Below are 288,358 nucleotides of genomic sequence, written 5' to 3'. Positions count from 1 at the left end.
AGTCCGGCACTGGATGGTCTCTCCAGAGCTTGGGCAGGAACCGGGGCTGATGTCCTGGGAGATCAGGAGCAGCCTCAGCCTGTGCAGGGACAGCCTCGGAGGGCAGGGAACAGCCACCCGAAAGAGAAGGGATTTGAGATTTTGTTAAATTGTGAATATGTTCAATAAAGAGCAGCTTTGAGGGCAGAACTGTGAAACGAGGTTAAAGGGAAGGTTGGAGCAGTTTCATGCAAATGTCAGATCCATGGACGCACGTGGAGGCTTTTGTGTTTGCAAAGGCCCTGGGCATAAAAATTACATGTCTTGAAGTCTTTACGTCTGCTTCTTTTGCAACATGTCACTGGTGCCACTGGTCCATGGTGCCTCTCATCCAACACCCTTAGAACACCTCTACAACTAATTAATCAAGCAACCTTTTACATAGGTTAAATTAATTAACCCCTCACACACAATGTTACATAGCTGAGCAGCAAACTTCAAACACCAAGCACAGAAGACATTATGGATTTGTCTCAAACAGCTGATGCACCCAGCTGTGCTGGCAGAGATCACGTTGAGTATTTATGAAGAAGAAATTGGGAAGGGTGTTACCTTTTCCAAGAACCAGTATGAAAATAAAGTTTGTCTAAATTTTACTACTACATTACGCAGATACAATATTTTGATCAACTGCAACAGAAGGTTTGATTGCAGCAGAGATTGCAGTGGTAACTGCCCTGGCCTTCCCGGGTCTGTTGCAGTTGGCTCTGAAAGCAAACCTCCCTGGGTTGGCCTGGAAGTGAGCGTTTCTATAAGCAAATTTACCCCAGTTTTATCTGAAACTGTTTCTGTACAGCCAATGTGCTGGAGCGGTAACTACCAGGGAATAAAAAGGCCAATCCAGCGTTAGTGTAAAACAGAAAGGCAAAAGGTATTCAGAGTAAAAGCAAAAAGGGCAATAAGTCAATGGCAATCCAGGCTTTACAAAGATGTTTCAAGGGCTCTTCTGTTATTTTCCATCTTCCATAAAGAAGAAAGAAACAATTTACAGTGAAACAAAAAGGAAGAAAATGTGTTCCAGACCATTTTTTTGTTGTTGTTTTTCAAAACCTGGATGGCATTTCTCTCCCATAGCACTCCACATCTATTCGCAGGTTTAAGCTGGCGAGTGGATGCTGGGTTATTTCACTCTCATAGCATGAACTCGTACTCCTTGCCATTCTCAATCTGTCACATTCAACAATCACATGCGAAAATGACTCAGGCTGCCAGTTGTCTCCATGTTGTGCTCGTTGAGCATTTGCCAGTTCCTCAGGAGGAGGCTTTATATTGAAATCCACACTTTTGGAAATGTGATTTAGTCTGAGCCTGCTGCATTAGGCTCAAACATTTTGCTTTTTGTTCCACAACTTTTTGTCCCTTTTTTTTTTTTAATATTTCAGTCCAACAACTACAGACATGGAGGAAACAACAGCAGGTCAGATGGGCGGCTCGTTCAACCTGGCATTTCCCCCCAACTGAAGGCATTTATTTAAGGTGCCTAATATTTTAGAAGGAGCGGGAAAACCCTTAATGCACCACACCAATCATCAGCTGTAAATGTTGAACAAGTTTTCTTCCTGTCCCCTGCAGTGATCAACTGAGAAGCAGGCAATGATTTTCATCTTTTCCCGAGCAAAAGCCATTTAGTGGTGCAGCCTTTTAGCCAGCACAGCTATCGACCCCCTGCCCTGTGCAGCAGCGAATACCCGCGTTCCTTCAGCTCACTGAGGTCTCCCAGTACCTGGCAACAAACCTCTCCAGTTCTATCACCTCAGCTCCAGTCTCTGCCTTCAAAGCCTTCAAAAAGAAATGACAGCACCAAGGGTGTGCACTGTAGCCTCCACTGACGAGAGGGGCAGCCTATGGTGAGCAGCTCATGGACACGTACAATATATGTCCACACTTAAATAAGTGAATCCTATGCCAGTGTGTCCCAGATCAACAGACCCCTCTCTGCAGCAGGGAAGAGATCTAATGTGTAGCTCCATGAGAAGAGGCCAAGTTTTGGTATTTAATTATTTTGCCTGTGTCATTGTTTCGCCCAATACTGTGTTGTCCCCCCTCTCTGCAAACCCAGTGTCCTAAGGAAAGTATTTTGTCCATTCAGATAATATAGAAATATCCATACTTTACTAGCTACATTTATTCAGTTGTTTGGGTTTTTTTGTAACCATCAATGGAAGAAAAGAATATTAGTGCCAATAACAGCCTCATGATTAAAATGTACTTTATAAATTCAGTGGAGGGTTTGGGTTTTTTTCCCCACCAGAGACTGTCCTTAGCCAAAACCCTTCAGATAAAAAATTATCACCTCTACAAAGCATTCAGGAATGAGGACATTTAACATCTTGGAAATGGGTAACAGGTACCAAAAGGAAGACTATGTATAACTGTAATAGGAAATTGTATTAAGTCATCGTTATGTAAGTATGATTTGTGTCTAAGGTTTGATGCACAAAATAAGAAAATTATAGAGATTGATTCTAAAGGCTTCATGCAACCATTTCATTGTTATTCAAAGTAATTAAACTGAATTACTATTTCATGTAAAGTAAACAATAAATCGCTCGTTCTGTATCTCAAATATCAAAAGTAAGGCCACACTAACGACAAACAAAGTTTGCAACATCTTCTAACAATGTAGCAAATGAACTTTATATTCAGGAAACCTCCATAACTTCCCCCAATTACACAGATAGCTGAAAGCATACGGTTTGTGTAAAGACTGCATATACCATATGCACATATCACTTCACTTGCCACCGAAACAGTTGTGTCATGGGTGGAATGTGGCAACTCTACCCACACACAGTAACGTGATACAACAGATGAAGATAGTGGAAAGCCGTGAAACTGCATGGAGAAATTTAAGTAGATTGTGTCCATCTCTACTTCAATGGGAATTAGATCAGGCCCCAAATGAGCATTTATGCATGACAGCTGGATTAACATATATATTTCCTGAAAGACAGTACCTTTATAAGCTGAAGAGTTCCATAGTGTCACACTGGGGCATCAGTTCATTTTTTATTAAGAGAGAAACCATCATTTTGTAATTCATGGTAATTTCCTCCAGGACATAGGTCTCCTTAGTTATCTCTTTAGAGTCTTGATCCTGCTTAATTGCAAGGTATGAGGCTGCAGCCAGGACAGCTTAGTGTATATTTGAGTTATAGTCCCCATATATTCTGGTTCATGAGTAGGAAACCGTGCAAGCGTAAGAGACGCAATTAAGTTAAAAGTTCAGAAGTTTTCCATTTCAGTGAACTACCAGGCATCAAATGATTACAGTATTATTACATTTTCTTACACAAGAAAAACTGCACAGCCTCTTTTTCTTTCTAAAGCATGCCCAAGCGGCGGTACCATGCCTGTCTGATCCGGGTGCGAAATCCTGGCACTCCCGAAGGCTGGAGCTCCCCAGCAGTCGTACAAACTGAGATCAGACATGCAGTGCCACGGCGGGGGGAAGCTTTACAGTGCAGGAGCACAGATGGGACCAGCTTGCACGTAAATATGTTTCTGTTGCTAGAGGAAAGTGCAGAAAGCAACAAGGAATAAAGATGAAAAATAAGATGCTGACAGAAGGGGAGAAAAAAAAGTGCCAAAGGGGTACAAAGAAAAGAGGATATGGTAGAAAGGACCAAAAAGCTGGATAGGTAGTTTGAGCAGCTGGCTTTTCACTAATGAGAATCCTTCCATCTTACATCAATAATACCATTATGTGGCATTTAACCTCTCAGTTGCGACTCCATAACTGGGCATTCAAGTATTTCATAGCAATTTTCACTATTCACTCACATACATAAAAGCTCTTCCCATGAAAGGCAAAGCCTTGTGTTCCTTTTGCAGTGCTCTGAATGCAGCCAGGCGCTCTGCCCGTGTAATGAATGCATGCAGGTCATACCTTTTACTTTTTCTTTCATAACATTAACTTAGTTTTAACATGAAAAGATGGTCATCTTCTTGGAGGAAGGCGACCAAGAGTTGGAGAGGTGATTACAGAGACAAAAATTTGTAAAAATCAGCCTGTACCTAAAAAATGACAATGAGGAAAATATCGTGGTTCATGATTCCAGCTTCTTAGCAGTGTTCAGATTTTAATATTTGATTAAGACAAGTAAGAACGATGGTATTTTCAGATCTGTTACTTTACTACTACAGCATAGCACAAATGTACACAATAGAAAATGTTACTGTCTAAATGCTTCATAGATCTGCAAGCTTGAGGTAGAGGACAAGATTCAGCACACGTTTTAAACTGTTACAGTCCTGATAACAGATCAAATATCTGAATAATTATAACAGTCACCTGAACATGGTGTAAGCATCTCAGGTGGTGGCAGAGCAAAGTACTACTATCCATAACTGGCAAAAATGAGTTAGAAATTCTCTCACTATGAAAGTCTTGATACTAAAATGCAGATATTTCTATAATAGAAAGCAAGCTTTTGATCATATTCAACTTCTTTATAAGTATTTAGACCATTTTTGTGTAACAAGTCCTCACCTACAAATCATGCCATCCTAAGATTAAAATTTCTTAATTCAGCTCTGTTGTGGATATGCATAAGGGGCGTTTTCAATTATCTTTTTATATACACATCTTCTGGAAACCACTGAACTCAATTCCATGCAGAGGAAAGCAGTAATATTAATTGCCTCAATGTTTTTTGTATGGGGCTTTCACTGTAGTTTTAATGCTCAATAAACATCAAAGATTTATCTTTACTATCCAACTGTGACAGAAGAGGCTCTTACACTCACTTGGTAGATGGAGAACAGGCCATAAAACTTAGAGCTGAAATCATTAAGCATGCAATGATTTTAGATGTACAACATGAGTGCTCCAATTCCTCATTTTTCAGAGCACCTGTCATTTTAGGAACATCCCATTTTCAGAGCAGTGATCCTACCAAACTCAATCACCACAGAAGCTATCTTGCAGCCCAGATCCCTGTCTCTCCACCTGGATATATTGAAAACGTAGACCATAATTAAGCTCTGCCCTCCTATTTGGAGTCCCTCTCCTCCTTCCAGTTACTCCTTCTTTCCCCCCAACATCTTCCCTGCTTTGCCATAACTGTGCTCCCCTCCCCTGCTTCAAGCTGTGGAGGATGGATTTGTCTTTTACTACAAAGAATTTAGAAGTCAAACAAGCCTCTACTGTACAACCGTATACAGATATTTCAAAAGAGCATAGCTTCACCAAATTTGGCAGTTTAAACAAAGCAAAAAGTACCATAGCTCAGCCGCAAAGACAAGACTCTACCACAAGTTTCACATCCCTCTGTCAGTGCACGGAGGCGACAGGACCTCAAACCAGCTGTAAGTGCTGGTAAGATGAGGCAAGAAGCGCTCCCCAGGTCCTCCCAGGCACGGTCGCCAGCTTCTGCCTTGGATACGTGCATGAAGAGGGGAGATGATGGGTGCTAAGAGTGTTTAAACTACTTACAGCAAATATTTCTGGCTCTGGGTGTAATGTCAGAAAGGTTGTATGACATTCACCTTCCTTTTGTGGGACAAGTGGTTGTGTGTTGCAAGCAAGGTTTGGCCCAACCGAAGCCTTCATGCCACAGCACAAAATGGTATTTTTGTTTTAGGGCTTATGAATGCAAACTTAAGCTCAGAGTACGGTAAATTTAACATCGCGTTTTAAAAAGTGACTAATTTCTTCTCTAATCTGATTAACAGCAGTACCATCACAAACTCAGGACAACTGCACTCCATGCAACACAGCAGCTCCTGAGCCGTATGGAAACTCTCATGGGCAGGTAAAAGATAAATGGGAAGGGCTGTCTTTTGATTGATGAATCTGTGACCTTGAGCAACAAGAGCACTTGCACGAAGTATATCTGCCATACGAGACAGACAAAATGAAACAGGCTCGTATTACACTCTCAGATCTCATTAGGCACCCAGACCAGAAACACCCATACTGGCACTGGCCATCTGCTGCAGAGTTTGCCTGGTTACAGGTCTGATAACACTTGCAGGGAGCAAAAGTTAATCATACGTGCAGATGAGCAACAGCACTCCTGCACAGGAAATTCAGTGAAGCAGAACAGTTTCTAAAAAAAAACCCCACATACCTGTTTTTACTTCATTCTGTTGTTTCAAACCACACGGGCAAGCTAGCAGTTCAAAGAAAAATTGTTGACATGAAAGGCCATAACTTTATATTCTTCAAATATATCTATGTAGGTTTTTTGTTTTTTTTTTTAATAAATAACCTCTAAAGTTATCAGAAAGTTAACTTGAAATCTGCCAAATGCTGTGATCTCCTGATAGTCTCTATATTGGGCAATAATAGAGAATTGTTTTTTAATTGCTTTTAAATTATTTCCTCTAATGCTTTTTTTTGCTTATCTCAGTTATTTGAGAATTACTAGTATTTTCTGCCATTTGGTCTCCACCTGCAGCAATGAAGGCCCTCGCCAATAAACCTTTCCAGCTCTGCTGTAATAGTATCCCAGCATCCATCCCCCAGGAATGAAGATTCCCTGCAAACATTTTTCAAGAGACTTATGATCAGCTGAATTTTATTCGCTGAGCAGCAATTCCTGGAAAATCCTGCAACGTATTCAAAGAGTTTCCTACTGCTTTTGGAGAATTATCTCCAGGCAAAATGATACAGTCTATTGAGGCCATATCTGACCTAGAAAGTATTAACTGAAGAATGTGCAGGACAGCTGGTTATCGGAAAGAAAAGACACGGAGAGCAGGAGAATGACATGTATTGCTACTCGAGTCAGGTCTGAGTGACTGTCAGCTCTCCGGAGCCAGCCAAGCCAGGGAAGCAGATACGGCGCTTTGTGCCAGAGCCTGTGCCGCATCCCGTAACAGAGCTAGCTCAGATATCTCCAGCGCAGGACTGCGCCATGCGGCGAGGAGATAGTTTATCATCCGAGAGCATTTCAGATACGTGATATGATAAGGCTGAACAGAAATCTTAAGTATAGCAGGATTATTTCCAACAAAGTGCTAAAGGGCTCGGCCTTTCAACGGAGGGTGTTCTGTGATGGGGTTTGGCATGCAGTGTGCCAGGGTCATCTTTTTCAAAGTGCTGCTCTCCACGGTTGGTGGTGTTGCTCAGAAGCACGACCAGGTACCATCCTCCTTTTAAATTATGTTAAAAGAGAATGCCTTATTGCACAATAGTGTGAGTACCATTTATTTCCAGCTACATATCCAGTTACATCTAAACAGATGAAGCTTCAATTCCTTTTTAGCTTTCCCAGTTCAGACATAGGGATGTGTATCTGGGGTAATGTTTTTCTTCTTTACTATTCTTGTCGATGAGGTAGTGCATACCAAGCGCACGTTTCCTGCCACATCACCAACGCCTGAACATTTTACATCTGAAAAGGAAATTCTTCATTTGGAAATCATTATTTATGAGTTTGGCCAGTACCACACCATGGATGGCACTTCCCCACCATCACTTAACCTTAGCATCTCTCATCTTACTGTAAAGTCTTGTTGCACAGGAGCAGTAATAACAACACTTAACAACATCCTTTATTTTTCTAAATACCTTTGTACACATCCATTAATCGGTTCAAAGGAGAAAACTATGTGAGCCATAACCCGAGTTTCACAAAGGTGCTGACGCCAGTTCTGGTGGCCATTTCACGGCAAACGCGGCTTGTGCCAATGTCACAGCGAAGCAGCTGGGAGCCAGTTTGCTGTTACGGACACACGTGTGAGATGCCGCTTCCCACGCAGCGCTCGGTGCCCCGTCCACGTTCTACCTGAGCACATCCACCGCAAGTCTGAGTTCCTGACTTTTGCAGGAGGATTTAAAGTTCTTTTTCAAATAAATTACTATTTTAATCAGGCTTCCTGGACTCCTGCTAGAGACCGTTTCCCTGCGATATTCCACTTATACCGGTTCTGTGTTTTACCATACAGCTGACACCTTACTTTCACGCGCTTTTCTGCCTCCCCCGCGCCCCCCTCGTTCCTCCGGCGGTGCCCAGAACACCCCTCCGAACGCCTTTTATCACCCCGCGTCCCCCCCACGCCTTCCCCGCAGCCCTCCGCCCCCCGTCCCCGCACCCCCGAGGACTCCCGAGCACCCCCGCCCTGCGTTCCCCTCCGCGACCGCGGAGCGTGCGCGGCCTGGACGGGCGGGGCGGAGGGAGAGGAGGAGGAGGAGGAGCAGGGACGACGGAGGAGGAGGAGGAGGAGGAGGAGGGCCGGCCCGCCCGCAGCCGCCGCCGCCAGCGCCGCCATGATGCTTGTTTGCTTTCAATGAGTGTGAGGAGGAGGAGGAGGGGGGGAGCTGCTCTCCCGTCCGGCCCGCGGCAGGAAACAAAGAGCCAGGCAGGCGGCGGAGCGAGGGCGGCGGGGGGACGGGGATGCTGCAGCCACAGGTAGGGGCGCTCCCGCCGCGGGGGCAGCGGCGGGGCCTCGCCTGGAGGGGGGGCTGTGGCTCCGGGGGGGCCGCACTTGGAGCGAGGGGGGTGCCGTGGGGGAGGGGAGCGGCGTTGTTACGGCGAAAGGGGGAGAGACTCCTTCAGAGTTTGACGGGGGGGCGCCCCCCGCGCGGTTCGATTTGGGGGTGTCATGGGGGGTGAGGCCCCTCTGGGCGTGAGGGGGCTCCGGGGAGGAACGGGGGGGTGGGGGCGGCGCTGGAGGAAGCGCTGGGCCCCAGGCGGTTGTTGCTGCGGGGACGCCCAGGGGAGGCCCCGCGCTCCGGGGAAGCGGGTGGGAAATGCCCGGTGTCGGAGCGGGGAGCGGCGGGGAAGGGGCTCGGCCGCCGGGAACTTGCCCGGGCCGGAGGCCGGTAAACACCCGCCCGGCGTGCGGGAGGGAGCCGGGCCGGGCGGCGCCTCGCAGGGAGCCCGGCTCTATTGGCATCGAGAAGGCAATTAAGAGAAATTAGTATAATGGCATCTGCAAGCCGTACGGGTTTTTTTGTTTGTTTGGGGTTTTTTTTTTTCCTCATTTTTTTTTTTTCTCACTGTGCAATTGAGTTTAAAATAATTAAACAAAGGCAGAGGGAAATGACATCAATCTGGTAATTGCCCGTCCGCCTTCAGCGCACGGCTTCCCCGTCTCTCTGCCTCCCCGGAGGCTGATCCGCCAGCCCGAGGGCCGGCCGCGCTGCCTGTCAGCCGAGCGCCTCTCCTGCTCCGGAAGGAGCCGCTGGCAGCCGCCCGCCCCGCCGGCAGCGGGAGCCGAGGCCTCGCTGGCGCCGGGGCCCGGAGCGGCCCTCGCTCGTTCCGGCGGAGGGAAACGGCGAGGCTGGCGTGGGGTGTGATTGGCAGCCTCGGCGGCCAATGGGGGAGCGCGGGAGGCGGGCCGGGCGCGGGCACGTGAGGCGGCGGGGCAGACGCATGCAGGGATAAACAGAGGGGAGCGGGGCAGGGGGCAGGAACCCCGGCGGGGTCCGGCGGCTGAGCAGCGGCTGCTCTTCCACTGCGCTGATTGAGGGGGGGGATTTTTATTGCGTTTGTTCGACGCTGGGACAGGTGTACAGGACTGAGAACCTGAACGGGGCGCAGAGCTCCTGTATCGGGGAGTAGGGTCGCGGCTCCTGGGCTGCCGTCGCAGGCAGCTTTGCTCATCTAGAGTTTTTGTAGAGAATTTTAAGCCGGGGATCAGGCAAGGCTTTGGAAGAGTATGTATCTGTGCACCTGTCTCTGTCTCGAAATGCATGTATGTTGCGAACATGTATTTTATCATCAGTTTTTCCACAAACATTAAAAATTCTTATGAAACCTACTTTATATAAGATAAGAAATACATTCAGAACAAATACAGTAAAAAGAGGGGGTTTTTGGTTTATTTGTGTGTTTTGTTTTTTTTTTTTTTAATACAGATACTGGTATTTCCACAAATGCATAGAAAATTTTATTACAGAAAATACAACTTCACAGACAGGTATTTGCTTTGTAACTAGAGTTACAGATCATCTGGGTTTTCATTTGATTTCTGGGGCTTATTTTCTTAATCTAGATTTCACCACAATGGGTAACTAATTGAAAATTCAAGGGATTAAGAAATACCTGTCGTATTTGTCTGGATTAAATACAAAGATACGCAAGTGTTGACTGGTAATTGTATTGTATCTCGCCTTTTTTTTTTTTTTCATTCTAGAGCAGGTCTCGTAATTGGGAATTTATCAGCATTTCCAGTGGGGTAATTTTACAGGATTATCTGCCCTCTGTTCTTCCTCCTGGTTCACCTGGACTCTGGAGTTTTGCTGCTAGCAATGAAGCTTTCCGTGGGGGTTTATTCATGCTATTACTGAAATGGAGCTCTTTGCATTTGGATCAACTCTATTAAATTTTCACCTGAATTACTTGGATCAGTCCATTTATGAAAAGGATACTACATGCATCTCTTTTCTGTTTGCATTTTGAAGCTGAACTCTGAATACAGTCTCGATGTGTTCAGGCTCTTTGCTTGAATTTTAGAGGAAGAACTGAAATATAAAGATAGATGAGACTGTAATATTGCATGGGCAGGTAAATACTTTTGACATTTTACATATGAAGACTTGAATATGTGTTACAAAGGGTCACAAATTGAATGAGGTAAAATTAAAGTAAAAATCATTGGAATCAGGCTGTACTAGATATTAGGAAGACATCCTTGTAAGCAAGTGCAATATTTATGATGGAAACCACTGTTTTTAAAATGGGATCAAATGTTCCCAAGTTTGAGCAAACTAAAAATAATTTCCCAGGTGATGAACGAAAGCATCTAATTAAAAGAAAACCAAAACATGGTGGTGTAAGTAAAAATGGTCCTGTTAATCGATCACCAAAAAGCTAAGTATTTTTGCTTGCATTGCAGTGTGTCTTATTATTTGCATTATCACCATGGCCAAGAGGCTGGGTGGTGAACCACAATTCCTCCTTGACTTGTGCAGCACATGCTACAACAGGCAGTCCCTGTTGTAGAGGCCCTGGCTCTGTTTGCTAACAGAATACTGGTGTTTAGAATTACTCTCTGGTTTTGTTGTGTAGTTTTGGCCATACACATGTATATGTGCAGGTTGTAACATTCCCTCCCAGGCCCAAATGGGGCCGGATTAAGTGGAGGCTGTGCACAGACCGTATCTTTGTGAATGCAGATGCCGGTCAGTCTTCAGGACTGAAAGAATATACAAGCGTTGTCACTTATTTGCATAGGTTTTTTTTTTCTAGGAGAAATGCGTAGTACTCAAAGCTTACAATTGCATACAGTGAGCTTGAAAAACAACCACTGACCTTAAAACCCCACAAGAATATTCTCAGCAGACTTGTAGATTTTAGTCCTAGTTTCATGTAACAGGTTGACCCCTTCCCCTGTTGCATACAATATATCTGTTATTGATTTTTCCATCCGTATATTGAGATTTTGCACGGCTTTCGGTGTCAAAATACTTCACTGACGTTACTGAACCCGATCTAAATTTAGATTTCTTCACGGTGTAATTTTGAAAGCTTTATACATGAATTGCTCAAACTGAGTCACTGCAGGGTTTCATCTGTTTTGTATTCCTCTTCAGTGTTGGTGCTTCATACTTGGATTATTGTACAATATCCTGCAAGATTATTAGCATTGTATTAAGAGACATAAATTATGCTCCTACATTGAAATTGGGTTGTACAACTCCACTCAACAGGGAAGCTTGGCATAAGTTTGGAGACTGCACTCATGATTTCTGCAGTTGGAGTCTTAAAGAGTTTACAAATGCTTCTGCAGGTCCCATAGAAAAAGCTGTTTAAATGCTTAACATGTACTTTTGAGCTACTAATTACACTTCCAAGATGTTGCTTATTTAAAAAAAAAAATTGGCAACAGCTCCATTTTCGCTTTTGTAAAACTGCAACGTTAATCCTTTTGTTAATGCCTCAGAGGGCTTTTTTAAGTGAAGGAATCAAGGAGGGACCAGGAGCAGAAAAGATATACATAGGTGTTTACTATAGAACTAAACCACTTGCTGTTAGTATTGCAATTTATGCTAGGATGCAGCATTGCAGGAAGAGGGTTGTTTGTTGATTTTTGTGGGTTTGGTTTTGTTTGTGTGTTTTTTGTTTCGTTTTTTTGTTGTATTTGGGGGGAGGTGTGTGGTTTTTTGTTTTTTGGGTTTTTTTACTGGGAAAGCCGTTGGGTGTGTTGTGGAGGCTGCCATCTAGATGTTATGGGCGCAGCCTGGATATCATGATGGCTCTTTTGTGTGTCTTTATTCGTGTTCCTGACATGCAAACTCTATTTTGCAAGTCAAGCAATGTCCTACCTTAAGCCTCTCCTAAAGATGTTGTACCATTTTATAATACCAGTATCTCCAAGGCCTCCTTCAGCTCTTTGAGCTTCGCCCATTTCCTTTGCAAGGCAGCAGTTTGTCTGAAGACTTGGGGGTTTCTAGAACATAGTTCACATCACTAGGGTAACCATCTTGCCATAGTTAGGAGAACATGAAGTATACCATAATGTAGTATACTGCGTATTACAGATAATCTGCAGCTTTACTGCTTGAGCTGTTTTGAAGTCTGTTGATGAGTGAGGTGTGGATCCTGCAAGTTGATCTGACTTAGATGGTGCTTCACAGAAGTGTCTCTCTGCATAGATCTCTCTGTAGATCAGGAAAAAAAACTTAAGCACAGGGTGTGCTTCACAGACAGATCCTTTCATGTGCTTTTTGGAACAAAAACAACACATTGAACCAACACCTACAAAGACAGGAAGGCTTGAAACTAAACTAAAATACAGCTAGGTTTGAGTGTGCACGGTCTTATCTGTATCACCTGTCAGCACAAGGAGACAGCGTTGTAATGGCTAAATAATTAAAAGTGTTAAGATATTTTATGCCAACGGCTGACCATTAACACTTTTAGATATTCTTTTAAAGAAGTTTTAGCAATTGTGCACCCAGCAGCAGAGCTTTGTCTGACAAAGCAAGGGTTCTGTGGCCTCAGATGGAGTTTTCAGTGCTGCCTTAATCCCAGTTCATCTGTAAGTAGACAAGTGCTTACAGGGACCAGCGTTTTTTAGGAACAAGTGATCTGTGGTGAAGAGTAACTAGAACTAGGAAGGAGTCTTTGCTTTGCTGAGGAATGTTGTGAAAGATCCACCTCTGGAGGCTTGAGAACCGATTTTACAATAGTTGTTCATGGTGTAGGTGCTTTCTGTGCCTGCATTACCCCGGAGTGTATGTCAGGACCTTTCTCTGGTGGCAGAGCTTGGAAAGCTGCTACATTGGTTGTTCATTAACTCCACATTATCTACATCAGTACAACCATCATTGGAGTAATACTGAAAACTAACCAGTGACATGGCTGGAGTGGTGATACTTTTTTAAAAAAAAACAACAACAACCGCCATCTTCTTACCTGGGTTTGTTGTTGGTTTTCAGCGTTGTCTCACAACAGCTGCACCAGCACAACGGAAGAGGGTGATGACGTGGGACATGGGCACAGGAAAGAAATCTCGAGGTGGCTTTGCTGCGCAAGAGCGTGGTTGCGGAGCAACATTCTCAGGCTTGTTAGTTGGATTTGAAATAACAACAGTCTATGAATAGTCTGGTTGCTTTTATGAGGCTGTGGCTAGATGGGTAGAGCATGAACTGCGTGAATGAGTTCTGTAATATCTTGAACTTAGTTTAACAACTCTAATATTAAGCATTGAAATATCTATAAATTGGTTTTTAAGAAGGCAAAGATTTTTGGATCTGGATACTGAAATCTCTTGTCAAGCTCTTTTTCAGATCTATAGCAGGAATGCTGAAAATGAGCTCATGTCCAAATTCATTTGAAATAGCTAGGTTGTCTCTTATTCCTAAGTTCTATTGGAAGGCTAAGAGAATAATGTTTTGTGCAATGACTTTGTTTTTACCCACAGAATAACAGAAACGTAATTTTTCTGCAGATGCATAGAGGAAAATGTGGTAAGGAATGTTGTGGTATTCGTGCCAGTACTTAAAATAGTTTACTGAGTTGGACAAAGATAAGGAATTGTGCAGTAGTTACTCTAAACAAGGATTAATATTCCATGTATCATGAAGAGTCATAATTAATTGTCAAATATGGTTGTCTGGACACAACCACTGGAGTAAGAGTTGTTATTGGGTTAATGTTTTGGAGTGTAAGACCATTCTCGTTAGCTTTCTGGAGACATTTGTGGGTGAAACCTCTAAGCCTTGTCCTTACTGTGTATTTGCATTTTTAAAACTTGAAGCTAAGTGTTTTAAGACAGAACTCTCTTAAAGTTGATCTTTTAGGTTTCACCTTATTTGTACAATGTATAATTATGTAATGCAAGTAAATTATCGAAGTGATAAGTGAATCTGCCTGATCTTTTAATGTATTGGCATTTCAGAATACACTAACATAGAAAATGCATAAAACTGTTGTATAGTTCTCATTAAGTAGCCAAAGTGTTTCTAGGGATACCAGTTAAAAGTCAACCTTGGCTTTGCAATTTGGTTTTGCATTAATGTTTGTTTTGTATACAGTGGCCTTTTCCTAGAGGCATAATTACATACAATTGCTGATAATTAAGAACTATTCTAGTCATCTGGACTATGTCTATGCTACACTGAGAACATTTGGATATAGTACTTCTAATAATTAGATGATGTGCAGGTTAAGAGGTGTGAATTTGAGTTCTTCATGAGTTAGTTAAAGTGTTATCTCATAGTCCTCTCTAGAAGATGGAGCAGTGAAGGATCAGAGTGCTGAAATGTGCCTTTTGCACTCTGAGCGTTTCAAAGCGTTCTTTTGGAGTCCAACTGGTCTTATAGCAACTGAATATAGGAGTTAAAACAAACAAACAAAAAACAATCAACCAAACAAAAAAACCCAAAATGTGAACAGCCATTTTTAAATAAAATGCCAAGAGTGTTGGTGCCGGTCAACAAATAGATGTTTACACAACAGACTTGGTATTTACCTAAAAGTAGCATACTAGTAGAAAAAAAATCAATCTGTGTTTTCTTGCAACACTGATGTTTTATTTGTGTATATTTCAATAGTGCAATCTTGTTCACTCCTACAAAGTTAGATGTAGGGTTGCATTTCCATAGATAGGCAAGTTCTCAAATTTCTGTTTATGCAGCATCAAAATATTTGTAATGTTAGTTCTCATATGCTTTAGCATGGATTTGTCTAATTTGAGGAAGCTTTAGTTCTTTCATTTTTTATTTTCTTTTAGGTGGTGGCTTACATCTGCATTTCTGAACTTGTGTTTATCTACTTGCACACTTGTGTATTGTAGCAAAATATAATCAGAAGCTATATTTCATAGCAGGATGCAGATATTCTTCCATATTATGGTGTATACCTGCTAGTAGTTGGGAAATCCCAAACTGTAGGTGTATGTTAAAATCTATTTTTAAAAAAAGAAGTTCTATTTGGTATGTTTTAAATAAGACATTGATAGAAATAAGACTGACAGGAAATTTGGAAGACTTTGTAGGAGCAGTATCAGGCACACCGCAAAACATTGAATTCTCTAGTTGAAGTTGTATGCCTGGGAGAGGGTGGTCCCAAATAATTTTACATAAGAGTTCAGCTGAAGTACGTTAAGTTTACTTTGCATGACACTTGAGGTTTAGCTGGGATGTGTTGGATACTCGCTTGCTCCCCTTCCTCATTGTGGTTTCCTGCCTATGAATATTTTTTCCATCATTTTTCACTGTTAAGATCACTTTCTAGTTTGCTGGCCATGCATGGTGTAGACTGGGGATAAATAGAGTCATTGACTCAGCTCATGAATTCAAGTGTGTAAATTCCGTAGGGACTTGACCATCATCATAAACCTGTTGAAGCTTCTGTTTTCAGGTGTGCACCTTGTCATCCTGGCCTGGGTCTTTATGCAGGGTTGTTGCCTCCTTTGCTCATACTTCAGGCTGAAAGGGAATTAAGTTCCCATAGAAATTCCTAATTTGCTGCGTGAAGTGCCACCAGTGACAGGAAAGTGAAACCAGTAAGCTTGATTCATTTGGAAAAGCATTGTTTAAAAAACAGGTAGTGGTCTTTGAGTGGGAATGAGCAAATATTAAATTTTATGGTAAAAACTGGAATCCAACACTATGAAATTACCTTCGAGGTGGGGGTTTTTTTTCCAAAGCACGGTAGTTATTTTTTAGATGTACTCCTTTTGAAGAGAGTCACTGTTTGGGATTAAAAGCAGTGATTTCTGTTCATTCTAATGAAACTCAACAGTAGAGATTAACCCTTTAAATACAGGTTAACTTTTCTGCCTAGCCTATACATTGCTAGAACTGCTGCAGCTTTACGTTATCTAAAAAGCAGTGTACTTTGCCTTCAGGTAGGATTTCAGACTTTGTTCAGTGTTACTATTTAACTGATGCATGGGTGAGGGTTGTTGGAAACCAGATTTTCTTCCTGCTGTGTGAGAAGATTTTGGGTAGGTGTGGCCAGAAGAACAATTATGTCATTGTTCTGATTTCAGTCCCATAAACAGCTGTGCTGCAAATCCACACATACATTACACATACAGGAATAATAATGCAGGAAGCTAGGCTCCCTCAAATATTTTTTTTTCCTCTTCCACCTTAGCTTTTGGGGCAGTTTAATTATCTTAACCAGCTCCTTTTGTTGTCAGACAAAAGTCAGTGTTGATGCAAGAGCCAAATGAAAATACACAGTCTTGGGGAGGAACCGCAGCAGGACCAGCTTAGTTCTGCTTCATGTGTTGTAAAACCTCAGTGCAAGCGGCTGGAGAGGGGGTTGAGGAGGTTCTAAATTAGCTTTGTATTCAAGACATATCAGTCAGTTTAAGAAATGCTTATGGGGAAAGTCATTGGAAACCATTTTCAAATGAAACTTTGGATTGCATGGAAGAGAGTTTGAAGGCTAAAGGCACAAGGTTACAAATGAGTGGTCTGGGATGAGCTTCCAGTATTAGGGTTTGGAGAAAGAAAGGACTGCCGTATGTGCTATCATTTTATTACAAGGTCTTTGAGAAACTTAATAGTTTAATAGGAAGAACTGTAGGTTGCATTCTATCCTGCTATTTTTCTGCAGTGCAAAAATAATTCATTTGGTAAGTAATACTGTACTGCATTGATAAATGGAAAATTACTTAATTTATCTTGTTACTTCTAATTTTTGTTGGGTGTAGATTTGTATAGTTTTTTCACTGTTTTTAATTAAAGTAGCAGGAAGTTTGAGTAATTCTGCACTTGATCAGCTGTTGTGCTGCTTTGTTTACTTCTCCTGGTTGCCTTCTAATCTACATCAGCTTATTAATGATAAATAAATTAAATAAAGGGTGGGGTGGAGTCAAAAGAAGTCATCAAGTGTCAAGAAGCTTCAGAAGCAGGGTTGAAATGCTTCAGCATAGGGATTTTGAGGCATTTCTAAAGTGGCTCACATTTATTAATGGGATTTGTAGATGTTGCTTAGTAAGTATTGAAATAGTTATTTCAGAATAGTTGATTAAATCAGATAAAGTTGTATCTGGCATTAACCGTCCTGCTCTCACTTGTTCCTTGTTTTCTATGAAGTTTTAGAATTCAAGGTTTTTTGCTTATTTTAAATTTCGATATGAAAGAAGCTGCTGGTTTTTCGGAGAGTTTTTGTAGCAATCCTGAAATCTGCATTTATAGTAAAGCTAATACTATAAAGGATTGATGGTAGTTGGCCTGCAGGAGTTGTCTAATAGATTTAGTTTTGAAATAGAAGTAGTTTATCTGTGGTGTTACAGAAAGCATTTCAGGAAATGAAGAACTGCTGTAATATTTTCTGTTGGTGTGGGAGGTTTGTGTTGTTGGTTTGTTGGGTGGGTTTTTTTGTTGTTGTTTTTGTTGGGTTTTGTTTTTTTTTTCTTTTTTTAAACCCTTAATGCCTGCTCATGTACCTATTTTGACTAAATGCTTTACTGAACCTTTTTGCAATTTCATAAAAATGGCAGAAGGGAAGGACAGGAAAAATGTCACCGTCTTTCCTACCTTGTCATTCAATGCAGTTTCCCCAGACTATCAAATCTCCATTTTAGAGGCGTTATTTATTGGGAGTTTATGGGATCATCTGGAGCATTAACTATTTCATAGTCCACCTGCTGCCTTACACACGCCTATAGCCTGGGAGACTTAACATTTCCAAAGTCCTGTTGGACACCGCTCTGACGTCCCTGCCCAGCCAGCAGTGTCTCTGAAAGGCTTGGCCTTGTTTTCCAGGCCACCAGCTCCTCCTGGCCCGACCCGCGGTGGCACCGGCGCTGCAGCGGTCAGAGCTCCTCGGGGCGTCCGCTCGCGGGGCTGCTGGTGATCTCGCCATCTCTTGTCCAGGACAGTTCTCTGAAACAGCACCGAGGCTGAGGGTTCATCACTCGTAGTTTCATTGGAGAGACGGGCAGCCAGCAGCACAGGTGCACCTCAACCCGGGAGTGTTCGGCTTTGTCTCGGGTGGTCTGGTCCTGAGTGAAGGCAGAGCCGGTGCTCTGTCATCTACCAGCTGCATTAGCCAACTTTGTCAGCTCTTCTTCTAACAGGTTACACCCTCTCTTGGCTTTACAATCTTCAGGCTTTTTCTTCTTTCTGATCCTCATCACCCTCACCCTGCACCTTTCCCTGATGGGCAGTGTTTCCACTGCTCTCCCTTGCCCTGTCCTTTTCTCTCTGTACTGTCTGTGCAAGCAAGGACTTAAAACTGTGTCTGTTCTGAAGACTCGAGATCTAATTCTCTACATCAGACCATTTGCCCCATTGATGACATGAGCTTGGCTTAGCTTGGTTTCTTTGGGGTAAGGAGTGTTAATTATGTGTTGGAACTAAGTGACCTGGGGTAGGAATGGTCAGCCACGCTCCTTGAACTCTCAATCTCTTTTTGCAGCTATTTAAATAGTAGTTTTAATAACCTGGTACAAGATAGTAAACAATTTAATTTGCATTCAAACATACTTAAATGTCATCTTCATTAAATTTATATAGTCTGGGGTAGTGTTCTGGGCATCCATGTCATATCTTTGTTTATAAAGCTTTTCTTCTTTACGCACTAACTTGCATGTGATAACAGCCTAATAGTCAGTGGTGCTTTCCACCATCTGCGTTGGTGCAACTGAAAACTACAGGTGGTGTATGCTTTTTTCTAAATGTTCACCATGGTAGTTGAAAGCTGCTGTTATCAGTGGCTTTAAGGTTGTTCAACACTATTTTATGGCTCTTAATTAAAATTGCTTTCGTCTGACAAAACTGTATCACTTAATCTGAGGGTTACCTCAGCTTTTATGGGGAACTGTAGCAGCTCAGCGGGTTCTAAATTTGGATTTGGGGAGGTGGAGAGACAATGATTTGCAAGAGAGACTGATTTTTTTTTTCTTGAACTACTCCATGCTGTGAAACTTTGAAATGCAATTCAAGGTGTTGCACTTGTGGTTTTTTATGTCCTGTGAAATATAACCCAAATTTAGCCTTGCTGTCAGATCCTGAGAAATCTCGAGCTCCGTGTGATGGATAATGATGCTTTAATGCTTGGTGTGACAAGATCCTTGGTGTTCTGGGGTGGCTGATGTCAATGATGCTATTGGTCATCAGCAGCTGCTTCAGCCAGGAGACTCTTAAGTATTTGCTGCTTTTTTGCTCCTGAAAATCCTAAACAGCGTGGAATCATCGTTGTGAAATGTAGCAGTGAGACAGGGAAAACCATCAAGAACAGGAGCTTTACTGAGAGGGAGAATAGTACCGTGGATAGACCAGGAGTGCAAGGTCAGCAAGGTCCACTGTTCAAACTTTGAATTCTTAAATCTCTAGTTGTTTTAGCACACATTAACAAAACCCACTGGAAAAGTGTGTCATCCTGTCCTGGTAGCAGGGAGCGATACTCTGCTGGTACCAGCAAGGCTGTTAATTAGTGCATGTGATGGAGTGTGCTCTGGGGATCCTTCATTTCTGTACTGAATGAGATTTCTGTCTGCAGTATACCTGCTTCATTTCTTGAAAAATTGGAACATATTTATTAATTCAGGGAGATGCAGGAAGAGAAAGCATCAAATGACTGATGAAGGTAAATGTTTTCTGACAAACTGGAGCATTCCTATGTGACATCAGTCTTTGTGAATTATAGATATTTCTATATAGCAATTTCAGAAGAGGTGCTCTATACATTATTTTGCTAATAATTATTGCACTAGTTGCATAGTTATTGCAGGGAGAAGTTTTGCCTTCACCTTTCTGGTGGTTATAATCCAGTCTTATCTCCTTTAATTAGCTTGGTTTGAAGAAGAAAGTGTTACACTTGGTGGCTCCAGTACCCTGGGCACTCAAGTGCCTTCATTCATTAAGGGGCTCCACCCAGCTGCTATTTATAATCTCATCCTTTTACCCACAATTCACTTTTTAAAGGGGAATTTCTTTTCACTGCAGAAATCTCTTTCTGACCAGTGGTGGGAGTGGGAAAGGGAAGGAGGAGTGTGAATTAGTGAAAGAGCTGTTGTGTTAAAGTAAGCGGGTGGTGCCTAAAAAGCTTTATTTTAATTAAAATGCATAATTAGCTGAAAGTTTGGGGAGGGGTTCTGTTGATTGTTTGGTTTTTTTAACATGCAGAGTAAACATTTTCCAGTAAATTCAATAAACAGATAATAAGTCTGGTTGATAGTCTAATTTACCAATAGTTATTCCCTGTTTATTCTCTCTATAATTACAACACTTTTCTGATGTATTTGCTTTGTTCAAGGATGTGAAAAAAATAGAAAGCCTTGAAAAATTTGGTAGGTAGGTGTGCTCATAATTTTGGCCAGGATAGCTGCTTCTTTGAGTGTTTTTGGGTAGTATTATAATATTAATGTGATGTATTTTGCTTAATAACTGTATAATATTGCTTGTAGTCTATTTGTAAATGTGATTTGAGCAAGCGTCGTTTAATTTCTCTGTTTCATAAAGGTAATTTTATAGCTTGTTGCTTACGCCTTTCAGTATGTACTTTGGATGTGGCGGCTTAAGATGGTAAAATCTTTGCTGTAAAAGCTCTTAAATATATGTAGGGCCATGCAGAAACATTATTCTTATTTGTGATAAATGTGATTTTTATTGGAAGTCCTATGTAACTTGAAAACATGGAGCTAATTTGTAAATTAATATAATATTGATTGATTTATTTAGAATATTTGTAAGCTGTTTTTCCTCTTAAACTGACTAAAGCCTGGATGTTTTTCTCCTGGAATGGAGAAGACTTAGCCCGTGGTGCTGGGAGGGCTGTGGCACAGGCTTTATTATGGAGCCAGGAATGGCTTTTCTGGTTTGTTTCCTTCCTATCTGTAGTGAAACAGTACAACTATGTTGATGTCAGAAAAGCTGGAAAGAGGCGCTTTTTTGGAGAAGAGTTTTTTTTCTACTTCTCTCTCACAGTCCATGATTGAGCATGATAAAAAGAGATAAGAAATTAAACAATATTTCTTGTAGAGTTGTTAGGAATGCCATGAAAGAGAGCGAGACGAATGGAGTTAAATTTCAGTGTTAAACACCTGGCTGAATAAAGTGATAGAAATGTTTAAATCAAGTACAATATTTTCAGATTGAAAAGAGCAGGATGAGGGTTGGATTAAAAGCTGTCATTTTACAGCCTTGAGAATCTTTTTGAAACCTTAATTGTTTCCTTGGTGTGCTGAATTGCGCGAAAAGTTAAGATTTGCAGTAAACTTGGAACTGATAGATAGTCAAGGTTATTAGCAGATGTTTTCTGTATAGTTTTTAAGAAGGACAGTCCAGCAATGGTGATCATTCTCTTTTGGAAGTTCATTGCAGCAGGATGGATTGATCCTGAAGGACACAGTGACATCCCACAAGAGGTGGCAGGACACAATGTTTATGTCGGTTTACCAATTTTGTTAAATTATTGGCTGGGGGGTTAGGCTGCATCTGCCATTGCAGGAGTATCAGAAATCCGTGGTCTTCTGTTTCTTAGCAGTCTTTTCCACTCGGTGATGTTTGTAAATGGGCACAGGTTATCTTTATCTGGAGTTTTGAAAAGTGTTTGGAGCAAATGTCTGGTACGAAGTTTAACTGAAATGGAAATTGCCTTTTAATAATTCTCAGTATATAGTATCTTAATTAATTGTCTTTTTGGCTCAACAGGAATGCCCAAGGAAAAGTACGATCCACCTGATCCACGGAGGATGTACACAATTATGTCCTCAGAGGAAGCAGCCAACGGAAAGAAATCACACTGGGCAGAGTTGGAAATAAGTGGTAAGAAACTGAGGAACAGTCCTGAGTTATGAATTAATTGCAAGTTAAGAGTAACCTACATAGTACAGCTTGAATAAAACGTCTGGAGTGGAGTTACCTACCCTAAAGTGAGTGGGGACACCAACACAGTGGCTGCCGGGCTTTGGGTGTGTGAGGGGAAGTGTTGGGTTGGGATCACATAGGGAGTGTAGGAGAGGTGAGCTGAGGCAGGTGGGGAATCCCAACATGTAGGAGAGTTGGGAAGATGAGGGTGTGGATGTGAACTCTTAATGTCTTAAGAAGATGAGGTGGGTGAGAGCCTGGATTTAAGATCTCATTTGTCAAAGAAAAGATGGTGAAGTTGGGGATGATATATAGACATATGCTGTTACTCTAAGTAATGTGACAACAAATGAAAATAAAATTAAAATAAAATAATGCTCACAACTCATAAACATGAAATCCAGCTAGTGTGGGATGTCAGTCTCTTGATTTGCAGAGTAAATTCTGATTTGGCTACATAAAGTGTGTTTACAAGGAAATTCAAGCAAATATTTTAAGAATTTTAAAACTGTGATGCTGGAAATTAAGGCTGAAATTTTTCTTAAATATAGAGGTTCTTTAAGAGATGGCAAAAATTGCTATGTGGTGTTTCTAAATGACTGTGCAACAGAGAAATTTAAGGAAGGAAGAATACAAATAGAGTTCTTTGAATTGTGAAGAGTCTTTCCATCCAGATCACTGAATCTCTGTCTTGCTTCAAGTGCCATGTGCCTCAACATGTGAATAGCATTCTTTACTTGAAGGTTACAGATGCAGAAACCTAGTTAAATGCTGCTTCAGGAATCAGCATTATATATCAGCATTAGGCTTGGATATCCACTTGGACATCTGCTGCCTCTGCACAGGGAGTGCATTAAGTGATGGCTTTTCCCTTTCCTGCCTGGTAATCTCAGTACAGGCTGATTCCAGCTGGAGAGATGCAGGTAGTGAGGAGGATGGATGAGTGATGTCAATTGGAAATCCTTTCAGCTACAAGGGTTTCTTTGACCACAGTCACCTGTTTGCATTGGGGTGGGGAAGAGGTGTTAATTCCATTTAAAAAATGCAAAAAACTGTTGATTTGTAATGAGCATTACAGTGCCATGAATCCTTTAAGAACTCTGTGCATTTGCCTTGCAAAAGAATATGTGAATATGTTTTTGTTTTATTAATGTTCACGCTGTCTTTTCCTTGCCAAATGCTTGGTCATCTAATACAGAAGGCCACAAATGTTTTAACAGTGTTCATTTAAATACCGCGTTTTTTCACTGCTGTCTTTTTTGTGCCACTCATTTTGTTATAGCTCACTGGAAATCATACCTGTGTTAAACCTTCTGTTACCAGGGACTGAGTCCCAGGTACACACATATTAGTGTAGCTTTCCCCAGGTACTAAATATGAATTATTTTATTTCAAGAAAATCATTTAAGGAAAATAATTATAATGTGTGTATGTTGGTATAATATTAACCACATCGTTCTTAATGTTGTTGAGTAATGGTGGGGCTGGAAGTAACATTTTGCCTTGGAGAAACTGATGTTGCTACTCTTTTTAATGCTTTTGGTACAGTGACATGACTTCTGTAAATGAAAAAGGATCCAATCCTGAGAGAACAAAATGCTTTGAGACCTCCTGATGATATCTCACATTCCTTGCATGTGGCAACGTAAAAACCTGATTCTGTCACACAAATCCGTGTTTCAGTTTATACAAAAATCATACAGTTTTTTAAAATATCTGGCAATAGTTTATGCCTCTTTCAGTTGAGTGCCAGATGGAAATCCATGCTCTCAACTAAGCATTTTAGTCACCCTAAATATAGTGCTTCTATCTGCTCTTGGCTGGATTAACGCCATAGAATAAAGAGTTTTGGTTTGAAAGATGTTGCGCAGAAATAAGGGGCAAACCAAAGCAGCATCTTTCATCCCAAACATAAACTATAATAGAAAAAACATCTGTTTCTTACACTCTGTTCATCGTTGCATTCATGGTCAGTTAGTAAATGTGTCTTGTTTTGTGTGGAACTTGAGAAATATTTTTAAACCTTAAATATGGATTGGAAAAAAACAGCATATGCATCCCTGGCAGCACTTTACATTCTCTTACGCGTTGCCAAAATTTTTGATCTATAGAATTGATAATAAATAGGATTCTAATAGAATAAGAAAATAATAAAACCCAAACAAAACTCCTCCTCAAGCCTCCACACTCCATACATACTTACAAAATTTGTAATTATTGCTAAACCAATATATTTGAAATGTATTCTTTTGTACCTTCCTTCCACAGGGAAAGTGAGAAGCTTGAGTTCCTCATTGTGGACACTGACCCATTTGACAGCTTTGTATCTCAGTGACAATTCCTTATCCCGTATTCCTTCAGACATTGCCAAGCTTCACAATCTGGTATATCTGGACCTGTCCTCTAATAAAATTCGCAGTTTACCAGCAGAGCTCGGAAACATGGTGTCACTCAGGTATGTCAATTTTATCAAGAGTTTGAACTGTTCTCTGATTATCTTTGTAGCAACAGTTTCAATTTCAGCATAATTTTTACATTATAGTAAAGGAAAAGCATAAATAAATTCTCTCTTCCTCAGTTCTTTTTGTCTGTTTCCCTGAATACTTGGTATGGTATGTGCAGCTATAGCAATGCTGGTTTTCGGGGATCTCCTGTTCCACGTATGACAGTGTGGAATGAGCTTCAGAAGCGCTCGGTTTGGCAGGCACTGATTTTGTTTTTCCAAGTCGGGTTTCCTGTCACACGCGTCTCTTTCCAGACTCTGCTACAAATCTTTATGTGGTTTTTTTCTCTAAGAAATACTGATGCACAGGAAAAATTGCTTTTAACTGGTAAAGCAGGAAAAAGGTCAGATTAAATGTTCATAATCATGGTAACTACAATTTTTTCCTCTTAGTTTATCTTTAGTAATTATTCTTAACAATAGTTCTTTTTCTGTTTATTTTATAACAAGTGCTGCTTGTCTAATATCATCTCCTTGTCTCATTTGCTGTCATGTAACTCCATTCCTGTGCAAACTGGGAATTAGAAAAATAATGTTCTAAACACACCTTTTTTTTCCTCAATTTTACAATGTCAAGTTGTATGAAGTTTGCATGGAATGATACCCCCTTTTGGAAGTGAAACGTGAATAGCGATGCCTATTAGGTTATAATTAAGGCTGTAGCATTTCACTTTGTAAAAACACTATTATGATAGTATATAAATAATTTATATAAGAACAAATATTTACAGACAACATTCTTTGGCCCTTGGCCCAAAGGAATATCCTTATTTTAGGTGTATTACCAGTAATTGCTGTCATTACCTTTGATTTTGAAGACATTTATGGACAGCTTTCTCAAAGCCAGAAAATACTGAGTCTAAAAGTAATGAGAATGTTATTAAAAGTGGAGAAGAAGACAAGAGGCAAATGGACTGCCAGCACAGCTTCAGTGAAACTGGAAGCAAAGCAAGTTTGCTCATAGAAATATCAGTCATTGCATTGCTTTAGAAAAGCCCACTCTGTTGGGAGGATTAAACTAGCTGATTAAATTAGTGCTAAAAGCTCAAATTCCACAGCAGTTGAAGTCTCAACCTTGGAGGCTGAGCAAAGGGACCTTTAAAGCATAGCAGGCAGCTCTGTTTCATAGTGGTGTTTTCAGCTGTGAAGTAGTCTGTTCGAAAGAAAGCTTTGTGTTACTATTTCAATTAAAAGCAGTTATTAGTAACAGGTTTCTTCCCTCCTTTATCCATTTCTCAGGTATTTTGAGTTAGCAATCGTAAATTTACAGGAACATTCTCAAGTTTATCTTTGTACTTCATTAGCATCCTTTTATTCTCATCACTCTTTTTTGTTTTAGAATATTGCTGTGAACTTAATACTCATTATATGCAGTTAGCTGAGCGCTGTGCAGTTATCAGTAGTGCCTAGAGATGATATGCCTTCTTCCCAACACTTTTCCCAATTTACTTTGGCTGATTCTATGAAGCTTCAGCTCTTCCAAGTCCTAAGTCTCTTCTGAGTAGAGAAGGCTAAATCTTGTGAATGTGAAATGTGTGGCTAAGGTCCAGCATCCCACTAGTTTTCTATTTGTGACCTAAACCTAACCCTTGAACCCAGATCTCTAGACATGAAAAGCCCATGTGTTAACCCACTGCGCTCCCTGTCCTCAGGGATTGTTGTGACTGACCCGCGATTTCTTTTCATGGGGGTGAAAGTGGAGACAGACACAAGCGCATCCTACACGGCAGCGCTCTGCGGGTGCTGGAGTTCGGCGTTTCAGGCTGGCTCTTAACTGCAGACGCTTCCCATTGCTTCTGGGAAGTTGTTCAAACTGACAGTAACTCAACACTGGGCATTGCTGATGCCCCGAGCCATGGAAATTGCTTGTGCACTCACACTTGAATGGGTGTCCCAGCTCCCACGCCTGGAGCTCTGGGTTTGGTCCGTATGGCAAAGCTCGCCTGAGGCTCCTCGCTGCTCGTTTTCTGCTGTAGGTACTTGAATAAAGAGATATTGGAGAGAGCAGTAAGATTCCTGATTTTTATGGCAAGAGTAGGAAAAATAAACACTGTAACATGTTATCTGGGAAAGCTCAGCTGTAAAACAGATTCTGTCGATATCCTTGGAAGAACTGGTGGGATTTGCTGTAATCCCCTTTGCTGTGTAGAGGGGGCAGGTTCTGCAGAGGCAAAGATCATTAGAGAAAATAATTCTTCCATCCAAGAGAGGAACTGTAATGATACCTACTACTGTGCCATTCTTCCAGCTGTGTGGTTTTCCTCTAGGACAGCTAAGTATATATATATTTTTCAATTCACACATAACTTTTTTTAGACTTTAGCTGTGCTTTTAAAAACTCTTAGTGTAAAAAGTAGCTTCTTAAAGATTAAGCTTGTAGCTTTATAATGTCATATAGAATAGCATCCCTAAAAATAATAGGCATTTAGATTTCAAATGTCTGTGGAAGTTGCTGAGAACTGGTAGAAATGTTGATTTATTTATTTATTTTAACTCCCCCATCCTCTTTTCTACCTGCCATGTGCCCCATTTGTGCTTAGAAACCCTAGAATGTCACAGTGAGCTTCTGAGTTTCTCTCTGAAATATATGCTTTTGTCTATGAGATTGTGTTTTGTTTTGGTCTATGGGATTTGCAAAAAAACAAAACAACAACAACAAAAACCCACAGACAAAACAGACACGAACCAGTCGGTTAGGTGTACTGCAGTCCTGCAATCAGCTGAGCAATGACTTGACATTTCTAGATCACAGAATGCCAGGGATTGGAAGGGACCTCGAAAGCTCACCCAGTGCAATCCCCCCGCCGGAGCAGGAACACCCAGATGAGGTTACACAGGAAGGTGTCCAGGCGGGTTGGAATGTCTGCAGAGAAGGAGACTCCACAACCTCCCTGGGCAGCCTGGGCCAGGCTCTGGCACCCTTACTGAGAAGAAGTTTCTTCTCAAATTTAAGTGGAACTTCTTGTGTTCCAGTTTGAACCCATTACCCCTTGTCCTATCATTGGTTGTCACTGAGAAGAGCCTGGCTCCATCCTCCTGACACTCACCCTCTAGATATCTCTAAACATTCATGAGGTCACCCCTTCAGTCTCCTCCTCCAAGCTAAAGAGCCCCAGCTCCCTCAGCCTTTCCTCATATGACCCAGTGAAATAAAAATGAAGTCCTCTCCTGTATCTTCTTCCACTATTCCACACAGCAGTGTCTCTAAAACAAGCCAGTTCTACCAAGGTTTCTAAATACACAGTGAAACAGAGAATTTCTCAGGAAGACCCTCTTAGGGAAGACCAGGCAAAGTTTACTTCTGAAATGCAAGGCTAGAAGAAGAGATGGGTCTTTTTGCTTCAAATGTGGTCTTGTAGAAATCTAAAAGAGCTCAGGTAACTCTCAGCATCCAGGTTTCCCTTCCTTTGTTTTATTTTATTTTTGTCCCAAAATACTCTTCAAGTCTCTAGGCACCAAGTTGTAAACACTCTGGAGTAGCAACTTTATACTGAATATGATGAGAAAAGTCATCACTATTTTGATCAGAATGTGTTTAAGAGAGTGAAAAACTCCTACAAAGTCCATTTTTTCTACCCAGTTCATTGGGATATCAGAATTCAGGACATAAATTCTGTTCCTTTCTGCATGTTGTTTTTTGTGAGTTTAAAAGCACGTATTTTGTCTTAATGCTGAAATTATGAAAACAACAGAAAATTACTGTTGTAAAATTACTATTATATGGCAATGTCATAGTTCTAACTGTACTGTCCTGATCCTGGATTTTTTGCTTGTTTTCCTGGATATTTCTCTTTATTTGGCCTTTAATCATAGCCAAACGGGTTTATGATCTGGTTTGCCAGAGCTGTTGTTGCTTCATCACTTGTAGTTATCGAAGTATTTAATTGTCGCTAATGTTAACAAAATTTGTGACTATTTAAGATGAACTCATCAAACAGCTGCTTTGCTCGGTCCTTCAACCTGATATGTATTTTGTCTGTGCGTGTGTCTGAGTACAGCAGGATTTCCCTAACTATTGCTGTTTTGTCTTTGAGGTTTTTCAATATTCTGGTTTGCTGGTATATTGTTTGTCTTTTAGTTAAACTTGTACTCTGCTGCTGAAGACAAAAGGTTGATCTGTTTTCAGCCCTATGTGATTCTTGCTCTATCTACAGGGAACTACATTTAAATAACAACCTGTTACGAGTTTTACCTTTTGAGCTGGGAAAACTGTTCCAGTTACAGACTTTGGGTCTGAAAGGTATTACTACTTTTTCTTGGTATCCTTGCTTGTTTAATGATATTGCTCCTGCAATGTAATGGCTGTAGACCGCTAGTTCTTAAAATGTTACTGAATAGTGATCCCAGATGTAGTTATTTATTCCACGTTCATAAGTATCATTATTCAGGGATTATTTTATAAAAAGAGAAAGAACCAGTTTAGTGAAGGGCTTCACGTACAAAGAGCTTTGCTTCTCTTCATGCAGTGAGGGGCAGCTTTCTGTTGCTTGCATAGTCCTGCTTTAACTAAGAAATAGGCTGTAGGTATTCAACCAAAAAGGGAATATGCTTTGCACTGCTGTGGGGTGCTGTGCTGGTTATGCAAGCAGCAGTTTAAAGATTTTTCCTTTTTTTTTTTTTTTTGTTTCTCTGAACTGAATGGATTCTAGCTATAAAATTGCCGACCTTGGGGTAACACGTATCACAAAATCAGGAGCACTGGAGTGATGTGTTACCTCTGAACACTGTTAAGTCTCAAAAGTCTGGTTTTCTCCCCCTTAAAACTGGATAACTGCACTGTGCATTGTCCATTAAAACTTCTACAGTCTGCTTATGCGTTTGGCAGATGGTGGGTGTTTCACTCGTGTTGAGCAAATTGACCGCCCTTGGTTCTGTCTGTCAGAAGATGAGAGAGGATGGAATGTCGTTAACATCACTAGATCTATTCATACATCTGCTTGTGACATTGAAGACCCGAGATTTGAAACCTCTAAGTAGTCCATAGTTGATGCAGTATCTTTTCTCAGAGATGCCAGCTTTAAACGCTAATATGTAAGTTCCTAATGTTTATTTTATTCAATGTTTCTGTAAATGCGTTTGCAGGAAATCCACTTACGCAGGATATTCTGAACCTTTATCAGGAACCAGACGGGACACGAAGGCTACTGAACTATTTGCTTGATAATTTGGCAGGTACTGCAAAAAGAAGTAAGTGATCATTCTCAAAACATTTATTTCTGCTGTGTAAAATAAATGTGATGATCACTTGGTGTATCTCTACTTTACAATGTTCCCATAGTTTCAACAGAACAACCGCCTCCAAGATCTTGGATCATGTTGCAAGAACCAGACCGTACAAGACCAACAGGTACTGTAACACTTCTTTTTTAATCTGTTGTAAAAGGTGTGGATCTGTACTATCTGTTGAAAATTTTGATGCTTAGATTAACCAATCTCCTGTTCAGTGTTGAAGTAGTTCTGTCTCAATTGGAATACCTGTTTCAATTTACCCATCTTTTACTATAAAGTAATTTATTTTTAATGGACATCCTTATCACAGGAATTGAAAATGTTGTCCACAGTTAGTTAAATAGATGAAATATAGCAGGCTTAAGTGAACATTTATTGAAGAATAAAAAAATGGAAGAACATGTGCATGATATCCCAAAAATGTGGAGTTTTTTCTTTTAAGTAAGCAGTGTATCATCTTGGACTCAGCACTTTTCTTGTTGTTGGGATTCAGGTCATGTTTAATTGTTTGTTAATTTTTCTGCATGAATTCTCTGAAATATAACCTTTTTTATTTACTCACACACCAAAAATCATAGTGTATTTCTCAGTTATTGCAGCGTCCTCTCTTTCAGGACTGAGGCACATTACTTTCCCCTATGCTTCAAAGAACGTGATGTTAATGCAGTTTGTCTTTTGCTGTCATCTATTTGTTTTCAGAACGCTGGGCTTTGTCCCCTCCATCAGTCCAAGATTGTAGTCCTAATTTGCTAACTCTTCAAACAGCTGTCTTGTTTCTTTTTCTCGCGTTGTGCTGCCTGTTTGAGTTGAGCTCTCAATAAGCTTCCAAGCGTCTCATTATTGTACTGCAAATTCCTTTGTGCTTTTTAAAAACAAACACAATAACCCAGCAAAACAAAACCAGAAATCTGTGCTGCTGGATTACCTGTCAGGGTGCCCCAGACTGTCTCATTATCACTCCTCTTCCAGATTAATACGGAGAGTAGATGTTTCTTGTCTTTACACCCGAATTGTAAGGTTTTTGAGCTGGAAACAGTCGAGGGTTTATTTTGCCTATACTTTTTGGTTGTGTGATCCCACCTGTGGTTTTGTTATAGTTTGTGGTCGTAATAATTAAGGTAGATCTTAATCTGTTTGAAGAGTTTGCAAACCTTTGTATAGGTAACAAATATAAGTGTTCAAATACACTTACCTTGTTTTAGGCTTTTTGCAGTAGAGCACCGCTTGGCATGAAGCACGTTTGTCTGCTATTTACTGCATTAACCATATGAAGAGGGAGTTTGGATTTTGTTTTCTAACGAAATGCTAGAAGACAGTTGCCATCAGTCCAAACTTGGAATATATCTTCTTAAGGCTAACAGGTTTTTTTTCCGGTATAGATAAATAGCCTGTGTTTTTATTGAATGAAATGAAGCGTGAATTGATAAATTTGCAGAAGACAAAAGTGAGCAACATAATTGTGTATTTATATATAGTTAAATATATCAATATGTAAATAAAATTATTGTTCTGCAGCTTTGTTTTCTGTCATGTGTTACAACGTACTCTGTGATAAATACGCTACCCGGCAGCTGTATGGCTATTGTCCGTCTTGGGCATTGAACTGGGAATACAGAAAAAAAGCCATTATGCAGGAAATCCTGAGCTGCAATGCTGACATCATAAGTCTTCAGGTAAGAGATATACTATTATTTCTTTTCCTTTTCTATTCCTATGTGCTGGTTTCCCTGTATTAAATATATTTACGGTAAACAGTCTGTTTTCAAAACCATTTGAAAACAAAAGAAAAAAGTGGTGTTCAGAACGTTGTTTGTTGCTTGACATCAAAAGAATGCTTTTTAGCCAACACAGTTGGAATGTGAACCAGCAGCTGCTGATCAAAGAGATGTGTGTGGGGGTGTCTTTGGGCCTGTGTGTGTATGTGGGGCTATAATTGACACGCTTTCAAATAAAAGGCTTGAGATAATCATAACTCTGGGGATTACAGAAATTCATTTATATTTTCTTAAAATAGGGACACTGCTCTCAAATTTGCATTCTCCGAGGTACTTGATTCTTACAATTTTTTTCCCTTTAATTTGAAAGTGATTTACACTTCTGAAAAGTCTAAATAATATCATCAGTCTTCTGTATTTTGCTAATCGTGCTTTTGTGCTGTGCTGTCCTGTAACTTTATAGGAGGTTGAAACAGAGCAGTACTACAGTTTTTTCCTGGTAGAACTGAAAGAACGTGGCTACAATGGATTCTTCAGTCCAAAATCTAGAGCTAGGACAATGTCAGAACAGGAAAGAAAACACGTTGATGGTTGTGCAATATTTTTCAAAACAGAAAAGTAAGTGATGTGTTTTGCAAAACCTTCTCTTGTGTCTTACTCTCTTTCACATGATTTCCCTGGTCCATCTGTAGCTCAAACAGTTCAGCATTAATTGCCCTTTTTGTACTCGTTCAGTGTTTCCTATAGACCATTCCTGTCTTTAGAAAGAGTGTTCTGTACAAGAAAAAACACTCTCTGTATAACCAACAATAGAAAATTTTGCCTTGAATGTTTCTTTAAGTTGATATTTTGTTCTGATGGAGCAATGCAGGTTAGGAGTCCATGGAATCACACAGAGTCACAAAATGTTACGGATTGGAAGGGACCTCAAAAGCTCATCCAGTTTAATCCCCCCGCCAGAGCAGGAACACCCAGATGAGGTTACACAGGAAGGTGTCCAGGCGGGTTGGAATGTCTGCAGAGAAGGAGACTCCACAACCCCCCTGGGCAGCCTGGGCCAGGCTCTGTCACCCTTACTGAGAAGAAGTTTCTTCTCAAATATAAGTGGAACCTTTTGTGTTCCAGTTTGAACCCATTACCCCTTGTCCTATCATTGGTTGTCACTGAGAAGAGCCTGGCTCCATCCTCCTGACACTCACCCTTTAGATATCTCTAAACATTCATGAGGTCACCCCTTCAGTCTCCTCTTCTGCAAGTTAAAGAGCCCCAGCTCCCTCAGCATATCCTCACACAGGAGATGCTCCACTCCCTTAATCATCTTTGTTGCCCTGCGCTGGACCCTCTCCAGCAGTTCCCTGTCCTTCTGGAACTGAGGGGCCCAGAACTGGACACAATATTCCAGATGTGGTCTCACCAGGGCGGAGTAGAGGGGAAGGAGAACCTCTCTCGATCTACTAACCACCCCTCTTCTATTGCACCCCCAGATGCCATTGGCCTTCCTGGCCACAAGGGCCCAGTGCTGGCTCATGGTCATCCTGCTGTCCCCAGGTCCCTTTCCCCTACGCTGCTCTCTAATAGGTCATTCCCCACCTTATACTGGAACCTGGGGTTGTTCCTACCCAAATACAAGACTCTACACTTTCCCTTGTTATATTTTGTTAAATTTCTCCCCACCCAACTCTCCAGCCGTCCAGGTCTCTGGATGGCAGCACAGCCTCTGGCGTGTCAGCCACTCCTCCCAGCTTGGTGTCATCAGCAAACTTGCTGACAGTCACTCTATTCCCTCATCCAAATCGCTGATGAATATATTGAATAATACCGGCCCAGCACTGCCCCCTGAGGCACTGCACTAGATCCAGGCCGCCAACTGGACTCAGCCCCGTTGACCACGACTCTCTGGCTTCTTCCCGTCAGCCAGTTTGCAGTCCACCTCACTACCCGATCATTAAATTCTACTTCAAGTGTTGTGTGTGCGTCCCAACCATTAGGTGTTCATAATGAAAAATAAAGCAAACGTCTTTTTTCTTGCTTTTTCTGAGTAAAGGAATCAATAACCTCCAAAGCTGCTGAAATGAGACTTCAGATGACATTGACTTTTTGATACATTAGCCTTCTGATAAAGCAGAAGACAAGGCACTTAGTACTGCTGCTCACTTCTGAAAAAAGCAGTTATTTAAGAGCTATGGCACTTAACTCATTGTGTCCTATTGTACTTGTATAACTGCTTGGATATGAGGGAAATAATTGCCTTTGTGTCCACAAGTAAATGTATAGGCCACATTTGATACCTTTCGGCTTAGAGAAATGATTTACTCCCGCTCTATTAAACCTGCATCTTTGAACTTGCCGCTGGTGCAGAATTAGAAACAAGCACTCTTTTTCTGTAGTTTCTCAATCTCTCTCTTTCTCTCTCTGGAAATAAAGTATTTTAATTGAAACTAAATATAAAATAGCTAAAAATTGCTGGGAAAAATGTATCCTTTGATTTCAGTTTAGGATTTTATGAAATTACGTGAATGGCTGAGATTTTTACATAATAAATGTGTGAACTTTAATTGAAAGGAGAATTATCTATACCATTTCTGTATATCTGACTGATGAAAAAACTGTATATGATGTCTGTATTTCAGATTTACTTTGGTTCAAAAACATACTGTTGAGTTCAATCAACTGGCTATGGCGAACTCAGAAGGTTCGGAAGCCATGCTGAACAGAGTTATGACAAAAGATAACATTGGAGTGGCTGTATTGTTGGAACTGCGAAAGGAATTGATAGAAATGTCATGTAAGTCCTATTTAGTTTGTATTTTTTCAACAGATTGTATTTTGTAAATGAAAAAATTGACTTTTGCTATAGTAAACCTGAGAAACTAGGTTCTGCAGATGAGCGTGACTTTGCACGTTATGTGTTCAAACTTATTTCCAAAGACGATTTGGGGAAAAGTCATAATTCTTAAATGATAAAGATTTTTTTTTCTGCTTATACCTTTTTGCTTAAAAAATACAGATACTCGAGTTGGAGTGATTTTAGGTACCAAAGAGTCAGTGTTAGTCACATGTTTCTGGGTCATGTATTTGCATCATTTTAGTTTCTTGTCTTCACTGTCATGTTTATACAACCTGCTTGTTCTGCCCTGTCATTCTTAATTTAGGAAATGTAAATTGGCTTTCTAAATATCACAGTGGGTGATACCCCACCTGTGTGTGTTTATCCAAATGATATTTTATTAATTCAGATTCTAACAAACAAGGCTTTTAAGAAGCACTTATAGCAAGAGAGAACTTATAATATGGATAACTTAAAACTCAGAGATCATTGCATAATAAGATATGAACAGTGCATGTTTACCGTCACAACCTGAGGAAAGCTGTTCTGATTTTTTTAGACCTACGCTATTTGCCTGTCATTAGAATTATCTGTTATTTATGGTAATTTACAGTATTCTTAAATATGTAAATGTTACCTATCACAGGATAGTCTGTCTGTTAATGGTCTTGAATGTGAAACACATTTATTCCCAAAGTTTTATGTTGACTAAAACACTTAGTAGATGTAAGAGGAGTTGTGTGACCCTCTTAAACTAAATGGTATTAACCCTCTTCAGGTTATACTGGTATTTTATTTAATTTTTTGCTCCGCTCAAACATCTTGTTTAAAATTCAATAATAGTGATTGTTGTTGCTGACCATGTAAGGTAAATAATTGATTTTAAATTTTAGCTGGAAAGCCACATCTTGGGATGGAAAAGCAGCTAGTTCTTGTAGCTAATGCACATATGCATTGGGACCCAGAGTATTCTGATGTGAAGCTGGTTCAGACTATGATGTTCCTGTCCGAGGTAAAGAACATTATTGATAAAGCTTCTCGTAGTCTCAAACCTGGTGTTTCGGGAGAACTTGGAACCATTCCACTTGTACTGTGTGCAGATCTCAATTCTCTACCAGACTCTGGTAAGAGTTCTATTTCTTACTTTATTTTAGATTGTTTCAAGTGTGTAACAATTTAAATTTTCAGGTCTCACTTTTTTAAAGGAGTTTTCAGCTTAGGGAAGACAACGTTTGATATTACAAGCTTTAAAGGTTCTAAGCAAATAGGTGGAAGAGTGACATGATAGAACTGTTTCTTTTGTGAGTGACCTTATTGCCTGTGCAGTAGTAGAGCTACGTCTGGTCTTTCAAAAGCATTTTCAGCGTTACCTTAGAATATGGGAACGGAAAGGAAGGAAATAACTTCCAAAAATAACATGGCGATTTGGCTTTGCAGCCTCTTTAAAGTGAACTTTATCTGAAGGAGTGTTTCAAAAGCTGGGTTTTTTTGCAGTGTTTTAGCTGAAGAGCGTTGAAAGCCAAGGCTTGAGCACAGAGAGACAAGGAGAGGAGGAAGCTGCCTACCTGGCACCTATAGAATTTTATTTCTGCTTTTTTCATCTTCCCCCAGTCAGTCTGTTCCTCATTAGCCTGCTGATTTTTTCTAATCAAAACATGTCTCTTTGTTTTATTTTTATGTGTGACATTTGCTCTTGACCAACATATACATTGCCTTGAAATATTTTACAGGAACCACCGCTGACTGTATTTTACATGTGTTAAAGTTTTGCTTTTATAATGCATGTGGTTGCACGTATGACTCAAAGTAACCTACACGTGCTAATTTGGTGAATGTTCCTTAATACCTTCTTGTGTGTATGTGTCCCTGCTAATAGGTGTTGTTGAGTACTTGAGCACTGGTGGAGTGGAAACAAACCACAAAGATTTTAAGGAACTGAGATACAACGAAAGTCTTACAAACTTCAGCTGTAATGGGAAGAATGGAACAACAAATGGAAGAATTACACATGGTTTCAAGTTGAAGAGTGCCTATGAGAACGGTCTAATGCCTTATACGAATTACACATTTGACTTCAAGGTAAGGACTTAGCTGATATTTTGGAATGGTTTTCATTTCAAAGTTTAACTAATGTGATTTGCTGTATGAAATTGTTTAACAAAGAAATTTGGGTAGCTAAGAGTAAATTCACCCAATTTATATTGGAAACATAGTGAGCTAGAGTGCCCAACACTTCAGTGTCCTAGAAGCTTAAGTTTTATTTTTTCTTGTTAGTCACTTCTAATAGATTTACAAGAGTTGGAGTGCGGTTAACCTTCCATGTAAATGGGAAGGTTTTGTATTTTAATACTCCAAGCTAAATGAAATAGAACAACAGGGGCACTTCAGATGTCAACTGCAAGGAAATAATCCATGTTGCTACTGGAAAATTCTGAGTGCTCCGTGGCCCAGGTAAAGCAAAGGTGGTTCTTTTCAAAATCAGAGGAACATGATTTGAAGCTTTGTAGGAAGCTGGAAAATTACAATCCACAAAAGCAGAGCAGAAGTGATACTTTTTCTTTTGTTTTCCTAATCCAAATTGAGCAACCCGTGGGATATAGGAAGCAGAAATCTGTCCATGATGTGCTGTGGAGAAGGAATGGTGACATCTCAGTTACTCATAATGCTGAGCTCACCTTTCGTTTGGAACAATACCTCGAGTCAAGAATATATACTAATAATCGATTTTATTTCTTGTTTTAGGGTATTATTGACTACATCTTCTACTCTAAACCTCAGCTAAACATCCTTGGCATTCTTGGACCTTTGGATCATCATTGGTTAATAGAGAACAATATAAGTGGTTGTCCACATCCACTCATCCCTTCTGACCACTTCTCACTTTTTGCACAACTGGAGCTTTTGCTGCCTTTCCTGCCTCCTGTAAATGGAATGCATCTCCCTGGCAGGAGGTAGTCAAGTACATTGGAGAGGGCAACCTCAATCTAATTTGTACAATTGTAAAATCTGAATATAGAGGAGTGAGGTATGGCCAACAGGGATTTTTTTTTTTCTTAATAATCTTAATCTTAAATCTAATTATTCGCTAAAGATATAGTAAAAGCCAGGTGCTATCAACAGACACAATTCTGAGCCCAATATACTTTGTATACTGTTCTGCAGCGATTGGTGTGTTTGCACCTTTCTTTAATATGTTACAGTTAACCTTCCTGTTTCTTTTATCCAACGTGACATTTTCATGCCTTGAAATAGGGAATTGTTATACAGTATATTCTCTTTGCACAGTTATCTGTAGCACTAGTTTTTGAGGCCAGTAGGAACATCCACAGAACATTCTTCCGTACTTCACTCCCTCCTTTTTCAGACTTGTTTGTAAAATATAGAATTTGAATTTAGCCTTTATTGATTGTATATGAACAACAGAAAACCTGATTTATGAGATTTTGTACTTTAAAAAAAAAAAAAAAGAAAAATCAGATTTGGAAAATGATTGTATTGTAAACTAAGGCTAAATTTGTATCTGTTTTCATGTGTTATAAAGGCCAGCTTGTAAAAGAGGTTGTCACAGGTTTTCTCTGCTAATGATTTGCACTGTTAGGGTTTCGTTAGCCCTTTTGTACTACTTTTTATGTTCAATTGAGAACGTTGCTTTTGAAATCCAAACCTATAAAATCTCAATATCTTACAGAGGGAACTAAATACATTCTATTTCTGATGTAAAAAAACCTAAAAACTTGCAGAAAAGCATAGAGTTCTCACAGAACAGATAAGCTAAGCAGTGAGTATAAGTAGACCTGTATGGATTGAAAGTGAATTGCTGATGTGTATACACTCAGATATTTTTCTCATCTCTATTTAGGGATACTTGTGTACAGCTTCTTCATTTCTGTTTTAAATACCTGTCCTATCTCCACTGTGCCTGCTTCAATTCTCAACTAGCACTGCCCGTGCATGCAGAGAGATCCTGTGCATCCTCTTTTATTTTTTTAAATAATGTTAACACTTGTGAAAATTTTATGAAGATACTTTTGTATAAGCTGTGGCATCTTTTTTTCCTTTATGAAGCATTGAATATCACACTTTTGGAACATGTTCAGGTTAAGGGTACACAGTTTCTAGCTTCTAATACCCGTGCACTGCTTCTTTCAGTGTCATTGCACAGTGCCGTTTTCCCACTAAGAATTACTATCATGTGAATTCTCTTTTGTTTAAGTGTGTTCCTCAGTTTCAGAAAGTATAATTCCTTAAATCCTGACGCTACGTTTTCTATTGATGAAGCAGTGTAAAATAAATGCATTTTCAGTACAGGTCCCAAAGACAATTCTTCAGATCAGTTTTTTTAAAGTGACCAAGTCTTCTTTTAAAGTGTCAAGCAAGTCTAAAGTCGTGGTGTACCCTCAGTGCCATTTGTGTCATGAAGCCAAGTATGTAACAGCTTACAAATTTAACTTGTCTATTTGTATCCTAAAAGGGAGAATTGATCATCTCCTTAAACTAATACAACTTGAATAATCAATGTAAAAAATAAAATTGAGATAGAGAGCTTGGTCTTAAACAGCTTTTGTTTCAGCTGCGGGCAGGGAAGCAAAAGGACACTGAGCATTAAGAGAAAACTTTCTAAATATTGTAATTTTTATATATAAGAGAGTGGATTGGTAATAATGATACAAAATTTTATTGCAAAGTAGTCAGCACAGACGTGCTCCAAACCGTTCTGTTTTAAGCCGAAAGTAAAAATTACAAACAGCTCGGTTATGTAAAATGTACATTTTAAAATTTCAGTAGCAGAAATTTTGATCTTGAATCCTTGTCTGGGACCTGATCTCTTGGGGTTAGTTTGGTTTTGGTTTAGTTGTGAAAACACCAAACATGTCCAGTTTATAATCAGTACATTGAAATGCTGGTAGTATTGCTGTAGTAGACTTAATGCGTAGTGTTCTTTTTTTTCTGTTTGTTTGGTTTGGTTTTATGGGTTTTTTTTGTAAAGTGTGAATAAAAGGTGTTTTACTCATGTTTCCTTAATGATGTCTTGGTAATGTACATCATGACAATTTCCAGTGGTGATGAGCCAAGTTAGCTTGTCAAACTGAGCAAACTGTTTTTCTTTTCTGATTATCTGGATCGTGTAAAGAGTCCAGAAAGCTTTACAGAGGGGAAGGGAAGCACTTACTCATTTTGTATTTCTTAGAGGGGGATAATTTACTTTAATAGATGCTGGAGCTTGAGTGCACTTGTTAGATTCTAAAGGTTTGAGCTTTATCCAATATGTGTTCTCCTGTATTGCTTAGTCTTAAAAAAAGTATTTGAATTTGTGACAGCACATTAAAATACGGCCCCTTGTGCTTTTGGAGACACAACTGTTCCTGCTTAGTCACCTTATGGTCTAAGGGTCCATTTAACTGTTTCCTCCAGCTCTTACATGAGTCCATCAGGTCCCAACTGAAAACCCACTGAATACATTGAAGACGCTCCTTTGACTTCACTGGGTTTTAACTGGACTGCAGCTATCACTTGGGGGCTGAAGGAAGGAGAAGTATTTATAATAATAGGGAAAGACCAGATGGCACCAAGACAGAGCTGAGATAAACTTTGTCAAACAATCTTTCAGAGAAAATAGAGTCCCGTGTTAAATCTAACTCAAAGGTCTCAGTTTCCAGCTATAAGGTAGAATAAGGCAATAAACCATGTCTTCACAAAATCAAAATGTTTGCTTCATAGTTTTTGACATTGAAATGGTTATTTGCAATATTTTTATTTGAGGTGGTTTTGGGTGTTGCCATAATGTACCTTCAGTGTTCTAGTTGTACAAGCACATATAGCGAAAGTCACAGAACATCCTTGCAGTTGAAAGGATTTATTTAGGTTAGACCAGGCTCTTTTCCGCAGTCAGCCACATCTTGTCTAGTTTTAGTTACATTTACCAAGAATTCTGGGTGTCAAAGTGTAAATTGAAATATACCTTTAACTAAAAGAATTGATTAGAGTACAAGACTAATACCACAAGTTACTGCTTTTAACATAATACAAGTTGGGGGGGGGGGAAGCTTATAATTCAGTGCGTGTTGTAATTACTTTGTCCTTTCAGCAGCTTTAAAAAAACGAAAGGAAAATTTGGCTAGTATTTCACAAATTGGCTGTAAGAACATTGTCTGGATCTTTGATGTAACTTCAGCAAATCTCTCAAGGTCTTATTTTAAAGCAGACTTAGAAAATAGCTTATGGTTTGCTTTTTCAACCACATAAAACCTGCATGAAAGACAAAATAATTACAATACTATTGGGGGGGGGGAAACTAATTACACTGTAAAACTTTAAAAAAAAAAAATCAGTTAACCGCTTTAGTAGCAAGCCTTTCTCATCCAGCCAGACACAGTATTTTTTAGTATGTTAACTGCTATTCTTTTCTTTTGGTTGCATAAATTTGTAATACTTAAGTGTCTTGGTATGTTTAAGTAGTGTCTAAAATAGAGTATCTTAGTCTTTATTCACAGTACTTCTGTATAATGTGTAATGCACTGGACTAACTCTTGTTTACCATTCATGTAACAAAACCAGCACATTATCTGCACTAAGCTCAAAGAATGTTGCATTTGTCTATAGGCAGCTCTTCAATAAGATAAATGGGAAAGTGAATATGGTCTGATGGTAAACAAGGGCTTTTACTGTTCTCTTCAGTGGAACTTCCTTCTTGGTCAAATTTTAACTAGTTAGTATTATATTTATATACAGGGTCTTCTTTTTCTTTACCAATGTATTTTCCTACTCATAGCTGACCAATAAATCCAATATCTGTTTCAAACCTTCTTGAAGTCTAATTCCTATTTTAACTTAATTCCTAAAGCTTTTCCCGGAGAGTTGCACGTACAGCCAGACTGAGCGAAGTGTATTGAGGGTAAAATGGAAACATGTAAGAAACTCTGTAATCTTTCTTGCACTTTCTGTAAGTTTGTAGGTCTGCAGACCAGAAAGCTCCTTGAAGCAGTTGGGTCTGGATTGCAAAGTGAAGACTTGGTTAGTAATGCAGAATTTGTGGAAAACCCATGTGCAGTCCTGCTCGGGTCTCAAGCCCCTGTCTTCATACCTGGCCATCTTCTGACCTGCCCACGTCGGGAGGGCCAGTTGTGCAGGGTCTGTAGGTTTTGTCTGGGTCCTGCAGACCCCGCTCCTTCCTCCTCCTTCTTTTTGCACCCCAGAAAGCCCAAAGTAGACTTGGGGTCTGGCAGTGGGAAGGGATTAAAAAGCCAATTTGTCATAGAATGGGAATGAATCTTTTTTCAGTAATGAAGTTCAGCTAACTCTTGTCCTTAGTTAATGTTAATATAACGTTCTTTCTGGTTTGTTTTGCCTTCTCTTTTCCCGTCTGCGTCAGAGTGTACGTGTAACGGTGCTCACACTTGCCGTGTGAAGCACTGCAGTGCACGACACATCTCACTGGCGCACCTGCACCGCCTCACAACTCACGTTTAGTGCGTTCCACTGCTTTGCTTTGAAATAAATGATGTATTTCAGGGTTTCCATGAAAGGTTCAGCTTGTTTGCAGTTTTAAAATGTGCTGTCTGGAAGCAGCTGTGAGGCCCCAGCGGAGGGACGAGTCCATTCCAGGCTTCTGCAGTGATTTCAGTTCTGTCTCGGGTGAGATTTCAATTCCTACCATCACCTTTGCAGTGTTGCCACTAGATGGTGCGGGTAACGCAGGCTTCGTGTGCTCAGAGTGAACAGATCCGAGCGTGCCGGCCGGAAAGTGTGGCTGTGGAATTATCTTTGAGAGTATTTGTGGGAATTCAGGCACAGGAATGAACCTTCCACAGTGGCAGCAGTTGGTTTGGTGACATCCATGTCAGTTAAATATTGGCTTTATCAATCCAGCTGTCATGAGGGGAATAAAAATTACCTACTTGCTTCTCAATGGTAAAATCATTCTAGGGCCCTTGCTTGCTGTATTTAATCTACTTAATGTTATGTTTTCAGTACAGTTGTTACACAGTTCCAAGTTGGAGTTTATGAGCTAAATAATATCTGCTAATCTGACTTTAAGTATTGGGAGATGTGTCTGTGGGGAAACTCTGTGCCCAAATTTGCGGAGAGCCTGGAGTCCTGTCCAGAGACAGTATATGGGAAACAGAGACAAAGGATTGAGTTGAGCTTGTGTCCTGTGGGCCTAAGCCAGGTAGGAGAAAATTTGTCTTTCTTACTTAGGTTAAAATAGCCACAGCTATTTTAATCTAATTGAACACAAAATGACTCTGGCAAGACTCCTGCTAGTTACTGTTCCCTCGCCCCCATGTCCGCTGGCTCTTCAGTGATAGCATGAAGTTGAGTTTGTGCCTCATAGGGTGGGAATGTCCCAAACAGACTGTGTGGCTATTTCTGTTCTACTGACACGGGTAGAACAGAGGAGCCTTAAAACATCTGGAATTGAGCCTGAAGAGAGAGAGGGAAGGAGAAAAAACTGCGAAGGTGGTAAGTGAAAAGGACAAGAAGATGCCAGGTACATGAGCTGACCTTTGGGAAGAAGCTGTGCCTCGGTACAGGTGAGTGTTCTGGTTCCTTTCGTGCTTTTCATCTTCCCCTCCTAACCCAGAGGCACTAATTGTTCACTCTCTCAATGCTCACTCTGTTTGCGTGGAAAGCAGTAAAGCTAATTAAGCTATGGGGACCTTTGATGCATTTGAATATTTTCTTACTTCAATCTAAGGCTAGAGTTCTCACAGTTTGTTAATTTTTAGAAGATGGTAATATATGTTCTGGTTAAAGCTTCCCGGTGTGTCAGTGGACAGAATTAATTTCTTTTAAAATGTTAGATGTTTATTGTAAAGAAACCAAACCAAACCCCATAACTATGCTCTAGCTGGATTTTAGTGAGCACAAAGATTTAAACTTCAGTTCAGTGTTCATAGCATGCGTAGTTTTTTTTTTTCTAGTAAGTTTATTTTTTTCTAATATTTTCTAGTTCAAGGTACAGATTGTTCCCTTTGGGTACCAATGGTGAGCTGACAGTGGTTTCTCCGCTGTGGCTAACAGCAGTGGTGACTTCAGAGAGGCCGGATTTATTGATTATTTCACTTCTAGCTTTTCAAAAGTTAGCATACCAGTTGAGTCTGCCTTTTGGCCAAGAGAGCTAAGACCTGTTTGATGTCAAGACCTGAACTAAGCGATGTGCTGGTGTTGCTGGCCCTGGCAGCAAGACCTCACCAAGAGGCAGATCTTGGGAAAGCCTGGAGATGCACAAGGGTTTCTGTTACCCACATCCTCCCACCTCTCCCAGGTCAAGCAGGGGGAGAGCGTGAGGAGTGATGTCCCAGTTGCTCTCGTGAGCAGCACGAGCTGAAGTGGAACATGGTCTCTGGCAATGTGGATCCCCATGGCAGGGCTGTTGCTTCTAGTGCATCAGTCAGTTGATGAGGCAACACGTTTTCTATTCTCGTTTCCCTCTTCATTGCAGTTTTCTGGGCTCTGGGGGGATGTGAGAGTGGAGATATTTAACGTTTGTCTTGGTTAACACCTCTGAACTCCCTTTGTCTTGGCATGGTCATAAGCTTTTCAGTAAATGGCAACTATATTCAGTAAAAAGTCCATGTGCATGGCCCAGTGATAGAAGCGCACGTCAAACACGCTTTGCATTTTTATTTTCAGTTTCTCGGTTCATGAGTTTCTGTAGTTTCATTTCCTTTGCAGTGTTTTAAGACTGTGTGGAACAGCTCAGTGTTTACGCTGCCTCAGCTGCTCTCTGGGAGGCTGTACCTCTGCATTAGTGTGGACTGTTCCCGCAAACACCTGCACGTGTTCAACTAGAAATGTTTCTGATGTAAGCTTAGGTAACAGACTACAGGAAGGGCCGGGATTATGCTGTGTCACATTTTTCTCGCTTAGGTGGAATCCTTCACCCAGGGACTAGTGAGGGAGGAAGATGAACAAAAGGTAGAAGTTGGGCTCTTGGCCCAAGACAGCCAACAGGAAATTTTCCATTAACTCCACTGGGCTTTCACTGGGAAAACAAATATTCCAGGAGTACAAACAGTGAAGTTACCATGTGTGCACACAGAACAGGCTGTCTTCCCTGAGATCTGTCACAACCCATTGCATCACTGCAGCGGGGCGGGCAACTGTCTGACCTGCAGCCCCAAACACAGGAATTCACATTCCACTGAGCCGGCTCTACATTGCTGCGTCCAGTCCTGAGTCTTTGGTATGGCTGTACAGTTTAATTAAGCTTTCATATTTGATGGTGTGAAAGCTGCAGTTTCATCTGGTTACATGATCTTCAGAGGACAGCCAGCCTTGTCGTTACATTATCTCTGCATTACTCGTGTCCCATAGGAACTATTGACGTGAACAAAGAGAATGAACCCACCCAGCGCTGCAGCCCGTGCTTGTCTTTACCACTGTGATTCTTTGCTGACTGTGAAAATTCTGGTTCTATATAATTTTTTTTCTTATAGGTTTGGCTGGTCTTACCAATCCTTTTTCTTCCCCTAAGTAAGAATTATTTCCATTCTACAGAAAGCACAACTAACTGCTGAAGGTCCCGGGTGCCAGGACTGCGGAGCAGGTCGCTCCTGCGCTCCCCAGCCAGCTCCTGGCTGTTCCTGCTCCCTGGTGTCCCGCAGCATCACCTCGGAGCGCAGAGCGAGCGTGGCGAGGGCGCAATTGCTCTGCATTCAGGTAGATCAAATGGTGTGAGAAGGGAACAGAGCCGTGGCCGCATCCTGCCCGGAGGATTTCTCCAGAGCAGGCAGAGCAATTGTCAGGTGGGTTCGTTCCCTCCTCTGTCCCCAGTAAAAGAAATGTGTGCAGTGCAGTACTTTGTTTTCATGCTAATTTTATAAATACTCTATTGCTGGTGTGGAATACGCTTTGTACAAGGTTTTGAAAGCAGTGGCTGCTTAAATATGTCTGCAAAGGCCATGGTCCATAAAGACACCTAAGTCTGTGTTGTCTGCTGAAGTACAGCTTGGGAGTACCAGCTTGGGAGCTGGTGCGGATGAGGATGTATGTGCTTGTACCCGGAGCAGGAAAATCTTATAGTCCAACTGTTTCATCATGATCCAAGCAAGAAGTGCTTCTCTAGAAAAAAAAATATACATGTGACAAACTGCTGTGTAAGTGTAGCTCTTGATACTGTTAATGAGAAAGGAAAGAAGTCTAATAGAGCCCAATTAGCGTTCTGTCTGATCGCTGGGTCCTGGTGGCCCTGCCGAGCCTGGAGTCTGACAGAGTGGTGGCAGACTGGGTCAGGTGCTGCTGCTCTGAAGAGCCGGCAGTAAGGAAAATGGAAAGCACAATACAATTTTGCAAAACCGTTTGAACTTCATTTTGAAATGAAATGACTTGAATTGACCAAACAGTATTGGATGCACCAGAGTTTGGTGAGGAGGTTTGGGGAGGGTTTGTTTTCTTGGCAATTTTGGCAGCAGTTGTTTTCATTCTTATTTTCAAATACCAAAATTTCAAAGGCAAAAATTTTTGCCCAGCCTAGTGGGGTGATATTTAAATGTTGATGTGTTTTCCTTTCTACCTCGTATGGTTTGCAGCAGACTGTAGGAAGAAGGTTTTGTCTTTGGGCAGAGAATCCAAAGATTTCCACTGCTGGACTGAGATTAGCAGGTAATTCTGGTTGCCAGCATTAGGCTTAGGGAGACATTTCTCTCAGAATCCCTTTTTTGGAGACAGTGAAATGTAATGAAGCGAACTGATGAGCTCGGAGCAGGTTGTACTGCCCTTGCTGTCACATGCACTGTACTGTGCCTTCGGGCATATTGCGCCACAGGCATTTTTATGGTGTCAGAAAAATGTGCAAAAGACTATAGATTGTTTTGTCTGCATTTTTCTAATGAAAAATGAAACTTGGGAAAAGATTATATTGGGTACCCCAGCTGCCAGCTACTGCCTCCCTGGAGCAGCTCGTGCGTATCAGCCCACCCAAAGAGCGACGTCTGCGTTTCACTGGACATTTGGCTTCTTTGCCAATTTGCAGCAAGACCCAATTTATTCTCTCTCTAATGGTAGAAACCACCACTCCCATTAGGCTTCCAGCACTCCCTATGATGCCACTAGTGCTGGCTTTTGGATTAGGCTTCTACCCCTGCATGTGTTTCTGGTTGATGCTATCATGTAGTTAAATAGTTAATTTGGTTAATTATGCTCAGAAAAAAGTTTCAGGGTGGAGACCCAAGCGGCTCATCTGCAGCCAGCTTGTTATGCAGCTTGTTGTATCCTTGAGAAATGATTTGATCTGAAGCGTAGAGGCAGCAGAGAAGATAGAACTTGCATTTTGTCTTTAAAATTGTGAGGGAAGGGTTTTACCACATGCTGTATCATGGACATGACTGTAGGTTTTGCACTTCCTAGAGCAGGTGATGCTTTATTATTCTAAGGAGAGAGAAGAGACTTTGCAAGAGATGCTGCTCTTTGCTTGTTGCTGTAAAAGGGTTGGGAAGGGGAGGTGGGGAGGAATCTGTTTTCAATCCAGCTCGTACTGGCTCAGCCCTTCAGGGAAGCACAACGCTTAATTTCTCTTGTATTTCTTTGACCCAGTTAGCATTGCACAAATGTTCCTGATCACAGGACTGTCTAATCCTCTCTTGACTCCTGCTAGATTTTATCTTGTTGACATCCTGCAGCAATTAATTCCAGGAGCTGACCCTGCACAGCCAGAAGGCCTGATGCTTTCTCTCTGAATTGTCTCCTTTTCATTTTCCATCCCTCTACCCCTGTTCCAACAGACGGGTTTGGGGCAGAGGCAGCGCTGTGTGTACACAGCAACCAGCATCCGAGCCCGGAGGGGCAGGTTGTGCTGCTGTCCCCAAGGGTTCCCCTTGTACCCAGGGGAAGAAAGCTGCACATCCCCTGGGCAGCTCGAACGTGGCAGTGCCTTGGCCACGCTGTGTCTCCCCTCGTGGCGCCCTGCTGAAGTGTGTTCTGGGGAGCGCTGGGGTGGGAACAGCAGCAGAGCCCCCGCTGCAGCCTCTCCAGCTCATCTGCACCTGCTCTTCCTGAGCAGGACTGGAAACTTGTTTGGCCATCGCTACCAAATTGCTGCAAGCTGCAGTGTCAGCCGCTCAGACATCCAGCTGTGCTTAAATTCAGGTCCTGAGTAGACCTGGATGTTTCTGGATTCAAAACTGGGCACGATCACGCCTTACTTTTGCTTCCCCTAAAGACCAGGGATGTTTTTCATTAGCAGCGCTGGCTCTGCTGTGAGCAAGGACCATGCACAGGTTCTTCTGCTCTTTGTGCAAATCAGCCTGAACCTGCAGCACACAGCTCATCTCACCGATGGGTCTGGGCGTCTTGTAGGCTCAGCAAGTCAGGGACAACTGCTCTCTCTGCATTTGTACAGCACCCGGCTGAACAGGGCCTGGTGGGCAGCTGGCATCGCTCACCCACGAAGGGCATCTGTGTCAGAGTTTTTTCTGTGCGGTTTGGTGCTTCTATAGCACGAGCCGAGGGGAACATGAAGAGCATCTTGAGGTAAGTTGGTATTTCTTGTTTAATTACTTTGGAGCCTGGACACTTGAAATACGACATCTCCCTTTTTGTGAAGCGGAGCCACAAGTCACGTTAGCTCTACTTGATGCTCCATCAAGTGAACTGGAAATACATAAAACCTGCAGCCCAGCATCTCTGGGATAAAACAGACGCCATTTTCTCTACTATATACTTGTAACCAAAGGAAAAAAAAAAACCAACCATTCAGCTAAACTCAGCTGAGTTGTAGACGTCATGTTCCACCAGCAGTGAGATGTGGCAGCCTTGCTGCTGGCTGGTTCTGCTTGCACCCTGTGTGACCGCGGCTCTGCAGAGCAGAGACTGGCTCATCGCATACGGGAAAAGCCACTGCAAGCTGGGTGAAGGGCGGGCAAATAAAACGTGGTTAACACACAGCTCTTGCTGCTCTCGCAGCAGGCTGATGGGCTTTCAGCTAGTTTCATTGAAAAGCAAAGACAAGAAATGGTTGACAAAAAAATAAATGAATAAATTAATAATTTGATTTCCTTCGTCAGCTGCTATTAGAAATCTGTACTTTAAATGCCGCAGAAACTTATTCCCATTACAAACCCATGGCACTTACAGGCTCCCTTTGATCTTAAATGGCATTTGGTCAAACATTATGTAGCAACGAGATGGTATTCCAAAAATGCCCAGCTTTTCTACAGCTCCTCACAACAATCCTCGGAAGTGTTGCCTCCAGGAGCATTAGTTCTAGGAAGGCTGCAATTGCCAGGAACATTATATCTGTATTTACACAACATGTACTTTGCATCAGCTTGAGCTCACGCTAGGCAAACTAAACTATAATTGAGAATCCCAGAGCATGGGCCAAGGCCATGAGCCCAAGATGTGGTGCTTTGGGGGTCATCACTGCTGTCAACTGTGGCCCACGCAAGTGGTGCCAGCCACAAAAACACTCATGGGCTCCAGCGAGCAGGGCAGAGGGTTGTGCTTCAGTGATCTGACTCTTCAAACACAAGCAGAAAAGCTTTCAGCCATCATTTTGGATCTCTCTTCTGTCCATGGTTACAGCTGCAAATGCAAACCACTTAGCCATTAATCATGTTGCTGATGGGACATAGGAGGTTTTCATTCAAAGCTAAGGGGTTTCTGCTTAATCACTAAATGCAGTTTAACTTCATTATGCACCATTTATCATTGCTTTCCACTTAGGAAAGCTCCAAAGTTAATTAAAATATGACCACAACAAGCAATTAGGCCCAATTGCAGGCACTCCATGGCACGGGGAAAGCCCCATGCACCATCCACAACGCCCCTGCTTTATGCACAGGGACCCTGTGTTCTGCCTCGGCCTTGGGCCTGATCCCCTTAAATCAGGCCCTGTGTTTTGTCTTGGAGCTTTAAGATTTGGATTTTATTTGTTTTCTTAAAACAAAAATAGCTGCTTTTATCCCAGCTTCACTGTTAAAATCCTTTTTAGAAACTGGTTTTGCTGACCTCACTCACACACGTCCTGCTTCTCCCTGCTTGTGTGCAGCCCTTAAACCTGCTCCAGCTTGTCTCTGGTCATTATGATCCCTTGCTGAGAGAAACCCGTTAGTGACTCGTCCCTGTCTGTAATCACATTGCACTGTCTTGTATTTCAGTTTCTGACCAACATCTGTCCTCCTGGCTGTCTGTGTTGGCAGACCCCAGTAGGGCTTGCAGAGCCATTGCTTCCTCGTCTTTGGTTCAAGCTGATCAGCATCTTTGTCATTTAAAAGACAAGCATTTGAGGAAAGAGTGGGACAGTTTTGTTTCTACTCTCCGTCTCTGGTTTGTAAATTCTGGTTGTGATTTTCTGTGTCCAAAGGCATTTACTGTTTGCAGCAGTAAAAGGCACAGTTGCACATTAGACCATAGATTGCTGAGACTGAAAACTGCTGGTGGGATTTGGATACCAATTCCCCATTCAAATTAATCTAAACCCCTTTGGCAGTTTTGATGATCTTAATAAATGAGGTTTTTCTACCAGTGACTTCAAATGCAGAGACTGCCATGAGATTGATTTGCTGTGGAAGCAGCACGACTTTTATCTCACTCCATGACCTAAATTCCTAGATAAGGTTTTCTCTCTTGTCTGGGAGCACTTGTGAACAGGCGTTGACTTTTGCAGGTTAATTCCAACTGGTGATGCCTCAATAATTCTTTTCTATAGAGGAGCAGAGGGGGAGCATTGCCCAGTGGCCGCAGATGTACATCCATGGGGCAGTACAGTCACCAAATGGGGCAACAGGCAGCAAAGTGGTGTAGAACTACAGGCCGTGTCACCCCATCCAAATGCACCCCCATTTATTTCCCTCTGGTAGGACTGCAGGCTCCCTCGGCAGCTTTGGTCACCTGGAGCGCCCTCGGTGGCAGGGGAGCAGTGGGGCTGTGCCAGCAGTGGGGCGAGGGGCTGCCCCACACTCCGACCCCACGCTGACCAGCCCAGCACGTTCCCCTCCTCTCACCTTGCTGCCTTGTCCCTCCTGTGACACCAGCGTGTCTCTACCTTTGCTTGCCCCCCTCTTTGCTGCATCCCAGCCGCTTCAGCTCCAAACAAAACCTGGTTGTTTGAGGAGAACCTCAGTTTTCACTAAAGCAAATGTATGCTGCAGAAAAGGCCAATCTCTAAAGCTTAATTCCTCCAAGCCTTGCTGCACTCAACCCCGCACACCTCCTGCTCCACAGGCACGTAGCAGCTGCTGCTGAGCGAACTGGAACCACGGCGTGTTCACAAATGACCCGCAGCACCCAGCCCAGCCCTGCTGTTCGCTCCAGCCCCACAGACCACGGTGCTGCTCCCTGTTGGAGGCTTTTCCCAGGGTGTCTTGAGTTGCAGCTCTAACGCTGCCCCTGCGCCTCTTTGCTCTGGGTATTGCAGTATTTGCAGAGCCAGGAGCAGTGGGAATGGCTGAGCTGCGAGCACTATGACTGGGCTCTCCGGACACGGCACATCCGTGCTCCGGTCCCTGCTCGCAGGTTTTGGATCTCCAGGGAGCTCTGCTGGAAAAGCTGATGGGTTTCGGGGTTTTAGAGGCTCATGAGGTTATGTGGCAGCTGAGAAGGAATCACAGTGTTGGGCATCAGCTGCCAAAGGGCTGAGGTGTGAAGGCCCCTCTGTGTCTCTGCCATGAGGATGAATAGTTCAACCACACCAGTTGTCCAGGGGGACCAGCTGATGCACAGCTTGGCTGGCCTTGGGGGAAACAACTGCCTGGGCACAGAGCGACTGACCCTGGCAAGGCAGAAAAGCTTTGCAAGGCACTGGATGTGTGGAGAAAAAGCCCCAGAGGTGGCTCTGTAGGTGGCCTGTTGTGGGGTGAGAAGGTGTTGGGGTGGCAAGTCAGAAGCCAATGTGCTGTGGACCAGCCCTGCACTGAAAATAGTCACCTGTGGTTCTGCAGTGATGGAAACAACAGCTCCATGTAACGGTTTTATTTGTTTTCTCTGTCAAAAGCAGTGATACAGGCAATTGGCACGAGACTTGCTAAGCATTAGTGTCACAAATATTCACACAGAGAGAAAATGTCAGCAGGGCAATGAGGAGAAACATCACTGAAATCCCAGTGTTAACCTGAGAAGGAAGGAAAAGACATGGAGGAGGTGGAGCAGACTGGCACCTCCAGATTCAGCTCTCTCCATCGGCTCTAATAAATGCTGGAGCCACCTTCAGTTTTGTTCTTGCTGTGTGGTTAGTTCAAAACTGAAGATGAGACACAGTTCGGCTCCATAGTGCTAATGAGATTTAACAGGAGAAAAAATATTTGAGATAAGAGATGTGATAATGAGAAGCTCAAATATGCATACCTTTTGATCCTTGAGAGCATTTACGCTCAGGTTGGTACAGAGGAGAAGTTACCTTCTGATTCAATGTGCTTGAGGGCAGTTTAGAAATCGCTTGTGAGAATTTTTATAATTGCAGCTTTCCAATGGTATTTCCCACCTTAACTGCAGTTGAACGAGCAGCCTGGTCCCTCTGCTCTCCTCTATGCCAAAAGATTTATTCCTAGTAGTAGTAATGATGATAGTATTGCTTTGCAGTGTTCTCACCTGCTCCTCTCGGCTGGCCATGGAGGGCACGGTACCCAGCGCAGGTGTGTGAGTTGCTCTGCCTGCAGGAGAAAGCGCCGGTGAGACGCTCGTGCAGGAGCGAGGGGTGACCTGGCCGTGTGCTCCCCACGCCACGCCGTGATCTCACAGCAGGGCAGGAACGCTCTGCCCTCCGACATCCTAGACAGCACTAACATCAGCTGCATGGTTCTATGTATGTTACACGCTGGGTGGTTGTACCATGTGCGCACACTGTGGGTTTTTTCCATGTTTCAGTCTCACAGCACCAGGCAAAGCACAGTCAGCATCATTAGTATGGTCAGGTAGGTGAGAATACAGAAGCACAGATACGAAGGGAAGTCCAGAAATGGCTCTTTCACATCCAGGTCCTGTGAATGCCAGCCCAGCATCCCACCAGCCCAGTGCACCCGGGCTGCCACTTGGCCAAAACTTCTGCTCTTGTTGTGCCGCCAAGCTGGCTGCTCCCCAGCAGTGAACTCTGTGTGAGGATGCAGAGACCAGTGTGATAGTTGTTGTTTTTTACAGCTGGCATCTGTTACAGCTCCCCGACAACTGCAGCAGTGGCACAGCAATGCCACCCAGGGCTCCCAGCCCTCCTCCCGCCAAGGGAAAACCAAGGAGTAAAGGTAACAGCGTCATGCCAGGGTAAGCAACAGAAAAACCCCACCTTGAGGAGCTGCAATGTTCTCCACATTGCTCTCTAGCAAATTGTCATAAAAGACTTCTTATATGTTTTCAAAATAATATTTCTTTATGCTACTGCACTAACAGGTGACCTATCCAGTGTTATCCTGGTGTTGGCGCAGTGATCTATACTGGGTCTCCTACTAAATGTATATGTCACAGAGAGCACATTTAGTGCTGTTCAAATGTCAGTCAAAATGTTCCTTTCAGAATAACTGTACCCAAGTGTGGGCAACTTCTGGCTGTCTGGCATTTGCTGGAAAACCCCAGTATTTTGGTGTTCCCGCAGATCACTTCTTCTCCAGAACAGGAGGGGTTTGTATTCTCTCCAGCTTTTCTTCGTGCTCAGGGCAGTTGTAGGAAAATGGTGGGGGGAGATGCTTTATGAACTGTTGCCTTTCCAAAATGAGAACTAATCACTGTTTCTTTAGTGGATGAGACTCCGAATTGTCCCTTTGCCCACCAAAGAGGGATATGATGGGTCACAAAGGTCTGCCTGACTTGCATGCACATTCAAGCCATGTTTTCTGTGTAAGGACTCCAGGAGAGCTTCTAGAGCACAGGGTGGTTATATCTTGTGAATAAAATCATTCTGAGCAGCTACTTCCTCACACTTCAGCAATGGCAGGGAGCAAACAAGCTTTTATTTTTGCTTCTTTCCAGATGCATCTGTGCTCTGAAATCCAGTTATGGATCATGGCTTTTTTAGGTACCTGGGAACACTCAGAGTATCTCTGCTTAGTGAGGACATCACCCATTACCTTTCTGTCACCGTGAGAAGTTTCTCTCCCTTCTTTTTCATCGGTGCCTGCTGTATTGAACAAACAGCTCTGCCTTCTTACAGAGCAGCGCAGGGCTGGGTTTCCCACCGGCTTCCCCCTGGCTGAGCATGGCAATGGCTCTTCACCGTTAATGAACACGGGGCTGTTCTCTTTCTGACTGTGATTGCTCCCTAAAACTGCTCCCTCATCTCTTCTGAGACACCTCAGCTCTGAGTAGATTGTTTCTTTCTGCGCTGGTCTTGGGGAGGGAAGCCTCGGGAAACTGAACACTTGTGGAAAATTTGGTTTCCCTGTGGCTTTTTCTTTCATGGTTGAGGGATGGAGTTCACCATTTAGAGTAGGAGAGTTGCACTGTGAGTAACAAGTGCTGGAGCTTTTACCATATGAAGCAGCCTGGGAGGAGCAAAGCTTTCCTGCATGGGTGTAAATCTGTGCCAGGGGGTCCTCTCCGGACCAGAAGTTGGCTTCTGCAGGTGTAACTTTCCCCAGTGGCACCATGTTTGAAATTAAATTGGTCAATTTACATTTTGCTGTTTCCTGCTGTGTCCCACCAAGGCCTGGAGGCCAGGACATGCCTTCAAGGGTCTTCAGGGTCTTCCTGTCCTGAACCTTACAACTGCTTTCAGGAAGGCCCGGGAAGGTGGGTCTGGCAAGGTGGCAGATAGATTGAATATAATCGTCGCTGGAGTACAATTCTGGGCTGACTGCGGTGCTCCCACTGCGCTTCGGGTTGCTGGTTGAATCCTCCATCGCTTCCTCGTGGGTTTCGCATATGGTTGGGAGAGGCTTTGAAAGGCTCAATCTTATCCGGGGTGCCATGGCTGCAAAGAACAGACCAGACATGACCAGCACGTGAAAACCAGCTGCAGTAAAGACATTCTGGGCTCGTTTCTGTAAAGTTGGTGCTACCTGAGCCACCCCATGTTTTCTTGTGGCAAACAGTGGTGTTTACAGAAACTGCCTTTTAAAAGGTTGCTGGTGGTACTTTTATACCCATGGCTTCATAAAGAACCCATATATGCAAAATAAGCCAATTAAGTGCTGTAGAAAATAAAAGGTTCATTAAAGAGATCAGCAATGGCGCTCCCCTCTGAAGCGGCGCGAGGGCTCGGCAGCTGGAGCCGTGTGGTGCTGGGGCACTTGCTCGTCCCACCGTCCAGGTTGTAGCAGCAAGGGACAAACTGCTCTCCCTATTGAACAGTCCACTGGTCTGTTCACTGTTACAGGGCTGGGACTCCACGTCATGTCTGAACAGGCAAGAGCTGATCTCAGCAGGAGAGGAGCTGGCCCAGCCCCACAAGCAGCATCGCATAGACACAGTGACACCACAGCTGATCTCTTCCAGAAACTGTAGGTGCTAAGGTACAAACATGTTCGTTTTTGTCTCTGCCAGTGGTTCATAAATGTCATCGTGAAGTGGCAGCTCCTTCTCTGGATGCTTACATAGAGTCTAAGGGATTTAATTAATGTCCTTGATATTCAATAGTTATTCTTAACTCTTTAGGATGGATTTTCATCAAACAGCTCCCACAAGTCAGGTAAACCTTTTTACAAATATTTCGTGTTGCAGTTTGCTAACTGTAATGTTGTATTATATACTATCCCCTGTGCTTTGCTTATTTCCCTTTTTGGCAGAAATGGCCACATAGCCTGGATCGTTTTTTTTAATATCCCCACCCCCAGTGGAATTTGTGTGGGAATAATCTATCGACACAATACAGCTTTGTTGTGTGACTAAACACAAAAGTGCTCTGCTAGCTATTTTAATGCCTTGCTTATCATTGTTGGAAATAAATCTGGCTTTGTTGAACCTCTCTGCAAAGCAGCAGATCATACACAGAGTGCAAGTGAGCAGCTCACACCGAGCCCAGGGCGTCCATCACGCAGGGTGGCCACCCCTGCTGGCTTTTACTGGGTTTTGTCTTAGGTGCTACTGGTAAAGTCAACCAAGGTGGGGTTTGCTGCACTGAGAGCAGGAGATGACTGTTTTAAACCTTATTGCCTTTTAATTTCCCTTTATTCTATCTGCTCCTTTCTTCTGGTGTCTTTAAGCAGGCAGAGGGCGGGTTGCTGCTCCGCCTCCCTCCCAGCCCAGCTCGCAGTGTGGGATCAGGCCTGCTCTGACCCTGGTGTCCAGGGGGGCAGGTGGATGCTGCAGGTAACGGGTGCGGGGATGGATGGCGTGTTAGCTTATGGCCAGGCTCATCACTAACCTAGTCCTGCTAGCGTGCCCTTCCCCGGCAAGGAATAAAATCACCTATTTACAGTAAAACTCTTCTGATGAGATGGCTCGGTTCCAGCCTGGATAGGATCCCCTTGGCCCTGGACACTGTGCTGGCACGTCCCTGCTCCGTGGCCAGGTCACCTTCCCACCGGCACCAGCACCCCCGGAGACACGAACCGTTCTGCACCTCCCCGCCAGCCCCGCCTGGAGCATCACCGGTGCGTCCTGGCTCCTTTCAGCAACGTTCAGGGCATCGGGACCCCAGCTCTGTGCCCCCCTCCCCTTACCTGTGCGGCTGTCGGCTCCCCGGCTCGCGCGTCTCTCCCCCTCCCTGTTTCAGTGCAGGGTCTGCGCTCAAACCGAGCGGCGCACGGGCTCCCTGCCTCCAGTCAGCTGATTCCGCTGCCTGTTTGGTTCTGTTGCTAAATATAGCCCTGGCTGCCTGCCCTGCCCGAGCCGCGGTCACAGGCTGTGCAGCACGGAGCCGGGCATGGGGGAGGCAGGGCCGCCCGTCCCCACGGGACAGCCCACGGCAAACCCCTGCTGCTCCGCTGCCCTACCCCATTGCCCCCTGCGAAACGCGGGTGCGGTGCCACGGTGGTGCCGCAGGAGGGGCTGCCTGTGCTCCGAGTTGGGGGATGTGAAAAGAGGAGCCATAGTAACATCATATTTCATTGCTGAAAGGTAGGTCCTTAGATTGTGAGCTGCTTTTGCTCCTTCTCTGCCTTATTTCATGAACAAATTCATGCCACTTGGCCAGGTTTGCCCAAGAGAGCAGGGGGTGCTTGCAGCATCCTGATGGCTGCTCTCCTCCCTCCTGCTCCCAGTGCTCAGCTCTCCTTTGGGCATTTTTGAAGTTTGTTGACGTTCAGAGAAACAAACCAATTAATCTTTGAGAGCCTTAAACAGATACCAAAGTCAGTTCCCATTTTGGATATCTTCAGGAAAAATACTCTTAATGCCAACCGGGGGCTCTGGGATGGAGCCAGCACCACTGGCTAAAGCCACCTGATGTGACACCTGCGCTGCCAAGCTTGCCTCATAAATAAGTTTTGCTTTGGAATATTGCAAGGAATATTTTTTGGGGTGAAAAAAATCACCGTATGCTTTCTGAAGTAACGAATCTGTACAGAAAAGGTGAAAGTAAGAGCTCTCCAGCCTGGTTTGGCAAACTGGTACCTCTGTGGGTGCCGGGGGAGCCGGGCAGCTGGGTTGTGCTCACTGGCTGGATGCGGGTCAGACCTGGTGGCACCGATGTGACAGCTCAGTGGTGCCACATCGCTGCCCTGCCTGTGCCTTTGGTGACACAGCTGAGCCCTGGGGATCACTGCCCTGGGCTGCAGTAGCAAAATCCCAGTTTGAAAGAAATCCCAGTTTTCAAGCTCCTGCACCGGGAGGCTGTGCCTGCTGCCAAAATCGGGTCAAAAAGGCATTAAACTGAAGGTCCATTCCCTTCACTTTCTAATTACAAGGTCTCCAAGGGACATTTAGGGTGCCAGTTTCAAGCTTTCCCAGTAAGTGGTAGAACTGTAAATTCTCTTTTTTTAAAAAAAAAGTAACTGTGTGGTTGGTTGGTTTTACTTTTTACTAAGCAGTTTTCACCCTGTTGGCACGTCTCTGCTCACCTCTGCCCTCTCCTCCTGGAGCAGCTGCAGCAGCCAAAGGCACCGGCATCGCAGAGGGACATCCATTGGTCCTGCTTCACTCCTGCCTGCAGAAACGAGGATTTTCGGTAAACTAGAAAATATTGTGGCTGATGCATGACTGGGCAACGCTGCCGCCCCACTCCCATGCTGTGATCCGGTATCAAAAACCATGTCAGAGGGTGTTGGGAAGGGAGCAGCATCAGCACTGGGCCTGGCTGTAGCTTTAGCTCTTGCCAGGGACAAGGGACGAGGTCAGTGTGACCCTGAGCATCTCCAATCCCTGGTGCAGTGAGTTGCTTCTCTTTTGCATGTTTGTCATTAAAAGCTCAGAAAAGGAAAACAGTTTGACCCAGTTTGTGCCAGATTCCAGATGATTTGTGTTCTCTAATTATATCCCCCAGCCCATTAACCCTCTGTGCGTTACACCAAGCAGTAGCTACGTTACACAGTGAAAATATTCCCGTGAAACATTAATGAGCTGTTTTCATATTAACTAGCTGGAGCTGGGTTAGAAATGTCGCACCCACAGCTGTTGCCTTGACTGCAGCTCACGTGGTAACTGGTTTTTTGCAAGCAAGGAACCGGTTGCTGTGCAGACCAGGTCACTGCAGCCCGGCGCCACAGCACTGGGCTGGTTTGCAGGAGCCGAGCTCCCCATCCAGCTGCAAACGCGGTGGATTCCAGTGGGGAGGTTTTTAAAAAGGCTCAGAGTGATAAAAGCACTCAGAATTCTTGGGATTTCAATTAAGCTCGCAAAATGATTCCAGGCAGCCTGTGCTGGGAGTTTCTAGATGCTGGTGTGGTGGTTTGCCAGCCTGGCTCTCCCCGGCGCTGGCTGCCCGCGGCCGGCAGAGCTCGGTGCCGCTCAGGACTCTTTCTAAAGTGCTTGGAAGCCTCGGAAGGTGCAAACCGTTGTGGTTGTTTGCTGGTGACCTCCCCTGGGAATCCAGCCCAGGGTATTTATTTAAAATAATATAAATTTTTTAACGCTTATGTTACTGTTCTGCATAAAGTTATGTCGTATCTTTGTATGCATGCATTTTTCCATATGTCATTTTGGATTATAGGAATGCACATCCAGCAAAACACCTGACCATCCCAAAGCACCTGAATGTTGATGCAGATTCACCCCTTTTGGACATGGGCCATGAAGAGACTGGCAATCTGAGCAATGTGAGCGCAGTCGATGGCAGCAGCTTCGCCGAGGACACCGCGCTGCCATCCCTTGGCAGCACCTTCTCCCTGGGGTCCCATGAAAACCCCCGGCAGCCCGGGGTGCAAAGTCACTGAGAAACGTGTACCGAGGGAAGCAGCGAGCCGTGCAAATGCCGTTACGTTTTACAACCACCAAGCAGCTTCCTTGCCCGTCAGGCCTTGCAGGAGAATTGCATTTCACTCTTGTTGCTCCCTTCCAAACCGCCTCTGGCAGTGCTGGCAGGGGAAAGGGCTCAAAACGTGCCCTGCTACTCATCCACCTCTCCTTGGGCTGAAAGTAAACCCAGACAGACCATGCCGGAGTACAAACATGCCGTGCAGAAGAGTAGGTGGCCGCTCAGCTCCCAGGAAAGCCACGATTGCTTCCCTCTGCTCTGAAAACCTCAACTGCACAGAAGCTCGGCTTTCATTTTTCAGGCCCTGGAATCACCATTCTTTTAATACAAGATCAATTTGATGTTGCAAGCTGCACTGGTCAGTCCTGCAGATCCCCAGCACAGCTCACAAAGGTTCTCAACAATCTGAGTAAACCTGCTTTTGTAGCCTGAGAGGTTCTTTCATCACAAACAACTGCAGGAACATCCCAGTCACTTGCAAACAGAAAATGGACCCCTTTTCGCTGCATAACTGATTTGTTACAAACTGCTCAGCATTTGGCTGTTAATCCCAGCTGCTAGTTCATCCAAGACAAGTTCATCTTCCCATAGCTGTTGCATTTCTGTAATAAAAGAGATCTGCCTTCTTAAAGAAATTGCAAGACCAGTCACTGACAGTCATCAGTGGCAAACACTGCAATGCTACTGTCCTCTAAATTTCTCTTGTCAGCTGGAGCTGGGCTGTGTTTAGCTGCCCTAAGAAATACCACTCCCAGAAAATAACTTAATTATTGAACTATTTTCTGTGGTTTGGGTGGTGGGGCTGCTCATGGCTGTATTTCTCTGTTCACGCTTGCTCTCCAGCGCCCAGCTGCTGGTACAGCACGGACAGCAGCACAACAGCATCTTCAAGTACATCCACGCTGCGGTGGGGACTGAGCGCAACAGGTTTTACTCCATCTGGTCTGTACCTCAACACTGGGTGCAGGGAGCCCTTCTCACCTCATCTAGGGATTTTTCATCCCGGTACCCAAGGCCAGCAGCTGTTTCGTAACTGTACTTCTTGTGCCGTGCCACCATCTAGTGGTAACTCAACTAGAAACTCTGCATCCAGAGAGTCAAAGAAGCATCAGTGGATCCTCCAGCGTCCGTTGGCCGGGACACCAAGCTCTGCTCGGGGTAACGCGGATGCAAAACGCTATTTAATCGTGTAAGGCTGGCGGGAACGTGCTGCAGCTGAAGCATAAAACCCAACAGATTAACCATGACGAGGTTTCTCCCATGTGTCATCCTGCTCTGCTTCTCACTGTAAGGAGTTTTCAGAAGCGTGCTTGCGCTTGATGTGGTAATGTGGCTCCTTCGCTTTGGTCCCTGCTCAGCTGTGGAAAGCTGCTGCTGAGGGAGGGGCCGTGGAAAGGTGATGGGGGGGAGAGCAATGAACACAGACCCACACATACATGTGCAGCTCCAGTGGGGTTTTCAGCCGCTCAGCCCCCCAGAAGGGCTCTGCAGCACTTTTTAAGCCCCTAAAAGCAAAGCCAGGTGTGGAGGCAGCAGCCCCTGGGTGGGTGTCTGGAAATCACACTGTGTCCCCCCTGCGTGGTGTGATGGGGCAGTCAAATCTGCACAGCACTTTGAAGGGGCCGTGTTCTGCCTGGTGGAATTGAGAATAACCTGAATAACTGCTTTCCTGGCCTAGAATTGCTCCTTGAACTGCTTTTTTTTATTTTTTAATTTTTTGTTCTTTTTTTTTTTTTTTTTTCTTTTCAGAGGCTGCTCAGAGCCAGCGGTGGGATTCCCTGACTCTGCTCCTTTCTGCACACCACGTGCACTCGTGTACGTACGCGTGTGTACGTGTGACCAATGAGCATGCGTGTATGTATGCGTGTGTACGTGTGACCGCGTCTGTCAGCCTCCCAGATGGGCACCAGTTACAGCCCAGGTCTGAAGAACAGATGCAAAGAGGCCGAAAAGCTGCTGTAGGCCAGGAGAGGATGAGATGGGCTCCTGTAGGTGCCATCTTTAGGCATTTCAGACATAGACAGGAGACCTGGGGGGAAGGGAGGGGTGTTGGATGTGTTTAACCCCACCATGGGTGTTTCTCATGTTTGGGTTATGGACCTGAGACCCTTCCCCATGGCCATTTTAAAACAACAAAAATCTCAAAATCTTTGGGTTGGGAAAGCAAAAGCCAATTAAATATAACCCTTATCACAGCTGTAAATCAGATACTCTATGAATTGTCACAGTAAGTGAAAGCCAGGTTTTGGCTTGTCCACTGTTTTATCAGGGCACTCAAATAAGGAGATGGCTTTTCCATACTGAAAATGCTGAGGTGGCTCGTTACCTGATGAAAGAACATATTGGACTTGAATGCACTGCATGGTGCTAACTATATAATCAAGGTAGGCAGGGATCTTTCAAATCCTCAAGCAACGAAATTCAATTAGACAGGAGAGATTCAATTATGCCTTAAAGGGGACACGGCTCCGAGCATGCAGGATGTGGCAGGAAAATGTATGCAAAAGAATTTCACGGAAAGGAGCAATTATTTTATCAATAGGACATGCAAAGTGAAATTTGCTCATCAGTCCTGACTAGAAGCCCATAAAACTGAGCCTTTTATGGAGATGGACCAGGATGGATTTCAGATGAATGTAAAGGGTGAGAGCCTCGAGCAGGTTTAAGTGAGTTAGATTAAATATCCACAGAGTTATTAACTGAGGTTTTGGTCCAGTGACTTCATGATATTTGGTCTTGAATAATGGATGTTGTAACAAGGATGTCAAGACTTTGGCATAAAGTGTATCCCAATTCATTACGTTTTAGAAACTGAATTGGTTTTTGAGTTTGAAGATGCTGGTTCTTCCTCCCCCAGCATCTCTACACAATGTTACTCCAACGAAAAAAAGCACAGGGAAAAGTCAAACACTTTGCAAAAGAACACAGACATCTGAATTTAATAAATTATAAAATTAAAGATTCTAATTTGTATATACATTTTTAATATACAAGAAATGGCTATTTATTGCAATTTCTGTTAAGGCATATGTAAGTGAATGGAAGTTGCATATAGATATTCAGATGAACATAGCTAATACTGTGCATTGTAGGTGAGTAAATAAGACACTAAATGCATTACATAATAAAATAAAACATAAACCCCTTTGAGTACTGGTAAAGCACCATTTCTAGAATTCCCAAAATATCTGAAAGCATTCTATGGAGATGTTGTGAGACTCTAAATATTGAATGGATATATGAATATAAAAAGTGATGCATTCATTACTGAAATTTTTAAAGGACTATTGGTGAAAAAAGTGGCAGTAGATTGGAGCCAAAGGAGCCAAAATTGGGTTGGGATCTTCTTTTTTGTTTTTCATGAGGGGCTGTCACTTGGATTTTACTTTTAGATCAACAGAAAAAAGACAATTTAGAAAGCTGTGTAATTGCATGGTTAGATGACAAAATGCATTGCTTAATGGGAGCACATTGCTTTAGGTCTCAAGTCTCTGAGATGGTCTCTGCAGGACTATATTTACTTACAAATCTGCTTTAGTTTCTGAGGATTAGGTTACACTGAAATACCACTCTCTGCTCGTTATGTCTCAAAATGCAGTACCTGGGCAACAATAAAGTGTTTACTGGAGACCCACTATGATGATGCTCTTGCCCAATTACAGAATTGTAGAAAAGAGGAAACAGTTGTCAAAGTTCAACCAACCAGAAAATGAACAAAATTTCCACTAGGTGACATGGAATGAGGATGAGCCGAGAGCAGAAGCCCACCCATTGCCTGGGGCTGCTTTTCTATCAATAGAGCTCTGCTCTGTGTTTTCTGGTAGAAGGGAGGTTCGTGGTCTCAGGTCTCCCCACCATCATGGGGAACTGCTGAAAAACAAACCTGAAAAATTCACGCCAGCTTGGCAAGAAGGCATCTTTCCTGAGGAGACTTTGGTTTTTCTCCCTTCATAACAGCAAGACTGTAAAGAGAGGGCAGCTGGTGGCTCTGCTCCATAGGAGATGGACCAGTTTGTGGCCATCAGCATCTCACTGTCTTGAGCAATCGAGACTGAAGCTCCTCTTGCAAATATCATTTCAGTGTTCCCCAAATAACAGCTAGAGAAATATTCAGTAGAATTAAAATCAGCGAGAAATGAATCAAATCTCCCAAAAGGTGAGACTGAGAAGGGAGCAAGGCCTTCCTAAATGCAGATGCCACCAGACATTGCATCAGGTCCCTGATGAACACCAGCCCTAGTGTAGCACCACACCAGCCTTCCAGGAGGTGGGTCCTGCTTCAAGATGCAGCAGAAGTTTCCACCCTATCTGGAAAAATGCTTTTGGTTTGTTTGATTGTGAACCAACTCACTCTGGAGAAAGAGCAAAGCAGTCGAGTTGCTGAACTTTGAAACAGCTTTGCAAGTTGAGCTGTGTGTCCACACTGTGCGTGAGCGAGCAAACCCCCGTGAATTGAGCTTGCCCAGCCTACAGCAGCCCTGGCCACTGGGAGACACGGCTGGAACCACTCAGCACCGGGCCACTTGGGCCTTTTTAAATGTTGGATCTCCTCACTGGAACAGGCCTTTCCTTGTGCTCTTTGCAGAAAGGTCACTTGAAGTTGCAGCAAATAAATTCCTGCCCCACTTGCTATTGGGGCACAACTTAGAAGTCCTTTGGACAGAAGAGGCTTTTGTAAGACAGCGTGTGAGCTGTGGGCACTTCCTCCTGTAGCGTTTCTTCCCATTGCCTGATTGACTAAGCCTGTTTCTGATGCTAAGGAAGAACAGAAGCTATTCCATGGGTTATCTCAGCCTCTGGACGTCAGAGGAATTGGTGTCCACAAAGTCCCAGAGAGCAAGACTGGTACCATCCAGGCAGCAACCTTCTACTTCCCCACCTGTGTAACATCAAGCCCCAACCCCTTTCTACTCTGGGGTTTATGGGGGCTTTTCCTAAGTTTATCATAAGTTTGGCTATGAAAAAGATGGTGATTGTGGTTTATTTTTTATTGTCCACCAAACTAAAAGCAGGCTAATAACCTGAGGGGGAAAATATGAGTTTCACACTAACCACATCTTTGTAAAGGAAATGTGGAAGGCAAGAAATACTCACTATGTCTACAGGCTGGAAGCCCAGCTGCAGCTTGTGTCTCCTGTGGCACAGCAGCTGGAATGATGTTGATTTAGACACATCTTCCTTGCTTATAAATAGCATGGTGGGTTTTTTCCTTCAGTGCTCATTACTATGCTGCTCTGTTTTGCAGACATGACTTGATCCTATGCTGTTACTAAAACTTGTCCTGTCTACAGGGAACCACAAATCCCTTGGCACGAGGCTCCTGGGGCCAGTGCCAGGCTTGTCCATGCATCAGAGTCTGTAGGGGCAGGCGGGCCATGGAGATGGGCTGGGGCAAGCAAAGGCTTCTGCATGGCTACTACAGATAAGCAATCTTCGACCGCAGGGAAATTATTAATGTCTCAGGAGTTAAAGTCTGGGGGGAGAATCCTGCCACTGCCCCTGCCAATCACTGCTCAAGGCTGCCAAACTGTGGAGCTTTACTTTTACATTTCCAAACCAGAACAGATTATTTTGTTGCTTGTGCTGGCTGCTGCTTTCACATCTGCAGCCATGTCTGCTTGGCCCAGGAGATGTTTCCTTGTGTCCTGGTCTTTTACCAGGCCCATTGTGTTTCTTGGTCTTCATGGTCTTCAGTGTAATTCCCATCTCTCTACTAGCTGAGCTGCTCCTAAGCACACACCCAAGCGCATCACCCTGGTCCTCTGTAAGATGAAACGCTTGATGCCATCACACCAGCTGAAAACATTCCTTCTCTGCGTTGGCTAGTATCTCCATGAAGTATTTTTCTTAAACCAGATCTTGTCCTTCAAAGACTTCTGGCCTGAGAAGGACTGGCTTGTTCTGAGGAGGACACTTGGCACCTTGTTCAGCATGGTGGTGGAGGGCAGAAGGCAGGGTGGCAGGAAGCCACATGTGGTTCACCCTGCAATGCCTCTGAAGGTCTTTGTCAGCAGCCAGGCCACAGAAGAGCTCACATGTTGCTGGAAACTCAGCACTTTTCCAATAATTATGACTGTATATAGAGGCTTATTACTGGCACTGCTTGAAACTAAGACCAGCTCAGGCTGGAGGATGAGATCTAACTCTCAGACTGGAAAATCTGAACTAGGAGCCATCAGATCAACCAGTGGTAAAAGGAGGATTTCAGGGAAGCCCTGGGCTCTGCAGGAGGTTTAGCAGCAAAGGGGAAACAAATAGAAGAGTCCAAGCCAGGAGACAGGAGAAAAGCTGCTCAGATGCAACCCACAGCAGGAAGCAGTACATGCTCCCCCTCTCTGCGGTTTTAGAGCCAAGCTGAATTCATTTTCTGATCTCCAACAAGGAATTTAAAATGATGATGAAAACCATGATGACCCTGAGGGGAAAGGGAGTACTCAAAGGGTTGTCAGGTTACACATCTTAAACGTTTCTAGCAGACCTGGTACTGTGAGTACATGTGTATGTGTGGATGTACATGTACGGGAACAGCAAACAATTGTTCATTTCTGCACCAATAAAGCTGTCCTAAGAAAAGGAAGATAATACAAAATTATTTCCTCCAAAATAACCTCATCCTATGGGAGAAAAAAAAAAATGTTTTCTTAACAAAGCACCAAAGATAAGGCAACAAGAATCCAGTCATCTTTAAGTTAAACAGTATCTGGTTAGAAAAAGAAATCAGACCAATAAAAAAAAAAGCACCAACCAACAAAGATCACTGAGGCTGTTGCATTACAGGGACTTAAAGACTATCAAAAATATGGCTAATTGTAAACAGAAAGAATAGGACGTTGTCAATCCAAGTTGGTCAGATCTACCCTACTAAATGTCTTACATGTATTCAAAAATTTAGGAGAATCCTTTGAAATTGTTTATGGAAAGATGTAAACTACTGTTTGCCAGTTTTTAATTTACACATAAATATATGGCTACAGAATTTTCTCCATATTTTGTTAGGCAGTCCCAGTTAAGAAAGCTATGTAAGCACATGCCTAACTGTGCCTAAAGGAGCAGCTCTACCGAAGTCAGATAAACTTAGTCTGGTGTGTCCTTAAGCACCTTCCTGAACCGGGGGCTGAGCTAGTGCCCGGGTTTATGCAATGCACAGAGCATCACAGGACTGCTGGCCACCTGCTTGTCAGTGTTAACGGGATTTGTTATGTCTTGGGACTGTTTTCCCCATCCTACCTGTAACTCCCATTACTATTCCCAAGCAGTTTTACACAGGCATAGAAGACTTAAAAGAGCCTATAAACAAGAAACCTGCTAACCTGGTCTAGGTGTTACGCATCATTTGGATTCAGTGAAACGCTGTAATGATATTGCACTAATACTCTACCGTACCCTGTAAACCTAGCCGTCAAAGTGTTCAGATTAACACTTATGAAACAATCTCTCATTTCCATTTATAGTAGGCTTGAGAATTTGGCATCTCTGCCATAGCACCACTTTGATTTTTCCCATTTTTAGTCTCTACGACGTGGGCAATACTATGAAGCCGGTAACATCTCTGTAAGAGAAAAATGTTTGTGCCATATTTCCATTTTAGTTTATTTTCCTAAGAGTCTCTTTTTTCATTTTCTCGGCAATCAGCTGTTGAATTCTTTGATTCCTTGTCTTTTCATAAGGTATCCTTCTCCGTGTAATGATGTTGTGCTGTGATACTTCATTATCCAGCCCATCAATTTTATAGGGAACATCCACCGCATTGATTTCTGGGTGCTCCTCCGTTGCATTGGAAGGAGGCGCCCGTGTTTCGGAAACAAGAGGGGGGCTGGTGGCAGACTGTGTGGTGGACACTCCCATGGGAGGACTGAGGGTGGTCAGGAGCTCCTCCTCAATGACATTATTCTTATTTACGTTAGAATCGGTTACATTGCTGTCCTCTGTTATGTTGCTGTACATGTTACAGGACTTGCAACACAGCTTATTGTAACCAGGAATCGAGCAGTAACGAGATAGAACCTCCATGCGACAAAACATTGACTTGTCTCCTTGACAATGATCTTCTGAAAGAGAAAAAGGAAACAGATAAATAAAGAGCATCTTCACATGAATCAGAAAAAGAAACACAGCTGAAGCTTTGGCAGTGGGCAGAGGGTTTGGTATTTAAAGTAGGATGGAAAACTGGCAAATGAGCAGGCTTAATGTTAAACCTAAAACTCAATTCACTTTAAGGGATACAAAAGCTGACCTGAAGTCTGTGTACCAGCCCCTTCCACACTATAGGCCAGGTTTTAAGCTGTCGATAGCTGTTATGACAGTCTGCATCACCATACAGGCATAACGGCAAATCCTCATCTTGCTGACCTGCAGGTGGCAAAATGCAGGCTCAGGTGTCAAAAGGGAGCTGCTCACACTCTTCTACTGTCTGAGGAACATTAACAGGCACCTACTCAGAGGTTACTCAAGCCCTTGTGATTTTTGCTCAGAGGAGGCAGAGGACCATACGAATTGATAGATAGTGAGGTGTTAACAGGCTCCTTGGAGAAAAAGCTACCTGTCCTCCGTCCTTCATGCAGCTCTAGAGCTCCTGTGCCTCCAGGCTGACGTGATGGAGCCGGGAACTACTGGGAACTGCAGTGAAGAAAAAATCCCAACACATAGCCCATGGTGAAAGACAGAGGAGTCAGAGGGCTTGTGGAGAGGAGAGGGCTGAGGAGAAGGGGGAGCTGACCAACATTTGCCATTAGCAGTAACAAAATATTTTTTCTGTGACCACAGTGCTGAGACAGAGATGAAATCACTTCTGCCTCTCTCTTACTACATCTCTACCTACTCTTACAGTAAAGGATGAGTAACTCCAATTACTCGCCTTTCTCTGGAGCGTACCCGATGGCAGACAGTGAGCCCGGTGTCACTGTCCTGCTCCAAACCCCGACTTCCCCTGCCAGCAACTCCCAGCAAAGCAGAGAACCAGAGCAGGCTCAAGGTACCACAGGAACCCAGAAAGTGCAGGTGTCGCCTCTTCACTCACCCTCGCTTAACAAAACAGGGCATTATAGGTGTTTAATTGGCAAACATATCAGTCTAAAGTAAACTAACAACTACTGCTGCTGCTTCAGAACACTAGTGCTGGCCGAGGAAGGTGGAAATCCCTTCCTGACATTGTATTTATGCCCCGATTGTTTCATTTGTAGCAGAAAAGCAAAATTCTGGTTCCTATTTTCAAACCTGTCAATTCATTTTCATATTTTTCAAATGCTAAACTGAGATCCTGCCAGGAAAAAAGAACAACTCCTTCCTTAGGAACCAAAAATAGTACCTTGGGTTTGGAGACATTTTCAAAGCAGTCTTTAAGAGCTGGGAATGTTCATATCTACATGCACAACTCTATACAAAGGACTGCATGTGTCTATACAGCCTTATATATTTTTCCCATACCAGATCAAGTCCCGTTTGAACATTTTGCCTTGTGTTGCATAACCTTAACACAAGCTTCTCCAAATGGCTTGCAAAATAAAAGCCAGCAGATACAACCTTTAAACGTGGTTCCAACATGGCAGATCTCTTCTTGGCTTTGTAAGAACCACTAAAAGCACCTTTAGAAAAATGCCTTTTTCCCTATCAAAAATACATAATGTCAAGCTTAAATCAAACTAAAACTGCATTATGTAAAATGTTTAGTGACATCTGATAAATTATATAAATACATTCTGTAACTTAGGAATATCAGAATGAAATTTTTATCCTGTATCCAAACCAAAAGTTTCAGATTTGCTGAACTTTATTTTAGTTGCAGTGTGCATGACAGACTGAAGTATATCTTCAAAACATCGGTAAGAAAAAAATAAATCAGTTTCACAGTCACTTTGGTACACATTAGTCTCATAAAAAAATATTGAAAAGCAAACTGAATTGGCACATCTTTAATATTATGTTAAATACATACAAAACACTAATAAAATATCCCTGATAAACCAAAGTGCATATAGACATAGTGCACAATGCCCAGATACCTTATTGCACCATTCTCTATAGCCACCCATCTCTTGAAACATCACTAAACATTGTCTATTTAAAGGTAACAGTCATGAATATATTTATACAGTTAAACACCAATTATTTTACATAACAGTATTCAGTGCCAGATATGTGTCTTTGCTTTTTCACCTTGTCATGTAAATTGTTAACATGTCTCAGGAAATTATCATATTAACAGCAAAATTTAAATATGTGATCACATGATAATGACAAGTTTGAAGTGCTACACTGTTGAAGACCCAAAAATTCAAAAATGCCACTTTTCCAAAGAATACGATCAATGCAATAAGGTAGCAATTTGCTCCAAGACTGCGCTTTTAAAGTCGATACGCTTCCACTATTGGTACTGACTGTCACAAACAGGTTTATGACTTGTGAATTCCAAATCTTCAACACAAACACTGAAGGTGAAGCAAGAATGCCAGTTAAATTTCAGTAAGTAAGGTCACAATCCTGTCTTGATGAAGATATGGATATGCACTGTGCAAAGTAACCTTGGATTAAATTTACTGCCTTCTAGTACTCGTCATTCAAGTAAAAACACTCCATATGAATATTAACTCAAGGTATGAGTGTAGTCTTTATATTTAAAGCTGGATCTGGTAAATTAATGCCATTGACATTTCAACATTAAGGCATTTTTCTAAAATTCTTCTTCTAAGCAAAAAAAAAAAAAAAAAGCAATAAAAATTGAGGTAATTCTGTAGTAGTTCACACTGTTATGTTTGCCAGTTGACACATCTATAGAGCACACACACACACACACACACACAACCGTACCAGTCGAGTCAGACATGCACATGGTGAAAAAAGACCAAAGATGGAATGAGTATAAACAGCTCCACGCTGAGCAGCTGGAGACATCGTAGTCAATGAAAACATCATATTGCCTTCGCCAGGTTCAGAAAAACATCACTACGCAACCTTCAACATGGGCCAGGCCCGTTCTGCTTCGGTTCTGTTTCTCAAGTGGAAGTACGCAAAACCGGCAAAAACTGTGCGACAGGAAAAATGCAGCTTTTCACAAGGAAAAAGATTTCAAACCACCACCAGGGGTTTGGCAAGAGCGGACGGCATCGTGGCAGCACAGAAAGTACTGACCAAAACTGAGCTTCTGCTTCCCGGTGAGCCCTCCATGGGTTACAAACACAAATGTGAGGGTCAGGAATAAAAAATGGGCAGCGAGGGTGAGTAAAGCAACGGCACCACAAAGGAAAATGGAATGAATCAATTCTTTCACTCATCAAACTACCCTGTCAGCAAACTGAAACTAGAGAGTTACAAGATTTAGGGTTTTTAGATAAAGGAGAACTTTAGCACTACAAGGTGTCATTATTGTGATGTGATCACATTCACAATAAGTTCTCAGTTTTGCTATCAAACTGAACATCATGAACCAGTAAGAGCCTTTTTTCACCATCACCAAGCAACAAGCAAACCGATCCCAGCTCCCTTTCAGAGGACTGCAACATACTGTGGAGATCCAACTTCACACATCCAACACTTCAAGACCTCCACCACCAGTGCTACGCAAGCTCCAGAGAAGAAAGACACCGAGCACCAAGTGCCTGGTGTGAAAAAAGATTCAGCCCAAGATTTTAACTCGGCAAAGTCAAGGGAACTTTCCGCATAGAGAGAAGAAGAGAGCAAAAGGCAAAGTCCACATTCGATGTGGCATGCATTTAAGGGCAAAGGCAGAGTTATAAATGGGTCTTTTACTTGAAGATATTTTCTGGATGGGGTAGTCTGGATCAGGTCTTGACAGCCATTGTATCATGTAGGTTTTCTTTGAAGGATCAGAAACATTTCCTTGAATAGAGGGGAAAAAAAAATAAAGATGTAACACAAGATATATTAGTATGAAGTAGCTGACCTGTCAGAAGTGGATAAGCTAAGAGAGCGAGTGGGCTCCAGTGGTGACGGAACCCAGGGAAAAACCAAGGCCAGGCTGTGTAGTTTTGGGCAGAGAGTGCTCTTTTGCCAGTTTGCTACAGCTTGTACCCAGCACTTGACAGCCCACAAAGACAACAGCCTGAAGACCAGCTCTCCAGCAGCATTCTCACAGCAGCAATAAGTATGTCCTAAGATATATCCAGTCTAGGCTAGTTATGCTGCCTCTTTAAAATCTTTGTATTGGAGACCATAATTGGCAGATCATTTCTAACTAATTAGAAATCATAAGCTACTCTGAGACATACATCAGGAATAAAAGAAAAATATTAATTACTTAATAACAGGAATATGTAAAAGGATCTCACAGGCATCATTTGCAAACAACTGAAAAGCTAACAAGGACAAAGGCATTAGTGTCCTGCATTAAGCAGGAACAAATTTATTATAGCTTAAAAAAAATTTGAGCTAGATAACCCCTGAAGACAACCCGTGCTTGACAGAATGGAAAAGAAACCTGGGGCTGTTGCTGGAGGTGGGGAAAGCAAAGAGGCATCTTTATATGTGATGCTCTTGATTAGCTATGACCCACCAGCCTCTTGCCAAGCACAGCCGGTCTCATGGCGTGGGGCCAGACTCGGGCAGCGCTGCTGACCCCGGGGAGCGCCGGATCCAGCCACCCCTGCTGCGCTGGGCTCTGCCCCGGCCTCTCATGCTGTCCTGGGGCAAGTGCTGCTCACCACTGTGACAACAACCATGTGCCCAAGAAGTCCATCAGCCACGCAACTCTACATTTAGACAGTCTGCTTGAAACCGGGGCTGTGGAGAACGGCCATCCCAGGCAGGCGCAGCACACAAGTGTAAAGTCAATGACAGCATTTCAAATAAATGGAATCATTATAATTTATTTCAGTAAGTAATATATGCTAGAGAAGAGAAGCACTTACTTGAACATGGAGGTAGTCTGCAAATCCTGACAGTCTCAGGTTTACTTTCTTTACAGAGGCCGACAGCATTGTCCCTGGTCCGGCACAGGACCGGGCGATCCTGTGTGCCATTGCCACAGGTGACAGAGCACTGCAAGGAGATGCACCAGTTAGAGCCCCAGCCACCCTTTGGAAACAACAGATTAGAAATTAGTTTTTAAATTTTAAACCACTGCCCTTGATTTGAGCTGACGTGGTGCACTATTTGAACCACCACAGCACCTACTTTAACTAAGCAAGAGGGAGAACTGCTGCTTTTTGTGGTACACAAGTAATTGTGAAACACTCCAAGAAAGAGTTTATAGTCTGAGCAATAAAGAAACTGTACATGCGGGGCATCTATTCACAGTGTGCACCAGAGATGGCATTGCTTGTTACACTATTCAACCCAGTGAGGATAAAACTGTTTGTGCTTATTTGTATGCCACAGTTCCAAAACAAGATGTTGTATCTCCAAATGCACCCACATTTTTTAAACAATTTAATGGAGCAATGCTCAGGAGAACTGTGAGGATCTCATGTTCAAAATTGTAAGAACAATTTAATGTTGCAATATTCTACTCGCATTTATTGCCTTTTGATGACTGCAAAGGTTTGCAACTATGACTGGATGGAACTTCGTATTGCTCCTGTAAATACTTCAGCAAGAAACAGTCTGTGCACGGTGGCATTACATTTCTCGCTCGCACAGTGTGTTAGCCAAAAAGCCAGGGATGGAAAGCACAAAATACAATACCACCCAGCTCCTGACACTTGTTCTGGGTGTCACTGAATTCTGTTTTACGCATGGCAATGGCAACAAAAATGTTTCGTGAACAGGTGCCCTATATTTCCATAGTAAATTACATGAAAAACTCTGTCCTTTGACTTATGAACAGAACCTTTTGAGACTGAGCAACTGAATCTGCTGAAGGCCTTTACATCAAAGATACTCACACCTTTGAATCTCCATGAGTGTTGGTGCCTAACTTCCTTAAGTGCCATTAATCACAGTGTCTGAAGACTTTAAAGTCTTCTGTACTTGAAAGAAAATAAAACAGGGATAAAATAATTAACTGCCCTTTCCCCAGCTTAAGCCAACAGGTAAATGATTGTGAGCAGATGGTAGGAGACAGTTTGCCTGATGCTGCTGTCTTATACGGGTGGCTCATGGGGTCTGGATCATCTAGTACTGCCTCAGGACGGCTTTACTGGCTGTTTGACCACCACCACATCTTCATCTAACTCACTTTCTGTGGCATTAGTAGCAGTGGAAGCAATACATCATCTGCATAAGTATTAGTTTACTGCGTTAACACATTTGAATATATTCAAATATTTTCTCCCCTGCATTGGAAGAAATCAGTAGCTTGAGACCTCCAGAGAGGGACTGACCTGTGACCAGGGTCCTATTCTCCACTGCGCTGGGCAAAGCTCCCGGTTGCAAGGCCTCCTGCCTTCTGGACGGTCGTTGTTGCAGTACTTGGTATGAACAGACCGATTTGTATTATCGTGTAGGGGCTGGATACATCGGACAGATCGTACTTGATATCCTGTTTTCCCACAACTTTTGCTGCAAGGCTCCCATTCTCCTGTAACCCATCTGGGGTGATGAAAAGAGAATAAGTTGAGTAAAATTCTCCTAAATTAGGTGAGTTCAAACTGTTGAACTGTAGCTCTTAAACACAGGTTTAACAGGACATTAATACTGGTTCCGATATGGAAAAAGAAGATATGAAAAACCATAAGCAGTTATAGGTAGTTTTATTTGATGGTGTCCCTCAAAAATCAGTAATAAGACCCAGATCTTTAAAATTACTCTCTCATTATCTCCGAGATAAGCAAGCATTATTCTTCCTTTGCTTCCTTGGCTTTGATTTTAAGCTGGCCTTTCTAAGACTGCACATAAAAATGCAGCAGGGTGTTTTTGGTCAAACGCAGCCACCCAAGGGTGCTGTTGAGCTTCCCGGGTCTTGGCGCATGAGCTGTGCCTTGTCTACAGGGAGACCTGAGCACACCCCAGCCATTCCCACAGCCCATTCTCACAGGACTGAATCCCAAACATCTGGGCTAGAGATGCAGCTCCAGCCTGACCCACATCTGGATACACCTGGACCACATCCCTGGCCATGCCAGACACCAGCTGCTGAAGCGAATCCAGCTACACCATCAATGCTGTGTGTGCTGAGCTCAGGGAACCAGGGTCCTCAGTATCATACGTGGTTCATTTTGGGGAAGGCAACACTCCGCTCACTCAGAAAGCCTGAGTTGATAATGTGTAAATCAATCTGGTCACTGAAAAATGTCACCCATGTTTTGTAACGTGACATAGTCAAAACCTCTGCTGATCATCCAAACTGCCTCAAGAATTACACCTACAAATTGTAAGGAACTTAGAGAAGAGCAAAAAGGACAGACAGGACCAGAGGGAATTTATGTAGACTACTGAAGACTTGCTTATAATCAAGCAAGTGAAGACATACAGCAGTCTATAAATAATTAGAGAATGCAGAGATTTGCAAGAAGGAAATATTGTTCAATGAAAACAGTATTCACATGGGACAAACTTAACCAAAAAATATACATAGTCTGAAGAAATATCCTGAGTTTGAAGGAATTGGCCTAAGGCCTCATAAAATCCTGGTTTTAGAAATAGTCAAGACATAGCATGGGCACAAGGCAATGCACTAAATGCCCCAGTTAAACAAAAAGTGGCAGTTTCACCCAACTTTCTCTTTGCAGCCTATTGAAATTACACAGCTGTGGAGGAAGGCGAGCGCTATGGAACACAAAACCATGAATCCCAAGGTGATTTCTGAGACAAACATGATTTTTTGCCAGCAGCCAAGTAGCAGCACATTAGTGCAGTGAGTGTCACAGAGCTTCATAAAATCTCTTAAATAATTGCCTCTCCTATGTACAAGTGGAGAATGCTCCAATGCCATTCTATGGAAACGGAAACGAGTGAGACATTCAGGAATCCAAGTACAATTTAGGATCCTATTGAGTCTTTGTGGTACCTGTGTCCAATTATATTTGCAGCTGAAAGAAGAACACAGTCCTTTCCGGAGAGGCTGAGATACAGTTAGGTCATTATATCAATTCCAATAAATAAATGTTAAACCCTGACACATGCTGAGTTTATGGGACACAGCTTCTTGAGTTTTCTACGTTTCAAATATTTTTTTTAAAAAAGTTAGGAAATATTGTGTGGTATGTTCTACTTATTTGCTGTACTTCCTGGAATCTAGACTTGGTCCCCAGAGATAAAAGCTGGGATCAACATACTCCTTTCTTGTTGTGGTAGCAACGTGAGGAGTACATGAGTCCTACATGTGGCAAGAGTGACCTGCTGCCAGTCAAAAAAAGCATCTGTAAAATGTGAATTAAAATATTTGTAACAATTGACCATGTATAGCAAAGGTGAGGGTACAACAGGCATACCATGCTGTACAAGGGCAGCCACAGAAATCTAACAGGCCAAGTATTTTTCCCTGTGTATAAATGTCCAAAAATATGTCATCAAATTTAGGAAGATTTGGATTTTAGACTCTGTATGACATTGTTTTTCTTATGTAGCACTCTGTAAATTTGTTCTTACATGGTTAATTCACACTCTGTAAAATCAACTGGCATAAATTGAACTTATGTCTATTTTTTATTACCTCAAGCTGGCCTGAATACAGATGTCTGGATCAAGACCACTTCTAATACAACTTATTTCAGAAGTAATAGGAACCAGCAGCCCCAGAAATATTATTTCTAGAAGCAGAATATAGCACCACATCCTCACAGTCCTGTGTTTCTGTAATGATGCACAGAGGTACTTAAGGGCCCCCATGTTCAAGCAGCCACGTATCGAGTTGGAAAAGCAGAGATCAAGCTTAAGTCACCTTCTTTCAGGTGACAAGTGCCAGCTGGGTACAATGCCTGTGGCAGCAGTGCTGGTGGCAGCGATGCTTACATGGGCTGGGAGCACTCCTGGAGGTTGCACACCCTGCGAATGGGCTTTGGCTTTTGGATCAGCTCGCAGTAACTCCGATGAACCATCTTGTGGTCTGTCTTCCTCCGGCAGCCGTATTTTGTGAATTGGTAGCCTGAAGAAAGACACTGCTCTTTATTTTCAGTACTGGTAGATCTTACACAGGACTCAGTTTCAAACAAACTGCACATAGACTGTTGAAAGTTGCAGGTGGAGCTACAGGTGAACATGCTACAACAGAAACTGTAAATTGTACCAGATAAACACTTATTCATGGAGGTTTAGCACCCAGAATTGCTCATTCCCTTTATTTTTCACTACAGGCTAGAATGAGAAAAACAACATAATTAGCATTTCAAAACCGTTCTGCAAACCCGCACAGCCACACTCAGTGGCTGTGAGCTGCCCATCGGTCTGGTGAACAGCACCAGGGTGCACATCTGGCCCCCAAAGCAGGGTGTGCGCATTGCAAGGGCCACACCACAGGATGCAGATTCACTAAGAGCTGCCCCGTGGCACCTGGAGGTTTGGCATCCTCTTGTCTCAGAAACCCTCATCCAAAACTTGCACATTTGTACTATTTTTCAATTTGCTAATCATAAATCAGAAATGACCCACCCCAGATCTATGATACCATTTTAGTCAGATTTTTAACTCCATTATCTATTTATTTATCTATTTCTCAATTTAAAGAAAGCCCTCCCATACTCCTGGTCTCCCTAGTGTCTTGTGGCAATGAATTCCACACGTGGTGTTCATTCTTTCAGTTTTCTCTTAATCAATTTTGAATGCTTTGGGGTTTTGTTTTTTACCTCCTCCACAAGGTTTTGAACACTGAGACCATTTCTTCAGAGCCCATTCATATGACACCGAATCCTCTTCCAAAACATTATTGTTATCTACATTCAGGGAATCTTCATGGATCATGTACTTGTAAGTCAAAGATATCTTGGCACTACCATGAGGAATCACCTAGTAAAACAGATACAGGGGAAAAAAAGATGTGAAAGGCTGATATGAGAAGCTATGTGAGATGACGTGAAATAGCACTCATATGGCTTGGATATAAAAACATCCCCGAAGGGATTTAAACCCTTTAGCTGCACTCAACACTTTTTTTTTCCTGATGAAAAAATATCTCTATCCTTATGACACAGAGTTTCTAAACTGCATATTAAGAAAGACTGTTGTTCATTTAGCCTGATTTTTCTTGCCAGCATTGGACTGACTTCCCAATACTAAATTTTTTCCATATCCCATCATAAAGGAAGGAAATGTACTAAAATGATAATGGATAGCTCCACTGAAAGACAAGGGAAATCCGAATGCACTGAAAGTGCTGAAGAAAATTGCTTATACTTCTAATAAAACAAATATTCTTATGATAATCCTGGGAATTCTGTGAAGACTGTTACTTAATCCTGACAGAAATATAAACTAAGACAAATGCAAGAAAACAGAACTCAACGTGAATAAAGTGCAAAATATTGGTCCTTTGAAAGCATAATATTTACTCCTTCTCTGACCTGCAGCTGGTATAGATCAACACACTACAGCTGCTTTCAGAGGGATTTTGGATCGACCTGCCTGTTCGTTGCAGTCCACTGTCTGCTGGTTTGCAATGAAAAATGAATATAGTTGGGTGGGCTTGGGAACTGCAGAACTGGCTGTGCCCTGACAAAGTGAGCCTGGAAGGACAAGGATCCTGCATCTGCCTTTGCAGGATACATTTTCAGAACATGGATGGGAGGAGGAGCTATTACATCTATCTGATAGGAACAACTTTGACCTTTTTAAACTAATGCTCAGTGTCAGAGTCTTTACACAGTGGTCATTTGCTGGGCCATCCACAGGAAATAATCAGGAGAGCTGGTTGCTCAACACGTAACCCTGAGTTACTACAACTCTTGTGCAGAGCAATGAATTCAGAGAAACAAATTAAAATACATCTTCTATTGTCTTATAATTGAAGCAGATGTCTTCTCATAAGTCACAAGAGGAATCTAAAATATATTATAGCACATTATGGCTCTGTAACTCTGACATTGTGTTCCGTGGAAGATAATTTTCCTTTGACTTACCAGAATAACTATGCCATTACGCAGCGGCCCCATGGTCTGCACGGTTTCTCTATCATCATCATTCCGATATTCCCACTCCACACCCATGTCAATAAACACTTTAGAATCCGGCACATAGTTGTCTTCACTTAGGATGAATTTTCCCGTTTCACGATTTTTAATTGCTAGGAACAACATAAGAAAAGTGAATACAAGAGGTTCTCTTCTGAGTTTTGTTCTGCTCTTGTCCCAGTGTAAGAAGCAGAAAAGGCCAGTGTGCATTTTCCCTCTGTTGCCTCCCAAGTCTGGAAAGCCTTTTTCAGGTGTTTTACTGAACTGCCCATGCTTTGCTGCTCAGCTCCAGAAACATCAGTCATTCTTTTCTTTCTTTTTCATAGCCTGCCTTGCAGAGAAATGAGGCCAGCGCAACTGCACTGCGTGTGTCCGTCCATCTGCCTGCTCCCAGCTAACAACTTCTGAATCCACTGGCCAAATCTGAGCCAATTTGACAGCCGGTGGGGGTCCCACAGCTCCTCAACGATTTGACATGTTGTAAGGCAGCTCAGGAGGCTGTTACTGCTCCATGAGAGAAATGCTACTGAGCTGACCCCCAGCAGGTCCCCACAGCAAGAGAGAGACACCAGAAACTGTATTAATTCTCCTGCTCAGACCCAGCCCCAACATAACCCTGCTTAAGCTCTTGTTGCTTTGCAGGCACCTGTCACTGCACACAGCGCCCGATTCCTCTGCTTCGGCTGCCATCAATGCCCCATCCTTCACCCAGAGAGACTTCAGCCACCTTTGTACAAGGACTCTTGGTTTTCTCCTGAGATGGAGAACTTGCTCTCCTCATTAGAAAAAGCAAGGGCTGTTTGTTATTTACCACTGGATTTTAGCTCCCTTTTCTCTCTAGCAGCTACCTGAGCATCCTGCTCCCTCAGCGCTGGCCTCAACAGAGAGCAAGCTGGTTGTGTCCCCTGCATATCGCTCACCCCACACCGAAAGAACTGTGTCTGAATCGGCGAGCAATCGCTCTCCTGATGCACAGGGCACTGAGCAGCAAGGGAAGCATTCGCTGGTACGAAGTTGGAATGACTCACAATATAATTAGCAAGCCATTCGCTGTGAATCTACTTCCAATTAATAACAGCCTACTGGACGCTGCTCTGCATTGATTACAGGGCACCACGAGGAGCGGATTTCAATTACTTTCTAAGCTGTGTGATTGATCGGGCAGCCTTGCATCAATACTGTTAGCAAGGGGGCAGAACCTGAAACGGACTTGGATGTAGCTGGGAAATGACTGAGAATAAGAAGTACATTATGAGAGATACACACAAAGATATTGCATTGCGCCCCATAACGTAATTCAGCTCCTCTTTCAGCAGCTTTTGCACATGCACATGCCAATGCAGGGATATTCTGTCTAGGACACCAGGGAATACAGCACAGGGAAATCAAATTGCCAAACAAGTTTCCTAATTTAACTTACTTAAAGGAGGTATGTGGTGCAGGAGGATAATGGGTAAATAAATGCATGAACACATTGTGAGGCTCCAGAGACAAAAACAAACAGCAGAAAAAATATTCTGACTGAAAGTTTTGCTACTTGTTACTTACCGAGATTATGACTGGTGGCATCTGTTTCCTGTATAAGTAAATGTCTCGCACCAACAGGAATTTCAAACATCTTTATGTGCCCTTTATTGTAGTATATGAAAAGAGAGTAACTGGTTAGTATGCCACGAACAGGAAGAGTCTGTCTTAGGTTTAAAAATAAATCTTATTTTCTAAAAGCAGGGTGCATTACAGAAAGCTGAACCTAATCCAGCATCATTCCCATCCCTATTTCTGTGCCAGCTGACAGAACATAACAGGAACAAAAGGCTTTGGGTCAGAAGAAAAATGCCTTAAGCAACATCAACAAATTGACTTTGCTTCAGACTAGAAGGGGTTTTGAGTGCCATAAGCACCATGCAAGCTCCTGTCTGACAGCGAGTGATGACGACATTCTTGAAGTACTCCAGTGACTTGGACGGAGTAGCTGAGTGACAGCAGCAGCACAAATAGGTCCATAGCTCTCCAACACGGAGCACTGAAGCCTTCCTGTGTGCATGAACAGGTGCTGGTGTTGCAGACTTAACTGATCACTGGACAAAGTCTTACTTTCTACTATGTCTACTGTGTCTACTTTCTAGACACATCTCAAAGTAGAGTCCAGAAAGGTTATTGGAATTAGTGATGCTGTAAAATGATTTGTGGTTGCTCTGGTACTTTCCATGAAACAGAAGAGATCATACAAAAATACCCTGAATTCGCCAGGACAAAGCACATGGGATGCACTGACCTTGTTTCTTTGGTACTCTTGAAAATGTTCCTTTCACCACCTTGCAGTGGGAATTATCTCCTCCACAAACACCACACTTATCTTCCTGCTTTGTGGAACCTATGACCCTGTCACACCCAACTTTCTGCGTGCAAGAAAGAAAACCGGTCACTCTTATGTATCCATGCTTCAATTCAAATGAGTCTTCAGATATCAAACCCCAGACTTCTGCTTCAGCAAAAAAAGTACAAATCATAGAATTTTCCTGGAAGATCAACATCTAAACAGATTTTAATGCTTCCCTTCCTAAAATAGCTGTCAATCAAGTGAATACATTTTTATATTATGCTTCACACTGGTCCTCTTACTGAAGGAAAGCTACACAGTTAAGGAAAAGCTCTTAAGCCTCAGTTCATCATAAAGCAGATACTTAAATTCCAGGAGAATCAAAGTGTCTGTGTGAGGATAAGCACCTCCATCGGTGCTTTGCTAAGTCAGAGCCTCTAATTCTGTTGGAAGATGGCCTGTGACAGATCCCAACTTAGAGGAATGGTCATTGATTTTTTTTTTTAATAGCATGATCAAATACAGAGAGAATGCACATCAGCCGTATCTTAACACCACTTTCCTTGAAAGCTGCTGCGTGTTCCTGTTTCATTGTACATTCCACCCCCACTAAACCTCAGCAGGAAAAACTCTCGTTGAAAGCTAATTGTAATAGTTCATCTTCAAATACTGCATTAAATATTACTTGTGTAGGTAGGCACTGTTGGAATTGAGTCACATGCAATGTGATGGCAACTGTGAATATCACACATAATATTGTGACAATAATCCTAATGAAATCTCCTTATTGCCCAAAGCGTTATTATACTTAGTTAAATAGTCATGCTAGGAGAGAAACACTCAAGCTACCGCTTAATTGTTTTCACAGTAGTAAGTTCTGAAACAGGCCAGCAGAACCTTACCAGGCAGTCTCCCCGCACGCAGATGCTGTAAGCGTCTTTGTAGGAGCAGCGGGTCCCGTCGTGTACCATCCTTTTCATATACACCACATCCCCCGTTTCCTTTGATTCGCAATACAGGTGACATCTTTCTTTAGCTGGAAAATAAAGTGACCCAAATTGTGCATATTCAGCTCTAACAGTTCAGTTGCTGACTTCATGAACAGCACTTTTCAATAGTGTTAGCTCTCTCTTGTTGCTTGCATACATCACAGAACACAATACGGTACCCCATAAATCATCGATGCTTGTCCCCTTTCAAAGACTATGCGATCATTTGGAAACTGCTGAATCATAAAGCACCCATGTGTCATCATTACGAGTCAGTCTTAAAAATAACAGATCATTTACTTTGATGGGGGGCTCTAGTTAATCCTTTGTCAGATGATGGAATCTGGCAGAGGCTTCCCCTCTTGGTACATGACCACCTGTGAGAGATGCAGGTTTCTGCATCAGTTTCTCCCACATTGTACTTACATCTGAAAAAAAAGCAAAAGTGATTTTGCCATGAAAAGCAGCTGTTTGACACTGTGTGAATCTGGCAAGCAAAATGTCTTCAGAGACAGCTGGGCCATGCCATTGACTCCTAAACATGAAGTTAATTCTCCCTCATTCTTGTACTTGTATTTATGATAGTTTAAAGCATTAAACAAGATGAGATGTCAAACAGGTTCAGAAAGAAACCCAAACCAAAACTTTTTTTTTACTCCTAACACAGGCACAAACAGCCAGTCAAGCACACCTCTTTCTGCTAATCTGTTCCAAAGAGCTAAGAACAAGAATAAAGCTGAATTGACTAGTCAGTGGCTGAATAAAGTTGTATGATACCATTGTATTTCATTTTACCCGTACCTCTTGCTACCCCCTGCCCCTTAATAGGATTCACTATGCTTTCCTTGAAGAACAGAGGGCCTTTCTGTTAGATTAAATAAATAAATATTCTGCTATTTTAACATGATTAAAAGTTGGGACACCTTCCCCACCATTTAAAACAATAATGACCTTTCCATTATAGCAGTTCAATAAAAATAAATCTTCAGAGGCCCTTTGCATTCTTCCCCTGTACAGTTCCATGGCCTCTGCTCTCTTTTAATAAAGTCCTTGTTATCGCTGTTGATGTCCTCATGGCCGCTGGGTATTGGTACATCAGAGACCTTTGTTACTGCTCCCGAACAATGCAGAAATGTAATGCTAAAAATGTAGAGTCTGGACTATCAAAACAGCTACTTCATTTTTTTTTGGTGTAGATTCTTAATATGGGACTATTGAGATCATAACAGTCACAGACCTAATGTATTTACATATATCAGAAACATTAAACTATGCACGAGACATAGGCATGTACAAAGGCACACTCTACGTAGGTACTCACACCCACCCCACATATACCATACATCCACCATGTGCAATTAAATAAAAGTATCAGAAGGTCTGACTGCGTGCCAACAAGGGCTTTATTTTAGATAGGGTTCGCTTCCCACTTCTCCATGGGAACAGTAAATGTGCAAATGCCATTAAATTGGACCCTGTTAATTGTCTAGAATTATTTTATTTCTATTCACTGGAGTTGGGCATAGTAGATGTGCAGGAACATGACCTTGTGTCTGTCCGTTCTCTGCTCCCCATGCACTCCCTTCTCGTCTAATTGAGGCTGGGAGCTAAATAGCCGATGTCACTCCACCCTGCCCTGGCAGACACATGCACAGGAGCCCCGTGGGGCTGGGGGCTTGGAGCAGGATAGAGGCCATGGCACGGGGTCCTCAAGCACACACCACGGTGTACCCCGGTTTGGCAGCTTTTCTCTGGCCACAGGATGAGACGCTCCTCTCTGTCCCCATCACACACAATGTGTCAGACACGTCCAGCTGAGCTGCGTGTGAAGTGTCTGGAATTATGTCGCTTTTGAGCCATCACCGCAATATCTGTACAAAGTCTGTCCTGATATGCCTTATCTCTACAAAAGGGAGTTTTAAATGCATTAGAGTTCAAGCACACACCATCCCCTGGCCTTGTTTTCGCACAAAAGCTGTTCCCTCTAATAACCCTGTACCGGTAAATGTAACTCTAAAGGTGGCAGCAGTTATACCACAGTAATATGGGAAACCAGCGGTGCCCAGTGATTAGTGTTCAGACATCAGTGAGCTGGTTTTTGGCCCAGAAGCTATTGAATTTCATAGGAAAACATCTGATTAGTTGCAGTGGTCTTTGCAGCAGACTGCTCCAAGGGCTAAAGCAGCAGCAAAGGTCTGCAGGCCACAGCGTTCATCCCCTCTCCCTGTGCCAGCAAAACTATTTCATGAAATTAAGCTGTGAGACTGCATCTATGCCTCTGAAAATCCCAGATTGCACAAGATGGCATGAAAAGAATAAGGGAACCCTGAGAAATGTTTGGGAAGAAACTCAGGCAAATTAATTACAAGGAATTTGTTAGTAACTTCTGGCAGAACATCCTCTCACTGGAACACAAAATGATTCACCCAAAGTGACCTTTTCCCTCCCAGAGATGGGTGCCTGGCTGAGGACAGCTTGGATGCCCCTTATCATGCCAGCCCTGCCCTGGAGCATCTGTCATTCAAATGAAGTGACCAGGTTTAAAAATAGTGAGCAGCCCACACTCCTTGTCAAACAAGTCTAGAATCACTGCCACCTGCCTTTTTGTTTGGTAAAACCCCTTCTCGGCATGTTTTCAACACAATGTGGCAATAGCATGGCAACTGCCTCCGTGGCCCAGATCAACCAGCTGCACTTTCACTGACAGTTAAGCAGGGGCAATAACAGGAAAACGACCATTTTTATTCTAAGAGGTGATCTCCACTGAGATGCCAGAACATCAAACTGACCGTGCTGGTTCAGACCCAGCACCCATCCAACCCGACACCTGCCAGCGGTGTTTGCAGGAAGATCTAAGAACAAACCTGATACTTTTCTCGGAATACTCTCCAGGTTCCTTGTAAACTGCAGCCTGAGGATTTCCTAAGTCATGGCTGGAGCTTGGTGTTTAATAGGTCTTAATGGATTATAGAACTTTCAAGAATTTCTCTAAATCACTTTTAAACCTTTCTGGCATCTGCAGCTTCCCGTGGCAATGAATTCCTGTTTAATTGTATGCTCTGTGGAAAAGCACTCCCTCTTATATGTTTTAAATCTACCATCTCATAATTTTATTTTATGTTCTCAGTTTTGTGTTATGATAAACAGCAAATAATCATTCCATGTACAGTCTCTTCATGCCCTTCACAATTCTGTAACTATCTGTTTAACTAAATCACCACTTTTTCTGGGTGAAAAGTCTTAGTTTGTGTAAATTCTCCTTATTCAGAAGTCACTGCTTATGTTTGCTTTATTTGGGCCTGAGTTCAACTGTGTGTTTTTTAGCAATGGGGGCAGCAGTGAGATGGGCACAACCTGAGCTACACTGGTGGAGTATTTAAAATGCAGACATATCACGCCGATGTACAGAGGTGGATCGGTGCTCTCCATCCCTCTCTAAATGGTCACTGAACTGATGTTTCCTAAAGGTATTCCCAGTTCCCACCCCTTTCTCTTCAGAGCCCACCTTGTGTACCGACACACATGTACACACTTATTTTTTATCCCCGTATCCATTGTTGGCATTTATCGATGCTAAACTTCATTTGCCACGTTCAGTCACTCAGTGTCACAAGGTCCTTCTGCAGTTCTCACTGTGGGCCTTCTTATTTTAATCAGCCTGAGGAATTTTGTATCCCGAGCAGACTTTGTCACCTCGTTCTCTCCCTTTCCCAGCTCACTGGTGGGACACACACCCCTGTGCAAGACCATTCCCTTTTATCTCATGATAACTCACTTTTTGGGGAAAAGGGTCCAAAGATTTTTGAAAATCCAGGTATATTATATGAATTGGATCATTCATACACTGATACCTGCTCATCCCTCCAAACAACTTGTAACAGATTTGTGAGGCGTGGTTTCCCCAGAAACAGTTTTACCCCTCCTTATATAACTTTAACTCGTGTTTGCACCTGATTTTACTTTTCATAGGAAAAGCTCCTCTCACCATCAATGTGTTCGTAGGGGAGCCAGTGGTGTTTCGTGTTCTGGTACTCAAAGTAAGGATCCCACTGCCGGCACTGCTCCTCTCTGAAATCTTCAAAGTCCTTAGGACAGTCCTGAGTGTTGCACAGCTGGAACTCGTAGCTCGGCCCCACGCATGTGCGGCCGCCATTGGCGGGACTGCAAGGAGAGAAAGCCATGGTTACTTTTGCCATTAATGCATGGATCAAGCATCTACCAGATCCTTTGAGGAGCAATTTAATTGCAAGTCACATCAGTATCACAGTATGTTTGAGATTGGAAGGGACCTCAAAAGATCATCCAGTCCAATACCCCTGCTGGAGCAGGAACGCCTGGGTGAGGTCGCACAGGAACATGTCCAGGCGGGTTTTGAATGTCTCCAGAGAAGGAGACTCAACAACCTCCCTGGGAAGCCTGTGATGTATTTCTGATACGGAAAATATGTATATCCTTTAAAAACTCACTGTCACTATTGAGCTGTTAAAAGTAGTATCTGCGAGAAAAGGCTCAAAGCACTTGATAAAGGCAAGAAAAGCCATTGTCTTGGTGCAGCCCAGGAAAGGCAAGCATAAGCAGATGAAATGAATAATTCACATTCACCCCTTAAACCAGCAGCAAATCCAGACACAGAGCCCAGCTCAGTGCCACAGTCTGGCTCAGTGCTGCACCCCTGGGCAGACGGGCACCAGGTCACTGTCACAGCTGGCAACAGGAGCTCAGGAGCCATAGCTGGGTTTGCACCGCTTCCAGAAACACTGAAAACATCTTAAATAGCACATCAGGCTTCTCCTACACCAAAATATATTTTACAACTAAAAGCGTGCCCACAATTAGAAAGGTCACTTTCACGATGCCAGAGCCATAAAGGCTGAAATTTGAACTGGTAAATTTTTTCTTAACAGAACAATTTCCACTGGAAGATGCTGCTTCACAAGACTTGAGGTTTTTTCTTAATCAATGATACGATCATTTTTAACACTAGTCATGTTCAATCACTTTATCAGCACCAACTATGAAAGTCAATATTAAAAATATTCTGTCTGGTAAAATAACTGTTTCAGTTCTTGCTGTTAGGATCTTGACATTTTATGATACTGCAATAAGATAGCAATAATTACACATTTAATATCATTTGTGCATACCAGTCTATATTAAACATAGTATACTTCCAGTGCTGCTGAAATTAAGTCATTCTACATTATCTCGATAAGCCATATATGTTATCAAAACAAAACAATTCAATATTACTAAAATTAATTTTGGGGAAGGTTCTGATCTCTGAAGCTTTGTTCCAAGTTGGAATGAAACCAGCTCGAAAATATTTAAAGACCTTCTTGTTGAAATATCCAAAAAAGATGGATTAAACAAAAATTTTTAAAAGGTATATGAATTTTTAAAAAGCCAGGAAATCATTGCCATCATTTCTTACTCACATATTAAAAAAATATATAAATAGGGTCCTAAACTTTTATTTGTGCTTTATGCAATAGTGTAATAGCACTTTCAAGATCCTTGTAACTGCATAACCACCTTAATGGATGGCTAAACTGAGAAATAAATATGATTCATGACTTGCTAAGGGCCAAAAGTAGAGTTTCTGACAATATACACTATAGGTCAGGTTTAACACTTGCCACACAACATCCTTTCCTGCGTTCGTGCACTAGGAATTTAGCCAGGATTCTCACCACTCATTCGCTCCACATCAGAAGACCGGATGGTGTACGTATACTCACTGCGGGTTGTCACACTGCCGTGTCCTGTACTTCACCCCGGTGCCACAGGTGCGAGAACAAGAGCCAAACTTACTCCATGCCCCCCAGTGTCCATCCTGCTTCAGGATGTCTGGTGTTAGCCAGATGCAGTGACCTTTAAAGCAATGCTAAAAGAGAAAATTAGAGGTCAAAATGATTAGATGATTAAACTATATCCTGAGAAGTTGTGGTACAACAGATTTCATTTTAGGCACAAATTGTCTTTTTTGCACCAGGAGAAAGTAGCGAGACTCACTGACAGATCACGGAAATGATCCCAAACTCAGATTTTATGAACTTGCACACACATGCTTGCAGAATTCCAGCCCACCAAGTTTATTAAACTACTCTCGGCATTACACGCCTTCATCACATGGCTGCAGCGGTGATTGCAATAGAGGTTTATTTAAGGGAAATGGCAGAGTCCCACATCCTAGAAGCTAAAGGTAAAACTCTCCCTTCGTCATTGCACTCAGCCACTTGGGGCAGCCCCGGCGAGAGCTCCGGCCGCAGCCCGACCTTCCTGGCCAGCTCACATTTTAGACACATCAAATAAAGAACTCTTGCAGTGTCCCTGGACATCTCACAGTAACACTGACCAACATACCAGAGAGCAGCCCTGGACAGCCCCACTTCTGCACAATAAATCATGCCCAATTAGGATTTCTGTTTTCTTTCACCTGATTTGTAACACAGTCATTCCACGGAGGCGGAATTCTGCGCAATTTTCTACATTCCCCGAAACGATGAGGTATTTACACATTTTTAAAGAGCCTGCATAGGTTCAGTACTGATACTCTACTGCCTCCTCTCATTAAAGAAACCCATCAATGCCTTTCCACCAATTTCTGCAGTCCCTAACCAAGGAAGTTTTTCTTAGCTGAAGTCAGGATGAATCCTTCTCAAGGATCACAGATTCTGTCCCTTCCTGGTACCATTTCTGCTTTCATAAAAGACTACTGGTGAAGTCTGGGTCCTGGAAAATATTTCTAGCCCAACAAATGACTTTGCATTAGTGTCGCAGTTTGTCTGTGTTCACGGTTACTGTCGGGATAAGAGCCCTGGCCCAGGCACACAGATGGCTATAACAACAAGTGCAATCAGTCACTTACTTTCCTTAACATTCAAGTCAACAACAACATTTTACACAGCTTAACAAGCCCTGGAACGCAGGAATTTGGCAGGCGGCACAAGCCGAGCATATGGCTAAATGCATGCTGCCAGCAAAAACAAAATCAGGAGATACATAACAGGAGAGCGTTCTTAAGCATAAAGCAATTAGTGATCTGGAAGACAAATTTAAAAGTGATGGCTAATCATTAATACTGCTGAATTTAAAGAGAGAATCATTAGTAACATGGTGACAAGACACAGCTTACTGATTCGCTACGCTGCTCAATGACTAGTTCTTTATTCATGTAATTTAGTTTGGTGCTGATTTGGTTGGACATAGAGTATAGAAGAGAGTAGAAATTAGGTTTCAACTATTCATTCTTTCTCATGACTTCAAATATTCAAAGTCAAAACATATGAAATAGATGAGTTACCACAAAGCCAATTATCCCAATCCTGCTCTGGAGCTGTAATGAGCAGATTTTTCTTAGCTGTTTGACAGAACAAGAGATAATTCAGCAAAGCATGAAAGAAATGCAAAATGCTAATATGTCCTTTGCTTTCTCCAGTTTTGAAGCTCAGCGCTGTATCCTTCAGGGACTGTTTACTTATGGCTTTAGAGAGGTTTGTCTGAACAAACAGTTGGAGTCGTCGGGCCCCATGTAGCAATGGGACCATTCGGAGATGCAGGGGAAGCTGGCAATGCATCAGCTTGTCAATAGAGATTTCAGCTGGGCTTGGAAGCAGATGAGATGTGACAGCTCCTGATCTGTGCTTGCTCACACATCCTTTTATCAGGGTTCTGCATCCCTCAGGTATAAGTTCCACACTAACCACCAAATCTGTTCCAAGAGCCATGTAGCGTATTTTCATTACGCGATGATCCAGCAAAGAGGAGAGGCAGAGACAAATGCTGTTGTGTTTTCCAGCATCTTTCCCCTGTTTTAGCCAGGGAAACAAGGGAATGTGGGTTTGCAACAACCACTGATAAACCACCTATTTGAAACCGTGAGTGGCCCCTGAACTGGAAGGCAAACATGGAAAAGTGTTATTGACTTTGCTATGTAAAGGAAAGAGCAGCACTGATTTTTTCTGGAGAAGCTGGTCATACGCCGAGTGTCGGGAAGCTGAGGCAGAGCTATTAGGAGACAAGCATTTGTGTAAAATGAGTCATCCCCAGCTCTGCCTTTTTGTTTGTGGGTTAAAAGAAAGAAGGCTAGTTAAACAAAATTATTCACAACCATCTTACCCAGTGCAGACCCAGGCAAGAAAACGCGTGAGAAGGTAAAACCAGAGCTGGAGCAATCTCCAGGGTAATAAAGGAAGCTAGAGCCAACCCTTCCTATTTCTATTACATTAGCTACATAATGAGGTGGCAAAGAGCCAGTTTCAACCACTATTCCCTTCATAAACAGGGGGTTTAATTTAAAGAATGAAGCATATTAAAGCAATATTTTTTTTTAACAAGAAAAAGAAAGGCTAAAGGCAAATTGTTTTCTAAATGGAAGACAAGATGAGTTCTTGCAGTCTCGCCTATTTTTCTGGCAAACAGGACAGTCCCAAACAAGTGCAATTTCCAGAAAAGGAAGCTTAAATCTCTTGCAGTAAAACATTCCACTGCTGTTTTCAGCAGTTCTTTGAAACAACTGATGCAGATGCCAAAAAAAAAGAGCCAGTGTGTTCCTGTGGGCTTAACGCATCCACAATTTTTCTAGAAAAGACTTGCAGATCTTCCCTGGGTATCTCTACCTATTTTATGTCAGGCAGCAAATGGCAACTCTCCTATCTCCTCGCTTGGCGCCCCAATATCTACCAGGTAACTCCTTGTCCTGCATCATGGCTGGTGGTGTTCAGCTGTCCCCGCTCTCCTGAGATCCTGAGATCGGATCAGGAGAGGGTTACTTATTCATCTGTATTTCCTGTCACAGGCAGGCTGGCCCGCTTGGCTTCATCTGTTTGAGAATAATTAGTTGCAAGGGATAAGCTGAAAGCTCTAACGCTAAATTCTACCCTAAGCCAGTAAAAGTTTCTTCAGTGGAGAATCAAGTATTCTCACTGTTTCTGTGGTGACTAACCCGGCACGCACTCCCCCATCTGCCCCCGTCTCGGAGAGAGCTGAGGTCAGCCTTCTCACTGCGAAATTATCTGGACTGCCTTGAGTACACATTAGTGTTTTCAGAAGCCTTTTTTCTTGGTCCATTTTTCTTCACAATAATATCTATTTATTTCAATATTTAATCATTCCCTTCCCTTCCTGACAGACTAAAAAAAATCGTTCCAGGTTTGGCTCAGATTGTCTCTTCAGCGTGGTGCAAGTGAAGAGGATACCTGCTGGGTTTGTGCTGGCTCCTTGGCACAGGAGCCAAATCCAAGAGCAACAGCAGCTCGGCTGGCAGGGGCAGGTACCAGCCTCTCACCTCTCTCCAAGAAAAGGAAAAAGGAGGCTCAGGTGGTGCAACCCTTTGTGTTAGTCACTGCAGCGAGCAGATGGGCTGGAGCACGCGATCTCCTTGCATGAATGACTTTGGGCTTTGTTTCCATCCTGCGGAGAGCAGTTAGCTACTTCAGCCGATATAAATGTCTCCCCAGAAGAGTAATAGTTTAAAAAACCAGAACAACAAAAACTGATGATATATTTCTGAAGGCTGCCTGGCTTCAGAAGCCTGAGGCTAACAGTGGAGCTGACAGAATTGTGTACAAGCAAAGAAATTATTCACTGGAAGCATATGATTTTTTTAATCCACAGAATTCCAGGCAGAGATAAGCTTTGCACAGTTATACCTCGGCTGCAGGGTTTACTATAGCAATTTATGGAGTGCCTTTGACTTCATATTCAGACTCTGACCCTCCATGTGTTTAACTCTACACACCGGAGTTATTTCATGGAAGTTAATGTGGCCATTCAGACACAGAAATAATTGCAAGTTGCTGCATCATTGAAGCTTCACAAAACCGACGGGATCTTCCCTCTTGTTACTGAAAACTCCATCTAGTTTAAAAAAAAATCAGGCTAGGAGCAATATGAAATATTCTATTTCCTAAAGGAAAAGGATTCTATAAAAATAGTAGTTTTCTTCTCTGGCTGGGGACCTCCAAGAGAATGTTTATTTTTCTATCCCTAAACCCAGCAAATTATCAGTTTGCTGCCAATTAACATAATGGTTGTTCAATGTCTCCATTTCCACAAGGAGACTTATTAAAAAGTTTTTGGAATGGCAGAACATCACTCTCTTGGCAACTCATTTCAAGTAACCACATGCACAGAAGAGCTTACATACATTTACATATATTTACTTAAATATACATCTATATGTATGCATACATACACACATCTAGCCAGCATTAGGAAGTCTCATCTTCCTTCCATTTCTGAGGGGCGGCGCCTCGGCCCAAGGCACAGCCCGGGCATGCAGAGACACAGCCCCTAGCAGCGGGTTTGCCCAAAATCTTCTACAGATCTCATGTCTCCTGTGGGCGATCTCACCCCGGACTGTCAGCCAGGAAGGAGGCAGCTGGTCTGGGTTCTCCTCTATAGCATCTGCTAAGTTGGGAAAGCGAGGAGACCAGTTATCAGTTATCCGAACACCAGGCTGAGGTGAGAACATCTACACACCATACGCCGCGTTAGCTTCCGGAACATCGCTTTCATTTCTGGCATTCGGTCTCCTCAGCTGCTGCAAAGCCAGGATGTTTCTTTGACACATCAGCAGTGTTGTGATTGGTCTGAGCTTAAAATAGGCCCTGGGAATTAGTGGTATGAAATCATGAAAACTGCAGGTCTCTGAAGTGGGAAACAAATGGGTGTTTTTGAATCAACATCTTTATTTGCTTATGTTTCTGTTCTTTCCTTTTCTGGCATTATTCCAAAGAAAACACTGGATCAAGTTTGAAGTTGTTTTCCTCTTCCTCGTGTGCTGATGAGGTATCATGGGATATTTATCTTAAAGAGAGCTGCCATAATGCAACTAAGTCCCAGCTTTGGGCGATATGTGCAGTTTACATCCTTGCAGGTAGGAGTCTCTGGTGTTGTCCCAATCAAAGAAGAGAGTGAACAGGGGAAGGCCAAATCAAAGGCAGGGACGAAAAGGAAATGAACAGATGGAAAAGGACTGCTCTGATGTGCCTGTATTAAAAACAGCAACAACTACTATATACACTGGTCAAATGCTGAGCTCAGATATACAAAGTTAGTTGTATAACCTTCATAGGTCACTCTATTTTAAAAAAAAAAAAAAGTTAGATTGCTGAGCCTTATCTAATAAAATGGTTTTCATTTTATACCATTTTCTCAGGTTCTCCTGGAAGGCTGCAATACATTTATTTATCAAAAAACTGGGACAGCTCCTCTGGGAATACAACAGTCATAGTCCTATCATCTACTGGAGCTTCAGAATGTGCACACACTGCCTCGCATCTACACTGCACTGAAAGCCTGGCTGTCTGCAGGCTGCTGAAGCCTTGGATCCCAAGTTCCAGGCCAGAGAAAATTCTTACAGTTGAGTTGCATAATATCCTGACAAACTGTTTATAATGGAAGCACTGACCGATCCTTAACTGTATGGTTACAAGGTCTTTTTTTCTTCTCATTTCTGTTCAAATACTAATATGAATGAATGCCTTGGGGAAGAGGGTGATGCAACAAAATGGAATACAACTGCATTTTTCTGGGGTTTTCATTAATATTTTTAACACAAAAATCAAGATATAGAAAAGCAAATCCAAAGAAATTGTCTAAGATTTTGGATTGTAATTTTTAAAAAATATATATTTTTCAACAAGAAACAAAGCTGTTTTAAGAGGAAAAATCTAAATAAGAGAAAACCAGAAGGGAGTGGTTTATAGAGAGCATGACTTGCTAGGGAATTAATTTAGCATTACATTATGTTTTGATAAAAAAGACATCTCCAACCATAGCAGCAGCTGCTAATATGGTTAATTTATCACAAAAATTATGTCATTCATTGAGTTTTACAAAAAAATCGTTCCAAGTAGCAACATCTTCCTCTCCCCCCCAGTCACTGCATCCAAAGCCCAGGGAAGCCAGACTTTTTCAGCAGACTTCAAAGGTCCTGCAGTTCAGATCCACTATGGGCACAGCGTGACCTCCACAGAAGGGCAACTGTGACCTGGAACAGGTCCAGCATGGTGGCTGAGGGCTCAGAGCTGTCTGAGCCCTTCCCACCTCGCACCTTCCCTCCACAGCTCCTCGTGCGGCCCTTGGCTCCCATCAAGCCAGCAAATCCACCTCCGCAAATCAGCCCTTCTCTCTTCACAGCCCCTCTCTGCCGTCATGTTGGCTCTTTCCAGCTGGCACTCAACACCCACATCCATCCACTCCCTCGGGGCAGCCATAGGTTTGGCTTTCATCTCCGGGACCTCAGTGCTCTCTGCACCCCCTGCTCTGGGGAGGCCAGTCAGCGTCACTACAACATCACTGAGACAAACACAACTCCTGACCTCACAAAAGTCATAGGCCAGTGGAAATTTCCCCATCTTTAGCACTATTGCAAAAACCCACCAAGATTGTGCAGATCTGCCATGCAGGACACACCAGCCCTGGCTTCTGCCTCCTCCCCTCAAGCTGCTCAACATTACTTGCACTTGAGTCTAACTCACATCTTGGCAGACCTCAGATCCTTGAGACAGGTTCTTCTCTTGTTTGCCTTGTTTTTAAGGGGAACATCCCCAACTGCACACAAGTGCACACGAACACACGTGAGCGTGCGGGTCCACGCAGCACCTGCTCTCACCTTTCCTGGCGCACACATGGTCCCGTCCAGCGGAGGCCCTTTCTTTGTTTTGCAGAAGTAGGGGTTCTCGGGGTGGCTACACCACAGCTGCTTGCAGGGATCAAACGTACGGAACTGTAACACAAAAAAGATCAGAGTGGACGATGCTTTGAGAGAACTCCCACTGGAAATTGCAGCAGAAGCTGCAGCATGGTGGGATTTTTCCTTTCCTAGCTGTAAAATGCCAGCTGTTATCACTGATTCCTGCAGTGGCTACAGACTGAGCATATCTGCACTTTCATGCAAAATCATCAGTGACTCTGAAATGAAATCTCACCTGCATTTGATGGAATAAAGTCAGGCAAAAATAGTTTTACACTAGTGATCAAAGGCAGAACAGGCAAGGGCAAAACAGTTCCCTGGACAGTAAGGCACACACAGCCTTTTCCTACAGTTTCTCCAAATGGTGCTGCTTCATTTGGCAAACAAACAAACAAAATCCTTGAGTACTCATGGCAGAGGGAAACAAGCTGCTCAGACTGTAGCTCAGCTGTTGCAATCACCTTCTTAGGAGGATGGAAACTTGAGCTCAGGACACTGGATCCAATGACTAAATCATCATTTTACCTACAATGCAAGAGCTTCTATAGGAGAGGATGAGAACCACCCACCACACAATATACTGAAACATCATGTCTGGACATGCTTTTGGCTATTCTGAACAAAGAAGAATAGAATGCCTTTGTCTCCCAGGCTCTGAAGAACAGCTGTAAGAAAAGACCCTCTTTGGCAGGGACATTCTTCCAAGGCAGCATCAGTGGGAATTGTGTCAAGACACAATACTACAGCTGATGCTTTAAAGGTTCTCATCCATTACCTAGAGACACTGGTCAGCACACATATTCCTGCAGATGGGAGTGAAAGCAGAAATGTTATGTGTTAGCAGCTGCCACACCAGCTGCAAACATCTTTCCATTTAATATATTGTCCTACTTGAGGAGCAGGAGGTGGGAGGCACAGCCCTGCTGCAGAGGGCTCTGCTTTCTGAGGCCGCCCACTGAGAATTGCACTAATCTTGCTGTACTTTAAATTTAGCCTTTGCCTCTTGTTTTCCTGGTACAAGAGAGTCAACCACGTCATCAAGAGCCCCTGCAAGTTGGTCTACTCGCTGTTACACTTATTTTCTCATGCTAGGCATCAAAATGCATCACGCTTTCCATAAAACTGGATCATAAAAGCATACTGCCCTCTGTTAGCATACAAGGTGTGCCACCAAATCCATTTCCTTCACATCTGGGTGGGAGTTTTGTAGCAAAATAATTAGCTGCCAGCAATAGGAGGCTTGATAATGCAGCAAGCTTGTTTGCTTGAAGCCTACAGCTATTTATGAAACTACAGAATAATTATTTCTGTAACTCTACTTTAAAATAAAAAGACAGAGATACTTTTAATGACATATTTGTCAACATTCAGTTGTTATTCCTTGCTTACAGCTAAGTGGGCACAACATCTTTCCTTGTGGGCTTGACTACACTGTCCCTACTAAGGACATTTCAGAGACACTTGCATCCAACACTCTTGGATGAGAAACAGCAGAAGCCAAACTTAAGTACTCACAGCTGTGCACATCATGTAGCCCAAACCAAAATCAAATCGGCACTGCTCATTCATGGAGTAGTGAATTCCTGGCAGCTGGGGAAGGGAAGGCCAGTCATGTTCGAAGGGATCGTCGCGCAGACAATCATAGGAACTGCAACAGGCAAAAATTACAGTAACAGATGGGGCTGTGAGACTTGCACAGTGTTTGCGGTTTCATTGCCTTTTTGTTCCAAACAAAACAGAGCCTATGATTTCTCAGACACTGGTTGTGAAGAGCAACTAATATTGCAATTACATTCACCTTAACTTTATAATGGTGTATCCACCTTTAATGGATTCTCTCTATAACTTTTCTGAAGTCCTTCCATTGTAATTTCCATTTAGCTTGCAGGTAAATTCCTATCAGTCTCCAGGCTCTTTATGTGAAAGGAATCAAAGGAAGAAACCGCATGAGACCAAGAAGAAAAGACAGTTTAATTAATTTTCCATTTGTGGAATTTCTTGCTGCCTGCAACTGTCTTTCAAGTGAAGGTTTAGAAGCAGAGGCCAGGGTAACCATGTGAGATTACCACTAAGCTTACGGTTTTCCTGTGTCCTTGCTGAGAAGCAGCAACTCATGTACAACCGTGTGTTCTTTCCTGACTACACTAAACTCTCCAGTTTGTTTCCTCTCTCTGTTTCTCCTGATACCTCTCAGCTCCAGCTACAGCTCGTACAGTTTCCCTTCTGTGTGATGAATATTTCTACTCTCCTCCTAAATAGTGAGGACAGACCGTAACGTACCACAATCACATCTGGAGGACAGAGGACTGATGCTAATATCACTGATAGTTAACATGGGATGAATATAGGTTAATTCACAAGACCAACATGGTTGACAGTATCTCTGAAATGCCTCTGAGTTATTTAACAGACACGAGGACACCATACATGAGTCTATTCTGGCAATCATTCAGGCTGCCTTGAAGATATCAATAGCTAGAAGCAGAATTTTGAGGTTAGATTTACTTCAAAGGAAACCACCATTCTACTTTAAGATATTTAAAAATAGCTGTATTTAAAAGAATGTAAAGCAGCCCACTAGGCCAGACAATTTTTATTTAATGACTAAAGCTCTAAAGGATCTTGCTCACTGAAACAATCACACTTCCCTCACGATATTTTTATTCCTTATGGCCATATCTAAGATAAATAAAAATATTGACAAAAAGACTGAATCAAGTTTACTTCATGTATTTTGCTGCTTTTTTTCCTACTTATTTTCAGTTTTTTCTAGGTGTCCTAGTAGTTTCCCCATATTTTTCCATACAACCTGCATATAACAGCAAGGGGAAGATTTTTTTTCTATAAGGAGCAAAAATATGATCATAAACATCACAGTTTGTCAGGAAAATCCAGAGCAGTTTTAATGTCCAAAGTGTCAGGTTCAAAGGGACGGCAAGGAGCATGGATGAAGCTGTTTAATAGCTTTTGCATTTAGGGTACTTAAAAGAAAAGTAACAACTGAAGGATTAATCCTAGAACCACATTCTTTCTTTAGATATCTGTTAAAGTCAAGAAAAGCCCTGAGCACTTAAAGGGCAGCATTTCCTCTTAAGGCAGGATGATCTTATCATGGACAGATATCATAAGCAACAAATGACCCTTGAAGCCAAATTTGCTATCTGTAAGACAGACAGCACGCTGCTGGGTAGCACAGGCATCCCTCCAGCTAGAGGTTATATTAGGGAGGGAGGAAAGTTAGCAATGAGATTAGTAATAGCGTCATCTCATAAGCCCTGAGAGGACAGCAGATACGTATTATCAACATTCAAAAAATAAAATGACAACAATTTAAAATGGACTGAAATCATACTAATTGAGAACTTGCATTACTATTTGCAATTGATAGGGAAGCATCTTGTTGCCAATAGGATGCGGGGGGGTGTAATTCTTTGTTTGCAACTGCATTTGAATAACTAACAAAAGGATAAAGCACAAATGCTAGATGCAGAATTGTTCCTACATGCTTCCTAATCAAATGAGAGAGGTTGCTTAACAGCTACTCACTGGAGATATCGATTCAGCTCTTGCTGGCTGCAACGAGACCAGTGGAAGCGATGAAACGCGGCTTGCACAAGCGGGGCCATGATGCTTCCTAGGCGGACTTCGTCCCCACATCTGTTCCCTTGGCCATCGTGCTCCATGCCTAAACTGCCCCGGACAGGAGAGAGCCAGCACAGTTACATCGCAGGTGAACTCTGAGTGCCCAAGTGCTTCCACATCCCAAATGTCCCCAGTGGTTGATTGCAACAAGGTTCTTAAGTCCCAAGACTCTTGTCCACGTGAGCAAAGTCATGAGAAATAAGACAGGGTGAGACTGAAGCTGAAGAGCTGGTCTGTAGTAACTCCCACATGGAAGCATTGACCCTTGAGAATACTTTCATGTGGTTAGTTTAATCCCCTTTCAAAATAGACTAAAATGCCTTTTTTAGACTTGCGTGCACACCTACATTTGTGAATTACGATGGCTAATGGACTCCATTTCTGGATTAAGGATCTAGTCCATTCTCCAGGAGTATTAACAGAAATTTATTCATACCACAACCTGGAGCTATTTTTTAAAATCACAATTTAGCTTAATTTGAAGTAATTTGCAACTGCAGACAAGTCCTTTTCATGGGGGGTGAAAGAAAAAGACACCACACTGAAAGCTAGTTTAGCCTACCTGCTGCTATTGCCCAGTAGCAATCCCACATTGTATAACTGTGAAACAGCCTGGAAAGTGTTGGGAGCATTCTAGAAAATTACCCCAAGTTACACATATTTTAACTCTTCTTTTTCACTTTATTATGAATATGTTTTCTCCCTTCCTTTTTTAGGATCTTATGGTGCATTTTTTATGAGCACTGTTAGATTAACATGGGTGATATCTGTCCATAATTCAAACCAAATCAACAGATTGGGGTTGAATGTGATATGAGGTATTGCAAACATTGTTCAGTGGTATCTCTTTTAAAGCTCACTGTGCATTCTTTTTAATCCTGATTCAAAAATTCTGGAATCAAATACCATCTGGGTATCAATTCTATGTCTCTGTCTAATTAAGATACGTTTACAGTGATTTCAATAAACTTTGGCAACTTTTTGTTTAAAGCCCTTAACAATTCTGATACAACAAAGAGAAAAGGGCCTGCGGGATTTCCCAGGGAAAGCAGGATACATTGAAACTGTTCAGAAAAAGCCCTCTGGGAACTGTTGTTCTACCAAAGAGAAAATGGGAAATCACTGAGTGTGCTCAGTTTGCACACTGAGTGTGCAAACAGAGAAACTGAAACACCCTGGGAGAAGCCAAACTCTGACAACTGCTGCCCGGTCACTGGTTCTAATCACATCTATAAGTAAAATGATTGCATTTTAACATCAAATATATAGAACAGTTGTAACCTCAGTGTTTGGCACCTTCTTTCTATACAGTATTGCATCCCTTACCAGCAGTAACATGTACAGATAATGTGCTTATTTAATATGGATTGTTTTCAAGAATCATGTATTCCACTGACTCAATGCATTCATATTTCATCACTATGTGTACTTTACATTTCCAGCAGAAGACTATAGTACACCATTCAATCTACTCTCACAGCAGCCCTGGAAGATACTTTGGCATTAGCTCCTCTTTCCATTTGAAAATACCTAAAACATAAAGCTTACTTAAGATCATAAGGAAAGCTTTGAGACAGCTGAGACCTGAATCCAGAGCTAACTTTGAATATCGTTTCTTAACATAAATGTCATCTTTCCAATGCCAATAGTATTTGTCAGTACCAAAGACATTTTAAAGTAGGACACAGATGTCCACACTTCTACTCACACATGTCCAGTTTCATGAGCCACCACAAACGCAGATGAAAAACCATCTTCATGGTTGAGAGTGCAGCTTCGAACAGGATGACACATTCCAGTGACAGGAGCATAGCCTGTGAGAAATACCAAGTGTTCCAGAAGATGAACAAGTATGCAAAAGGCAATGTGGTGAGAAGCTCTAGGACAAACATCTGTCTTCTGTTGTGACACAAATATAGTTGAAGCAGTCCTCTCAAGAGACCTCTGCCTCCAAACACTTAATAACGTGTTCCCTCATCTACAAAACAGATGAAACCAGCCTGCTGAGCAAATTAAAGCTGTATTGCTGGCTCACCAAGAAAACTGTTGTCACCTCCAGGACCATCCTGCAATTGCCTTCCCCATGTGCATTGAGGCAACAGGGGAAAAGGACACCACACGCTGTTGTGTCCCAGCTCAGCAGGAGCTCGGTGCAGCTCTGGCCCTCAGGGAACACATAAGCAAAGCCCCAGCCCCGTGCAGAGAGCAGATCTGGCCAACAGGACAGGAAAGCTCTGAGATTTATTCCCTCCAGTGAACAAACCTGATCTCACGGAAGGCAGAGCCCCGAAAAAAGGAAAACGTGGACCGCACTTGACCCTGCTGTTCCAGATCTCTTTGTAACAATACTTCTTGGCAATCCTGCTAGAACATGGCAACAGCTTTGGAGATTTTAAACACAAAATCTATTCTTTAATCTTCGGGCATTTTCAGGACTGTTTACATAGGGCTTTCATTTGCTTGGCTTCAGCAAGAGCAAATACATGATCCGATAAACAATCGCACCAGTAAGAAAGGATAAAATAATAAGTGAAACTGTTACAACTGAAAATGGCCCCATGCAGAGCTCTTGGAGAAAATGTGCACCAAAACTGAGCAAAAGATACACTATTAAACTTCGCATAACTAGCCTTGTTAAATGATAAACAAATGCTGCTCAGAAGTTTTGACATTTATAGAACAAAACCTTCTAAACATCTTACCTTGCATGCCAGATGGACCAAAATCCTGCCTGGTGAGAAAGATAGCATGGTCGTGATATTCTGCATGCCCAGTGTCTGGTTTCTGTTGCAAGTAGGCCCAGCGACACACATTTTCCAGACTTTGTGAAGGATTCCCAATCTCTATCAGACTCATGGACTGCATATGCACAGGAAAAAAAGATACCAATAGTTATTTAGTAAAAGCATTGCAATTTTTTTCCCCCAGCTTGTTCAGGCACTTGAATAAACATTCCATGTCCATTGAAAATCTGTTGTTAATAAAGAGACTATTACACTTCAGAAACAAATTTTACTGGATCAAGAAAGTAAGAAAATAGTTAATGTGCACGGTTAGATTAAATGCAATCTCCATGGCGTATTAATGAGGTCTAAGACAGGCTGGGGAAATCCCAAGCACAATTACACCTTGGGTGGACAACGGATTGAGAGCAGCCCTGAAAAGGACTGGGAGGTGTTGGTTGATAAGAACCTCAACATGACCCATCACTATGCACTTGCAGCCCAGAAAGCCAACCATCTTTTAATGACAAAGCAGATATTGTATCGTGCACTCTGTGTTATTATTTCTATGCCACCCTGACCCAGCTTACAGCATCACTTCCAGTTTGGATACAGATTTTCCAATGGAGCCCGTGCCCCTGTTGGAACTGTTGCAGCTGTTGGCCAACAGAGACTAACCCGGCGTGGGGATGGGAAATGGCTCATGGCCAAGGGAAGGAAATGGCAGCAATGGCAGATGGGCAGCACCCAGTTCATCCACCACTTTTGCCATACAACCGAGCTGTTAGGGCTGTTTCGTCCGACCCTTGAACACTACTGGATGTTGTAAGTGCAAAAATCAAGGGTACTTTTTCAGCTGTGTACTTTCAGAAATGGACTTTCCCACTGGCTGTCTTTTAAAGTGCATTTTCTTTATCCCATTCCATATCTGAAGATCATTCAGAAGGTGGCGCAAGCAACTTCCCACTGTGGTACACCATTCTCCCTCTAAACCACGCATTACACGGGTGGTGCGCCAACACAGCTTAGCCAACTCAAATGAGCTAAGATGTGTTAGGTGTGCTGCGAAAGATAATCCTCTTGAACAAGAAAGAGAAAGGTATTTTAAAATCCAACTACTACACTTGCCTTTTTTTCAAAATAGCACTATTTAAGGAGTTCCCTCCAAATTCTACTTAATTCTGTGCATTGCAAAGACTTAGGAAAGCTTATTGTATGTGGGATGCTATGAAGAGCATGACTAACTGACCCATCCCAGGCCTTCCAGGATTTGTAAGAACTACATATGTGAACCCTGGCTTTTCCTTTGCAAAAATCATATTACCATGACAACACTGTAATCATAACACAAACCACTACAATTTAGATGCTATACTGTACTGTAAGCATTTGTCATTCCAAAACACTTAATGTAGAGCAAAACCTAGCCTGGGCCAAAAATAAGAGAGAAGTAATATAGTTCATATTTAAATACAGATGTATTTGACGTGTCCTGTAATTGAGTGCATGATGGAGTACACAGAGTATTGACTACATGAAAAAGAAAATCCTCAAAGGGTTGTGGAAGAACAACTGGAATTGATAAAATAAAAGTCTGCCAAACTGAGGTCTGATTTTGGCAAAACTGGGCTATTACAATTCTGCAAATATTCAGAAAAACAAATTAATAAACCAAATAGAGGCACAGTTTGGATTCTGATACCACTGTGGTAATAAAAGTTGTAATATAATCCCACGCTGGATCATACTGCTTCCAGCTATAATTCCCTTGGAAAATTGAACTAATAACTGTATTTAAATGGCAGGACAGTTGTGGTGCCTTTATTGCATCTTCATATACTTAGAAGAACAGACTTAAACAAACTTTGAGTGATGATTACAGGGTAAACTCCTGGTACTTCAAGCAAAAATCCTATTCAGTTAAACAAGGTTTGACCATTGTTGAGGTCTTTAATAACATCCACCAATGGTAAAACAAAAACAAGCAAGCAAACAAACAAGAAACCTCTCTACATCATCTCTACCTTGTTCTCATTTCTCCAAAGCTTCACAAAAGAAATCAACCCCGTCTGGAAGCTCAGTGAGAAATCTTACTGCAGCATTCCAAAAGTAAAGAATGCTGTAAAATGCAGTTGAGAAATCTCAAGTTATGTGTGTCGTTTGCTAGTAGTTCTTTGTCTCATAATCATCTCCTTCTCTACATTCTACTGAATGAAAATCATCACAACTTACAAGATGCATCAATCAGAAACAACCAAAAAATACACATTACCAATTTGTGCTTTTTTAATGGTATCTGAATATTTGCAGAGAAATCTCTGCGTGACCAGAAAACAAGGACAGAATTTTAAAAGTCAATAATTTCCAAAGAAACTGTTTTGTAGCTTTCCTCTGTCATATGTCACCTCTTCCCTGCCTGCTAAACTGAAACCCAGCCTGTGGACTCCAGCACAAAAGCAAAAGCTTAGTCTCTGAACGAACTAACAGAGCAGCTTGCAGCACTTTTCTGATGAACGTTGAGTCTGTCAGAGACCAGACCAGGCTGGCCCAGTGCACCCAGCAGCTCTCATGGTTTGGGCTCCGCATTGGCATCTGGCATGAGCCAACAACTGCTTTCACTGTATACTTAGGTCCACTCTCAGAGCAAACCCACTGGTTCAGTCCAAGAGCATCTCCATGTTTATTTATCGAAGAAGTGATTTTACAGTTTGTCTTCATGAAAATGAAAAGGGAGCCCAACTGGTTAATGTGGAGCATTGTGGGGTTTTTGCATCCAACACAATGTGGAAAATAAAGAAAAATCCCTTTAACATAAGCAGAGAAAACAAGAACACACAAGTCTGTAAAACACGTTTCAGCTGACGGCCAGCTTCTTTGAGAATGACAGTTTTAACATCAGAAATGTGGCACATGTAAAATTGAGCCTTACTGCTCTTTAAGGCAGGAAATGAGGCATCCAGCACACAGTCAATTACTTTAAATGTCCATGTGCTACAGGTATAAATAGCAAGTCAAGGTCCTGTGTCAGTGAGGAGGACTTCCAAAGAGTAAGAGGAAGAACTCAGTCTACCTGCTGAGTACTCAAAGTCCACTGATCACACCAATCATCCGGCCACTAATCCCTCGTCTTTCTTCACTGTAATGTAGCAGCTAGAAGAGACAAATACTCTTGATTCCTAGCAAATTTTCACCTGAATTCCCACTTTCTGCAATTTGTCAAGGACTTCCAAATCAGAAAGGCTCCAACAGTACTAACAGCGAATGCTGCATGGCCAGAGAACTGTCAAACTGTGGTCCAAGTCAACCTCACCTTGCTGTACAACCACACTGGTTCAGACCAAAGAGCCATGGCAGCCACAGTCCTCTCCCGATAGTAGGCAATGGGATGCCCAGAGAAGGGAACTAGAGGAGCACAAGTATAACATCGTATTTGCCTCCAAATAATCTCCAAAGCTCCAGTGCTCTTTGGATCAGGCATTTCCTGACCCAGATATGTCTTTATATTGATTTTTTACTCACTTTTTCAGCTGCTTTGCCTTTAAAGATAAATGCTGCTGTCCTGCAAGAAAGTAGCTTAGGAAATCATGAGACCAGGCACAGCTTGTTACTAGACAGGGCAGATGTAATATGTTTTGGAAGGATGTTGTCCAAAACTTTACTCTTGTAGAGATATCAGATAACACTTGGTAATATTTTCTGTTGGAAGTCAATGGGGAGCTCTCATCTAACTCAGAAAAGCCCACCCCCTTATTAAATGGACAAAGTGAAAGCAGAAAAGGAAAAGAGATGAACTGTGCACAGTAATAAGCATTATAAGTAAATCTCTTTCAGAGTGCAAACAAAGAAAGTTTGGGGGCTAGCAGGCTGCATGTGGAGAAGAGGTGTAGGTGTTACTGTTGGCCGGCAAAGGGCTCACGCTGCCAGGAACATGCAGGTCCTGCAGCTGGCCGGCAGCTCAGGCCTGGCTGGGATGGACCCCTTTCCAAACAGGACAGCAGGCCTGTGGAGAGCATTACTCAGCTGATCAGCGGGAAAGCTGCCAATGGAAAGAGAAACTTTCCTTCTCACAGCAAGAAAAGCAAAAAAATCTGTGGGCATTTCAGAGAACCGCTGATGGAAACAGATGGAGATGTTGGCCAAGAAGTGGAAAGGCCTCAGCTGGGAGAATGTCCCCCATGTGAGGGGACACCACAGAGGGTTACAAGGACAATCTGCCCTAGAGAACCAGCCAAGATCCTTGCTCTGGGGAACTCAACATCTACTAATACATTCAGTTTTCCCTCTTTTTTGATTCTGCCTTCATTTCTACTCTACTTCCTTCCTCCGATAGAAGCAGCAGAAAAAAACAAACAATAACAGAATTCAACTGAGGCAAACCAGGGCAGCAATAAACAGTTGAAAGTCATCACTACATATATCCAGAGGCCTCCAAGCCTTCTTTGCTACATGTCTTTTGGGAAATCATCAGTGTTGATGTTCGATTCTCTGTTATGAATACACTGAAGAAAAAGTCATTTATGAAGCTGACTGGACGGTCCTTCAAATACTTCTGGAGCTTGTTTGGAAAGTAAGAAATATGCTGACTTTTTTTCTATAACTTTTTCAAATACAAAGTTATCTTAGAAGAAAACTGTAAATTTAGTCTACATTCTACACAAACTTTTCAAGAATGTTCATCTTGCTGGTAAATGCGAAAGAGACACTGGTATCACACCAGAATGGCAGCTTTCCTTAAGCAACTGTTTCATTCATCTGCTACTGGGCATAACTGGGTACAACTTCGCAATGGTGTTGATGAGCAGGTACTTGATGATAAGAACATGGGAAATTTAGGCCGCTGAGCAGCTTGCTGGAAAGGGACCTTTCCTAACTCATCCATTAGGTGGTGCTCCAAGAGAACCAACAGAGAAGGCTTTGCTGCTCCAGAAATATGTTAACTTGATAGGCTTCAAACTATGGTAGCAAAAGTTGAACCATAGCAGTGCACACATTCGGGAAACAATTTAACACATGACTTTCCCATCTTGAATGTGCAAAGTCTCTGCAAAACACAGTTTACATTGCCTCTACTTGGCACTTCTGTTGTTCATTGTATATTGGATTAGGTTGTGCATATTCTTCTCTCATCCTGAACAAGACAAGCAAAAAAAAAAAACAATTATTAGTGTCCATGGTAACTGAAATAACAAAAATAGCTCATTCAGCAAACTGTCATTTTGTATTCAAAGAATTTGTAAAGCTATCTTATGGTAGCAGTTTGTAAACATGTTTCAGTCTCTAATTCTGTATAAATGTAAGCAGATCAGGAATACAAAGAGCTGTTTATGCTATCAGCCAGTTCGGCACTCTTCAAGATTCCAACAAAACACACTGGGAAATTACATGCCACAAATAAGGCAATTCAACTATTTACTCAGATAAAAAACAAGAGGGACAATATCTCTTCTCATCTTTATCTCCACCCTAGACATATGGAAACAGTGCAAAAATATGAACAGCAGCCAAAACACTATATCATATGTAGGTTCTGGCCTTGCAACTCAGCCTATGCAGAACTGGTTACTGGAGATGGCCAAAGGCTGCAGTCAAGAACTCCATCTTCAGACACGTCTGTAAAGCATACTGCAAGATCAAGGCTTGATTCCTGTGATCCTTTCAGGTCGTCCGCATCTACCAGTGTCAGTGAAAAACTTAGATACTCAATTCACATTAGAAACCTAATGCAAGGAGAGGCTGGAAAAGAAGAGACTCAGGGGCATCTCGTTGATGTATATAAATACCTGTGGAGAGGGGAGTAAAGATGACTGAGCAAGAGCCTTCTCAGTGATGTCCAGAGAAAGGACTAGAGGCAATGGGCACCAACTAAAATATAAGAAATTCCATTTAAATACAAGAAAGACAAGCAAACAATCACGTAAGAGTGTTACTATTGTTCTACTGTAAGAGTGGCCAAGTATTAGGAAAGGATGCCCAGAGAGGTTGTGGAGTCTGTGTGTTTGGAGATGTTGAAAACCCAACTGGTCCAGGTTCTGAGCAACCTGCTCTAGGTGACCTTGCTTTGAGCAGGGGGGTTGGACTAGGTGATGCCCAGAGGCCCCTTCCAAGCACAGCTATTCTGTGACTCTAATGAACAGCTCACAACCTCCTTGCATTGCCAGGTACAACTGCTCTCAGCCAGAGCCTTCGCGTCTTCCTGGGACAAAGAGAGATAAGGGGAGTGCTCATCCCTTTCCCTCCAACCATGGTCAACAGCAAAATGGTAAGGATGAACACCAGATTTGAAGAATAAACCTGGCTTGTCCTTCCATCTCAGCTGTGTCACCTGTGCCATCCTCTGGGAAACAGAGAGAAGAACCTGGCTCTGACCGAACCACCGCTTTCCATCCTGGCTGAACTGAGAACATCTTCCCTGCTTGCACCAAGCTTAGACATGAAAAGGTCAGATGGTAGAGAGCACTATTTTATGAAAAGATCAAAGGTGAAATCTTGTACCAAATGAAGGCAGCAGGAGCTCTGCTAGTATCTCAGACATACACAATTGAAAAACCCTTCTCAGCTGAACAGTCCTGTCCTGTGAGACCATAGGCATCCACCTTACACAGTTTTCATCCTGAACTGCCACCTTAAAGCCTTAAACCCTTAAAGGGTTTTCTTCCCTCTCCATATCTTTTTGAAAGGTTCTCTGCCTTGGTGGTCAGATTCCTCTTTCAATGTGACCCAGTTAACACATGGCCAGAGTACAGCCAGTTGTTCTGGGGTCAGCACTGGTTTGCAGCTAACATGGGTTTGCTCTCCCTACTGGTTGCCATCCCAGATGTGTACAGAGCAGACACAGCATCCCTCAGCTGTCCCACGCTGCTCCAGTCTGAATATGGGTGACTCCAGCTGTGCACGTTGCTTCAAGGGAGAGTTCAGGGGTGTCCTGCACTGCCACGTTCACATTTCCCAAGAAATATTCCTCCTAAATTTCAGGTGGCTGCATTTTCTGAAACCCCTGCAGTTCCTGTAAAAATCTTTCTGACTCTTTTTTCGTTAATGACTGTCTTAATTACACCTATCCCAGCTAACGTGTGCTTTTCTCTGCTGCTGTGCAAGGGCAGCTCATCTGCACACAAAGTCACCATTGTCCACGGACAGAGCATGGGGTTGGAGCCAGGAATTTATGAGGTCTTCTCCCCAGCCTGCCAGTGGCCTTCCGTGTGGCCTTGGAAAATAACACTTAACATCTTTGGTTTTTAGCTGTAAAATGGGAATAATAATCTTTATTCATCCACCTCAAAGAGGCGATGAGAGGATTTTATGCAGTGCTCAGGATTTAAATGTTTCCAAACAAATTTTGTAATAACCAGTCAGGGTTTTCAAAGCCATTTTCAGCTCATCTCTTGCCACCTCCTCTGCTCTTGGTGATAGTGGTTGCTTTGCTTATGCCCCTGAGTATTCTAGAGCTAGCTGGATTACGGAGCTGTTACAATTGGAATAGGACTAAATGGAATAATTTGCCCAAACACTGAAATATACTCATCTCAAGTGTATCAGCTGTTTCCAAAATTTGGAACCTACCTTCCTACTACTAAAATCAAAAAGGCAGAAGCAAGGCAGCTCATAGTTTTCCCTTTTGAAAAAAAAATGCACCGTACATACCCTGCTTACGTATTTGCAGTACTTGATCACATCAAAAAAAGCCTGTGACTTTGGGAGTCAACGCAAAGAAAATGCAGAGAAATGCATGGTAACTTCCAAAGCCACGGCAGATACAGAGCAACCTTTGCAGAACACATATTTCGATGCTATTGCTGGAGGTCATACATGAGTGGGCAGCAGCCAGACACAGTTAAAGCCTTCACATCAGCCCCTCTGGTACGTCAGACAGCATTGTTCATTTGTTTGAAGTAGTAAGACGAAAGTGGGGAGTCAGGAGAGGGCTGGGAGCTCCAGCACAGCCACCTCAGGCTCTGCACAGCCCCACGCTGTCCCCTGCTCCAACACCCCACCCAGCGGCGCCCGAGCCCCGAGCGCCCTGGCAGGTCTCGACCCTCCATACCCCTGCTCTGAGTTCAGAGGTAATTGCACAAAGCCTTAATTCAGGACAGCCATGTCAGGTCTTCTGAATGTACTCACAAAGTAATTTCAACATGTGATCACAAAGGAACATCTTACATTTTTTTCATCTTAACGGGGCAATTAATGCAATTACTGAAATTATTGAAACTTCTGAATGTACAGTTGACTGTGTTTGAAAACATTAAAAAATAAGTTCGTTTCAAGGAACGGAGCACCTTCAAGCAACAACCACTGAAACGCTAGTTGCTATGCAACTCAAGTATTGTCCATATTTTTTTAATCAACAGATGACATATTGCATAAAATAATATAATCCTCTTTAAAAAAAAAACCAAACACAATACAGTAAAAGGCTGTTCAGGGGTGGAGAATTGGCAGTCGCTCAGAATACTGTCATAAACCTGACATTGATGGTACATACTTCATCAGTTACAGAACCATAATGTAATTATTATGATTATTGAAATGGCACCCTTGATAATATATATAAATTGCCTACAATGAAGCAAACTAATCTTAAGATCTCAGCTACATGTTTTCAAAAGAAATGGTTACTCAAACAAGAGTGGGATAATATTTTCACACTGTGAAGCCAACCAGGCTGTTTCAGTCATGCCCTGCCTTAACTTGCACACGCACCCTTCCTTTTACTATGTACTTCAAATATATGTTCCTAAAAATATTCGTGCTGCTGTGTTTTAGTGGGATGGTAAAATATTGAAAGCTTTGTTCTAATTCCTCAGAACAGGTTCACAAAGTAAGAACAATACACTTTTTCTCTCTGCTTTTCCACTGCTAAATAATCCCAGCCCTCTGAAGAGAAACCTCCTCACCTCCTCCCTGCTACTAAACCCCTGATCAGGAGCTTTTAAAATATGAACATAAATAATTCATTCTTATATGAGCAGGGCATGCAGGCCACCCCACCACCAGGTGGAGGAGCTCTGAAATGCTACCTTTTACATTCATTTTACTTTTTTTCCGAAAGACATAATTTGCCTTTCATGTAAATAAGAATCAGATACAGAAATGCAAGAAAAATTATTTTCATGGTTCTTTAGGACAAGCTTGCGATACTAGAATGATTCCATGGCATGCCCTGCTGAAGGCAGCAGATAACTCAGGAACTAAAACGTCGTCCACCGCAGATTACGGATCTAGAATCCAGCAGCAGACTACGCCCGAGCAGATACATAGTGCTCCTGCAACAGCTATTTTTGTGATGTGGCCAATGACCCCCCAAGTGAAGGTTTCCACGCTCCATCCCATTCTCCTCTCTGAAGAAGATTAATATGAAATCGATAACTTTCAAATTATCAATGGACAACGCTTTATTCTTCACAAACAATAAAGATTATGAAGGTGAAATGAGGTCTACCATAGCTATTGTCTGCTGTCAGAAAAGGGGCAGAAGTTATCAGAGTTCAGGATACTGCTGGTAAAGATCTACAGAGCCAAATATGGAGATGCGTAACAATTACGAAATACTTGTGAAATCGGGACAGCAAAGAAGTGACTAGTCCATGTGCTAATTCTGCTGACTTCTACCACTAATGCAATATCAGATTTTTTTTCAGAATTGTTAGTCAATCTGCAATACCTCAAATTTCTGTTATTACAACAATCACAAGGATATTTCATTTATTTCATAATTTAATGGAACTTCATACACCATGAACTTCTGATCACAAAATGGCAAATATGACCTCTTTTACCTTTTATTTTAGGACATGCATCTGATTAAGCTTACTCAAAACACTTAAGTACATCGTTATCTACATCACTGCAGGAAGAGCAGAGATGGATCGGTGTGTTTGGTTCTCCAGCAGGGAAGCTCAGACAGAACAATTTATACCAAATCCAGGTAACTGGTCTCCAGCTGAGTCCAGACTAAAACTCAGAGCTCCTTCATTTGCACAGGGGAGGAAATGTCTAAGCTGCTGTCGAGCAGAGCAAACTGATGAACGTCAGTGGAGCTTCACCCCGACACTGTCTGCATTGGCTCTTCACTGACGGTGTTTCAGCAGCTTGCAGGAACATACACGGAGTGTTCCAGACCAGGTTTATTCCATGAACATGCAAATGCCAGCAGCTCCAGTCACAGAGAGGGACACTAGATTTTAACACTCTGCTTTGAGCATCTGGCCATGCTGCTGTGCTAGGGAGCACTAAAATTGTTATGTCCTTAACCAAGGCATTTATCAACATACTTGAAACACCATGTTGCTGTTTTCATGGAATTTGGTGTTTATTTGGCAAAAAACAGGACACTGGCACTGAGCAGGTCAACATTTCTGAAAATCATTTAGCATTTCATTCCTCTTCCCTGAGTTTTGTCTGTGGAGTAAGGCCTTCCATTGAAAGAGCAAGAGAACACACTATATTCTTAATTACAGATTGGATCTGCAGTGCTCTTGCCTTCTGGCCTCTCTCCCACAGAACTCACACTTAACTTTACGCACATGTGTAGTCCCGCTGATGCTAAGCACAGGTTTAAGTGAGTTCATGGACTGAGGCTGTAGCCCTCAGCATCTTGCAGAACTGATCTTGTGTTTATTGTTACTCACATACAGTTCTACCACAACACCTCGTGTGTTTTTTCAGGAACCAAAATGTTCACTATGTTTCATGGATTATTCCAAACAAATCTGAAAAGGTAGACTGCTGGAGCTAAGCATCAACTTCAAATGACACAGGGAAAACCCAGAAGAAACTGAAATTATTTTAAATGAGAAGTTCAAATGATAAATAAATATAAACATAAAAGTTCTTTATATTCATAAACTAGTACGGTCAACATATGAATTAAAACACAAAATCAATACATGTCACCAATAGCTACATTGTTCATAAAAGAACAAAGTTCAGAGATATCGATATCCTCCATTTAAATTAAGCTTTACTTACCTTGCCGTAGCTCAGCAGGATTATCCTCACCAAGACAACGTTAATGTGAGCACCCAGGGACTCATCATGATAAATTTCATTAACCTGCAAAAGAGTTCAGCACTTCAGGCACGGCACTGGCAACGAGTAACTAGGAAAGCAGTGATACAGCAGTAACTTTTCTGCACTGTCATGAAGCCAGAGATCACTTTGTGATCACATATAAAACAGGGAAAATTGCAGCAATACAAGAGGGAATCTTTTCTAAACTCTGCTGTAGCCTCCCAACAGGCCGTCAACTCAGGAAATCATTTCAAATCAGTGCTTCAACAGAGACCTCATATTAACAGGTATTTAAGTGCCAGCCTAAACAGCCTCATAGGTATCATAGTTCACCCACTCGATGCGGCTGAGCCGCTCCAACAGCCAGCGCGGCTCAGAGGAAGGTTCCCAGCTCCCCCGCCCCATCCCAGCTGGGTGTGCTGCCATCCCAGGGAAATCCCAAATAGCTCTGCTGGGCAAGACCACACGTAGGGAAGGAGAGAAGTCAGCAGAGGGACAGGACCTCTCTCCTGAGAGCCATTTGCCAGACTGCTTCAGCTGCACCCTGTAACTCTTCCATCTGCGTCCCATCCCAGCACACTGACAAGAGGATATACCTCCCTGGAACAGCGTGGTCGGCCACATGGGCTGGCTTTATTGTTTGTCAGAACTAATCAATGTTAAACGTCATGAGCAGAACAAAAGCTACAAAATGCCAGCAAATTAAAAACTGTCTTCTTTTTTTTTCCTTTTTTTAATACTAGAGCTACAAAACTGAACATGCACACAGGGAAATCACCCTGGGAACACTGCAAAGAGACCTGTAAATATTTAGAGTGGAGAATAAAACGTGGATGTATCAAGATTACGTAGGAAACACTGCTACAAGCAAGCAAGACAAATATTAATTGTTCAAGAGGCTGATTTGGGTATTCTTTGATGAAGACTACATGAGGCTCAGCCGAATGGCAAGGGTTTAGGCTTTACAAATTAGAAAAGACAGATGAGATTCCCTGCAAGGCATGTATCTTTCCTACCACCTCTTTCCTTTGGTAAAGGTTGCACCAAACTGGACTGCTTTGCTGGCTACACCTAAATTTCCTTTATTTCTACAAAACAGATTAATTACTACAAGCTTATAAGTAACATTCAGAAAACCTTTCGTTAGAAACACGGTAAGTGATGTCCTGTTTCTTCAAACAGCCCTAGTTTTAATGGTGCATCTTTTATCGCTGTAAAAATCATTAAAACTAAATACAGCAGTGTAGGTTTTGCTAAGCAATCCCCATTGACATTTTAAAGTGAATTTTAATTCATTTTATCAGTATTTCTGAATCTAAGAACACACCCATCAAGGATATGGGGCTGAAATAAACTGTAAATTACCTACACATGAAATGAGTACTGAACAATAAATCCTGTGTACAGAGAACAGTAAACATAGCATGTAAATAAGTATTTAATTAGTTCACAAAGCATAATCCAAATTGCTGCACATCGCTCTCTCATTAACTTCCAGAATTTAACCTAAGACTCTTTTAACAATAGTTGAGTAACAGAACAACCGTATCGCTGTTGCGTGCCAAAATGAAACTTGGCTTGAAAACATTGATGGGACAGAATTGAAACACTGTTTGACTGTTCATGCAAATCACATCTAACAAACAAACTGTGAATGAATAGGAAAGCACAGCACTGTAAAAAGCTGCTTGGTTCTCTTGGGATACTGGATTTTCTGCAACACAGTGGGTCAATTCACAGCTCCGGGTCTTGGTTTCATTAATGAGGCTGAGTCCAACCTCTCTTCACACAGCAGCTGAATTGAACCCTCTGCGCCTTTCTCTAAGCTAAACCGTGTCTTTACTAGTACTGTCTCACTGCACGCAGATAATATGCTGAAGCAGATGCTTTTATTTTTTTTCCTTCATCGTGGCCTAAATTTCACCTATTTGTTTCAGGAAAAAATGAAAGATACAAGATCCAAGTGACTGAACGTTGTGCTCTCAAACATCATGGAAAGTTCACACACCGTAGAGGCCTCCTTGATCCCTAGCTCGGATTCTCCAAGTTCCCCCCTGTTATTTCAACAGGAGAGCAGAGTTAAGCTACTGCAGTTCATTGTACAGGGCTCAAAATGACCAACCAACCTGTGGAATCAGAAAGCTCCAGGCTCTCACCCAACACAACTGCTGAAACATTTGTTTCAAAGCAGAGATAACCAGACAGTGGATGTGATGTTCAGATGTCTGTGTAATAAATACACATGGATGTGAAAATTATTACATAGTACATTAACAATACTGCATCTGCATGTATTTCGGTAGCGCATCCTGGTTCATATCGACACAAGAAAAATCAGAGTCGGTCTGTTGTTCTTAGTTCAGTTAAGTCTAACATGATGTTGCTGCATAGGAATAGAAAGTACACAGAGACCATTCCAAACTCACAGCTCCTGAACTGAAGGCAGCGAGTGCATTAAGTCTAGATAGATATCCTGCAGTGATTCAGCATTTATAGAGGGTGATGGAGAAGGCCTGGTACATCTCAGGGAATTCAAAGCACGGTGGAATACTGTAAAGGGCCTTTCATCAAGCTATTGTAGTTCACAAACTATTTTGGGATAACTTTGATTTATTTTTCTGGGATATTTCAATCAAAGCAAAACATGCATTTCTATTTAAAGTTTCTGTTTAGAAATCAGGTTGGCACAGATTGGTGCTACAGAAGAAAAACAAAGACTACTTATTTTTTTCTTCTGTCCCTCTCTGCTTATTTTATAACTCTTCTGCGTCTGTTTCAAGTCAGCACTGTAAGCATGTAGAATACATCAAAAACCCCCAACAAAGATAAGTTAAGCCTCTGTGAGACGCATCATGCTTTGCAAAAGAAACACTGCAAAGTTTTTATTATTGAGCAAATCAGGGGTCCATCCTAAAAGACAGTTTTGAACACTGCCGTAACACAAATAGTAATAAACAACCTGTACTTTTGCTAATTTTGGTGCAGAGTGGGTTACCTGCTGATAGAGCTCGCAGGATTTATAGGGAAGGTCAGGTGGTTCCTTGAATTTCTAATTAAACCAACGTGCAATAGGAGAAAGAATAATCTGCATATTTTGGCAAGTCATCAGCAAACTCATTCATGCAGTTTGAAGGAGTTCCCAGCCTTGCACAGTTTGTCAGTATCTGCTATGCAAACAACAGCCGACTTCATCATAACAGGGCTCCATCCCGCTGAACCATAAATCATCGGGGCCGAGTTCATCCCGCGGCACACCCTGCGAGGCTCCCGCGTTGCCCCGCACGCTTGGGCGAGCATCGCTTCCTCGGGCTCCTGCGCACACACCCGCTGGACAGCAAATAGTTTCAACCGCTGGCTACCATCAACTTCAAATGGATCTGAGCCAGCTGCAGCGGCCATCAAAGGGCATGTCTAACCATTTGGAGAGGACGTGATACAAGATGCAGTTTTTATGCATCTGGATTTTCAGCCACCGCAAATTGCTGATCCGTCCAACCCAATTAGACTGCTCTTTGATCGCCCAACGTCCTTATGTAACTACTGCTGCAGAAAGTCCCGATGGCTCCATGCTCTCGGGTGGAGCAGGGACCCTGTGCGGATCTCTGCCGGAGCGACCGCGGAGGAGCTGGAGATCATCAGCACCTTCCCCATGGGATGGCAGAGCTCCTGGCAAGACATTGTTCGAGCCCAGCTCGAAACGCAGCTCATTCATCAGATCATAATTATCTGCAGCAAAGCCTCGGTGCCTGGTGGGCATCCAGTGATTCTCTATTTCTGCAAGAAACGGCTGGTTTGAATTACAGAATAGGAACCAGAAATGTCATGGTGGATACTAAGCACAAACTTTTGTAATCTGACCCTCCCAAAAACGTTCTCCTCTCACTTTATTTCTCTGTGTTCCCACTTCAAACGCTACTATACTCTTCGATTTTCATCACCTCCTTTATGCTTTTGAAGATCCCACACTAACATTTCTAGCATTCCCAAAGCTTCATCTTAATCCCACAGGAATAACATTACATCAGTTCCCCTGGTGAATAAACTACAGTCACACAGAAAGTCATCAGGCAAAATCCAGGGCTCCCAGTCTCCCCTTCTAGTCCTTACAAGGCATTTCCTTTTTTTCTGAAATATTAGTTGAGTGTCACAAGGAAAAAAGAATAATGAAAGTACACAACACACATGAAGCTTAAAGGTCAAACCGTGATCTCAGATTTGGAAAACATCTATCATCCTGCTCAAAACCACAGGCAACAGGCAGTTTTAGAAGAGCTTGGCAATGGACATTGCAAAATGGAGATAAGAATCTGGCATTTTGCATGTAAATCTGAGTCTGCATCCTGATTTACCTTCCCTGGTGTGAGAGTCAGTAGATGTTACCAAGTCCAAGCTAGCTGCTTCTGACCAAAATGAAAACCATTCCCCAGAGCAGATGTGCTGGCAAGGCACTAGGCAGCTTCGTGTTACGGGTCTCTATCTCGCCTTCAACTGTAACGTTGGCTTTAGAAAGGTCACAGACTTTGTTTTCTGACTTCATGACTAATTTATTTTTCTTAGTTCCTCCCTCAGGCTCTTGGAACTCCTCATTCTTGCCCACAAACACTGTGAATTACCTTTGCACCAAAAGACTCGGTATTTGTTTTAATTAGTCTCAAGTTCACCTTAATAAAATCAACCATAGTATCATAAAATAATTAAACAGATTCATTTATTATATTACTACAAGGGAGAGGAGTGTGGCGTCAATGCAATAAATATGGCGAACTCCTCAAATCGAAGTCATTTGGCTAAGAAAAGCATTCAAAACCTGAAAGCTGATCCTAATTACCCATTCCCCATCACATAAACCACACTGTCACCACTCAGAAGTGCCTGACTGCAACCATTACGGCTGAAGTTCATGGTGGCATTTGGAGTAAAGGGGGAAAAAAAATAAAAATAAAAAATCTACCTTCTAATAGTAATTACCCTCTACTTCAAGGATGGTGCCAAACCCTATGCAGTGCTCTGTGCTGTGTACAAGGGGGCAACAAGGCACATTTCAGTTAATAATAATGAGCAATGCTTAACTAATTGACACAGTATATCCTCCTGAATGCGCCATCACACATACGACTTCCATTGTAGTATGGCAATCAAGATAATGAACAAAAATAATCTCCCGAGGCCTTGTCAGAAACTTCTTCTCCCTAGTCACAGCGACTACTTTACAGTGAACGCTCTGAACATGGACTTATCTCATACACATATATTTAAATTTTCAAACAAGCTGTAATTCAAATATTGTCCGCTGAAGTCCCTCAGATGAATAGAGCTGGACTTGTATTTGTTATTTGTGGAACTTCTTAGAGTTAGTTCAGATCTGAATTGTACATGTTGAAATACATTCATTTGAAATCATGAGTATTTGTGCTTATAAATTACTTAGTTTTCAAAAATCCAGTTGTTCTATATTGCTGAAATATCCTTCCCATCTAAAAAAACTGTTTTTTCATTTAAAAAGCATGATTCTGAATACAGGGTGCACCATTATTTCAAAGTATTCAATCATCACTTTCTTTTTAACAGCTTGAGTTAGACATGCTTTCAAATTTTCATCCAGCTGGCAGTTAGAAACTGATGGCATTTCTGCCCTTTCCTCTCATTAGGGACTTGCTGCTCTGTACCTGCAAATCTTGATCCCTCATCAGCCAGAGATACAAAAGCAGAAATCTCATCTATAATAGCAGTATCATGTACATCCTATTAAAGAGGGTGGATAACATATTCAAAAGTGCCACAGGGCCACAATTTCAAAGACGTGTGTAGTGTCGAAAGATGCAGGTGAAAGACTCCAGGGACTTTCCAAAGCCCCCAGCTGCGTAACTCCCATTGATTTCAGTTATTCAAATGAAAAATTGTTTAATGTATTTGTTCTGGAGCTGATGTTTCACGTAAAGTCTGGGAGAGACATAATCCCATGGGCTAATTTTTAAAACTGATTCTCACTCATTTCAAAGGCAGGTAAATGACTAAACACTCAGATAAATCTAGCCCAGGGTGAGGCATAAATCCTGTTCAGGGTCCATCTGCCTTTGAAATCATGGCAGTTAGGCACCTATCTAGTTTGAGGGGATGGATTTTAGCATTGCAAACATTTTGGCCATGTATCTATCACATGGATGTAACAGACTAACCACTACATGTTGCAGTATCACATCTTTTACAGCAAAGGAACAGAAAGGAAACTAAAGATTTTTTTTTCCCCATGGAAATTGTCCTAAAATCGGAAAATGTATATCGTTTGTAGACAAATGCTTCCAAAAAATACACACAGATGACAATTGCCAGTATTAGAAAATGAGGTAGTTGAGAAATTGAGGAATATGGTGAAGGAAGAAAGGAAGGATAGAAGAAAAAACTAAAACAGTGGCCTCACTGGGGCAGGGAGGGAAACAAACAACAAAATTTGAAGAGCGATATGAAACTGGAAGACTTAAGGCAGATGGAGCCAATACATTCAAAACCATTTGAAAATGAACTCACATCATGAGACACTGCTATTCAGAATGGCCAGAATACTGTAAGATCACATATTCTGCCTCTGCCCCTCTGTTACCAGGACATCCATCCTGGATGTGACCCTAAACACAGGAGCGTGGAGGCTGAAATATTCGCCCTCACCAACGCTGCAGGCCCAGCCAGGTGAATGTACTGGTGGATCTCAAGTCTGCTGCTCTCCCACAGCAGGCAGCGAATGTCCTGCTTCATCCTGAAAACTATTTTTAAGAGAGTTCTGAAATGATCAGAGAATTTCAGCCCTGGGACTGGCTACCACCAATACCCACTTCAGCTCAGTAATGTCCATTCAGCCCCTTGCTCCTCATCCCAAAGCGTCCTGCAGTACAATACATTTGTTCCCCAAGGGACAAGATAACTCTCCAACGCCGCTTCTAGACCTGTGCTTTTCTGATTTTTCCGCAACACCTGTGTGAGCAGACAAAATCCCTGGATTTTTTAACCACCTTCTTGCTGAAATTAAATTACTTTCCATGTTCTTGAGTAAGCTACAGAGCTGCAAGATACCGCCCAAATATCTCTCCTCTGCTGCAATGCTCCTGCATGCTATAAATACAAAGTTAATTTGTGCAATGTGTGGGCTCATGCTTGGAAATGCAGAGGGCTGTGCAAGCTAATATCCTTCCCAGGAAAAAACACAGCAGGACGCACGAAAGAAAACGGTGCAAGCAAGAGGCAGCCGAGGGTCTCTAAAGCGAAAACAATGGCATATTTTCCAAAGATGAACTGAATGTCCTGACGGTGCCGTGCAGAGAAAAGAGAGGATGTCAAGAGAAACCAGAGTTTTTGTATGAGGAAATGACTTGGGGATGAAAAGGGGGTGGCGAGAGGCCGAGCTCACTGCGCTGGAAGGGCTGGCGCGCAGACAGGCGATATGTGGCTGCGGCCCAAAGTGTTAAAAATCCTCTGGCGTCTATCACCACTCGTTTGGGAGTGACTTCATTTCCAAACTTTGGGATAAATACTAGCACAGCTATTCAAGATAGCCAGGACACCCGGCCCCTGGTTTTTCTCATTTTATGGCTTTTAGGTGTGGGCTGTAACACATCACTTAAGCAGCACAAACCAGATTTACTAAGTTATTGCACTGGGCTTGAAAAACATATATTGTTTTGATTGGGTTGGTTGTAGGGTTCCACCCAAGATCCTTAAGAAAAGTTAATTAAGGACAACTGCTCACACCATCACACACAGTGAAATCAAGCAAAGTGGGGAAAAACAGCCACGCTAGGAGTTGCTTCTGGGAAAGCGATTACATGCCTCCAGGAGCATAAGGGAGGATTCACCTGGGATTTATTTCATTTTTGGAACCACACAAATTCAGCTATTTGAATGCTGTATGCATTCTTTGAGTCTATGTTTACTGCCTTGTTACTGTATGAAGCTAATTGATGACATCCATAAAACCACCAGGGTACACACAATCTGATGGTTATGGTAAGGTCTTCCATCTGATTTAAAAATTCAGCTGGAATTTTTTGTAGCTGTCTCTTCTTTTTCAGACATGATTGGACCTACGCATTTCTTTAGAAACATACTGTCTACATGTGACTGCTAACAGCTGGACATCCCAAGGCTTTTTATACTTGGCCCACTTTCTAAAACGAACAAACAAACAAAACACCACCACAGCTACTTAGGGAGGTAGGAGAGAGGACAACGGGAGACTCACTGTGCAAATTTCAGCAAAGGACACCAAAGCAATGATCTCCACAGAAATACCCCTTGCATCCATCTAGCAATGAGGACAAGAGCTGGAGGGGCTGCCAGCTGGAGTTCCACTGCCAAGGGGAAGGAGAAGGAGAAGTTCTGTGTTGTGATGTCCCTCAACACATACGGGTCCCCAGCATCACCTGGTATCTGCAGTAACAAACCCCTCTATACTGGAGCAATGCTTGGACAGCTGGAAACAGAACTGGTTACCACCACATACATCAAATACAGTCTCCAGCAACCAGCCAGGTTTTGAGGAAGGGAAGAACGGGACCACACTGATGAGTACCAAAGTCTACCCTGAGCCTCCTTGAGAGGCCTGTGGACTTCAAATAGCTCCTCACATCTTGGACATAAGGCAAAGGACAGTCCCCAAAAGACATGTTTCTACCTCAGATCTCCCAAAAGAACAGCTACTGCCTTTGCCAAGAGCTCCGACAGCCCTCTGGTTACACAGGCTGCACTTTCTAATCCACTTGCACAGACAGCATGCTGCAGAGTTGTTATTTCTTACAATTTGTGTTGGGTGGTTTACTAAAATTAGGAAAAAGTATCTTCCAGAGCTGGAACATTTATGGCTTCTTTACCATTACTGTATATTTTAATTCTTAAAAATAGATTTAAGTGACATGCTAAGTAGAGAGTCCTGTTTAATCTATTTCAGCCTCTTTGCCACATTCCTGGTTTGGCCTGTTTGGCTTGTTAATTTAGAGATATATAAAACCATCTGTTTCACAGTAGACTTTGTTTTAAGCCTCAGAGGAAACAAACCACACAAATAAATGAAATTCACTATATCATTTTTGTTAGAATATATGTATTTACATCCATCAGAGCAGACATTAAGTACCCTGTAACTCTAATGTTAGTGCAGGTTTTTAACTATTTACAATACTGTTATAAAAAGTCAGTGCAACTGAATTCATGTCACACAAGGGATTTTCTTAAATTGTATTCCACAGTGACATTCTACACATTGTTAAAATAATGTAATAAAGAAAGAAAAAAACAAACTTCATAATTAAAAAAATACATCTTGGAAAAAAATACATCCCAAGCAAATGTACCCAATAGCCCAGATTTCTGTCCATACATCTGCCTCTATGGTTTGTGTTGCCAAGAGGTCACCTGCAGACGTTCATTCTCTTGACATGACTCTAAACTTCAGCAGTCACACTCTATTTGTCAAAACAGAGCAGTTCTACAACTCTTTACTCAACAATATTTCACTAAGAACATACGTTCACTGAATTGAAAGTTTTTACAGAAGAGTGTTTTATTCAGACAAGACTCCTGCTCCAAATGAGAATGAAGAAAGTCAACTCCGAAAGAGTTGCCTATGAATGGGGCTACACTCACTTCCAATTTTTGAATAAAATGTATTTTGATTTTGATCTATAATAGAGATGATTTTTCAAAACTTGATTCTTTTCCCACAAAATAGAATCCTTGCTTACTGACCAGGGTACTGCAGGGCTGCTGCACTGATCTTGAGAAAGAAAATACCGTTCTTTCAAATATAATATTCTCCAGTGTCTCCTTTCATCACCATTACACTATATAGTCTGTTGCACAGACCATGTTTCTGAAGATTAAATATTTAACTAAGGAAACCTAAAGATGTCAATCATGGAGTAAATACTAAATCAATTTAAGAAAGTTCAGTGATATAGTGCATAACATTTTGCTGCAGGGTGAACAAGGAGTAGGTAGGCAGCCTGGGACCTAACGTAGTTGTTGAGGAATCAAAGAATTGAACTGAGTAGTTTTTAAAATGTATAAGCCAATTGAAGTTTCTAATAGAACCTTATTTGAAGACAGTTCCCCAAACCATGTTTTTCAGCAGGGAGCTCAGGTTAAGGGAATATCACCTAAAACATAATGACTACCAAGAACATGAGCCCCTGACCCTGTGCCCTCATCCACCAAAGCCCATAAGCAGAACTGTGAGCATTTTAAAAGGCGCACAGCCAGCTTCTTCCTTGGCCCTTTTTTATCTTCTTTTCTGTCTCCCCTTTTGTTTTTTTCTTTTATTCTGGAAGTGGCCTGGATTTTCCTCCTAGACTTATTTCACCTCCTGCCACGAGGCAAACCTGTTCTGTCTTATTCAGTTAGCTAAACCAACCTCCATTCAGCTCCTTTCAGTGCCTTCCCCCAGTGCAGTCAGCAGGGTTGTACTCACAATATTCATCAGGGTCAGCAGGTACTTCTGAACATGTTCTTTCCCATGGAATTGAACAACGGAGTCATCAACCCCCAGAAGGACTTCAATGTTGTAATCGTCGTCCGTCGCGTGCCTTCGATAGCGCTGCCTGGATCTGCGCACCCGGTCTTCAACAAAGCCCAACGCGCTGTCGAGACTGTCCAAATTAGTGAGGTTAGCCGCTGAAATCAAACACACAAACGAGTCATCAACCAAGGGAGGTTCAGGCTCAGGTCTCAGTTAAACTGGTATAAATTGGAAGCAGCAGCATTTGCTACGTTCTGTGTTAGTCTCACTCAATGTCAATTAAAAATGACCTAAATGAGAGAGAAATCTGACCCAAGAGATTTTGACTTTGCAAAGTAAAAGCAACACTTTCTTCAAAGTCATATTGCATAATAAATACAAGGCCAAAAGGACAGTAAGTCATATCAATGTCTCGATGAGAAGAATGGAGCTGTTTGCAATAAAAGACTTGTTGCTTAAAAGGGGTCTCGTGCTACCCAAGGATACCCTCCACATCAGAACCACAATAAAAGACAGACACCATACTTTAAAATCTGATCTTGGTGCCCACAGAAACCTATTTCAAGTCAAGTGCAGCTGCCAATATAACTTCTTTATATCCAGCCAAGTAGTAACAAACTAACCCCTCCTGCTTCAATACATTATTTCCTGGATACACACATGTAATTCAACAATGATGACATGGATCCTCTTTATCGGTACAATTTAGGAACACATTTTAGATATGAAATGAATTCATTTATAACTACATTCACAATTCTTTTAACAGCTTTTCATCCTTCATTCCCAATTTGTCATGTCACTTTGCATTATTGTATGTCAAAGACCAATCCATCAGGCACAATAGCAGCCAACTTTATTACTAACGATTTCTAATGGCCTCTGTGATATGAAAAGCATGTTCTCTGACAGGACGGGATACAGTTAATGCAGCACCTATGTACTAAAAATTAACATGAAAACATGGAATCTTGACATTTCACTCTACAGAATAACAATTATTAGCATTAATATCATTATTATCATTTGCACTACAAGAGACCTGAAAAGCCCAACTAGAATCTCTTGATTTCAGAGAATGTCAGGAAAAGACTTGCTCAGAGGTGAAGAAAGGCAGTGAGAGCTCTGTGGATTGATAAAAGGCTCCCAGTTCAGTTCACAAAAACATAATAGAAAGCAAAGGGAGGAAGCTAAAGCCATCTCCTTCAAAGCAGAAATAAGAAACAAGTCTTGGAAATGCTACAAAAGTGGATTCTCCATCTTCATTTATTGAAGTTTTCACATCAAAACTGGCTGCTTGGGAAGGGATGAATGAGTCACCAGATCACTGGGCTCATTACGAGAACATCTGTGCTCTTGCCTTTAGACAGCAGCCTCAGGCTGCCATTTCAGCAGGTCCTGGGCAATGAACAGCCCGAGTAGAGCTGCCTGCAGCTCCTGCCACGGTCACAGCAACATTCCAACCTCTACAGCCTCGGGCTGCCCCGAGGGATGCACAGCCAGCCCCACCGCAGCGTCCCTGAGTGCCCCATGCTCCAGGCTGTGCCTTGTGTGTGAGACGCCTGTCTCTGAGCGTCCTAGAAGAAACCTCCAGTCGAAGGACAGTCCCTGAAAGACTCATTTACCCCAGCAGCATTTTACCATTTCTCCACCAAGCTCCAAGGACATGTTTGTCACAAGACCCGCAGCTGCAGGCCACGGCAGAGCTGCCCCTGCTCACCAGACAGACAGAAACCCACATGCTGTGGTCCTACATTCCCATGGAGCCACAGCATCCTTCTCCTGGGAGGGCAGCATTTATTGCGGCTAGTAAGCAGAAACACCATGTTCTCGCTGCCAGCCTTAAGGCTCCCAGCAGCTTCTGCTCCTGGGGTTGCAAGTTTTTTAAATTAATCTGGTCAGAATCCATGATTCAGCATGAAAATTCACTCTTCACGCAGAGCCCAGCTGTCACTCCCAGGTTAACCGTGCAGGGAGAACGGGTCCGGCCTTGCAGCAATGGAGAGAGTTCTTTACAGGGCTCAGAATCCGCCAGGCAGCCAGCTCCAACACCACTCATGGCTCGCTCCACTGGGAAAGCTTCAGTGTTAACTCTTGTTAGCACCCAGAATCAGTTACCTAGCTATCAGTGCAGTCTCAGGGGATTCACTAGAGGATCGTGGTGCAATCATATATTCACGATCTATAAGGCAAATCACAGTTACTGTAAAATTTGACAATAAATCTTAAAAACTCTCTAGAAAAGTGAGACTAGGCTGGCAGGGGCTGCAGGTTGTGTCGTGTCTCTGCTGCTCACACAATCCTACAGTAATGAGCAGCAAGGCCAAAGCTATCGGAGCTGCTGCTGCAGACCAGCAGTGCTGGGCAGGCGGGGAGAGCCCCAGCCCTGTGCTGCGGCTGCAGACGGGCAGCTCTGCTGTTGATTTGGGTGGACAGTCGGCTCTCAAGGTATCTAGAGCTTTTGTGCTTTCATTTCCTTCCTTTATGTGTCAAAGTCAAACTAACTCTTTGTGCGGTATCTTTATTCCTGCTGTGAGTAAATCAGCCAGAGGCAAAATGCGATCCTACCATCCTGCATTAACCATCCTGCAGTGCAAACTGCCTGTGCTCCCTCTTTGCTCCTCACTTCATCACTGTCACATTATAGCCCTTACAGCCCTGCCAGCTCCTGAGAAAAGTTATCAGGACATTCCCTGGGAGTCATCTCACTGCCAGCAGGTGCCAACCAACCACTTTAAATTGGTGGGCACCGGTACCTCTGAGGCACTGACCCGCTGCGCTTTCCAGCAGAGACCAAGCCACACCAGCTCCAGCTAGCGTTGGAACCACCCCAAACCAGCAGCACAGCTCAAAACTTTTACAACAGTAGCTTCAAGGTTTTTGGTTCATGTCCAACTTCCCACCAAGTGTCCCTTCCCAGCGGCTCTCACGGGACAGCCAGCGCTGCCTCCGCACACGGCCTGACCACACACCGCACCGACTGCTCCTCCGGCACCGCTCTGTCCCTTGGGTGATGAACTGTTGGATTTGTTGGCCCATGCTGTGTTATACCCACATTGTATTTGCTCCTAAACTGCGGTTACATCCAAATCAAATTAATACCTTTCTTATACCTTATATCTTATACCTTACTCTATACCTTAATATCTTTCTGCAGAGGAAGTGAAACAAACTTGCCTCTATAGTAAATGAGAAATCTGCCATGTTTTGGCACCTCAACTGTCCTTACTTAACATCAGTAGCTCTGCTGTATCATTGTACCGGTAACAATATGCTAGAAAAGCTCAAGAGAAAAACTCAAAAAACTAAATAAGAGATCAAACTTCTCCTTCACATTTTCCATGTTATCTTCCTTCTGTCACTCCTGCACTTTGCACAACATCGTTCCAAAAGTCATCTCAAACTGCACTGTGTTTCACTGAATCATCCCAAGACCTCTGCATCAGATGTTCATTTTCAACAACTTTTGCCAAATCAGTGCATCAGCCACTAATTATTGGTGCCAACTTTGTTCTCCATCTCCCAAGAGCAGACACTTGGCATTTGCAGGGACTAACAAGAGCCTGCGGTGAAACCACCTCCTTGCTCCAGTTAGGAAAAATTCACATTTGTGAAAATTAACCACTGAGAAACAAGGTTGTGTATTGTTCTTGTGCTGCGCATCCAGAATAAATCAGGACAGCAGCACTTTAACAATTCACCCAAAAATCCTGCAAAAAAATCTTTTTTCTAAATCCACCTAAAAAATCATTGATACTTTAGTGGTTTTCTCCTACCACTGAAGACCTTCTTCCAGTGAAGGAATAAAAAGTGCCCAAGTTGTCAATAGAATGGAAACCTGTGCTTCTGGCTTAAGCATACGATCAGAAGGCAGGGAGCCTGGCTGGTGCGCCTGCTCCCCACACAGCCCTTCCCCGGGGTGCCGGGAGATGCAGGAGGCAGCCGAGGGCTGGGCAGCAAACTGCCGAGGAACAAGCATGTGCACAATCCCGCTCGACACTGCAGCCTGGAGTTCTTCCGGGTGGCTTTGATTTCTGCTTGCAGTTAACACAGGCGAGCGATCCTAACCGCTCCTAAGGCAGCAAAGTCCTAGTTGTTTGTTGACTCAAGAACCAACGTCCACAGCTGTGACAGCCCCAATGGTGCATTAATATACGTAGAGCACATCAAAACCGAAAGAGGAAAGGTCTTTATACCACACAGGTGCAAATTGCTTACAGCATTATATGTCACACAAGATCACTCTGCACTGCTGCCTTCTCCGGAGCATTGTGCAATATCCCCTGTCTTACCTAAAGCATTCCACTTTTCAGTCTCCTGTTTTACTTCTTGTATCTGGGCTCTACCTGAGCTCCCACGCCCACTGGGAGCAGAGGTGTGAACACCCAGCACCATGGTAGCATCATGCAGCCTGGGTCGCGTCCCCAGAATTCACATTGACAAAAACATCAGGTTTGTCTTTGTAGGTCTTCAGAAGAATTCTGCATCTGTGACAGTTTGGGATATCTGACACCACCTTATTTTCTTGGAATTTTTTTGCTTTGCTCATTAATCTTTGATATCATGTGCTTCACAGAAGCCTCATTACATGGCATCTTCTGATTCTGCCTTACCCATCGCGGCAGGCAAAGCACAAACAGATGCTGTGAGTTACTGAAGCATGAACACGCTGCCTGCCACGAAAACTGCCTGTGTTTTCTGTCACTCCCTTCAGGACATCCACCAAAAGTACAGTTGCTGGCTTATGATCCTGGTTTGTTTTTTCACGACCCTTTCAAAAAGGCTCAGGGAAACATGGCTGCAGATACAGTTCTCCAAAAGTCCCTTACGAACCTACTGCACCTAAACAGTTCCAGCTTTAGGGCTCCCCAAACTCACAGCAGCAATATTGTCCTGAAAAAGCAGCTTCTGATTTTTTTCACCTGCTCTTTCTGGTAGGGGAAAGGGACTTCCCGGCCAGCCCAGAGCAGGGACCAGGACAGGCAGCCGGGAGACTGAACTGCTGTCATGTTCACAGCCATCAGCTGCGGTTCATCAGCACAGCAGCTCGCTGGAATTTCTGTTCAAACACAAGTGTGCAGCATTCAGACTGCCCAGCCACCACTTCAAATGCAGCTGGTTTGCTTTTGCAGACACTACATCTGTCATGGCAGGAGCAGACAAGCACCTGAGCCGACTGCTGAGCACCTTCTCCGCAGCCTCACCGGGACGAGCCCCTCTGACTCACTGGTTTGCTGCTGATCTCCATTCCCGGGACACGATCCTGAAGGGACTTCCCAGCTTCTCATTCCCTCATGTGGCTTGCTGCAAAACATCAGTTTTTTTGGCTTGGGTTTGGTTCTGTTTGTTTGGGATTTTTCTGTTGTTTGTTTGTTTGTGGTTTATTTTATTTCATTTTTGGTGGTGGTTTTGTGTGTGTGTGTGTGTTTGGTGTTTTTCCTCTCTCACCTGGTGCTGCAGAGGCAGGAGGAAGGGGCTGTGTGGCAGGGGTGCAGCGGGAGGCAGGGAGGACTTGCTCTCAGCTCCCCACTACTTGGGTACATCTGCACCTCTGGAAAAGTACCCAATTGCCTCGACAGCTTGACAAAGAGCTGTTCTTTTGGGAACTGCACTTTATATCACAAGTTATATTTCTGTAATGCTCCCTGCCACTCGGATGCTGTAGGCTTCTGTTGTGCCTGTCCTCTGTGATCAACTGACTCCTCAATTAGCCCCTCATTAGACAGTTCACATATTCTACCAAAATCCTCATTTGTCTTCCATGGCAAATTGAAGCCCAGCCCACGGAGGTCAGAAGCAACAATGAACAGTCAACAAATCTTGCTCTTTATCCCTTGGCAATTATTTCTCTCACATTTAAGTTCCTCAGTTTGGGGGTTTGTTATTCATTCCAGTTGCACACAACCATGATTGTATTTTCTCCATTGCTAATCAATAGTTTCTCTGGTTTTTAATTTTTTAGAAAACCTCAATTCTGCTTGTTTTACAGCCATGCTCACCTTCCTTTTTGCTGTTTTGTTTTCCAAATGTCCTCTATTTGCCTTTCTTCTCCTCCTTAACCACCCTGCTCAGCTACATTCGGCTTTCATAATTTATAAATCCCTTCCCTGTACTACAATCTGCATTTGGACCCTTCCACCATAGATCATTCATAAAAACCTGGGTAAATCCAGAAAGCTGAATTAAAACAGAAGAGAGGTTCTGTGAGGTGAAAACAAATTGCAAATGGTCTAAAGAAGAGAGGGAAATCACACAGAGAGCATTGGGCACAGACACAGAGTCATCCCTGTTTAAAAAGCAACCCCAGGAGGATGTTGTCGCAACACAATTTTAACTTGGAACTCAGTTCACACAGGATTCTTGTGATTTCTTGAAACACAGGTTAACACAGCAGCTGCTACTTGGTGACTCTTTAACCAAGAGCAATTATTGCAGCAGAACTCTTTTTGGGTGTGTGTTCCATGTTCCAACTCCTCCTCTTCCACTTTTTTATATAAACCAAAAGCAAGATCACACTAGTATTCTGAAGACCAGGCATGCGCCAGGCATCCTCACTGTGGTTACGTATCCTTGTCCTGCCCTTATCTGTGAAGAAGCAGTAATTTAAAATGAAACTTTTGGGATGCATGCTTTGCTAACCATATCATCGCATTATGAGCTCCTTGCCTCTTAATGTAATGCTGTTTCTAGCCAAATCAAATTCTAACGCAGAGCCTGCTCCACCTTTCATCTGTCCAGGGAAGTTTGCCACGGTGAGAGGGTAAGCTGGGTTGGGCTCTCAAAGATCGGTCTCAAACTGCAGCTGGGCCAGTAGATATGGCAGCTGAATTCTTGCTGGAATGCTCTGCTCATGGCATTTGAAATCAGGAGGAGTTCAAAGCAGTTAACTGTATTTCAAATAGTCTACATTTGGGCCTTTATAGAGCAACTCTTGTAAACTTCTTGGGGCAGGACAGTTGTCCCATATTTGCAGAACAAATGCACATTCCTGCAAACACAAGGCACAATCACCGTTCCCCGTCTTTCTTGTCACCCATGCAACAGCACAGCGACTTTAAATCTCAGAAACTGCTCGAGTGCCTGCCTGAATCAGAGTTATAAAGAATAACGAAGTTGAAAATGACCAAAGTAGCAAAATTGAGGAGAACTTTCAAAAGGGAAAGAAAAAAGTTGTCTTTTCCAAAGGATAAACCAATTAGCGCAGTGACAATGGGCAGGTGGACACGGTGGCACACGGCCAGGCCAGAGGCACTCAGAATAACCACAGCTAGATGTTGCCAAGGAGATATTTCCTGGCACATCACAACAAAGAGAAAGGGTATTACAATACTAAAAAGAAAAGTTGAAAACTAAATTGATCTCATCAGGGCCACAGTCACACAATGAATAACATAAAGACGAGACATAATTGCACTGTTAAAAGATTAACTGAGCGCAAGGTAATAGAACACCCTGGGCTAAAACTTTCTCTTTTTTTTCTCAAAATGGTGAAACATATTGTGTTACAATTTTAACTTTTATACTACAACATAATAGTCAAAAAGGTGAAATGAAAGAAATGGCACACCAGCCAGGCAAACCAATCTGTGTGACCTGCTTGAAACTGAGCTTTTTGAGAACTGAACATCAAGTTTTTCCAACAGGAAAACTTAAACTTTGGAAAATTTTCGCCCATCAACCTTACTAATGCAAACACAGGTTTCACAATTTAGCACCAAATAATGAATGAGCAAGATGTTTTTAACTCAGTGCTTAAAAACAAGCTCAAAAAGAGACAAAAAAAAGCGCGCTACAATTAATTTATGGGCCAACTTCTAAGTTTCACTGACTTAATTGATTGCATCTGGGAAATGCTTATCTTGCAAACATTTGGCAAGTCATTGTAAACTGGCCCGAACCGCAGAGCCTGTGACTTGCAAAACATGTTGCCTGATTTACCACGTCCCAGCAGCTTCCAGAGCCCAGCGCCGCCCCCGGAGCCCGTGCAAAGCGCGCTCGGCCGTACGGGACTCGTGCAGAGCCGCCAGGGGAGCTCGGCGCTCCCCAGCTCATTTGCAGCTAATGCATAATTAATTAAACTGCGGAGTTCGGCCACATCTCCGTACAGGCGCTCGGCGCAGAGCCACAAGTCCACAAAGCTGCAGGAGCCCCGGAGGTGCCACCTGAGGTCCCAAATGCACATACCTTCTCCCTTCATTCTGAGCAGAGGATCAGGATCTGACCCACACTTACTGTTCCCCACCGGGCTTTAACGAAGTGTTTATGGGCTATTCGAGTCCGAGTCTGCCACCAAGATGCTCGAACATCCTATCCGTATTCCAAGCATGATTAAATTACAGCAAATTAGCACATTAAGTGAGCTGCCTAGCTGACCCCCTGGCTTTCCAGGTGACACATCTAACAATCTCACTTGCATTTTTAACAGAATGAAATGCCAAACTATAGTACAGGACGTGAATAACAACAGGTTACGGGGTGGGGGAACGGCAGTTGCCCTTCCATAAGCCAACTATGCTGCAAAAAGGGAAAACTAAGTTTAATTACAGTTGAACAAGCATTAGAAAACACACAAGTTGTTTGTTTTGGTTTTGCTGTTGTTCTGTTTTTGTTTTTCAGAAAGAGTCAAATTCCTCGCCAGGGCGGGGAGGGTGGGGAGAAGAAGAAAAGACAGAGGAATACATACAATAATCACACACCATTGGAAATACTATTGAAAAGCAATGGCTGAAGCAAATATGCATGTCTCCAATGCTTTTTAGCCCTAACTGCAGAACAACAAATCTTGCCTTTTGGTAACACTTAAAGTGGAATTATTCCTTCCTTTTAAAAGTGGAGCTGTTTTGTTAAGTATAGAGACTCACAAAGTTGTAAATGATCCAATTAAATGTTTTCAATGTCAAGTATAACAAACATAGTAAAAATCTCATCAGTGTAAATAATGTATCACATAAATGACAATGCAAACAGCTCCTCTCCTTCTATATAATCGTAATGATCTTCTAATTAGACAAAGTAAACGGTCTACTTGTTTCACCTTGTAAAGAAAAGCACAGAAGAAAGTTTTCCAAACTGTGAGGTGAGGATTATGGGAAACTTGAACTGCCTTGAAGTTCAACCAACGTCTTGCACATCTCAGAATATTATGCCAGAAATCAGCAGTCAGTCAGGAAAAGAAAAAAAAGGTTAATTTGAGTTTCACAAGAAGAAAACATCATCTGAGCAATGGCAGCGCAATGTACAGCACCTTGGCTACTTACACTTGCAGGATTCGAAGCAGAGAAAGAAGGACTTATAATTTTACCGATGTTTTGAAAATATCCTTGTTGCTAAATCTGCCTGGACTTTCTGCAATAACAAAACCAGCTGCAATTGATTAGAGACTGTAAGAAAGACAAAGCTAAGTTGGAGGACACAGGAATTTCTTAAACTTCAAAATGACAGGAAAAAACCCTGAAAGAGAGCAGCAGTCTCTGCTCCAGTGAAAGCGCATGAGGTTTATTCCCAAGGCGTTTCAAAATCAAGGGCAAAGGCTTCTTTTGTCATTTGTACAAGAGCTCTGAATCTGTCAGGGTCTACAATGGCAAACTGCTAAACACTGCCCTCCCTATTGCGTGTGTGGGTGGGAGACAGGATCCCAGAGACAAGGGCCCACAAGAGATGCTTCCAAATGCAGCGTTTTTCCCAAGCATATACCAGGGATGGAGAGAGCGGGGAGGAAGCTGGATGGACACACAGATACCAAAACCCTCTGGGGAGGAGGCAAATCAAAAGGCAGAAGTTGGAACAACACAAATGCAAAAGAGGAAAATGAAAAGAAATCGTGGTCGGTGTTTCTGCTGCATTCCCCATCACCTCTACGAACACAAGGCCAGGACTTGCTCCCACCTCCCGCTGCCCAGCGCGGGAGCTGCAGCCTGGGAACAGCCCGGGGCAGCCGAGCCCGGGTGCGGGGCACCCAGCTCCCGCGGGCCGGGATTCAACCCTTCAAGTTAAATTTAGCACTAATATCTGTGGGCTTTAGAGGGATTAGAGGCAGGACATCATGCACTTGTTTGGTTTTCCGGCAGGTCCGAGATATTTTTAGTTCTTTTTGTGTTGAACGCACTTGAATACTGATTTTTTTTTTTTTTAAGTGAAGAAACAAACAAATCATTTCGGTTCATCTGAAATCACGTTTTACTCATTGGATATGAAACCAAGCACTTCAAGACCCAATTCAGAGACTTGTTTGAAAATACAAAATATCTCAAGGGAAAGAAGGGAAATGTTTTGGTTGGCTTTTTTTTTTTCAAACCCACTGGCATGAACTCAGTCAATATCTTCAGGGTTTTTCTTTATCTGGATGAAGGTCACTGAAAATTCAGTGTCTTTCATAACCAATAACAAATTTCACCCAACTCAACTCCAAGTACCAGGACTAGAAAGAGTTTCCATTTGCCTCTTTCTACCACTTATTCCCCTTCCTCCAAAGGAACGATCATTATTTCAGGACCTCTGTATTTTTGTCGGGTTATTCACATACTATTGATATGCAAGTTGTGCTCAGTGCTGTCTGACTTGTCCTTCAGATTGGCTTCCAGCCTAATCAAACTGAGGTTGTTTCTCCATTAAATGAGATGTAGCTGGCAGGATGTGATGCTCTTTGGCAGGCGACAGAGAACTCTCCTATAGGGATAAATCAGACCCACCACACCTCAAAAGCCTCACGAGAACTATGTAGCAAGGGATTTATCTCCTGCATTAAAGACAGTATCATCTTTATCAGTGTAGATAAGGCATAAAGTGGTCATCAATTGCATTTATGTTCACTTTGCAGAGTGTTATAATATTGCTTTAGTATTAATGACGACTCTGCTCTTGCTACAGAGAATGAAATCAGACTTTGAAAAGTGAATGTACAAGGTCTAGTAAGAAGGGCTGGGAAGCCTTTTACATATATATGTACAAACACATAAACATATACATATATATGTACACATACACAACTGTATACACACTCGCATATTAAATAATAAATGTGTGTCTATATACACACACACAATAATTGCTAAAATGAAAAAACTCTCATTTTAACAAGGTATAATTGTGGTTGGAGGATTGGCAGACAATTCACTTGGCTAACATATCTATTAGAAACGTTTTTAAAAGGAGTCAAATATATTGGAAAGCTATCAGAAACAACAGCAAATTGAGATATTCCATTTTAAAAAATTCAATTAAATTCTCACTAAATGGTGCTAACCCGAGCTGATGCTAAAAAGGCCAGACAAGTCAATGGTTCTTAGAGAAACAGGAGAAGCTATTAAGGGTAAAACCAGACAGTTGCTGCAGAGCTTCAAGTAGAAGCTCCAAGTAGTTTCTGCCTCCTGAACTGGAACAGTGTGTAAAAACTGTTTAGCCTCTAACCCGTCACTTTTGGAGAGTAAATGGGAAATGTCAAAGCTGACACCAAAATAACCTTTCAGCTTGCCTTAGAAAGCAGTTGCGAGAGTAATCAAGAAGTTAACTGAGAGCTCTGCTGAGTAAAGGGTACCAGTGATTAACACCTTCTGTCCAAAACTGGTAAAAACGAAGTCACTTGAGATCTGGGTTTCTGCAATGGGTTATGGGTTTTATCCAAATACTGGACTGTGATTAGTTGAATTCTATCACCTGTTTCTACCTAGTTAAACATTTGCTACCTAGCTGCTCGTAGTTTACTTGATTCTAAAAAGAGCCTGTGATTAAACAACGAACACTGGAAGAAGTGGAACAAATACAAAAACCTTCCACAAATCATTGTCTGTAACACCACAGTTTAAATTTCATTCTAGTAACCAAACGGTACATCCATCTTCTTTATTATTCAAAGAAACCTAAATGTTTAGATAAAAATACTGGTCAAACAAAACCTGCAAATATTAATTATTAATGCATACTATATTAACAGAAGTAGTAACATGGTCCCATTATCTGAAGTCAGAACACATTGTATCCTTTTTCACTTCTCCCTGAGCAAGAAGTTGTTAAAGAGATAAATTCTTTGTACTTTCCCATTACCCCACAGAGAAGTCTACACAACAAAACAGCAAAGCTAAACCCTACAGTTCTACTGAACCATGCAGAAAAAGACATGAAAGTACCAATAACGAGTCTGCTTGGCTTTGGTGCTCTGGAAGGTCCCACAAGTCCCAAACAGTCATTTTGGACTTGTGGGACTCTCTGCATGATCTTCCGCAGTGTGGGAACTGGACATGTATTTATTGAACTGACACTAATCAATACCCACCACTTTCTCACTGGCTTCTGCTTTATTAGAAAAATGATATCAAGAGCTGCTCCTGTCCCACTGAGCTTCAAAAGGAAGCAGAGGGTTGGTGGCACCTGGTGCTCTCATTGCCCAGTTCTCCAGCTTTTCTTCATCTGAGCTCCAGGCTGCCATCAGTGCAAAGTTTTCCGTGTGACCTTTCCTTAGGATCAAAGAATTTTCATTTATTACTTTTTTCACTCCTTCCAACCTATTTCTGGCCAATCTTCTCTAAAATTTCTTAAGCATTCAGAAAGGTTTCTTACATTCTGGTTTCAGTCCAAGGTGCCTCAGTGTGAATCACTGCAGTGCAGCTGGGCAACTCTGGTGTTTTGCTGAATAACTGCTGCATCAAAACCAAGTTTTGATTGTTTTGAAATTATTTTTCAAACTGAAGGTCAGGCTTTTTGAGGGGTAAAAAAAAAATAATGGAGGAAGGAGACGTGTTTCACTTCAGTGAACATACACTCTACAATGTGAAAGTGCCCGACCAACTCAGGGTACAGCAAAGAGGAGGAGAACATGCAACCAGGAAAGCAGCTGGGGGTGGTCATGTGCAGATGACAGGAGCCAGCTCTAGCTTGTACAGTCGCACATATTGCAAAGTTAGTCCCTGCCTTAGTTCTCTGAAGTATATTCTGCATTAGAGGGTTAGTTCAAGGAAGCAGTGGAAGGGCAGGGTGAAAAGAAGGGCTGCACCTTTCCAAAGGGTTGGTGTCTGTGGGAGTTCAACACAACCAGGCAACACGAGGGAGAGCCCCTCTCCAGCCTGACAGCTTGTTTTTTGCAGAGACCCTCTGGCTTTAAGCAATTACCTACTTCTTGATCCAAAAGGCCATTGGAATGGGAGACTGTCATTCAAGTCTTTGGCAATATTTCTCAGCCTTGCTAAGAACTGAGGAATACTGATTCTGAGCAGCCTGCTGCACTGTCGGTGAACAAAATACCCTGTACAGTGGAAAACAAAACCAACCAACCAACCAAAAAATAAAAAGAGAAAATGAAAAAAACGCCGCCACACAAAACCATACCACGCAATGGGAAAAAAAGGGAAGCAAAGCAGCCAGCAAAGGGAAAAACCTTTTAAAGGTGAAGCCACAAAGCAGGAGTGTCAAACTGTGGTATGAAATTAGTGCAGCAACCATTACACATCACATGAGTTTCAGTTACCTCTTCTGACTGAGCCATAGCTGTGGGCTCTGCACAGCAGTTTTTGTTTGGGGGGCTAAATATTTTCAGACAATTCCACTAAAATTATGTCTAAAAAAGTCATCTGGAAAGTCAAGTAATACTCTGGGAGACAAAAGAGAACATTGGTATTTGGATCACCTAAAGAAAGAGGAAAGTCAGTAGAGGACAAAGTGTCTGAAGCATGAACCTGCCAGGATTATTTCTTAATGTCACAAATTTCAGGTCCATTTGAAGTCTCACAACAGAGAAACTAAGGCAACCGATTGAACTTCCTTGTGAAAAGATTAAACAAAAAAATCCTATAGAGTACAGCATGTGGTCTTGCAGATATGTCCTGAATTCACCCAGGGAGACTGATGCCTGTGGCACAAACCCTCTCTTGCCATTAGTCAAGGCAAAGAGATGGTAAAAAATGTACTTTCTCATCCAGCTGCAAACGCAGCTCATCTCTCTTCGTTTCCCAGTCTTCCAGGCCTGGATCTGGCTCAATCCAGATATTCCCTGCAACTATCAATCTCATCAAGGTCAGAAGCACACCCAGTGGCCTGTGAGGAATATCCTGCCCCACTGGTATCAGCAGCTGAACTTCAACAGAGCCGCGTTCCCACCTTTGCTCGTGACTCAGAATAACCTCCAGAAAAACCAACACCCTTCCCTAAAGACGAGTCATGGCAAAACCCCAGCAGGTTCTGCAGATAACCACCTGGGCAAGGAAAGGGCTCACATCAAAAGGCATGTGTGAGGAGGTAGAAGGATTGTTTGGGGAGCAGAGTTGCTCTGTTTGGCAGATACATGTAGAATACGATGACAGAGCCAGTGGGCTTTGGGAAGAGACACTTCGATGTGCTTTCAAGTGCTGGACCACTGATGGAAACACAGGTGAAGAGCTGCAAGAAAAGAGGCAAAAAAGAGAGGCTGTTGGCACAAAAATGTAGGGGTCTGAAAACACATATTTGGGAGGAACAGGGGACTGAACAGAGAGAAAGAACCAAGTAACAAAGTGACGGCCAGCTCCTGGAGCAGGGGCTGCTGACCACTGGTGGCTTCATGCTCTACTGCACAAGCAGCTTGTCTTTCACAGGCTCTGGGTAATGCAGGGTAGAGCTGACTGAACATCTGCTAGGGATGCAAAATTTCCTCTAGGAAACCTAAGCCTGATAACATTCAAGAAGCTATTGGACAAGGACCTCAGACACGTGGTGTAAATTTTAGGGTTGCCATATGCAGGGACAGGAGTTAGACTCAATGATCCTTGTAGGTCTCTTCCAACTCAGGACATTCTATGATTCTAAGCATCCTCCCAGCTCTTCCCCTTGGTAACTTGGGAGGAAAGGGAAAGAGGCCAGGAAGAGCCTGAATAAGCTTCCACCATGGCAGCCAAGGCAGAGCTGCAGCCATGCCCGCCCGGGGTCTGCGCCGCTGCTTCTCTGCACCAGGACACGCGGTTAAAGCTCCTGCCAGATCTGTTCAGACTGTGAATTCTGCAGAGCAGGGAGTGAACCCCACTCGTGGTATCATGAGGCACTTCCAGTCCAGCCTGGGTGTGTAACCATCACATAAGTAGCTGAGAGCAACAAGCCCTTTGTTTCCCTGGAGCCAACTGCTTCGGTAAATCTCTGCCTCCTAACATGAAGTTAGCACGGCTCCGTAATTATGGATGTAGCATAAGGAGCAGACAAGCTGAATTAGGCTTCTGATTGCATGTCTAATTTATGTACAACTGCAGCAATTACAGATGCAAATTAAATAACTGTGCACAAAATGGGTTTTATTAGCCATAACTAAAACCCAATAAAACTCAGTAGCTCATGCACATCTCTGCACTGAATGTGCCTCTTTAGAATGTCAATTAGAAAAGTGAGAAACGACCAGGATTTTCTACATCCTAATCTGAACCAAAATAAATAAATAAATAAAAAGCCATCAGACCACGTCTTTCTTCCATAACAAAACGAACAGGAACTCTAATTGGCAATTTCAGAGCAACACATTGTTTTACAGACAACAGTTCCATGCAGCTTTTAAACATATTATTTATACTCAGTCTTTTGTGCTTGTCATGGCTGAGAAAAGTTTCATCTAATAAAACCATATGGCAAACGCAATTCAGCTGCAGAAGAGGCCCACTCTGACTGCCTGGCAGGTTGGGATTTAAAAGTTTAAACTCAAAGCTGAGGTGTGCTTAACTTTGAAGCCTTTCTCAGATTTGGGAAGCTGGGGGCTTCTTAGCATCATGTCAACTGGGTCCAGGGCTGTGAAAAGCCTCTCTGGATGTTTTAGTGCTGAAATGACTCAAATCTTCTGTCATTCAGACTTAGCATGAGTGCTGCCATGTCTAAGGAGCCAGCACTAACCTGTCAATTTGTTTAAGAGCAATAAAAAAAATTGTTCCCATTAAATCAAGGTTAATCCTCCTGCATAGTTCTTATACAATTCCCTGCTATGTGTGATTAAACCTACTCCATATATATGTAGCACAATCACCTGGATAAAACGTTGATATATACCACGGTGTGTCTACACTGTCCGTTTGCCTCATTCCTTGTTTTGTGAGGGAGAGGGGATTTTCCCGGCTGGCTGCATTACACACACGTGTTAATCACTCTGGCTCTGACCGGGAGTGACCGCTGGCTCTGAGCATGGGAACCCGCTGTGTTCCTGTATAGTCACCTATACACAGCCGGTCAGAGCACACCACGGCATGGATACAAGCCTGGATTTCCAGTCACAGTATAGATAACTCCCGCTATACATCACTTATCCTTCCTTCCCCACCCAGCTGCAGGCAGAGGCTCAGGAAGGGCTTTGTTCTTCCCCAGCCACCTGCGTATGTGCCAGGAGGGGCAGGATGGCCCAGGTCCCTTCTCCTGGGTGCTTGGGCAGCCACCACGTGGGACCAGGCCCTGGACACCAGGATGAGACAGAGACACCCAACCTCTGGCATGGGGTGGGCAGAAGACACCAGAAAGGGAACAGGCAGCATGCCACGGTTAGTGGGTTCCCTTGTCTCCAGGTTCCTTCGAACATGGCTTCTACCGGTACCACCTTCTCCCACTCATGTCCATGGACACTCTCCACTTCCTCAGCTGTCCCACTTCATGATGCATTACTTCAAATACAGCATCTTCCCCAACACACACAGTGATACAGGTGGGACTTAGCGCATCAGATTAGCAGGAACATTGCTACCCAACACTGCTTCCCAATGGACCTGGTCCTGCGTGTGGTGCCCTCCCTGCCACAGCCCTGAGCTTCCCCAGCCAGGCCACCGCATGGACACTCATTCTGGATGCAGAAACCTCCCTCAAAATTCAAATACACCACATCCACTGACTTCCCCTTATCTCTTGTGGCAGTTGTATCCTCAAACAACTCCAGCAAATTACTTAAGCATGACCTCCCTTGGCTGAATGTCTGCCAGGTAGTCTTCATTAAACTGTGCATTCCCGTATACACTCTGCCCAACACCCTGAGGAGAGGTTTCCAAGATTTCCTCATTTTGTGTATTCCCTTGGATCATCGATCATTAAACAGCAATAACGATAAGAAAAATGAAAGAGACAAGAATAGTTTTGTACTTGCAGAAAGACAGCACACAAAAAATAAATAACTAGCAATCAGTTATTAGACTGGCCACCATGCTCACCCCAAAGAGAGATCCTGAGATGCTGAGTACTTCACTACAGCTACTGAAGTAAAAGACTTGGTCAAACTCTGCCTCCATAAAATAGGTGAAAAAATAGGATCCTATTTTATGGAGCACTGGATCTAATAAGAGGGTAGTTATTCACAGTGATCTAGAGAACAGGAAAGTCTGTGTGAGATAAATGAATGACACCACAGTAAATGAACAGCTCCATCCCTTTTGGATTTGGACCTTGTACATGCAACTGGTGTGAAAGCACAGCCAAGACTTGGTGTGGACACGGGCGGTTTGTGCGCAGCACTTCCGTCACACAGGCAGGATGCAGAAGACATCATTTTCTTACATTACATACAGTACATCTGCTTAAAAAATTAATGAAGGCCCTGGTACAGCTATCAATAAAGATGAACAAAAGTGAATAATATGTGCAAGAGGTTTCTGTGCACCTGAGTCACTTTCAGGCTTCCAAGCGGAATATCCTGCATGGTTACTTTACTAGTGCAGCATCCCCAAAAGTCAGTGCATTCCCAGCTGCCATCGATCCCAGCCAGGTTATGCAAGGTCTAGAGCACACTTGTACAGAAACTTGCCAAACCAGAAATCCTTTTAGTACTTAACTTGAGATTTTGTTAAGATTCACTTAATCTGCCTTCTTAAAGTACATTTACAAGAGCAAAAATGATCAATAACCCCACCATTAAATTGCATTACTTTGCATAAGTAATTTGGGATAATACATTAAGTAAATGAATGAATAATCCTTGAAATCTACATATAGCAGAACAACAGCTTTAATAGCAAATCTCTGCTGGAAGGAAAACCAACGATTCACACAACTCGCTCATTCTACAAAGGGACTTACGAAAACCAGAAAACAATCCATTTCATACTGGAAGCAAGTGGATTAACTTTAAAAGACACTGATGTAGCAATTCATAGCTATTTCAGTGTTTTTGACAACGTAAATTTCCAGCTTCAGCAGCCAGAGTAGGAGAAGCTTTAAGCACAAAGAGCTCATTGATTGAATATGTCTGTACAGTTTAATTCTGAAAAAATCGATCATTGTGCATTTCCTCCAACACTTGTTTTGTAGCTTCCTCCTATACAATTTACTGTTCTTACATATTGCTAGAATAGAAACGGTGATTCCACCACTCTCAGCTTTAGTAAATCATGATTTAATGTTGCATGGCTGCCCTCCTTATACAAAGGGACAGCTTGGTTTATTATGAAGAGCATTATTATTAAACATTTCTCAGTTGTGTTTATAGTTGGTGGCCATTATTTGAAGAATTCTCTGTTTTCTTTGAATAGATTTCCCTGGCCCACCTATGTCGCGCTGAACTCTTGGAATCACCTCTGAGGGAAAGGGTCACTTTTGGCTTATGAAGTATCCCCAGGCAAAAGCCAGAAGCCATAAACATGATTTTTTCATTATATTAATTGTCCTAGTTTAACTATGCAACACGACTCCTCAAGATAACTGATACAGAATTTTAATTGTGTGTGAAATATTCAGTCTTTATAAGTCCCCTCCTAACCTTTTTTATACTGGAGAGAGCTTCTTCCAACAAACACTGCCTCTGAGCTAATGTTCAACTTTCTTTGTAATTCACTTTCCTGACCTTTTATTTTGACATTTTCACCTCATATATTAATTTCTGCCTGCACTGAATACTGCAGCATTATAATTACTTACATATAAACCTTTCATCACATCTTTCTTCGGACTTCGTTAGAAGACGCTGTATATCAAATAGCAGCAAATTTCACATTAATCAGCTGGCCTTTGAGAAGAACAGGCTGCCAGTGGCCAGGAGGTGATCACACCTAAAGCCTCTGTACTGCTGAGCATGGGGCAGAGGAGCCTTCTGCTTTGAGAGAGCAACACAGGGCACCCAAAAGAGAGAAACCAGCCTTCCCACACCTCCCACGGTGCCTGTCAACATGTCCCCAGTCCTCCCTTCGCCAGCTTTAGGGCAGCAATACATGAAGCAGGACACCCAGCACCCTCCCTGCACACCCCAGGAGCCCGAGCACCCAACAAGACTTCAGAGAGGCTCGAGAGTCACCTTTCCCAACCTGCTCTCCACATTAGTGGATATTACTGGTAATTTAAACTACAGTTTCCAGTGAGGCTATTACCCATGTCAAGAAAAAACCCACATAAATCCTGTACGTTCTATTGTATATTTTTTATCTAAGGCATATTCACACACCATCGATTACAAAGGGGTAAGATGCTGTGACACAGTGAAGTAATCACTTTCAATAAACATTTTTCTCACCTGGTTTCCATTCTAGACGCAAGGACCAGAAACTGCACAATTCAGATGTTCAGCTCTAGCAATGTGGTGCCCATTGGACTTGACACCTCCTAAAACCAGCCCAGCGATCCACCCGAGGGTCTGCCACGGCCAACGGGGCTTTGGGCATCCCTGGGTGCACCAACCACCGCGCCAGAGTCTGACCCGTCTCACCGGATGAGAGGAGACCTGTCCCATAGGTAACAAGCACAGGGTTCAGCAGCTGCTCTCCAGGGTCTCTGAACTGCCCAGGTGACTGCAGGATCCTGTGGTGACTTCCACACACCGGGGTGGATTTCTGCCCTCCTCTGTCCTGCTGGCTCCCCTTCCCACAGCACAGCAGTGTTTGCAGGAGCACCTTTCCAGAGACAGGCAGGTGTTGGGATGACAACCCACAGCAAGAAAGAGAGAGATTTAATTCCACTAAGTCCCAGCCTAACTTCTTTCTAGTCGTGTTCCTTAAGATATCATAGAACGCATTGAAGTTTTTTTCCATAACAGCTGCCTTCAGAAATTCTCTTGGATGCGACTGCTCTAAATACAATTCCAGCCCTTTGGGGGTTTTAATCTTTCAGTCGCACTGAAGGAATTGTGGGACCTGCACAGCTGTCACAAATTTTTGATACCTAGACAGAAGAGATTTTCAAATAATGTGTGCAAGCAGCACAGATGTTTTTGCATTGTTCTTCCATTCAGTCAAGGCCCTTAGTTCTGTTATTTACCATGGAGACCAGTGAAAAACGAATCCAAATATGTGGGTGAATTGAAGTCACCTTGTCAATAGTTCTGAGGAGCGGGTATGTGCTCAGTGGAGCAAGAGAGACAGAAAAACAACCAAAGCCATTTCAAACATCATACAGTGTCAGCTGCGGTCACACTGAAACTACGCACCAGTGGAAAATATCCACAGTTCTGTTACCCATCCTTTCATTTGACTGCCTAATACAGATATAACTCAATTGTTTGCAGGCAGATACAGCTGAGTATTCTACATGTAGAGATCTTAGTCACCATGTAGTACCCTCAACATTAAACAGATAGAGATTCTGGAGGAAAGAGAGAAAAAGAAACACGCAACAATTGACTATGTACATGCTGCCATATATTAAATACATTTTCTGCAGTAGAAAAATATACAGGGACAACATCACAGAGATGTTCATGGGCTGCTCAGCCTTTCTGCTTCCCATAACGCATTTCACATTTCTCTTCCCTCCTCTTGTCAAGGTCCTGTCTTGCACTCAATTCAGAGCTGGTCCTTAAACAAATTCTCTGCTCCAAAATTTACAAACATGTTTTCAACTCCTGACACTAATAAGAGATTTTCCCACTAACTTAGAGAGCCACAGTTTCATCCTAATCTTTGCAAAATAATCAAAACACAACTAAGAACATAAGCATTACTAAGCAGACATCATCTGTGCCAGAGATAATCCTGTCGCTGAGAGGACTGTGAGGTGTTTATCCCATATTTTTGCTTTCCAAGACCACCAGAACAGTATTTTGTTAGGACACTTGGAGACACCGTTAGCTGAACTGACACACTATTTTATTGGTCTCAAATTCAAAAGACAAGTCAGCTCAAAACTCCAGCCAGGATCTTTGCTTCTAACTTGCTAGGACAAAGCAGAGAGCTCACAATCAGTGTCCCACTATTTTTTAAATACCATTTCAAATCTCTGTGTAGATTATTTCAAAGCCTGATTCCAGCTCACCGCTGGAACGGTTCCACCACTGTGGAACTCCTGGTAATGGGAAAAGAGCAAGCAACACAATGGCTATTTATTGAGCACATTGTAGGAGAGAACTTTGTGCCCATAAAAGCACAGCCAGGCCCCTTGGGTCTGTCCAGACACCAGCACAGCTATTTAATCGCTGGAAGCTGGAGGAACATTCAGAATCCTGGAATGCAAGTCAGTAAATTAAACTAGTGAAGCTTCTCTATTCTTTAACCATTAAAAGGAACTTTCAGCAAAATTCTGAAACCCAGGCAATGTGGATGCTTTCTTCCCAGCACAAGGAAACAGTAACAAACCTTCCCAGGCTTGGCAAAGGGCAAACAAATGGATCATTTGGGGGCTGCTGTGTGCAGTCAGTGTGTACCTGCACCTGGGGGACGTTTCAGAAGTCGCAGCTGTGATTCCACAGGTTAGGCTGAACTCAGTCTTAAAGTGAAGTTCCAGCCATCTTCATCCCAAGGATACAGAATTTCAAAGAATTACAGAGTTACAAAGTTACAGAATTTCTCAGAATAGCATCCTGCCCTAAGAATGTAGAAACAAGTCTATTTTTTAACGTACAATTTTAAATTAATTAAAAAATAGGCCCTCCATGACCCTCGGTACTATGTATTGCACCAGATATTTGTTCTTTCTGACTGAACAACTGAGCTGTTCTCTTCAGCCTTCCCACTCACACTGAAGTTGCATCTTATGCCATTTTTATTATTTTGTAAACAAACGTGTGTGTTAAAACAAACATGAAGAATAAGAGAGGAAAATGTCCCTTCAAAGACAGAAGTCTCCTCATAGAAGAACTAAAGCAAACACTTCTAATCGCAGCAAATTCCTTTAGACAGCAGTTTAACACAGGCTGACGAGCAGCACTGCGATGCCATCCCTGCTGCTGCTGGGGGAATTCCAAGAGAAACCCACATCCTCAGGAAAGGTCGTGTTTCCCTACAGCACGGAAATTTCTGACGTATCCCTAAGTGTACAGGACAGCACATCAAGTGCCACAAACTATATCCTCTCAGCAGCCCAACACTTCACCACCGTCCTGGACAAAGCCCTCGGCGTGACAGGCCACCTTGGCATCCCCTGCAAGCAGATGCTCAGCAGGACGCGGGGCTTGTTTGCACGACCGCTGCTCTCTCGTTGCTCGTGGTGAGTAGCAGAGCAGCAGCTCCACGGAAAAGGTCAGATGGCGCCTCACAACCCAGATCTCTACTGTCTCTTCCCAGTACCGTTCCAAGGGAAAATGCATGTTTTATGCTTCCTTTATGTTTCTGTGTCTTCACTTGCTTGGATTTCTTTTAATTTAAACTCATTATCAGACATACCTCAGCTTTGTTACTCCTAATTTAGGGATAATTGCATCACCCCTGAGATATAGTATCTTTTTATGTTACTCCCAATTGTAGTTTCAATATACATAGTCATTTTCAGCAATATATTATTACCAATAAAAAATTACTCCAATTCTTTTATACCAGAGTCAGGAGTAACTGAAGTTGGTTAAATTGATGCTAGGGAAAACCAAAGTTAAACTTATCTAACCTGAAACGCAGAAAGATGCTGTCTGCATGTCTAACCAGATACTATTTAAAACGAGGAACATATCCTGTGCTACCCAAATCCCCAAAATTAACTAAAAGTTGGCTCAGTTAGAGCATAAGCATTGTGTTTTGTTTAGTGTAGGAATGCCCTGCAGTTAAGTGCAGTAACAGAGATGATATTCTGCCCAGAGAGTAACGAGCCCTGGGAGAGGCATTCGCACAGCCATCGCCATAAAGCAAAACTGTCTGCGCGAAGGTTTGTTAATCTCTGCTATGAGACATGTCCATTAAATTATGTTTCATAAAGCCACAGGTTCATTCTGCCAAAACCAGGCCGCTAGACTGACTCGCCGGCAAATAGAGTTGTGGAAGACCTCAGTCTGTGTTTAACAACAGTTTCAACAAAACTTGCCTTTACCCAAAGACTGACAGCACCTCCCCATATCCCAAGCCAGATACCTGAATTCAAGCCTATGTGCCCACAGATTTTCTTTATTTTGCTACAGAAGCAGGGTATCAATTCTACTAAGACTTGAATACTCATGTATGGGTGAGAAAGAGCACTCCAAAAGCAACTGATTTTTGTATTCATCATAATATTCAGCAAGATCCTTAACACTGACTTTACAGTAGGAGACAGTACAAATTCAAGAGATTGAATTAAGATAAGGAATAAACAAGACAGAAGAGAAGGCTAAAGCCATTTGTTACAAACACACAAAAGAAATACCACTACAACTTGTAGAATTGATAGATCATTTATTTTCCAACAGGCCCCGAAGGTCAGTCAATTTGAATGACTTTGGAAAAAGGGAACACGTTCAGTCTGAAGCTGAAAATCCACCACAGAGAACGTCTAGACAGTGAAGCCTTAAATCTCACTCCTAAATCAACTGAGCTGCAGCCCAGCCGTCTCTGCCATGTTGTCATGCCGGGTGAGAGACAACTCTCGGCAAGGAGAAGTCCCCAAACGCCACCACAGAGATGAGCCCTGAGCAAGTGACAGCCCATCCCACCCCGCAGCAGAGATGCTCTCTACTATATCAGCATTTGGTTGTTTTGCTTTGTTTTTTGAGGATTCACTAATGTTCTGCCCGAGCTTCCAGGTGGATTTAACAAGCACATCTGCAGCAGCGGCAAAAGCAGAAGCAGCAGCCAACCTTTTAATCTACAGATCTCAAAATACTTAGAGACTTGTATCATTACACCAAGGTTCAGAAACAGAAAATGCAGCCCTGGGAGGGGAGGGGAGTGAAGGGAGAGCAGATGTCCCAGCCCACTGCGTGTTCTCTGAAGGTGCCCACTTGCTTTTCTCCTCCTTCAATAACAGCGGATCTTCCAGCTGTTATTTGTTTCAGGTATGTTCTGAACACAGGTATAAGGAAACTGAACATCATCCAAAGTTTCATGTCTCTATTTCCCCACAGAAAGGAATATAAATCTCCCTTTACCAATTTCCAATTCCACTGGCTTCCCAGATCTCCTTCAAAGCCTCGGATACAAAGTTGTGTTGTATTTTGTACACCAGAGGGTAAAAGCTGTAAATTGTAGCACTTTGGGTGCTGTCTTCAAACATGATTTATCAGACGCAGCTCACCGTGAGGAATTATATGCAGGGGAAGAAGAGTGATTAATGCCATTAACGACTGGCCTGAGAACACGCAGGACGAAACAGCAGAATAATGAATTGGGGGGGACTCCTACCTCCTGGCCATGGCTTTAGACCATTAGACAAAGATATTGTTTTATGCTACAACAGGTTCAGACACACTCCATTCCTCTGTTTAATCCACGAAAAATAGGTTTAGCAGAGAAACAGACATGCAGTTACTAAAAAAACCCCACCAAATCTACAGATAAAGGTTTTCCTTTTTCCTCCTTTTTCTTATTTCTCTCTTTCATCCATCCATGTACTTATTCTTCCTCCTCTCCACCCCCAAACATATCCTTTTTTGTGTGTGTTATTGGGTTTTTAACCCCCAGAAAAAGACAGAAGGAAGTCATACCATTGTTACTGAGCCTTAATCTTTGCCAGACCTTGGTTTGACTCTCTCTAATTTCAGTAAAGATCCCAAAGCTAATAAACAATTAAAGCACAGAGGAAAGCCACCTGGAAGATGTATTGCAGGACGAATTTAACTGCCTTCTTTTCTCTTTTGGCTAAGCAGCCAGAAAATGCAAAATATTCTGAGCAATCCGATGGCTTTGGGATTCGTGGGGTGAGACTCATGAATTTGGCAGCAATCGTATGCAAATATCAATAATTTCATATAGCCGTTCCAACGAGGAGAAAAATATATAAATAAGAAAATACAGTCTAAAGAATAAATGGGGAGAGAAAGAAACTAATGGGTGGTGCAGCAATCAGAATGTCAGAGAATGTCGCAGGCAGAGGGCAGGTTTGGGAATAACAGATCCAGAGCAAATCTGCTGGAGATGTTAAGAGCTGGCAAAAGATCAAAGCGATAAGAAGTGGGAATGGAAATAACCTTTAATTTTGTGCCTATAAGAGGACATGAAAAAAAAACCATTGCAAAGGCCAGCCAAGGTAACATGGAAAGGGGCCTAGTCATGCGCTGGGAGCTCTGCTCGGCTCCAGCCAGACCCAAGGCTTCTGTCCTACTTTAAAAGCACTCTGTGAAAAACATAGCGCAGAAAAGCCCTGAAACACAGCTGAAACACTTCGTGTTGGTTTTTTTTTTTCAATAAACCAAGGCTTTAATTGCAGATTTCTAACTCTTCAGCTCTGCAAAGATGCATTTTCACTCCTCTTCCAGATATGGAGGCAAGGCTGTTCCACCATCCGTAAGGAGGCCTATTTATGGGATCGTGTTTAGTTAGGTGACACAGCAGAGTGACAAATGACCAAACCCTGCCGCTCCTCCCAGCACCTGGCTCTGCCTCTGAAGACACTCAGAAAGCAGTTACTCACCACACACCAAATACTCCCTGTTACTGAGAAACTGTACACAGCCCTGCCTGACCACTATTTGCTTACCAAGACGACAAGCAATGAGTAAATTGTCTTTTCATTTGAAATCTGGTTGTTATTGCTTCGCTACAGAGCAGGTACAAGCCTGCCCGGGTGCTCCGGCAGTGCGGGCCCTACAGCCTAAGTCCCTTCCTTGGAGGGCACACAAGTTCAGCCAAATCCTTATCTACTTCTCTTCAAAGCAGAAAAATGCAGCTTTGCTGGAGCACAGGCCAATGCTGATCTTCTCTAAACTTGAGCTTAGATTTTCCTGAATGCAGAAGAGTGTACGGAGCTGACACAGAATATAATCTCTGGTCCAAACACATTTCTATCTTTGAAACACCTGTTTCTACCTTCCTCATCCCCCATCCCAAAATGCTAAAACGCTGCCAGGAATGGTTGAGGATTTTACAAGCTGGCCCCGATCTAGAAATCCCAGAAAAATCTGAACTTTACTAGAGGAACAAGCCCAGGTTTGCAAAACTTGAGATGCTCAAAACAACATGGCTAAAGCCTGGAGGATCGCTGAGCTTTTGAGCAGTATCTGAACTGAATGACAGGGAAAAACTGAGGTTTGTTCATCACTTATTAAAGGCTTAATTGACATTAGCAATGCTTAGTGTATGTTCTTCCCTATTAGCTTCCAAGAACAACAGGCCCACAAGATTGTTTGGAGCATGAGTTGAAATAAGGTGAACCATACCTTAGGCCAACAAAGTCTTCCAGAAGGAACCAACACTTTGTTGACTCTGAAGTCAATTCTAAGACCCAAAGTGTTTACCCAGCTTGAGCACACACAGCCACTGACCAGCCACATTTCCAGCAAACCATATTCAGCTTTATCCTTACTTCTTCCCTTGAGAAATTTCAATTTGCTCACATAAATCTGCACCATGATACAAGATATTAGAATAATGCCCAGTTCATTAAATAAGCACATTTTCTGAAGTTGCAAAGTGCTTCCAAAAGAGAGTTGTACAGTATTCTGCCAGTTATGTTAGGGATGATATCCTGTGTACCTGCACAATGTTTTCTCCAGTGCACACAGATGTGATATACAACATGCAATACAATACAAAATATATATTTGTGATGGGAACTACCTATGCTGAGCCCTATCAAAGACCTAAAAAAGGCTAAAATGAGGCTCTGTGGAGCACAGAACTTGCTCTACAGGAAAAAGTTCATCCTAAAGTGGATTTCTTGCCATATTATAGTCTAAAACAGTGCTCACTAACATCCTTATCTGTAGGCACATATGGAGTTCCAGAGAACTTGCAATGATGCTTTTATATTTAAAGCTTTATACGGTCAGAGGCTCAGATGTCATTATTCATGAGCAAATAAAATTTCAGAACTGCAAGGCACTATGGAAAATGTCAAATGCAGTTCATCTCATTTTCACATAAGTTTTTATCAACATCGTTTCATCAACATCATCTAATATTATTGTTACACAGGAAAAAATATCACTCCTATTTTAAAAATTGAATGCTCAGTTAATAAAACAGCATATTTATTTATATTTATTTATTAAGTTTTAAAAATCAGTCAGGTTCCTACTAAAGCCAGCAGAAAATTTCATTGATTCCACTGGGAAGTAGGTCAGGCCTCCAAATACAGGCCAAAAAAGGAAGGTTTTCTAGGTATAACAGTTATATCGCTGAAAGGCCTAAAGCCATCAGGTCTCCTGCAGATACTGGACAGCGGGACAGTGGGATGGGAGGTCTCTCCCGCCCCGTTCAGCAGCACCGGACCCCAGTGCAAGGGAAAGGGATCAGATGCCTTTGTGATGCAGCCCAGATTCAGTATGTGCAACTAAACCGAGAGCAGGCAAAAATCTTGTCATTTTTTTCAGGGATCAAAAGTTTCATAATCGCAAGGTGCTGCCGTTTATTTTGTAAGACCCTGCCACATACTAGTTTAATACTCTTACAGCTGAAATCCTGCCAGCCGTCCCTACCACCACTCTGGTATCTGCTGCTAGAAAACCAGCGTCACTGGCGTAAATACATAGTTGGCACCAGGCAGTTCTCCATCCACTATGAAAAGGTCAGACACATCCCAGACCATTTCTAACGCCTGTTTAGAGCCCATTCCACCTTGATTTATGCCTCTTTTTAACTCAGAGAGTTAAGAATAGCATATAGTTGTAGTGCTTTAACACTCATTTAGAAAACATCTAAATGGAAAACCTAATGGACTTCCAGTGACCCGGGATGGATTGAAGCGTGATTAGTAACAGAAATGAAAATTCATTTTCTTGTGATAAAGGACAGTTGGCTTCATCATTATGACTTAATCTTAAATCAATGTATTTATGGCCTTGCTGGTGTCTTACGCCATGTCTGGTGAAACAGTTTTATCTATCAAAATGCAAACACAACCTCAGAAGCCAGGATCTTCTCGGGCAGCAAGTGCTTTTTGGTGCCTGAAATGTCTTCAGTAAGCCTGACTACATGGCTCAGCAGTTTTTGAAAACAAGGACTTTGTGGAACTATTAAAAATTGTAACTGAGTTGCTACCTTCAAAACTGTAAGCCACCTGTTGCTTTCAGTGGAAAAATAATCAGGATGCTTGTTCTCAAATCTTCAAGCAAGCCAAACTGGCTACAAAACATGATTTCTCTTCCCCAGACTGCCAAAGACCACTGTCTGGTGTAAGAGATGCTCAGTTTTGAAGTTGCTTCTGTGAGGAAAGACTGTGTGCTGAGAACAGCTCAGGGAGACCCAACCACAAGCACATCCCAGGACACAGGCCTTCACAAGAAAGACACTGCAAAGCTGGTTTGCCTGAATTCAGATTTAAAGAGGCATTCCCAATTATTTCAGGGGTTGAAGGGAGAGAGCGGGGGGGAAAAAAAGAGTTTGTGAAGTGATGCAGCTCTGCATTTTGTGGCAGCAGATGAAACAGAAAACACAGGGTCAGTGTATACACTGATAAAGCTTTGAGATACTGTAATGAAATCCTGCCCACGGAATCCAAAATCATGGTTGCCTACCCCACTGTTTGCAATCTGAGGAAGACTTCGGCAGCCCTGTACTCTGGGGCCATCCCCCAGCAGCACAGGAGAACACTGGTTATCCTTCTGGAGGCCTGTGTTTGCAACTTGGCTCACGTTTTATGCATAGGAGATGTAGGATGTGAAGCTGAAGAGCAGTGTACACAGCCAGACAAAGTCCCACAGCCCATCGGGGCCTGAAAGATCAACTAGGAAACCTTTTCCTATTGAGGCATAAGAAACTTTGCATTCCCATCAAACATATTTCAAAGTGATTCTAATGTAGAACAGGGAAAAAAAAATCTCAGTTGTTATATTCTGTAGTGGAGAAGGTGAGGAAAGATTAGAAGCATTCAGATTTAGTCCTTGAATGGCAACTATCATACTAAAAAGCTGGCAGTCACAAGTTGCCATAAACAGGGAGCCAAAGCAGTCGTTTCTCTCTTCTCCTAGTAGTCAATTTGTGCATTTACCTCTCTGAAGAGGTTGTCTTTATTTTCTATAAATATATGTGTCCAGGAAAGAGTTTTTCACCAATCCCGAGCAACAAATGCCAACAACGTACCAACTCTGTCACCGGAGACTTTACCTGTCTCCCAGAAACTGTAATTGGTATCACTAGTGAACTGAAACTCTGTAACCTACATTCAAGCTGTCAAATCTTGCAGCCTGCTAATATTCAGGAAAACTAAGATAACTTTTCCTCTGCATACAACATATACTGTTTTCACTAATTAAACTATAGAAAACAGAGGCATTTTAACTGTCTTTTCATTTCTTAGACATACATTGCTTTACTTTAAGAAAATATTTTTTATCTGGAAAAACTACATTAACTTAGAAAAATGACCACAAAAGCAGGTTGGTAAATTTATATAGAATATATATATATGAAAGATAGACAAGACCTTTATTAAAAATTGCATTTCTAGCCACAAACCAAAAAATATTTAATACTAAATGTAGTTTTCCCGTATCCACAGGAAACATAACTGTATTGCCCTCCCATATGGCCAAACATCCTCCTGCCACTTGCAACATGTGAGTCAAAATACTTCACTGACATTCATAGCAACACAAGTAAGCAAAACACTGTTGCTTATTTGGAGGCCTGAATGGACTTTGATGATTGTCTTGCTGAGTTTGTGCACACACGAAGGATGCTGGTGATATAACAACATGCACTCCATTCCCAAACCAGTGGCCTGATGGGCTCAGAAATCCACTGTATCTCCCAAGGTAAGTAGGGAGAAAAATGCAGCCCATGAAATGAATTTCTGGCAAAACAAAACTTGTCAACTGGTTGTTTCACTGGGATGCACACCAGAGAACAGCTCTGGGTGGCATCACAGGTGAGCTGTGCATTGTGCGGGTCTTCAAATGCAGCCTGGTGCCAGGGTAAGGAGCCTCCTCGCTTCCATTCACCTTCAACTCGCGGTTGCACATTGTGTAACTAGGTACACAAGCAATACTGACCAGTTAGCATTTTAATATAATAGCTCTTTACAGGCAAATATGACAAGCATTTAGGAAGCTATCTTCTTGGCTGTGTAAGCTTTCATAATTCAGCAATACTAGCAGTGTGGAATAAAAAAGAGAAGCTGAAGGCTTTGAACTCAAAAAATGAGATGAGGCCGCTTGTCTTTGTTACTTTCTGGAGAACAGTAATTTCTTCTTGACTTCTCTGTCTTTTTAGCAACACTCCATCAGTGGTCTTTGCTCAGCAGTTTCAGGAAACTGGCCTTTGAAATCCTGCATAAACTTCATTTACCCATCCCACTGAGGAACCCTTTGAATATCTCTGTGTGTGTATATTTTTGTTGCACAACCCATGCTGAAGGACTATCCACACACGACATCCAGCAGGAAGGTCAAGTCAGTCATGTACGATTTAGGAGACCTTAGCTTTCCTAAGCTACTTTCCATCCTGGAAACTGTTGTACAAAAGGTATATCCTATAAAAACACTACGTAGATATAGGAGGATTTCCCTGACGTTCCCAGCTCCACTGCTGTTGTTATCCTTACAACACTTCTACATCTCTTGCACACCTTTCCCTGCAGACAACTCAAACTAGGTCACTATCCACGGAGTGAGTCATCACATCTAACTTTAGCATCTGCTGCAGCTAGCGGTTTGGGGACCTACTCACCTTAGACCCTATAAATAGTCAGCAAAGAGAAAAAAGGCATCTCCAGGCGGTGATTCAGAAACAGACACCAACCTAGATGCTCGGAGTCCTTTTCCAGAGGAATTTCTCTGTGTCTGCTGACTGTGCAAGGTGGAAGCCAAGGGGTGGAGGGTGGGCAGCTGCCTGTCAGAGCTGGCTACTATACGGGGTGCTGTAGTGTTACAGTGAAAGCAAAACCTGATATTAACCTCCATTTAAAGCTCTTAAAAGCAGTCACAGACAGCCTGTTTCCCTGTAAAACAAAACTCAAAGAGTCTATACATAAGAACTGTGCTCACACACTTGCCCTTCTCCCAGGATCTGCACCACTGGGCGATGCTGTCCCAGCACTTGGGAACCTCACATTGTGCTCTGCCTGGGGCAACACAGGCTCCACCATCCCCTACCGCAGCTTCAGCTGCTCTGAAGTTCCTCCCAGGCCCTCCCCTACACCCAAAGGTTCACTAATGGCATTATTTTCTCAATGAACAACTAAGCCCAGTTCTGTGTAAGCAGCAGACCACCTAATGGTTGCCCAGTTTTTACAACCAACAAAACAGGAGGTAGAAGGAAATAAAGCTGAACAGATGATCTCTATCCAGCCCACGTTTGCTTTCCCTAGATACACATTAGTACTTCACAATTGTTTTCATTCACAGGTGTGACCGAGGGGCCTTAACTGTTGTGTTTGGCTGTAGCGGGTCATATTATGAAAGCAAAATTTGCCCTTTTCAATAAGCTGAGACATTGAAGTATATTTTTTAAAAAGCCAAAATATTCAGAAAGATGCAATTGGCACTTCTTTTCAACCAGTATCTGTATTTCTGCTCAGTGATGTTCCCATACTCCCAACTCCAGAAAATTTCAACTGGTTAGTTAGTAATGTGCCATTTAGCTAACGAATGTACATTAACATGCCTCACTCTGTCCAGCATCACAGACATGATTTATTTTTTCAGTACATTTTCATTATACCACTCAAAATACAGTCTGTGGAGAGCAAGTTCTGTCTTATGGCAAATTCTAGTCTCTGCTAAAATAAAGGAAATTTCATGTAAATTTGTATAACTCAAATCTCAGAAGAAAAATATCTGCCTCACCCGAGGACTGTAGGAGCCATTGTTATTAAATTTTCTAGAAACTTATCAGGGCAAAGAAAAATCTCAATGACTAAATATTTTAGTGCATAGTCCCTTGATAGTGCCTTTTAAAGAACGACATTTCTTGAAATAAGGAAATTCAGCCTAGAAGCCTAAACTGGCATTTATTAAATAGCTCTTATCTGTAGCATAGATATAGATTATTTAGTTAGATTAGATATAGATTATCCTGCAGTCTGGTGCTAGAGAACACCCATTATTTCACTGAGCTTTGAATTAAGTCCCACTGGAAGTATTTCAAGAATCAATCACTGCCCAAGTAGCCATCAGAAAACAGCTCAGATCACATCAAGCCCAGGAGGAAACAGCAATAGGTACAGATTGTCCTTCAACTCTCTTAATACAGAAAAAGAAGAAATCCCACATTTAAATAGCATTTCTAGAGCAGCAGTGGCAAAGGCTGTTTCAGCTACAGAGGCTGTTTACTGGAAATGCCTTAATTAATGCTTGTGCAACCTTAACCCTGGTCCCCAGCGCTTATGTATTATGATACAGATTTTAATGAGATGCTCGTGTACTCTTTTTTCACCACTGAACCCCTGACCACACAATCTATAAGCATGTTCAGACATGAATCAGAAGAGGATAGTGAATAATCTTCAGTGGAATTTCTTTTATCACCTGTTGCAAAAGATGAGAACCGTGTTGGAAATGTCTAGGGAAGGGATACAAAGTGATGCATTGGAGAACTGAACTCCGCTCTATCGCACGCACCACAAAGGTTCTTCTTGCAGGTACCACTAAGTACATGCTCTTCGTTTAGTAGCCATCTGGCTTGAAACATCAGCCTTTGATTTTCAACAGCCTCAGGCGCTGTAACTGAGCATTACAGATGCTCAGTGTGTTCTGAATGAATGTTTAAATTACTTTAAAAAGGTGCCTCAAATGGGTCAGCCAGATTACAAGGGAAGTTTAAGCTCCAACCACAGGTTACGTGGTTCCCTCCTCTGTAGGATGTGGAAAAAACACTCTTCTCTCAGAGGGCAATGAAAACAGATGCATTAATGGCTGTTAAATGTTCAGCGATTAGTGCCCAGGAAAAAACCTGTAGGAATTTCAGTCATCATGAGCCAGTTCTGACAAGGGATCAGGAATTAAGGCATTGAGGGACAAGCTGGACAGCAACAAGAAAACAAAACCCTGAGCAGATGCTCCTCTTACTTACCTTATTCATCACGAAGGACCTGAATAGCATCGCCAAACACCAATCTGGCTGAAGTGGCCACTGTAAATTGACCCTGACAGACACCGGACACAAAAACCTTCAGCCCAAACCAGTAAAGCTTGGCAAATTTTTAGTAAAATGAAAGCAGAGTTCAATAATAGAAAGCATCATGTAAACTCAATGAGAGCCGATACTACCCGCTCTGCTTACAACTCTGCATCTCTCAAGATAAACTGCCAGCTTCAAACTGCCCACACAGATCCATTGAGATGCCCAGAGGAAAGTACTGTGTTGCTTTGTTCAGGGGAAAAGCGTGAAATCTATCATATGCCTTTTTTTCTTTCCGTTTTCCCCTCGCCACTGAGTGACAAGTGCAAATTACAATTTCACACCCCGCCTCAAGCAGGGAGCATGAAATTCTGATCTGGGGGATTTAGGTAGATTTCTCCAGGATTACAGAGAGAGCAGCTGCCCCAGTCAGCACCCCCGAGCCTGCCCTGGCCAGCCTGCCCTGCCCTCGGCCAAACACCGCCCTGTGCAAACCTGTAACGGGGACAAAATGCAGATGTAGCACTAACAACATTATTGTACATTCATATTTTGGTTTTCATTATTGATGATAATAATGGTAAATATTGATACTGTAACAGTAGCCTCAGATGAATCAAATTGAGGCCATAGATGCTACACAGATGGCTGGTTCTCAGTGTCAGTTCAATAAGGCCACTTATGGGGTACTCAGAGAAAAGCAGAAGGTATTTATTATACATTGAAACATATAAAACTTAATACATAGATAGTACTGTACAGAGATTTCTATTGGGCTGTTTCTAGAAACAAGAAAGGATTTGTTATTTTGGACCATTTTTTAGATATTCCCTGTCCTTAGAAGGCCACTGCTATTTTCTCTCTCTGTGGAGGTCTGGCGTTGCTAAAGATGAGCCATGGAAAAGAATAATATGAGAAGGAAGCAAAAATTTTTTTTTAAATTTTTGGTATTTTGAGGTACCAAGCATCTTCAACTCCTTTGTTACTCTTTGTCCCTGTTCCCTTAGGCCTTGGTGACCTATAGAGATGTACAGTGAACACCATCTCCAACAGTGCCTTCTATTTCCTTCACAATTTTACTGGACAATTCACTGGTCCTTGAGAAGTCCCATCTCTTGTTGAGACCCAGTGTCATTTCAGTACCAAAAAAAGGCAGCAAGTGAGGGAACAGCTTAGCAAAATTCACAAGATGCACTTTCACATGCCAAAACTGTACCAGAACACTCTACCAAGCAGGGGCCCTGGGAAAGCTGCCAGCAAGCTCAGAGGAGCCTCAGTTTCCCTTGGGTTTGACTGTCCCAAATTCTCTAATATCTGTCGGGTAGAAGCCTGTGTTTGGCACAGTGGCATTTCTGATAGTCTTTTTCTGATTTTCCAATTATATTATTAAGCAAAAGAAAGTTATTTCCAAAGCAGCTGGGTGAATAACATTAGTGCTTTGAACTTCACTTAGATTCGGTCTTATCCCCATTGCTAAACTACTGCAACACTGCAGTGCTGGATGAAAGAACACGTGTGGATGTCAGCAAGTGCCACTTGCTTCTGGATTTGTCATTACTTTGAACACTGGAGCTCCATTTTTATAATGTTAAATTCCCACCAGTTCCTGCTGACAGTCATGATTTAACTGGCAAGGACTGCAGCAAACTGCTGAGCAACTCATTTAAAGAAATAGGTTGGATATGTTGGCTAGGAATTTTCTGGCATTGGTTCTTATGTTTTGGTTAGTATATACCGCAGCACAGACATGCAACGATCTATGTTCCTCTTTGCAGAGAACAACATTCTCCTCATTTTTTTAAACCATCTAGCACGTGGAAAATAAAGAGGTGGGACTAAAGTCAACTCTCGGCTGTGCTGGTAAATATATAGTGTCATCTCAATGAAGTCAATGGCTTTGGAGAGTTTTGGACCATGACCAGTGTAGCTGAGGCAAGTGATTGACTCAGTAACTCTTGAAAAGCCTCTGTATGAAACAGATCTAGTAATTCAAGACCTGCATTATTGAGGTTTTTATTTGTGATTATCTCTTTTTTAATTAAAAGTTGGAATATTATGCCATACCAACACCACACAGCCACAACACTTCTGGAAAAGCATCCCTTAAAGAAAACACACCCAAAGTCAGGACAGCACTGCAGCATCACAGCATCATCCGCATTTGAACATTGCTTTGTCCCCAACCATCCTCTGCTTCTGTGAATTCCGAATCTATAAAAACCAGCCCTGCTCAGTAAGGATGTTTTAATCACTGAGGCTTATTCAGGAATACAAACGTATGAATAAGAGTCATTCCTCCTTCCAAACACCACCAAACCACAGCAGAGTATGAACCCTGTTCAAGGACACACGTTTACTCAGCTGATGACTACGCTGCCAAGCTGCCTACCCATTTGTTTTATTTTTCTTTCCTAAGGGTGTGGAAATCATTGTTCACTTAAAGGCATCCTTCTGGTTTATTGTCCTAGATCACTTACCTTCTGGGTGATGATTATCAGCAGAGGCAACAGTGTGGGTACTGGGATGAAGGTGTCTTATCCCGAGGAGAATTTGTCCTCCCACAGAACTAAGTTACACAACGACACAAGCGAGGTTGCATCATTTTAACTACAGGAGGTTACATTAGTACAATTTTTGTATTTACATAAAGATGGAGATGAAGAAAAAAAAACAATCATCTACAGGAACCAAAAAGTACATCTTGATTGAAAGATGGCTGAGACAACCTGATAACAGCTTATGTGGCTAGAAAACACTGGCACATGGAAGGGAAGGATTTTGTTTTAAGAAGAAGGTGGAGGAGGGTTAGCTACAAAGGATAGATTGTGAAAAATTATTAAACCTAGACCCAAGAAAACATTTTCAAGCAGTGAGATCATTTAGACTACAATGTCGGCTCCAAGGGAAAAACGTTGAATTCCTTTCTCTGGAATTCTTTGAAATAAGTCTGAACAACGCACAGGGAGCGGTGGTACGTGGGCTCGGGGGGCACTGAAGAACCGGAGTATTTCCACAGCAGACAGAGGACACTGGTACCACTGTACAAGCGACCTCAAAGATTTGGAGTCTTTGGCTTCTGAATTATAAAGGATGATAAACATCTCGCATTCTAACCACATTTCTAAGGTTTTGCTTACACTGAAAGAATCGTACATCAGATGGCACACAGAGCAGTGCGAGGCACAGACGCAAAGAGAGAGAAGTCATTTGTAACCATTGCAAAACATCCCTCCGCGGGGAATCCTGCGTCCCTCTGGGTTACACGGATATTATTAAATACATTGCCTGCCCATTTGGTCAGAGGGAGTGAATATGCGGAATGGAAAGTAACAGCCTCTCAAGACAAGTAAAATTTGAGAATACCAACAGTCAAGAAACAGATTAGAAATATCAAGTCAGAACGGGACTTTCATTTTAATTTAGCGAACTACTACCAAACACTCAAACCTAGGAGAAAAATACATTCAAAACCAATGAAAATGCCTTCAACCACATGATCTGACTGAACACTTCTCCATGCTCACGTAGAGAAAGGCCAATATGTACAAGTCTGTTTGCTCAAGAACTTAGAGCCTTGATGCTAAATCATTAGCACAAAATTTTCCATTTCTTTTCTTTTTCAGCTAATTATACATTACTTGGAAAAGTCACAGTACATTTCACTCCTGTTTTGATAAGAACGGTTATAAAAAAATCAAAGTAGGCTCTGATTTTGGCCAAAATTTATTGTATTTTTCCAGAGTGAGGGAAGAAAACCTTTTGGGTTTTCAACAAACAAAATAAAACAAACAGGAAAAAACCTACCTTTGTGGGTGGCCTCCTGCAAAACTGGCAAAAGAAACGCACTGCCTTCCAGCTTTACTTCTATATTCAGACACGTTTGCATCACTTTTGCATTTGGAAAGGATCTTTCGGATTTCAAGGGAAGATGGTTCTAGTAAGAAAAAATTCTTCCCCCAATAACAAGTTCCTTTTGTATTCTTTGTTTTTAGTTTAGCAGAGAAAGCTTCATCCTGTTCAACAACACAATCCAAAACCCACTGAAACTTGATTCTTATCAAACACAATCTTAACAAAGCTCTTGAGAACAATATATCCTTGAAACTAAGGTTTTGACAGCAGTTTGTTCATCCGGGTTTCCTCCCACTTCTGCTTGATCGTCCCAGGAATTTTGCTCAGGTGGACACAGAGAACACTGGCTGTTTGTCTCACGTTTCTAGATGTCCCAATGTCTGACCAAGCTCCATGGAAGAGCACTGGTCATGAGGAAACCAACTCCGTAAGTGCAACAAAACTAGTGCAACCGCAATGTATTGGAACAAGCGAACCATACTCGTACCCAGCAGATTCGAGACATCCTTCAGTATTGTCCCACACGTGCAGAGCACACTCTAAAATTTCCTGAGCACATGCAGCAAGTGGGACTCAACTGGTACATACTGGGTTTACAGTGCACAGGTGGACCCACTGGGCATGTAGGACATGCCCAGAGTGCCACACATCTTGTATATCAAGTCCCACACAACTTGGACCCTGCGGATTCACTCTGATTAAAGCCCACACAGATCCTTGTTTGGAAAATTCTGGACAGAATGATGACACCCAGGGCTTAACAGGTTTGCCCAAGTCCTATTAACATAAGTCAAAAATCAAGTAACACCAAAATTCTTCATGAAACTTGATCATTTAGCCATAAAGATATATGCTTCTTGCAAGATGCAGTAAATCAGCAAAGAAAAACACTTCAGATTGGAAGGCAGATTGGAAGAATCGAGTTTTTTGACACTGCTTAATTAAGCTATGCTGCTTTTCACACCAGGACTGCCAGCAGAAGGAAAAACATATTGCAAGCATACAGTTCTCTTTACAAGCAGACACTAAATGGCACTCCTTCGCTTCCTCGCTCTGCTACATGCCGTCCCGCCTTGCCGACCAAGCACCCTGGCAGGGAACCCCGGTGCACCGAGCTGCTCCTCCCCAGGGAGCGGGTGTTGTGCCACCGTCCTCACCCTGTCTGCCCAGGAGCCGCGGGAGCCCCTCGGCACGGACACGGCGCTGTACTCTAAGCAGGAAAGTTTTCTCCTGGCAAAGGGCAAGAGCACCAGGCAACAAAAGCACCCGCAGCAGTGCGGTGCGTCCTGAGATCCCTCTGCAAAGAGAGCAGAGCCCAGCCTGGATTTGCACAGCAGCCACCTCTTCCAGCCCGAGCTCAGCACTTCCAAGGGAAGTAAATTCACCCTGAGCTCTTGGCAGCGTTTCTGAAACATCCTGTTAATCACTTTGTGGTTTTTAAGAGCAAAAAAGTGAAACGAAGGCCAAGGGCTTACCCTGACTTTGTCATCAAGGCGATTGTGAGGGGGAGAAACAAGAGGAGAGCAACTAACGGGTATACAGAGGTCAGACCAGGAGCTTCAAATGTGTAGGTGCCTTATTGATTCTCTCTTCAGATTCTGAAACCAACAAAATTACCTTCTTGAGATCCTTGCTATAGAGGCTGAAGACAGTAATTCCTCCAGGGCATCTAAAGAACTTGAAACTTTCTATCCTTTTTGCTGTAACAGAACTGAGAGGTGCTTTTCTTGGATTTAATGGATATTTTAGGATTTGGGGAGCAAGGATTGCTTTTTCATTTTGTTTCAAGCCAAGTTTGCCCATCAATGAGAAATTCTCCAAACTGCTAACACAATGATACCGAATTCTTCCAACAATTTCACTGGAAATTGGAAAAAAATAAAATGAGATCAGGAAAGGCCTCATGCAACATGACATCTTGGAATACAGTGGTCAAAATATCGAGGGGGTGAGACTGGTTCCTTGAAACATGTGGATGAGAAGCCTGAAAGATACCAGGATATGCGGGAAAGATGGTAATCACCAAGACATCACCCGGAGCCCTAAATTAGGCCAATTAGCTGTTGTTAAAAATAAAAATACAAATTTAAAAAAGAGTCACTCAACTGGGTGAGACAATGAGAGAGGAACTGGAAGAACAAACCAGTAACAACAGAGCTGAGGAGTAAAAACTGTAGACTTGTTACAGTTCCACTGTAGAGTTGAAATAGTTTTGGTGAACTGAAGAAACACACAGAAGAACATCCCAATGCTAATTCAATCAATTCCTGAAATCGGTTGGACAGTTTTCAGAAAACCGGAGCTATGAGAAGGCGGCACTGCTACACGAGCACAAAGCAGTGATTTTTGGAAGGTACTATGGGAAAGGAAGGCACTATGTGTGTCCTGCAAATTGTATTAAAGACAAAGTATGAGTGGAATAACGAGATTAAACGCAGTAAAGTGCATCTCCCAAAAGAGCGCTGCACAAAGAAAATTCAGAAAATTATCTAGTCAAAAAGCACCAAAGGCGCAATTATTACTGACACAGAGCTTAACAAAGCTACATCCCAGCCCTGAATGCATCTATAACAAACACTGGAGGAGGATGTACCTGACCGGGCGATAGGAAGGAAGACGGCGCTCATTAAAAAGGAAAAGGAGCAGCTTGCACTTAAATCCAAGACATAAACTTGGTCGCTTATGATCTGGAAGCTTCTTAACAGCTTTATTAACAACAAATTGGTTGAACTGGTTGAAACTAATGATGTGTTTCTTGACATGAGGAAAGGTATCGACAAAGCATAAGTACGGAGAGAAAAAATAATCGTCTCCTTGTGGCCAAGCTGCTGAAGGCAGAAAATACCTCTGCCTGAATTCTGAGCAAATTATGTGAATGTGTATGACATTGTCCCGAGCACGTGCGCTCAGTGGTGAAAGCATCTCTTGCAACTGTAAACCAGCACTTAACAGCACACAGTCAATGTAAGCAATACAGGGGCAAAACCGTTAAGAAAAAAAGAACATTTTTCAATGGGTTCTGATAATTTTTCATGAGCAATGAAAGATGTTGCTATGGACAGACATAAAAGAGGTGTCAGAGAGTGAAGAACCATGTGATACAGCTTCTTTAGGAATTCCTGGGTCCATTCCATCATGTCCACAGATGCACTTCATCATTAGGAATACACAGTTCATATTCTCAATGTTCAATTCTTAATGTAACTTCAAGTTATAGATTAGTTTAAATGTGTTCAAAGAAATCTCTAAAGTAAATCATGAAACCTGGAAGGTACAAAATTAATGAAAACTGAAGCAATTCAGGCAAATTCAGCCACCCAGTTTCCCACAGCCTTGCACTGGGTCTGTCCCCACTAAACTCACTGGGAACTTTTCCATTAAAATCAGTGTGAATGGGATGGAGTGCATGGCTTGGCTGAACCCTACCCACTTGCCAACCAGTAATTTATTATTACGAAGGCAGTTCCCAGAAAATGCATTCATATGAGGTCTGTGAGAATTAGCTATCACATACCATGTGTTGCCTACGGGGATTTTGAAAGAGACACTTGTAATTTATTTGGTGGCAATACAGTTCCATCTCACATTGCAAATACTCAGAGCTCTCCTTTTAAAACTTAAAAAAAATGAAGAGAAAGAATCTTAAGGAAGAAATGTGGCCTTTTAGCTAAGGGATTCCTTCTCCCAGAGATTCTTGGAAATGCCCCCGCCATCACTCAGGGACAACCAGGCTTTCCAGTTGTCTGACCGGAGGCCCATAAGGACTGAAAATCCTACTGGTGCAATCAGTCTTGTCTGCTGCAAATCTTCAGAGCTTAAACACACCAGTTTTCTTGCAAGGAACACCCTGCCCTTTGCATGTACTTTCCACCAGGGTCTCGGCAGCACAAAGGCTCCCAAATGGAACAACAGACAATTAGCTATTATGAAGAAGTAAACATGTCCATACAAAGCTAAGGCTTAACTAATTCAGGCTGTGAGCTCTTCCCAACCCCTCCTACCACCACCGCCAACAGCCAGTGGAACAGTAGCATGAAGGCAGCCAGGTGAGGCTTTCTTGAAGTCTCTTAGCACCTCTAACAAAGGATACTAGGAGCTGCTATAACATTTCTGCAATTACCCTACCTCTATTACACATCCAGCAACAAATATAAACCAGATCCATGCCAAAAACTGGCAGAAACCAACCCCTCCAGGCTATCAGTTGATGGTACTCACTGTCAGTAGAGTCTTCAACAAAACTTCCACTTTCAGCTTAGACTTTATTCCACAGCCTGTGTTTTCTCATCTGCATTTTGTTGCTATGCTGTTGTCTGTACATTTTGCAGAAGACTGATAGATCTTGCCAGTCTTCCAAAAATATTCTGCTTTAGTAATTTATAACCTGCAGGTCAATATCTGAAACGCTACAATGGGTTGCCACGGAAATGTCAATACCATCCATTTCTCTGCACACGTGTAATTGGAATATCCAAGAAAAATACCTGGAAATTTAGAAATTATATTCAAGTCATCTTATGGCGACTCAAAATCAGATACTCCCCCTTTGTTATATTTTACACTGGAGATTGAGCAACATGTTAGGGCTGCCTAGGACATTTAATACTCCTAGCTAAAGCCTTTGGGCTGCCTTTTTCTCACCATTTCATAGTTTAACAAGTCTCCAGAGGCTCTGCTTAAAGAAAAACAAAGCAAAAAATACTTCAGCTTGCAAACAGAACAAAAAGTTAAAATGTCCAATTTTTAGCCACTCTGTAGTCAGCTCGTTCTTAAGAGGGACTGGGAAAAGGCTAAACTGAACTGGCAGGAAGAATGGCCAGCAAGCCTGTGAACGAGGATGCAGGCCCAGATTTAAGCTATGGCTTTAGACAATACATCATCTTAAGCTCAGATCCCTGAAAGAACTAATTCCCCAGTCCCCATGAAGTCTACTTTTGGATGTATTGAAAAAAATATCTGCTTTAAAAGCCACTTCACAAATATATTCAACCCCCAAATATCTAGGGTTTGGCTTACCCAGCTTCAACATGAATAAATGTGTGCGAGAGCACTGAGACAGAGATCTCTGTAAAATGGGAACCAAACTTCCGCCCTTCTCCACAGGGAGAAAGACAAGCACGACTGCTATGCGCTCATTACTATATATAACAGTGTTGCTCTAAAAAAGGAAAACCCTAAAAAGAAAGAAACCACATAGGATGAATGAACTCTGAGCACTACAATATAGTGAAGCTCAATTAGACAAACAGGCTTGCTGCCCACTCAGCAACAACAAAACACAGTTCATAAAATGTAATTCTCAATGTCTGTTCATTTCATGTATATTAACAGTCAGTCAAGGGCAATTTCTCATGTCACTATTTAGTTCTTGTTGCTACCAGTCACACCAAATGCTTCCTCATGAAGTGCCAGGGGTTTGCTGACCTCTGGAAGAATGACGTTTCCAAAATGTCACCACTTCCCACATCCAAAGACCCATTCAAAACGCCACGTCACTTAAACCACACTGCTGACTTATTCTGAAGATACTTCATTTAAAAATATTTTAAAAATCAGGCAGAGAGAACAAAGAAACATGAACCATTGTTTTAAAAGTTAAATAAAATTCCCTGCACCACCAAGGTAAATTTTCTCTGCCAACTTCCCTGCTAACGGTGGGTTTGAAGGGAGGCGCAGGATGGGCGGTTTAGAGGCGGCTGCTTCAGGCATAAACCATTTCTCAGTGTCTCTCCCCATTCACAGTCAGCAAGCGCTTTCAACAACTGCAATATGCCTCCACATGTACAACAGGAACAAAGATCTCCTTGACAGGCAAACAGACGTGGTCACAAAGTGCACTGATACCTGACAAGATTATCAATTCAAAAAGTTCCCAGAGGTGGCAGTTCACAGAAACCACTATTAAGGCTTTTCTTTTCAGGTTACTTTCAGGATGGAGCACGTCTCAGGTGCAACTCATTCTTTAGATAAAATAATCCTTCCTCAAATGTTCTGTAAATAATCACTCTAATTTTTCAAAAGCTACAATGGTCAAAGCAATGTTTAAATATTAGGGTTACCAGGAAAAATGTAAAAAAAACCAAATCCACATCTCTTTTAAAACTGACAAGTCTGTAGTGGCCAAACCCTGCAAAATGGAGCAAAGCCCAGGGAAATGAATGTAGTTCCAAGGACAACTGTCTGAAGCTCAGCAGCACTAACGAAATGATCCTGACCCCTGTGAGGCTCCCGCGGCAGGACAGCCCCCGCGCGGGCCAGCGGCGAGGGACGCGGCACCGAGCCCCGCGGCCGCTGCTCCTCCCGACCTGGGGTCCTTCGGGATTTCTGGCCACCTTCCCTCGCACACCCATCAGGCAACACTGCAAAGGGCTGCTGAGAAACCCTCTCTGCAGAACTATCTGCCTGCGGAACTGTCAGCTCCAGAGCTGGAATAAACCCAATCCCTAACCCCCCTCGCCATCCAGATTGTTATTAATAATTTTTTTCCCTTGAAAGCGCTACACAATGCGGGGCAGGCGAGCCGTGCCAGATGGTCCGTGCGCACACAGAGAGCTGGAACAACTCGGTGACTGCACAAAAAGCTCACAGATAAAGGAAGACCAAAGCTGCACACCAGGCTTTTAATCAAAAAACTTGCTGAAAAATGAAACACACTGTATTTAACCCATTAACAAGAACTGCAGTTCCACAGGCTCTGCTACATTACACAGTAGCAGAGGAAACCTCTTGGTCTGCAAGAGGCTTCACCCTTTGCACAAGGATGGGACAAGTGGACAAGGGAACTGGGGGCCACTGTCCATGAGGGTCTCTTTTGAGGCCCCCAGCCAGCAGATGCCAGGGTCTCCGCGGGCACTGGGAACACAGTGCAACGACTCAGGTGTCTGTCTGGGCACTGTCTGACCAGCCAGCAGCCTCCAGCTCTTACTGCAGCCCTTCCAGCAACGTGGCTCCAACAGCAACAGCCGCCAGAGGGACTGGTGGCCAGGGGGAGACAGGACTAGTCTGTCATCAGCAGAGCTAGAGTGGTTTAAACTAATTACCAAACCATGCCCTTGTTCTTATCATGATAGTGGAGTTTCGGTAATAGCGTAGGCAAGAGCATCACGCCGCAACTGGGATGTGCTGGTAAATCAGGGAAGCAGCCAGCGGTGACTGCTCGTGTGTGGAAATCTAACAGAAACAGTTCAAATGCAGGACGGCATTGCTGCATTAGCAAAATAATTACTGTTTGGCTTAAGAGTACATCACGGGCCAAATCAGTCCTGCACACAGGACATTTTAAATCTAATATGCAGATGTTAAGACGACTCCTGAGGTTTATGTTCAAATGAGCGAAGAGTTAAATTCCATCTGTTATCAACAAACATGCATGTGAGACATTGTGCCACACACAGTTTGGCAGAAAATACTTTGAAAAATAATTATAAATCAATCATTTGTAACATGACCATTTAGGAAAAACAACAACAAAAAAAATCCACCAAACAAACAAACAAACCAAAAAAACACCACCAGAGTCTGAGCTCATAGTTTGCAGTAACATAGTTGAAGAAATTAATTTACTATGGTGCCAAAGTGCAGATTAAAATAAACTGAAATCAGGAATTTTACTGGCTGTTTCCTGGGCTGAGATTCTCTTTTACAATTTCAGGAAAGCACAGGGCAAAGGAGACCTGCACCAGCGGAAAGGCAGCACTGCTGTTAGTTGCTTTGCAAATGAATGTTATTTTTACCTAAAAAGTCCAGACAGCCCCAAGCATTGCTACGGGAGTTCAAAACAGAGAGTACAAATAAATAAGCAAAAGTTACAAAACAGCTACAGAAAGTTATTGCCCAATACAGGCTCTAGCTGTAAAACAAGGCTCTGTAGTCCAGACACCTAATTTAGACCAACCACTGGGTTACTACAGGTGTACTCCACAGCCTCCCACGGAGTGTAACACATGCTTTACTAAAACATAAGCATCGGAGAAGCGTGTGCTTCATCACCACTCCTACACACCATGGGAAGAACTGGGCCCAAAGAGCCACATCCCCCTCTCACCCTACCTGTTACTACAAAAAGCAGGTTAAATGCTCTGTATCTTCTCCATCTGGCCAATTCAGCCAGCAGGTAGTAGCAGCAATGGGAAGCTGGCTACCCTGCTACATGGGACCTGTGATGGCAACAGAGAAGGGAGGCAGGACAAGCAGTGGTGGCTACAGTGGGAGATGGGTTCAGGGCAGCAGGAGGAACAGCCTTTAAAGGGAACAGCGCAGAATACACTGATTAAAAGCATTGCACCACGGACAGCCTACCGCATGCACAGTCTGCTAAAGAAAACTGTGCTTTAGCTCAGGCATCAGCTACCTGAGCTTTTGCTTCAAATGTGCTCAATGACGACTGTCTGTGCAGCACCAGCTCCAAGGCACTGAAATATTCTCCCTTTAACCAGCGCCGAGCTTATGAGCAACACAGCACTTGCTTGTAGGGACATGCTTGGTGTAGCCATCATTAATTAAATTAGTGCAGAGACAGATCAGGCGATTTGTTTCTGATTCTCCAGCTGGGTCTCACACTGCTGTAAATGCAGTGACCCTTCCAGTGCCCCTCCTGCAAGCACCAAGATACCAGCAGCACACAGCATTTCTTCGGTGCCTGGCCACCGAGGAGCAGATTTCACACAGCTGAGAACAGTCAGGACCAGCTGGAATCCATTTTTAATCCTTGGACCACTTCACAAGGCCTCACATGTGGCTCTTCTGTTGCAAGGAATGACAGAAATTTAGACGTTTGAAGGATATCCATCTCACAGCTCTGGGCTTGCCCATTGCTTTCATTTGATGATGCCTGGAGCTTTTAGTCTGATCAAACCACTTTATCATCATTATCATGGACAGCAGACAGGATCTCTGCTGCTTTTAGTCAGAAACCATTTTAAACAGAAAATGTTTATCGGCATTTTCTACTAGAGCTTATTTTAGTGATGCATACCAGATGCTATTTTGCCTATTGTTACTAAACACAGAGTTTGAATCCCATGGTACAAAACAGCAAACACTACATGCTACCCATATTTTTCAATTCTCAGTTCCAGAATCCATTTCCTAAGTGGAGATACGGGTTGCAGAACACTTTCTGTTTGTCAGGGCAGAATATTAAGGTCTTTCTGTGAACAAGTTTCTCCTCCTTTGTGCCTGCCAGAGACATCAGAACCCGCTGGATCACTGCCATCCTCTGTCTTTCTCAGCAGGTTGGACAACATGAGCACAGCTTGTAAATAAACAAACCCCAATAGGATGACACTTTCCGGAAAAGCTCACCAGTAAATGTGAAACTGCAAGAACCGTGTGGGTGTGCACATACATTTTCATTAGCGAAACCTCCTGGCAGGGCTGTGGGCGGCTGCGCACACTCGCACACGCGGGCGCTCTCCAGGGCGAGCTGCTGCTCCCATGAACTCCGCGCGCCGGGCCTGACCGGCCACAAACAGCATCAGCTTGCAGAGAAAACAAGGTTGATGTTACTCTTGTCCAAAAGGCAAATATTGTGTTCTCTCTTTCCTCCCAGGAGACTGAGAGGCTACATTCATTAAGGACTGCGAGATCAATGGATATTATAAGGAAGAATAAAAACGAACCTTAATGAAATCTGTTGTAGGATGTTTTGTCTCTCTAAATGTATCTATAAACAAACAAGTGTTGACTAATGCAAGCATAAACAAATAAATGATTAATCAAGCTTAGTTTCACACACCTGTAGTGCTAAATTGATAGAAATACTTTCCACATGCTTTCATCAGAGATTCTCATAAAAAATTTGCAAGCATATTTGTACAAGAACTGGAAACTTGTTATATAGACCAATATCAGCTTTATTATCATTTTGCTATATTTAGCAACATTTGGTAATATTCAACTCCAGCTGTAAGCTGTTCATAACAATCACTTAGTAGAGCCTTATTATAGTGTTTGAATTGAGTAGAAGCTAAAATGAACTCATCTGTTGATAATGAAATTATTTTATTTTTACATTAGCCAACGACTCAAGCAAATCAGTGATATTTCAATAAGCACAAATAATTCACTTGTTCACCTTTAATTCATGAATATCTGAACGGAAGTAACTTGCTCCGGTAACTCACCTCATAACCAAACCAGGACTCCACCTCCATTCAGAATAAAAACCATTTAGCCTGAGGTACATATCTGAATCCCACCGATAGCAGTTTGACTTTAGTACCTGCTTAAAGTTAAGTACGCGCTGAAGTGTTTCCTCAAAGTCTACGAGGATCTCAGACTACCTAATGAGAACAGTGGAACAAATAGAAACTGAGCTTCTTAACATGATACTATGATGTTCCTATATTCTGTGTTTAGTAATAGGAACAACTGCAGCTTTGTGGTGTGTATGGGAGAGGAGAGCTCAGCACCTGGAGCGGAGCTGCTCCACGTGGCATCTCTGCTCCATCCCCTCCCCGCACAGCGCTCTGCATCGCCCACGCTGCCCGGCAATTCCACCCGTTTGCAGGAGGATTCTGTCACCGGTGAAACCAAACAGCGCCGCAGCAACCACAGCATTTGACACCATGAAAAAAATAATGAGAAAGTATTTAATGCACGTTCAACGGTTTCAAAAAACAAATTTTGAGCATCTGGGAAAAGGAGATGGTTTTTAATTAAAAGGAAAAACCCTTTGAAGATGAAACACACTTTCCAAAGCACTCAAAAATTCAAAAAAGCCCACTGTAAAAGGAGCCCACACGGCTTTCCTGTGGTTCTGATACACATGCGCATCACCAGGCATCTTTAGTTACGTGAGCACTTCCCCACTGAAAAAACACAGCAAAATTATTAGCATTTTTTTTAAAAAAGTTCAATTATCTTCATTATTATTTTATTTCTAGGCAAAAGAAAACTGGCTGTCCCAGAAGCACAGGCCAGGTGGACTTCTTCCTCGAGACCATTCTGTGGCCCAGCTGAGCCTGCCCGCTGAGGAGCTCTACGGTAGAAAATTCCATCAACTCCGGAAAAATGAGGCTATTCCTTGTATTTCACACCAAGCATATGCAGGAGAATTGTTCATTAGCATTCACCTAATCATCCTAAATGATTTATTGCACGGTTATAAAAATAGAAGCCTTAAGATTTATCCCAAAGTTTCATATTAAAATTGCTGCAAGAGCCTGTTTGCCTGTGCCAGCACAGAACTGCCCCTGGTGGGGAAGGGTGACAGCCCACCTGGCACCACCCTCTGGAGGGTTGTTTTGGCATGAGTGCATAACCTTGCTTCTTATTCAAACGTTGAATTGCAACCGAAATCTCAATCTTTCTCTTCCCCGCCAAAAAAGCCCCATGAATCTGCAATGCGAAATTCAGAGAAAACCCAAGACAGAAGACAGATGTATTTATCATGCACAAATGATGTAGGAAGGAGACAAAAAATATTGTCATCAGAGTCTTACTGACTGCAAAATAAGGGAACAGTAATTAATCAGCAGGAGTACAGGCTGAGAGGAAATATTGATTGAATTTGGAGAAACTTCAGTTTCCTGAAGGAACTGTTCCCCTGCAAAGGTAACCAGGAAAGTTTCTGTAAATTAGAATGGCAACCAGCCAGCCTGCAGCCAATCTGAGCGTCATTTCAGGCAATCCAGAAAAATAGACACCAGATGCATGTTGGTTTCTAAAAAGTAATTTAAACACATTAGTAAATCAATGGCATTGGCAGTTTGATGGACTCTGATGGAGGAATCTTCCTCTGAAATATCATCTTTAAAACCTGCAACGCTCTGGCAACTGAGTTGTTACAATTTTAGCATATTTTAAACTTTGTTATTTTTCCCAACATAGTCTGGTGTTTGGTTATTTGGCCCCCAAGCCCCCAGGGTTCCTCGACATCCCAGCAGCGTGAGGAGGAGAAAAAGCTTTAGTGCTTTGGCACCGTGGAGGGGCAGGAGGTGTCAGTAACAGGCGCTGCTCAGACCAGGTTTGCTATCTATCAGGAGCTGGTTGCCTCTATTGAGTAAAAGCAGCAACTTATTTCTGTCCTTTTACCTGACTGGCATGCATTTATGGCCAGGGGATGTTAGCCACTCCCAACATGAGAAAGTAAACAGTGGTAGATATTAAAAAATGTAAAGAAAAGGATATTTTTTGCCCAAAGAAGTACATCACAGGGTCACACAAAATGATCGCATCTTTCAACACCAAGCCACCATCCCTCTGAGGGTCCAACCACAAGCAAAGCCCAGTGTTGCTGTGGGAAGGGCTCAGGATTCTCCAGCAGAGGCTGTTAGTCCATCCCAGAAGCCCAGAGCGTATCCATCACAGAATCACAGCATGTTAGGGATTGGAAGGGACCTCAAAAGATCATCTAGTGCAATCCCCCTGCCGGAATTCATGACGGGACTCGAGTCGGATTTGGCTTGGCCATTCCAAGGGATTTAATTAGCAGTTAAAGAAACAACAACCCGCCTGGTTGAAGCATGTCTGGAGAGTTACCTTGCTGTCTCCCTCAGTGACAAAGTGTTCTTGGCTAAGGTCATCTTTCATCCGCACAGTAAATAAAACTGTCAACTGAACCTGAGTTTCTGTTTCTCATCAGTCAAGCAATACAATAAAACTCAGAGCAGTGTATTTAGACAATGATTTTGAGAGAGAAGGCAAACCTTAAGGAAGTTTTAGTATAATCATTTCCTCTCAGTTGATCAACGTAACAGACACAGTAATTTAGCTGGGGAAATGTGATATTAAAGCTTACAAGCCTGATAATCAGATTGTCTTCAGAGACCAAAATCAAGCTGGTTTTCCAGACCTCACCATAACCATTAATTAAAGACTTACCATCTCTTCACTTAACATCTGAAGAACATTTAAGCAAAAACCCAGAAGTTTCAAGAGAGGGAGGAAAAAAACAACCAAACAAAAAAACACCACACAAAAAGCCACCACACTCCTCCAGCTTGACCATTTAATTCTAGTTCTATCTAGGAAGATTTACTGCTGTCAAGCAACGTTTCTCATCTTTTTAATAAGGAATTCAACTGGAAACATTAAAATATTTTCAATATGCTTATTTTTATCTCGAGGAAGATAAATTATTATATGCACATAAGTAGTAAAACCAGCTGCCAACAAAAATAGGGTTTATTCCCACCATACCTACAATACATCAACCACTACATGAAAATATTTCTCTTTCCAAAACAATTAGCCTAATCGGTAGCGAGCTCGCACAGGCTTTCACAGTAATACTCTGCTATAGATTATTACTTGCCTAGAATATGATGCTTACATTTTTCCACTACATTAACAAATAGCATTTTTGAGAGGGGAAAACCAGGTAGAAATATTACACCCTTTACTCTGTGATTCTCGCAAACACCAGATAATCCCCCACCAGTCCAAACACAATGAGTCAGGCTGCCAAAACAAGTATTTACTTTTCTCAATATTCTGATAGTGTTTTAGGTAAACACAAAAGCGAGCCTGGTACAGCCTGAAATCAGACAGCGCTCTGCCGCTGGTTTCACACCCGCTCACATTCCACTTCTCAAAACCCAGCACGTCAGCAGAAGCTTCCTAAAAGAAGATGTATACCTAGATCTCCCCAGGTCCCAAGGGGTTGTGGGGTTTGTTTGTTCTTATTTTTTAAACAGACGGAATTAAATCTTATTTTCCCTTACTATAATATAAAAGATAGACAAGAACCTATGGAAAAAGCTAGAAAAACCATGTGGTCATGTCCACATCACTGTACCTGTTGGCACAATCTAGAATCTACGTCCACTGTTGGGAAAATGCATGTTTTTCTTCATGCCTGACTCCAGCCTCACAACCAGTCGGTGTGTATTCCATCAGGCCCAGTTGTCTGCTGGGGAAGATCAGCTGCCCATCAGCTTCAGAGATGTCTCTCTGCTGTCCTGCAGCTTCATGTTGGAGCGCTCTGCCTGCGCAGCCATGGGGACACACACGTCAACTCGGGTTACCGAGATACACCAAATCACCAGCCACAATAACTGCATTTAGGAGCCCACGTCCCCCTGTAGATTCACTATAACTAAAGTTAGAGCAAGTTTGGCCCCAAGACCAAACAAGATCAAACAAGACCAAACAAGACCACCTGCTCAGGCAGCATGTTGGGCACAAAGAGCTCTTCATTCTTGTGAGGAGATGGGAGGCAGAGCCCCCAGCACTGCACAGCCCACGGGCTCCCCAACAGTGGCATCTGAATGGCCCCACGGCTGCAGGACTAAATCCCAAAGTTCTTGCACCACACAAGGGCTGGCGCGACCACTGCCCAGCGCAAGCCGAAAGTCCTTGAAACAACGACTGACCCACCGAGCTCCAAGTTCATGGAGCTTTCAGTTCCTTCACCTCCTGTTTCACTGCGGAGAGAACAGTTTGTCCTAGTTTTTGTGAAAAGAGTACTAGAGAGAGGAATGTTTAGAAGGAATTCGTATCTTTCTATCCAAAGACAAACATTCAAAAATTATGACTCACAATCCTCTCCCAAATCACGGGATTAAATTAACATATCACGGGATTTTGAAAGATGCTCTCTTCAAAGTTAGGGAATACTATTTACTTTGTGTTGCTCATTACTTGAAAATATTTACACAATCAAAAACCACAAAGTTTTTATCAACAATTAAAAAAGCCAAAAGCTCACCTAGAGGAAAAAAAAGTCATCACATATTCATAAGATTCCTGGAGGCCAGACCATTAAAAGCAGTCCAAGTGTTATAATTCATCACATGTAAATTTATGGGACTTGGAAACAACGCAGTTGTCTCCAGGGACAGCGGAAGACAGGGAGTGCTCTTGGTTAACCTTTTTGTTTTTAGTCACGGCATGATGAAATTGCCCTATTAAGTATTTCCTAAATAGGGCCATTGATTAGTTTAGAGCACTATGGAAACATGCAGCGCAGCATTCTTATCAACTCCCAGTCACTAAATATTTTGACATTAGTTACCGAAACCGGGTGCATTCTGGAAAAAGACAAACTGGAAAATAAAATTACAGTTTTTAAAAACGTGTCCTTTCCCAGACTGCTGCCCAGAGCAAATCGGGAGTGAGAAGTCAGGTTCAACAAAAAGTAGAGGAGACCAGGTCAGTTTTGTAGTGGCTGTTCCAGTTTTTTTGTTGATGGTAAACTGAATTTTATGGGAAAAACAACCCGTATGGTATAGTGGGTTTTTTCCCCCAAATAAAAACTAACCTTTAATCAATTTTACGAACCAAAAGATGCTGGATGGAAGGGAAGATTTCTACTCAGCGCATTTGTTCCTTATTTTAAAATTTGCAACACGAAAAATCACAACTATTCCTACCTGTCCCCAACACCTGCTGTTGCAGACACGGCCAGCGCTGCCTCAGCCTGGCCTGCATGAGTTCAGCCTTTTGAATCCCCCAGTGCCGGCTCCTGGCTATTACTGCTCTGTGCCTTTGTACCAGAGCCTGCAAACTTCAGTCCTTAGATGAGCAGAGATGAGGTGACAGACAGAGAACTCCGGTGGCATCGCACTCCGCATGTCACTTTCCTGCTGGTCACGGCGGGCAGCCCACGAGCAGCTGCATCTCAGAGGTGTTTTCAGACAGAGCTTCCTCCAGCAGGTACCGCATGCCAATAACTGGAGCTGATCTACAATGTATGTTTTTCTGTATACCAGACTCCTACTCCTGAGAAATATTTACCATCCAAAACCCAAAATACTGCCATAAGGTGTGAATAAAATCAAGTCTCTTTTGTTTAAGAGCAAACACAGTGACTGGCTGATATTTTCCAACACCGCAATTATTTTATAAACATCTACTAACAGAGTAAACTCCACCCTACGATTTTAGGATTGTGGCACTTGGACTCCTGAGTCCCCCAGTTCTGCTCCAGAACAAGCACAGAGGCAACCGGCAGAGCCCAACACTGCACTGCATCAGTCACAAAATTCATGGGTCATTTTGATGGCCAAAGTGGAAAAGCAAATTTAGTTGAATGTTATTGCTTGCTTTCTTTTTTCTCCCTGTTCCAACTGGAACATTGAGAAATTTATACTGTTCATTTGGCCCTAATTTCAGTGCCTCCCCTCTGTGACTATGTGTTCCTTCAAGTGGTTTCTGGGATTGCTAGAGGCAGGAGTGATGGTAGAGTTTTTGCAACAGGTACCATACTCTCTGTCTTTTGAAAATGATTAAGATAGCACAGCAGAGGGATGGGGACCACTGGGGAGACTTCTACAGAGGACAGTCTGACACACTGTATTATACTTGAAAATGTATTATAATGCAATAAGATAATACTAGGGTATAAGTTGCAAATAACTCTGCAGTTTGGTACCCACATTTGGAACAAAAAAGCAGCTATTCTGTTGTTTCCACTCAGACGACCCAGTTAATCTCAGTGTTAACATCAGCTGTCAAAACATCCACTTACCAGATTTGCATTTCTTATTTATTCAGTAAAAAAGGTCCAACATCCAAGTAATTACCAGAGAAAGAGAAAATACTACATAGAATGAGGGTTTATGTTTAGCTCCTGTTATTCCATCACTGTCTTTCACTTACTTGGTACATTAAATTCCACACTTAGAAACATAAATAAATCAAGGAAGTTGGGGTTCATATTTGAAGATACCATCATTTCCCTGTTGGGATTAAATGCAGCCCAATGAAGACACCATCAATGAGAAGCCTATGTACCACATCAGCCTTGGTGTCCTTGCTGCAAAACGGCCCTTGCAAAGCCAGCACTGCTGCCTGTCCCCTCTGCACCACTGCTCCACCCACCATCCCCTTCTTCTGCTCAGCCCGGGGGCTCAGTGGGACACAAGGCCAAGGAAACTCTTTAAAGCAAACACAGTTCCACCATCCTGGAGACGGTTTGGCTGCTGCAATGCTTGCTTGCCCCAAAAAAAGAGTTCAACCCCTTCCCTACCTTTTCATCCACAAAGGGAGAAGAAATTTCCATTTTCAAGGATAAAAAAGCCAGAGATAGCAGATCATGTTGGCTACATGCCTTTACCTACACTTTATACATCAGCTGGCATTAACACCTCTGCCTTACCTTCATACAGGGTATCCACGTTCTCCATAGGGAGCCGCTTCTTGGCAGCTGCTCTGCGATAGACCACGTGCGTCCTGCCACCTCCCTCCTCCTCCTCCTGGGCCCCCTTCTCCAGAGGTTCAATGAAGAACTCGTCCTTGTCTGTGCGGATCATGCCAGCCTGCAGCGACAGGGCAGAGATCGAACGGTTTGCGTTACTGCACATACAGCAGACGTTGTGAGTAAACAGTTACAATATGCTTAAGCACACTTTAGTGCTCTCCGAAGAACAATTAGGATGCAGACAGGGAACCAGGTGAATTCTTTATTAGAGCAAAACGAAGCATCATTTCCCCAACTTGACAGGAAAGGACAAAAGGTACAATCCTGAACCAAAGACACTTCTCCTCGAACCACACGTGTAAAGTACAGGTCTAAGAATCTGTCTAGGAAATACACTCTCCATTAGAAACCAGCTACACTGAAAGGGACTATGGCCTCAGCTATCTGTCAGCCCCAGATCGCTCCAGTGTTTACTATCTCTGCTAAATAAAGGATCAATTTAGTGCCAAAAGCTGGTCCTGATGCGCAGTTCAACAGTCAAAAACACATAGTTGGCCTTTCTGTTCAGAAGCAAGACGGAAAAGTACTACATCTTACAGACAGGCAACTAAGCTTTGTGGCTGTTTCCCCTTTGACATAAAGGAGTCCCCTGACAAAACACACTTTGAAGAACCAGCCACAGCTAGTCGAACAAAGGTGTCAGCAGTGCATCGCTGACAGAGGAAAACTTATTCAGACTGGACTTCTACAGAGCACCTCAAAGGAACATCACTCAAGCAGTTCTCACTGTGTTCAGGGGAAACCCTCACAAAGACTGAAAACTTTAAAAAGGATTTTCAGCATCTTCATGCAGGCGAAACAACTTGTGCCCCTGGGCCACCTGCATTTGTCACAGCAGAGGTCACAGCAGGCAGAGCTGCCTTGCAGAGATGGTTGGCTTGAATACATTTTTCTGCCTATGTTTGCACATCTGTGTTTGACAACTCTAATGAACTCGAAACTTGTAAACAGAAAGTCTTACTATCAACGTGAAAGAAATTGTTTATTATTGGGAGAAACCCTGGATCCAACTTCAGGAACTCTTTCAACACACTCTTTCCCACTCTGCCCACTGATGACCCTGGAGCCACTGGACTTTCAAACTGGGCACATGAGAACATTTTCACACTGTGACACACTTTGTCTTGGTATCTGAGCTTCTGGGGGCCTAAACTTTCTGCTGGGTGAAGCCTCACCTCAGGCTGCCAGAAGAACCACTTCGGCTCCTTTGAACCCAGTATCTCCTAAACATTCCTTTCATGTCCCAGCACTGAAGCTCTCATACAATGTATATTTTTCTTCTGCAAGCAGCAAACTATATTCCTACTGCTATAAATACAGTATGTTCTTTGGTTCCCTCCTTGGAAAAATGTCAGGTTCATTTGTCATGTCTTAACTTACATTAGGCAAGATTTCCAGTCCCAGATTTCATACATATAATGTATACAAAAACAGATTGAAGGGGAAGGATTAAAGCAGCAAAATTATATCGAAGCAATTTAAACTGATGCCATCCTGCCTGTATAGAGGAAACTGAATTTGAAATCCTGTCCTGTTTCTTCTTATCTAATTTAGATTCTACATCAGACACAGAAAAGGTGAGACAGGCTCAGCAGCTCAAGGAAGCTGAGACAACCACGAAAATAAGTGCTGAACCCAAAGGGACAGTAGCTGATCTTTTACTGTAAAGAGGAGTACATGAGAAATTCACAATTGATGTTATCCTCCTATTGATGCATATTTTAATTGTATATGCACACACTTATTCTGGATATTAAATAAATATATCCAGAAATTTTAAAGTCTTTTATGAGAAATGCACAAGTAAAGATGAAGAAGGAACAAGCATTCGCGTGCTCGACTGAACAGAGTATGATGCACACACCACACATACACCCAGGAGAAATACACAGAGAGCTTGACTGGCAGGTGAATATGATTCTGCTTTTTTCAAGTAACCTACATGTTTGTGCACATGTTCTTATGTATTTCTGGATTTATTAAACTATTAACTAAGCAGCCGATGCCTGATCTTAGTTTAATACACAGCCCTTACATCAGGAGGTGGGGGAAATGCTGCTGTATGTGGCAGCTGGGAAATTTAGATCTTCTAAGAAAACTAGCAGATAGGCAACTTTTGCAATCAGTAGTTGAACTGATTAGACAGAAGAACAACTTTTATAGGTGAACTTTAGCTTCCAGGGCATGGTGGCCTTTTGGAAAAGAAAACATCTGGTCAGAGTGAAGATCCGCCCCAAGAAGATGAAGGCGACACCCTGGGACAGACTATAAAACTGAACACAACACATATTCGAATGCTGGTTCCCAAGACATAAAACCAGCGGTCAAACACTGACATTTCCTGCAGATCATTGTGCCTGGTGCTGGTTTTTGTGTGTGCAGGGGAATTCACGTGGCACTGAATGCTGCCAAAGAGCCGGCCACCCATCAGGTGCTGTTATTTCACACTCCGTTTCTCGGACAGACACACCGCGCTGTACATCGCCCATGGCAGCATCCTCCCTCGTTCTGCTGGAGTGTGGAGAGGAGGGAATTTAACCTTCAAAACATGGCTGAGTATTTCTTTTCTTATTTTAATCTTGGACTAAAATAACTTGGTCTCTTACACTGGAAATTCTCTTCTCCTTTAGTAATGAGAAACGCATCAATTATTTTTGGTCGGAATTATTAGGAGTGTGTGTTTGAACTGTAAAACAATTATGTGTTTTTATATATTGTATATCCTACACAGTCTTTGATTCGGCCAACATACTCTCATGAAATAAAATAAGAAAAAATGGCTGTTTAAGACTTCAAGAAGAAAATTCATTTAGACAGCAAGGCAGAGTTCCTACAGCAATCCACAGTTCAGGCCATCTGCCTAATAATATACCCACAGTTATAAATGATTCACTAAGAAATATGTGGGGCTCCTGAAAGTCTCCACCACACATTTCCTTGCTCCTTTGAGCAAGACATTTAACCTCTTTACTTCCATTTCTCCACCTCTGAACCAGCATAACAACAGTCTCGCAGGATAATTACAAGGGCTGATTTGTTATTTTTTTTGCCAAGTGCTTTGAACATGAAAAGCTCAAGATGAATTGCCTAATGTATTTTTTTTTTTCCGCTGCTACTCAGAACACCCTCAAAAAGCCACCATGAAAGAGAGATTGCTTTTAGTCATCAACTCAACACCAGCGTTGTGCGCAGCCAAGGAAGCAACACAAAGGCAGCGCGCCAGCAGCACAGCTTTGCTCATGGCCTTCACTCAGTCCTGTTCTTACCCACAGGTGCCACCGCCCTTGGGCCAGCATGTCATGTCAAGACCCCTGCCAGGTAATGACCAGGTTCCTTATGACAACAAAGAGCATTAAAGTTGCTGCAGTTTCCTGGAGAATGCCTCTGGATGACTAAAACAGAAATGCTGGATCGTCTGAGCAAATCTGTGCCTTCCTGTCAATAGAGGTTAGACTAGAAGGACTTCAGAAAATTCTTGAGCCATCATCTGGATGTTTACTCCAGGGAGTGGAGAAGCAGAATGAAGCCTTTCAATTATCAGTTTCCTCAAGTTCTGAGCAGAAGAACAGTATTTGTTTTAATGAACTAAGAGCTTAAGAGTAACTGCTAGTAACAGCGTTTTTCTATCCCCTACTGCTCACCGCCCGCCCTGGGGCAGCTGCGCCTCCAGGGGTACAGAGCAGCAGGGCCTCCCTGCAGCCACACACACGGGGTCACTCAGGAGCAGGTGAGGGACTGAGCGTCCGGAGTTCCAACTCTGGAAAAAACGTGGAGCTGTTACCTCTCGCCCTTCTCCTCTGGGACTTTTAACATGAAGCTATAGTGAATAGGGGAATATTGCTAAATAACAATGGCAGCAGCAACTGTGTGCTGTGACTACTAAAAAATACATGAATTAATTGAAAAAGTGTTTGCCTTTGGAACACACCAAACTATAGCAAATAGCCTATAATATTCCACTGTTTCCCAAAGCGGGACATCACCAGCCCTTCCTTCCAAGGATTTTTAGATCCCCGCTGCCAATTACTCAAGTCAAGCACTGCTTAATGCTCATTAAAGACCAGAGCAGAAGACAATCAAAAGGAAACTGTACTTCAGAGAATCAAAACCTCTGCTAAAGCCAGCAAGGCAGTTATTTGGAAGTGAAAGCCACCCAGGAAAAACCTGACAGGAAAGCAGAGTGACTGTCCTGCCTAATTAAGACAAGAATTACACTGATAAGCCACAAATGAGTCCATTGCAATACGCAGGGTTGGGGTTTACTGCTCCACTAATCTCTTTTGGGTGTAACGGGGCTCCTGCGCATCACTGAAGACCTGCTTCCAAGGACAACATCATCTACAGGCAATGGCCGCGTGGAACCTTCTCTACCACTTGAGCTTTACAAGGCAAGTCCACTGTGCCACCAGGTCACCAACTCCACATGGGGCTTTTTGCCTAGGGTCATTACACTAGTCCCATCCACCACAATGGAGACCTGCCCAGGAGACCTGCCCAGACTCTGCCACCACACCAAACAGCAGGTCTCCTCTCCAGTCTCCTCAACGGCCCCAACCCATCTTGCATCTCTAAAGACATTCTTTAAAAGTCTAATTTGACAGAAAAAACTGCCTGGCCTATTTAGATCTACAGAAAACTCCAGGTTTTAGAGCATTAGCTCCTGTGGATAATTAAATGTCTCGCTGGGTTTGCACTTCGTGAGCGACTTAATTGTCTCCTCATTCCCATTCCCATCACAGCTCCCTGTTCTAGGCTGTAATGAAGTAACCCATCTAGCTGCTGCTTCAGGACTCCAGAGTCTCAGCCCTTCCTATAACTGCAAGTTTAATTACTGTTCATTTTCTTCCTCATTAGTACAGCTTTACAAAGGTTCTCACTGCCATATAAAGGCAGATTTACTTTCCAATCTCCAAGCACAAAATACAGATAGGAAGCTAAAATTAAATGTGAACAAACCTGAAATTAATATTAAAAAAAAAAAAAATCCAAGTGTCTGCTTAGTTAATTAAATCAGTAACCTACAAAACCAGAGTGTTTCAGAAACTCTTAGATACGGTATTTCTGTATCTAGAGAGAGCTCTGCTTTTTCTTCTTAAAAGAGCAACCAGGCACATGACACACCTGTCTATCAACAAATCCTAAACACGGTCCTGAAGTTCAGGTGATTTTCTTGAGACCAAGGAGAGACTGAAACTGTCTGGTATTTAACCTCGGTGCATGGGTTGGGAGGCTGCACCCCCTGGGATGTCAATGAAGCCTCCAGAGGGGAATTTGCAATATGGGATCCTCCCAACAATCAATTCACAGAGAAGCAGAGAGAGATTTGCATTTCACTGGACAGTTGCCAAAAATACTCTGTAAATTACTTGAAAGAGAAAATATTTCTATTTGTAGGACAGCGCATGGGACAAGGTCTTATTCTATTTTCATACCAATGTGCTTGTACCCTAAATATACAACTAAGCTTGACCAAAACTAGCACTAGTATAGCACTTTCAGCAGTGAATTTGAAAGCAAATTCCAATATTTACTGTTATTTATGATCATTCTCTAGGTCTCAGAACCAGCGGAACATGCTGTTTCCAAACAGCAACTGATGTGTCCTCCCAGCACTGAGGTACGGAAATATTATTAGTTCAGTTACAGTTGAATGGACCTGATCCACCAGGAGCTCCAGTGGCTGCAGCGAGATCACCCACAAGACTGTGGCAGAACTAAGGACATAACACAGACCTTCCAAACTCATCCCTGCACACACGGGATCTCTCAACGTTTTCAATTCTGCAACATGTTCATTTCCAAACATGCAGTACATTGATTCAGGAACAGAGATGCTTTGCATTTTATTTTCATATAGTTTCATTCTTACAGATAATAATGCAAAAAAGTTTGCAGTTAAGTTGCTTTATTTTTACACATCCTCCAAAAATTTATGGGGGAAAATAATTATGTATACACATAGGAATGACATAGACTGACAGAGGCAGAGCCTGCTGGGTAACCCTATGAAAGCTGTGTGTTGCTTAGGGCCCCTATTTATCCTCTGCAGAATGGGGATAAGGTCCCATTTTTAACGCACTTTGAGATCTAGTTACAAAAAGCATCATGCAAGAGCTATTTGTACTAGGAGTGCTTTCATGATAGGCTGCTTTCATGCAGTCCTTGTGGCTCAAGGGAGGATGGATATTCAGCCATTCACACATCTATACACTTCCACTGCTACCAAAAATAAAAGTTTTGTCCCTGGAGCCCAGCTCCAGCGCCACACAATTGCAGGTGTGATTAATAATAGCAGTGGGACAAATTTGCAGCCGATATAACCTGAAGAGGACTGCATTACTTTATAGCAGATGGGAATGTGGACTGAAATCTTGCATTTGTATGGTATAACTCACTGGAGAAACTCAAAAGGGTTTTTTGTGGTTTATAAGACACACAATAGTGAGACAGACTGTGTCTCATTCTCACCGAACCATCAACAAAACAGACACAATTAAAGTGATTTCACAAAGCAATGCCAGCAGATTTCAAGACAAGCATCCTGGCCACACTGTCTGGCTTTTACCAGCAGACGACGCTGAAAATGTTGCTTCCAACTTCTCTGCCTTTACAAGAGAATCACCAAATTGTCAGTACTGTCACTCAGTGCCTGCCCAGGGCCAGCAGTGCAGGAGCCCAGGGACTGACCCTGAGCAGCACCTCCCTTAGTGAACCCCCTGCTTCTGCCCCCACAACCTGCCCCATCCCACCAGCTGCTCACCTCTGAAGCCCAGTGCATCGCAAGAGGTAAATCTCATTTTCAAAAGGTTTAGGTAATACACAAAAACATGGCTTTCTGCAAAATGAACCTCTGCAGCAAATAAGGAGTACAGCCTGAAAAAGCAGAACAGAGAGTTCAGAGCAGGCCAACTGAGAGCAGGCTTCCCCGCAGCTGCTGCGCAGGGACACAGCATCGCACCTTGGCCGGGTTGGCTTCCACCTTTTGGGTGCCACCAACAGCAGGAACCTCGTGTCCAAACGGTTCAGCTGCAAGAACTATTATGATTCTGTAGCTTTTTAAACAATGGTAAACAATGGAAGGCAGTGGTTATTTTAGCTAAAATAATGCTTAAGCAAGAACATTTTGGAAAGCGTCTAGGTTTGACGTCCACAGGTATGCGTAATTCCAAGTGGGAAAGAGGTGAGTTATTAAATAGCTGTTAAGAATGAAAATGATAAATGCGATAGATCTTGCAGACTCAGGGGATTGTAAACTTGATTGCTGTTGTTGCAAGCAAGGAATAGTAATTGCAGTTCCCTGCAATAGAGTTTCTCAATTTTAATCTTTCAGGGGGAAAAGCATGAATATCAAGTCCACGAATTTGCTAACAGCAAGATCCAAAAGGATTAACTTTCCCAATTTTAACACAAGGAACCATTTGAAATAAAACATTTCTGAGGTCACTGACAAAATGCATAGTTGAGTCCTACCCCCAGTAATAAAAATGAATTGACATTCTGCAAGAAAACAGAACCAGTCCAACTGGAAAGCTCTTCAGCTCAAACTCCCACAAAATGGGATGGTTGCTACACAAGTTTCTTTTCAAAAATATATTTGCTTAAGGCACAAATCACCACCCACTGAAGTCAACGGGTGTCACATGCATAAATCTCAAGGCCAGGATTCATAAATGGATTCATAAATATTAAAGCAGTTTAGTCTGACCTTCTGTATAAGACAGGCCAAAGACTTTCACCACAGCATCGCCGCAGCCTCCCAAAAACTCTTCATCCTGAATTCAGCAGAGCTGGATCAGATCCATTAATGGGTAGGAAACGGAGTCTCAGTCTTTGCTATGGTAAACAAGCCCAAAAGATCCAGACCACAAACTGGAGAAAACGGTTTACTATATTTTTAAAAGCTTAATATATTAAATTCATCCGAGTTGAAACTTGGCATTCAAAGTAATTTTAAATTATGTTACAGGAATCCAGAATCTTCCTTTTGCAAGATGTCACTGGAGGAATATTTCATATTCGCAAGGAGTGCAGGAGCTGCAGGGCCGCAGGGGCCGGCTCTGGCCAGGGCTGCTCCCATCTCCCCTCCTCCCGCTCCACAGCCCCCGTGCCCACGCAGCCGGACCAGGAGCAGGTTCAGGAAGCTTATCCCAGAAATCACCGTCCTGGAAAGACACGCACTTCGCAGAACCGGGTCTCCCTGGTCTGCAGCTCCTGACGTTAGCTACGCCACTGAAAGCAAGAACCCCAGCAGGTTAAAGTTCCCACCTGGGACAGAGCATCTCACACCCACTTCACGCTGTTCCACGCAAGAGCTCAAAACCCAAATCCAGCCACAGGGCCAGGGGCAACCAATGCAGTTACTGTGGCTTGGAAATCAGGGTCTGTCTTCGCTAAATGCATGTTTTACTTAAACTGGGTGCCCATAAGGGTGAGAAGAAACAAAGCACCAAGAGTTTGCTACTGCTGGGGCTTGTTTTCCTTTCTACATCCTATAGACAGGCTTATTTCAACCTTCTTTCTCTTATCCTATTATTGGAGGAAGGAACCTGGAAAGGGATTATCTAAATGAGAGCATGAAAAACCGATGAGAGATGAGCTTTCAATTTTATCATGCACTCAGTTGTAGGCTCACAGTACAAGATGTCAACAAAGTGCAAGATTCAGTACAGAAACTAAAATAATTAATCCCTGGAGGAACAGGCTCATTAAGAAGGATTAAATCAAAGAATTAATGTGCACTATTTGTCTACATGACAAAGAGGAAGGGAGACATATGATAACACTCCAAGATTTGAAAATGTAGAGAGAATAAGAATTGTTGATGAGAAAAGCTTGGACATACTAGGAAACAACCAAAAAAAAGAAACTCTGATATAAATTTTAGCCTGCAATGCTTTAGGCAGTCTCATGCAGCTTAAAAAATAAATATCTCAAAAGCTTGTCCTTAAACATCTTTAACATTCCTTATTCTTTACACCACACTAGTACCTACGGTTCAAGGAACAAGGTTTAGGCATTGCACAACAACAAATACCTCTAGCAGATTTCTGCAGAGCAAGAAATAAAGAGCATCAGTGGAGCACAAACCAGGCTCAGGGGACTCAGCAGTAGCTGCTGATCTGCACCATTAGAAAAGCCCCTCGCTCAGCCTGTCCCAGGGCTCTGCGTTGTCCTGACCAAGCCAGGCAGGCAAAGGGGAGTTCCATGGCACTGAGAGCTTGGCTGGAGCTGGGAAGAAGCTGGGGGCTCTCCATCCCAATCCTAATGGGCCAGCCACAAAAACAGAAGCCAGACAGACTACCCAGAGACACCCGAACCAACCTCCTCACTGCAACAAGTGAAATAAAGTGCACTCACATAACTGAATACCATTCCTCAAAGGCAATGTGTATGCATCCATATGGCAAACTGACTGCTAGAGCAGATCCACTGCGGTGGATCTCACAGCATGTCTAGAGGTCTCTTAGGAAGCACTGGGGAAGAGTTGGTGTTCATGGTCACTGTGGGCATGAGGATAGACTTTCTGGATGTCAAACTGCAAGTTGAAACCAGGAGTTTCATCACGGCATTGTTTTAGTGTTCCCAGTCTGATGAAAGGACAAGTCAGAGAGACAGCGTGTGGCTGAGGAAACAAGCTATGTATTCAGTGGATATGGAAACCAGAGTTTGGATTCACTGGGCTTTGGGAAAAACTCCATAATGGATTAAGTCTGTACAGGAGAGATCAGCTTTTCCTGTATCAGTTTCTCCTCACTGTATTGCATACTGTAAAGGCTGTAAAGAGCAGTTTGAATAAGAGGAGAGGAGGGTGCAGAAAGGCAAGTTCGATGTGTACTGGTAACAGCATATCAGACACTGAGGGAAAAGACAGTCTGGGGACACCGTGACAGCGGGATAGGAAGCACACAGGAACTCACCAGCCTCCCAGTGGAGAAGAGGGCCTAGAACTACCTCAGATTAACCTTTAACCACGTCAAAGAAGAATCCAGAATCCCTCTAGATTAAATTTCTAGGAGTATATAGGAAAAGAACAGTATAAGGCAATACTGTCAACTGCTTGAACAGGACAGCAACAGCAACTGAGATACACAGAGGGAGAACAAAAGTGCTACAAGGGCAGGAGGCACATTGTAATGGAAGGTGGCTACAACCTCTCTGGAGACTGAGCAAATCTTATCTTGGGGAGCAGTGCTGAGATGGATTTTCAGGTATCATTCATGACTGCCTCATGAACTGTTGCCATTGCAGAACACGCAGTAAGCACTGACCACATGGTGCTTGTGTTTGACATCCTGGCAAGAGCAATAAAACCTGTCATATTTCAGCTGCAGTGGTCACTTCCAGAAAGGATGGCTACATAAGAATAAAGAAACTCGTTAAAGAAGAATTAAAAGGGTACCTAAAAGAGAACCTCATTGCGGGTAGCACTGTTCAAACAGTGTGTTGAAGGGCCAGAGCAAGTGTACACCATCCACCAAACCAACTCAGAAAGAGAAAATGAAAGTCAGCATCGCTAAACAGCAAGGCAAGGGAGGGCTATTGGAAGCATACAGGCATCCTACAAAAAGCTCACATTAGGAAAACTGAAAGGGTCATAAACTGGCAGACTAAAAGGTAAAATCACAATCAGGCAAGCCAAAACAGAGTCTGAGGAATAGCTTACAAAAAGCATGAAAACTAATAATAAAAACCTTTCTGAAATACATCGGGAGCTGAAAACTCATCTAGGTATCTGTAAGGCCAACAGATTATCCAGGTATAAAGGAGCACTCAGAGACAGTACTGTAACAGTAAAACAGCAAAATGAAATTAGGCTGGAGAACCTGGAGGAGGTCGCTATGCAGGAGCTCTCCCCATCTAAGGCTGAACTGAATGATCTGCCTCAAACTGAAAAATCAGAAGAGGAAGTTATACAATAAAATCTGCAATAAAGAGGTTACAGAACTTCATCCTTACAAACCTAAGAAATTAAACAGTCTGGCTACTGCACCTGTCATGGTTTGATCAAAACTGCTTCAGAACCAGAGGGCAAGTGAAAAGGCAAAGCCAGGTTCTAAGAAGAGCTCCTAAAGAGAACTGGGGTACAAAGACCAATAAGCCTGACAGACAATGTGGGTACGGCTTCATAGAACACACATCTCAGTTTTGGAACCCCTTGCCATAGGAAGTGGCTACTAAGAAAACAGAAGGCTCCTCCTGCTAAGACACCAAAGGCAACCACTCCCTACTGGCCAGTTTTGAAGACAAGGTAAGGGCTTACATGGACATCTGGTCCAACGCAGTGTGGTTCATGTGATTTTGTTCTTCCTTCATCTTGATCACCTCCAGATTTTTTTATGGGCTTTTTTGCTGTTTGTGCTTTTCTTGATATTTTTCTCCCCTACTCCCTCCAAGGCTGCAGCTACTAATAAAACAATTTAATATTGTCTGAATTGAAGAACAAGAATGTTCCCTCTGCATGTTCCTCAGACTATGGCTACAGCAACAATAAACTTTTCACCAAACTCCAAGCAGCACAAAAGAACATAAAATACTCCATGAACACACAAAACTCTAAAGGATGAAGCCACAGTTAGATAATAACTGTAGAAACACGAGAAGTAGAAGGTAGACTGTTAATGACATTTTCTTTTAGAAAACAAAAAGCACCTATACTCTTACACGAAAGTTAAAAGAAAAGTATCTGTTTTCTCAAAAAAGAGCAATGAAGTTCCAACCTTCCAGCAGCAACTGGCAACGAGTCAGGGGTGTCAAACTCATTCTCACCGGGGGCCACATCAGCCCCACAGTTGCCTTCAAAGGGCTGAATGTAATTTTAGGACTGTATAAATGTAACTACTCCTACATTAAGAGAGTATGGAAAATAAATGCAAAGAAAGATGCATAAATCAGCCTGTAAATCTTTCAGAACTACCAGAAATCAAACTACAGACCATATGTCAGTGGGCTTGTATATTCACACCAGTAGAGCTGGGTTAGGGCCACCACACACTCTGGGAAGTTTACAAGTGGTAAGTGTTTATTTGAACAATACTATTAGCACAGAAGATCTTAATGAGATTCTTCAAGAGGTGGTTTCCATACTTCATGTGTCTTCTGTAAAACAATGTGGCTTTCTTATTTAAAGTTGCCTGTAAATCTCATAAGATTGCTTTATAATTAAACAAACATTATTAATTTAGACTACTAGGCAGAGAGAAGAAAAAACATTTGTAGCTCTTGAGCCAACAACAATACTTGCAAACTTCTCAAAGTCAATTGTCCAACTATAGGTGCAAGAACTATAAGCCAGGAAGGAATCTGAATCAGAGGAAATATTATAGTAAGAAAGCCAGTTATCTCCCCTCATAAATACAAATATTTTAGTTTTCAAAATCAATTATCAAATACTCTGTATCAGCTCCACCACACAAACCAAGTTCATTTACTGCAGCCATCTCTCTAAGTCCTGCCTAGAGAAGAAACCAATATCCAGGATGGGGCAAAACAGCTGCTCTGAGTTTCCTGAGGGCATCCTGAGTGCTACCGAGCAGACCCCCTGGTGACTGGGGCATGTAGGGCCTGCCAGCGAAACATCCCTCATCCCGAAAACAGGTTCCGATCAGCTTATATGCATCCCAGACCACAGAGGTGAACACGCTGGTGGTAAAACGTGGCCACATGAGCAGTGAGCCACCGAGCTTCACAGTGAACTTCCCACATTTCTGAAAAATTACAAGGGAGGTCAACAAAATCCCCACTTTTTCACTTTATATTTGCTGCTCGCTGCACAACTGAGGCTAGAGATAGCACTATCGGGAGCCCGAGAGACACGAGTCAGGATCAGGAATGAACACATAGAAGACCATGACATGGAAGCTAACACTGGCAAAAAACTAAAATGCTTTGGCAGGAGCATTTAGCCAACCTACGCATCTTCAGAAGTTCTAAATGAGTTGCTTACACCTCAGGTGAAGGATGGATGACTATTGTGTTGCAACAAGTTCAAGATTTCCTCTCACTCTACAGTCAAAGTCAACCAGCACAAAAAAAACGGAAGTGTAAATATGGGATTAAAAAAGCCAAGACAGATGGCATTATTATTGTGTTACACAAGTCAGTGGCATAGCTACATTGAAAACACTACATTCAGGATGCCTGCAAATACAACCAAACTGAAACATTTCCAAAGAAGTTGAATGGGAATGACCAGGACCTCAAAAGCACTCTTGTTTCTGCAGGGAGACTGAAGACATTTCATAATTGTTTTAATATGAATGAGAAAGATGAAAATATTTAATGGTGCAATACAGAATACCTGAAAGTCATCTCTCCATTTCACAATAAAGAGTAAGAGATTTTAACTGAATTAAAACGATTTCCCCTGCCTCCCTCTGCCTAAAACAAACCACAGAGTAACTCCATGGTTTTCATTCTCCAGCTGACATCTCAGAGCAAATTAAAGACCTTTAATACAAACAGTAAGGAGCCTCAGAAGCTCCAGGGTGCCCCACGAAGAACAGAAGCAGGTCTGGATTTTTTGGTCTTGGACTCCTGCCAAACCAAAAGACTTTATCAAATGAAAAATGCCCAGTGGATCCTAAAGAGAAAAATCTCTTTTAGTTTATTTGTTTAACTAGTGATATTGCTTCATATTTATGGGTTGAGTTTGTACTGGTAGCTTTTTGTTTTTACAAGCCTATGTTCCAGCTGACCCTGGTTTCACAGCACTTACACCTACTGTGACAGTTTTACAACCTGTTGTAGCTGCCCCACGCAACATGGCCAAAGCCAAGCTGTTCTTTTGGTAACGCCGTCAGGTTTCATAACTCTCCTTCCACAGGTTTCAAGTTCTATTTAGGTACCTCATCTCCATGGTAACTGCCAACCCTACAGAGCCTCACAGCACTGTGCTGGAGAAAAAGCAATCCCCCATCCCTCGCTGGGGAAACGGGATGCAGGAAAACTGGATGACTTGCCCAAGGACATGCAGGGACTCTGTGGCAGAGAAGGGAAACCACATGAAGAGCATGAAACACAAGATACCCTTTCCTTTCCTCTCCTACCAGCAAAACCTCACGCTCCAAGTGGCTCTCAGCATCAGAGTCACTTCCAACCATACCGCGGCTCTCGATTTCCAAAGCAGGAGCCTTAAGGGATACGTCATTGCACGCTTCGTCCCTTTGCTGCAAAGAGTCAAAGGACAAGCCTCTCTTCAGCTGCTCAGCACCAGCACGGCCACCAGCCCCAGCCGGTCACCGCAGCGCAGCGAGGAGCTCAACACAATTAGACTTTCATGGCACTCATCTGAACTCGGGGGAAGCAGGAATTTCACAAAGCTATAAAGGCCGTTTCAAAGTTTTCCAGATTTTATCATTTTTCACACAGTCTGCAATTCTCCTTCCTGGTTTTTTGAAAAACGACACACAGCTGTGCTTTGGATCACAGCTGTGCCTTTTGGCAGCGGCGGAGGAGGCCCGATGCTGGGCTGGGGAGCCAGGCACCCCGAGCCGCCCGCGTCCTCGGCAGCGAGGAGGCACCGGGGGCCCTCAGCGCCATGGCAGCGTGCAGCCTTGTGGCATTTCTGAACTATTAAATACCCATTTGAATCTGCTCTCCTGAGTAGAATCAGGGTGAAAAAATGAACACACATGAAAGGCAGTGGGGAAGATACAGGAGAAAAATCTAATGAATGTTGGATTTCCTTCCATTTTAAGGCAGTTTTCTTTCTTGTATTTTCTACTTTCAGTTTTTGTTTTGTTATTTTTGGTCTGTTCTGGTGTTATCCAGGCTTCTAACAACTCTCAGCACCTGATTTTCACATCCATCTTTCCCCTAGATTTTGAACATATTTTCTGCCTTTTCCAAAGAGCTCCCTGGATTTCATGTAGTTGCAGAACAGATGGCACAACACTTAGATTTGCTTTAGCAAATGGACAAATGTGATTGCTTTATTCTTCACCCCTCGGTGAAGCCTGTCTCTGCGAGCCAGACGGCCAAGGCCAGCGATGTGGCAACGCTGCAGCCATGAGCGCGGCAGGACCGGGCACCCGCCGAACCTCCCGCCACCAAACCAGCATCGCGGCAGCGCAGACGGGCGCAGCACAAGAACCAAGCACAGCCACCTTCACCGCAGGTCTACAGGAATAACAAACCTTCGGAAAGCATTAAAGTGCAAGGGCAGGTAGGGAGAGTGAGGAGCACAAAAGAACAAGATACATTGACTCCCCAAGAACAGCCTGAGGACAAATACTGTCATTTTTAGCCATATTTCAACCTCTTAAGCAGCCGTTCATCAGTCAGAATTACAGTATGTGGAAGGAACCTGTTCAGTCTTGGAAAGCCAGAGGCCACTTAGTCTCATGACAACAGACTGTGATCAGACCCAGCTTCTTGCAGAGTCTGGAGCAGTGAGAATTAACCCCTGGCCTGCCAAGCACTCTCCTGCAGCGGTAGACACATGCAGCAAAGCATCTCTGAAAGTCTTGTATTTGAAAATCCCGGTATGGCTAGGTCACATCATGCATATATTATATAGAAGAGCCCACTCATTCTTTGAGTAGGCTCTCATGGGCACACAAAGCACAAACATATAGGGCCCACTCCATGGGTGCCCCTGTTAGCTGCGCAGAAGAAATCTGGACCAAAGTGTGTCATGAGAAGACAATGATTACTTCATATTTCCAACTGATCACATCAGCAACCAGATAAGTGTTTGAAAGAGGTTTGGGCTATGAGACCATTTCAGGTCACCCCTGCTTTGTATCCCTAAAAAATGCTTAAAATCAAATGGCAATCCTTCCAGCCCTCAGATGTCACGATTGCCTCCCTCTTCCTGCAGGCTCCCAGCCTTTCCTCCTTCTCCAGCCCATTTTGGAGGGATCAAAGGGGAATACATCAGCCCACTTAGGTCCGTTAAGGAATTTTCAGACACCCATTTTTTGTTTCCTTTTGAGCTAATACCCATCTAGAAATATGGTAAATCGCCATGAGAAGGATATGTCATTTTCCTACCCACGGGGCTAATCTCAGAGGATAAGAAATATAAGGACGGTTAATTAGCCCTAAGCTCTTGCTTTGGGAAAACACAGCATGTGAAGAGAAGGGTTGCTCAAATACCTGTGTGCTCCCAGAGCTCAGACTCCTGGTTTTACATTGGGCTTGTGACCCTTGATGTACCATGTTTGGGATGTCTTTGCTTTAGCAGCCAACACTCAGACAACACTTTAAACTTACAAACACATCCTTGGTTATAAAAGCACCAGTAGGCTCACGGGCACCAAATTATTTTAGCACGAACCAAATTATCCATCCACTCACTAACTTCCAGAGTCACAAGTGTGTTGTATTTGTAAAACCAGACACTACGGGCAGCAACACTTAACCAGAGCTCTGACAGAAACAACCTTTGGTAGCTGCTTCCTACTTGAGGCAAAGAGGGGAAAGAGGAGAGAGCAGAGTAGTCAAGGTCAATGTTTTTCTATCGATTTTATTTAGGGGTTTTCTTACAGAGTTTCCACTGAATTTTTACAGTTTATTGGAGGAAAAGTAAAAGTAATTTTAGTTCAACCTCAAAGGAATTGAAAATTACTTTTTTTTTTTTATTATTTGACCTCTCCAAGTTGCTTTCTGCATCTCTCAAGAATGAATAAACTTTTGGGTATTTTCCACATCTTGCAGAGATTTTTAAAAATTAGCATCATACTTTAAAATTAATTGCATTTAAACAATAAGAATAACTTCAGCTTTCTTGCAGGCAGCTACTGAAGTGAGCCACATGATTATGCAAACCACAACCAATATTTTGGTGCCAAAAATACAACTCAGCAGAGAGAAGTACAAATACCAGCCAAACCTTGGAAAATAAGGGTTATAGAAGTAGATAACAGACCTCTCCTTTCAGCAGCTATTCAAATTTCTGTCCTTTTTAACTGCCTTGGAAAGGAATCAATTGAGAAACAAACATTTCTTCAGGTTCTGCACCATCCTTTTTTATTGCTTCTGTCTCATGGGCGAAACTAAATCACGCCTTAAAAATCCTCCTAACGTTTCCTTTCAGAAAGCAAAGTCACTCGCTATGGGCAGAGCTCTGGGTGTGCAGCTCATGTGCCCAAACACTCACAGGGCTGTGAATGCAGAACCTCAAGAACTACAGAACTCAGGTAGCAGCAACTGGTCTTCAGGATTCCGTTCTTCTCCGAGACTCGCGTGTGACTCTTCAGCAACCAAGCCGCTCGGCACAAGTGCAAGATGGGTGCAAACAGAGGGGTTTCCTATTTTACAAGTGATTCACAGGGGAAAAATTGCCGAAAGACCCATTTACTCTCAAATTCCTTTTTGTGCTCTGCCAAGGAAAACTTGGGCATTTGTACATTTCTGTTCAGTACTAGTACAAATGTTATAGAGAGCTAAAATGAACATGCAAGAACTCTTAACTACACTTCATTAAAAAAAAATAGCTGAAATATAATTAAATATTTGTATGCATAAAAAAGTAAGTAAGTTTGTTCTTCAAAGCTGGACCTAATCTTTCCTCAGTGAAGCACGGTCAGATATCTGGCATCACACGTAATGCTAAATATCAGGCCCTGGCTGCCGTTTTAGAGGCCCCTGTGAACTTAATGGGGAAAAAAAATCATTTAATTAGAATATTGGTACCACAGACCAACTTTGCAGTGCAAATACATATACAGACCAGCACGGCCCGTGTGAACACACTATCTAAAGTGACTACAACGGTTTTTAAAAGCACCTGATTCATATGGAAAACTTGTGGACAGAGAAGCCTAGAAAGAGACTCCTCCGTCTTCCACCATTTCCTCCAGTAACTCCTGTCTCGCTCACTAGTCACGCTAAGCCTGCAACTGTTCTTAGCAAGGAAAGGATTAACTATACACTTAATTACTGCTGGAAATGCCTAAACCAGAATAGCCAACATCCTAGATATCAAGACACATGGCTGTAACAAAGACATGGGATATTGCTTAAAAAAAATCACGTGGGTGTCCAACCTCATTCTACTACTGTACAGAAGAAGATGAGTAAGTTAATTGGCTAAATTTTTTCTGTTTGTTATCCCCTGATCCATTTTGCATCTTTTCAGATGAGCAATACAGGTAAGATCTAGGTCCTCCGGGGTCAGCTAAATCTCATTAATAATACACATCAGTTTATTGGAATTTGTTCTTCCTCTTTCCTTTGGACCGAGTGGAAAGCACTGTGCACCAGCCAAAAATACAGATTTTTGTCTTGTTGTGCATTTCAGACACCACAATATGCCTCCCTATGTACCTCCCAATTTAAGGATATATAATGTCACATCAAACTGGTTATGTTCTTCTCATCTGTTACTAACCAAGAATTATCTGTACAGATTTGAGTATATATTTACTCTGAAAACCTACATATTGGAATCTACAGTAAGAGCAATACTAGACACCTACATAAAGAGAGACAAAGCAGAAAGAATTCTGCAAAACAAATGAATAAATGCTCAGTAGATCCTATTATATTGCCCTGACTGTTGCAGTGGAAATGGGAGAACAAACACTGAACAGGCAGTATTATCATTTATGTTTGTTGAAGTAGCTCAGGACTAAACAGTTCGGCATCACATAAATGTGGAACCCACAAAATGTTTATGATCAAGCTACAGCCTTGCACAAAAGGACTAGAAAAAGAAAAGAAAAAACAAAACACCACAAAAAACCCAACACCACACAACTGGGAGTGGGCTAAACATCAGGTAATCAGAAACAATTACAATCTGCCAACACGCAGCAGCTGGAGAACGTGAGCTCGCCTGAGTGTGGTGCACATGGCACAGGTGGCATCGTGCAGCTACGCAGCTCGGGATCTGCTTCTCGCCTGCTGCAGTTTGCATCGAAACATTTTAAAAAGTCAGAGAATCATTTAGGTTGGAAAAGACCTTTAAGATCAAGGAGTCCAACTGTAGTATGCACAGCGCCCCGAAGGCTCACTCCATGTGGGAGGCACATATCGGGCTGAGGGCACAACCGGGCAAGAAATGACGAAAAAGCAATTTGGGTTAGAACTGATTGCCAGTTATCAATTCAAATGTGACAAACGATCCCTGTGGGCAACGCTATTTCAAGAAGGGTCTACCTGGCAGGGCGGCAGCTCAGTCCGGGCGCACAGACTGCCAGGCTGTTCTCTCCTGGAGTTGCACTTGCAGCGCTCGTCCAACAACGTAAAATACAGTTGGGGTAAATTACACATATTTCTTGAAGTTCTTATGGGATTTTAAACTGCATTTCTAATGACAACTTGATCACTGAGATAGACTAGAAAAAGAGGTATCAAAACAGGTTTTTTCCACAAGTTCAGCATCAGCGCTGTGCAATGCAGAGCGTGCAGCCAGCAAACCTGCTGTCAGCAATACACAGCGCCGCGTCAAACAGGCAGCAGGGTACATGTCTAATGCCTTTAATTTTGTATATTGCAGTCTGTGCATTAATAAAGCAAAAGAAAGCAAAAGAAAGATGGCAGCAATTTCCACAGATCAGTGTGCTTGGCAGCATTACACTAGCTTCCAGTTTTGAGAAAGTGCAAAGATTCATGGTTCTCATTAGGTGACGACTTTTGTGAAAATTGTGGAAAAGATATTTGAAGGTACCTAATTCTTGCTACTGTGCAACTGAGTCAATATTGTAAAAACAAACAAACAAACAAACAAACAAACAAAAACACCAAAAAACCCCACTCCCAAACAACCCACAAACCAGCAATATACTTCTACAAAATGTTATTACATCTGGGCCTGACATGGACTTATTCTGACCTATTATTAGGAATAGAGAAATCGGGAAAAATAAGTCAGACTTCCCCTTCATTCAGCCTGCAAACTTAGGCCTGAAAGCCGCCAACACTAACTTATGGTAACATTGCCATGGTGGAGCCGGCCTCTGTGTACCGGTTACTATGAAAATCAGAAGTTAAGTTTCAGAGTAGGTAGAAGACAGGAAGAAACGTGACAGTTCATATTTGTTAATGAAACTGTTTCATCTGCCCTCTAATGAAATAATGTTTTGGCAGAACAACCGGCCAGAATGGGAAATTCTGGCAAATATTACAAGATTCTCATACACTCATGAATCAGAATACTTTAGAGTGTTACTCGGCTCTTCCAACAAATCAAAAATCAGCAAGTTATGATCATCTAATCACAAAATAGAAAAGTAAATCCTGGAATTTCTGTGCCCAGTGTAACAGCTGAGTTTCTGAACATCAATTGCTCACAACACATCTTTTGTGAATGAGCTACAAAGTAAGGATTGCTGACAGAAATTATTTTGTGCATCGTTTTTATTAACAACTAAATTCAAGCATATAATTTTTCATTCCCAGGCAACTGACAAATAGAAAAAGGTGACATTCATAAAATAAATTACTCTTTGTGAATTATTCACCCAGTTCTAATATCTTTTTCAGAATTTCCAATCTCTTCTCTAAACTCTATTGTGAAAAGTTCAATACCATATTATTTAAATTTAACGTAACTGAACCCTGAAGGAAAGCAAAGAAAGATCAGTCATTACAACCAACTGTTCTGCATCTGAAATTCCCAATTTACACTAATTACCCGTGTTTTAAAAGACATACCAACACCTGGATTGCAAGTGCTATCTTTCCAATTAAACTCAAGATGTCTGGGCATGACCTACTGACCTACTTCAAGACAATCACCAGCAGCCATGAAAGACGCCACCTCTCTCCTGACAGTGGTTTGCTGCCATAAATCTCAGGATGAAGCCCTGATCAGAGACCTTTTCCCTCGCCATGTGAAAGAACATGCCTAAGGTCAGGTGAGTCAAGTGCTAAGGGAATAAATTTTCCACATCCTGCCCTTCCCCGTGCACTGAAGCACCGGCTGGTCTGTCCAGCAGGAGCAGGGCAGAGCCGCTCAGGCTCCTGAAACAGCAGCTCCCACACTGCACTGCCAGGATGTGATCACAGACCCTCCGGTGATTCACCAATGTAAATCCTGCAACACAGGCAAGCAAACCAAATCCCTTCGCTGACCTTTGCTGGGGGAAAGGAGTATAGTGATGAATGAAGAGGAACTGGAGCCGCCACTATCTGTATTACTCACTATGGAGAGTTTACTTCTCCCCCATTAGTAAATACAAAAATATGTAGTTTTACTGGCAGCCAAAGAGCCAGGCTGTGGTCCTCAGAGGATAATCTGGCAGTCAGTGCTGCAAAGTTTCTCCATTTGGTTTGATATTAAGTTAAATAAGATGTCTCAGATCTCTCTCGTAACAGTCATCTGGTGTGTTATCTTCCATGTATATTAGGAGGGCTGTTTTCCTGAAACCTAATGTATCACTGTAACTAGCATATGTCAGGGAATTGCAAATCAGCACATTACAGAGCACTGCTGTAGTCCCAGCCCTGAGAATAAAAACCCACAGTGCTGTACCAGAGGACAGGACTGTACATCAGCACAGAAGCTCCTGCTCCGGGGGCAGCCGAGCTGGGCTGCTCTGGGCACACGGGGGTCCCGGCTGCCAGGGAGCACTGGAGGAAGGAAACACATCATGCAAAGCTGGTTTTTTGATTCTTTCCCAGAATCTTAGCCAGGTTGTCAGTGGTTTGTTGGCAGTTCTAAACCCATGGAAGCCTATACAAGCAGGCAAAGAATCACGATTCTGCATTACCTGAGAAGAAACAAGAGGGCCCAGGACAGGTAGTGAGGTACCACAAAGAGACTTCTGTCCCTCCAGGTGACCATGACAGAGGGGGACGTTCTGTGCTCGCAGGGGATGGGGACGTTGCTCTGCCCAGAGCTTCTACATGTACATGATGTGGAAACAGAGGAGGGGAGAGCAGAGAGGAAGGGTGGCTCTTTGAAAGGCTGGAAAGGGACTCCCCATCCACTTTCTGAGAAATACATCAGCATAAATAAACTCCATTCTCAGTTAAATAAAAACATTTTCAATACCTGAGTTCTCTACTAATCTCAAAAAAAAAAAAAAAATGTTGCTGTTTCTTATTCTTTAGGGAAAATCTAAGTTAGAAATTCCTAAGCAAATTTAGGATTTTCTGGGGGGAAAAATATGTGTTCCTTTCAGAGGGAAAATGCACCAGAACTTCCATCCAACACTATTGGATCTACAGCTGTGCTCCCTCTGCTACGTCACCACCCCAACCCTACGCAGCCCCAGCCTCCAGTTTGCATCCGAGAAACATGACTAACGTGCTGGGGGAGTAATCTGATGACTCAAAATTCTGGAGAGTGACCTCTGAGAGCAGCACTGTGTGGCCTGAACACTGCACATGCTCTGAGCTACCAGCAGCTTCTACTCTCGAGCAAGGACAGGCTGCAGGAGCAGCCAGTGGAGCAGAAGGAACCAGGCTCCATATGTTGCTGTCCTGGTTCCTGCTGCTCTGTCCAATCCGTGCCAGCCTAACACCCCAGAAAACATTTTCCATGGACTCTCAGCAGACCTGCAACTGAAAGATGCTTAAGATAAATCTTCTACTTGCTGTGAGCAGGAAGGAAGATGGAATGAGAAGGGAAGGGAAGGAAAGAAAAGAGATGGGAAAGGCAGAATGGGAGAGAAAGCAGAACCTACAGTAACGAGCAAAAAGGTCCAGCAGAAAAGGCTCGAGCAGCGAGGAGGAGAACAGAGTTTTAACTAAAATGTCACAAATGGTTTGCTATCCAGCTGCCACCAATTAATTTTTAGAAACAAGAAATCTATATCACAGGAAATATAACATGATGAAAAATGACCAAGCCAAGAATGTAATTCAAAGTTTCTTCCTCACCACACATATGCCTGTAACTATTTCTACTTTTTTAAAAGAGAGGGAGAGAGAGCCAAGCCCATCACACTGTTCTCCAATATCATTGCCTGGGTGCAGCAATACAACCCATCCAGCAAGGACGATCCGTGGCAAGTGAACACTCGTGTGCCGCTCAACAGCTGCACATTGTTTTGAAGATGAACAGAAACAGACAAAATACATTTTGTGTTATTTTAATATCTACATATATAAATATATCTAGTAGGTAAAGGAAATCAAAATCCAAAGTGCTAGCAGACTGCCAAAAGCAAAGAAAAAAAAAGTGGTATTGCTGTTGGCTCCAAAGGAAAAGGATTGTCTACCTTCTTCCAGGAATTTTAAAAGATAGTGGTAGAATGCAAAAGGAGAGAAAAAATCCATATAAAAAGAAGAAAATTACCATGTAAATTGAAACCACATACAGGATCCCATATGTGTATCACAGATTCCAGTTCACGGGATGTGTCCTTCCTGTAACTCACAACTTCAGGTCAATATTCTCCACCATCACCATTCTTTCTCTAACACACACGGGCCTGGGCATTATTAAACCCTATAGCTTATTTGTTCACATAGAGACAGTGCAAAAGACCATTTGTAAGTAACAGTCGACTTACGTTATTAACAACACAGAACGAGTGGAAAGCTTCACACATCAGAGATGAAGTTCTTATCTCTTCTCTGGCAATGAGTTCTGCACTACCCGAAGGAGCAGGTGGGGAAGGTTTGTAACCCAGAGCAGCCTCTCACTTGTGATCACAGGAGCAGAGAGGTGAGAGGCTGACATTTACAGTCATCAGCCACATCTGGGCCAGCAGTTCTTCTAAATTAGATTAATCAGGAAACAGTAAAATTGCATATTCTGACTTGTGATGTCTCCTTCCCCCAGGCTAACAAGCTCTGAGCCTCAACAGCCCAACAGTGGACACTGGGCAGTGTGGAGACATTGCAAGAGGACATCTCCACTGCACCATGTAGATGTTGCTGCAACCGAATCAAAAACAGCCCTGTGGGCACCAGTCATGAAAGAAGATCTCAAAATAAGTGTAAGGGGAAAATTTATGTGAGAGATGTTTCAGGTGCTTGGAGTAGTTTGGAAAAAAGTCATAGATTAGCAAAAGGAGGCATCGCAATCCAAAGCTAGAAGGGTGAGCAGAATAAACAGAGGTAGAGGCATCAACTAGTGCCACAAAGCTGATGCACATAAATGAAAGCTCATTAAGCCCTGAAGCTCATCTGGCGTTTGTTCATTGTAACTTAATCCTACTCAGAAGATGAACATACACCAACTACACTCACTTTACTGCCAGATAAGACCACATTGGCAGAGGCTTGATATGCTCTACCTGAGCTGTGGTAACTTCACCATTTCCATGAGTTTTGACCAATTTTTTGGGCTCTTCAAACAAATAATTCTCAATTGTTAAAGAAATCTTAAGGTTACTATACCAAGTAAATAAATTATCATATTTCAGGGCAAAAAGCAACCACTCCCACCTTCAAAGTGAAATGACTTCATGCTTACTATTAATCTTCATGTATCTGCCACTGGGACATGAGGCTTTGGCCATGTTGGGGGTAGAAAAACTGACTAATGGGAAAACAGATGTTAAGTGATATGATAAAGCACTGACTCCTGACGCACAGAAGTGACACAATCTCGTTGCCATACAGCGCAACCCAACTCCCCCACCAGCCGCAGAGTCGCGGCACAGCCACGGCTGCTGCTCCACAGCTGTGTTTCCTCAAGGAAGAGGAGAAGGATCAAGAATGCGAACACACAGAATTCCTGTTGGTAGAGAGGCAACAAAAACAAGATCGTGCAGTCTGTGAATTCAGACGGATAATCTAAGTTTTTGCCATCACTTTTCCTCTCATTGTACCACCAAAATTAAATGAACCTGGAGCTGGTTATAAACTAGCCTTTATAAAAACAGAATGTGTTTTCTTTAAGTGCACAGAGCTCTACCACCCTGCGATACATGAAATCTGCAGCCTTGCACTTTAAGGGCCATTAATTCAAATGAATACAGTAGCATACCACTACCATATACTACACTTTGTTTTTACAGATGTACATAGTTTTCAAATTGGAAGATAAAATAATGCAGAATTAGGGATGCAGGCAAAGCCAATGTACAGGTATGAAATACAAAGTAGGACTGGCGTGCTGTCAGGACTTTGCTATTCTCTAGGGAACACTAACGTTATAAGAGGGTAGACTGTGCAGCTTGAGAACAGCTGAATGGCTGAACGCCGTTTCCTGTTGACATAAATTAACAGATTAGTCTTTTCCAAGGTTTGAGTTCAGCAAGTGACGTATAAATTCCATGTGACTCACAAATCCTTTGCGTGTGACCCAAGAGCACAGGATTTTCCATTCCAGATCACAATTTGGGTCCAGCATTTTCCTGTAATGATGATTTCCGGGAAGGGAGATAGAAACTCTAAGACACTGCAAACATTTTTCAGCTCACCCTTCTAAAGACATGTAGGACTGGTCTGCCTTGGTAACTTTGTTTTGCAGTAGCACGCCTGGGAGAAATGCAGACTGGATAGAAATATACAGCTATTATGAACCATCTTAAATAACATGCAGTATCTGTTCAGTCTGAGGTCAATGCCCCTGCCGTATAGTACTTGGTGTTTCTCCTGCAGAATGGAGAATGATGTTATCTACTCCATTTCCAATGCAGGGGTCAGAGTAAAAGTGAGAGGAGTTCCCTACAGATGGCAAACAGTCCACGTTTCTTGCAACCGCAAGATGCCAAGAAAGATAGAAAGCAAACTCTTAACATGTTTGGAATTACACTGAGGGCCTGTATTCCTTTAGGAAAACATTCAGATCCAACTCCATGGAATTTTCAAGCCTCGTGAATGCCACAAAAACCAAGTAAGATTAGAAAAGCCTCACGGCTTCGTATTCCACTGAGGCCAAGCGCTCTTTACTACAGACAGGGACTCTGATGACCGCCCCAGTGCTGGAGTGACAAAGGCACGTTCCCCGCGAGGACGGGCACCGCTCTCGCTAGACGCTAATTGGAAGAGCTGTCCGCTGCCTGTTTTAGCTGGCCTTGTAACCTCTTCACACACAGTCCAAACACTCCTCGCGGGAAAGCTGGCAAGAGCCCCAGAGAACTACAAAACGATGAATTTTCCTTGGACGAGAGAGATTGCCAGAGTTAATTATGAACCATTATTTAGACATATTGGTGAGGAAGACATAACAATCCTCAATACTCAGACTTATTATCAGGCCTGCCAAATTCATGCCTCTGGGTACAACACTGCACGTAGACCAAGAAATTTCTTCAGAAATTGGCACTGGTGAAATTTTATGAATAAGCAGAAAATCCCATTAGCAAGGTGTCTCTGAACATCCATTAGTCAGAGCAGCAGTAAAAGCAGGTGATGGAGCAGCCCACAGTCACTTCTTGTCCTGTCCCAATGACATGGATCATAAGAAACAGATTTTCAGCCACAAAAAGACCCAAGAATCTCGATAGCTTGGGAATAAGCTGAAATTTTGTACTGTTAACTAGAGGGACTAGGGAAATGATTCTGCACATTACCAAGAAATTAAACCAGATTTAATTTCCGATCTTGGGCTTTTTTCTTTCATCTTGACTTCTTGCAAATCAGTCATTATGCCAGGAAAATATCTTAAAAATACCACAATGAACACAAACCTCGTACTGCTAAAGCAAATGGTTGGAAAAGAAAACATTTTCTCTAATGTCTGAAAAGCTTTAATGCCAACTAACAGAAGATGGGAGAAGTAGTATAGTGAAAAAGGTTAATACATGGAGAGCAATGAGGTATTTGGACAATACAATACAGAAAAGCTACTGAGAAGTGCATTTACAGCAAATGCACTGCTCCTAACAGCAAAATTGGGCTGTGTTGATGGGACTGTGGGGAAACGCTATTTTTTTCATCCTATATGACAAGATGAAAGGTCTGTGCTTACTTGGCCGAAGACAGACACAGAGTTTGCAGATATGTCTATGTAGAGGGTGCTAGAGAAAGACATGACAGCAGCATCCACCTGCGAAGCCCCAAAGGTCCCCAGTTGTAATAACAGTGAATATTCTCGGTTCCCTGAGACTCTAAGATAAAAGCTCAATATCTGCTTCCAAAAGTGTCCTATATCTGCTTCTTAAGAAGCTATAATAGATACGAATAAGGCAAGCAAGTACTGTTCTCCAGAATAAACCTCCTACTTCCAGCAAAGTGCTAGTCAGGGATTTCCCGACACAGCGCTGCTCACTGGACACTTCCCAGCCCTTCACCAACCTTTCTTCTGGAAATCTCTGATGACTTTTTGAACTCACACAACACTTGAGCATCCACAGTATCACTGATGAAGTAGTTCCATGGATTTATTGCGCTCTGTGTCAGCTTCCTTGTGTTTGGCTGAATGTTTTCTCTAAGTTTTATTCCATGTCCCTTAGTTGTTATATAGGAAGAGACACAGGACCTTCTCTTGAAGGTCCATTTATGATTTTATGGACCTCAATATCTCAATATCTCTTTCCACCTCCCCTCTCCTGGAACCGTGATGCCCTTTGCAGCATTTCTCAACTGCCCTAAAAGGAGACGGGTCCGTGGCAGCGCCCATCCCACTGCCGAGTCCTAGAACACATTTTCACAAGCAGTCCAACCTTCCAGATGCTCGGATGAGGAAAAGTATTGTGGAAATGCCACATATTATCACTGTGACTCACTAGCTGTTCCTCTCTGGGTGCAAAGTTCTGTAATAGTGCTGCATTTCATACCTTTGTTTTATATTATTTGGTATTACACATCACGCCCCCTACAAACTCACTCCAAGATCCCATCTACTTGTTTAGTCTTAATTCAAGGTTAAGCTCCAATTTGAATACAAGATTTGCAAGTTATAATTCAAGGTGACAGAACACTACAGTTGATGAAAAGTGACAGACAGCAAAAATAGTGGTTTATCCTACACAACCACAGTCTGTTCTATCCCAGTAAAGTGTCTTTTCTATCACTATAAAGTTCAAGCAATTCATAGTTAGAGGAAAGAACTAATTTCACAATTTTATCACTGTTATGATACCAGCAGGGGTTTGTTTTAAAGCCTGCTCTGGCAGGAGTAGAACTCCCTGTGATTCTCTCTCTGCATTTAAAACAAAACAGCTCTAGCTGTTGTGGCTGCAAAGAAATGCTTGAAATTTAATGCAATCTCAGAAGCTCAGAGGAGGCAGCCGGTATAAACCCAAACATGATGAGAAATTAAACAACAAATCTGAGGATTTTTAACCAAATCTCTTTTTCTGAGCAACCGGATTTAGCGCATGAACTTCTCTCTACACTCTACAAATTGTCTGTCTGCTTTGTAATGTTGTGCCCACGGCTCCTGCAGGCTGAGACTCAGTTTAAAACAGGCTCCTTTGGTTTTCACTTCACCATGGAACAGCTCAGGTTTATCACCAAGTGACCGCAGGGTGTTGCGGGTACAGGTTGTTTTGTTTTGTACAAGCTCTTGCTGCCCCAGCAACACTATTACCGATACTCAACTCTGTTAATTTCAAGCTAGCGCACGTAGTCAGCACGAGCCACAATCGTACCTTTGACTGGGGGGCGATTCACCTAAAATGAGACCGAGAGGACCCCAGGTTGGATTTAGCAGCTCAGAGCTTCCCCTCCGCTGCTTTCCACAGTTCAGGACAACAACTGAAGCATCTTTTTCATTCAGTACATCAGTTACAAAATAAATTCATGTGTTCTCTGAAATTCATGTGGTAGTTTGTAGCCAACTTCCATGTATTCAGGTGTCTTTATATGAAATTATTGCATATTTATGGCTTCACATAAGAACGCAGAAATGGTAGGAGCTGCTCTAGAAAATTGGTATTTGCTGACAGTTTGTTTACATGCAATTCAAAACTTCTTTACAAAAGCATCTCTGAATTATTATTAACCGCTTTTATACAATGATGAAAATATACAGATCACTCAACAAATAATATGAAGAACATTCTCTGTCTTGGAAACTTAATCTCAGACCAAGATAAATTGGCGTCAGATTTCACAATTGTCATCTCAATTGGAGAATATGAACAGCAATATGTACTCATTGGAACAAAATAGCTTAGAAGTCAGATAAATACGTGTTTAGCTGAATCAAGCAGGCATTTATCTGACAATCTTGGCATGTACAAAAACTTACAGCAAATGAAAAAAGAAGGGAGTTTGAAGATAAAAGCCTTCAAACGTTTAGTCTTACAAAACCGATGTACAATTGTTCTCAGCAAAATCAGCGGCACATTGACCAGCTCATTTTGCACCCAGCTCTGGGAACTGACCCTGCCCATCTCCCTTAATTTGTTTTTGGCTTATGCCATGGCAGCCTCCTGCCCTGCACGGACTGCACAGGCACCCACCCGCTGCCCCCGCACCGCGGCCAGGACTCGGTGCTTTCCAGCCACATCTGAACACGTTCAAATGCACCACTGGGAAATTCCCTCAGCTGTTTCAAGGCAGCTCTCTCTGAGGAGATCTATTAATATAGCCATGAGACAGCAATTTTTTTCTCTTTTTTTTTTTTTTAAGTACAGATCACACTACATTGCTCCCACATAGCTCATTTTAATTGTACCCCTTCTCTAGATACTGTGACTTGTCAGAAGAGAACTCTGCATGGCTCCTATTCTCACACCCGGCTTTTGTATTCTATATGTTCCACTAGAAACAAAGGCCTTTGGATTTTTTCCTCATTTTAAACAGTGTGTGTCTGAACACACATCAGTGCCCTCTTGCTGACCAGACAGCCTGGACCCAAGAAAGCCAGGATGGAAGCACAGGCTACAACCAGTTCTGTGAGCTGTGCAGAAAATTTTCATCCCACCTGCAGCTCACCAGGAAAAGCCACAAAATGTTCAACAGTTAAGTCTGCATTTAAAAATAAATCAAAAGAACCCACAAAAAAACTCTTTATGAAGCCTTTCCACTATTTGACGGAGACTGCTTTATTTTTTGTAACATAACCTAAAGAAAGTCTTTAGGTATACACACTTACAGGTAGGATGTTGAAATAAAATCTGGATTGGCAGCAGACCATAGTGTCTCCAGGAAGAATGAAACATTATTAAAGCAAATGAGCTGATGAGTGGATGCCACAGGTCAGAGATGCCATTAAATGCCATTTTCACAAACTGTTCCTATTTGGTTCTTCATAACATAAGGTCACAGACAGAACATCAACATCCTTAATCAGGTCCTGTGATGGCTGGACAATCACGTGTGCTTCTAAATGTGAAGGAGAACGGGACCTCAGCTGAAGAGGCCACCTTCAAGGAAAGAGGACTACCAAAGCACTTGAACTGAAGAGAAAAATGTCATTCTTCATCAAAGGAAATGACCCTCATTCCGACATAGTGTGCCCAAACTCACACCATCACAGAATCTTGGAAAGCAAAAAGGCTGTGTCGTACAACAGGTATTGGGGTTTCACTTGGGCATTCCCCAGCAGACAAGGGCAACACTCAGCATTTCGCAGCTGCTCTCTGCATCCAGCCCCAGAGCCCAAAGTTCACATGAAGGTGTTTCCCTGGGATGCCAAGGGGAAATTAGTATTTGGAAAGGGAAGTCTACTCTGATTTTACCACTTTAAAGCCTGGTTTGGTCCTTCTGAAGGAGAGTGTCACCTTTAAGGAGTTGTTGAACAGGACAGGATAAGGAAAGGAGCATCTTTTCCTGAAGACCTTCTGGTGTTCCCATCTGGAGGTACCAGAGGAAGAGGAGTTATCCCATCCATCTTCCTCAAACATCAGCACTGCCATTCCTCCAGCTGACTGCGTTGGTTTAAATGTCAGTGTGTCAGCACCTAGAAGCTCTTAGTCGCTGCACAAGCTGCAGGCAAAGCAATCTTGACATCTGTCCAGAATGACCAGATATGACTTCTGATCCCTTGTAGTTTCTATTAATTTACATGAAAGCCTGTAAGGAAAACCAACAAGCAAACCAAAACCACACACACAACAAAAAAACTACACCAGACATACATACATATGCCTTAGGAATCAGCCAAAAACCTAAGACAGGCAGTACCCCATTTATCTAGGGAACCTGACAACAACTCCTGACATGTAAAGCTGGACCTTCTAATGCAGCCAATTTGTGTAACTACAGGAATTAATTCCAATGCTACACAGCAAGAAGGATCCAGCAGAAAATCAACTGCAACAAGCAAAGGACTGTGGAAAGCACAGAATACTTATTTAGGGTTTGGTGAAGGCTGAGTTGGTTATTAATTTTTGGTTTACCATTATGATCAATATGTTCTATTTGCCAATGCACACATTTAACAAATTTCCAGGCAAACAAAAGGTCAGATGACACAGAAATAACCCTCCTGCTCATAGATTTGCTGGGCTTAGTACCTTTGTGAATCTCTTCAAAACATGTCACAGATCCCAATGAGCTGGACTGCAGAGAGAGGACAGCTTTTGCAGTGCATTCACAAACCCACGCAATTCTACACACAGAGCCTAGCTCTGAATTATCATATAGCTCCTTTCTATCTACCCTAAATGGTTTTTATACTGGCATTATCTAAAAACAAAACGCTTTCGAGGTCTCATTTATGGGATAGATCCAAGAACGAAGCCATTCCTTTCTCCCACCATTAAGTCAGGTTTTGCTGCTTAACACACCACTATCTCTGAGCAGTCCACCTTTCACAACGAAATATTAGGCTTAAAACAGGACAGATCAGAATCCCAGATCCACAAATCCCAGAGCTTAAATGCAATCAAAATCCTAAATCAGACTGGATTCTCACCTTGACCTCACAATCTGAATTGAAACTCTTCTGTTCAAAAGCAGATCATTTTCGCTACCTTATTAAATATTTAAACAACAAATTATGGTGGGAACTCTTCTATAACCCTATCGATTATTCAAATTACAGCTGTATTTGAGTATCAGCCAGAGCACTTGCTCCTCCTGTTCCCAGTGGTACCAGGATATGGTACAGAAGAAATCTAATAGACTGCCAGACCTAAAATCAATTTCTAATTATTGAAGTATTTGAAATCTGTTGTCTTTTTAATTGTAAGAAACTGTACATTTACTCCTGGTTTTATTAAAAGCCTCAAAGGATCAAGTTTCAGTTCCTGACTTTAAACATATACAATCATATTCATACAGTGGGCTTTTAAGAAAAATTTAATTAAAGAAGCCATCACAATATGTAAACAACAACTTGAAAAGACAACAGGAGAAGTGAAAACAGAATGTGAATAACTAAAAAAACTTTTTTCTTTATTTTTTTAACATCATCCTGTAAGTGGGGAGTGGGGGAGCAGGAATGAGCCAGAATGCTTGAAGTTGGATTTACTGCGACACGTCTCCGGGAGGATTTAAACACAGTGAATGAAGCAGAACCTCGGGGTTCAGCTCAAGAGCTCTTTGATCAAAGGTTACAGAAGATACCACAGGCCACACATACTTGCACATGCGGGACCTTTGCTACACAAGGTTCTGCCCAAACTCTCTGCAGCATAACTGTTAACAGTAATGATAGCCATAAATGTGTTCACAATGCAATGATATGGCAGGTTTTTTGAGTTCTTCAAACGGATCAGTGAATTTCACGCTGAGACAGAAAAGCAGAGAAACCTTCATCTTTAAATTGGTTTTGCAATCAAATAATGACTGTTTAAGTGTATTTTCTTCCTTTATGCTTTGCTCAAGTACTGGAATTCTCTCCTGTCTATGACCCCTGTTACCCTATGCAAACTGCATCCTTTAAAATAATATATAATTAAAGGCCAATAACACCTACATGCCACAATGAGCTTATTTCCCAACACCCATTTGTGTTGCAATTTTGATCAGTTATTTTTCACACTCACTTGGTGACGAGGTTACGGCACAAAGAACTCCATCAAATACACCTACTGAGGCACAACAAATTGCCAGCAATGAGAACAACATTAAATATCCTGTTTATGGCGTTAAGTATATATGTTTAATGGAGCCTAAATGGCAACGTATCACATCTCCCACATCCTTCACTGTAAAGTTAGGTACGCGGTAGGAGCAGCTTGCTTGTCTGGAAGCGGAACATGCGTTTTTCTATGGCAGCTTATCTGAAATTCAAGCTTTCAACCTTAAGGGGTAAATAGTGTGAGGATTTCAGAATAAATCTCAGTGAATCACATGGAAGATTCACTACAGACCGTTTGAAAAAGTAAGAGGGAAGAAGCATTCTGACAGCAAATGTAGGTCACTGGGATAAATCATTGTATATGCCCTAGAATCTACTTTACCACTCACTATACTATATATATATATACACACATTAACAGGTATATTATAATCCTACATCATAATTTGGATACATGTACTTGACAAACACTTTTCTGTTCAATAAATATCTTTTTACTGACACAACCACATTTCCTTCTTACCCTCTCAGTGTGCCTGCTTCTCAGGACGGCCGCCCCTAATTCTCATCCTAAATCTGAAATAAATTATCACACCCTTCATTTTATATATTGCTTTTGCTGAGCTGGAACAGTTGTGTGTGTTATACAGCCAGTCTCTGGTGATTTTTTTAATGTTGTTCTGTTATCCCTGGAGAGTTTCTCAGCAGCATTTAACAGAAAATGGAAAGTCTATATACTATTTCATAAACCATTTTGATATCCTGAGAAATGCAAGCTTGGGCCACAATTAAACAGTGGTGGAAAGCCACATCACAATGCTGCACCTCAAGAAGATTTTATTTGAGATATACTGGAAATGCCTGCTTGTGAGGGAGAGCGGGACAGGTCCTGATCAGATCTCAGCACACTTCTGATAGAAAGACATGTCTGATGGGTGTCATTCTAAGAGCAAAATAGCAGTAAATGATCCAAATTCTGAAATTTATAATATACAACAAAGATTTTCAACAGACTTACTACCCCAGAGGGACATAACCCAAAAATCAATGGGCAACTGAAATCAGATTGTCTTTTGAACTCTTTTCCACATCGTTTCTGTGGCACACTGTGCTCAGTCTTGCAGCTGGTACGAAATGTACCTCAACATATACTGTAATAGGGCAGACAGGGATTTGATCTGGAGTTCACGTACGACCAGGCAGATGTCTCTTCACAGAGGCACGGCCAACGGGATCATCCTCACCGGTCACACCAAACCCAGCAGAGTGCAAACACAGCTAAGAATTACCTGGAAAGCCTGTGCTGGCTATAAAAGCCAAGAGAGCCAACCATGGGCACAACTGCACTTCTAAAATTTTACAGCTGACTCAAAGTCACACCCTGCCATTAATCTGCTTACTACATCCAAATCCCATCAGTCACACTAGTGACACCCTAGTAGTCTCAACATAGTAAAATCAGCCCAAGAGAAGACATTTTCCTGTGTTCTTAAGGGCCAGCAACCGTGTCTCTTTTTTCCCCATGTCATCTCCAGTACGGATGAATAAAGCCACAACAGTTTCAAACCACTTTGTAAAATTAGCTGCATAACCCTTCCACAAAGGGTTTTCAATTCTCCAGAGTTTTCAGTTCTCCCCATACCTCCTACCTGCCGACCACACAAAACACTCTTATTCCTCAGTACCACTTCTATCTTATCCACGCGGATTTTAAGATCAATGGTTTTCATCACACCTTTACCTTGATACCTGGCGAGCAAGAGGACCACATCACAGTGTCACCTGAAAAAGGCATCTTATTGTTAATATGAGAATACTGGAGAACCAACATACTCCCCTTTGCCTCGCAGGCCCATTTCCAATCAGCTCCACACAACTCCAGCAGAGAGAGACCATCTGCAGGAAGAGGAGAAATTTTGTTCCACATTTTTTCCATTTACATGCATGGGATTTCAGAGTGCTTCACACTTCCTAAAATCAGGTCCAATGTCAACATTCGTACCTTTGGAGACTAAGGAAATTCCTCTGGCCTGCTCCATGCTACTCAAGGGTTGTGCTGAGAGGTGAGCAATCACTGAAAGTCACAAATCAGGGTGATAACCCTCCAGGAGCTCTACCAATAGTTTCAACTGCTGGTAAAAGATTGTATACATGCTGGTAAACCAGCTGTAAAAAAGATCAGAAAAAATTACTAAATGTTCTGCAAAAAAAAATATTATTATTTTCAGCTGTTTTCCAAAAGCTCTAGTAATGAAAAATGAACTACAAAAGATCCTTATCTTCCCTTCTTTTGCACTTAAATCTGCTAACTATTCCTAGCCCAAGAGGTACCTTTCTAATTAAGAAGTAAATCTCTTGGCTTGAAAGGACACCAGACAGTAACTATTACTGCATGTTCATTTTCATTTTCTGCAGCTTTCCATGCTGTTTGTCAACACTTCCTTTGCCTTGGGATATTTATTTTTTGCTATTTTCTCAAGGATGAGTTGCTTATAAGGAGAATGGATGCCACTTTCATCTAATCCTCTCCTGCCGTTAAGAGTCTTGCAATGCACAAAGTCTGCAAAATCAACACAGTGTTGGAGGCAGCGGGTTTCAGTTACTGCAGCTTCTGAATTAGCAGGAAGCTCATAACGACTTGTGGCTTCACGTGTATGGGACGGGGCCCTGTCCTCCAGCTCACCACGCTTCCTAAACACAGGAGATCGCAAAATGGGCACTTAGGCTCTTTATGGTCACGTAACAGTTTCTCTGACCACAGCAAAGTTCCTGCCTGTTTTTGTCAGCACATGGCAAGGAGTTGCACCTTCTAATGTCTTCATCTTCAAATGCCGAAGGCTGTTTTCAGATTAAAATTGGTTAAGATAAATATATGTACCACAAAGTGAATTTAACTCTAATTAATCCATTTGCTTCAGAAATTTAAAGTAAGAAAAATTGTTGGCAAAATTGAATCCCATGCCATTTATAAACTCCACAGTCAGATCACACTTTTGATCTCAGAAACTGGCTGAACTACTATGGAGGCTCCTACACTTGGTGAATATTCTGTTTAGAGTGCAGCGTAGTGTAACTGCAACACAAAACCCCGTCTTTGTCCTAGCCCTGCCGCTGACCCTGCTACATAATTGCCACAGATTGCTGGTTTATGAAATAGAGGTGACAAAAGGGACAACCTCGCATGGGTGCTGCAAGGAAAGGGATCACGTAACAGGACTGCCCACCCCAGCAGCGGAACACACGCAGCAGCCCAAGAGGTTTCTTCCATTCCCCGCTATTAAAAAAAGATAATTTATGTAAAGTTCTTTGAGATTCTGAAATGAAAACCACTATTTAATTGAAGTTCTTTTAATAGGGCATTTTACATCTTGTTCCTACGGGGCACAAGAGGGAAGGAAATAATTTTTTAAAACATTAATAAGAATATAATCTGAGTAAGGTTATTACTATTTTAAGTTTACCCAGATTTACCTTGTTCAAAGCAGACCAACAAAATATGTATTCTATTGCAGTGGAAAAGTGTAGGTGTATAAAATAAACTGTAAGTACAAAGTTAAGTTCTAAAAAAGACCAAAAACCACACCGAACCCAAGCTGACTCTGTCTGCAGCCCATCATTACTGCAGACACCACGTCCAACCCATTCATCCACAAGCCATTCCCAACATCGGTAGTTTCCAGTGAAGTCCCATCACCATAAGCTGAGCTACACAGAGAAGTTAAAATTTAGACCAAGTGGTAAACACTGTCCTTCAGCCGCTTTCCTCAAAAGCCAGGGCCAGATTCAGTTCTGGCTCATCCTGTTTTAGAAGTTCTTGCAGCCCACAAGGGAACTTGGTTGCGCAGAGCGAAGCCGAGCTCCACGCGTCACGCTGGAGGACAACACCGAACGAAAGAGCACGTTGTGTGCAGTGCGAGTGATCTGCGCGGTCTGGATGGCAGCACTGAGATACGCAGTATTTGCCTGTTACAGCTGTTATTTCTAAATTCAGGAGTTCGGACAAATATCTTGACACGAAAACCTTACCAGGTACAATGAAATACGTAATGCTGGAGGTTGTGAAATCTCTGTTTCTGATTCTTAGGGATACATTAAATTCTTACAAAAGGATTACAAATAAGCATTAAAAAAATGGCTTTTTAAAAAATTTATTTTCACACACAGAATCACAGAATGTCAGGGATTGGAAGGGACCTGGAAAGCTCATCCAGTGCAATCCCCCCATGGAGCAGGAACACCCAGATGAGGTTACACAGGAAGGTGTCCAGGCGGGTTGGAATGTCTGCACAGAAGGAGACTCCACAACCCCCCTGGGCAGCCTGGGCCAGTGTCTGTCACCTTCACTGGGAAGAAGTTTCTTCTCATATTTAAGTGGAACCTCCTGTGTTCCAGTTTGTACCCATTGCCCCTTGTCCTATCATTGGTTGTCACCCAGAAGAGCCTGGCTCCATCCTCCTGACACTCACCCTTTACATGTTTATAAACATTAATGAGGTCACCCCTCAGTCTCCTCTTCTCCAAGCTAAAGGGCCCCAGCTCCCTCAGCCTTTCCTCACACGGGAGATGCTCCACTCCCTTCAGCATCTTCATGGCTCTGCGCTGGACTCTCTCCAGCAGTTCCCTGTCCTTGCTTGCTTTTGGAAACTCTTCTGTTTCAAGCACAATTTCTCTTAAATTGTAAGCTTGGAGCAGTGAAGAAAGAGATGGTGCATTTGTAATCACGATGGAAGCAACAGAATGTATCAAAACAGCTCTAGGCACAAACACATTAGCTGGGACAGCAAGCCCACTGCCTAAGCCTGCTACCACAATTCTGCCTTAGCCATAAATTAGTCTTAACATAACAGGCTTTGAGTTCCCCTGCTCCTCCCACACCCCTGGGTCTCCTTTTATTTTTAATACATATCTACAGGGTATGCAAATACACCGAAGGAGGAAACAGCTCTCATCTGCTCGTGGCTTTGACAGCAGCATTGTCAGAGAAGAGGTGGACCTTGCCTCTGGGAGCCAAAAGCCAATTACACCAAAAGGAGAAGAAATTCCAGCATGGATGTCCAGCGATGCTCTGCTGGTGGTGCCTTCGGTGCCGGCCACCGAGTTGGGGCTCTCCTGCTCCTTTTGCTAATGACACAGATGCTCCCACAGCCCCAGGCAATGGGCAGGACATGGATTTGGAAGTGCTACATTGTGATCTTTTAAATATCATTTATTTAAAGCCTTTCTGAATCTACTTTCACATTACAGCAGAGCAAGGGAAGAATAATTAAAAAGAAATTGAAGTTTTCATCTGTTTCATCATGATCAAAGGAGAAGGTAAAGGAACGCGTGAGTCCAGAGGGACCCATGTTCCCCACTGCTGCACAGCCAGCTATTGTCATAAAACACTGATCTGTATTTTATTCAGGCAGTTTTGCTTAACAGAATATTCTAAGATGCAACATCTCATTTTCATGAGAGGCCTCAGGGGACAGTGAAAACACCCATCCTGACCAAGTAAAGGGCATTTAAATATCAAAGAAAGAGGAGGAAAAAAAGGTAGAGCAGAAAGCTCTGTCCAGCTATGGAGACTAACGAATGAAGACCCAGGTTCATTTACCATCAGCTAACTGAACTTCCTTAGCTTAAGCAGGGCTTGGGATAAATTGGGACATTTATTCCAGATGACAGGACTAGAGTAAACAAATAGATTCTTTTTAATTTCCCCTTTTTCTTAAGGGACCATAAAAATTCTATGGCAAAGAGTCTGCACAGTGGAAGACATAGAAGATTTAGATAAGCACGAGAATGTAACATTGCCATATGAGCAAAGGTTTGCATGAAGAAACAGAAAGGAGCCTTTTAGGTCCAGAATGGCTCATCCTTAGAGAAAAAGGACAAGGACTTTTACCCTGAACATTCCTTTCCCTTGCACACATCCCTGCTCACCTTTCTTTTCTGCCACCATGCCAGTGTCCCGAGCATCCCTTACTCCCCTCTTCACAAAAGCAGCAATGGTTTAAAATCCTCTCGCATCTTCTGAAGGAAACAGAACAAGCACTGTCACTCCTAGTCAAACTAAAACTGAAACACTCAGTTGTATATGTGCAAGTTTGGCTCTTCAAATCCCTATTTGAGCACTTGAAAATTACCTAATTTTAAAAGCTGCTTGAATACCCAAACATGTTTTCATGCCATTGAAATTGCATACCTGAATTAGCCATTACATTGACTGCAGCCAGCTGTAGCATCAGCCCGAGGAGATGACACCCCTGATGTCACAGTTGAAGTAGCACTTCTAATTCAGAGACAATATAAAGAAGGGACTGAGAATACCTTAGATACTTTATCCCTGAGTTAAACAACACCACCCTACCTCACACAGCAAAGCACAGACCAGTTATTGGGGTGCTATGCACAAGTATCTCTGCTGAGTGGGAGCACCAGGATATCACAGAAAGCTCTATCCCATCATCATTTAAGGAAAAGAACATTAAGCAATGTGCTGACATGTTTGTAATAAGGACTTTTTTAAAGAGCATCAAGTTGTGCTACTATAGGAATTGTTTCCCTTACTAAGGATAAGATGGTTCTCTTGAGTTATAATCAATTTTTCAGAAAATTTTATCTTCTCTTTTACTGCTCTTATCTAAGCCTTAGAAATCAAAGTTTTTCCAAAACCTTTCCCTAACTCAGAAATAAGCCAAAAGCCTTAGGAATCTCCTGTATACGCTACTTCCCTTGCAGCTATCTCTTCTGAAGGTTTTTTTAATTACCAAAGGAAAATGCCTTTTGGAAGACACAGGAGTGGTTCTGCAAATTACTGCCTAGAGCACAGCATAAAACCCAATGCCAACGAGGGGACATGTTCAGAATTTTGGTCTTAAATGACAAAAATACCAACGGTACTGCAAGATGGCTCAAAGTGCCAAGTGATGGCTGTGGTCCAGAGATTTCTGTCAGATGTGCAAGAAGATGGACTCCAAAAGAGGAGAAATTAGTGTGTGTACATCTGGTAGAACAGCATCCAGTAATTTACTACGGCCATAATAGGGCCTTAGCATTTAAGGCAACATAACTGGACGTTTGGCCATGGTTTTAAAAGGCAGCTTTCAGGATGTACAAAGAAGAGGTATCATACATCTGAAACCTCTGTGTAAGTAGTTAAGAACTGCACTGTCCGGTTTTGGGATCTGGTCCAAAGCCTTGAGGAGGCTGTGGAAGCCTCACTTGACATCGGTGATTGAGGACTGAAGAGCGACAGTGAAGTCAGAGAGAAGGGCAGGAGCTCTGCATAGAGCGAGCTTGCAGATACAGAGATTTACATTTCATTTTTCATATGGCAGGAGGTAAAACAGCTCTATCACTCTGGAAGAACTTGAGCCAAAGATAAATACTATTATTAAGAGTAATGCTAACACACATGATTGATGCTGCAGAACTCCAGTCATCACAAAGATAAAAAAAAGACAGCTGAGAGTCTACAACTCTACAGTATAACTTCTGCTTTTCAGAGTTCTTTTTCTGATTGTTTCTGATGATGACAAGATGTATGAAGCACCTTTGATAAATGCAAAGCAATTTTTTCAAATTAAAATTAATGTTTTTGTTCTATATCCAACTCAGCATACATTTTGTGTTAAGAAAAGCTGCCAAATTTCATAACTTAATTTGAAAAAATGATCTTTTTCCTCAGCGTACAAATTGCTACATTCCAAGCACATCCTACACAGCCTGGCCAAATTACCATAGCCTAATAAGGCTTAGAAGATACTGTTTCCACTTGTCCTGGCAAGTCAATATGAGAAGGATTAATGTTGCCTATGATGCTATTAGAAATATTTAGAAATAAAGGTATAAACATGGATATGGATTATTCAATGTAAGTAAACTCAACAGTATAGGACATGTCTATTTTTCTTCCCCAAAAGCCACCATTCTTTAACATCAGAGCCTACTGTCCAACAGATCGCTTGGAATATTGAACTCTTACTTGCAAGCTCATCTCTTTGGCACGTTAAGTCCATAGTTTTTCATGGAATTCTGCTCCAGTCTTCCCTCATCCTAGTTTACACACTTGCATAACACAACCTTATTAAAGACTACAATCTGCTGTAAAAGGCTTTCTTCTGCCTGGAACCACAGAGAGAACTGAACTAAGGCTGGCATCATTTCAGCAGTAAGTCAGACTATTTCCAGCAAGGCAAACTAAATAATTTTCTGTCCTAATTACTCTGGATAATCTTGAATTTAGCCTTATGCCATCTCTCCATGTAATATTTAGCCATGAACTGGAGACTCGCTAACACACCCTGACCTGCTTAATTGGAATGTGAATCATAATTGATATCAAAACAGATATCAGAGGAAAACGTTAGCCAGTTCTCCAAATTTCCCATCCCTTCCCATGCCTGAAAAAGCTTTAACTGACTCATTAAGAAATTACTTGAAGGAATGAGATATGGAAGAGCAGAGACATCCTAATTAACAGAACAGGATGCTCATAATCGGAGGGAGAACCATTTTGTGGAGCGGGTGCGCTGTCCGATATATCAAGTAAACCCGACACAGATTGTGTTCAGACTCACGTTTCCCTGCACTGATGGTGTAGTTTGCTCAGTTCTACATAATACTGGGAGTTTAAACAAACCTGCCCAACAGTCAAGCTTTAGTAACCTGTCTCCAAAGGTAGATCTGCTTAAAAGATGTTCAGAATCATCTCTCAATCCCATCTCTTGAGATAACCTCCTCCTTTCTGTTTCAAGGTTTTGAAAAAAGAAAAAATATTAAAAATATTTTTGCTCCATTGCAGAAGAATGTATTTTAACCAGAAATAGGCCAAGACTAAAACATTTCTTCCAAGTCCTTAACAATTCAGGTGGGGCGCCCATCCAAATCTGCTTTGGATGCAAGTCAGATCCAAAGCTTGAGAAAAACTGTTTTCTTGTTCCAGTTCAAATATGGACAAAAATCTCAAAATCTCTCTTGAGACAATGAATATAAAGCTCAGATGAAACATGATTAAAAATACTGTTTGCCCTTCATCTCTTGCCTTAATTCTGAGGAGATGGTCCCACTTTGCCCCCTCCCATCACGCCCAGCTCTGCCGTTAGTCCACGTGACACCGAAGCAGAGCGATCTCCTCTTGCCAGCTACAGTCTTTCCACCACTTTCCCCTCTTCCAACCCAGATTTAACACTTTAACAAAATACGGTTTAGCCCCTTCCATTTCCAGAGTGGATTCCCACAGAATCGCACATGGGTTTATGAATCAACACAGCAGATTTAACTTCAGAATTTCCTCCCTTTGCCCTCTCTTTGTGTAACTGCAAGGCGCATTATCAGCTACAGGAACGACATTAGAACAGAGCTACTTCCAAATTCATTAGTTAATGCCTTAATCCATCCCACAGGAAACTAGCAGAGGATTCTTTTTCTGCAAAATCGTGCTGGTAAGGAAGGCTGATCTACACTTACCACATGTTTAAAATCAGCAGCTTTTCCTCCTTCTTTACCCCTCATTCATTTTCACTTCCACCTCATAAATATAGCTTTGAAAAAAATATATATATTTTTAAAAAGTGATTTGCAGGGGGTTTCTCCCAGGTGAGCACCTTTCTCCCACCAGCACCTGTCTCAGAGTCGAACCAGAGCAGCTCACAGCGGAGCGGTGTCAGACACCTCCCTGCGCCCACGGCGAGCCAGGTCTGGGAAAGAGACACACACCAACATTATTCCTCACCCAAATACATCTGCTGTACTCAGAGGCATCAGTAAGCAACTTATTTGGGTGGTAACTATCGTCTCCTTTAATCTTATAGGGAAAACGGGCTAGCCCAATTCCCTAGAAGCTTAAGAGTTCAGCATAACATACAAGAAACACTTTTTTTCCTACAACAATCTGCTCTTTGGCACAGCTTCAGAATACTTTACTGCCACGTCTTACTTTGAAATGGGAGGATGCCAAGAATGAGATAAGTACAGACATCCATGACTGGGAAATACAAGTAAAGGGCCTTCTCCAGAGCCAGCTACAGCCTTCAGTGGACAAGCGCTTCAGAAAATAAAAAGCAAAACAAGCCACACACTAAACAAACAAAACATCAGTAAACCCATCTCTCTGCATTCAAGCAAAACCACAGATTTTATTTATTTAAAGGCTCTCCTTTTTCCTTTAAATTAAAGCCTCCAAAATATCCAGCCAAATTGAAAGAAAACCTTTGTTTCTTGAGAACTTGAGTCTGAATTCTCAAGAGAATATGAATGTCTACATTATTACGTTAGAGATCATTCTTTATGCGCTATTACCCATTAAATGAATGGAAACCTAGATTACAGCAGAGACTTGCCATGAGATATAACTGCTTCAGTGGCCAGATTTGTCTCCCGCCAACTGCATTCAGCTTTTGTCTTCCTTAAAAGCCTGATAGTGTTTTATCATGTAGTTTTATCAGCAGTTTTTCCACTACTACATGTTGCAATGAAGACAAGGTAAAAACGCCAACATGACTACAATCTTAATTTGAAACCTTATAGTTTGGCATATTTCCTTTGGAAAAGGAAGAGTTATCTTCAGTCAATTAGTCAAAACATGATATGAATACCTTATAAACCATCAGAAGAGAAAAAAATGAGTGAAATTAAAGAAGCCACAGCAAGTAATGGGCTATTTAGATTCAGCTTCATACACACTTAAGACTGCCAAGGATCCCAGACTGACCCATTCTGCACCCACCATTCTTGCCTGGTGTAGAAAAATCTGGGTGTGTAATGCCAGGAGCTTCCCAAGAAAAGCCAAAAAGAAGGTAAAGGTCAAAAGGCAAACTGCAAAAGGGATGTATTTTGGTGATACTGCATCATTTGGAACCGCCAGGGAAGGCCTGAGAGAAGCAAGCAGAACAAAGTCCATGTAACAGACAACACCAAGGTACCAAGTCACCCAAATAAAGCTGCAGCTGAAAACAGCTCTGAAATCTCCATCTTCAAGGAAGTTCACAAGTGAATGTGTTTCAACCAAGTTAGTCCTAATGAAACTGAAAATTACCTTCAAACAGCACTAGAAATGTACTTTAGCTCCTCTTCAATTGCCTGACCAGTTCAGGTTGCCTCGTGCACGAGTTCCAGCCGCCTCAAAGTCCTTGGCTCCACATTCCCTTCTTTGCTGGAATAGTGATGCCAATCACTGTTATTGCACATGGGAGATACAAATAATGTTTTTTCTAAAGCACTGGAACAACTTCAATGCATTTTGAAAGGGGTTGGTGAGAACAGTGACATCCAGCACACCCTGCCCCCCTCCCACCTCCTCAGGAGCCTACAACAGGGATCCAACACAAGCCAACAGCAGCTGGGAATTCAGCTGTGTGGGGTTCCTTATCCAAAGGCATTTACATACCAAAAGAAGCAGTTAGCAGTACCCACTCCTATGACTCTTCAAACTCCTCGGAGGTCAATTCAGTTAAGACCCTAACTCACTTGTTTGTGGATGCAGGTGGTGTCATACGTCTCTTTTAGTTCCCTGCTTAACCTTCTAAAATTTGCACTTTGGACTGGATTCTGGAGAGTGCAGGTAGATATGGAGCAGTTCAGAAAACCCACCGGTAGCAGAGGAAGTTTCAAAATCTTATTTTTCCGAGCAGGTTGGTTTGGGTCTCAGACGCTATCAGGCTGGCTGCAGGCACGACTACAGTTTGTGTCACACAAGAGATCAATCATCAGTGTCAGAAACATCCTTGGTGACATTAAAAGAAAAATATTGCTATGCAATATTTTGGTGACCATGTGCAAAAACATTCATTGCTGACAATTTATACTACTAACCTAACTTCAGCTGATCCCCGTGAACACCCCAGAAGAAGCCGATGATCAGCAGCCCCCTCTGAGCTGCTGCACCATTCGCACGGTGCTGGTGAAGGGGCAGGAGCAGCGATGAGAGGGGGAACGCCAAAAATTATTGAATCGGTTTTGTTGAAAGTTTCCACATACAGGAGAATTTACATTTGGCTGAAGACCGGGAATGAAAAACTCTCCATCCAAAAAGAATGCTTTGGCCAAGGCTGCGTGCAGCCTGAAAAGGGGCTTCTCGTGAGAGCCTGATGACTGTGGTTACTCTGACAGCTGCTATCACATGTTTTACATTTTCCTTTCTTAATGATATTATACTCCCTGTAAGTACTGAAAGAAAGAAAGATTTACTTATTTTACCCATTTTTTTACCCATTTTCCCCAGAGGTGTATTAGCAGCATTTGCCAATTTGATCCTTTTTTAAAGTATTTTTTGGGGATTTTGAATGTGCAATAATTCAAACTATTCAGCCCAAATTTCATTTAATCAATATTTTACGTTCAGTTTCTGTGAGTTCCACAAAAAGGATCAACTGTCTTTTGCGAAAGGTGGTACTTGGACTATCTTGGAAATAGAATATAATGCTACAAGTATAGTGAAAGATAATGATATATGCAGACTACTCCAGGAAACCTCTCTTTTCCAGTAGTTTCCATAAATTGTAATCCAGAAACTAAAAAGATTCCTATTTTCCAAAGAAAAAGGCAATATGTACTTGGTGAGGTAACTATGCAGAGGATTAAAATAACGGATACATGCAAATACATCGCTGAATTGGAGCGTTTATGCTCTTTTAAGCCCTTCTCGGTCTCTCTTAATGTAAAATTATTCTGATAGCATTCTCTAAAAAACAGCTGAGTAGTAGTGACCCAAGGCAACCACAAATACAAGAAGAAAGACATGAACCTGGCACTTGATAAAAATAAAATGATTGTTACATTCACTTTCATCTGTTAGTTTTTAATCGTACTGGAGCAAATAATTGAGCAATTCTCAATTTCAGAACTGATGCAACTGCTATTTTATGCCAGCAAAATAATGCTACAGTCACTTATTGCTGAACTCAGCCAGGCTAACCTCTTTTGAGCCAGCACCGCATTGCCACTTCAAGAGACTTTCTACAAATGGGAAACAGACGCTTTACCCGTCTCTTCCCCAAACAGCTCGTATCTACTGTCTGGGGATGCTTCAAAGAGGGGGATAAAACACTGTCACTGAGCAAGGAGGGCGTAGATGCTGTACTTGGAGCACTTTCCCTTTGCAGCTCAGTAATTCTCTCTCCCACACTCGTAACCTTTTCCCTGCTTTGTGTGTGGAGGCTGAACCAACACCTGGCCAGCAAGGGCCACGCAGAGCTGCCCGTTGGGCCGAAGGAACCTGGGGAGCTGCAGTTCAGCGGCAGCTCAGAGGGTGACAGAGCCAGCAGGAGAGAAGGGTAAGAGACAAACAACAACGGACACCAGTGCTGGGCCATGTCCTTTGGAAGAGGCGGTTTGACTCCCTTCCCTTGGAAGCAGTGAATGTCATGCTAGATTTAGTTCAGGACTCAAGATGCAGAAGAGGCATATATGAAATAAAGAGATGAATCAAAGGGGCAAATACTGTAGAAGAGCCCATGGAAGGACAATTCCGGAGAATAGACAACATTTCTTACAAACCAGGGGCAAAAAAACTAATACTGAAACTCAGCAATTCCCTCAGCAACAACAGAACAGAACTTTCCCAGTCCCCCAAAGAGGATTTGAAGGTGGTATTTATTGGATTATACCTCAGTGAGCAAAAGATGCAGAAAACTAAGAGAAAAGAGCAGTGTGTATTTACAAACCTAGAATTTCAAGAGAACCTGTTGTATTTTGAAAGGAAGGAAAGGCCACTCTCTCGCCTAAAACTGGGTTTACAGAACACAGAAAACATGAAGTTTTATGTTATTTGTATTAAATGTTTGGTTAGTTCAGAAGCAAAACAGAAAATCTTTATCTGAAAATTAAGGTCTGCAAAGTGACCAGAAGGCTTTTATTTTTTCCAAAAAGAGACTTTTTGTAGGAATTATCTCATTTCCTGATTAGCAAATTAAAAGTATGAAATTATTCCCCCCTGGCTGTATCCCAGCTGGATCAAAGCACTGGCCCAAGAACATAATGTACCAGTTGAGTTATTGAGAAAGTCGAGGAGAAATTGAAGCATCTACTTCTCCTCTCTCCTGATCAAGTTATCAACCCTGGAATGTAAACATAAGGCTGGATATGTAATATATGACACAGACTTGCCAGATAGGTTTATACCTGTTTTTTATTGCACTGTTACTTCTCAGCACAAACAATACCTGTTCTGCTTTTGGAGCAGAGTCCAGTCCTAGACAACAAATCACTGAAGTTCATTGCACCCTCACTTCTCTTCCCAGGTCTCATAGGGAGAGGTTTCTTCCATACCTAGAAATAGCGTCACCTCAGGAATCGTGTGTGCGTGTGGGCCAGCTCATGGCACAGGGACACGCTGTGAGGAGCAGGGGATGGGCGGGATGCCCAAGCACAGTCCCTAATAGTTCAACATCCCTGCAGTATCTATTTTCAGTAAACACAGAGGAAAGAATCCACATCCACATATTCTGAACGCACAGGGTCATCCATGAAAGGAATCTCCTGCTCCAAGCCAGAAAGTCACAAATCAAGACAAAACAAGCAGTTAACCTGCTTTTATTTTAATGTGGAGATATACCAGTAATGTAAATGTTTAAGGCCATGACAAGTACTTCTGAGTAAATCGTCTCTGTCCTATGTAGTCATGCAAAAGATAAATCCAAATACACACAGCCAGCCAAAGGAGGAGAGCAGTATCCCACTCTGTGTGGAACAAATAGAGCTATCCTTCAGGAAGGTGTCTGTATAAATACTACAATAAGTGAAAACTGATTACTATCTTCCAAAGAGCAATGTTAACATAGGCTTTAAAAAGAGATCAATAGGCATTTTATTATTAGTCACATTTTTGGCAGCTTGCCCATATCTGCAAATCTATATTTTAGAAGCTCAAACCAGCAGCCAAACCACGCTACATACAGAAAAAGGAAGCCAGTAAAAGCACATCTCATAGAATAGTGCTACCTCCTACCTACAAGAGAAAGTTTTTCAATTAAGTCTGACCAGTCAAACTAATTCCTCTTTACTGCTCACTGGAAAACTGTCCCTTCTATTCCCTCCTAGCTGACTAGGCCTTTCTATTCCCCTTCATCATTCTTTTATTTCATAAACGTTTTGCAAATGAATTGTCAGCTGGATTAGACCACACTTAACCTGAAAAGGGTTCATGATTCACTGGATTTAAAATACAAACCAGCACAGCAGCAGAGGGAGATCTGGTGTGCATCACTGTCCAGAACCTACATGTGTCCATGGTCAAGAACAACTCCGCTGAACACGGGATGGCTTGAGAAGCAGCTACACCGGAGAAAAGTCGGGGAGACAGCCCAAAACACACAGTGCAGAGAATCGGACACACAACCCACAGACAAGCAGCCCTGGGAAAAAAATGGACTGAGTTAGCTGTTGGGTGAACCAGACTTTGAGCCGGGAGCAGGAATCTGGGTCCTGTTGCTTGAGTTCAGTCAAACAGGACTTCTTATACTCTTTGTAAATAAGCAGGAGGTATGAAGAATATCTGACTCCATTACCTTGCCCTGACTTCAACTGTCTGCAAGAACCCAGTTCTTAGCAAATCTCATTCAGGTCCAAAGGGGTAGCAGTACATGTAAATGCTTTATGGTTTAAAATGTCATATGTTGATGCTGACGAGTTCAAGACATGCGAAGAGGTTGCTATGGAAACACACACTGTATTGCCTGGAACATAAGGCAACATTTTACATTAAAAAAGGAAAAAAAAAAAAAAAAATACTTGGACCAACAGTTCCCAAATTAGGTTTTGGGTGCGGAAAAATAAGTTTGTCATTTGTTCTCAGAAATATTTTAATTTGAAAACTGTTTCTCACTTCTTTGGAATCTAGAAATTCTGTGTTCCTTAAAAACCTTACAAGAATATCCAAGCAAAGTAAGTGTAAATTATTAGTCCCTGACTCCAGTATTGTTTAAAGCCTATCTTTTTCTTCTTTCACACCTTGCTTCCCATTTTTTTTCTTATTTCTTCATTGAATAAATGTGTCTCCAGAAACACGTAAATAGGCAGGACAAATGTAAAAATCTTTATTAAATTCTCTTAAAAATCTACACTTGTACCTATTTCAAAAGGACTGAGGCAGAGAAATATGGGAAAGCTCATCTGGAAAGATATTGAGACTTTGGCTGCAGTTCATTCAGCTTCACAGGGTTCATCACAACAGTTCTTGGCTCTCCTCTCTTCTGTTTTCTTCACTGCTAATGGATACTTTACTATTTAATTAGTGAAGCATGATCCAAATCCCATCAAAGTCAATAAAACTCTTTTCATTAACGTTAATGGCCTTTGGACCAATTCCTGAATTAGTACCATAATCAAATAAAACACCCTTAGGAAAAGAATAGATACAACAAGCTTACACTTTAAAGTACAATGTTAAAACCTTCCTGAGGTTTTTACTTGCTTTAAAGTAAATCTCATTATTGAGCATCTCACAAAAACAGCTGGACAGCCCTTTTTTGCCAGTCTGATTAAAGCATCAGGAGGAATGTAAATGTATGCACTGCTTGGCTGTGAAAAACCTCCCCACAGTTAGGACAGCAAAAGGTGACACGTTCCTGAAGCTGCTCCTGCGGCTGCTGCGCGAGTCCGTGAGGGTTCACCTTGGCAAGGGAGACTGGGCAACAGAGCTGTGTTTCAGGGGCCCTGCCCCCCACCCCTGCTATTTCCCTGGCACCACCTCAGCTGTGCCAGCACAACTACCTGTTGGGCTGCTCTGAAGAAAACGTCACCAACATGATTAACTCGTTAAGGGTGTTTGGCCAGATAAGGTCCAAACCTGACCAAGTGACATGAAGCCTGAAGGAAGCTCTGTTCAGTGTTACACGTAACACAGCTGAACTTCCATAACCACTTCAATCAAATTAGCAGGAGAGCGCAGTGGCTATTTTTATCCTACAGAGAGGAGGCTTTCTGCTCTTAATACCCTAGTCACTACAGAAAGTAATGAACCACAAAGGAAGCAAAATGTTACTATGTAAACAGGGATATTAAACCATCTTCTGATACTTTTGACCCATTTTGGCAATACCAACTGGCTGCACAAAGCCGCTGCATCATTTCTTACATAGCAGCATGCTTTAATTGACCAGCACGCTACATAGCAAAGCTTTTTGCAAAGTTTGACCACAGAAATCACATTCAGAAATCCCCTCCCAGCAGTGCTGACTCAGCGGCAGAGCCACAGAATACTTTTTTAAATTCCCAAAAGCCGAAGCAAAAGAACCAAACCTGTGCTGTTGGTTTGGACGGTGTTTTGTGATTTCACACTAGCCCAGCCTGGCTGCACAGAAGGCTGTGAGACAACTTTCCTTGAAAACAGCTTTGGCAGAATGTTAAGAGAGAAGGAAGACAATTCAGGATGAGGATAAAAAGTGCTTCAGTCCCTTCTGGGCTGGAGCTGTGAGCCCTTCCCATGGAATCGGTCACGACAGCTCTGGAGGGGACTGTCCTGCGGCGCACGGGACGCGTTGCTGACATGCACATGTGGCTCCAGCTCTCTGCTCCCATCTGCCCGCGCCCCCGGGCAGCCCTGACGCACCTTGTGCCGTCACGTGTACTGGCTGGTGAGATGCAAGGAGTTCGGTTTGCTTTCCGCTGGAGTCAGTGTTCCAGCCCTGCCCTGCAGAGCAGCTCTGAGGAGAAATGGGGACATCACTTCTTGCTTCATTCTTCCTTCTAGAGGTACTACTTGTTCAATGAGAATATTCACAGAACAAGGATTATGTTGTGAATAGCCGATAAATATAGTGTTTTCTGCTCATTCCCGCCGCATGGGCCACTCATAACCTATTCTCATCATCTCAGCGCTCCAGTGCCAGGGCTCAGCATCTCGCTCCGCTGACACTGACCAGACGTCTCTAACTGCTTGTGCCTGTGGCCTTTTTTCTGACCCATCCCTTCGTCTCCCCCAAATCACACAGAGACAGTCCCCTCGCTGCTCCAAACACTAAGCTCCTCCGCAGGAACCACAGTGCATTTTTCTGCAGTGAAGGAAGGATTTCCAGCTCGTGAAAAGGAGAGCGCTCCCGCACACCGGCCCAGCAGCAGCCTGCGTGAAGACTTTCAAACAATCTGTGTAGCTCTGGAATTCAAACCCGTTAACTGTGGTAGAGCGCATTAACCACCTCTTGGCAGCAATTTCAAAGATGGCCATTTGCTCCACATTCCTCGGCAAAGAATCAATGCTGACAAGGTCCCTGGCTCTGTGAAGGTGAAGAGTGAGAACCTACAGGCTTGACTATCACCTAGAACCAGCTTCAGGGAGGACATTGAAACAAGGAGAAAGCTGCCTCCACATAGACCAGAAAACACAAATATTGGGGCTAATCTAGCCAGTGCACCGTGCTGCCCTCTGGCACTGCCTAGTGCTTTCATGTTTTAAGAAGCACCAAAAATTATAAATAGTATGTTGGATTACCCGTGCAGTACTCTTCACAGAGTAAGCCTGTTCCCAGAATCAACTATATTGTTCTCTGTAGCTGTCCTCTGATGCTGTGGCCAAATGCAGCAGATCAAGTAGCCCAGGAAGAAAAAAAAAATATAAAAAAGCTCTTTATTAGGGGCTAAGCCAAGTTCCGAGTGATGTTCGAGCTACAATCAATACCCGAAGGGTGTGGAGCAAAGGTAGTTGCCTGCCCACTGCTGCCTCTGTTTTGCCCCCACTGCCACCACTTTACAAGGCTGGGAAACATGGACAATGCCAACTCGCATGGATGCTAAAGAAGCTTGTGGAAACCAGATATTGAATTGCAACGGGACTCTCTGTATCAAACTTCAGGCAATCTGCTCTCCTCCTATGGCCAATGCCAGTGGTGATGGATATTTTTCTGATCAGTATAACAGAACAACTCCAGCAATATTCACTAGGTGGTTCACCAAACGATGAAGTTTAACACAACTTTGCTTAGAGCTTTTTTAAAAGAATGGACAAAAGGCTGGCAAGGTTGCATGGAGCCAAATGGGCAGCTTTATGACAAGATGCTCAGTGTGTGTCTGTGTCACTGTGTTCTGCTCCCTCATGACACAGCAGCATGACAGTGTGAAGCTGTAAGGTCACCTCCTAATAATTAGAAGTAGTTGAAAGTGCAACTCCACTGAAGTATCTCAATGCAATTTTAAAACTTGTCTGAGTTTCCAGTCTGATAGGATGTTCAAGCACTTTCTAATCCATGTTCAGTTGCCCTCTTTCAGTACTAACAACTCCTCCATAAAGCAGCCTACAAAGAGCAGAACTTCCTCAGTGGGGACAGTGGTCAGTCTATCTTCATCGTTCTTTCAAAGGATACTTTAAAGCATCACACAATTTGTCACCAATAGCATATATGACACTAAGCAGCCTTATATATGAGGTTCCGCCTATTATTCTGCCTTTTTCAGTTGAGAATGTGATGTCCTAACAACAAAACAAAATTAAACTTAAGGATTTAGTAGCCTTCTTGCAAATGTTGACATTGTATTAAGTCAAAGCAATGGACTCAGTGGTGCGAAAGAGATATATATAGGATTAAATTTGACCTGATGGGTCTATGACATCAGTGAAAAGCAGTCTTAATATAAACAAATATAAAATTTAAAAATAAAAAGCAAACAGTTTCCCACAGTGGGATAGCTAGAACATACTGTAGCACTTACAAGCAGTGATTCAATATTCCAAAATTCTATCCTTGAGTTAAAGACTGCAGGGAGTTCATTCTGGAAGTGCACTATAAAAAGGGCACAAACACTTCTTAAATCCACAAGTCGAAGCAAACAACTCTTTCAATCACCCCAAAGGAACTCAACATTGCCAGAAGCAGCTAAACCCTTCAAAGACCTAAGCAGATCCATCATGGATGAATTTCGCATTATTAGCATCGTATTTATTCAATAGTTTTGCTAGTGGTGTCATGATTTCTACAGGCTTGCATGATAACATGAAGATGTCACAAAAATTACGTCTGAATGGTAATTGAGAGACAGGAAGCCGTGAGGTCTCCAGTAAGCCTACACCTTGTGTCTTCAACCCATCTGCCCACTCGTGACCAAGGACTCTCAGAACCTTCAAAGACACCAGGATCCCTGGTCTCTTCTTCCAATGCATTTCATTATTTACAAGCATGTAAACAAATCCTGAATATGTTAAAGAAATCTCATGTTAATAGCATATACACATTCAGGGATCTTGTGTGTCCTGCTGCCTCACAAGAATCAGTGTATCTCTGTGCAAATGATGGTACCCTATAACCCAGACTGCTGGAGGAGGGCATGTCACCAGAAGAGTGTGAAAACATCTAATTACCTAAGGCTAGGTCCTCAGCTAATGCAAATTGACAAAGCTCCCAGAAATCCATGGAGACACGATGATGCAGATTAGCAGGGGTTTGGCTCACTATAATTGAATAGACCCAACTTCTAATTTTCCCATTTAGTGACAGATTGTTGGAATCCTGACCACTAGAATCTCAGAGTGCAATGGGGAGTTGAAATGACATTGCATCAGAGAAAGTAAACTCCAGTTCGGCTGAAAGAGTATTCGCAATCCAGGAGTTTCAATTAGCTGTTGCTGAGTTATCACAAAAGTCTGTTGAACAGATGTGCAATTAGAGTTTTTCTCATGTTCCTCTCCCTTATGATTTGGGGTTTTTTGTTGGGGTGGGGGGAGGTGTATTTGGCATTTCGGGGTTTTTTTGCGAGTGATGCTATTTTTACTGAGGTCAGAGCTAGTAATCTCAGATAGGCAGAGAAAGCTCTTCCCACCCCCGTGTCCTCAGCAGTGCAGAAGCCAAGAGTGACAGTTTCAGAAAGCAGGAAAATCTTTCTCCTTTCTGGCTCCATCTTCATAGGAGGAAGGAGACAGCAGAGCTGTCAGAATGAGCCTGCAAATTCAAGGCAGCTGGAATTGCCTCATCCTCCTGGCATGGACAAGAGGAGGGTTTCTCCTGATCCCTCCCCCTGGCTTAATGCATCACCTCTTCTGTGGTGGGGATGTGGTGTGAGGCAGAAGGGGAAGAAGGTTTAGCAGGGCTATTTCAGTTTTAGAAGCATGCAGTTCTGTTCCGTTCTGTTCCATCCAGCATATGCACTTGAGCCGCTGTTCCTCACCTCCCTCCCCAGCACCAGGGGACAGAAAACAAGGTGAAAGACAAGGCTATGATGTGGAACACTCCATGGCCTGCTTTTTGTCCCATTTTCTTTGCTAATCAGCCTGCCCATGCAGGGCCGAACAAAGCCAGTGAAACTAAACACACTTCAACAGCTTTGGAACAAACCCAAAGATCGGCTACTTGCCATGGGACCTCCCAGGCCTGTATGCAAAATGACACTGGACCATGACACAAAAATTGACATAGGTCTACTTGTTCTGTGTGATACTCTGTTTAGATAAATGCATTATACTATATTTTCATAGGTTCAGCATTTTTATTCTATTTACATGGTGCATATGATTATGGTTAGCCTTAATTTGACTGCAGTGAACTAACAAGTTTATTTTCATAGTAAATTCATTACCCTTTCCTACTGAGGAGTTTAAGTTGATTCAAAACATCTTGTAAGTTGTCTTGTCTTTCTTTGCTTGTCTATTACTTATCCAGACTGAGCTTCATATTCCTCTTTCAGAGTGGTAAATCATCCTTTGATTAATCACATTTTTACACTTACTGCTTATGTCAGCCTTAATGTGCCTTAACTTTGCAAATAAATGCAATATTGACAGACAGCTCTAGCATTTATTTGGGGATTAAACGTTTTGGTTTACTGATGAATGGTGGATCTGCCAGTTTCACAATGAAATCTAAAACCATTAGAAAATTCTGATTTCAAGCTTTGTTATAAATCTGAAATCAATCCAAATTAGTCTCTATAACTTCTTCATCTCTAAGCTCATATTGGTGTTGAACTGAGGTGATCTAAAATTTGTGCTTCTGGGTCTTGGGGTTTTTTTGTTCCCATTAGGTAAAATATTGTGACCTTAGGTAGGTTCACGCTGTTCTACAGAGAGGTGTTTTGAAAAGTTTCAAAGCCATATTTTTATCTAGCTATTACTTACTTTAAGTATATGAAAATTTTTAGACATTTTCAGCCTTCCAAGTTTCACAGCCTGCCAGCTTCCAATATTACTACTGTCACGTGAGAGAACGTTGGCACATGAAAGACTCTTGGCCCGGCTCAGCTGTCTTCATCATCAGGTAGTGATTTATTTCTCAAAGACTGTTTTTTAAATACATTCTGTTTTGCAGAATGCTTTCCAAACAACATCTCTCACATTCCTTCCACAGCTCCTCTGCTTGGGGAAAGAAATAAGCCTAGCAATTTTAACACACTAAAGAATCAAGAACTATATTCTTCTGCATATGAGTTGGATGAACATGATTTACCCAAAAGCCATGATTTAAAACAAATAAAACCACTATTAAAACAGTAACCACAGCCTGTGCTGCCACCTATCCTTAGTTAATCTCTGCGTTTTCTGCAGGCTCTTTTTCTGCTTCGGAACTACAGGCTCTGTCCTGCAGACAGGTCTGTCCCTCAACTGATATGATGGCCATGGGCACAGGGTACCAGCCTTGGGGGCCACACACTTGACCATGGGACAACATGCAAGATGCATCTGCTTAGGGCAGGTATCAGATGCCAGGTTCTGTCTTTTGCACATAACGCCAGCAAAATTAGCAAGTCTTTGAAGTAAAATCTGTGCTTTCACCCCTTCCCTTCTAGATTCTATCATTTTACCTTATTTTTATTAAAATTTGAATGGTTTATCACTATGTTTAGCTCTTGAAATGTTTTTACTCCCAAGAACACAAGTCTTTTCTTTCCTGTTGGACTTGCCATATTATTTTGACTTACTGCACAATACTCATTATATCATGCCAAAAAGCACATGTTCAGAAGCACTTGAAAAAGAAACCCCACCTACAGACCAAACTGTGCAAGAGTAGCACCGAATCCAGAGTCCCTGTCCTTCGGGGTGCACAGTGCGAAGGCGCCTCGGGGTGGGTTTGCCTAAGGGGACTAATCCATGCCCAGAGCTCGCCTGGATGTGCTGGAAGCTGCTGCTGCAGCCCAGCAGCCCCCACAGGACACAGGGAGAGCCGGGCACCAAACAGGGATGCCAAGGCACCACAGCAGGGTGAGAGATCTGCACTCGGGGCTCCTGCAGAAACTTGCTGTGTCGGATACAAAATCCAATCACTCCTGCCATTTCATAGACTGCTTCTTGTAAGTACTGCAAGTGTAGGGGGAAATTAAAAAGGTCAGGAAAGACTGCTGGCCAGCCCTCTAGTTAGCCACGCAGGTTCCTCTCCACACATGTCAACTTCATTATTCTTACAGCAGTAGTAAATCAGAAAACACATTAATAAAGGCTTAAGGGCTCAGGGTCTACATCAAGATGTGGCACTGTGCCATCCTAAAACCTCAGAAAGATATTTTGCTTTTATGTCTTTTATAGACCAGTTTAAACGCTGACCATATGCCGGGTATTCCCTTCTATTTTTCTTGCTTCAAAAATCTTGTATAAATAGTTCACCTTCATAAAAGGGCAATAAAAGCAGCAACCTATAGTCAATATACCTAGTAAAGAGAAATAACTTAAATGCATTCAATTACTTCTGTCCAGTTACAGGTAGAAGGAGCTCGTCTTATCCACAAAGACACCAATGATGTTTACCGACTCTTTCTCATTACAGGATTAGTAGGTTTCATGCTTAATTTCAGTAGCAAATAGATCATAATCTGTCCCCTGAGGTCCACAGGCCTAGAGGTTAAATGCTGGGAAAAAGTGGTCTGACCATATAATGAAATTCAAACTCAGAGGAGGCAACTATAGGAAAAGTTGAAAGGAATAACAGTAGGAAGGAAGTTAAAGTAGCTTTATTTATAGCTCACCACATCTATAGAAAAGTGATAATATGGTACTTTGCAAGTGTAAGAGTCAGAAAGCACCATGGAACCTGGGCAATTTCAGCCTCTGAATTCTCCATGGAGAGCTGTACGAGTGAAGAATTAATTGTATTTATTTATTTGGAATATAAAGGTCACAAGAGCAGCAATAGAGAAGCAAAATATTAAATTTGACATAAACCAATACAAAGGCAATAAGAAACAATATAAACCTGAAGGGAATGCTGATAAACTATAACACACTTAAGATACCAAGACCAAAGAGTTGATAGCAAGTTGTACAAATGGGACTTCAATTTTAGCAAGGAAAAGTTTTGGAAAACAAACAGATGAGTAGAAAGAGTCCTACAGGAAACATGAAGGGAAAAAATTTAAAAAAGGCAGCGAGTATATAAATTAGTGGTCATGGCAAGTTCTCTCTGTGGGATCAGAGAGGTTAAAATGATACTGAGGTCACCGCGTTCAGTGACGGAACCTCCCCCCGAGAGGGGCAGCCAGCCCACGTAACACACCAGTGGACACAGGAGACAGGAGAGATCCCCATCTCTCGCTTTGCTTTCACCATTCAGCAACTTGCATGTCCCTCCCCCTGCTTCTCTCACCCTCCCTTCCACCATCAGAATGACTTTTCTCCTCCCCATGGCAGCAAACTTCACTCCTTTCTCTGATCCCGTAACACTCCTCCAGTGCAGGTGGAATTTTACTGCAAAGTACAAAAACCAAAACAAAACAAAAAGCAAAAGCAAGCAGAGCTACAAAGTGGAAAGCCCGTCATCCACAGAGCAAAACAACAAGCTGGTCCAAAGCTGCACTCTCAACTTCTGATGCTCAAAGGCACAAGTCAAGCTCCCTTAAACAGACCTGTTTCAAAATCACAAGAATAAGGATATGGCTTTGCAATACAGCTGGAGTCTATCTGATACCAAAGGAGCAATCTCACGTTTCTCCTCAAGCCCAGCTGAGGGCATTCCCACTTTCACCCCTTCGCCTATAAAAATGTTCACCTCACCTCACAGAGAACCAGTTCAAGCAGCTAAACCGGGAGGCAGCAGCCCACTGGTTTGGTTTAACAGCTGGCGGAGGCTGAGGAGTGCTGGAGCAGGGCAGAACAGGCGCACGGGACGAGGAGCAGCCAGGGGAACAGGATTACCCCTCTCAGCAGCAATGAGGTGTTAAGAGAGACTTGTCTGTACAGTAAAATAACACCTTCAAAACAACATACTTGGGGTGATTTTCACCAGTCTGCTGATTTTTGAGACCTCAAGAAACACAACTTGCACCTCTCTGTTTTTTCTTTGAGGGAAACTCTTACTTAAAAACACTTACTTTAAATAGAAAATAGTTACTGAGAAGAAAAAGTTTTAAAAAAATTAATGCTGAGAGTCACACTTAGCGCTCCAGAAACTCCAGATTTGAGGAAAGTACCAGACATTCTGAGACCTGAGAATAACTCAGAAGATCTATAGCAGAGACTGTGATTTAGATATGAGGCAGCAACGTGCTCTTCAGCACTTGAAGAGGACACTCTTCTTTTCAGTGTTACAGTTTAATGGAATGGTGCTGAAAATAGCATGTGAAATGTGGGCCTTTCATTTTGCAGACTATTAGAACTGGGAACCCGCTGTGTCAAGACTCTGCAAACAAAGATGAATTTAAAACACACACAGATAAAGGGGCTAAAGACACCAGATCTGATGTGTTAAAGAACTTACTGAAACTTCGGAAGAAGGAAAGCAATAAAGGGAGAAGGTGATCTGAAAAAGTGGGTGTGCACATCAGAGCTATTCCCAGGAAGCAAATTAAAGGCTGTGCAGGCCCCTACAACAGACTGAAGACCTGCTCCTTGAATGTCTTTTTTAATCAGACCCAGTGTGAGAAATGTCCTAGTGTGCAATTAATTGTACTTAAGTAATGGCATGACCTGCTTACAAAGCAACAGCCACTATTAATAAAAAGTGCTCAGAAGTAGGTCAAATAAAATACTACTGTCATCTGTAGAGAAAAGGTCCTGCTCCACGCAACAGCTGGTATCCTGGTTAATCCAAAAAACAAATCCCAACCTTCTGTAGCAAAAGGTAAACATGTAATGAACTCAAAATATAGGAATGACTTGCCATTTGCAGGAATCTGGACTATTAAATTCTCAGAGAATACTGGAACACCTTGCCACACCATGAGGAAGCAGTGAGCTGGTATCTAAGTCATCTGATAGCATTTTTCAAGGGACACACCTCTGGAAACTGAAGAGGGACAAACTTCTCAAAATAGGTGTTCTGCTTACCCCAGAAAGTAATTATGACCTTATCAAAATTAGTTCTATATTTAGATCTTTCAAGATGGAAAGTAGAAGGAGCCATTAGGCACATTTTCTTGGATGTATGTGTGTAATATTCTCATTGGAAAATTAGTTCTTGTGCGGTCAAAGAGAACAGTACAGCTGAGATACTACCACAATGAGGACAAGGCAACACAAGGTCAAACAGGACATAAGGAAATACCTATCTTTTTTTCCAAAGGCCTACAACATACCACAAGGATATCGGTTTTGATCGCCTGAGGATATTCTGTCCATATGGTGTCCACCTGTACGTTGTAGAAAATGACTTACTCTGCTCTCAGTTGAAATGCAGGTGAGATGATCCATGCACAGCAGACGCAGAGGGAAAAAGAAAAAAAGCAGTGCTTACTGATGACAGAGTGTCTTTTAAGGACAACAGAATGAGGTTAATTTACTCCACTTAGAGGCTGAATCATAGTGTTTACGCTCTGTGTTTCAGACTATAACTTTTAAAAGGCAAAGTCTCTACAATTCACGCAGCAGCAGGGGCTGTCCATCTGGGCTAGTGGTGGCCATGGACATCAATAGTAGAAACCCAGGGAATGGGTTATGAACCAAAGTCTTTGTCCTGTGAATATCTATGGATATGCTTGAGTGTTAGGCATCAAAACAGCTCCATTGCTTTCTGTCAGGCAATGTAGGACTTTCCTACCATGTGTGGATGTGGATGTGCAGTCAGGCTCTGCCAGTGCTAGAATATACATTCATGCTGGGCTTAAACATGCAGAGACCCAAGCTGAATTCAAAAGATGATGTGGACTAGTGGAGATCCCACACTAACCATCTGCAGAGGAAGGGCCCATGTTTTCTTAAAGAGAATGGCTTTTAAATGTTGTTCTTTGCTGTCATAGGAATTATTTGCATTTCTCCTGCTACTGTATTATAGTTCTACTTGTCCAAAATGAAAAAAGCCCACAGTCGTTTTTGCCATTATACAACAAAAAACCCAGATGGCAATTTTGGTATGATTTTGTTTTAATTTAAAGAGAAAATGTTCCCAAATGAAGAGATTATATATGCCAAATTTTAATCCACTAAAAATGGATTCAACCTGATCATAATGTAAATGCTAAGAACCTAGCATACAAAGAAGAATTACTAGACTTATTGTAGCAGGCATCTGTTTTAACTGTCAGGCACTCGACCTGACCAGACTTTGAAGACAATATCGTGCTACCTCGAGTTCTGCTTTTTTGCTACATCACAAAGCAGTATAATCCAAAAAACAGATAAAACAGAAACAGAACTAAATTGTAAATCCATATGAAAGCAGATGGATGTCTAAAAGGAAAAATAACACAGTTATATAAGCATGTGTGTTTTCTCATGGTGTATTCACTGTGAGCAGATCCTTCACCCTCTCTTTCGGGCAAATTACACAATCCACCTATGGTGAGTTGGATTCAACCTCAGCTCACTTCCAGGAAAGCACCACTGTCGGAGAGGTATTTAAGAATATAACTTTAAAACTCACTGACTTCAAAGAGCTCAAGCTCATGCTCAAATTCAAGCAAGATTATACTCAACAAGGACAGATTTCACAAGGTGTTTAAATGTCTTCAGGAATGCAGGGAACGTGGTAGGAGGGAGGAATATTCCCCCAGGAAGGAGAAGGGTGGGCATTTCACACGGGTGGTTTGAATTGCCCTCAGGAAACACCACTGACTGAATCTGGAACCTGGGTTCCTACATTTACAATTTACATGATGTGCTAAAAATTAGAGTATAATAATACTTCCTCGTAAAATTAAGACTGCAGAAAAAAAAAAAATCCATTAACTGATTTTAAAACAGTGAGGCAAATACGAACAATACAAATAATATATAACCAAGCTTTGAGACAACTGACAGATATACACTGACATTGACAGTAGTCAAAGCACCAGTCAGTCCGTGAAGATTCCCCACTGGCGAGTAAAGTGAATGTATCGCCATAAACCCAACCAGGGCAGCCCAGTACTACAGTTACTATTAGTTCTGGGCATGAGTTTAAAAAGCATTGCTGGCTTCCCAAGCATTTCTAGAAGAAATAGCATCTGGGCAAGCAGCCAGGCACCAGGCTCCTCTCAAACAGCTTGTGAGGGTTGTTACAGCACACAGTAAAGACTGAAATGTTGTAGAGCAAACCCTGCCTATCTCATCACATAAAAAGAAACACTTCTGTCCATTATACTGGTAAGGTGACTATGGCTTGGTACCCCGAGACAGGTAACACTTACGGTTCCATAAGGAAACATACAACCATAAATGTCCTGAATAGCTTACTTTCTATATGCCTACTCCTAATAACTTCCCATTTTAATGACAATATAGTGAAATGTTTGGACAGCTGATATTGTAACTTTTTTAAAAAGAAGAGGATTATACTAATGAAGCAGAGCTAAAGCATCATGTCGTGTTATTGAAACTGATGTTCCTCTGTTTGCTTCAGCGGGTGCTACATCATACTGATTATTCAACCTGAAGCTGTGATCCTCAGCCTCTTAGGTTCCTGTCAGTGAGTCTAACTGCACTGCAGCCTAATTTAATCACGTGCTCATTATCCATATCAAAAGTGGTGTTTGTATTGTGTTCCTCCTGTATATGCTTGTGTTTAAGCACACATTCTAGCCCACAGACTACGAATGGTATGAGGAGACTGGCAGAGAGTTTATGTCTCTAAAGTTCCCACAACCAAATACTGCCACTCTGTCAACCTGAAGAAGACATTTTTGGCACATCTGCCTCAGTCATTGCACAAGTATTTATTAAAATAAGACATTCAGATGCATGAAGAGTTCTACAACAGCAGGTTCATCTGCTGGGCGAAGAAAAGGAGTTCCCATAGTTAAGGCAATAATATAGAAGGGCTACCATGATTCTAACTCTTTACTGTTTTATGGCATTTTTACAGCCTCCAAGCTCTTCTCCTTCACAAGTAACCCTTGGAAAGGACAGCCAGCTCCCTCATCCTCCAACTGCGTCCACAAGTAAGGACCTGGCCAAGGACCAAGAACATACTCAAAGTGCAATATCCTCCACAGCAGCCTGCAGGCCACTGACAGCTGAGCATGCTGGCTCTGCCGCTCACTGGAAAATTAGTTTGAATGCTATCATGCCAGCCAAGATGATACCAAGTTGTTCAGAGTGTTTTTATCTTAAGTGGGAAAGCTATCACAAAATTTATTTGTATATGGTAAAAATCATATCCATAATTCAGAGAGCTGTTTAAAAAAGCTATTGATTAGCTTTAACTTCCCAGTGATTTGCAAAGACTCATTTCAGCTCTGAAAACATACCTAGATTGCACACTTCAGAAGTTCTCTTCATCTGTCTCTGATTCGATTTTTAGGTCAATAAAACTAATGTCATTGACTTCTGCTACAGAAAACTGAGGGGACCAAAACTAACTGTGTATCTTTTCAATGAGGGCAGCAGATAATTCTGTATAAGCATTCACTGTACTTTTTTGTTTCTTAGAATTATTGTCAATTAAAAAACTTCATCATTTATAGTACAGTTCAAAAATCTGTTCACAGACCTCCTATTTTCATGTAAATGCCTTCCAACAACTTCTCATTTTGGCAATACCAACACCACCAGACAGACTCTTCTCAGATAATAATTGGAAAATAAGACAGAGCTGGCAGTAAAGTGCAAACCAAAGGGGATGTTCAGAGGAAATAACATCAGAAGTTGGCAAGGTGGCAGATGCATTCATGGACTTGAACCAGATTCAGTCAACAAAAGTTTGCCATGTAAAGATCAAACTATGAAACTTCGATTCAAATATGATTTCAACCCTAACGTCTGGATGCAAAAGCTGGAAGCCCACCAGATGTCAAACCACCTTCAAAAGCAAACCCTTCAAAAAAATGCTCTAGGACTTGTCAGATGACAACTCAGGTGTCACAGAGCTCCACCATCCCTATCTTCAGAGTAATCTAGAAAAGGAGGTGGAAATACTTGAGATACGATAGAAACACTGTCCATAGCATGTATGTTGTTAAGCAACTGAAAGGAAATCCATGATACTACTGAATTTCTCCACTGAACTAAACTAGGTGCGAAGAACAAAATGGACATGGAAAACTAGTTGAGAATAGACTTGTCCATGTTTTCATTCACATCTGAGGCACCAATAATAACATACAGCCCAGCGATCTCTAAGAATGCCCTGTTAGCAATACATTGCTCCAGAACCTCTTCAATACTCCTTGCAAACACAAGAAATAAAAAGGTAAATCAAGAGACGGTAAAGTGCAGTATTAACTTCAGTGGGTTAGTTACTCTTTAGTGCTTCCCATGGACCAGTGGCTTTTGGGGAACCACTAGTACAATTTTTTTGGAGTTGGTGTAATTCTGTTGGTATCTGTCTTAAACTCTCCCCCCACAAGCAAGAAAGAAACGGCAATGGAGGGAATGGGTAGAGATGGAACATGGTACCCAAGGGACTGCAGTGCAATTTCTTGTTCCACAACTGATTTACTGAACAATCTCAGGGAAACCATTACAGCCAGATGCTTAAAGGTATTGAGGTAATGCTTCTTGCAGGAAGGCATCAGTGACCTGGGCTGAAAACAAACATGGTCCCTGCCCTGCAACATTTACAATGTGGGTACACACTGGAGGAAACAGTAAATCATTTCCAAATGTATTAGCAGAGTCACAGAAGTCGTAGTGACATGCAAAAACCAGCGTGACATCCAGATTAGAATATGGCAGCTCCCGCGCTTGACCAACTCTCCTACTTCTTCTAACGAAAAAACGAATGCTGGCAAGATGCAGGCACACAGGTTGTGGAGACAGGTTGAAAATTCAAATTATTTTTGTAGCTTTCTGGATTCTAGCCATTTATGAGTGCCATGCCTGGCTTCAATCCTTTGCATTTGAGAAATTACAAATGCTTAAAGAGCAGCATTGTATAAACACTGTCATTTACATATACAACATGAGGCCTTGAACCTTTAGAGTCTTATCCATACTTTGCCTTTAACTCCTGTTATATTTTATCGTAATTCACTTCTCCAAATATAAAGAGTCCACACTGGCTAATGCTGGGAGGAAGAAGAACAAGCTCCCCCGCTGCCCTTACGGTCAACACCTGTGCTGGCGAGCAGAGCAGGAGGCGAGCAACAGCCAGCAACAGGATCTTCCTCAACCTTCCCGCACAGCTGGACACAGAAGCTTTGGCTCCACCCCAGTTCTGTAGCACCCTGCACATGTAAATTTTGCCTTATTCAAAACGATCTTTGCTGGGCATGGGCAGAGCAAAGAACTACTGTCTCCTCACCAGAGGCAGGCCTGCAGGCTCACGCTCTGCTTTCTGCGTCGCTCCTCTTGCTCAGTCCTGATGTTCCTCTTGCCCTCAGACAGCTGCCCACATCAAACAATTGCAACATGAAAACCTCCTTCTCAAAACAGGAATGCACATGGCTCAGAGAAACCACAGGAAAGGAAAGAGTAAGTGGAAAAGTATTTGATTCCCTTCCATTCACAGAGAGCCAACATACTATCTCCATACATGTTATCTTCCTGGCACGGCAAAAGAACAACTTTCTATGACTAAATAAATAGAAATACAACTGACGCATACTGGCTTTCTGTGCAGAGAACAGAATGCATTAAAATTAAGTAATCTCAAAATTACTAATTCTAAAGGGTATAGCAAGAAAATATGGGCTGGATAAACTGTTCATTATAAAAAATATAGCCCTTTACTCACTAAACAAATTGCTGTGCAGTACTTACTGTTCAAATGATAGTATGACAGTTTAGGACATCAGGGACAAACAGTTATAATTTGACAGCTGAACATGCACTCCAGAATGCAAAGCTGCAGCAACTTTTAAAACACACAGCCTTGCAAAATGTATCACAGGGAGCTGTTCTGCTTATAAAACTCAAACTCTTTTGCGACTTTCCATCAATCTCTTGATTAGGCAATGAAACTCACCAAGTGAAAGATCCATGTAAACAGACTCTGAATATATTAAAATTTTCCAGGGCAAAACCATATTTTACCTATCATACTTGTTTCCAGGGCAGTCTGGCCCATTATTCAACTCTTCTAAAATTTCCCTTTGCAGCCTGAAAGTGAAAAGTGGAAGAGGATGCCGAGAACATGCCATTTCATCCTGTCTTTCAAAGTCTCCAACACTTAAGCAACTTTACCACAAATCAACATCAATCCTGGTTTCAGCTGCTCTGTTCCAGAGTAGCTACCACAAGGCATGTGCTCAAAGTTCTAGTGCCACTGTCTGTAAAGAAGTGCTTGGTGCAGCGCTGCTATTCCCACACAAGGGAACATTAGTTAATTTGCATTCACAGTTACCAGATGAGGTGTGAGTTTCTGACAGTCCACACATTTTATATTTAAAGACTCTAGGAAATTAATGTCATTATCTTCAATATAATAACAAAAGTAACTTACCAGCCCATCACAATTGCTGATAGCGACTGAAGCATTTGGCAAATCAGTGATATCCCCAACATAGAGGCAATTCCCATAGAGAGGTTCAATGTGAGTCTCATCAGAGTCCTCTTGCCATTCAACTGTTGCTCCGGGGGCCACGAGCCTGGAGTTTGGCCGCAACCTGAAGTGAAACTCTCTTCCAAAAACAGTGACATTGTAAAATATTTGCTCATTTGCTGCTTCATGTTGTAAGTCCTCCGCAGCTCTCCTGAAGCGTGCTTTTGGCGGTCCAGACACCAGGTGGGATAGGAACCTGCCCTCTGAATCGGTGCTGGTGGGGATGACAAGGCTGTATTCCTCTATATTCCTCAGAATCGGATCTTTACAGAGAGAAAGCAAGAGAGAGAGATACTAAAACTAAACATATCCTGGTGCCACAGGATTTTTATTCCATTATTCATTAGCACAGCAGACACTTACATAAGGCAGATGGACACTGCACTTTGTACAGGCACTTCATTCACCAGCATGAAGTGTGCAGAGTTCATTCAAACTTGCCTTTTGCTCCCCAAAACGCCAGACGGCAGCATGAGCCTCCCCACCCAGTCGGGATCCCACACTCCAGCCCATGCAGCGAGGTCCTGCCACCCTTTGCCCACCCAGACGGGACCCCGCACCCCTCCCCGCACCCCTGCCCACACGGTCGGTGCCCGGGTCGCCCTGGGAGCTTTGGCGCTACCCGGGTGGCCAGCGAGGATAAGAAGGGCTTATCCACTCCGGGACTGCTCGGAGGGACACGGTTAAGGGCTTAGTGTGCAGGTAGGAAGCCTGCAAGGGGCAGGCACGTCCTTCAAACTACCCCCGGTGCCGCGGGGTTGAGTCGACCGGTGATGGGAACGCCACGGGCAGCGATCGGCAGCGGGAGCCCCGGGAGTTTTGGACGGCGGCGGTGGCCGGGGCAAGAGGAGGAGGAGGCAAACGAGCTGCCATGTGCTTCATCCCGCACGGGGATCTCCAGGCACCGAGCCTTGCCCTCCAGCCCGCTGGGGCTCGGCCCCTCCGCGGGGCAGGCAGCAGGCGGCCGCGGGGCTGCGGGCACCGGGGTAGCGCTGTCACTGCCGGCAGGGCTCCCGCGTCCCTTCCCCGCCGGCGGTGCGAGTGCCCCTGTTCTCGACCCCGTCCCTGCCTGCCGCTTGCAGGAAACAACTGGAAACCCGGCAAAAGTAGCCTCAGAAGAAGTTCAAGGGGAGCGGAAAGCCGCGGGTCGACGAGTAGCGACTTCAGACGGGCGGGCTGCAAAGACACCGGCGGCGGGGCAAGGCGAGCAGCCCAACGGCGGCGGGGCGGCCGCGGCGGCTCGGCGGAGACCTACCTCTGTCCCCGGGGCGCCGCAGGGCGCCGGCGGGCAGGGCGAGCGCGCAGCAGAGCAGGACGCAGGCGATGCCCGCCGGAGGGTCCATCGCGGCGGCCCCGGCCCGACGCGGGGGCCGGCGCCGGGGCTGCCCGCAGCCGGCCGAGCGCCGCGCCGCCCGCAGCCGGGGCGGGCCAGGAGGCAGCCCCGCTCCGCGCCTCTCCACGCCGCTCCGCGCCGCTCAGCGCTGCCCCGCGCCCCGCCGCCCGCGCATTCGCCCAGCTGCAGCCGCAGCGGCAGTGGCGGCCGCGCTCCCGGCTCGCAGCGAAGCAGAGACACCAGGAGGCGGCGGGGGTATAATACTGGAAACACAGGGCGTGCAGGAGTGAAGTCAGGCTGATTGACAGAGGCGCTGCCACACGGCGCAGCCGGGCCGAGGGGAGCGGGGACTGCCCGCCCCGCCGCCCCGCCGGGCAGCCCCGAGCACCGCACCGCCCCCGGGGGCCGCCCGGCTCCGCCGCCGGGATTCCCCGCCGGGACCTTCCCGCGCCCCGGAGCGCGACGGAATGGGCTCCGGGACCGGGGGTGGGAGTTGGCCAAGAGCGTTTTGTAGCAAAAAGGAACATACACGTCCCATACCGGCCCTGCCGCCGGCCTCGGAGCCCCCGAGCGCTGGGGCAGCGGCAGCTATCGAGGCGGTCCCGGCTCCGGTCTGTGGATCCACATGGAAACTGGTGGCCAAAAAAAACCAGAGCCACGCTAGGCAAACTGAAGGCACTGCGACATGAGTTTTGTTGGAGTCTTGGGTTTGCCATTGAAAGCAAGTACCCGAATGGAAAAAGTGCCACCAACATGGGCAAACCATGACCAGAGATCTTTATCGGACCAAATAAATCACTCTAAGCAGCCATTTCAGGGGAAAAATTGCTTGGACTATTTGCTAATAAGACTGAAATTACTTGCTGAAAGGCCATCTTACATTAAAAATCTGCAAACGTAGAGATAGACCCTGAAAGCATTCAGGAATACTATAAATACAATATAGAGGAAGATTCTTAAAAATAATTAAATAATCGAGAGTGGCCTTTATGGAAAAAAACAAGTTATATTTGTTTCCATATGGCCAGGATAAATGCCATAACGCTTATTCCTTACAGATAATGTACATATTTACTCAGCTGTTACATTATTGGGATCATTTGCTGTTTTCATCACTTGACTCTCTAACCTTGCAGAACCCAGCAGCCCCTCCTGTGCTCTCCCTTGTCCTCAGCAGCCACGGCCAGACCCTCCAAAGCCAGACTCGCCCTGTGTCTTCATGTGTCCTACCCCTCTGCAAATTCCCATGCAATGGCTTCCTGCAGGAAGCTGGTCCTCTGCCAAGGAATTTTCCTGGGTATCCTTAGCTACTCCTGCTCCTTTATGACTAAGGGTCCAATTATTGCTTTCCACCCCTATATTATGGACACAAGAGAAGGGTATAGAAGAAAAATAACAGCTAGCTAGTACTGCTTGGTGCCAGTGACGGGGTTTTACAGACCCCAGGCTCGATCAATAATGGCAGTATATGATTTTCTGCTTGCTTCATGTGTTGCTCTGGTTTGGTTTTCCCATTTTTTTAGGTTAAGGATAAAAAGGGAAAGATTATTCTGAATAACGGAGTAGATCAATTTGTACATTGCAGTCAAATACCCCTTTTCTTTCTAAATGACCTCTGCTTGGGATTGCTGTCTGCACCAGAATTCTCTCAGTTCTTCCTTTTGCTTTATTTTTCTGTTGGCTCATTTTTTGTTTTGTTTTGTTTGTGATTCCAAATTGAGCAGCTTCTCTTACTTAAAATCTCATGTACTTTCATCAGCACACAGCTGGTAAAGTTCCAACTTCATTTTTATTGGACTTGTATTTTAAGCTGATGATGTGGCTTTTTAATGTTCCATCCATCCCATCCTGCTCAAATTGAAATAACTTCTGCTCGTAACTTGAAAGGAAGAGGAGTTTGCCCTATATTTGAAATCAAAGTTCTTACTTGTATATGATGTATCCAGAAAAAATAAGGAGACAGGGTATATTATAGAAATACAAAACAATTCAGCCAATAGTTCTGCTAATTAAGATGGATTTTTATACTTGAAAAAAATTGGAGTTTAGAAAATATGCTTTAATATGGATAACAGCTGTACTGCAGAGTAACGATATAAACAAAAAGAATCAGTAACTGCCTTCATGTAGAAGTTTATTTCTATACAGAAACTAAGTTCTATGTGCATGTTATTCTCTTATTACATGCGGTCAAGACCCAAAAGCTCCATGGGCTCCAGAGGCTGGTAGAGCTCTTTTACAAAAGTGCAGTTGGTAAACACTGTGCTTCCACTGAACTCACCAGAATAAATCCTGATCCTCACTGAAGTCAGTGAGAGTTTTGCCATTGACTTCAACCGAGCCAAGATTTTCTGCATTAGATTCACAATGCCAGTTTAGACCAACTGAGGATGCACCACATGGTGCAGCAATGGGCTTCCAGAGAAAAAATGGATCCGTGTTTGGCCCCGCGGAGGTGAGCCAAAGCATGCTAACCACCACAGAGCCTGAACGAGTGAAATTCAAGAAAAGAAGCTCTTACATCTCTGCTCTTATAGCACAATCACAGAAATTCAAGGGAGCACCCTCCTCAAAACTAGTTCTCCCTCATTTCCTAAATTATTTGCCCAGAATTCTTGACAGAGGCAGCCAAGGTCACCGCCTGGGTTTCCAGCAGGATGCTTCGATTTTTTTTTTTTTTGAACAAACTAGAAAAACTTAACATATGTATGTACTGTTGCGTTGCTCATAGTCCACAAACCTCTAAATGAATTGGTGTGAATGAAGTCACATCACGTTTATTTTACCGGAATGAAGGGAGGAGGACTAGATACTGCAACTGTACTGCAATAGCTTGATCTGAGGGGGATGCCTGTGCTGCTGCCAAATGTGACTGCAATCACACAGGTGTTTGCCTTTGCTGGAGACAGGCACACAGAAAAGAGAAAATGATGCTTTGTGTCCTGAATGAATACCCAGTCTGAAGGAAACATGTTCTAGCAGCTTATGCTGAAACAAGCTTAGCTGAGCTACGAACAGCACTGTAACTGAACCACATGGAGCTCAGCACAGACTGCCTAAGCATTTACTTGGATTTTGGATCTTCTTGTCCAGACCAAGTTTGTGCTATCAGTTCCTGTTCCAGCTAGCTTACATCTGTATAAACTGCAGTCAGACCTTTCCTGTGGAGACTGAGTTCTCTAACAAGATGTTCTCTCAACGTATAATTTTGCTTAGTAAAAGTGAAAGATCCTAAGCTTAAATCACCAGCTACTGCTATGAAAGCGTTCAAAACACAAATAACTGTACATTGCAATGATAAAACCTTGTATCTGAGATTTCTAAGATCTCTTGCTGTTTTCAAGGGAAAATGAATCTTTCCCTGTGTTAGCTGGGCTGTGAGGGCAGATGCGGGACCACAGCACTGTGCCTTCTCCAAAGTCGCCCCCTCACCTGATCAGGTCACCCACGCTCTGCTCACAGCCCTCGTGATCCAAAGTGGTCCAAGCTCTTATGCGAGAGGCTCCCCAGAAAGGAGAGTTCTCAGTTCTGACCTCCTCATTGGGAACACAATACATTCCTGCAAAAGGCCTGTACATTGCCTGCCTTGTGTTTCTTATGCAAATCATTGTCTTTGCTCTCACCCTTAACTGGTATGTGTACTTTGTGGCTCTGCAACATTATAAACTTTAATAAAAAAAGAAAAATTAAAATAGCATGCCAGTTTATTTCCTCCATACTTGACATTTCCAGGCTCTGTATTGTTTGAACCCTTTTGCCATTACGTGGCAGTATTATATACTACCTCAAAAAATACATGTATTCAATGCTGATTGTGAAGCAGTGTGTGCTAAAGCAGTAACTAAAACTGGAACAGTCCTGTCTTTTTCCTCTCTAACTGAGTGCAGTAACAAAACAATCCATCACACAAAAAAACAGACAATGTAACAATTAATAAACTACCCAATTATCAGGCTCTTTTAAATAATTGTAGTTCCACTCTTTTTTTTTTTAAGAAAGTGCCAAAGAAATATTCTAAGAAAAACAGAGTGACAAGAAACTAAATTAAAGCAGTAATACCCAGGCTAGTCACTTTGATTCCCAGAGTGAGAAATGAGGTAATATTACAAAAAACATATACATCTCTAATTAATAACTAATCAAATCCTGCCTACAACAGGAGACCTACTGATTGCCTGTTTAAAAGGGGGGCATCTGCTCCACCTGCTCCTCCGGACGTTTCTGAGAACCAGCTGCTCAGCCCTTGCCAGACACCCTCAGGCTGTCCAGGCAGGTCCTCAGGAGACTGGGGTGATCCTGCTGAGAGCGGAGCAGCATAGGACGTGCCCCAGAACTTCAGGGCCTTAAGGAGCTTTACTTAAAAAACCTTCAGCAGTTATTCGGTAGTTTTGAAGCCTGCCACTGTCAGACTACAGGACTTAAATCATTTCAGCTGCCTAAGATTCAAGTGGAGAGTCTTCCAAGGTGGAACGGAGCAGCAGAACTCTCTGTGTCAGGGCTGCCCAGGTAGGACACCTGCAGCCGGGGGGAGTAAAAAGGTTTGGCAGCCTGCAAATCACACAGGCCGAGAGCTTCATCTCCAGATGTTGGCCCCATAGGGACCAGCTGTGGACGCCTTCCTGGGTCTATGCTCATTAACAGCACAGGTTCAAATTCCTTCTGCACGTGGCCCAAAGCTCCTACCTGACCGCAGGCTTGCAGCTGAACTGTGCACACATAGGTTTTGACTCAGGGAAGGAAGTAACACGATTAGGGGGCTGGATCCAAGTTTTTTTCACCTTCTCCTGTATTTGGTTCAGCCACTTTGTCCTGATTTTGCAACCCACAGCAAATGTTCCATTTTAATTACCCTTCACATTTTCTCAGGCAGCATAGTACACACAATTTCATTGTTACCACTTCTTTCACTAACCATCTGTATTTAACTCCTAGTATAATTATCTTTTGATAAATAGTACAATCCATCCCCTACGTTTTCACCTTGATTCTTTCTGTGTAGGTTTATTGCCTTGCTATTAATATTCCAGCCACGTGATTCATTCCAGCATGTTCCCAGAATACTTGCCTTCTCTATATAAATATTTGAATTATCTTAATTTTAACTAATTAGTACTGGGACATTTGATTTCCCTCTTGAAGCACTCTCATTACTACCCAGTTCCTTCCAGTTTATAAGATATCTGTATTGAAGGGAGAATATAGAGTCACTGAACAAACCAAACACTTTTTTCAATACTGTTGTGCCCTTCTTCATATTGTTCATGTCAATCTGGTGCCAAAATAACTCTGCTAGGCCTGAAATCTCAGAAACATCAAATGCACAGGCAGTGACAATAAAGCATTCCCATCCCTATCAACATGCTTCAGTCCTTGCAGAAAGACAGACCTTATTTAACATCTCATTATGCCGCAGATTTGGGCGAGCCACCAAGTTCAGATTTGTGCAAGATCTGGGAGGCAGGACCAAAGTTCCAGGATCTGTCACCCTCTGGGGCATCTGTTTCACTGTTGGCTTTACCTATAAAGGAAGTTTCAGGCAACCTGGTCCCACTCAAGGGTTTGGGGTTTTTTTCCCCAGTGCAAATCTAGCTATACATCATTTTCTCTGAAAAACATTTAGCAAGTTTGACCAAAATATTTTTGGCTTTGTGCACCATGACTTTTCAAAAAAAGAATCATCAACATCTTCCAGAAGAAACATTTCTGAAGGAAAAACATGTTTCTAGTCAACATACTAATTTATTGTTGAGAAACAATTTTGATGGAGCAGTTTCAACCAGCCATACTCCCAAATTGTTCTGCTAGAAAGAAATCGTCTCAGAAGCATTTCAGCCATGCAGATTTCTTCACCCTCCAGAAAAACCACGCCACTCATTCTCACTGATTCACCCGCTGCTGACAACATTAATCGGTTGTTCAGTCTCGGCATTGTTTTAGTGAGTAAGGATACACATAAAGAGTATATATTAAGAAACAAAGCAGAAGTATTCTTTACAGCTACTAGAAAATGCTTCTGAAATATTTCTTTATAAATCTAATTGACTACAGACAAAAAGGAGGATTTTCACAAAAATAGAGGGATTAAGAAATGAGAAATTTTTAAAATTAAACCTTATCAAGATCTTCAGATTCAATTCTCTCTTCAAATATAAAAACCCTTTACTTTCCAGTTGCCTGCTTCACAGCTGCAACTCTGGTAATAGGACATCATAGTAATTTATATCTTCGCTAAAAACAAACACCCCTTTAAAACAGACCAGGAGATTTTCCAGCCTCAGAGTCGTTACTTGTATATTTGTATGGAAGCAATGCCTAGAAGGCCGCATGGAACTGAGGTCTATTGAATTAGGAAGACAGTGAAGAAAGAGACCTGCCTAAGTACAGAGTTCAAGGCAGTAGTTCAGTGCAACAAGTGGAAAAATAATTATTTCCATCCCAAAATCCTGACAGGTGGTATAATCTTTCAAAAAAGTCATCTCTGCAATTCTTACCCGTTACTTGTAGACACAGTTTTCAGATAGTATTTATTCTTAACATTTACAAACAATTTATCTGAATAATTATTTCCTTTAACAACAGAAGTCTCAAGCTATTTCCCTTCTCCCTTCTCACCGCCCACACTCTAACTCGAGAGATGCATTTGCAACTTTGCTTTTTTTTTCCTTAATCATGCTTTTGGGGAGCCATAAAGCTGAAAGGGAGAAAACAGTAAATAATTGCATCTTCAGAGAAGAGTTTAAGCTTTAAGCAGTGGCAGAAATAGTGAGTTCATATGCTAACACCATGCTTGATCAGAAAAGTCTTTACGAATCAGGTTAAGGAAAATTTACTACTATCCAGGAACCTGCCTGTATTTTAAGAGGTTTTTCATCAGTCACAGAAATGATTGCTGGGATCCTGTCCAATATGGAATATCTGCAGCCTCAGGTCAAGCTCAGAAGGTTCATGTAATTTGACTCAGTGAGAATGGCCAGCTCAGGGGAAAGGTCACAATCACAGTGCCTAAAAGATAAAGGAAAACACTTCTCAGGCAGTCAGGAGATAAAAAACTTCTGGGAATGTACATTTTCCACCTTATAAAAAGAGATTTTGTTGAACTTGTGAATTGTGCATTTGCTTTGGCTCCAGCCTCCACACCTGCCAAATTAAGCAACGCTGCCCATAGAAGCTCTACCTAATCCTTCATTCATTCAGATGAAGGAATGAGGGCAGGCATTCTTTAGGAATATTTGAAAGCAAGCCTCTTGCATCACTTGTCACTAGGAAAAAATCAAGACAAGGACTAGTCCTGGAGTAATTCCTATTCACCTTTGTAGCATAGAAATGGAATCCCATCCCTGCCTTCTTTTTAACTGCAGAACAGGACTTACCTGACTGTGAGGTGGCACTCTTAGAGTGCACTGCAAATTGTGCCACCCCAGCATCAAAGGAAAATAGCATGGAAAATCTCTAGTAAGCCCAGGGCTATTGTTGAAACACATGCAGTAAAACAACCAAATGTTTCTGGCTGTTCTTGAGCTTATTCTTCAAATGACATGTTAGGGTCTAGTCAATAATATGAATGGAATCATAGAATCATTTTGGTTGGAAAAGACCTTTAAGATCATGAAGTCCCACTGTTAACCTAGCATGGCCAAGTCCACCTCTACCCCATGTCCCTAAGAACCTCATCTACACACCTTTTAGATACCTCCAGGGATGGTGACTCCAGCACTGCCTTGGGCAGCCTGTTCCAATACCTGAAAACCTTTTCCATGAAGAAATTTTTTCCCAATATCCAATCTGAACCTCCTCTGGCACAACTTGAGGCCATTTCCTCTCATCCTATCACTTGTCACTTGGTAGAAGAGACCGACACCCTCTATGCTTCAAGCTCCTTTCAGGCAGTTCAGAGATCAGAAGGTCTCCCCTCAGCTCCTGTTCTCCAGCTGAACCCCCCAGGTCCCTCAGCCGCTCCCATCACACTTGTGCTCCAGCCCCTCGCCAGCTCCGTTCCCTCCTCTGAACTTGCTCCAGCGCCTCAAGGTTTTTCTTGTCATGAGGGACCAAAACTGACCCCGGGATTTGAGGTGCGACCTCACCAATGCCCAGTCCAGGGGACAGTGACTGCCCTGGGCCTGCTGGCCACGCTGGTGCTGATACAAACCTGGACACTGCTGGCCTTCTTGGCCACCTGGGCAGATTAATAACTCTAACTTGGGTGGGAACATGGTATGTTTGCCCTATGTACTAACAAAATCAGTTATACAAAAAATTGTTGCGGCTTAAGGAAGTCCAGTTTAGTGGAAATAATAAAGCAAGTTGACAGAAATGGAAATTTAAGGAAATACATGGAGAAAGCGTAATATTAAACAACTTTCACCTGAAAATTCAAAGCTGTGGAAATCTGGCTTGGTGCAGCAAATGCAAATCACACATTAGGCATTTCAGTGCCCCAAGGGGACAAAGAGAAAATCTGGATGTTCCTAATGACCTTCTTCATTCCACAAATGTAATAAAATCACTTTCTAACAGATAACTAGTGTTTAGCAAATTTATAGCTGGTTTTTGCTCCACTTTCAACCAATGGCTGTCAAGTAGACTGCAGCGCTCAGTCCATGACCTGAAAGCTTGTTAGCAGTCTTCCTTGTTCTTTGGTTCTTTGTATTGATTTCACAGTATCACAGGGAGTATCTTATGATTGTTCCTGTCCTTTATAGACATATAAATCAAGAGTAAATTCACTGAACTCTGAGCTGTGACCCTCATGTGAAATGGATGTTAATACAATCAGAATCACCTACTGGCAACGTGTTTTTGAATTATTTCAGCCTGCTGTGCTAACAGTGTCCCAGCCTCTAACATGTAGTTTTTGACAATTATTTTAAGTGCATTTCATAGTCAAACAGCAAAGAAACCCTAAACACAGAAGCAGGTGGAAAACATGAAGTATATCTACTAAATGTGATACCTTACAGTTTATTTCCTCAGCCATCATGTGGTAATTTGGGGGGTTTGGGGCTACTTGAGTTTCAAAATAGTTAACCAACTGCAGTGTGGTATTTTATGGATCTGTTTTCGTGCCCTCAGTAATGATGTGATACTACATGAGGGATACTGTATCAATGATCAAAGTGCATGTGCTTTGCATTCCCTGACAACCTTTTCCACCTATAATAACTTCTGGGTTCTCTCTTCTTTAGGCAGTGCTACACTGAACTTCAAAAGCTGTCCATGTATCTTGTCTATGTCAAAGATGAATTCTTAAAAAGCAGGAACAACTCTCTAATTTCTGATCTGTGTTCCTGAGTGCAAGGCCTGTTCGCTTCTCCAAAGCGGTTCTGCAAACAGCACAGCAGCCACACAGGGGAATGACTTGGTTTATTCACAGGGCATCGGGACAATTTTATGCTTTAAAGAGACTTGTATGAACAAGTTACTTTAGTTCCTTCATCCTAGATTGGTTTTATCTTTATTTGGTCCTCTCACGATCTCCCAACTGTGCAATGAATTGAAAGACAAAAGCAGAGATGGAGACTTGGATGACGGCAGTAGGATGGGTGCCCCGCTGCATTTTTCAATACATTTTGCAAGACACTGGAGGCATCAGCGTGTAGTTGTGCTCCATGTTTCAATACCGCTGCTCAGAGCCGGCGGGATCGTCGTACTTGAATGCTGGAATTATTTTGAACAGACGCTGGAGGTAGGTTTGCTTCCAGAAGGGCTTTTTTAAAATTTTCCCTGTAGTACAGAAGAATCCTCAGTGCCTGGTCTAGACCAGGTTGGCCAAACCCCACAGTTTGTGTGTTTTGCTTCACCTCTGTGCATCCTTTCCTTGCACCAAGCGGTGATTGAAGTGTGCCCATAGTCCCTACCGGGAAACTTTTGGGCCAGTACGCTTTGATTTTGGCATGTTAAAAGGATCAGAAGGTGCTAAGTGGTATTATGCAACATCTTAGAGGGAAAACTTGTCATATGGCTGTTCAAACATATCAGTCCAGGTGCAGCTTCCCACCAAAGTGCTCCCTAAAACCCCACGGACCAGAAGCTGAGAGGGTGGATCACAGGAGGAATAAGCATCTTTTCCCCATTACTTATTCTCTAGCTATGAAGTTTTAGTTATAGGTGCCACTGAATCAGACAACTTAGTTTCTCAGTTTTCAATAGTGACATCTGAGATGCAGAAGTTAGTTCACATTAAGTATTACAAGTAATCCTAATTTTACGAGTAGTCCTGCTCAAAGCTGCTTGTCTGCCTTTCTCCCAGCTGCACGGCTGCGAACATGGATCGGAAATTATAGCGTTATTCTTAATGTACCAGCTTTCCCCAGGTAATCCTTAAACCGTAGGTGTGTTCATTCAGGATTTATTGGGGAAGCCCTGAGCCATCTGCAAGACTGCAGGGAGCTGCACTGCTTGTGTTACGCCGTGGAACTGCGCAGTGTCCGCTCCTTTAATGCGGGGTAGGGGGAGAGCACCTTTAGACACCAACTCCAGACTTTTCTAAGCGTACTTTCCACGTACGAGGTTGATATGAGATACTTAGACCCATTTTTTTACCCTTTAATAAAAGATGCTAACTCATGGTCTGATAAAATTTGAGATATTTGAAGGCAGTTGGTAGAAAAATACTGGTTTGTGCCCTCTGAGTGGAATTAGGAATACTATAGTAGAAGAAAGCGTCAGTGCTGCTTTTGAAACAGTACTGGCTGCCAATTTTTGTGTCCCTTGGGTGTTGCAAAACTTCTTTGCATTCTTCAAACACAGCAGAGATGACTATCTCGTCTCTTTAATGAAGAACACGTACTTCTCCAAATGAGTTTCCCCAACACCTGAGAAAGGGAGAGGTTGATGTTTTGCATCGTGAGTAAACCCCAAAGTCTGTATCATCTGACAGTAAAAAGCTCCATCTTTTTTGCAAATATTTACCCCCAGCTTCGCGTTAGCATGGAAATTGGCCACAGCATGCCACGCCACGACACGCCACAACATGCCACGCCAGAACACACCACACCTCAGCTTGAGTGGACAGAGTAATCAGCCACCAGAAACAGCTACGCCTTTCCCTTGGCATATTTGCTTGTAGCATTTCTGCTCACAAATGCCGAAGTTCTGCTAGGGCAGTGCCTGGGTACCAAGAAGATCAAACTCTTACAATGAGACAGTAGGTAAAATGACATCTGCCTCCTAATTACAACTGATGCAATTCTTGATAGAACGTGCCTACTTAATGTTTTACAGTTTAATAAAACTGTGTATAAAGCCATCATCATTAGATGGCATATTACAAAAGGATTTAAACAGGACTAAATTACAAATAATCTCTCTACACTGAGCTTCAGGCAAGTTCTGGAGAGACTGAGAGCACAACTTCTATTAACTAGAGTACAGAATAACACACCTCCTGCCCAAGCATGGTGGGTTTCTTGTTGCTGGTCAGAGTGAAGAAATCAAAATAGGCCTAAACATCAGCCAGACTCTATCAGTTCTGTAGACTCCAGGTTTCTGGCCATCTCTGGAAACATTCCATTCACTGCAGAAGAGAATTAAGTTGTTTTTCTTTTTAAATCAAACCTACACAGGCTCATAATCCATCGGGCAACTTCACAGCATATACACATCTGCATAATCCTCCTGAAGTTGCATAACTCTCCAGCTGTCCTCGTAAGAGGGATTTCATTCTGTGCCTGGCAGGTTTTGCAAGAAGTACATGTTCTGTAGAATATGCATGTACCGATGTGCGTGATACCGGGGATGATTCTTAAAATTAATCAGTTTTTAATCTCTGTACCTTCCTTTTGTAAAACCTGCCCTCACTGTGGTTGTGCACACACAAAAATAGATGCACAAACTACAGAACAGACACCAACTCCTTTAGTTCTAAAAGTGACACCAGTTAAATATTTTAACAAGAGCCAAATATTCTTCTGAATTGTATCCTCTCTTAGACATACACCTGAAATATATTGGAATGTCGTATTTATCAGGTCAACTGTTCATAATTAAATTAATAATTTGTATGATGGTAGTCATGGCACTTCTCATATACACAGAGAGAGTGATAAAATGCGTGTAGGATCTTTATTGTTTTCATTATTATGCCTAATATGCCTAATATGCCTATGCCTAATAAAGGTAAAGCCCAAACTCTGTTGTGTTTTACAGAAGTTGATCAGAAGCACGCACTTTCAAAATCTTCTCCCTAGTTTATGGTAGTTCACAGACGTTACAGACCATTCAAGCACTACTGCCAGTAACTATCCTTAACACCACAGCCATACTACAGGTAGTCCCTGAATAGTTTTTTAGATTCCTGACTCACTATCTTAAGAAGAAATAACTCTGGCTGTAAATTATAATGATTATGAAATATGTTACATCAAGAACAAAAGTAGAAATACAGCTGTTGCACAAACCATACACAAATCTACAAATCTGACTTCATCCACAAGGAAAAAGACTCTCTTCCTAGAGAGCTGCAAACGCCATCTCCATGACTCTTTCATCTCTCCACTTCAAATTGTTACTCAAACATTATTTGCTACTGGATATTTATGTGTCAAAAAGATGAGCTATTCTGGTTTTGAGGGACAAGGGAAAAACAGTTGGGTTTTAGTGCATTTAAGAAATCTACAGTATTTCTTCCTCCAGTTGGCATTGTATCGTAGCTGGTAGCTGCCATGTTTCTTGGGAGAAAAAAAGAAAAGTAAATGTTCCTTATGACCAGACTAAGTATTTCTAAAATGCTCTTTTCCAAGGTTACTAAGACAGATTTGTTTCATTGTTTTCCCAGTTTGTTTAGAAATTTCCCTGTTCCAATGTTAAACCTGTCTTGCTCACTGATGGTGTTCCACCTGGCTTCAGCCTTTAAATGCAATTTTAGCACAGATATTGCGATGATATCGTACAAACTTGAAGCTTCTCATGAAGTTGATATTATCCTGTTTTTGGTCGGACATTGCAGGGGGGAGGGGAAAAGGGAAATAATCTTCAAAACAAAGTGCAAATCTGGTAGAACCCAAAGGGTGGGTAATATCTGGCAAGTTCTTAAAAATTCTGCCCTCAAACTGAAGGGAAGACTGAAGTACAGCCTGAGCTGCTGTTAACCAGTGGTACTACACAACCAATATTCCCATTCCTCTGACCTTTACTAAGGCCTAAACGAAATAGTTCTCAAAGCTCTCTGAGGCCTCTAAATAACTAGATTTGAATTTTGCAGTTCAACCTCTTATTAATTTAATATAATTTTGACAATATCAGTGTAAAAGAGGATTAATGTACAGATTCCCTGAAGAAAATGTGCCATTGGCCACTGCAATCAATTGACAGCCATGATTATAACTAATTATTTGAATCACTGCAATGTCAAACAGATTCAAACAAGACCAGATCATACTGTGCTGAATCCTATTAAATACAACAAATGACTCACTCTTTTGTAAATATCTTACAGTTTACATAAACAAGACATGATAAACATGGGAAGAAAATCACTGGTAGGGAGTAAGAGTATAACTTACTTACATACACCCAGCAGGTCAGCTGAAAAATCAAGAGTAGATCATCTCAATCAACCATATAATCATTACCTCAGAACATAATCTAACATCGCCATAATGAATTTGCATTACACTTGGATAAACATTTGTTCAGTGTTACAAGGCTTGGTATTTTGGTACATCAGAACAGTGAAACGACATGCAACTTAGATTCTACATCTGCATTCAATCCTTTCCTAGATATTACTTCATGTCAGATGTTGATCAAATAGTATTGCAAATGATGCAAGAAAGGAAAACTGGAAAACTAACACATTGTATGCTAAATACTTATACACTGAGAAAAGACAAAAAATATTGGTTCTTGTTTCAAGGTCAACGGTGTGCGTGGCTTCACTCTAACAGGGCTAGTTATGAAAGAAAAAAGTTGGTCCCTGCTGTTATAATAATTAAATTCTGCTTAGACAAACTGCCACATAATGAACGTAAACTTGTTTGCTTAGTTTTATATCCAAGCTACCCCCAAATATCCAAATATTACCTTTTATATGCCAGTGCTCCTGCATGTTACATAGTGTTTCTCTTCAAAACAAAAGAGAAGTTGAGCTCTATGGACCTGCACTCAGAAACTATAAATCTCACATCGTGCTCACTGGACACGAGGTTTCAAGGCCAAGGTTCTCTCCTCAGCACCATCCTCACCTAATTCCACTGGCTTCTGAATCCACAATTTCAGTCCTCTTCCTAGGAACTCTATTTAGCTGTGCAGTGATTAATAGTTTTTCATTCCTGACATAACATGTTAAATTGTTTGAACTGAGGGGTCAGAGCAGTTGCTATTGTAACCAATCTGCAGATATTGAGACCTCTCCCATACACTCCACAGGGCTGCTTGAACATCATGGCAACAGCGGTAATAGAGGGCTGGATAATACTGATGAAAAAAAGCCTGCATGTTTATTTTAAAATATGGCACCAAGGGAAATCAGAATCGAGCTGAAAGTTCAGCAATCAATTTGGGTTTGAACACAAGATTTTTTGGAGGCTCATCCACTTTTTGCTCTGCAAGCTGATCATGCATCTGCCTGTTGTCTCTCTGTGCACACCAGTACAGCTATTGAGACAAAGATACGGCTTCCTGTGAGCAACAGCCTGTGATGGGCACTCCTCTCCAGAGGAACTGGAAGAAAATGTTGGATTTTTTAAAATTAAGACAGAGGAGCAGACATTTCCGACTGAGACACCGCAGATGGCTGCCAGAAAATGGTAAAGAATTCAGGAAGATGAAGGGCGAGGCAGCCTGTGGGCTTTGGAAAAGAGACAAGAACCCAAGAGCAAATAAAGTGCTGTGTGTATGTGGGGCAGAGAGGTTTTGAGTGGCAAAAGTGTGCAGAAATCTGCCTTCATGGGCTTTTGCTGGCATCCTTTTGGTCCTGCTGCAGTAAGCTTCCCCTTGCAAATTCAATTCTAAACACAAGAGCTGCACGTCAGCAATAATTTAGCATTCCACATATGACAAGGAAACGTGTCTATAAGTGCTCTACTCTAGCCTTTTTGGCCTTTTTTCAATACAAGTGTAACCGGAGCTGTATTTCCTGAGAAAGGTGGCCTTATTCTGGTACAGCAGTTCTGCAAATACTTTTCTTAATACTGAAAACAGTTAGCATTGGAAGGCTTTAGACAATTCCACAGGAAACCCATCTAGCTGTGGAGCTTAAGAAACATTTTATTAGCCGTACTAACAACCTTTATAATAATAATAGGCAAAGTCAGTGTTTCCGTTCATTTATGTTAGGAGGTGTTGATACAGATGCTTTCTTTTGCAATATATGTTATTGTAATGATCACATTTCAGGAGGGTGGGAGAGGAATTTCTTCCATAACTATCTAAAAAAATTTTTTGAGTTATCCCTAATACAAGCATTTTTAGCTTCTCATTCTGAACTGTTCTGCGATTCCGTATCTGACACCTCAAATAAAATGTAATCAGATGCAGTAGCACATAACAGTTCAAAGTATATTATTTGCTCATGGCTGGGGTTCAGTGAGTTGTGATTAGAATGTGCCCCAATTCTGGGGCCTGTTTTGGCATGGATTTCTAGGAGCTGTAGTGTCTACCTGGGGAGCTGGCTTTTCAGCCTCGCTCAGCCCCTGTGGCAGACTCCCCGTGGCAGAGCCGTGTTTTCCCTGCTGTCCTCAGCCTTCTCCGAGGCAATGGCAACCTGCTCTGGAACCCAGTTCCCTTTCATCAGAACACAACAAATCCAGGCACTGCTGACGGATTACAGCCCCCAAACAATCCCTTCTAGTAAAAATACCCATTCAAAGGATTTGATTGTATGAAAAGCAATTGTTTCCTCCCTAATCCATTTAAATATCTAAGGTGATTACCTCGAAATTAAGAAATGCTATGAATGCAAAATACAAAATCCAACAGCTCTGTGAGCTGTTTATTACACAAGTCTCAGACTTACCACGCACCAAATGCAAAAAATAGTTACTGCATATTCACCATGTATGAAAAAAAAAGACATGAGGTTTCACAGTGTTCTTCGTGGACCACAAGGTCTCATCAGTGTTTACTATTACATTTAAGGTAATTTTTTACACCTCTTTTGGCACACACACACAAACACTTTCTATACATTTTCTGAATGGAATTTAGTAGCTGAAAATATATGATATGGTCAGTCAGGTAACTCGTATGCACTGCATTGATCCTCTTCGAGACCTGTGGCCTTGCACAGGGCAGATTAAAGGCACCTCAGTGCTGTGCCTGCTTGTGCATGGTAACCAGAGGAAGTTCTTGAGCTCAAGGGAGACATGCACATGCCTGGAGGATAAGAATAACCACTTTTACCATCCATTTTAGCAATGGCATTCAGTCAAACAGTGATTCTTAAATCTGTGTATTGGCCGTACTGCTGTATTTATAGAAACAATTTGTTCATGGAGTCTCTATTGTTTGTTGGAAGCTCTTGTTAAAATTATCCTACTGGGAGGGGTGCTAGATATCCTCTAGAATACAGAACTTTCCACATTACAATCCCAAATCCTATGTTCCTTATTGAAAACAAGCAGAATGTATTTTCCCCATATTTTCTCACCTGCAAGTGGCTGCTCAAGGCCTTCAGGACATTATCATGAAGCAAATGTACATTTTTACATTAGAAGAAAGGGAGATCCAGGTGACGACTGGCTAAAAAAGTACACACACCCTTGAGATTGATTTCTCTTTCAGCTGCATTTCATTTCTGTACAGTTTTTTCCTTCTGCACTAAAATATTTCCTTTTATTTATCAGAAGTGCACTACTGACAGGAAAGCTGGAGACAGAAGCTAAAACTCATGTAAAGGATGTTGGAGGCTCACGGACAGCAGGAATCAGCTGTTCTGCAGGCCTGGGCTTCATTTGACCGGCTGCTGGTGGAGCACACAACTCTCACCAACTTCATAGAATAACATGGAGAAACCTTCCACAAAACACTCTGGTCCTGCCTCCCACTGCTGTAGGAACACAGGCTGAATCTGGACTCTTGTTTTTATTGGCTTCTTGATTAATTCTATAGAACAATCAAAATTTGTTCCAACTGTCTTCTTCCAAAACAACTCACATTCACAGCCACACCTCTGACAAAAAAACAAATTGTTCACAAGTGGCTGAGGCCTCAGTCACAATTAAAACAACAATTGTGAAGCAGAAATAATAACACAACCACAGCCCCGTCCAGCTCTTGCTGGGGTAAGTTATTCCTGCAGAGACATGGAATTGTAACCCAAGGGTATGCAATGACCTTTTGTTATTTGGCTCTGATCTCTCTCACACTGCAAAGTGGCGTTGCTGGTATTTATTAGCAGCAATGCCCTCGAATAGCTGGTGTACAGACAGTGTGAGTGGTGTAGTGATTTCCTGAGGAGTTCTGCCCAAAAAACACAAGCTTGGCCTGTTCAATTTAAAGCCTGTATGGCATACAGTTACTGCTTACCTTGACTGTAACACATGGTTACTGGTAAGCACTTCCCAACAGCTGGCATGATCAACTTGTGGCAAAAGATTTTAAGTCAGACGTGTTTGTGTTTCAAAGACTTGTGTGCACTTCTCAAAAGATGCCATTTGCATCATCCACACTGAGACAGCTCCAAGTATCAAACCAAAAGGTTGGGAATAAACTCACTGCCTCTCTGACAATATGAGATTCACTGCCATCCTGGTCACCTACAGAACAGATGTTCAGCTTCCTAGTCACCTAAAGTTATCCTCCGGGAATGCATAATCTATATCTAGCTGCCTGGATTTAAAACATTGGATACGGCCAGTGGAATCATTAACAGATTCAAATAGTTCACAAGACACAAAATGGCAATTGTTACTTTTGTATCTATGTGCTTAGCAAAGAAATAGTTGAAAAGTATATTGAATTACTGATGGTTTTAATGACAAAGGACAAAAATAAATGTCAAGAGCAAAGTATATAAATATAGTGAAAAAATATATAATTCTGAAATATCTGCACTTGATAGTGAAAACCACACTGAAAGCACCAGCTATAAATGGATCTTCAAAAAGAAATGCCTCACAAGGCTCAGGTGTCCTGGAAAATGGTATATTTGAAGGCACCAAGTTTTTCTCTTGAATTACACAGTGACCATGGCTGCTAAACTTTTCTGTTGTCCACATGCAATTTTAAAACATAGGGAACTACTCCATGTACAAGAATATAGAAATGTTTATAGTACTCAATTTTGTTAAACATTTAAAAATATAATCTAACTTTAATACGAGAAATTGAAATTCATTTCTGTACATTTTCATCTAAGATCAAATATAAAGTTAGTAATCTTTTTAGACCATTTCACATACAATCAATTCCTTACAATCAAAGTCAAACAGATGCCATTTTAATCACATGCACAAGAGAACCTTCCACCTTCTGTTTCAAAACCTCACACTTCCCTCACATGCTTTTCCCTGAGCACTTTATCTCCTCCAGCCACTAGAAACAAAATCACTTCCAGTAAACACACAAGCAGCCCAAACACCTATGGAATACGACACCAGAGGTAAAATGTTCTGGTTTTCTTTCAAGACTCTCCTGATGCCAATGTAGAGTTGTTCCACAGGAAATACTGTGTTACCCCTGGCTTCCTGCACTTGGGCTTGGTTAGCGCCATCTTTAAACCTTCTTTCCCTTTGCTCTGTCCTCATTACCTGTTCACTGAACACTAATTATATTATTTATTTGGACTGAGAATAGGAATAGATTCTGGAACATCATGATCACCTAACATTAGCTGAGTAAGGGCTTCAGGACTGCCCACTTGGTGCTATTCACCTTCCTGCAGAAGCTACTCTGACTTGCCTCTTAATCATTTTTGTTGGTTGTCTCTAAATTCCTTTCACATTTCTGTTACTGAGCTGGCCACAACTGAATTTATTATTTCCTCCAGATATATTAGCTTGCACTTCTCCAGCTTGAATCTCATTTTGTTTCCTGCACATACTTCTGAGCTCTTTAGATCCCTTTTTATTATTTCTCCTTGCTCGCTTACGTTTGCAACACCTGTCAGTTTAGAGTATGCTTGCACCATTAGAAAGCAGGGCAGCTGCAGGGCAGGCAATGCCGCAGTGCCCTGGGGACACTGAGCAATGCAGGGGCTGAAACTTCACGGAATTTACCCATGGCAGAGTGGGAGCATTGGGGACAGGTGTAGCTGAGCTGGGGCTTAAAATAACCTGCCAGCAGATGAACGGTGTGCCACGGTGCTGCTTCAGAGAGACAGTGTTAGTTGCCATCATTTTGTCTGAAGTAGCTGCTGTTGCCCAAGAATGATTTTACCTGGGTGTGAGGGATCTGAAGCCTCTTCCTCACCCAGAGAACACTGCCAGGTGTTGGCACAGCCTGTAACATCCCAGTGCCTCTGTGTCCTCCCTGCCTCTGCTCTGGGGAGCACTGGTCTACAAGGCAGTTCTCTGAAGCCATGATTCAAGCACTTTTTTTTTCCTCAGAAGACATTAAAACATTTTAGGACACTTAGGACTTAGAAAATCAGAACAGCCTGTAAGTTTGGTATTGATATTCTGAATTCCAGTGCTATTTAACTCTGAAATGGAAGCACAGAGATTAAAAGTTTGGGAGATTATGTTCACGCTGAGTACAGACATGCCTTCCACTTTGTGAATTTTTGACTTTTATCTGGAACCTGATGTTCAGTTTTTCTGTGACATTTTACATAGAATTAACTGTTCACCTCATGTCTTATTATTTCCCATGGCAGATCCCAGGATGATTAAATGATAATACTGACAGGTACCCCTGGGGAGCACTGCGTTTCTGTACATGTGTCTACCGGGGCACTTGATGCCAGGGCTGGAGCCAGAGCCCACCAGGCAGGCAGCGATTCTGCTCACCTGAGGGAAGTCAGACAGTTTAACATGCACATTAGCTCTCTCTGAAGAGAGATGGCTTTTCAGTGAATTCATGATGCTACCTTGAACAAATGTCTCCCCAAAAATTTACGTTTGTCCATTTTATTCAGAATATGATCCGCTGGGTTTTTTATGCCACTTTTCTGTATCTTACAAATCCAAAGAGGAATATCATTACTGAATTGGTCTTCCAATCAATTGTAATTCCATCTGCCATCTCCTCTGTAACAAAACCTTAGATTTATAAAGAGCACATTTCAGTGTAGGTATTTGCTGTGTGTAATGCCTGCTAGGAGCTTTTTTTGGAAGCATGTAATTGTGACAGACAAGCCTGTGCCCTTCCCTTGCTCAGCCCGCAATAAGCAGTCAGGGCCCCTCCCTTGTTCTTTGCACTGGCTGCAATTATGGTCTGAGTAAATTAGTCAAAGATGTTGATCCATTGACAACAATAAGCTTAGAATCAGACTGCTAAAGAACTGAGGACTATGTGTAAAATGTCCCCTTTAATGACAAAATAGAGGAAATTATACCATTCCCTGAACAGCAGAGTCCTCATTCAAAAATAGAGCATTTAAAGAATAGCTAAAAAAGCTCTAATTGTTCATGTCTTTCTTTTTCAGTTTGGATAAGAGCTTTTAGAAATAAATTATCTGACTGATCACTTAACTGAATCACCTGCCCTAACTAAAGTACAGTACATAGTACGGCATACCTATACATAAAGATGGAGAATAGAGCTCAGCTCCTAAAATGACCTATGTATAATAAATGTATTTATTTATATGCTAGCATAAATGTCTTTGTAGTATGAAAAGGAGCTTCACGGAGTATTTTTTCACATCATTTGTGTTCAATAATTTGCTACGGTAATTATGTTTAGCTTGAAATTAATTGTTCTCTAATAAGTATTAAGCTAAAAGAATAGTTACTTAATAAACAAGGATCTTACTCTTAATTGTTTTTTAGCCTGCCTTCACAAAGTGATCAATGATTTACTTTTCTTTTTAAATAGTAAATGTGAAGGCAGCTCCTCCAAAACATGTTGAGTAAAAGCCTATTTCACTTCAGGGCTTCATCTCTTTTCTGTTCTGCCTCAGTTTTCTTCAGAGACCCAGATAACAACTCCCACATTTCCAATGACTCTTCATTTTCAGCAACTATCTAACATCAGGCAACTTCAGTAGTGTGAACACCCAACAGAGTCCATGGAGCCTGGAGACGGCAATTCAGAGCAGCCTCAGTACTTAACTCTCTTCACAGCATAATTTTCTGATTATATACAGACTCAAAGGCCCTATTGCAGGCAACTGAAATAAGTATCTAAATTTGGATAGTAGGGTAACCTTAACCCCTCATTTTTGCCACGTAGGAAGCTGAAGGAGACATGCATTTTACTGTAGAATTAGGGTGTTCATAAAACCAGAAAGGCTCAGCAATCTGTAGCTGAAAAAGTATGGCTGAATTCAGAGGAAATAAGATGTTGTTTAAGAGCGTCAGGAGAGCTGATTTAAATTCCTGCTCTGCCACAGACTTCCCCAGTGACCTTAGGCAAGTCACTCAGGGCAAAATTTTTATGGGCATCTGGACATCTGACTCCAGGGGAATCTTTCCTAAGTACCTTTGAAAATCTGTTCTTTAATTTTGCATTTGCAAAATGTAGGTAGTGTTATTTCCTCTCTCACATTTACCTACAAAAACTTCTAGGTGGAATTCTCTTTTAAAAGAGCAATGTAAAGCTGAGAGACTGCACGCCATGGTGAAAAATTCCACTGCTTAAAAACATTCTCTAAACAGATTGTGACTTTCTCTAACCCCTTATTTGTAAGTTTTGGGGACAATTCTTCAGATTCCCTATAGCTGAATAATTCAAGTTTCCTCACAAGTATTTGCTGTCTTCACCTGAAAAGGACAACAGCCATCACTAAAGCAGTCAGGTAGAGTTATATACTATTGTTTCAATTCCCAAAATAGAGTGCAAATATTTGCAATTTAAATATCTGCCCATTTAAATTTAAGATTTTGTTTCCAAGACCTGGCAGTGAGCCTAACTGGAGCGTGAGGCTCACACCAAGATCCTCCCCGCGCTGAGGCAGCTGCAGGCAGTGGTACCGCAGCCCTGTCTCCCCCGCAGCCCACGGCTCCTGTTCTGCCAGCTGTGTTTGTGCCCAGGGCCACAGGGCATGGAAGCGGACACAGCACTGAACCTGGCACTGCAGCTTCTATTGGAACAGCTTCTTCAAAAGGTCTTGCTAGATGGCACAGAAAGGTTGTACTGCTGCATTACATCCACTCCCATGTCATGTGCAGTGACATTTCTGATATGCTTCCCTTGAAGTGGCTCAGAGCTTAGCTGTTTCAGAAGCCAAAGCAAAGGAAACCCAGAAGGTTTCCATTAATGCTTCGCCATGCCACTTCGATTCACTTTCTGCAGAAATTTTGCCAATAAAACACAAGGCAAGCCAGATTTCTTCTTGCCATACTTTCTAGCGAGCAGATGACTCGTGGACATGTTGTTCAGCTGGGTTTTCACCTGGAAGAAAGCAGCACATAGCCCACACTGAGAGACTTACTACTGGCTTTAATTGGCACAGTGTCCTTTTTTGCATCATTCTGTGCTCATAGGCATGTCTTGGCTGAATCGGATGGAATATATTTTACATGCATTAGCATTTCCAACATACTGAAAGTTTGCAATACATATGCTGGGCATCACTTGAAATATATATATGACCTCGAAAGGTTTATTGAATTTTGGACTTTGGCTTGTTTTGCAGTTATTCTCACTGTATAGAAATGGAAGGTTTGAATAAGAGTGCCTACGCTAGCTAAGCTATAGCTGTATTCGTGGTATGCCAAGATGATCACAGAAACTCTACATAATGAGTGAAGCTTGAAAACCAGAATGATTTCTAGTAAATGTATGTAAAATTACATTTTATTCACTAAGTTATTTGTCATCAACCCTTGCACAAGGTAAACAGGCCCCCAGAAACAGTTTCTAATGTATTTTAGCAAGCTACTGCATTATGGTGAGCAGTCCCTTGACCTTTGAATAGTCCTATTGATTTTAGTTCAGAGTACAGTTGGCAGAATGGGGACTTAGCAACTGCAGATGGACAGCAATTCCTTTCTTAATTTATATTCACCGGGTCATGTTTGACTTTTTTTTTTAAAAAGGAGGATCTGTCTTCTCTCAAACCAAATTTAAATGTCCTCAGTGCATCTAATCTGGACATTTCTTCTGGTTACTCCTACTGGCTTCTGTTGGAAGATGTTGACCTCAGTCAATGGCAAAAGTTCACTGGATTCCATGAGCCAGGGGTTTTGCTCTTATTCTCTGGGTATTATTTCCTGCTATAGTAATCTTTGGCATATTTCACCATTTCTCTGCCCTGAACTTCATTAATGAAATATTTCCTTCTAATAAAGCTCTGTGGTATAAAATACAGCATGTTTCCAGGTCACATTTCTTCTTTTCCAAGTTTAACTATTTGGCAGCACACTCCTCACTTTCAGTTTTGTTTTAATTCCAAATCCATTGCTACTATGATTCTTGTTCTAATGATTCCCCTGTTATATAGCCAATTGTACCTACAGTATCACTTAATACCAGATCTAGAAGTATACTCATCTTTGCCATCTGATACACATATTAATTTGGGAAGCAATTTCAAATCAGTTTCAGTGTCACATCCTTGATTTCCCCTATTAATTACATAGTTCAATGTATCAGTCTCACATACAACCATATTTTACATGTTGGCATAAATACTCTGTCAGATCACCTGGCCATAGCACTGAGCTGCAGCAGACAACTTACCCCATACTACTCCGTCATTCTCAAGAGAGAATGAACAACTGCCCAGCTCTTAGACAGCACATGAAGGAAGTCATGATATATTTAAATTGCTCTAATATACCCATGTGAAGGTTCTCAGCTCTTTTACTTTGATCTCCATCACTGAAAAAGGAACTTTTCATTCACTATTATGTAAGTACTAAAAAGAAAAAAAAACACAACCCAGGAGGAAAGTTTCTGTAACATCTTAGGTCATCTTGTCCCTGGGAAGATAGTAAAGCTTTTTATCTTTGGAATGGATATCTAAAATTAAAGTTCATCCTTCCTACAGTTCTCTGCTGGTTTTATACCAAATGCAGCAACAAACATATTGACTTGTAAGTTTAGCATACTCCCTGTAGATCCTGCATTAGTTGGGGGCATGAGAGGAAAACTCAGCTGGTTCTAACCCAAAAATGTTATTTGCCATTTTATGTTTAGTTCTGCCATTGAGGAATATGTATTAAAGGTTTCCCTTGGTGTCCAGCCTGTAGAGAATATAAATGCTACAACCTCATGCAGGGCATTTTATTCTTTTAGGCAAATTTATCCATTTTTTTCACCCTGGAGGACCTTGAATTGGCCCATAGCGAGATGCCAGCCGCCGTGTACTACGAGAAAATGCATGTCTACTTTATCTCCTACTATCTTGTTTTTAGAATGTTTGCTCCATTAGCACAAATTTGATGCACCACCACTGTGCCCTCCTCTTGGCAGCAAAAATAGCTTTCCATACATCTTTGTCCCTCTTTTTTATCTTTCTGTTCTTTTTTATTTATGCACCAGTAGCATCTGCAGACCTCTGTCTGGGATCATGGTCATCAGAGTTTCTTGACAAATTCCCAGTCCTGAGGTTCTCCAACACCCAACGGTTAATCTATTCTTTTGTTGTTGTTGTTCTGGTACATCACAGTCCACTAAAAGGGTACATCTTTACACAAAGTAAGCAGAGAAAATACAAAATCACTACTTAGTTCTCTTGCTCTTAGAACATGTTTTTCTTCCCTAATATTCTGGCAATAATAGAATATTTTATTTGAAATCTCACTTCATTGTGCTTTGAGCACACTCAAACTTCCCAATGACAGCCAAGCACCTCCTTCCTCAAACAGCCTGTTGATAGATTGCTACAACAGGTACATATTCATATAATAACAGGCAAATCTTGTTAAAAGGAAAGGGAACACCACCACTTCCACACGCTGCTTCCACCTGCCACGTTTTACTTTTGTGTCTCACTCTCAGTTTCCCAGCAACAGCATGTTCGCTCAATCCCCCGGTCAACAAACAGCCCTGAGCCCAGCAAGGAATGACTTCAGATGCTTCAACTAAAAGTCTAGAAAACAGAAGAGCTATTGAAGTGCCAGCTATCACTTTTATAAAATAGCAACCCCTTTGCATAGGATTGCATGCTATAAAGCTTTGATACCACAAAAGACCTCCTGTTCTTTCTTGTGTGTGTGCTCAGCATATTTGAGGGTTTAACATCATGTCATTGTATCCAATATCAAGTTAATCCATTATTATTTTTACAGAAAGTATCACAGCAGAGATACACTCACACTCAGGTATAAGTGTATTTTGGCTAAATAAATGAGATAACTTTTAATCACATTTTTGAAGCACTTCTTAGAATAGATTTTTTACTGCCTGATTTTCAAAGCTGCAGTATAACACAGCCTAGTTATACATATTTTATGTTCTATTATATTCCTTCCCATCTAGGACACCTGGTTGTGCAGACACTTCTCATTGCTTCAGTTCTGGGCAAATCAACATCTATCAAACCTGGAGGAATGCTGCAAAATTTGACTTCCATGAGCTCATCTCCAGCTGTAGCGATCCAAAGCTATATGAATAGAAATAATTTTCCATAAGAAAAATCTAAGAATATAAGCAGATGGATCAGAACCTGCGATCCAGGAGACCTGATCTGAAATGCCCAGTGAAACATTTCAGAAGAACATGTGAAAATGCTAAATCAGATATGGCAGGAGTAGGGTTTAGCACCTACAGATGAAAGAGCTTTAAAGACTGGAGCAGTAGCTCTCAAAGCTACTTGAACGCCATGGTCCAACAGCCACTGTAAGACAGAACCTTTAGAAATTCCTGCTATTATTCCTGCTTCAGAGCTCAACAGTTTCTGTTCTAGGTTGCAGCCACCAGGAACAGTTTTGCTCTGTTAATTGAGCAACCAAAGATTTCCGAGTAGGGTGGAACAGCAAGATTTCATGGAAATTTTACTAGAATATATTTGAAGAACTACTGATTTTGCCAGAGAATTCTACATTTGTAGTCAGCCTTTTAACTTCTCTATGGAATTTGATAGAGATATAATTCCTCACTAAAATTTATACGATGTTTCAAAATCCTTAGAGAGAGAAGCTTTTCATTTAAGGTTGTAAAATGGTTCCATAAGGAACAAGATGAGATACAGAAAATTTTTCATTTAAGCCAGCCATAATTCAGAGCGTGTATTTCTGTCAGTAGTGTATTTTAAGCAGTATAAACATCCTCCCAAAGACAGATCTACCTAAGTGTTTTGTGATACCCAGATGAAACACTATTGTTTTTATAAGGCCAGACCCCAAATTTAATGAAAGTGAATGGAAAGACTCCTATTATTTGCTCAGTTTAGTCAGTAGTGACAGAATGACTATGGAATTAGGCTTATCCTTGTTTTTTTCCTTCTCAAACCCAATCAATTTCTCAGTGAAGTCTCTGGGAATCTTGGTGACCATGGCCAGTGACTTCTACCTCCAAAGTGTGATGGGATTGGCAGGAGGGGTTTCTTCTTTCTGAGGCACCTCCTGTTCTAGGGAGGGCATGAATCACCCTGGCAAATGTATTCATATTGAAAATGTTTCATTACAGTCCACTACGTTTTCCTTTTTTTTTACTACTAAAAGGGAGACCTGGATTCAGATGGATTCTTCTGATTTAAATGATCTCTTCAGAATGTTTTATAAATCCACTGAAAATGAACATCACTCTCTTGTTCCTGGCTGGAGCAAGTCACAGCCCTACAGCAGCTTCGACCCATTTAAAAGAACTGTGTTTTGTCCCATGCCACTACAATTATCAATATTTTTATTTTAGTTACTACTCATTTTACTTCAGATTTTCATCTGGTATTAGTGAACCTCAGTCAAGGGGATGTTTTCAGTGAGAGTGGCTATCTGACTGCAATATGAATTAAAATGTCTCTTTATTATGTCCATAAAAAGTCTTCAACTTTATTATATTTGTGTAGAGTGACTGTGACTTTTATCATCTGATGTAAAACCTTAATCAGGTCTGAGTGTAAAATGAGATCAAACAGAGTTTTACTCTATCCCTTTCTTCCTTTTTTTTCTTTTCTGACCAGAGTAGACCTGATATATACAGAACACTGATTTAGCTGTCACCTCTCTTTTTATTTTATTGAAAGATCTCTGCAGGGATAAACATACTCTACTGGAGCTTTTTTTTTAATTAAAAGTGAATAATAAAGTAGAATGATCTGATAATGATATAGACATAAATTCACACTCCTCTGAAATTTATATGAAGTTATATAACAGTACAGTTTTATGAAGTCCTGCATATTCTTCCATCTTTCTATTTTCAGTCTATATGAATCCTGTATCACTATAGTCATTCCTTTTAACTACTTTTTTTTCTCCTCTTTCTTTATTCTCTGGAGTATTAGAACTTTTTTCATTACTATTGTGACTATATATATATGATAGCAGCAGTTGGAGTGCAAGGAAAGATTACCCCTGTGCTATGCAGACACAGAATAAAAACCAGTCTTACCTCAAAAGGTTTTAGTGTCAAGCAAGGTGTGAACAGAAAAGAAGGTACAAGGCCATAGCATGCAAGCAAATGAACAGCATGAAAAGTTACAGTATATGTGTAAGAAGTAGGCTTCTTGTTCTGTTAGATTTTGTTTCCTTAACAGGGATGTATTACAAATCACTGGCACAGACAATTAGATGATAGCATGAGGTAAAAGTAAAAGAAGGCGGAAGATGAACAGGACAGTCAAAGCTCACCAGCTTTGACCAGACACATCAAGGCTGAAAAGAATATCTGAGAGACTAAGAGAGATAAGATGGAAGGTGGTGGCTTTGTTTTTTAGAGTAGAATTTCCAAAAAAATCTTTAGACATACAAGAGAATGGTATTTTTTTAAAGAGCATTGCCTACTACACCACATATTCTAACATGAGGAGAAAATCTTTGTAAGTTCAAAACAGAGAAACCCACCTGTCTTTTCCACACTGTTTAAAATCTTGCCTGCGTGGTTATATTGACCAGGATAACTACAGAGGAACAAGCATCAAACTCTAAGTATTGTCATGTATCTCCTTGCTGCAGACATTCTAATTTAGAATAAAGGATTTAAAGGATTATTCTAGAACAGAGCATTCCCACAGGAAAGCAGAGGCTCACTGGCATCATTAGAGAGGAATCATAACACCCTGTAAACATGACCTGTGTTTTACCCCACCTTATGTCAAGGCATTCAAAACCTCTGTAGAGCCATTCAGGTGCTCAGCAGCCAAGCAATTATACCCTTGATCTCTGCAGTGCCCTGTTCTTTAGGAAAGTCTCCCTTGCTGCAGTGAAGCACTCTGCTCTCTGGAAGTTCAATGAAAAAAATTATGTTTATAGCAAGAATGCTTGACAGCTGACTGTGATTCTCAGATTGCAGAGAACAAGAGTGGACAATAAAATGTATAACACGAACAAAAAAAAAGAGAGAAGAATCAACTGAAAACTGCTTCAAAGATGCTCAAACTAGCTTCAGCAAAATTTTTACAGTAAACATTAATTTAACAGTAATTGGATTTTGCACAGTCAGCTTAAATGCACCAAGGATCCCATCTTTCAAATGGAACAAGACATTTCTGGGCTGTACTTCTGTTTAAATTCAGTTTTTGAGATTACCCACTGCTGTTATATTGCAAGTCTTAAGCCTGACATGTCACTCATCATGTCCCATCAAACACAGCGTCATACTGGAAACAGTGAAAACCTGACACTGCTACATACTTATTTTTAAAATCTGAATTACTACACCACCACTGGAGTTATTCTGATTGACACCTATGTGAAGAATTAGGTGTTTACGCTTGTAGAAACCGTTTTGAGTTCATTCATGGTTGTTTTGGTCTTTAAAGTCAGGTTTCTATTTGGCAATTTGCTACTTTTGTTTCACTTTTATCATCCGTGAAAAACACGCGCAAGGGAGAAAACTATCACAGACAGGACAACCAGCCAAGTCATAAAACTAGAACTCTTATTCCTCCCTCTGTGCAAAAAGAACACTGTGTACAGACTGAGTCCCAAATTATAAAGCCCTAAATTCTATAAATCTTCCCAAACAGAATTAGAAGTGGCAAATTTCTTATGCAACTCAGATGATATATCTGCCACTGTGGCCAGGGACCGGCCTATCTGAATGCAAAGCAAAAATAACCACATACCACTCAGGGAACTGTCAGTGCCCACTCTCCCTTTTAGATTAATCTTCATATAGTATAATTTACAAAAAAGATCAGTCAACTAGATACCGATGTTGACTGCTGTCTGAAGCAAAAGTCTGACTGAACACTTGTAAATATACAATTCTTCAAGAGCATACAGAAATGGAACAATAATGAGGATTATTTGTGTGTGCTGAAAATGCAGACACCAAAATGAGTTTTCCACTGCAAACAAAAATGAAAGAAGGTTGTATCCAATGGAAAAATTTAGAAGTAATTAGGGATTCTGTGAGGGAATAAAATAATTTACTCATTGATATGACAGTGCAATAAATTGCTTTCTGTGTTGTTACTGTACTGTCATTGCTGAGTATGTGATTTCATAATCAATTTAAGCCAATCTAAAACTGCATTGTCACCGAGAAGGGCTGTTCCACCTTCTGCTCAGGGCTGGCTGAAGAGTAAGACAGATCAGTGGCAATTCATTGTAAATCACCTCAAACCGATCATGAAAATGCATCCCAAGTAAAACATTGTGATCTGTATTATGTGCTCGGACAGAAAATATGTGTTTGCCGGGCTATCCTCACAGACCAAGTTTCTGAACCATCTGTGGGCAGATCAGTCACAATTTATAATTCCACCAGCTCACTGCTTAACCTGGTTTTCTCTATGAATCAGCAGGTTTGACCTCTGGTGCTATAAATCTGATACTGTCACAGTTAATGCTTATTAACACTCAACTAATTTTAGGTTCTTTGGTACAGAGGTGGTTTGGGAAAACGATGGTGCTGTCTCACTTTTAGAAAAAATACGAACATCATAGATTCATCAATATACACAGAGTAGAGAAGGAACATCTTTTCCCAGACTAACTGCCTGACTGTAGCTCGGGATGTTCCCAAGCTGCCATGTACTATTTTAATATGCCCACGGTGAGTTTTGAACAGCAATTTGCATACAGAAACCAAAAATAGTGGTTTGGGGATACAATACAGCTAATTTCTGTCAAACATGCTGTCCAGGGGTTTAGTTGTAAAATTTTCTGCATGGTTAGATGTTCTAATACTTCATTCCCTAGCCTGTGTTTATTACAGCAGGAATCAGCATAGCAAAAGAAGTGCTATTCTTTATCCTTTTTACTCACTCTCCTGTATGGGGTGCTTTTAAAGTACAGCTGTCTACCAGATGCCAAAAAATTAAGCCATTTAATTTCCTCTCACTGTGCATACCTCCTACTAATGTGAATGGCGGCTAGGCATGAACATAGTAAGAGAGCTACTGTGAGCAGACAATATAATAGCTCACCCATTTCTAATAAATCTGGTTGTTTCAAGAAGGCAGAAAAAGTCAAATCCATCGCACCTACCCTTCAGCATGAGACCTACAAATTCACACTTGATTAACCTCCCAGCTGCAGCAGACATTATGTGCTGAACAGCGACAACCCTTAAATACATCACCTCCAAATTCAATAAAATTTTAAAGTTAAGGTATATAAAAATGCAATCCTTGACTGCATGTATTTTAAATTGCAGCTCCTCTGATGGTTTCCTGGAAATTCTTAACGACAACAAATAAATCTTTCCCCTGTTTTGTCAACGGTACTTCTAAATTACTAAGTGTTCTGTTCCCTTTGGTTGCTGGGGGCTTGCAGAGGCGCTCACAGAGGGGCAGCTGCTGCAGTAGGGTTTGCTGCACACTTCAGCTTCTTGCTAAAAGGTGTAATTTGCAAACCCTGGGTGTAACTCCACCCACTTAGCCAGGGCAGGGAACTGGCAGAAAAGCTTTGCCATGCACAGAATACCATTAGATTTTACTCATGTTACAACACTACAGATTCCCTTATGGGAACTACACAGCTTGATTGCAGGAATGCACAGAAAGACTGTTTGGGACATCTTTATCAGCACCTTATTTCAGGCAAAATTGTATTAAATGCTTCTATTTTACTATTTTCCTTTGTGTTTTATGCTTAGTTCATGTTGGGTAGCATCTAGATGTCATCAATGAAAAAATGTAAAACTTAGTCCTGGAAGTCTCATTATCCTCTGCACATTTATATCAAATGAACTTTTAAATCATGGAACGGCAACAATGAGAAAGACCTTTCCAAATGTCCCTGGTCATCATTCCTGAATTTCTGTTACTATGAGGAACAAAACAATTATTGACTCCTTTATGAATCGGCGTTGATTTCCTGAGTAACGGCAGAAGTGGGGACAATGCGGCAAGTGTAACTATTCCACACACAGCAAATCAAGTTCCTTTTTCAGTTCCAACTGAAAGTCTGAAGCATATACCAACCAAAAAAATAAAAATCTGGCTCTGAGTGCTTTTGACGAATTTAACAGTTCTTCCAACCCACCAGTGACTCTGTGATAGTCAGCTAATATCACGTTTCCTTTTTGCTCCAGACAATATTTACAGTTAAGTAAGAAGTATTTCTAAATAATATATACTTGTCAAACAAGATATATCTGCCCATCTTATTTGATATGGGTTTTGAACAGATTAAGAATTTCATGGGGATCATTTACTATGACCTAGAGATTCAAGCTTGTGACACAGAGGAATTACAGGATTAAAATTCCTGTTACAGATACACTAAGAATCCACCTCATTGCTACGTTGAAATCTCCTGTTCTTTTGTTCAATGCATTATATTGCTTGTTCATGGGTGATTGAGATATGAGACCAATTAATCTGCAGTTCTACAGAAGCAGATTTTAAGGTTAATTGCAGAATTTCATTGTATCAAGACTGTTTAATCCTCTAAGTCATTAGTGTCCTAAATTTGAACTGTTTCCTTTCACATAAGAAGCATATGCTGTCCTCAGAATCTGTGGTTCAAGGTATAAGCCACACAAAAGTTTTATCACATCTTAATTTTCTCTGTCTTTTAACTAATATATATCCATTGCTTGCAATATAGGAGACTTTCAAATTCAAGAACTTAGAAGCTGAAGGCATGTTGCCTAAATAATCTTGCGTGACTGATTTACATCTTTGCGTGTTTTGTAAATCAATGGCTACAACCACACTTTTAAAGTCACAACACTTCTTAGTGATTTTTAAATCTTTCTTTTAGAAGGTACTTTCAGTGAAAGTTCAAGTTCCACATTATAAAATCTTTACAGGAGACCATAATCTATCACGAACTCAAGGATACATATATAAGTTCAAATGCAGGAAACTTTGCTTTCTCTGCTAAGTTTGCTCATAGCAAAGATTTTAAAAAATCAGATACCACTGTCTGCAACAAATGTTGCAGGACTTTGATTTTCAAAAAATACTCCAGCCACACTCATGCCAAGCTCCAAAGATCAGGCCACCATGAGACATAACAAACATTAATATCAAAGTGACTGCAAACCAACATCACTGTGGTGGGTGGCAACTCCTCAAAACAGCTTTTGAAAAGTGTAGATACCTTCTGAAAATTCATAGCCCTTTAAGGCTCTCATTAATCGCATCTGTTGACTGGATAGGGTGTTTTGCTTCCCAGACTCTGAGTTTGCCCAGCACAAGGCAGCACCACAGAGACAGGAGACGAGCAGCCAACTATTTCTGTAGAGCTTTTCAAATATATACCGATGCACCCGTATCTAGAGCTGTGATAATTCTTCCCTGTTTGCTCTTCCCATTGTCCACTTTTAAGATGGATCTATACACTCATACAGGAAATTCTAATAATCCACTCCAGTTAGTGTATCATTGAACCTCACTCAGGTCACTTTAAATAGTTGTGATATTCTTGTATATTACTTTTACAGGCTAATACTTGCCAGTTTCTTCTCTCTTCATTGTGCCACTGCTGAGCACACACATCAGCATCCCCAGCAGTGATTGCAAAGAAGCCCATTGTCCTTTGTGTTTTATACCTAATTCCTGCTAGGTGGCATCTAGATGTCATTAAGGAAAAAGCGTAAAGCTTCATCCTGTTAGACTCATTATACTCTGCACATTTCTATCAAATGAACTTTACAAATCCCCAAATCATTATGAAGTTCCAAACACACTACACAGTTATTAGCTTCAGATTGTTCATTGATTGCCATTTCATAACATAGATGGAATGCATTATAATTGTATTATTAGCTGTTTATGTCTTGATAAAACATAATCATTTCTAATTCGCAGAGATGTGAAAACACAAAACTGGAATATATATTTGTATATGTCACATCTAAAAAATCCTATGATGACTGTACAAGAGTACTCAAGGTAATTGCTCACCTTAATGTTGAAACTCCACTGAACTGTCTGACAACCGAACCTTTTGCAAGTATTTTACAGGATTCTGAAACAGTAATTGGATTTTTTTAATATTGGAGAACCGTCACAAAGTATTTGTTTGTTAAATTAAATCTTCCAGTAGTTTTCAGGAAAAATTGTATTTGTGAGACTTACTTACTATATCAAATAACTTTAATTCTATCCCAAAATGATCCAGTTAATGTAGATTAGAAATCTCAGATATAACCACTCCAGTATAATTTGCTTATACCAAGGACAAGGAAGGCCCATATAGCACTGATGGTGATTCCTTAACTTAAATCTCAGTTTAAAATGTTAGCCTGAAGTGGGATGTAGTCTAATTGCAATTTTAACCAAAATAAATAGTCCAGCTACCAGGAAACAATTTTTTAATAATACATTTTTCATTATCTCTGTCATAGATAATTCAGCAATTGCTTTGAACTCAACTGAAACAGTTTTAAAATGTGGTTTTATCCATCCGTTCTGGTCCAATGTCCAACACTCAGCACACATAATCTATTCCCTGCCACCATACGAATCTTCAAATATTTTACCTTCTGGCTCCACCAAGAAATACATTTAGGAAGTCATAAACTCTGCTACCTTCTCCTTTGGCTGCTGTTACTAAGTTCTGCAGAATACATCAGTTTAAAATGGTAGAAACTAATTCTTAAACAAACATTGCCTCCAAAAACACCATCCACCAAAAATTTATTTTTATATGGTTCATTTCCTTTACCTTTTCCAATAATATAAGATTTCTTTTCTTTGCTAATTTTGTTTTATGCTATGCTCCTATCACATAAAATGTTAATAACATTATTAAACATGCAAGATAACTTAAAATGGTTCTTTTCATATTATTTTAAAACGTAAGAGGTGTAAGAAAGACTCTATAAATGCAGGAAGTTTAAATCATCAGCCCTTTGCAGAACGTTATGACACCAGAAACCTTTACATCTATGAAAACCCCAAAGGTGTAGTTATTCAAACAATCACAAAGCCTGTGGCAATGGAGGCACCATGAAAACATAGGAACACAAAACATAAACAATGAGGAAAATAGGGAGAAAAATCACATTTAACAGGTCAAACATATAATAAACTGTTTTACAGTAACTGTGTCTTTGTACCTTTAATCTCAGACAATTTCTGGAGGAAAAGGGGTGAGACTCAGAGTGCTTTGAAAGAAATCAAACAATACCAATCCAAAATCAGCAGTAAGAAGACACTGAAAGTCCATGGTCAGGACAGTTAGGAGAGGCTGGTTATGTGTCAGACTCCTCCACATGGGAACAGTTACACTGTTGGTACCAACTTCACCACATTTCAGCCCCGTCCTTCAGAATCTCACACCACACTTGTGCTTTCCTCCTAATCAAGCTAAACAGAATATTTCGAATCTGGAGTACCACAGATTGTTTCATAACATTTAGTCTCTCCCTTTTGGTAGGCCATCATCAACCTATGCCATTGCTTTTATTACTGCAGAAATATATATATATATATATATGTATAAAAATCTAAGTATTTTGATGAGGATTTTCCAGTCAACGGATTATCAGTTCCTAATGCATCTAGATTCCTTACTCATATTTAAAATATCAGCCTTAAATATTACTGCAAGCATTTGACTCGTTCCAAATGGTTTATCTACCCAGTGGTATGTGCAGGAAACATTCTGGTTTTTGAAATCCATTTTTAAATTAGGGCTCATGTGACAGATTTTTTCCTAAGATTTTGACCCAGAATGTTAGAAATCTTCAAGATCAAGCATTGCAAAAGAATTTGGAGTAATGACATGCTCTGACTTCAGCACAGTATCAATTATGCAGGGACAGATTTGAGATTTTCTGACTGACTTTGAAAACCTCACTGATGAAATCAGAAGGTGACAACACTGATATTCTTGTCACAAATGCCCTCCTGGTATTAAATAAAAGCAAAACAGATGCTAATGCTATGAAAATAATAAATAAATAAATACCGTCACACAAAACATTACCGCAATATTGGAAATAAGTGTGAAAAAACCCTGAGTTCCCAGGACCCTCCAAACTTTGCAGCCTGTATCTGCATGATATACCAAGTAGCAAAGTAAAATCTCTACCAGCTGTAAGAATAATCAAGATGTGAATTGCAGCAAAAAATAAAAGAAGAAATTCCTGAGAGACATTTTAAGTTCCACCAAAGAAGCTGAAGAGCAGAGCAGTCCCGGTCAGGGTGTTCTGCAACATTTCCTGGCCAAGACATTTTCAGTTTCCCACACAGCTGAAAGTGAAAAATTCAAATTGTGTTGCCCAGAAAGGTAAGGATTACACTGGGGAAGTAATGTGCTGGTAGTTTACTTTGATCTGATCCCACCTTAACAAATGTTTTTCTTCTTGATCTGGTGATTATACCCTGCGAGTGCAAAGCAGACACCATGTTAGTGTTGGCGCTGTTGAATTCTCTCTGCATCAGGCTGCAATTGTGCTGAAAGATCCCTATGTAGTACATCTGTATGTGATCTGCCATAACAGCATCATCCCCATTCAAACAGCAATAAATAACTTTGCAATATTATCTAGAATTATGAAGACTAAAAGGAAGTATTATAGATAAAGTTCAAAATTGTCACCAAGCTATTATTTCTATACATTAGATTCAGAGTTGAATTTGCATTAGTAAAGATTTTTACATAAAGAAGGGTAAAAGTCTTCTCATGTTTATCCAGAAAAAGGAGAAAAGCTATCAGAACTCTGCTTCCCAACTTGGCTCTCTGGCATCGAGCAGCTCAGTGTCTGTCTCATATTTCCCAGCTGTATTCCAGACAGCACCTGCTCCTGTAAAATACTTGTAGTGACTCTTTAGTAAAGGCAAAAGTGGCTAAAGGCTTCTCAACACAGCAATACAGGAACTACCGGCATCTGGAGGGAGAGAGACCGGGACACACCTTTCCTGGGAAGGAGAAGAAAGAAGGAAAAACTGCCCAGAGATCTGGAAAGGGAGCAAAACTTGGCTGCTTCTGACACTGTTCAAAGAGATAAGATGATATAACACGGGGTGACAGATTTTTCCAAGGGGTTTCCTGCACTCACACCTAAGGTGACCACGTTATTACATATACACTGGCTTCTCCTTAGGCAGCAGCAAGAGCCACCCTGGCAGGTCCCTGGCAGTGAGTCAGAGCTGGGTTTTGCTGCCCCTAATTGTCTTGCTGCCTTAGGTAATTACTGCTCTGCTTGTGCCTACTGTGAGCCCTGAAGAAAGGTACAGAAAATACAGTTCCATTACAATTATAATGAGAAAAGTCTTAGCGATTCATCATGTGAATTGCTTATTTACCATTAGAGGTCACTGTCCTGCTTATGACATAACCATTACCTACATTTCATTTTTCAAAATGTTGTACACAAATGGGTAGGCACTGTAAAGTCTAATGAACAGTAAGGATACAAGCCATTATTTAAATCAACATTAGAAAGATCGTGGTGATATACAAGTCCTATAGAAAATTGAAAAATAATGAAGAAAAATAAAGGATATTATTAGAATACGACAAATATCTGTTCTTAAAGGTCCAGTAAGGTATTGAGTAGATGGCATTACAATGATAATCAAGAAAACTACTTAGCCAAAGAAATACTGTCTTTAAAATGCTTATCTTTTTAACATTGAGTTCTAGTTCTTGAGTAATTGTCAATTCTCTTCAATGAAATCCCTTTTTTCCCAATGACTGTATGATCCCATAGCACAATCCACCTGAAACAGCAAAGCAAGTTTATATGAACTGGCTCCATACAGGAGAACTAAGAGGCAGTAATTAAGAAAAAAATCAGTGATCTGGTGAGTGTTTTGTAGATTTGAAAGACAGACCTTACCATACTTTTCAGCAAGACATCTGAATTTCATAGTAAGGCCTTAAACAAGAACAGCGGATGTAACAAAAATGAAGATAGCGACTTCAAGACTTGTGTCCCCATCAAGTAAGAGCCAACATGAAACTGGCGATGTGAAAGCCAACTTCAAATCAAACAGGAGAGCAATGATCGCTGCATTCAGTCATCTGCACTGAAGAACGGGGACAAGGACATTTCCTTTCTGTAAAGGCCTCAATATGGAATCTCCTGTAAGTAATTCCTTCAGGGGGAGTGAGGAGAGTTTGATCTGTTTAGGGTGATCGTACCGTCATATAGTGTCCTGTGCCTTCCTCTGGCCCCTTCAGTCTCTCTAAAAATTCCTGCTGTGGTGCTCAGTTCCACTGCACCTCTTTTCAAAACGTACCAGTCACTGAGAAATGTTGGATGATCATCCACTTTCTCCACTGCAGATCAAATGATGCAGCACTGCAAACACCAACCTCTGCTTCCCTTCACATCTGGCCGGTAAAATTGTGTCACCGTGCTGCTCCTGCAGTGTCATGGAACCAAATCTAAATGATGTATCTTGTGAGGCCATAAGAATCCAGAAACACACCAGGGGAGATGGCAATTTCCACATCTCTATATTTACTTCTCTTATGAACTGAGAGCAATCAGATTAGGAAAAACATACAGATTAAAATATGTGCTCACTAATTCTCTTTAGTTCACTCTGATTCCTAGAGAAAAGGATTCGCTAGTTGCTGTGGTTTGTATGCAGTACCTCACATATACATCAACATGGAGAAAACTCAGTATTTGTTAGTATAAAGAACCATTTAATGCATTATGATACTTTTTGGATTAAACTCGAAGTTACTGAATGGAGGTTTCTGAAATTCATTATAACTACTGTAAAATACTGTCATGGGTTTATAATTTAATGATTACCATTCCTGCCATTTACCTTTAAGTTATGTGGTCCTTAATGAACTTTATTGAAGCATAAATGCACATCATATAGGTTAAGAGCATGAGAACAGGAAGATGGCAAATACGGCATTCACTTGCTTCTCAGGTTTAATTAGGTCAACTGGGAGTATATTAGCACAACATATTTCAGCTGTAAAAAATGCCACCTTTAGAGATGCACATCCCCAGCTAAGCATTTGCAATATTTTATCCTCATGCTCAGGACTGCTTCTCAGCAGTGATTGCTTCATCACCAGAAAGAAACTCAATAACATTTTTTAAAGCAGAGTTCATGAGCCCTGCACAGTAAGTCCTTAGTAGAGGCTGATGGTCTTTGTAAAACTATTGTCTCATTCTAGTAGGGAGTAAAATCTGGAGGAGAAAGAGCTGTCTCCTGTGCGTGTAACAGCCCCCTCTCTGTTAACATTCACACACCATCACAGTGTGTGTGAATCACTGTCTGAAGTACACATGTATCAGGTCTGCACAGATGCTGACCTGGTCACAATAAATGACATTTATGTTAAATAATGACACAACTTTTTCTATAACTTTTCAGAAAGTGATGTTAGCTCCTGGTACTTTCCTTGGGAAAAGAGAATCAGGAACTTCCATATAGGTCCTGATTAAGTGTTCTTGGAATATGGAAATGGCAGTCTAGGAAGATTATAAAGTTAACATTTTCATTACTCTTCAAGCCCTACTGCTGAATTCATCCTCATACACTTATTAAATAACACTTATATTTTATTACAATAATGAAAACAAATGAATGTAACTCCCACTACTTAATCCACTACTCTCCCTGAGAGGAATGGAGACTGAGCTATGAAGAGGTTGGAAAACTTGCTATAGAACTTACAGAGATACCTTAATCACAGTTACAGACAATGGAGTTTTTTTCCAGGACATTTTGGGTGGGCCTGGGTATTAATCACACACTTCCATTAAACCTCTCTATTTCTAACATCTGTTCAAGAGACTATCATAAATGAACACCAAGGTGTAGAGAATTCACTGCAGAGAATTCAAGAAGCCAAAAATAAATATTACTGTCACATTAACAAGTCTCTGAAAGTGAGGACAGAGGATAGAGTCAACGTTTTCTTTTTTGGTGTTGTTCTTTGTATTAAATTACAGATTAATAAATTAAATTTCCGAAGAAAGAGAAAAAGAAAAAGCTTTTGGAAGTTGCACTCTTTATTTATCTTTTTTGCAATGTAACAAATACTTGCCAGGCTTTAGCCTGATTACTCATACCAGGAGGAATTCAAAATGTCATTCCAGTTTAAAACAACTTTGAAAAATGAGAGCCTTTTGAGGATAGGCCAAAGCATTTAGATAAGGAAAGTATGTAAAGATCATACATTTTTTTCAATCTCTAATGGATTGTTATGATGTTTTTTAAAAGTATTTAAGAATAATAAGTGATTAGGAGATCTGAGGCCAAATTCTGCTATGGGAATTTTGCCACTGATGATAATGGGTAAAAAGTTAGGTCGAGGAAAAGTATCTTCTCCATGTACTTTTGATCCTCCACATGTTAAAACTCGTGCACATCCACGTGCTAGAAACTTCATTGTTCGTTTACTTCACCAGGAGTAAAGGACACGCAGTAACCAAAAGGATATTTCATACTTTTCACACAGTTTAAACTCCCTCTGACTGTACGAGGGGAGCATGATTAACAGGCATGCTTTAAATGACAATTAGAAGGTCTAAAACCAACAAAAGTCTCACCGTTTCTAAAGATAAGCGGCAGAAAATAAACGACAGAATCTGGAAGCCTTCCTCAGAACTACATTTACTTTTCAGTTTCAACTGAATTGTTGTATCAGTGAGGACTCTTTTCCCAAATTAGAGTTTGAGGATTTGAGGCCTTGAAAATGAACCCCCAGCCTTTGACCGTTCAGTGCACTGGTAAGTAATTCTGAGCTGCCTCACCTGCAAGAACTCGTGCTGTTAGTACAGGTTTACTGCTCTGCAGTTACTGATGCATGTGGACAAATACACACCCGTCCCAGGCAGGGCAATGAAATGGGGATGTGTGAGGAAGTAACATGACTGACAAATTTCAACCTGCCTTTCTGTGATCTAGTGCCATTTTGAATTATATAAACCCCCAAAACCCTCCACATTAAGATGAAACTAATATAAGGAGCAGCTTTATACTTTTTAAGCCTTTGTTATTGTTTCTCATACTCCCTTCCAACTACTAATAATGTATATTTTTACAATGCGTTCAAGTCATGTCTTAAGAACACCAGGTAAGGTGTTAAAAGAAGTCCTTGGCAGATCACCAAAGCAAAAGCAGAAGGGGAGGCAGAAGACATTTGTCCTAATAGTTTTGTCTACAAAACTTGTACACTTTATTTTAAAAAATTCCTTGTTCAGTGTTAGCAGAAAGAAACACTGTATGTGCTTCATTATTACGAAAGGAAATGTAGAAGTACCTGAGCTTAATGAGATTTTGGAAAATAAATATACATCTTGAGTTGTCTGTGTGGTGGCACTTTTTAATGAGTTTAACTTTTGGTGTATAAATAAACTTTTAGATACCATCTGAATAATGTGCAAATTAAAAGAGGCATAGGGTAAGTGTTCCAGTGCAAAATTTCATTCTTTCTACAGTACAATATTTGTTGTTTGTTATCTTCTGTAGGCAGCAACTGATCATTATTTCCAGGATGTGCTCAGGGAAATCATGAAGTGTTTGTTTTAGATAATGATGTGCAGCATTCATAGCTACTTCTGACTTTCAAAAACTGAAATTAAAGATTCTGAAATATCAAGCATATAATTAAAAAATCCTTCATCACTCCAGACTTTTGCTAGTTTCATTTTCATGTAATTGGGAAAAATATGTTTTCTTGAATGCTTTGCAATATGATTGAAGTTAAGCACAAATTCACTTAGCTGAGTGGATGTAATTTGATTTCATAAGAGTTGAAGTGCCCTAGACTAAACCAGTGACCTCCTCTTCTGACCTGCTGAAGGTTGTGCATCAGAATGCCAGCAGCTTCGAATCCCTTTAATAACGGAGTAAAAAGCAACGGCTTCATTTATCAAAAAACCCTTTTTCCTCCACTCTTAGTTAACTCGTCCAGTTATTAAATTGTTAATTAACTGTCCATGGTCTTTCTTCACGATTTTGTATGCTGATAATGTGAAAATGCAAACAAATGACACCAAGGAAATTGTCAGCTTTTGAAAGGTGCTGATGGAGATTTTAGCCAAGTGCAAGTACCTCCAATGCTCTGGTAAGAAGGAAATGAAATACAACTTAGCTTGCAAATACATTTTAGCACCTAGTATACTAGTCTTTCTTTTTCATTCTGAGGAACATGACCAGTGTGACTCCTCAGGTCCACGGCATGGATTTATGCTTTTTTTTGTCTTTCACGCTGCTATGGTTCAGCAAAGCATGCAGCATTTTCTAATGTTTAATATCTTATAAAGAGATAGACTTTAAAAAATCTTGATTTTTTTTCAGTAATAAACATTGAATTATTTTCATTTGCTTTAATGGTTTTTGAGCCTTTATGGTTCACTTTTTAGTCTACTTCTCCAACAAGCTGTTCAACTTAATGGAATTACTGTCAGTCTGTTTGATAAATTGGCTCAATGAGGGTCAGGAGTCCAAAGCAGCCAAACTTAGCCCAGAAATGGCAGCAGAAATTCACCGTAATGGGCACAGGACAGAGGTCAGGAGGCTCTGAAGCACGGCAAAGTTTAGTGGTATTTGAATGACATTATCCTTGTTGTGACACAAAGCAGGATTCTCAGCCATGGGCTCGGACCTGGCCATGTGATGTGTGTAGCAACATGGAATCAAAAATCCTCTCTGTCCAGAGAGAGCTTCCCATCCATACAAAGAGACAGGAGACAGAAGAATAAAAGTAACCACAAGCAGACCACAATGAAGCAAGCAAATGCAGATACTACCTGTTAGTGTTGTAAACCACAGTGTAAGTATACCAGCAACCTAATTGCAAGCCAGTATTTTTTACAAGCATCACTGGAAATGAGATTCTTAAAAATACAAAGTTGTATTTGAGGATATCCTTCTGAGACCTGATTAATAAAAATACCTCTCTCAGCTATATTAGAATTACAGAATTTAAAAATGTTCTTTTTTTCTCCATGGAGAGCTTTCAAAGTGCTATTCAAAAGCAGGCTCATTTGACATAAATTCATAAAGGAACATCTGGACTTAAAATATCCTTTCATCCTTTGCACATCATTTTAACACTTTCCCCTGACACTATTTTTGTCTCCTTCTTGGATTTATTAGCTCCTAAGTAATTACCTTTTGTTTCTCTTAGGTGTAATCATTGCTTGGGTCAACATTTTCAAGGAGCTCTCACAGCTTTAAAATGTGGTAATCAACATTTTTTGATCTTTATTTGCTGTGCTCTCCTTCCTTGCCTCCACTGCAATGACTGCCGAAGCATTTCTTGTAGTTTTCTGTGTGCTGCAGGTGCCTTCAACCACTTCCTTCTTTTAATCTTCCAGGGGTTGAATATTCTCTCCTTTTAATTTAAAACTGATCTCTAATCGTTATATTGACTTGAGCACACAAGAGGAGAGTCAATAAGAAGGAAGCTGTGATGGAGAACAGGCAAGATTCTTCCACTTACACATTCAGCTGATGGCTATGCTGTTGGTTTATGCAAAGATGTCTCTCTAGAACTCTCTCTTCTCTTAGCATACAAACAATGAAAAAGTCCCATAAACCTCCAGAAGTTCACACACAGGGTTCTTGCAGCACTATTCCTTTGCAAAGCAGGTATTTACAAGTTCTGCAGAAAAGCACAGAGAGCAACTGTAAAACCCTTTAGCTATCCTATGAGATCTGTGGCCATGGTTACACAGCTGCTTTAATCCAGCATAAATCCTGGCTGCCAGTGAAATGGGTACTTCTAAATTCCCCTCTCTGTGAAGCTGCTCCTTCTCATTGCCTCTCTAACACTGGCTTTAGCTGTCCCAAGGTTGCACAGTGAGTCTGATAAGGGAACTGATGCAACTGCAAACTAACGCTGCAAAAAAACCCCTAATATTCCTTTTCAGTCAAATTAGCTCCCTGATCCAACTCGTTGCACAGCTCTACAAGCACTAACACTGGAGAACAGTGGACATACGCAGCTGAGGGTGACACGCAGGGGCTGAAAATACTGCTCTGTTTAGTAAATGAGCTGAAAATCAATCGAAAGCAAGTATGAAGCTGCAGCCCAGCACCCTCCTTTCTGTGCCTGAAAGTGCAGCTCCATTTCCAAGCTTATTGCCACTGGTTTGTTCTCCCAACCCATTGTACTAACAATTTGAACTCATGCTACTGCTACTTTTTGCTGAACAAAGAGAAGAACATACAACAGACCCAGCTCCTGGTAAACAGCTCTCTAGCAATGTGCAGACACGGCAGACTGCTCAGGACTCTTCTCTCTCCAAGAGTTCCCATGTGTTCAATCATGCAACAAGAGGGGGAAGGCACTCACAGCCCCCCGCTGAAGCTGAGGGTCCCAGTTCTCACTGGTGTTCTTAGGAGCCTGAGCTTCCACTGTGTAGGCAAGACTGCAGCCTCTCTGCTGCTTTGCAACCACACCAGCCAGCTGCAAGTCCTGAGTCAGGTCAGGCAGGTCCAGTCTGCCCTACAGAGCCATGAAGAGGCCTCAGTGTTGGTTCAGATACAAAACCAGCTGTAAGGAGGCACAAGAAGAGAGCCAAGCCATGTGCCCCATGGTGCATGAGGTTCAATGGGTTTGGCACAGTCAACAGATGGCTGGTTAAGATGTTTGCATTAAATTAATTTCCCATTTTCATCAGTGTGAAGATTCCCAGCTACCTTCCCGACCAAACAATGACATTACCAACCACATGACCCAAGCTAGTGACAAAAAGCTGATCTGTAAGAAAATATACAGACAGTGTTATTCTATTCTGATGACATTATAACAGATACGTTGTTATCTTGATGTCCTAGGAAAGGAACAGCACAGAAAGCCTGAGTTTGGTTGCAACACTTACACCTCTTTCCCAAGTAAATAAGTGAGAAAATGCAAGTGGTCAACTGGATTTAACCCATCATCAAAAAGCTCGTCTACTGCAAATAATGGTGAACAACAGAAAAATCCTTCTAACAGCCAGAAAGAGCTCACAAAAATCAACAGGATACTACTTTCAACAGAATCAGAGCAAAGGATTCAGTAACAAAGGATAATCCATTATCACATATTTACTAAAAGTAATTTTTAAATTGACAGCAATAATTTCTTCTATCAAAATTAGCAAACAGAACCCTTAAAATGGCTTTGTTCCTGCTTCCATTACAGTCAATTAAAAAGCTTTCTTTAACTCTCTGTCACAGTGGCACACCACCAAGTCCACAATGCCAAATCCTATTAAAAATGATGTCCAGTTTCTTCTTTTTTTTTTTTTTTGCATGTGCTTCATTCTATAGAAATGTTCAAGTCCAGGAAAGTTAAAGATACATCCACATTGTGAGCTCAGAGTCTCAAAGCTCAGATACACTTTTACTGAATTAAAGGGTCAATGGAGTCCATTGACCGTCTGTGTAAATTGTCCACATGTTTGATCACCCCACTGGCTTATGGCCGTATTATTCACAGGATCAGTTCAATAAAGTGAGAACTACAAGTGCAAGTTTTTGCTGTTGTCATTAAAAATTGACACTGAAGAACAAAACGTCTGGGATATACATGGCCCTATAGTCAAGATTTTAAATTACATCCCATGTTGAAATAGTTAATAGCACTTAATCCACAGGAAAATAATTCCTACAGCACTCAAATATAAGGTCAAAAGAAACATTTTGCCAGATTTTGTGATATCTAGACAGTTGAGGGTTAGCAGGGTGAAGGAGAAGGGTGAATCATCTTAATGCTCCAACTATAAAGAATCCACATTCATACACCATTCAGAAAGCAGAAATATAAATGCTTTAGGGAAAAAAAAATCTAATAAGAACTTTCCTAAATATACACTTTAATTTTTCTCTCTTCTTGCACCTATGTATAAGGAGTAAATGTATGTTATACAAGTTCAGTTACATAATTACAAAAATCCACATAGCAGAATTAAAAAATGTAGTGAAACTATATTCTTTTAAAATGTCGAGCCACAAACCCATGTATGATGGCCCAAATACAAGAATGCTAGTAAATAGTTTGAACAAAAAACACGTTTATTTTTAAAGCATTAAGACATATTACTGATTCCCTGCTGCACCAACTCACAAAGCTGGCTAAAGAAACCTGGATAATTTTAAAGAGCAAATCTGGTGTTGCTCAGCAACAGCACACCCTGATAGAAAGGATGCAGGATGTTGGAAGATTTAATAGTAGGGAGCTGTGCTTGCAAGGGAAAGAAGAAGAACAAATACAATTTATTCATACAACATACATAAAATTGGGACAGCTTAAAAAATAATAATCCGATGAAATGATCATGCTAATATTAATCTTTGTACAGTAGAGCTAAGCAAAA

The 288,358-nt window shown here is 42.2% G+C and overlaps 2 protein-coding genes across 4 annotated transcripts; one reads left to right on the top strand and one right to left on the bottom strand.

The window, feature by feature from the left end:
* Positions 1-8,229: 8,229 nt before the first annotated feature.
* On the top strand, positions 8,230-41,288 carry CNOT6 (CCR4-NOT transcription complex subunit 6). Of its 3 annotated transcripts, none has more exons than XM_082063643.1 (12): positions 8,230-8,399; positions 22,055-22,168; positions 24,479-24,665; positions 28,868-28,953; positions 29,796-29,885; positions 29,992-30,060; positions 31,458-31,615; positions 32,121-32,275; positions 34,288-34,442; positions 35,378-35,608; positions 36,361-36,563; positions 37,227-41,288. In XM_082063643.1, the coding sequence occupies exons 2-12, from the start codon at positions 22,057-22,059 to the stop codon at positions 37,437-37,439; spliced, it is 1,659 nt and encodes a 552-aa protein (XP_081919769.1). In that variant the 5' UTR covers positions 8,230-8,399; positions 22,055-22,056; the 3' UTR covers positions 37,440-41,288. The 3 variants fall into 3 exon arrangements, with proteins under 3 accessions (XP_081919769.1, XP_081919767.1, XP_081919768.1); XM_082063641.1 differs by having other exon boundaries at positions 29,796-29,900; XM_082063642.1 differs by lacking the exon at positions 8,230-8,399 and adding an exon at positions 10,368-10,499 and having other exon boundaries at positions 29,796-29,900.
* Positions 41,289-61,606: 20,318 nt separating this feature from the next.
* On the bottom strand, positions 61,607-242,738 carry ADAMTS2 (ADAM metallopeptidase with thrombospondin type 1 motif 2; the record flags this gene model as incomplete). The annotated part of the gene is given in 23 exon segments (XM_082063720.1): positions 61,607-66,746; positions 70,441-70,530; positions 71,559-71,688; positions 72,972-73,179; positions 75,541-75,673; positions 76,371-76,530; positions 77,640-77,803; positions 79,239-79,319; positions 79,966-80,089; positions 80,913-81,046; positions 84,985-85,160; positions 86,738-86,883; positions 93,619-93,732; positions 95,215-95,347; positions 97,246-97,389; positions 99,050-99,155; positions 100,044-100,200; positions 111,033-111,116; positions 121,528-121,730; positions 175,696-175,855; positions 241,132-241,493; positions 242,486-242,705; positions 242,709-242,738. Coding segments are annotated over 23 exon segments (3,723 nt in total). The 3' UTR covers positions 61,607-66,282.
* Positions 242,739-288,358: the final 45,620 nt, after the last annotated feature.

Source organism: Streptopelia decaocto, assembly GCF_964273445.1.
Source record: "Streptopelia decaocto genome assembly, chromosome: 12".
Lineage (NCBI taxonomy): Eukaryota > Metazoa > Chordata > Aves > Columbiformes > Columbidae > Streptopelia > Streptopelia decaocto.
Note: the sequence above shows the minus strand (reverse complement) of the source record. Positions and strands in the feature narration are given on the sequence as shown.

Coding starts and splice junctions, on each gene's coding strand:
- CNOT6 (XM_082063641.1), top strand. CDS start 22,057: ATGCCCAAGGAAAAGTACGATCCACCTGATCCACGGAGGATGTACACA. Junction 29,901..29,991: donor GGCAGGTACTGCAAAAAGAA/GTAAGTGATCAT, acceptor ATGTTCCCATAG/TTTCAACAGAACAACCGCCT. Junction 31,616..32,120: donor CTGACATCATAAGTCTTCAG/GTAAGAGATATA, acceptor GTAACTTTATAG/GAGGTTGAAACAGAGCAGTA.